The sequence below is a fragment of the Cupressus sempervirens genome, chromosome 10 (genome assembly GCF_028749045.1).
Source record: "Cupressus sempervirens isolate cs-2001-9-10 chromosome 10, ASM2874904v1, whole genome shotgun sequence".
Classification (NCBI taxonomy): Eukaryota; Viridiplantae; Streptophyta; class Pinopsida; order Cupressales; family Cupressaceae; genus Cupressus; species Cupressus sempervirens.
The window spans coordinates 582496988-582785345 of NC_143127.1; the positions used below are offsets into that span (position 1 = coordinate 582496988).

Consider the following 288358-nt stretch of genomic DNA (forward strand, 5'->3'; position numbering starts at 1 on the left):
ATTGGAAAAATATTTAGTTCATTGACAACTCTACTTTATACTCATTTCCAAAATCATGCTTCTTTTGTAGCATGCATGATTTAAACTTCTTTTTCTTCATTTTATTAAATATGCCCACTAGATATCTTTCCTTCCTCAAATAAACCATTACTTGATCTCTAATATGAAATTACTTATGCCTCCTTTTATGATTTTACTTATCCTTATATTTTTTATTCATTTTTTTAATGTGCTTCTTCACTTCCAAATACAAATTCTTCAAGTATTCGATAAAGTCTCCAGGTTTGATACTACTTGTCTCTGCTTTAGCCAACTTCCTTAATTCAAGAGAATTTGTAGGATTACTTCCATATACTATCTAAATGGTTTTTATCATTTCTCATATTGAAAAAAGTATTGTATGCAAATTATGCCTATAGTAAAATCGAATCCCATCCCTTTAGTTTATCTCCAACCAAGCACATAGAAAATTTCCCAAATTTTTATTCACCACTTCTTTCTGTCCACCAGTCTATGGATGATGAATGAGCTAAAGATTAAATATTTCTTTAAATTTTTCCATAATTTCCTCCAAAAATATCCAACAAACTTGGTGTCTCAAATTGAAACTATGCTCTTTAGTAGACCATGTAGTCACACCACTTTGAAAATTAATTATTCCACTTGAAAAACATCATTAGTTTTCTTGTAGGGATATAATGTGTCATCTTCCAAAAATTTTCAGCCACCACAAAAATTGAATCATGCCCTCATTGAGTCCTCAAAAAACCAAGAAAAAATTCTATTTTGATATCTTCTTATTGCCTATCTAGTATAGGTGATGGTCAATGCAATGGTTCTATCTCAACCAAAATGTCTATCTAATCCTTCACTTTGTTTCTCCTTGATGAGATTATCCCTCATAGAAATATTTGGATTACAAAATTGACTTACTCTAAATAGCATACCATCATGGATGATGAAATCCAACAACTTAGTTCTATGTAGAGTAATAGGTTTTATGCAATATTTTTAGAGCTTCACCAAAATCAGGATCCTCTAGATACAAAATCTTGAGTTACTCGAACCCAAAAACCTCAATATACATCTATCTCAGAAAAATCTATCTCTAGCTAAGATCATTTTAACCCTATTATACTTATAACTAATGTGTTTCAGAAAAATGTGTAAATTTGCAAAAAATTAACCCATTTTAAATGCCTCTGATTTAACTTTTCCCAATTGGTCAAACATGGAAAATATTGATGAGTACATAAAATAAACTCCTTAGGAATAAGATGATGTCTCCACTTCTTTAATGGTTGAACTATACCATAAACAAAATATTTTCTTTTGGTATCAACTTACTTCTTACTAAAATAATCAACATGCCTATCTTCTTAGCTCATACTAACTCCAATAAAATTACCACTAACATCACAATATACTTTAAACACCTTATTAGAGTATGGAAGTTGTTATCATGAATGTTGATGATACTACATGGGTGGAGTATCTTAAGCATTGGAGAGTATTGATATGTTGCATTCATGACTATATTTGTCATTGAGGTCAAAATAGTAGTAATTCTATTAAGATTGGGAGAATAGCAGTCAGTAATTATAGTATGTGTAGGAGTTGATGAAGTTTTAGATGATGCACAATGGGAGAAATGTTCCTGAGGTTGTCCTAATGACATGGTTAAAAAGACTAAGTTTGATTCGATGTTGTACAAAAGTTACACTTGCTTTACTAGAAGCAGTATAGAAAAAGAGCGTTGGAAAACAAAGTTCTGATGATTTATCACTATCTTTCATCTAAGATGTAATGAAGGTGATGCACAAATAATAGTGATAGAGGATGATTGTGTACACAAGATATGGTTTCACATGTGTAAATTTTTGTATGGACCGTGAGTTGACAGTATTGTTATAATTGTGAATTAATTAATTATCTTATTTTAATTAATTAGGAAAGCCTCAAGGTAGACCCAAGGAATTATTATGAAGATATGGTGTAAAGGAAAGTTGTTTTCCTTGTTTGCATAGAGATTTGGATTTAGAGGATCAAGTGGAATGTAAAGTACTAGTGCATAGTGCAAGAAGGAGTGAAATGCTTGTTGAATGCATGTAAGTGATCTAAGGGATTATTGGATGTGCAATATGAGATCTGGTTATAAGATTTGAAGGAGCATAAGTCCGGTTGATAAGATAGAGACAAAGGAAGGAAGTACATTTTAGTTCTATTATTTTGTAAGGAATAATACAGAGATCATTTGGACAGTGGGTTCTTTGATCTTAACCTTGAAGCTGTTTAGGCAGTGGGTCCATTTGTCTTCCACAACTCCTAACAAGGTCAGCACAACTCCTAATAGGGTTGGAATCTCCTAACAAGGATTCAAAGTCTGCTAATAGGGACTCATATGTACTGAATGTTGTAACAGACTCATAATAGGATCTATCCTTTAACAAAGAATATTTATATTAGTACATCATGTAGTGCCTGCCCTAGTTCGCATTTTTGTTATCATTGCCAAACTCTTTCTCGATGAATTTTCTATTAATTAAGCCTAATTAAAAGATTTAATTAATGGTTTAATTTAATGGAAAATTAATATAATATTTTAATATTTATTTTATTTAATTAATTGGAAAATTAATTAAATAAAAGAATTAAATTTGGAGGTAAAAGTTATAAGTTTAGATTTGGAATGTGATAATATTTATTTAATTTAATAATAATATATTTAGAGTACATTTTTAAATAAATGCTAAATAATAATATTATTTAAGTTAATAAATATTTTTTCAATTAAGTTTCAAAAATAAATTTAAAAGTGGAAAAGATATTAAAATTATTAAAAGATTCTAGATCACGTGATGCGTGCATGTGATTAAAATATATTAAGATAAAACAAGTGGATTTAATAAAGTGAGTGCATGAGATTTAAAATTAATAAATTAATTTTAAAAGTAGTCAAGTGAATATTAAATAAATAAATTTAATTAAATAAATTAATGTTCATTATTTTAATTCACATAGGAGTATGCGAACTCTTGTGAGTTGTCATGTTGACAACACATGAGTTTGCACTCTAATTATGCACATGTTGTCTACACTTAGGAGTTAGTGCATTATTTGAGCACATGATGTCTACAACATTCTAGACACCTCATCATGTTTATCTTCTTATCATGGAAATTATGTTCTTAGTTGTCATGCTTATCTCCTAGTTCTTTCTAGACACATTCTAGATGCATCTTAGAGGCCTTTATATATAGGCTTTCCTAGTGTGTTTGAAAAAATCATATGCTTCTACAATCTCGTATGCTTCGACATTCTTATATGCTTTTGCATGCTTCTATATGCTTCTACATGCTTCTAGTCATTTGGGGGTTTTGGTTCTTGGAGGAATTGCGAATGTTGGAGAAGAAAGAAATTTTTGGAAAGGAGAAGGTTCTAAGAGGAGGAGCTTCTCTACAATTTTTTGAGGTGTAGCGAATTAGCATAAGTGTCTAGGTGATGAATGTTTTATGCTGTGGAATTTTATCTTTAACTCTAAGGGATCTGGTTAATGGTCATAACATTAGAAATTGGCAAATAGAATTTGAATACTTCCAACTGTTATTCTATTATATACTTGTAGATGAACATTTAGTGTATAATCGGTGCCCTTCAAAATCTTGTCTACACAAATGGAGAAGAGTTTAAAGAAATATAATATAATGTTATACTTGATCTGAATCATAACAAAGATCATTGTCAGTATAGCACTTCTATTATAAATAGAACAACTTGTTTTTAGATAGCAATATTCATTTATCTTACACCAAGCCATATCTCTTCTCTATGAAACATGTTTCTCTCTCTCAGCCTTAGTCAAAGTATTCTAAGCATGTCGCCTTTTTGTCAATGATGCCTCCTCACTTAATAAAAAACCCAGCAGTGAATCCATAAAAATATAGAAAGTGAGAAAACATAGATTGTAAATAATGGCATGGGTCAGACGAGAGTATAGTTTGTGATTGAATTGTTGATAGAGATCATGGTAGCCTTTGCAACTGACCAAGCTTTAATAGTTCATATACACAACAAGCATGCTGTTCCCATCGATCTAGTCCTTCAAGCTAATGAACACTTATAGCAATAGCACAAAATTCTTCAGAATCCATTTTCCTAGATTGTAAAGAACTCGTCGATGAAAGTAAGTAATAAACATGAGGTTCCTTCATTGCATCTGTCACAGTTCTTGTTAATGCCCCACAAGTAGACATCCTCATTGTGAGCCAAATGTAATCCTTATTTCTAGCTTGAAGACTATAGATGTAAAAAGGATGGTTTTCATTTTTAATCTTATGACCAATCGAACATGATTTAAACTTTTTGAAGATAATTCTATAAAGCACTCTCAGTGGTCCAATTACAAACAAAGATATCAGAATCTCGATGCTCACATTTTTTAACATCTTGTATTAAATTTTAAAAGTATGCATAGCGGAGCAGTACTGAGTTGAGCATATTGTATATCTTACTAATCCAAGCTTAATTTTAAGTATCTTGAGATTACTAATGCAAGGCTAATCTATAATGCAAACAGAGTGTGGAGTCTCTTCATTTTAAGTTTCAGAATACAATTACACAGTGAATTTTAACTTTCATAATTAAAAAAAAGTGCATTATTGTGTATTGGGGATTGACTATCAGAGGTTTGGAAGGTTAAAGGCAACTCAATTAATGGTGTGAATGGCTTATTTTCTAGCTATTTTTGTTTTAAAAACCCTAATTGGACAAATGCTACATGGCTATTTTCAATGCCTTATGGGCTCTCAACGATTTATAATCACTTTAGCTCGAGCACCTCCATGAAAAAGCCTACTCAACAAGAATAACACTTCCCTGCATAGGCCAAACTTTGAGTAGTCATCAATGGTTTTGTAATAAGGAAATGATATATTCCATAATCTGGACAGACAAAAATAATAAACCAGCCGTATTGATGAATTGATGATATTAATTAATCAATGGAAGCCAAGAATGAAATGACAAACTGTCAGCACTTCATTTTCACTAAATAATGACCACGATAAGTCTTAAAACAATAATCTCCCAAACCCAAGTAAATTTGTTGTCTTCCATCAAAAATTACATCGTCCTGTCTATATTAATTATTCAAACCTATTCACAATTTCTAGTGCACTCGATTGCCATCAAGGCTTGCTTCCAATTGACTTATGTGGAATTGAGATGATTCTATAAATTAGTTGGACCCATACCAACTTGAGCCTCTTTTACCCTACCAATTTTTTGTTCCTTCAATGTGATACCCTCCTATGGTCACTACATGTAAGGCAATGTTACCTTCATCATTTGTTCACTCAAAAATGCATGACTTTCCTCTTTTACCTCCATTCGTCTGAGCCAACATTTCCACAGCTGCTAAGTGGTCATGACATGCTATGTTCCTTCTGGATGAACTCTGTTCCACAATATTGAATCCATTATCTCTCAAAGATTAAGTGCCATCAAGTTGCATGATGTAATTACCATGTACAAATTTTCCTCCATTCTTGAATCTATCGATAGCTCTCCCTGTTGATGCTAAAGTAGATGAATGACGTAAAGATTTCTTGCAAAACACAAGAGATTTTTAAGATGTATCTCAAGCTCATCGAAAAAAGTCAATTGCACTATCATGTAGGTTTGTACCAAGTTTATTAAATGATATTGAACTATTGCATGTTACCTAGAATGTATTATTGTTATTTTATATCTATTCAACACTAATAAGTTTCATCTTATAATATATAGATATAATAATAGCAATGTGTGAATTTGATTTAAATAATTATTAATTAACAAATATTAATTATTAAATTATATTTCTTTTTATTTGGAGTTTGTAATTATTTAATAATCAATGAATATGAATTATTAAATACTGTTTTAAAGAAGATATAAGTTTTTAATTCAAATAATGTGGGTTATTATTAACAATTTAAATTATGTATAATAATATATTATTAATAATAATTTAATTGGGAGATTTAAATTATAAAAATATTTAGCGAAGTCTTAATTAAATTATTATTAAATGTTTCGGGTTCGTAAATGAAAATCTATATACTTTATTAATTAATCTAATTAAGAGAGAATTAATTAGGATTAAATAATAAGAGAAGCCGATAAATTAAGTTTTGAAATTATTATAATATTAATTCAAGATGAATTTCTTGAAAATCAAAGTGCATAACTTTAATGATTTAAACAAATGGGATTTATTTTAGAGCATGATAAGTGGTAAGTAATTAATGGAAGTTAATTCATTTTATCACGATGATGATTTGTAACGAAATTGGAAGTAAATCATTGAGAAATTATTTAATTTATTCAAACATATAACCTTAGATATAACCTTAGTTGATTTTAGGAAGTTGTACTTCAAATATCTCGAGTGTTGAGCCTTAATTTATGCAGTATATGTATGAGAAGACTATAGTTTAAAAGGGAGTTTTCTTGTTATCAAACCCTAATAATCATTATACTTGATATAGACACATGTTGGTCTCTGTTGAAAATAAGAACTTTAGTGAATCTGATAATCATTGAGTTATGTTAATTAAATTGGTCATTAAGTTATACAATGGAGTTTAAATTGATATGATTGTTTCAAATTTCAGTTTATTATATGATGAGATCATGTGGTACTCTATATTTCATGTATGCATGATGATTATTCAGTGATTTCAGTTATTGATGATGATTAGTTTGATGGTTTAATATCATATATGTTTACTTATGGATACTTACCCCATACTGCATGTGTGTGTGTGTTTGTGTTCTAGGGTTTTGGGGTTGACTAGATTGTTGACCAGTCTTAGGTTGTTAGCAGAGGCTTGGGAGTTATGCGAATGTGATGCCATGCTGATGTTATCTGATCTCGATCTTTCTAAACCCAACCATGGTAATGTGATGGTATGCTCTATGAGATTTTTGTATTTAATAATTGTTATTGCTTTTCAGTCTTCTTGTGTGAAGCTGAGGTGTATGTATTTGAGATACTTGACTTAACCATTTATGAGTCATCGATCAGTTATACTTGGATTAATTTCCAATCACCTTGATGGGATTGAAGTGTATGTTTTGAATTTGATGATGTCATGTTGTGACATGTTTTGACTTGACCATTTTGGGGTCTTTGATCAGTATTATTTGCTTTGAGATGCCTTTTTGGTTGCTTGTTGAGAACCAATGGATATTGTGATTTATTTTGAGATTCATTATGGTTGCTTATTGAGAACCAATGGATATTGTGATTTATTTTGAGATTCTTTATGGTTACTTGTTGAGAACCGATGGATATTGTGATTATCATTGATACCTTCAGTTGCCAATAGAGAACTGTTGTGATCATGATTATCAATGTATGCTTTTTAGTTGCTCATGGAGATTTGATGTTCTTATTGTGGATTATCTTTTGGTATTTTTCTGGTCGCTTGTATAGGACTGAGGTGATTTTGTGATTTCATGAGCCTAGGGTAGGTTATCTACTTATAGTGTTGGGAAGTGGCTTGCAATGGGGGCCAGGGTAACTCATTGTAAGTTGTTTTAATAAGTGAAAACATTACACTAAATATGGATTAAAATGAACCTAATAAGATAATTGTATGTTCTCACCCATGCCTTGAGTGCTAGTACAAACTAGGATGGGAGTAGAGAGAACACTTGGTTGCGACCTTGCATTCCATAGTATGCCTCGTCAGTATGAGAGGATACTAGTGGCTGCATAGGGATCACTAGGGGGTCGGGGTCTATTGAGAGACTACCAGGGTAACTCTAGCATGATCCGTGCGATGACACTTTCTCGTTTACATAATAGGTTTCCTACCTATCTTTGTTGTGCCTTTGGGTCTAGATGTCGATCTGTGTGTTGGAACCTTTGAGTTAGCATACTTTTAGGATTCCTAGATTTAAAAGAGTATTTGTTTTATGTGATTGAATATCTTGTTTGAGACTTGAGACTATATCCTCCAGCGCTATCTTTGTTGGCACTTATCTTCATTCTATTCTTGGATGTTATATTTTATGATGGATGTTATTTACTAGTATGTTTCCTTATATTAATGATTAGCATGATGTTATTTACTCATCTTAGGCTTTATTTTTACATGTTAGATTTCTTTATGCATATGTTGTAGTATGTTTTAGGAGTGACATCCCTATTACTATGATAATATCGATGATCTCTTTGATGACTTGGGATGTTACACACGGGGGATGACTAGGGCCCACGGTGGTCTAATGATGCTATTGATGGTTGGGAGGAACCACACACTTAGTTAGTTGTGTTTTATGATGGATGGTTATCTTTTATGATGGTTGTTATATCTTTATTGATGGATGGATGTATCATTTATGTTAATAGTTTCATTTAATTTATTGTATTTGTATGATAGATTCAATGAGGATGATGTATCTTTATTTTTACATATGTTTAATATTTTAAGCCTTTCATACCCTGTGACATGTATAGTGGATGATTGAGCATTCTGAATTTAATTTCCAAGAGGCATTTAGAACAAATGTATACTATGGACTTTGGACTTTTCATTATTCTTTCATGTGGATGTGGTGGTTGTTAGACTTAGTATTAATTAGATTAAATGTGACTCAATGTTTTGGGATCCTTAAGGAATGTAACTTTTTATGTATGCTTCAGTTGAATGCATGTTATTACTTCCGCTACTATGTGTTAGATGTGAATGAGTTATCTTTCATGTTTAAAAAAAAAATTGTTTGGAAAATTTAGTAAGAATTTAGGTTAAATCTTTTGGATCCCTTGGCAGGGCGTTACACATCATCTTATGGGCACCATCCCCATTGAGGTTTTCCCTCTGATCAAGGTATTCCCTAGTTAACATATTTGGTGTTAATTGTGTATGAGTATCTTGTTGTGGTTTTAGTTTATATTAATCACATGGTTAAGTTTGTTTAGGGTTAATGTTTGTGATGATAATTGTATAACTAATTTACTCCCCTCTCAATTATATTAGTCAACTATATATTCTAACAATTGGTATTAGAGCATCAAGTCCTTGAAGATAAGGCTTAACAAATTTGGGAGATCAATGGTAAATATGTTTAGGAAAGATAGTCTGAGATTCAATGGGGCCAACTATGATAGTCGAAAGGAAATGATAAAGACTCATCTGTTGTGCATGGGTTTAGGTTTTTGGATCTTGACAAATAGTGAGAAGACAATTGTGGAAGAAGGAAAGCTTGAAGAATGTAGTGATGCAGAGAGAGATTTATTAATGTATAACATGAGAGCCAGAGAATCTCTACAGTTAGATCTTCCAGAGAATGACTACAATCAGGTAAAGACATTCCAAACTTCTCATGAAATTTGGAAAGTGTTGGCTCCTAATTTAACAATTTTGAAAATAAGCAAGAAACTAGACCAATGCATCTAAGGCTATCAAATTCCTATGACAGATACACTCGGCTATAGTCTTGGGCCAACTATAAGGCATAACTCCTTCTTCACTTTAGGCTCTACAAGACCTAGGTGGGTTAACCTTGAGGTTTTGATGTATGGTACCAATACAATTAAATATAAATTTGAACCTATTAACAGTAGATGCAACTCCTTTTATCTTTTGATATTAATGCAATTACATAGAAATGAGATAGCTACAAACCATAACCTATGAATCCATAAGTTAAGAGAGGGTCAATTCCTTTTAGCCCACTACAAAATATGAAATACTGAATTGATTTAATTAAAATGATTTTTGCAAATAACCTTTATATTATCTTGTATCTAATTTAGTGATCAGTGCCTTATCCATTGCAACATAGAGTCATTACTAGCAAGATGACCTAACTTGACTGCCTTACAATTAAGTTTGTCAACTAAAATCCCCAAATCCCATTCTTACGAAATATCCCCTCCATACGCCCAGAAACCCTATCAAAACACTGAAGCATTTACTTACCTCTTTGAGTCAAAAGCAACAATAGATCTAACATACAACTCATCCAAGCTACCTTAAATATAATAAACCTTATTCATTCAATTAAAAAGTCAATAGCATATGAAGAATTAGGAGACATAATAAGAAAACCCAGATAATTCATGTAAATCCCCTTTTATATTCATCCTTGGAAAGACTGAATACATAAACTGGTAAAATTAAATGAATCTCTAAATAATTCACATGATCTAGCATCAATTTCCATTATCTTAGAATAACAATTCATGAAATGAAAAGAAAAATTGCACAAGGGTGGATGTGTGGCCTTGTCTGCTAGAGAACAACTCAACAGACAGGAAACAGAACCATCAACAATCCTGGTTTCACAGTAGAACACTAGAACCCTGCTGGTTTCCCTAGAGAAAACTACCAACAACCTCACAAAAGAGAAGAAGAAAGAAAGATATAGAGGAGAGTGAAGTCCTAGATTTGTTATGCAATTGACATGTGTCCACTTAGAATTCTTTCCCAAGAAGTTAAAAAGCCTCTCTCTACCTTCTTTCTATAACTATATATCAAATCCTTGATCATTTTGGCCTTAACAAGCAATAAATATCTGAGATACTTGATTGAAAATCATAACTGATTTTGATGCCCAATTTAAACTCAAGGTGAAAGTGAAAAATTAGCTAAATGACCTCTAGAATGCAATATAATCTTTTAGAATCATTTTTTTCACGTTCAGGTCCCAATAAGTCTTCATATCTCCCTTCTAACCAAATTGGATGCTCCATGATGAAATCTACCGATTTTGCTGAGAGTGTCCTGAAATTTAAAAATTCACTTATAGACTAAACTGGTGAGCACCTATGTAAAAACTAACTCCATATTTGGAAAACTCAGATCGTCCTAGTCCCAACAGTATATTGGAGTGCCCATTTCGGTGAAAAAGTCCCCTAGTTATGCCCCTCTAAAGTTTAGGTTTTTGTTATGGCCTTGCACATTAAAAAGAATGAATGTGGATTTTTAAAAAAATTCCATTGGTGAAACTATAGAAATTCATTTTTTCGAAACCAAATCTTTCAATCCTAGATTGAACGTGCAAACAGTAGATGTTATTTTAAATTTAAAACTCCTTTATATCCCCTCAACCTCTCCAATGGCACCATGTGTCATCATATTACTGGTCCTTTGATTGCTGTGGGTCCCACATCTCATTCTGCTAGATTTTTGATTTTTTCGGCAAGTCGCCATGTCGCTTGCCAGAAAATCCTCCATTTTTTGGTGGCGACATGGTGACCACCGAATTCTGGCGAGTTCATCCCTGACTAACATGTCATTACCACTTATACGCCCACTCATTGCCACATCATCACCACCTGGTTCCACATGTCATCGCCACCTTAGTGGTCCCTATGTTGCTATAGTTATCATGTGAGCAACTTCGCTTGGTGACATAGCAATAGCCACAAGATCATCCATGTGTCACAATCTGATCCCTTGGATTACATGTCATTAATAATTTTAGCATCTCTTTGGTAGCATTTGGTCAAAATTGTACCTTTTTTCTGGTCAACCACGGGACCCACCTGTGAGTGCATGGCTCACAAAAGCATATCTTTTAGAAACTATGTTGTTGTGTATGGGAATATTTAAAAAAATTTGGAAACAAATTCCTACCCAATGTGGGATAAAGGTTTTTTAAATTGTCGTTCTTCTTCCATACATTTTTGCTTCCCCTGCACTATCTTTCTCTAACAACCATGGATGACTCTTTATGCAATCCTTTCCTCATTCTACTAGCATCTTCCTTGCATGAGTTGTTCCTTTACCTCTACTTTACCTCTACTGCTTTCTTCAAATGTAGAGCTCCTCTTTAACTATGGCTTATAACATTGATGCTCCCGTTTTCATTATCTTGGATGTGGACTATTTCAAAACACTGGCTGCTTGCTCATGTGTTTATCCTTTCTTGTGAAGGCACCTTCTGATGGTGCTCCATCTTTATTTCATAATCAACATCTTTCACTATTAATCATCTCATTATTTCCTTTCTTGACCTGAAAGCAAGTGCTTCCCTTAATGATTTTGTGCTCTTTGAAACTAGGCGGCTTTGTTCCTTTTAGTATCTGTCGCTTTTATATAAGGGAACATATATATTTTTCGAAGGTCTACCCCTGCTTTGAAGTGGCTTCCTCTTCACACATGAAGATCCTCCTTCTTCATGGGTGGCTTGTTTCATGCCGCTTCCTCCGAGCGGCTTATTCTTGTAAATGACAACAATCTTATTCAACATAAAACTCCAAATATGACCCAATACCTAGCTATCCAGTACCCAACTATGTAAAAGGCTAAATTTGGAACACCTGGAGACCCTTCCACAATCTCCATTGAGTTTCTAGAATAATCTAATCCTTGCAATAACTTGTTTGATTATAAAATTTTCATGCTTCTATCTAAGCCACAATCAATTTTAAAAATAAATAAATTAGATAAGTCATCAAAGGATAGGAAAATAAATACAAAACTAGTGTGGCTTGAACTGCTCAATTCACCACTCCCATATGCTAGTCGGACAAGCTTTCCCAAGTGGGTCCTCTCCAACATGGACATTTCAGACCTCATAGATCAACCTAATCGATTATTATTGTTCAATAGGCTTTGCTTTCTTACTTGGTTGTACTTATCTCTATGCCTGGGATGAATCCAAATGATAAAAGCTAATGGTAATGACTTGATTGATCAAGACCCCAATGATCTAGAACTTTGGGGATGCCCACATCAAAATCCCCATAAAATTTTTTCTTTATTACAACTTGATTCCAATCATATCACCCTAGCCAATAGATTGATCTCCAACTATACCAATAAATAATTATCTCCAATTTGATCAATTCCTCCCTTTTTAAAATGCCACTTTTCCTTTTAACATGTTGCCTCTTATGTTAAAATGGTCTTCCAATTTTTTGGTATCGAATCATGTCCTCTGCTTCAATATTACAAAGGGCCTTTAAGCTTGCTTTTGCATTTTATATCCATAATATATGTGTATTTGGATCGCAGTCATGATTGTACATTGATGAAAGCATGTAAACAATATTTCCCACTGCTGATTTAGCTGAAATAGATGTAGATATTGCTACAAGGAGATTTGAATGGTATCCAGTTCCATCAATCATCTCAATCCAAAAAACATTTACACGGATGTGAGCTAGTACAGTTGAGTACCATTCTTTTGTAAGAAAAGTCAAAAATTCAGGATGAATACCATTGTTCTTCAAGGTAAAGACCAATAATTCAAACTCATCTCCTTCCTTGGACAAGTAACCATTTGGAAAATTTGTTGGTTGAAGAATATCAAGGATATCTGTAGATGCCATGCCAGATATAACCATACAAGCAAGGCACTTTATCAAAAATGGATAATTCAACCCTTTCTTCCCGCATTCTTCATGATACAATGACTAGTCTGCTTTCTTCTTGATCTCATAGAACACCTTTTCTTTCTCTATGCATTGATTACTGCAAAAGTTAACCTCATTTTGACTGTATTGTAAAGTGTTTGCAGGTGACTTCACTTCCCCCCATTGTGAATTTAAAAAACTTTTGAGACTCTACAAACAAGAGTAGCACACTTTTTTTTTTGGAGCAAAAGTCATCATGTTTTAGTTCCTCTTGCCAAACATTTCCAATTACAGGTCTGGTGAATTTAGTTGGGCCCCAAAGTGGGTTCGACTGATTTTTTTTTTTTTCTTTTCAAATACCTGAACTATCAAACTAATCCACTGATTACTTGATACTTATTCAAGGTAAATTCAACCACTGGAGAGATGTTTAAAACTCATTTGACATCTTTTTGCAACTTGCTAACTTTATGCCTGGAGGTTCTTTGACTGGCCTTAAAAACTGAACAGAACACCTGATTGAGCTTTGAAAATTGGCATACTGTCTCTTTGTTCTGCACACTTTTACCTGTCAAATCTCATCTCATGAAGAATTAGTAGTCAAAATATATTGACTATCAAAGTTGACCTGTTAGTACTTCCTGCAAGAAAACATGTCAGAAAACAATAAATTGTGTACATAATTGGCTTTGAAAACTAGGTAAACTGACAAATGGGGGCACGAAAAATGGGGCATTGGTTCACTGTCACAATGAAAATATAAATCTATGATTAGGGCTCATGACGAATAACTGGACACATTTGGTGAGAAGTAAAAGTGAGCTACTCAAATTTGCAAAATGGAAACATTGGCAAAAAAATATTTTTTGCAAACATAATGGACTTGGGAAAGTGTGCAAACAGATTCGTCAAGATTTGAAAATTGGAATACTCAAAGTATTTTCAAAGTAAAAAATAGTGGTACAATCCATTAAATCTCACCTATCATGGATTAGGAGTTATGATATCACGAATAGGGGTACTGACAAATCTGCACTTCTTGACACTAGTAAAAAGTTAGAAATTGCATTTGGAATCATGTTTGAAAATTGATCAAATGGATTCATCATAAGCTCAAAATGGAAACATAGTGATTCTCTAACACCTAAAATGTAATTCAAAAGGAATTTCATCATTTTGGGTAACTGGGTCAAAATTATAATAGGTTAAACAGGGCCTCCTAGAATTTAGAATAATTCACATCAGCATGACATCGATAAATGACCAACTTTGAGGGATTCAAAATGGACTCAAAATGACTCAAAATATGAAACATAGGCTCTTTGATATGAATTCTAAATACTCCCAAAGAAATGAGTCATGAAACATTACTGGGTGCAAGATATTCACATGCAAACAAGGCCTCCTATCGTTGTTTGACACTTAGGGTGAAAATGTAGATTTGACAATTGCTCAAAATAGGACTTCAAGAAATGGCTCGGAATGAAAATTTATCATCATGGGATGAGTGGACCTACTGAATGCATGGTGTTAGAAACATTAAACACCTCTTAGGTGTTGAATGGAGAGCCGAGTACTCATGCATTTGTGGGCATTTAACGAGCTTAATTTCTCAATGGTACTCAAAATCGGGGCTACAATTTTGAGTGCTAATAGAAAGCATTACAAGTTACTTTTGAAGGTGATGAACATGCAAAAAGAATGAAATTACAAAGTTGGATTTGCACATTTCAAGATGCTAAGATGATGGAAGATGAATCCATCATAAATTATGTAGGAAGAATATCATAAATTATTGTAGGTATTCGATCTCTTGGTGGAACTAAACAAGATGATGAAGTTATATGGAAGATCTTAAAAATTTTATCACCACCATTCAAGAAAACAACTCAGATGATTTAGATAGTAATGCCCTACAACAAATATTTCACAAAGAAAACTTTTCTTGGAAGATTTTAATCTATGGAAACAAAAATGAGACAGATTGGAGAATTATCCAAAGTTGAAACAACTTTCAGTGCTATAAACATTCGACCTAATATGTCAAGAAGTAAAAATGCAAGAGGAGATTTTTCCAGTAGTAGTAGATTTGAAGAAGATAAGAAGATTGAAGAAGGAATAGCCCTTCTGGTAAGAAGAGAGAAAGATAGTAAAAAATTTATTAAATATTGGATTTGTGATGAATATGGTCATTATGCATCTAAATATCCTAAAAGAGAGAAAAATTTTAGAGAAAAATTTAAGCCTAGAAGAGATAAGGATAGAAATTGTTTATATGCTAACGAGGATGATGTATTTAATGGAAAAGATTAGAGTTAAAGTGATGATGAATTAGGATTTGTGGCTATTAGGGAAGATAACCTTGATAGAGAAATTAGAGAAGAGAGATCTCTAATTACCCAAGTTGAGAAGAAATCAGATTAGATAATTGATAGTGGATGTTCACATCACATGATTGGTGACATGACCAAATTTGTTAAGTTCAAAAATCATGATGGAGGTATTGTCAGAGTTGGTAACAATGCAGCCTATCATATTACATGGATTGGATCTATTACCCTTGATGGTAACATTGATGATGTTTACTTTGTTGATATTTTGAAACATAACTTGTTAAGTTTTGGACATTTGGTAGATAAGGGATATCTATTGCGATTCACAAAGAAGACTTGCATTGTCAAAGAAAAAGATGGTAAGCTAATTTGTACTAGAACTAGATCTATAAGTAATGTATTTCAGTTGAATCCTACTAAAATAACATGTTTGGTTGCAAAGGTTGATAACAATTGGTTATGGCATATAAAATTTGATAACATTGTGAAAGTTAGCAGTACATTTGCAGTAAGAGATCTACCTAAGATTATTAAGCCTACTAATATTTTTTGCAAGGAATGTATTTTGGCTAAGCATAGGAAAGTGCCTTTTCTTAGTAAGATGTTCTCTACTAAAGATAAATTGGAAATTATTCACATAGATCTGAGTGCTTCTCCAAGAACAAGAGGATTCTATGGTGAAAGGTACTTTATGATTTTTGTTGATGATTTCACTAGGATGATGTGGGTAGCATTTCTTAAAGAGAAGTTTGAAGATTTTGAAAAAATTAAGATATTCAAGAATAGAGTTGAAAATAAATTTGGTGTTAAGTGTTTAAGATTAGATAGAGGAGGTGAGTTCACTTCTAGAGAGTTCAACATGTTTTGTGAAGAGAATGGAATCAAAAGACATTTATCTTCACCTAAAACACTTGAACAAAATGGGATTATTGAAAGAAGGAATAAGTTAGTAGCATAAGCAACAAGAGTGATCTTATTTGAGAATGATGTCTAATTTTTTTTTTGGAAAGTACTAGTTAACACTATAGTATATACTTTGAACAAAGTACAAATCAAGAAAAGGTACGAGAAAGACACCCTATGAGTTATGGTTTGGTCATTCACCATCAGTCAAGTATTTTAGAATATTTGGAAGTAAGTGTTACATAAAGAGTGATGATGGTATAGGTAATTTTGATCCTAGAAGCGATGAAGGTAGGTTTCTTGGTTACTCATTGAAAAGAAAAACATATAGATGTTTCAACTATATAACTAACACAATAGTTGAATGCACAAATGTAAGGATTGATGAAAAGTTTGGTACTAAAGAGAAGATGGTAGATTATAATTCTAATGAAGAAGAGGATAATTTTGGATTTGTTAGACATAATGCTAAAGTTTTTTTTAAGACTAAGAATGACTTGTAGAATGATGTATCTATTGAGCATAGAGAAGAACAAATATTTGAACCTAGGGAAGAGATCAGAGTTGAGATGTCAATTGCTACTTCCAGCACAAACATGCCAAAGAATAACTATCCAGAGTAGATAATTGGAAGCAAGGATAAAGGTGTGATGACAAGGAATAGAGTGAATGAGGAATTGTGTCTAATTTCTCAAGTGGAACCTAAGAGCATAGATGAGTTATGTAAGGATGATGATGGATGCAAGCTATGAAATAAGAACTAGATGAGATTGTGAAGAATGAGACATGGTAATTTGTTCCATTGACATAAAGACAAGAATATGATAGGAACCAAATGGGTATTTAAAAATAGGATGAATAAGAAAGGAGAAGTTATGAGAAACAAGGCTAGAATTGTTTGCAAAGGATATTCATAGTAAGAAGGCATAGATTATTAAGAAACCTATACACTCGTGGCAAGAATGGAAGTAGTAAGGATATTCTTGGCTTATTCAGCAAGAAAGAATTTCAAAGTTTATTAGATAGATGTCAACTCAACTGCTCTAAATGGATAACTTGAAGAAGAAGTTTACATTGAGAAAACTGATGGATTCCATTTGATAGAAGATAAATATTTTGTATGCAAATTAAAGACAGAATTGTATGGTCTGAAGAAAGTGCCTAGAACCTAGTATACAAGGTTGGACAGGTACTTATCAAAGCTTAGATTTATCAAAGGTACAACAAATAGTAATTTGTATTTGAGGAAAACCAATGATGGTCTATTTATCATTGTAATATTTTTGGATGATACAATATTTGGAGGAAATGATGAAGAAATTGACAAGTTTGCTGAAGAGATGAAAAATGAATTTGAAATGAGCATGATAGGAGAAATGAAGTTTTTCTGAGGATTGTAGATTGCATAGAACAAAGAAGGGATATTCATTTCACAAACCAAATATTTGAAAGATTTTTTGAAAGGATTTGGTTTGGAAAGTTGCAAACCTTTTGGTACACCTATGATAATTAGTCACAAGTTATCTAGTAAAGATGAGACACCTACAATTGAGTAGAAAAAGTATAGATATATGATTCGAGGATTGCAATATATCACTCACACCAGACTAGATATAGCAAATGTAGTTGGGCTTGTAGCAAGATTTCAAGTTGATCCTGAAGAGTATCTTTATACAACAATAAAGAGGATATTCATATATTTGAAGGGTACATTTGATTATGGAATTTGGTATGATAGATCAAGTATTTCACCTTGTGCACATATATTGATGCAGATTGAGAAGGCAATATAGATGACAGAAAGAGCACTAGTGGTGGAGCATTCTTTCTTGGAGGAAGATTAGTTTCTTGGTTGAGCAAGAAACAAGATTGTATATCTCAAAGTATAACTAAGGTAGAGTATGTTGCAATAGCAAATAGTTGTATTAAAGTTATGTGGATGAAAAAAATGTTGAAGAATATTGGAATTGAGTTTATAGAACCTGTTATCATTTACTATGATAACACAAGTACAATAAGTATGTCTAAGAATCTAGTATTGCATTCTAAGACAAAACACATATCCATAAAGTATCATGTTTTGAGAGAGAAGGTAGATGAAAAGGAAATAAAGCTAGAGTATGTAAGCACTAAATATCAAATTCCAAATATCTTTATGAAGCCTTTTCCTAAAGATACTTTTGAGTACCTAAGAAGTATGCTAGGGGTCATGCCGCTACCTACTTCAGAGTAGTTGATGCAAGGAGTGCATCAGTCCAATGGTATAGAGAACTATGGTTAGACTAGACTAAATTCCTGATGCTTCCTATATAGGGGAGTATTTGAAATGCACTATGTCATAGAGGACTCTAGGTATTTGGTATTGAACAATGTCTTTGGACACTCAAGCTAGTTGATGATTTGAGCAGTTGATTAGAAATTGGTACATAACAATTGGTATTGTGATTGACACCTTTGACATTGTTGTCAATGGGGGAGAGAATGTACATAAAAAATATATTGAGTGAATGTACATAAGCAATGGGAAGAGAGTGAATGTACATGAGCAATGAGAAGAGAATCACTTGTTGAGATGGAAATGGGGGAGAGTTATCTCTTTAGGGAGATTTAGAAAGATTCATGTAAATACAAGTGCACAAAAGAATATGTAAGTGCATAGAAGGATGTGTAAGTGTGCAGATGTAGCCAAAAAGTATTGGAAGTTCTTTATTGTGAACAACTACTGCTGATCCTAAAAGAAGAAGAAGAGCAGTATAGAGCTCTAGAGGATTTCAAATTTGATCAATGGAGAGGATTTGAGAAGTTATCAGCAATAGAGTACAATTTAGTATTCTTGGAACTTAGATGTTTTTCATCTATGTTTCCATCAATGCAAAGGGGGAGATTGCTAGCATGAATTTTGATGATACTACATTGGGGGAGTATCCCAAGCATTGGAGAGTATTGATATGTTGCATTCATGACTATATTTGTCATTGATGTCAATATAGTAGTAATTTTGTTAAGACTGGGAGAATAGTAGTTACTAATCATAGTATGCATTGGAGATAAGGAATTTTTAGATGATGCATAGTCAAGGACATGTTCCTAAGGTTTTCTTGATGACATGGTTAAAAGGACTAAGTTTGATTTGATGTTGTACAGAAGTTACACTTGTTTTACTAGAAGCAGTACAGAAACATAGCATTGGAAAAAAAAAATTCTAATGATCTATCTCTATCTTTCATCTAAGATGTAATGAAGGTGATGCACATATAATAATGATAGAGGACAAGCATGTGGTGATGCTAGTGTGTGTGCAAGGTGTAGTTTGACACATGTAAAGTTTTGTATAGATTGTGAGCCAACAGTGTTGTTGTAATTGTGAATTAATTAATTATCTTATTTTAATTAATTGGGAAAGTCTTAAGGATGAATCAAATAATTATTACGAAGATACGATATAAAGGAAAGTTATTTTCCTTATTTGTATAGAGACTTGGATTTATAGTATCAAGTGGAATGCAAAGTAATAGTGCACAGTGCAAGAAGGAGCAAAATGCTTGCTAGATCCATGTAATCAATCCAAGGGATCATTGGATGCATAGTACGAGATCTGGTTACAAGATTCGAAGAAGCAAAATTCTGGTTGACAGGATAGAGATAGAGGAAGGAAGTATATTTTAGTTCTATTTTTCTGTAAGGTATAATACAGAGATCATTTGGACAATGGGTTCTTTGATCTTAACCTTGAAGCTATTTGGGCAATGGGTCCATTTTTCTTCCACAACTCCTAACAAGGTTGGCACAACTCCTAACCAGGTGGAATCTCCTAACAGGGATTTAAAGTCTCCTAACAAGGACTCATATGTATTGAATGTTGTAACAAACTCCTTATAGGGTCTATCCTATAATAATAATATTTCTATTAGTACATCATCTTGTGGGTACCATCCCTACCAAGGTTTTCCCTTTGATCAAGGGTTTCCCTAGTTAGCATATCTGGTGTTAATTGTGTATAAGCATCTTGTTGTGGTTTTATTTTATATTAATCACATGGTTAAGTTTGTTTAAGGTTAATGTTTGTTATGATAGTTGTATAATTGATTTTCCCCCCCACCCCCCCAAGTTATATCAGTGGACTATATATTCTATTAGAAGTACTAAAATAATTTGTTATATAAATTTATATTTTAACAATTCAAAACTCTTGTCTACTCTTTTAGTCTACTTAAAATCTTGTTATTTTTTGTAGTCCAATTAAACTCTTTTCCATAAATGATAGTGAAACCATGAAAATATCTTACCTTTCCAACACTCCTTGGAGTAGGCCATTAAAAGGTAGTCATCATCTTCTCTAGGTTCATGTTTAGATGTTCTACTAAACCACAACTCTCAGATACACTAACTCCCTATTAAAAAAACTACACTTCTTCAGCTTAATCAATAATCTCTCTTCCCTTAACCTCTCAAATACCCTCTAAATATACATTATATGCTCCACCAATATTTTATTGAATATCAAAATATCATCCAAATATTCAATGAAAAATTTACTCATAAATTCTTTCAGTACCCCATTCATGAACTGCATGAATGTGCTTGGTTCATTGGTTATCCCAAAAGGCATGACTAACCACTCACACAAGCCCTCCTTTGTCTTGAATGTTGTCTTCCATTGGCCTCTTTCTTTTCTTCAAATTTGGTGACATCATCTCTTTAGATCTATCTTTGTGAAATACATAAATTCATTCAAATAGTCCATAATATCATCTATCCTTGAAAATGAATATTTGTACTTGATAGTGATCTTACTGATAGCTCAAGAATATGTACACATCCTCCATCCTCCATTTTTCTTTGATGATAATACTATTGGTACACCACATGGACTCAAAATTTTATGAATCAACCTCATCTACAATAAATCTTATACTTATCTATCTGTTCTTCACTTTCTACTAGAGTCATTCTATGAGCTCTCTTATTTGGAAAAGTGGCTCCTAGATTTAGATGTATTTGATGATTGATATTTATCGCTATTGGAAATCTATAAGGCATATTATAAAAATACAATAACTTGAAACTCCTCCAACAAATATATAACTTTTGTAGGTACACCTTCTACTTCCTCTTTACCAACTTTTAGAATTAAAGAAAAATACATCATCCTATGCCTCCTACCTTCTAGAAATTTTCTTTTTGAATGTACTCTGGCCTTACTACATACCTTCTCCTCAACTCCCTTTAGTGGCTTAAACTTGTTGTGAACCCCATCCTTTGTCAAAGAATACATATTTTTAAATCCATCATGTATAACAGCACAATCATACTTCCAATGTATTCCTAATAGAAATTGACAAACATCTATAAGCATAATATTAGACAACACCTCATCATTTTAGTTTTCAATCTTGTACTTTACAAGTCATTATTTACTTTTTGAAGCCTTATGATGCTTATGCAACCAATAAATTTGGTAGGGATTCTAGTGCTTCCTTTTTTCTCACTTCAAATTATTAACCATTTCCTCATTAAGAATATTATTTGTGCTTCCATAATCAGTAATGACATTGCATACCTTACCATTATATTTTCATTTGGTATAGAACAAATGTTTCCATTGTTTAGGTTCATTTTCACCACTTAACAATGCTCTTTTGATAACTAGGACTTCTCCTCTTTAAGATTCTTTAGAATGTGATGATTTGACATCTTCATCTACATGTGAAATGTAGGCATTTTCTTTAGGTATTTTTTTGATTCTCTCTTGATGTTGAGAACACTTATAATATATATGTCCTTCTTTGCAGTGGAAACATATCCCTCCAAAACCTCCTTTTCCTAGTCCTTGACCTCTTCCTTTTCCTTTGTAATCCCTATTATTTTAATAGTGGAATGGTTGAAATTATTTTTCTTTTAATTTTGACCTCTTCTGGTCTCATCTACCAAATCGAATCATAATTCAAAATAGTTTACTTTGGACAACTTCTAATTAGTGTTAATACAAGCTTGATTACTGGGGGGGTGTTGAATCAATAATAAAGAAATTCACCAATTTTAACTTCCTTAAACTTTATGCAGTAAATTGTTTAATCAATAACTAATGTAAACAAAGATTTCAAAATATGCATACTTAAGTAATAAACCACACAAGTAAAACACCATATTTATCATGTTAAATCCCAATTTGGGTGAACACCAATATGTGAGATGGTACTCACAAAATATGTACTCTTCTGGAATACAACTTGCAAGGATTTTACTTGGTTAAGAGTTACAAAATCACTATTAAGTGCTACCTAATTAAGGGATTTTCCTTCAGATGTGTTAGGATCTATGCTTTGTTAGGAGTATCTTGACTAGAAGACTTTAAACATTCAATTTGAATGCCACCTTATTAGAGGATTTACAACATGAATCTACTAGGGTTCACCCTACTAAGGAGCTTCTTCTCACTTATATAATTCTTCCTATTCCTCGTGTATATATTTATATTTTATGTAAGTATTAGTATCCATATTATCATTAAATTCCTTCAAATAATTTTACACTAACTCTTGAACAAAAACATTCTTAAAGACATGAGTATTCCATAATTTTATATGAGATTTGACATGTATTTAAAAAAATAAGGAAGCATTTTTATAACTTGTTGAGGAGGCAAAATGGCCCATCATTGTAAAGTCCTCAAAATTTGTTATGGAAGATCATATTCCTCCTTTTTTTTTTTCAATGGAGAGATAATGACATTAAATTTCCCACCTAATATGATATTTTGATTGGGCCATTCTTGGATAGTTGTAGTAAGACATTTGCATACACTCTTCTTTTCCTTTGTGGGGATTGGACCATATACACTCACCAACTTAAATTAAAATACAAACTCTTTTTACTTTGAACAATTGCTAATTAGTGTTAATACAAGCCCAACTACTAAGAGGGGAGGGGTGATCAATACTCAACAAATTCATCTATTTCAACTTCCTTAAACTTTATGCACTAAAACATTCAATCAACAACTAATATAAACAAAGATTTCAAAATATGCACACACAAGTAATAAACCACACTAAGAAAAAACCACATTTATCTAGTGGAAATGTAATGCCCCATTCGGGAACCAAAAATAAATAAATCTATATGTTACAAAGTTTACTGAACTATTTAAAAGAAGAAGAAGCTCAAACAACATCAAAGTAACAATGTGAAAACAATATACACATACACATCAAGTACACATAAGCGAGTACAAATACAATTTCATTCCTTAAGGGTTCCTTCATTTTGAGTCACATTTAAGATGTTTATAATAATTAGTTTAACTCTCAAGTACAAAGTCTCTTGATCATGAAGAAATAATATGTACAATATCATAAGCAAATGCATAAGTATAACTAATAATATGGAAGAACCTTTAATGCATAATATCTCTTGATATTTTGTCTTGGGACCCCTTATTATCAAGGGTGGATCAGGATGATATTGTTTCTTATATTCTTTAGATTATCTGACCCCACCACAAAAAAAATTCTTTTTCTATACCTAATGCTCTGAAAGTTAGAGAAGCTCTTTTTTCCTTGCCTGCTGATAAATGTCCAGGTCCGGATGGGTTTCCTACCTTCTTTTTTCAAATGTACTGGCAGGTGGTTATGGATAATGTGGTGAGGGCTATTTAGGAGTTCTTTGGAGCTAGAAGTATTCTCAAGGAGATAAATTCCACTTTCTTGGTCCTCATTGCTAAATCTCCTAGGGAAAACTCTTTGGATAAATTCAGACCTATCAGTTTATGCAACTCTTTTTATAAGATCATCTCGAAGGTGCTTACTTCTAGGATGCTCAAAATTCTCCCCCTGATTATATCTCAGCAACAAACTAGCTTTGTCCCTAGTAGACAAATATTAGATTAGATAATGATGGTTTATGAAGTGATTCATTCTATGGAAGTTGGTAAATGTGAGGGTATGTTTTTAAACTAGATCTCTCTAAAGCCTATGATTGGGTAGACTGGTTTTTTCTTGGTTTGGTCTTTTAGGCCTTTGGATTTGATCAAAAAGTTTGTAAGATTATCTCTCAGCTTGTTTTCAACCTCTTCTCTTGCTATTTTGTTTAATGGAGCTCCTTCAGACTTCTTTAAATGTTCTAGAGGTCTTAGACAGAGAGGACCCCTCTCACCTATTCTTTTCATTATTCTGGCTGAATGTATTGGTAGGCTTATTGAGCACAAAAAGAAAGATGGTAGTCTCAAGGGGATCAAGCCTTCCTTGAAATGTGATCCTTTCTCCCACCAGAAATTTTTGGATGATACAATAATGGAGTGGGGAGGCTTCTATCAAGGAGACTAATGCTATGAAGGAGATCCTTGATATTTACACTAGAGGGTTAGGTCAGCTGATTAATTGGGATAAGAGCTCGATATTCTTTATTAATACCCCAGAAGGTAGATAGAGAAAAATTGCTAGGATCCTTGGCTGCTGAATTGGAAAGCTTCCCTCTATCGATCTTGGGCTCCCTATGGGTGCTTCTCCCCCTGACTCCTTCTAGAATGGGATTTTGGATAGATTTTGTAAAAAGCTTGTTGGTTGGAAAGGTACTTTGCTCAACTAGGTAGGTAAATGTCAGCTAGTCAAGTCTACTCTATAGAACCCATCTATGTATGCTTTGAGCCTGTTTGGGATTCCAGTGAGATTTGCTGAGAAAATGGAAAAAATTCAGAGAGACATTCTATGGACAGGCCTTGAAGGGAGAAAAAGGTATCCTCTTGTTGCTTGGGAGAATGTTTGTCTCCCAAAGAGGTATGGAGGTCTTGGCATAAGGAAGTTAACCCATCTCAGTAAGGCTCTTCTAGCAAAGAAAATATGGTGTATTTTCGATAGCACTAGTGAATAGAGGGATATCTTGGTTAATAAATATATCATAAGGCCTTCTCTTCATTTTATTTTTAACAATGAGGACATTCCTGAAGGGTCAATCATTTGGAATGGTATTCTGAAGGCCAAGGATCTGACAAGGGTCAAAGTTTCTTGGAAGTTGGGCAATGGGGAGGATATTCAATTTTGGTCTGATAGTTGGTTATTGCAAGGTCCCCTTATTAACAATCCTATTTATGAAGTTTGGGTGAATGAATGTACGCGACAATTTGGGTTTAAAGTAAGTAACTGTAGGATTGGCCAGGGATGGAGAGATCTTTCCCTTATATCTAAGGATCTAAAACCAATTATGATAATGTTAAGCTCTATGGTTCTAAGTAATAAGAGAGATGAAATGATCTAGGGGGATAATCCCAATGGTAGTTATTCTATTGCTTCTGGCTATAACTCTCTTTGGTGTTTAAAGGAGAAACCCTCTTGGGTGAATGCTTGCTCCCTAGTCTTACTCCAAACATCAACATCTTTTATTGGGTGGCCCTTCAAAATAAAATCCTCACTCAAGATAATCTTATAAAGAGAGGACATGTTATGCCTAATAGATGTTCTCTCTATAAAAACTAGCTAGAGTTGGGAAACCATCTTTTCATTCATTGTTTTTACTCTAGGAAGGTTTGAAAGTTCCTAACCTAGGATCTTGAGATTTGTTGGTGTATGTCGGACAATCTTCTAGATTTTTTTAGTCAATGGAAAAGTTTATTTAAATCTTCTATTTTGCAAGAATTAAGCACTTGGATTTTGCCTCACTTTTGCTACAGTATTTGGAAGGAAAGGAACAATAGAATATTTAGGGATAGAGAGGAGCTAGATTTTTTTCTTGGAAGGAAGATTGATAAAAACATAAAGGAAAAATTTCAAGTCAATAACGGGGGAGAAATTGAAGTTGGTGGCAGAAAGATGGAAAAGGAAAAAGATAGGATGCTAAAAAGATAGGAAGCTAGATGGCTTCTTCCCCCGGATTGATGGTACAAAGCCAAATTTGATGGTGCCTCTAAAGGAAATCCACGTCCCTTGGGAAGTGGTGGAATAGTAAGAAATAATTTTGGTTAGGGAGTCACAACTTTTTCTCTTGCATTGGGATTCCAAACTAATCATTTTGTGGAAGCTAGAGTAGTGTGGTATGTGGTTAAAGTGGATTTTGAATTCAAAATAACCAAACTTTGGTTAGAAGGGGACTCTAATAATATAATTAATTGTATAAATGGAAAATCTCTTCCTTCTTGGTCAATTGTCAATCTTATTGAAGAGACACATGACACTCTTGCAAAATTTGAGATTGTCCATGTCACAAATGTGTTTAGAGAAGCAAATCCAGTTGTGGATTGGTTTGACAACAAAGGTGTGGGATCTAACAAGTTGATGACATGGAAATCAAGAAAATATATTTCAGTGGAAGCCAAGACCCTTATTGACTAGAAAAAATTTAGGGGTGTACTGTGGAGATCTAATTGCAATAATGACTATTAAAGGAATTTGGGAAATGAGTATGAGTCATAAAGGCTTTTTTGGATTCCACAACGAGCTAAGGTTATCATTGTTTTTTTGACACATGTTGTGGGTCAAAATATTCATTTACTAGTGTTTTTGTAAGGTGTAGTATTTTGGCACTTATCAAAGAAATAGTGCCAAACTTTCATCTGTGAAGGAGTTGTAGAGCTCAGAGTATATGAGAATTGTAGGAGCTAAAAGTGAAGAGATGGTGGGAGAATGCTACAGAAAGGAGTTGGTGGGGGAAGTGGAGAAATGGAGAAATAGGGGAAAATTTTGGAGAAAGTTGGAAAAGGGAGTGGTTGCAAGTTACATTGCAAAACTTCATGGTTTCAATCTTGAGGTCACCAACAACATGGTGAATTTGTGGAAAGATGGCAAGGTGAAGGTGAATGGTGTCTAATTTTTTTTTATCATAGAGGAGGTTATCACTGTGATTACTAAGATTTCAATGGAGGGTTTCAAGTTTTATAGGGATAAAAAACTCTCAACCAATGCAGTGAAGGATTTTGTGAAGAGCACGAAAGAAATGAACGAATTGATTAAAAGTGAGAAATTTTATGTGACGAAATCCATCAAGAAGCTTTGGAGGTATGTTTTGTGTGCTATCATTGAATATATTACTCTACACCCTAGGTTTGATCAAGTACGAACCCATCATTTCATTCTTCTTAATCATTTTTGCCATGAAAGTAAAATTTCTTTCCCTTACTATTTATTTACCTCCATTAGTAAGGCAATTTCTAGCTTTAAGAAGAAACCTACTACCAACCCTACTCTACATGAGGGATTTTTGCTGCTTATCCATGAGCACTTCAAAGCTTAGACAGAGTAACAATCCCTCACTAGATGCAGATGCTAACAATGGTAGCTCCAACTACTCTTCTAATTTTGATGATATTTATAGCATAAGCTTGAAGGGGGAGGGGAATGTTTCTTTTGGTAAGAAATTAAGGGTCATGATAAGAAGCCACCCTTTGTTATAACTCCAATAAGAAAGAGTCCAAGGGACCACAACCAAACCTCTCTTAAAGATGATATGGATTATAATGAGGATGAGGAGGACATGACTTCTGATGATGAGGGCAAGAAGACAGAAGAGGAGAATAAGGAGGAACATGCAGGGAAGAAACAAAAGAGGGATGATGTAGATGATGAGAGGGTTTCGAATTAGGGGTTGGATGTTATGATTCTCCCTCTCTCCCTTGTTCATCCTCAATCTCATCCTGAGGAGAAGGAAAATGATAATTCTGGTGGTAAAGAGGGGGAAGTGCTTGTCAAAAATAGGAGAAAAGTTTGGAGGAATTTCAATGTTAGGACTGTGATGATGGAAATTTTTAGAGGAGCAATGAATCCTCAGATTCTGGTGGAAAATTAGGAACAATCTCAGCTTGAAGTGCTCATTGACCCTGCTATTTTGGCCATCACTGATAATGCTAGGGAGATAGGTATGAATCTTTTGAACAATGCTCATAACAACATGATTGATAATTTTAGATCAATCAAGTGGCTACACCATGACCTAGAAGAGGTTAGAGAGAAGGTTTGTCAGTTGGAGGCCAACAAGAACACAAAAAATGAGAACTAGGAGGATCAAGAGGAAAGAGCTAGTCTGGCTGAGAAGATAATTAAGAATCTCAAAAACTAAAATCATAATTTGGCTAGTTAGATGATCTCTCTCCTCAATTTGATCAATGAAAATATTCTCCCCTTAACTAGTGTGATCAAAGATAGAGGCCTGCTGGTAGTTGAGGATGAAAAGGATAGAGGTAGAGCCAGGTTTGATGAAGATATGGCCATTGATATCACCTTTACTAGTTTGGACTAGGATACAAAGAAAGTCCAGGAGTAGATGGCTAAGGAGTACCATAAGATTTATGAGGTTAACTAGACCATGCAGGATCACGAGAAGAAGAATGAAGAGTAGCCCTCTTATTCTATTTTTTTTTGTTTTTTTGCTGTATCTTTTTTGGCTTTTGGTTTTGTCTTTTGCTAAGGTCTGTTAAAGATAGTTTGTTTTTCTAGCCTTTTTGTTGGCCTCTGTTGTTGGCTAGGCCTTGTGCTTATTATCAGCCGTTAGACTTGTTTTATTCTAGCTAAGCTTCTATTCCTTATTTTCAACCATATTTATGTAACTACTTTTGGGTTTTAGGGTCCCTATAAAACCTATTTATCTTATCAAAAACACCCACTTTACATGTCATAGGGTATGTGAAAATAGATACAAGTACATCAATATACAATAAAATATCTCGTAGGATCCCAAAAAGCATGAAACATAGATATATCAAATGAATAGAAGTCTCCAAGATAAGAATAAGAATGATAATGGTAAAACTATATCAACAAGCATCCAACATATGCAAATTTGAGGGAGACCCAAATGGTAAGAAGATAGTACCTCCCAATTGAGTGGTAACCTAATCAGGCTTCCACTCCCACTGTATAGGAGAGATAATGTACAATCCACACACAAATAATCATAAAATAATCCTAGAAAAGTAAATCATGACAATAATCTATCTCAAAGGTACCATGACACAAGTAACATCTAATCCTAGAGGCAAAAAAGACATGTAGGAAACTTAATATACATGTGGGCAAGTGTCATCATATGAGCCAACTCTAAGGTTACATTGACAACCTCTCTAGACTTTGCCTCCCTAGTGACTCTCTATGGCATCAATATCCTTTCTTACAAACAAGGCATACCAACAAGGCAAGGTTACAACCAATCATCCTTTCTACTCCCATCCTGACCTCTACTAGCAATCAAGACATGGCCGAGGTAAACACTGACTCTTGTTTATTTATTTTAACCTATTTAATGAAATGTTATCAATTGGTAATACAACTTACATTGGGTCGCCTCTTTAGGGTTCTAACCTCCATTGAAAGCCACTTCCCAACATATACATGGATAACCTACTCTAAGCTCATAAAAGTATATTCATAAATTCACAATATTCACCTCCATCAGGTATACAAGCAACTGGAAAGAACCAATAGATAAACCACAATATTCATCTTAGTGCTATACAAGCAATTGGAAAGAACCTATAGATAAATCAAAATATTCACCTTAGTCCTATAAAAGCAATTGGAAAGCACCAATAGATAATTGATCGAAAGCCTCATATATTTCACCAAGAAAAATCACAATACATGAGCTTACAAAAAAAAAAAAAAACTTGATCTCATCACACAAAAACATGGATATATCACATTGGTTGGGAATAAAATAATCGTGACAAAATAACATCACAAAAATAACCAGTTTCCAAGCCTCTTGTAAACATGCCTATTTGGTGAAGCTACTAGGTTTCCCCAAAACCCACCACAAAATAAAACATGACATCTCGACATTTCAACATGCATTTAAAACAAGTGTAACTATTTTGTCTTTATTTTGATTTTTTAATTTTTAATTAATATTTTTTATTAAATTTTTAGAATTAATAAATAATTCCAATTTTTTTAATATTAAATAAATCAAAAAATTGAATATTCCTAAAAATAATAGAATTATATAATTTCTTGTTTTCACATGGCTAAGATCTTCTAAAATATGCAATCACTATTTTTGCATTCCTTTGATCTGTCAAATCATGCAACCATAATATACTTTGCTTTCTATTTTTAGTATATTTGTTTTCACATACATGTATAAATTTAGTTACAACATGCTTTACTCTCAATTAATCTTTTACTTTTTCAATAAATTTTGTAATTATATTATTTTAGATGTATGGATACTATTTATCTTTATTTAGAAAATTCATGATAATCACATGTTTCTAATGGCAATTTTAAAGTTGAAACCTCATATGTTCAATTTTAAATTTGAAACCTTACATGTTCAATTTGTTATTTTCTTCCAATTTTATATAATTGTATTTTTCCCATATTTGAAATTATTTTAAAAGAATACAATCATAATATTCTTCTACAATTATTATAGTCAAGTTTTCTTGATTAATAAGTTTTCCTTTTCAAAATCTACAACATAATTCTTTATCCAAAAATTAATACATCAAATTAATAAGCATTTTGCAAGCCCCAGGAAGTCACAAAGTAAATAGATCTTTCAATAAAATTCTACATTGAGTTTTCAAACCCTACCTCAAAATAACAACTAAAATCTAAGACAATTTGTGAATGAATGCAAATCCAAACTCTCTGAAACTTTCACTAATTCTTTTGATTTAATTTCAAAATTTTTCTCTCAAAACATGTGTGTGTAGAAATGAGCTCAAATCTTTTAATAAAGAGTTTAACTTTACCTAGGGTTTCCAGTTTTCGAACATGCAAAGGTCTCTCCTTAAAAAAAAACTTTTTTGATTTAATCCTTTCATGCACACTGAAAGAACTTTTTAATTAAAATATTCTTTTATATTTTCTTTTCTTCCACTTTATTAATTAGTACAAGCACTATTTAATGAGTAGTCTATTATTTAAATTAATAATAATAATTAAATCTCCTTATTTGAATGTAACTCTTATTTTGTTATTATTAATTAAATAATTATAATAAAATAGTATTAGACTATTAATCTTTTAATCTTTTAAATATTTTTAATCTAATTTCTTAAATTAGACTTTAAAATTAAAGCACATTATTAATTAGTTTTTAATTAATTAAATATTCTCATATTTTAATTTTTTTAATAAAATAATAATTCTCAATATTATATGATTAACCCAAATATTATAATTAAATCATTTACCAAATAGATCACGTAGTCAAATCCATATAAAAGAAACATTACCAAAACTGACCAAAACTTAAAAGTAAACAAAACATACAAAGATACACTCATGGGTTTTAAAAAGAGTGGAAAGTCTATTATGAGTCCTCCTTAGAGGACAAGTATTTAGGCTATAGCTGGGATTGGACCTAAACATTATCTCCCCATTCTTACCATTGAGTTATTTTGATAGGGAACACACATCCTGGAAATTCAAGGAAGTCGATGCTCGGTACCTACAAACTTGTGTAAAAGATGAGCATGTACATGTGCACATATATCTAAGCTAAATAGACAATGGTGGGGAGTGGTACATCATGTAGATCTTGACTAGCAGGTAACTATGACTCCCTCTCTTAACCACATTAGACATGTCAGATAGAAAAGTAAAACAAACACACACACCATAGACATGCAAGTATGGGGTAAGTACTATAATAAGTCTTGAGTAAAAATCATCACATATTCAAACATGGAAAAATCATCATTGATCATTTGATATCATCATGAGAGAAACCACATTTATGAAGAATAATTAAAGAATAATTAATGAACTAGTACTCATAATCATCAATCAACATGTGAAATATAATCAACTAAGTAATTTTTTATTGATATAAATGTAATCCAAGTCATGAAATAAAATCATAATTATAAACCTAATATCCTTGAAACCAACACATGCATGAAATAGGCATAAAAGAGTTTGGTAAATATAATAGAAAAGCAAGCTATGGGTGGGCATTATAGGAAACCCAATTTGGGTAAAAAAAACATTATTTGAGATGGTACTCACAAAATCTGCACTCTTTTGGAATACACTTTGTGAGGAGCTTACTCAGTTAAGAGTTACAAACTCACTATTAAGTGCTACACAATTAAGGGATATACCTTTAGATGTGTTCAGATCTTTTCCCTATTGGAATTATCTTGGTTAGAGGACTGTAAAAATTCAATTTGAATGCCACCTTGTTAGAGGATATACAACAAGAATCTACCAGGATTCACCCTACTAAGGGATTTGACTATTACAATGGTTAGAAAGGAATATATAAGATGATTTATGTATTTGTATTACCTTTGAATCATCAAATTCTATTAATCTTTAAATTTTTTCTCCATACCTTATACTCTTCTTTGGCTTGATCATTCTTGATTACTCCAACTGCTCTATCACTAAATCCTTCTATAACTTGCAATCAACAATCATCTTATTTATCAACTTTCCAATATGTAAAATTAATTCCACCACTTTAGGATAAACACTATATTGAATATCCAAATAAAATTAGGTAAGATATAGTGTATCTAACCATTCATAAAACATTTTTATCTAATCACATCAACTCACATTTGAATCTCACCTTGAAAATTCAACCATCTTCTTATGCCAACAATCTTCCCCTTTGGTGGGTGTGCAGTGTGTGGAAATGGTGGGTGAGAGATGTAGAAAGGATCTAGTGGGGGACTTTGAGAAATGGAGAAGTAGGCCGAAAGTGTGGGAAAAACTTGAAGAGGGTGGGGTTACCAAGTATATCATGAAGTTGCATAGTTTCGATTAGGAGGTGACCAAAAGTATGGTGGGGTCCTGGAAGGATGACAGTGTTAAGGTGAATGGTATCTACTTCAGAATTACAGAGGAGTTGATTGTGGATATCACTGAAATCCCTATCGAGGGTTTTAAATTCTTTAGGGATAAGAAGCTCTCTGCCAATGTGGTCAGGGACTTTGTGGAGAGTGAGAAGGAATTGAAGGCGTTGAAAAATATTGACACCTACTATGTCCCCGACTCCATGAAGAAGCGGTGGAGGTATGTTCTAAAAGTTGTTATTGAGTACATTACATTGGACCCTAGGTTTGATAGAGCTCAAACCCACTACTTTGTCATTTTGAATCATTTTTGAAAGAAAGCCAAAATTTCCTTCCCTTATTATCTATTAACCTCAATGAGCAAGGTGGTGGACAGCTTCAAAACGAAGCCCATCACAAACTTGGCTCTGCACGAGGGGCTACTGCTACTTATCCATGAGCACTTCAAAGCTCAGACCATAAGCATCGCCCCCCCCTCTGACAAAGAATGTGGAGTCTAGAAGTTCCAGCTAATCCTCTAACTCGGATGAAATTCAGAGCAAGAAAGGTGGGATCTCTTCTTCAGGGAAAGCAACAACTTACCATGCAAAAAAATCTCCCTCCCCCATAACCCCAAGCAGAAAAATCCCTAGGGATCTTGAGCAGAAGCCTGCTGAGAAGGTCAAGGAGGGAGATAGCGATGATGAGAAGGAACCAGAGTCTGAGGAGGTGGTTAAGGAGACGTAGGAGGAAATTAAGGAGGAAAGTGGAAGGAAGAAACAAAAGAGGGAGAGTTTGGAGGAAGTGTGCTCTCAATTTGAGGAGGCATCTGTGCTGCCCCTTTCTCTTGTCCATCTCCATCCTGAGGAGTAGAAAGAGGAGAAAGTTGGGTATGTGGAAGGGGAAGTGCAGACCAATGATAGGAGGAAAGTGTGGATCAACTTCAATGTCAAGACTTCCAAGATGGGCATCTTTAGGGAGGCCATGAATCCCCAAATCCTCATGGATAATCAAGAAGAGCAGCGACTGGAAGAACTAATTGATCCGACAATTGTGGCTATTTCAAACAGAGCCAGGGAGACAGGGATGAACCTCTTAAATAATGCTCGCAACAGTATGATTAATAATTTTAGATCAATCAAAGGGATTTTCCATGAGCTTGATGAGGTTAAAGATTAGGTAAAACATATTTAGGCAACAAGGAAAGGGATGGATGCCAACAGGAGGACGGATTTAGCTTACAGGCTTAGTCTGGCAAAAAATAGGATACACAACCTAGAAAGCTACAATCACAACCTTGTGAATCAAATGTTCTCCTTGTTAAGCTCCATTAACAACAACATCATCTCTCTCATGGACTGGATGAAAGACAGAGAAATGCATGAAGATGAGGATGCAAAAGATAGGGATGAGGCCAGAACAGAGGATGACTCTGCAAAGGACAACTCCATTCCTGATCAGGATTAGGGGAATCAAAGGGTGCAATAGATGGAAATGGAGGAGAATCAATTGGCCTTTGAGGCTACTCAGGTTATGCATGATCTAGAGCCAAAGAATGAGGAATAACTCTCACTTGGTCTTTTGTTCATTGTTGTCTTTTGGCTTTTTGTACTAGCTTTAGGCCATGGCTTTTCTTGTTTTTTTTTTTCTTGGTCTTGTCTCAGAACTCTTTCCTTTGGCTGGGCTTAATGCTTATTATTAGCCTATGAACTTAAAATTTTTTGGCTGGGCTTTTACGCTTATTATTAGCCTTTTATTGTTTTAACTGTTGGGTTTCAGGTTCCCTGTAAAACCTGTTTATCTAATAAAAAAAAATCTCCCCTTTGGATTTGATGGCAATAGGTGCATCTTCAAATACTTTCATTTTCCCTTAACTTCTAATTTCTAATTAGTGACTTAACATATTGAGAATTTTTCTTGATATCACCTTGATGATTTCCTTATGGAAACACTAAGTTTCTATGATGATAAGTGTTGTGGTCTCCTAACACATGCCCCATTTGGAGTCACAAAATAGGGGGACCCTAATTTCAGAAACCTCTTTGAGAACCAAGTTAGATGCCTTATTCTTTTAGGACCCTGCTCTAGGTCAAGGTGAGTCCTTAGTCCTTGATCATAAATGATTGAACAACTTCACAAGGTCAAAAAAATCAAATTTTGGCTACTAAGTGCATAAATGTGCATGTGCACTAAGTGCACATATGTGCACTCACTTCTCACAAGGGTGCACACATGTACACTTGTACATGTACACACCCTTAGAGGGGTGCACCTTCAGAGGTGCACATCCTTAGAGGTGTGTATTAGATCAATGAGGTCTTTAAGTATCCCCCTTCTCTTTCCTCACTTGTTTTCTTTAGCTCTTGTTATCACACCTTCACACCTCTACTTTCTGCACTTGTCTGCATGTCCACACATCTGCAACTAGAGTTCACCTTTTTTAAAGGTATAAACTACCATTTATTGTTTTGCACACATGTGCATGTGTACACCCTCAATAGGTGTGCATGTACACTCAAGCAAACTATCAAAACACTCCCTTATTCAAAACAAGGTTGACATCATCTATATGTGGGAAGTTGTGCACACTTTGTTTTTTGTAAAGGGAATATTCAAGCACATGTGTACACCTTCATAGGTACATTAAGTGTGCTTGGTGTAAATGTGCTCATATCAAACTTTTGGGGTTTTTGATCAGTTTTCTCCTATTTGTTCTCATTTTCTCATTCGTCTAGGTCACATTTGAGTGTCATCATGGTTTTATGACATTTGAATACTAACATTTCTTCCTTTTGTATAGATAAAATGACATCATCATCATCCACCATGGTAGAAAAGATAAGACTGAAGCCCATAGCTTTTAGATACCAGGGAGCATTGAAGAAGTCCTAATTCCTAGACAAACATTCAGAGATCTGAGACACTGAGTTCAAACACATTGATTGGTATGCCTTCTTGATCCTATGCAAAAAATCTAAAGAGAGGTTAGCCATGGTGTTAGCTCTACTCCAAAGTGGGTTAGTGAACATTGGTTCTCACCCAACATCATTCAATCATCTAAGCCGATCATGATATTGGCCCAACACTGTGTACTAGAGAAAATGTTTGTTAAGAGTGTAACAAGGGATATTGTCATGGATCTTAGGCCACATAACATTGAAAAGCTATTCCACCTTCTGTGGGTAGATCGATACCTTTATATCTCTTATAAGGGTGTAGATAGGTGGTATATAGAAAATGAAGTAGAGGTCAAGGATCTGTTACAATCAAAGTACCTTTTTGATAGGACACCCTTGGGGAGAATAGAAAGAAAGGTTGATATGACACATGGATATATGATTGATGATATAGGCTACTCGATCATTCTCTTGAGTAGAACCATGGGCCTTCTTGCAACGAGTCACTTGGAAACATCGATGGTACACTTTATAGAAACCACCAAGGCATGTAAGATGACTATTGATTGAATCAAAATTCTTAGTGATAATCTAGATGAAAAATTGATCTTGATGAAGAATGACCCCCATTTTATATGACCCCATATATGGTGTGTCTCTTAGCAGCGAGGACTATGAATTATCCAAGATGGTATAGAAATGGAAGCATGCAGGATGCAAATGCTTTGACCAATGTAGTATATCCACATATGGTTAAGAAGAAGCTCCCAATACAAATTTTGGAATATAGGGTGGTTAATGATGGTTTTATATTCTCCATCATCAAGTTTATCATGGGGGATTATGCAAAGAGGATGTTAGTAGAGGCTTCAGCTCAAATAATGCAGGTGAGAGCATATTATATATAATTCAAGAAATCCACCTATATTTGGGTATTTGGTACCCTCTTGTTCCCTAAGAATTTAATGAGATACCCATCTAATAGACTTATCTTATTGGAAATAGCTACTAGACAACTTGCCTCTACATATGATAGGGTAAAAAAAAAAGAAGAAGACCTGGGTGTGAGGTGAAAAAAAAGAAGGAAATTGCTAAATTTGGCTTGAAATGGGACCAATATCCTCTCAAGGATTACTAGGAACCTAGCCCATATTTCAACAACATCAGGATGGTGCAACACCTAGTGGGGAAGAAATCTATACTAAAGAAGCCCTAGAAGACCATTGGATGAATGCAGTAGATGACTACGGTGTCCGTATTAGGGACTATTCTAGCATGAGTCTATAGCTCATAGAAAAAGTGTTGAATATGGAGATTCCCCTTAAGGCATGGGACAAGGATGTACTTCAAATCTTGGATCCTTTGTATAATAGAGACAAGATCTATGAAAAACCCATTATGAATGCAGAAATTGGGTGCGAGGAAAATGATGATATCAATCATCAAGGTTGACATGTGGTTGAATTGATAAGGGAATGGAGCAAGAAACCTTTCTATATGGATCCGATTCACCAAGCCCTACCTCTATAAGCCACAACCCAACTAAAGAAAGCAAAAGAAATGAAGGTCATAATACCAACCTATGTTACTAAATAACTAGTGAGGTTAGAGATGGTACATGAGTATGAGTGAAAGGTTGAGTACTTTGAGGCACAAAAGGGAAAGGGTAAGAAGAGAAAAGGAACCCCTAGGGTGAGAGAACAAGTGGCCAATGCTAAAGAAAAACTGACTACTTAGGAAGAAGAATCCCAAAAAGAGCCATAAAAATCTCAAGAAAATCAAGAATAGGTGTAACTGACATAGGAAGGTGTTCCATTACTTTGAGCCTCAATAAAAGAAGCTTTCTTGTCGACACCCAAAAGATCCTAAATAGAGATGACAATGTTAGGTGAGAAGAGGAGGAGATTAAATGAGAAGAGTACTTCCTCACGAAAAATGCCATAAACCATCCCTAAGGTGGATGACGAGGAGGAAGGGGAACAAATTGAGTTTGTACCTTGAATAAGAGGACTTACTCGACTACTACGACTGAAGAGGAGAGGAGAAGAAGCTCAACTCAAACACTGCCTTCTATCCCTACGGAGCCCATCCAAGTTGGGACCTCCTTGTTGGTGCCCAAAAGATCCTAAATAGAGATTACAATGTTAGGTGTGAAGGGGAGGAGATTAAAGAAGAAGAGTATGTTAGAAAAAATAGTCCACCAAGATAATTAAGGGTTGGGGGGGGGGGGGGGGTGGTGAATCAGTTATCCAACAATTAAAACATATATCTTCTTTAACCAAACTTAACCATTCAAACAAAGTAAATGGAAACCATAATAAGATGCACATAGATAATTAGACTACATATGTTGACTAGAGAAAACCCCGGTGGGAATGATGCCCTCAAGATGATGTACTAATATAAATATTCCTTGTTAGAGGATTGACCTTGTTAGGAGTCTATTACAACATTTAATATAATGAGTCCCTATTAGGAGATTTTGAATCCTTGTTAGGAGATTCCAATCCTATTAAGAGTTTTGCCAACCCTATTAGGAGTTGTAGTACAATGTATGCAAGAAGAGCTCACTACCCAAACATGCAATTTCAATTACAAGAAGAGCTCATTGATCAAACAAGTAATTTAGTATTATTTTCTTCTTTCCTCTATTCTATCAACCAAACCAATCATTTTTAGACCTTTTAGACAAGGTTATGAACCTCAAATCCAAATACCAAACTTTAGATCACTCAACAAAACATCAGAAATGAAGTTTCCTTCACTTCCACACTACTCTGCTCAACTTCACATTTCTCTCTCTCTCTCTCTCTCTCTCTCTCTCTCTCTCTCTCTCTCTCTCTCTTCACATCAATATATTTCATGTCATTCTTGATAAAGGAAAAGGTCCTTCCTTTATTTTGAGTCCTCAAAACAATTCCTTGAGTTGGCTATTAGACCTTCTCAATTAATTATTATAGGACCACATTAAGAACACATTACACTTAGTGATAACATAAATATTTCATCTTGCAACTTGAATAACTTTCCATACACACAATATTATAATGAGAAAACTTAGCCACATCATCATTAACATGTCTTCTTCATGTCCTCAATCTCAATTCTCAAAATATCAACTTTTCTAAGAGATATTACAAGTTTACGAGAACATGCCTCTATAAACTCTATCTCAAAACAAACATCACCAAAACTTACATAACTTCTTCTAGACTTATCCTTTATTCTTCCAATGATAACTACATATACTAGATACTCAAAAGTATCTATCATAACCTTGGATGGTTAGAATATTCAATTGGACCTTTGTAGAAACTTGATCTTTTTACTGTTCTTCTATCAGATACCACATAAAACTATTGTGTTGACATCAATGACAAACTCATTCATGAATGTAACATATAATCATAGTAACATATTTTCAATACTCCCCTTTGGCATTGATAGCAACATAGATGAAAAACATCTACTTCTAAGAATACCAAAAAAAGACTATTGAACTTACTTCTCAAATCCTCTTCATCAATCATTCTCCCCCATTGATATACCTCAATGTATTTTCTGTTAGACTATCATTCCATGCTATGATTATGCCAAACATACTATTTTTCCATGCAATTTTTCATGCCAAACATCTCCCTCAACGTAATGTTTTTCATGCAATATTTCTCTTCCATTGACATCAATGTCAAAGGTTTCAGCAACCAACTTTACTGTGTCAAACTTTGCAACAACTGATTCTTACTTAGCTTGAGTGTCAAAAGACGCTATTCAAAACAACATCCAACTAGAGTCCTAGATGACTCTATTCATCATAGATACCCCCCCCCCCCCCATACAAGAAGCATCAACATTTAGTCCAAACAACAATGATGCTCTATTACACTAGATTGATGCACTCTTGCATCTTCTACTCTGATGTAGGAAGGGGCATAACCCCAAGCATAGCTTGTAAAAAATCAAAAGTCTCTTTGGGAAGAGGCTTAGTGAATATATTTGCAATATGCTCTTTCGTGCTCACATATTACAATCTAATTTCCTTATTTGCAACTTTCTCTCTCAACATGTGATAGTTAATAGAAATATCCTTGGTCTTAGAATGCAACACTGGATTCTTAGACATATTTATCATGCTTATGTTATCACAATGTATGACAATAGGTTCACTAATTTATATCCTTATATCCTTTAGCATCTGCTTCATCCAAACAACTTGATTGCAATTATTTTTTGCTACAACATATTCTACTTGTGTTGTACTTTAAGCTGTACAATACTACTTCTTGCCTAACCAAGAAACCAATCTTCCTCCAAGAAAGAAAGCTCCACTACTGGTGCTCTTTCTATCATCCATACTTCCTACCCAATCTACATTAGTATAAGCAGTTAAAGTAAAGTCATTGGACCTGTCATACCATGATCCAAACTCAGACGTTCCTTTCAGATATCTAAATATCCTTTTGACTATTGCATAATATGCTTCTTTGGGATCATCCTGGAATCTTGGAACAATTCCAACTGCATTTGCTATTTTTGGCCTTGTGTGAGTCATATTTTGCAATCCTTTGATCATAGATCTATACTTTTGTTGTTCAATAGTAGGTGTCTCATCCTTTGTAGATAACTTATGTCTAGTTACTGTAGGTATTCCAATGGGTTTGCATGTTTCCAAACCAAACCTTTTTAGTAAATCCTTTATGTACTTAGAATGAGAAATAAATATTCTTTCTTTATTCTGTACAATTTGTAATTCTAAGAAATATTTGATCTCTCCTATCATACTCATTTCAAATTCTTTCTTCATCTCCTCAACAAACTTCTTTCTTTCTTCATCATTTCCTCCAAATATGATATCCTCAACAAATACTACCAAAATCATCAAACCATCATCAATTTCTTTCCAATATAGATTACTATCTACCATACCTTTGCTATATCTAAGTTTTGTCAAATGTTTGTCCAACCTTGCATATTGGGTTCTCAGTGCTTTCTTCAATCCATACAATGCTTTCCTCAATCTGCATACTATATCCTTATCATCTATCAAAGACATTCTTTAGGTTGCTTAATATATACTTCTTCTTCAAGTTCTCCATTCAAAAATGCTGACTTAACATCCATCTGATATACTTTGAATCTCTTCTATGCTATATAGGCTAAGAATAATCTTACTACTTCTATTCTAGCCACTTGAGCATAAGTCTCATCATAGTCTATTCCTTCTTGCTGTGAGTAACCTTTACATACCAATCTTGCTTTGTTCCTTACAACTTTACCTTGTTCATTCATCTTATTTTTGAATACCCATTTAGTTCCTATCACATTCTTGTCTGCTAGTTTGGGGACCAATTCCCATATCTCGTTCTTTACTATATGATCCAATTCCTCTTTCATAACTTGTTTCCAATAATCATCCTTACATGATTTATTTTCATTACTAGGTTCAACTTGAGATATCAAACATAATTCTTCATTAACTCTACTTCTTGTCATCACACCTTTATCTTTGCTTTCAATGATCTGTTGGGATGGGTGATTCTTTATCATATTCTTTCCTAAAGTAGGAGTTTCTATTTAAACTCTTGGCTCTACTAAAGGCTCCTAGATTTTTTCCTACCTTAGCTCTCCTTCATTCTATAAATCATTATTAGTCTCAAGGAATACTTCATCATTCCTTAGTTTAGTAACAACATCATGATCTGGATTATGATCAACTATTTTCTCTTGTATCTTGAATTTCTCATCAATTCTTACATTTGCACTTTCCATAATAGTCTTAGTTCTCTAATTATAACATCTATATGCCTTTCTTTTTCAGTGAATAATCAAGAAGCATACCTTCATCACTTCTAGCATCAAATTTACCAATATCATCATCTCTTTTGATATAACACTTACTTCCAAAATTTTTGAAATACTTAACTATAGGTTAGTGACCAAACCATAGTTCATAATGGGTCTTGTTTGTGTCTTTCTTGACTTGCACTCTGTTCATAGTGTAGACTAGTGTATTCACAACTTCTCTCCAAAATGTCTTGGATACCTCATTTTTAGCTAACATAGCTCTTGCAACTTCTGTAACTGACTTGTTCCTTCTCTCTATAATGTCATTCTATTTAGGGATTCTTGGAGCTAATAACTATCTATTAATTTCACTTTCTCCACAAAACATGTTAAACTCATATGAAGTTAATTCTCCTCCTCTATCTAATCTTAATCTTCATACCAAATTCATTCTCAACTCAATTCTTGAATATCTTAAACTTATCAAATGCCTCAAATTTCTCTTTAAGAAATGCAACCCACATCATTGTAGAAAAATCATCAACTAGAATCATAAAACACCTTTCACCATAGAATCCTTTAGTATTTGTAGGACCATTGAGATCTGTATGTACAATCTTCAACTTTTTTGTAGTGGTAAACTTCTTGCTATAAAAACAAGTTTTGTTATGCTTAGCTAAAACACACTCCTTGCAAATTGTGTGAGTAGGCTTTACAATCTTTGACAAATCTCTAACTACAAACATTCTACAAGTCTTCACCATACTATCAAAGTTTATATGAAAAAATTTCTTATTCCATAACCAACTTTCATCTACCTTTTCAGCCAAACATCATTTCAGTAGGATTCAACTGAAATACGTTACCTCTAGATCTAGTTCCTACACCAATTACCTTTTCATCTTTGTCTTTGATCATGCATGTCTTATCTATGAACTGTTACTGATAACCTTTGTCTACTAGTTGTCCAACACTGAAAAGATTGTGCTTTAAGCTATCAACAAAATATACATCCTCAGTATTAGTTTTACCATCAAGAGTTATAGATCCAATACCTTTAACTTGGCATGATGCATTATTTCCAACTCTGACAATTCCTCTATCCAGACTTTTGAAGTCAACAAATTGGTTCATATCACCAGTTATATGATGTAAACAACCACTATTAGTTATCCAATCAGATTTCTTCTCAATCTATGATACCAAGGCTACTTTCTCTAGACTTTCTTCTTTAATTTCCACAAATCCAATTTTACCATCACTAGCACTTAATGCTTGTTCATCAAAATCATTTTCTTCATTTGCATATAGACACTCTCTATCTTTTCTAGGTTTTTAGTTTCCTTTATTCTTTTTCTCTCTTTTAGGACACTTAGATGCATAATGACCATATTCATCACAAGTCTAACATTTAAAGATTTTATTACCTCCTTTTTCTCTTCTTACCAAAAGGGCTACTCCAATTTTTCTATCTTCCTCAGATCTGCTGTTGCTAGGAAAATATCCTCTAACACTTCTGCTCCTTGATAAAATAGGTCATATATTCTAGGCATTGAATGTTGTCTCTATTCTGGTCAATTCTCTAGACTGTCAAAGTTCATTCTCAACTACTTCAAGTCTTTCAAGAAATGTCTCCTTTGTGAAATATTTGGTACAAGATATCAATAATTGTATTATGTGAACTACTAACTGAAATGATGGTGTTAGAGTCTTCAATATCTTCCATATAACCTCATCATCTTCTTTGGTTCCTCCTTGAGACCTAATACCTATGTAATTTCTAATATCCTACCTATATATGTTCTTACATATTCATCTTCCATCATTTTGGCATCTTGAAATGCACAAATCCAACTTTGTAATCTTAACTTCTTAGAATGTGCATCACCTTCAAAACAATTTTCCAATGCTTTCCAAATCAAATGTGAAGAAGCAAGTGATTTTACCTGATTGTATTCTATTTTAGGAAGTGTAGTCAACATTTCTTCTCTTGCTCTCATGTTGCACATAAAAAGATCTCTTTCATCTTTGGTACACTTTTCCAAATCCTTGTTAGCAAGGATTGTCTTTGCTGATTTTGTCAAGATTTAATATCTTGGACCCATACACAAGAGATGTGTCTTCATCTTTTCTTTCTAACTATCATAATTTGTTCCATCAAACTTCAGATCATATTTTCTGAACATGCTCACCATGAATCTCCCAAAGTTTTTAGACTTTATCTTCAAGGACCTAATACTCTAATACCAATTGTTATAACACTAGCCCACCAAGATAACTGGGGGGGGGAGGGGATGAATCCATTATAGAAGTAGTTATCCAAAAAATAAAATATATGTCTTCTTTAACCAAAGTCAACCATTCAACCAAAGCACAAAATAATCATAATAAGATGCAAATAGACAATTACACTAGATATGTTGACAAGGAAAACCCTTGATTAGAGGGAAAACCCTGGTGAAAATGATGCCCACAAGTTGATGTACTAATATAAATATTCCTTGTTAGAGGATTGATGCTGTTAGGAGTTTATTACAATAATTAGTATAGTTTATCCCTATTAGGAGACTTTGAATCCCTATTAGGAGATTCCAACCCTATTGGGAGTTGTGCAAACCTTGTTAGGAGTTGTGCCAACCCTATTAAGATTTGTAGTACAATGTATGCAAGAAGAGACCACTGCCCAAACATATAATTTCAATTACAAGAAGAGCTGACTGCTCAAACAAGTAATTTACTATTATTTTCTTTTTTCCTCTATTCTGTCAATTGAACCAATCACTATCAAACCTTGTAGACTAGGTCACAAACCTCGGATCCAAATACCAAACCTCAGATTACTCACCAAAACCTTGGCAATGAAGTTTCCTTCACTTCCACACTACTCTACTCAATTTTGCATCCTGCTCTCTCTTTCCCTACAATCTCTTTGCATCAATATATTTCATGTCATTCTTGACAAAGGAAAATATCCTTCATTTATACTAATTTCTCAAAACAACTCCATGAGTCGACTATTACACCTTCTCAATTAATTATTATAGGACCGCATTAAGAACATTTTACACTCAGTAATAACATAAATCTTTCATCTTGCAACTTGAATAACTTTTTGTAAACACAATATTATGATGATAAAACTTAGCTATGCCATCATCAACACATCTTCTTCATTTCCTCAAACTCAATTCTCAGAATATCAACTCTGCTAAGAGATATAACAAGTTTACTAGAATATGACTTTGTAAACTCTATGTCAGAATAGACATCATCAAAGCTTAAATAACTTCTTCTAGACTTATCCTTTCTTCTTTTGATGTTAACTACATATATGGGATACTTAGAAGTATCTCCCATAACCTCAAATTGTTAGAATACTCAACTGGCCATTTGTACCAACTTGGTCTTTCCATTGTTCTTTTGTTAGATACCACAAAAAAATTGCTATGTTGACATCAATGACAAACTCAATAATGAATTTAACATATCATCATAGTAACATATTTGTAATACTCCCCCATAGGAACATCATTAGCATTCATGATTGCAATAGATTAATCCCTCACCACAAATGCCATAAACCATCCCTAAGGTGGAAGATAGGGAGGAAGGGGAACAAATTGAGTTTGTACCTTTCAAAAAGAAGACTTGCTCAACTACTAAAATTGAAGAGGAGAGGAGAAGAATCTTAGCTAAAAAATTGTCTTCTATCCTTAGGGAGCCCATCCTTATGGAGACCTCCTTGTCAGTGCCCAAAGATCCTGAATAGAGATGAAAATTTTAGGTGTGAAGAGAAGGAGATTAAAGAAGAAGATTACCCCCTCACTAGAAATTCCATAAACTATCCCTAAGGGAGAAGAAGGGGAGGAAGGGGAACAAATCGAGTTTGTACCTTTGAATAAGAGGACTTTCTCGATTACTATGACCAAAGAGGAGAGGAGACAAAGATTGAATCAAAAATTTCCTTCTATCCCTAGGGAGCCCATCCAAGTTAAGACCTCTAATGGAGGGCGTAGACATTTTTGGCCTCTCAGATTTTCATTTCATGCCTATATGCATCAAGATGGTAGGAGAGAAAATATGGGATGCCCCTAGGAATGAGAAATTGGGGGAATATTGAAATCAACTACCTCTACTACCATGAAGATCTCTTGGCATTCCTCCACCAACACATGGTATGCCCAAAGTAATGGATCAAGGATTAGTTGCTCCACCTCCTCTAATGATTGAATCTAAAAGTCAAAAATAAGAGGAAGAAGAATATGTGTAGTTGCATGTTGATCAAGTATGTGAGGAAGGGCATATAGTAGAAGAAACACGTAAAAATCCTCTAGATACAAAGGATATGTCTCCAACAAAACATGATACAGAAACTCACTCTAGAATTCTTCCTCAACACAAAAAGACATTGGAGTGAGAAATAAGGGAAAGGAACCTACAATGGAACCAATCTCTTCAGCACAATATATGTCACCAATTGGGAAAACACCATCATAGCTTAAGAAAGAGGTCATGTTCAAGAAAAATAAATAGATGGAATTAAAGGAAGAAGAAGGAATGACATTATTGATAAAGGTGATCAAGAAACCTGAGCCACCTAAGTGTGATGCTAGAATAGTTACCTTCATATTGAAGAATCAAGATCACGACCTTCTAGCACATATCATCATTCCACCTCCCCACGTAGACAAATAAGAGTTGATTCCAAAAGATTATCAAATGAAGGAGGTCATATTGGGAAAACCCACATTGGATACTACAAAGGGCTTGATTACCACAAGACTCAAAAAAAAAAATTCACACTTGGAAAAGGATGGGTTAGAGATAATAATAGTGCAAAGAAGAATGAATTGTTGTGGGGATACTTAAATGAAGTGGTAGGTTCGATAGACTTTGCTAATCCTAAAATTACTCTTGGAGGTGCATTGGAAATAAAGGGGGAGGGCCACAAATGGATTCATTTTTGGATGCTTGCCAAAGGTGGCATCAAAATTTATAGGATAGGGGAGTACAAATGATATAGGATAATTTGAAATTTTGTGCAACATCCAGACCATCATTAAAAAATTGGTCACTATTGTAAACCAAGATTTTGGGTTAATGGATGAAATGTATACCTGGGCCAAGGATTTGCAAGTACTCAAATTTTTTAAAGGGAAATGGTACCAAATTATTATGGAGGTATACTCAGCAAAGAAATTAGATAAATTAGATGACTAGATAGAGAAGATATCTTCTGGCAAAAAAGTCATGGAAAGACTACATGAAGACATTCAATAAATAAAGAATAAGGCTTAAGAGAAAATTTTGGAAGCAGATAAATATTACAATGCCACTAGCCTTGAGATTTTTGAAGATGAGTCAAAGACTAAGCTTTCCTTAGTGCAATTAAAAAATTCAAAGATACATTTGAAAATTCTTCATCAGAAGATGATGTAAGAAAAACATTCAAAACTAAAGAAGCATTGTTAGAACTAGATTCTAAGCTTGAGGATTTTATGAATAAAAGAATAGAGGTGAGCAACTACTAAAAAGTAGTTAGAAATAAGTATGATGAATTAGATTTACTAGAAGCTAAAAAATTTGTTGAGATAATAGAGAAATTTAAAAGAAAGCATCTAGACATCATTTTGGTATAAAGGGGAAGAAAACCTAGATGTTGGAAATCAAGTTTTGACACTTGAAAGTTTTTTTGGATTTTTAGGTCATGTCTCCAAAGTGCACTTTTTTACGATGCACTTCACCAATGTGCACTTTTTGAAGGTGGGCTTCACCAAGGTGTACTTTTTGATGGTGCATCTTTGTAAGGTATATTTTTCAGACGTGTGCCTACACTTTTTTAAGAAGAATTGCATTGACAGTTAACTGTTAGTTGATATTTTAGAGCATTCCATACATTGGAAACATATTTTTATGGAGATTCACCTCCCTGAGACACCTAGAGAAGGCCAAGCTTCTTTTTTTAGAGCTCTTAGTGACTCTTAGATCATCTTAGGGCTTCTATCTTCTTATCTTCTCATTCTTTTACTCTTTGATGTGATGTAAAGGCTTATGCACCCATTAATTCTTGAAAACAAGGGTGCACACCTACTTAACAATATTTAGAGAGTTAGTTTGTATGTAAATAGCTTTATTTTATTAGTTTTTTTAGCATGAGATACATTAGAGGAGCTCTCACTCCTAACACAAAAGGAGGAGAGGATTTCTTTTAAATACATGAATGTAATATGTACTCTAGGCTATTATTTTGATGCAATAATATATGCTATTGGTGCTCTCATTTTGAGTGTGGTAAATATTGCTAGTGTTAATTTTGTGAATGCATGTTCATGAATAGTAATGTAGCTAATAGTTTTATTATGTTGTTATAATTGTGTGATCTTTTAATTTTGGTGTTTGCCTCGTGTTAACAAATTTTGATGTTGTGACAAATTGGAGAAAGGATCATCATTCTTCTTACATAACATTTTGTCTTATGTGAGCACACCTTCTGTGGCCTCATGATTTGATGAAACTTGAAATATCTTTTGGTTATTATTTAAGTTCCCATCAATGATTGGATTAGTGGATTCGAGGAAGTGCTGCTCCTAATTTTGTTGGTTTCCTAACAAGATCCTTTTGATGACTTTATTCACAAACTTGTTGCTACTTTGGCTTATGTTCATTAGGAATTTCTCATTCAGCAATTTTCTTTAATGTCTTGTCACCCTATCTTTGTTATTTTCTTTTCAAACACATGGTTAAAATACGAATTCATATAGTTACATTGATAAATTATGTTCATCATAAAATAGAAAATAGAAAAATATATCTCTTTTGTGGTTACATTTAACCAAAGTTGTGCAGATTAGTGAGTACCAGCAAAGACCTCATTGTGAGTATTCACATTTATCATGCAAAATGATCACTTAATAGAAGTGGTGCTAGAAGGAGGGCCCAAAACCATTTTTCCCAAAAACCAAAGTTGTTTGAAATTTTTTCAATTTTTTGAAGATTTGAATTTTTTGAAGTTGTTATTGTTAGAAGGTGCACTTTTTGAAGGTGTTCTTTTTAGAGGTGTACATTTTCAAGGTGCACTTTATAGAGGTGTGCTTTTTGAAGGTGTGATTTTCAAAGGTGCACTTTTCAAAGGTGCACATTTTTAGAATAAATACAAACTAGAAGATCCTGATCTACTACCTTTATTTCGGTGAGATTTAAGGTCTTCAACCAGTGGATATGAGTTCCTAGAACTTAGTCACTTTTGCGAGTCTCACAACCATAAATGGATACCTAGAAATCTACTACTCCCATTTAAAATTTTATCATCTTCCTCAGGTCCACCCTCAAACTTACCTCTACCTATCATTCCATTTAATCTTCAATCTATGAATTTCTTTGCAAACATAGTAGATTCACCAATCATTTTGTAAGTTCCACCCAATGACCTTCCTAAGAACCTTGAGAAATTATGCCCAAGGTTCATCTATGGAGAAACACATACAATTGAGGATCACATTAAAGTTTTCAAAGAAATATGCAACCAAAATTAGACTCAAAAAGAAAATGTGGTCCTTAATTTGTTCCCATATACATTGGAAGAAGTTTTATTTAACTGGTAAGCAAATATACCACTAGGATCTACTCAAAACTGGGCAGCTTTTGAAAAGTTGTTCCTAGATCAATTAAAAACATTCATCAATCCAATTGTGATACACCATGAGTTCATATCTATCAAAATATATCTAGCACAAGTCATTTCATATTTTAACCATCACTTTCACATGGCATACCACAATTTGGAAACCCCTTACACTATACTAGTTGGGGTTACAATTTAGATTAATCAAAACTCTGTAGACCACCTCACTGCTATCTTCTTGAGGATTTATTGCTATTGGTATTGATACACTAGAAAGGTCTTTGAAGAAGCTATCATCCTTAATAAACAAGATAACCCTAATGGAAGAGGGGTGATTTTCTAACTCATTCCATTACAACAATACCAACATACCATCCTAGAGCACAAGTTGTGCCTAGTAAATTTAGTACATTAACACTAATCCCACTACAATAGGCACTAGCTACACCAACTCTAGCTATAACTTACCCAAGTTATGAACCTCCAAAAGCTACCTTCTTTGAGCAAAGGAAACACCATCCCCTGAGGCATAAAATGATGTCACAACTGAGTTAGATCAAATGAAAAAGAACATGTCTCAGATAACCAATGAGCTAACTTGTGTGAGGTTGTTACAAGGGAAGAATAACAACTTCTAAAGAAAAGAATGTGTCCCCTTACATAATATCTTTGGTCAAAATTACAATAAGAATTTTAGTAGAAATAATAATGCAAAGAATAATTTTAACCTACCAGATCGTAATAATGGTTTCCAAAGAAAAAATCAACAATAGAATACTCGTCCAAATAATGAAAGTATCTTGACAAACAATAATAACAATGCTCAATTTTTGGACATCAATCAACTAGACACCAGTCAAAACATACTCAATGATGGCAACTCATATTTCAATGGAAATCAAGAATTGAACCAAAATTCATAGTGCACAAATAATGAGCCCCCTATTCAGTTTAATGACATGTTGTTAGAATCTTATGATTCTACATAAAATATTGAAATAGAAAACCAAGTCATGAGGAATTTGTCTTTCCATTGAATCAAGAATCAGAACCAAAACTAGCAGAGAAGTTCATTTTTCAGAATGACAACTGTAATACTTACAACTTACAAAATTGAAGGGAATCCATGATTGATGGAATTCCCTTGGATTGAAGCCAACACCACCAAATCCTAAAGAAAATAATAATCCTACACTTGCAAGAGCACCTTTTTCTTGAAAACAAACTTAGATACAAGGAAACATACCTACAACACTGAAGAATCTCACCTACTCAACTAAAAATTATAGTGCCATTGAAGAGTTAAAGAGGACCAAAGCCAATATCTCTATGTATGATATTCTACAAAGTTTTGATTAGGTAAAAAAAGGTTTTAAAGGATCTAAAACCTTTTACAGAGTATCAAATAGAAGAAACTAAGAAGGCCCATAAGGAACTATGCATCAACAATAGAAAAAAAGAAAAAAGATAGAAGCCTTAAAACAACAAACATGAAAAAATAGCAAAAAGCCAGCAAAAAGACAACACTAGGACAACTACACGGTCTTTAGTAAATCAACATCCTAATTTGTAAGACAACTACATGGTCTTTAGTAAATTAACATCTTGATCTACAAGGATATTCATATTTTCCACAAAGGCCTTCAGCTTATTAGTTTCTTTGTCTTCCATAGCCTCTGTTTTCTTTGAATTAGCTTTGGTGCATTTATTGGGGCTTTGATCCTTAGTCCTATCCCTAGACCCATGAATTGTTCCTTGATCTAGTTTATCCAATATAGTTTTAATGTTGTCTATAACATTTTTCAATATGAAGCAATTCTGATTAGCAAGTTTTTCAACAACATTTTCCATGTTGTCAACTCTATTTCCCATTGTATGCATATTTTTTTGCATCTCCTTCAACATTTTTTCATTATCTCTATTCTTCACTTCTAGTGGTGGGACTCTCTTCATCAATTTTTTGACTTTTTCCACATTACCAATAACCTTAGAGAACCTATCTAGATGCTGACCAGGAGTCCTCTTCCCTCTAGTAGTCTTGTTAGAGTTCTTACTAGTAAGGAAGATACTAGGTTGCTTTGAACCTAATACCAGGGTGCACAAGACAAAGACCAAGCCTAAGGAATAGATAAAACCTATACTCAACTAGATTTATCTTAGCTCTAGGCCAACTTCAATAGAATCACTAGGACTCCCTTCACTTTAGGCTCTATAGGGCTAAGGTGGGAAAACCTTAGGGATGTTTATGACTATTTCTATGATATTTTTCTCTACAAAACTACTCCATATAAAAGAAAGAGGTCAAATTTCTTCTATGATTCATCAATATTTTCCTTACCACAGTAGCTAAATATAACTAAGAAAATACTATAAATAAGTAACAACCAACAAATTTAGTTCATTATACAAAATGGTAAATTGATTGTTTCAATTTTGTGTGTTCAACAACTATATGAATCATTAGTTTGCAACTAAAAATTAGTGACCAATGTCTTATCCATTGTTGTATAGAGTCAAAATCAACAACTCAGACGTATTTAATCAACTTGTAGTTAAGTTTGTTAATAGTGAACTCTTAATTTCATTTTTACCATATCATTCTTATAAAACCTAAACCCTATCATTTATAGAAAGCAATTACTTAATTCTTTGAACTGGAAACAATCACTAAAAGACATACAATTCATTCAAATTGAATTAAACTAAAAGAAACTTGTTCATTTTAATCTCAAGATCACATATTTATAACGAAGGAGAGAAAACTCAAAGACACAGATATATAGGATTTCCTTTTTTGTATTGATTTCCCTTTGAAAAATGATTACAATATTGATAAACTCAAAGTACAACTTAGAACTTGACAACTAATACTTGGTATTCACTGTATTCTTTTGTATACAAAACTAATTACATTCATATAACTACCAAAAATTGGGTGGACTATAAAAAGGCATAAAACATGAAAAATTCTATAGACTATCGACCTCCACTCCACATCTTGGGAATCCTTATATAGAGGATTGCAACAAGCTTTAGATGGAAAGGTAGGTGTCAAAAACTATCTAGTAAAAAAAAAAGGGAAATTTTTTTGAGAGATTTCATTAATACATTCTTTGTAGTTGGAAAGTAGATAGGAAAGTGGGTGCAAAGAGTAGATGACATTTATGGCGAGTCTTTTCTTTAACTATTTTTTCCTCTTCCATCTCCTCTTGTCTTATCATAGTAGTCTCCTTTTTGTCTCTATATAATCATCCTGCTAGGATGGTAAAGCTTTAATGTCTATTATCAATTCCCATATGACCACATCCAAGTCTATCTCATGCAAGTAGCATCCCTAATTGCATTCAAAACCTCTATACATTTATTCATTTAGAATTAGTAATAGATTTTACTTCTCCTGAAACTTTACTCATATCTTATTCTATCCTAAAGATAAAATCAATTAAATCATAGACAACACTTATATCTATCTCATTATTACAATAGGCCAAAAACCTTAGATGTCTCAAAATATCTTCAAATGAAGAAGACCATTCCTACCATTCTTTAAAATTTCCATTAATATCTATAACACCAGGGATGAAATTTTGTATCCCTACATAATTTTTTTTTCATTTTCCCTTAGAGATCAATTGCAACTTTCTTGTGAAAAACCCATGCAACTCCCTTACGTTATTTATCATTTTTTTGGTATTAATGGTTACCAACTTGGGTAAATCCTTTTTCTAGGGTGGTAGAGGGATCAAATTATCAAAAAATTGAGCATAGGGCTCCCAGGCTATGAATAGAGGGGATAAAGGTCTAATGCCTCTGAGAACTTGTACTCAATTCCTTGTATGTTGATGTAGCTGATGTGCACAATTTGTTAAAGAATCTATAGGGCACCAATTTTATGTAGAAGAAAATTTTGAATTGTCTTTATTTCCACCTCCTTAGCACCATCCAACTCATCAATATCCATATGTTGAGATTCTCCAACAACTGCAATGCCATCTTCAACTTGGGATTCATGGTCCTTTACCTCTGTAATAGTCTAGCCACAACTCTTGGTCTCCTTATTTCTTCCTTCATGTGTATAATTTTCTTCTCCAGGACATAAATTCTCTTCATCTCTTCTTAATATTTTTGTCTGGCATCAATGGATATGCTATAAGTTATGTATAGTTGTTCTTGCAATGTATCCATCTTGCTCTTCCCCATTAATGATGTTGTATTCATCATGGATTTGGTCACTGGATACAATGGAAACATTCCAAAAAATTACATTTCCCTGGGGGGGGCTCCTTTATCTCCATGAGAGTTCATTTATTATCATCTGGAGCCATGCCCCATATTGTCATTATCTTAATATCTATGTTAAAACCAACCCCCTACAACACCAGTGATATTAGTCTCTTTAAAAGAGACCGATCTTTCCTATTTTCTAATCTAGTCTAACATAAAAGAGGAACTAAGTTCCCAACTTGGAAAAAACAACATTCCACTTCTCATTACTAATTCTCTTCCTTCCTCACCTGTGATATTCTCACTATTTGGATCATAATCCTACAACTTCTAAACTACTTATGAAATTTTATCAAGTGAATCTCGAGGTTGTAATTGCAAGGCAAGTTCATTTTGTTTCACTTTATAAATGAATGACCTAAATTCATCAAAATTTACAAATTGGTCATCTTTTGTGAACTCCTCTGCCTAAATTATTCTTTCATGCAACATTTGAATTTGCAATTCAGTAATGTTGGGGATCTTTTCATGCTCACCTACTTGTTTTATTAGAAAATTGTGTCTTTAAATTGTATCAAAGAACTTTGATCCTTGGCACATAATTTGCAATGCCTTTCATCTAACCTTGTCTGGAATATGAATCATCTTTTGCTTCTTTTTTCCTTTACCCCATGAAGAGCTCTCTAGTTGATCATCCTCAACCTCCACTATTATAACATCCTCTTGCTAAGGAGATGGGGTTTCTACTCTATCTCTAAACTCTATAGGCACTTGTGTCATCAATTCATCAAAATTATCCAAGTACTTATTGTACCTATCAAGATATGATACATCATGGTGAAAATCCTTGAAAGATGGGTCTGCTACCTTCATGATTTCTTCTATCTTCATTATCTTTCTCCAATTTTGAGCCCTCTCCCTACATACCTCTATTTGCAGGTAGTTTATGATGTAATCTTCCTTCCAAATTGGCTTGCTACTAGGAAGAGTGTACTTCCTCATTTGTTTGAGAGCATTCCTCACCAAATAATTTGGATCATAGGTTCTAGCTGGGGAAGAAGGAAGTTTAAATTCGGCGAAACACTGATCAATCTCTTCTATGGCATCCTTCCCTATCAGAAAATCACCTATCTTTGTGTTTTTGGCTATAAAAGAGTCTTTCCTAACAAAAGAGCCTAGATTTTCTCTATTCAACATTAGTAATTGCTAGAAGAATTTTAACTAGCCTAATATTTTAGGGACATATTTAGGTAATACATGGGGAGGTTGAGGACATCCAAATAATCTTATAATTGAAAAGTTTTCAAATAAAAATAAACTAGACCAGTTATGGCTAAGTACTTTATCCCCATTTGGATAGGTAGATGGTCTAATTAACATTCTTACCCTCTTAGGTACTCTTTCATTTATATCCATTAACATATTCATGATTGGAAATACAAAATCATTATAGAAAACAATAGTATTAGCATAGGGATTAACCTTTGCAGAAAGCAAGTCAACAATTGTATAGGTAGGGTTTCTCCATTCTCCTTAGTGGCCTTGGTAAAATCTAGATTGATGTTCTCTATTTTATTGAAAAGGATAATGTGCATCAATAGTGAATAATGGAAAAACCCAGAGTTTCCCATATCTCCTTTTTGAGCTACCTCAATTTCTTCATGCATCCTATCAATGATGCATTCCACAAAATCATAATAGACATTATGATTTGGATTCTAGATATCCAATGCCATGATATATTCATAACCTAGTACATTCATGGTGCCATCAACTCCCAACACCTTCCTAATCTTGAAAATGGTATATCTAAAATATTTGTAGCAATCTAATGGAATTAGTTCGCCTACCTTCTTAGGAAATTTCCCCTTTTCTTTCTTTCATTTGGGAATATGCCTCCTCATGATAGTTCTAGTGCAAAAACTGTTGAAACTCTTGAAGGTCTCATTCATTTTTTCCTTCTCAATTTTCTTTGTGAGAGGTCCTCCTAGGTCAAAGACTTCACCAAAGGTCTCTCTATGGAAGGCCTTTCTTGTTAGATTGTAAGACTTGATTAGTCCCTTCACCAAATTGACATCAATTATCACCTTTGGCACTATCAATTGTGCCATATTTCTAATCCATGGGTTATAGATTGGTTATTTGGCATATATATTCTAATAGAGTACCAAGAAAATTCATTTCCATTGGTTTTAGGCACAATGGTGTCCCTACAGAAAGAGTATACATCTCTAAAAATATGGGCATTTAAAGTTTGAGCATGAGAGGACCGTGGGAGAAAATACATGCGCTCCTCTGCATAAAAAGTGGTCAATTTTGGCTTTGCCTTCTTTGAGGCCTATAAAAATTCTTCCACATCAACCTGAGCTATCATCTTTCCCTATTCCTATGCCATGTTTATTGTAACTAAAGATCTTTAGGACAATCTATCAATAGTGGCTCTAAGAAAACTAAAAATTTCTGCAAATTCTTGGTGCTCAAACTCTGGTCTTTGAATTTATGCAAAATAATATAACTAAAGAATTTTTTATACAACCTTATTTATGGAGGGAGTGAAAAAAGGGGAATTTATGTTTCTTAATATCATCATGTGTAAGAAATCTAAAAATCTGCAAAAGTGCCAAGAAACAACATGCAAAACTATCTTTTTAATTCTTTTATGCACTTTTTATAGGACATAGCCTTTAAAGTCATAATGAGGCTTCTAACAGTCATTTCTCACTTAACATTTATTGCTCACAACTTGATGACTATAGTATTTTACTTCTTTCCACTGCTTCATAGTCTATCCTTTGTTATTGGTGACTAACCATGTGACCAAGCGATCATATGTTCCGATCCTTTACTTTACTTCAATCGCATAGTCGCTACCTCATGTTAGTATCTAAGCTTAACATCAGTGACCCTGTGATCACCTTCACTTCATGAAATCATGACATCACACATAATTATCTATTTTAAACCTTTATTCTTGTGATTGAGCAATCATCACATTTATTTTTGAATTCAATTCCATTGCATGGTTGTGGTCATAAATCCTTTTATATTTACTAACTGCACAACTAAGTCATCAAGCCCTTTGAAAGTGGGCCATCACCATGTGTCATTGTGTCACTATCTTGTCAATTTTAAATCATCTCTAGATTCTTATAACAACAAAGTGACAACTCTTGATTATCTTTAATCTGATGGTCCTAGAAAACTCCAGCTTGCTGTCCATGCCAGTAGCCTTTGATTAATCAAAAACCATCTTTATGCCATTTCTAACACCTTAACTACTACACCACCAAGCTCAATCCACATGGTGGCATGTCACACCTCCAAAACCTTTTAACCATGGTTTTGATCTAACTCTAACAACATTACGATCCATAATAATTTTCCATTTCATGATTCAAAACCCAAGGTTAAACTAAACCTAATGCAAAGTAGTGATCAGAGACCATTCACAAGCTTTTGAGCCTCATTGCATAGTCACGGTTAGCTATAAAATTTTATTAACTAAGTTCTTAACCATGCAATTAAAGTAATCTCCTAGTCACTACCATAGTTTGACAAAAAATATTTCTGAGGTAACCATGAGATCAAGGCCATCTTAACTACTTCTCTCAGTTGTAGTCAGGGAGAAACTTAACTGCCAACCCACTATGACTCACTGATCAAATGGAAAAACCTAACTTCACTGAGTCACACCATTTCTTGCTATAGTTTGATAAGGAGCCTCAACTGTGTGACTAACCATAGTCACATGGTCACATATTAAAAAAATATGAGCCTTTATCAAAAATAAAAGTTTTAACATAAAGCACCATTCTTTTGAGGTATTTGAAAATTTAAAATTTGAAGGGCACAGGCCTAAAAATAAGGATTTTCCTAGGGTAAAGCATTTTCATGAAAATCTTAGAGAAACTCTAGGTTCCTAATATAGATAATAAATTTCAAAATAAGGGTTTCACTAGGGGATGAAAACATATTGTAATTAATCCAAATTTCTCAATAGTTTAAAAAAGTTTATCAACACAATTTGGATAAAAAGGCTTGTTAAAAATGAAGGCCAACAAGTCATGCTAAGCTGCTCAAAATCCCCCCTGATATCTTGCATTTGTTCCATCATACTGGTTATATCCCTTTTCATCAGACCTAGGTTACCAATAATCCCCTTCATATCTCCCTATTCATCATAATCCTTGCTCTGAGTAGGGTTTTCCTCATCCAAATCCATAGTGTTTCTTTCAGTATCTACCTCCTTAATGCCAATGTCACCAGTCTTCCCTTGAGAATGCACTTTCTTACCTCTTAACACCATCTTTTGTATAAGAGGCTCATCATTGGAGGGAATGTTCAAGACTCTGTCTTTCTTCTTCATCTTGGTTTTGGTAACAATATTAGTTTTGCCTTTGGTTTTCTTCCCAATAAACTTCTCAAGATCCTCCTCAAAATTTATCTCTAGCTCATAATCCACCTCCTTACCCTTACTTTTCTTAGTAGATGAGCTCCCAAGTGAGAGGTTTTTCCTCTTATTATTGACCATCTCCTCTCATCATCCTTTGCTTCTTCTTCATAGCCCTCATGCTAATCACTCCCTTAAGTATCCTACTCCAAGTTTTTTTTACTAATATGGGATTATCCACTTTTTTGCTTTTAAGAAGATTCATGATCAACACCATCAAACCCTCATGGCAAGCATGATCCCCCTTGAGGTCATTCTTAATAGCAAGAATGAAATTATCCAATGATTTTATTAGGTAGAAAGCGAAAGTAATTCTGACCCTATGCCTAAAATGATTGACCAACATAAAATAGTGCCCAAAAATCTTACTAAAATGGCCATCAAGGTTTAGGTATTCAATCACAACAAACATCACAAACCTCTAAGGTCTAGAAATGGAGTGAGGATTAAAATATGAATTAATAATTTTCACCAACCTATTTCTCTCCTTGGTTGTTTCTGCAAACTCATCAACAACACGATCAGACAACTTCCTATCCTTGTAGAAATTAATCCCGTCCATCTTAAAACTGGTGGCTTTAGCTATAATGTCGTATGTTGCTTCCATTCTTTGGTTTCCCACCAAGATGCTTCCATTCTTCCATGTCTTGATAAACTAATGAGTTATAGTTAGATTATTACCTTTTAACTTCTCCATAAAGTGCATAAATTACCCCTATTCTAAAATATCCCAAATTCCAATCTTCCATTTCTTGCAACTTACAGGCTCAACCCTCTTTGTCTTACTACCCATCTTCAAATTGAAAAAAATCCTCATAGTCCTAGAAATATCAATTGAAATAGAAAAATCTGTATCAAAATAATAGCAAAGAATTATCTTATGCCAAAATACCCAATCCGTGTTCTAATGAATGAGTTGTCTCATCAAGTATAATCATAAACCATAACTTCGCATTTCTGCACAACTCATAATTATTCCTTAATGCCAATTTTGTCATTATTAATACTCTTTTTCAAACTTATAACCTTGTTTTACTCTATCAATGATAGACCTTCAATAGGGATGTTGTCACCATGATTCCAAAAAATCTTTGAATGGCTTTTGCATGCCACATTCATAGTCCAGTTAGCCACTATGTTGGTTTCTCTATAATTACTAGTGATGACACAATCTACAAAGAAATTAATCAAATTAACAGCCTTAGAAATAATATAATGGATGGTCCAAGAGGGGATATTAACTTTATTAAGATAATTAATAATATTAAGGGAATCCCCTTCTAGGCAATTTTTTTCCAAATTCATACTCTTGGCAAATAAAAGACCATAAAGAGTTGCACTAACTTCCACAACATGATTGGTTTGATCCCCAATAGGAATATCCATAACCCCCACACTATCTCCATTTTAATTCCTAATAATAATACCACAACTAGCAACCCCTAGGTTCCCCTTCAAGGCCTCATTATAATTAATCTTAAACCATCCCTGAAGTGGACAATCCCACCTAGCAAAATTTCTAAGGTTACTATCATGCTAAGAGAATCTGATCCCTTCCAAGTTCTAATTCTAAATGACTTTAGCTTCTTAGTCACCTTGAGCCTCTTGAACTTTCCTAGTTAATATTCTCAATCTCCATGTGTTTAATCTTATGGAATATCTTATTGGAAGAAGTCTCCTTGCCATTGAAAAACATATCATTTCTTTCCTTCCAAACACCCCAAAAAACATATGAAATGATGATATCCCATAAATTAGTAAGAAAAGAATTACAAGAAGGAAACTTCCAAGCTAAGAATAAATTTTGAATACTAAGGGGAAAGACCCAATCCACATCTAGAAGTCTACAAATATCTCCGATAACCTTCTAGTGTAAGGGAAATGAATGGTCAAATGATTAACCAATTCTTCCTCTTCCTTACAAAGATAGCACCTACTAATAAGACATGTACCTTTCTTCATTAAATTTTCAGTAGTAAGGACTTTATTCTACAATAATGTCAAAAAAATATGTTAACTTTGGGTGTCAAGCCTTTGAACCAAGATTTAGCCTAGCAAGACACATGATAGTCTTCAAAAGAATTAATATATAGAGATGAAACAAAAAACTTTCCATTTGGATTATATTTCCAAATTAAAGTATCCTCCTCATGAACTAAAAAGACAAAATTCAACATTTTTTAAAGATCATTAAGAACTTCATCCACTCTAGATAGGTTCACCCAATTATCTTGTTCCTAATAACTAGCCACATAAGTCTCAAAAATAATCTTTCATTGATCCACGTACCCATTCCACTTTTGATCTAAACAAAAGGTATGATAAAATATCCAAATGTCTTCCCAAAAATGAATAGTGCCATTTCTAACCTTCCATCTAACCCCTTTATTAATGATCTACCTATTTTTCTAAGCCTGCTTTCAAATCATAGAACCTCCTTGAGTATCCTCACTACCAAGGAAAAGATTAAAGCCATGGTTCTCCCTATTATATTTATCTTTCCATGTATCTTTCCATGCTCCATCTTCATTATGTAATCTCCAAATAAGATTAGGAAGTAAGAATTCTTTTAGACTATTAATCTTTCTTAGACCCAACCCACCTTTTTTGATAGGAATACAAACCTTATCCTAGGCAATCAAGGCCAGTCTTTTCTTCTTTTCCATACTGGACCATAAGGAAAATTTATGATTTTTTTTTGATGGCCAAAGCATACTTCCTAGGTAACTTAAAAACACTCAAAGCATATAAAGATATGTTCTATAGAGTGGATTTTAGAACCATGACCTTACCAGCCTAGCTAAGGAGAGATCCTTTCCAGCCAACTAACTTTGATTGGAATTTATCAATTAGGGTTCCTCCACAAGGAATAAAGTGGGTCCAAACAAAGGGGTAACCCAAGATAAGACCCTAAAAGGATTTCAACCTCACAACCCATAATTCTTTTAATTTTTTTATGTCTATTCTCATTAACATTAATGAAGTAGATCAATTTTTTTTTCCAATTAATGATCTAACCTATAGCCTACGCATAATCCTTAAGAACCTTTTTGATATTTCTCACATTTTTGACTAAAGCTTCTCCGATCACAATTAAATCATGCACAAATTTTTGATGGGAACAAGTCAAATCCTTAGAAGAAAGTCTTAAACCCACAAAATCCCCCTTTTGAACCATTTTTTCCACAAATATACCTAAACATTTAGCCATGAGGATGAATAGAATAGGATATAACAAATCCCTTTATCTCAGTCCATGAGAAGCCTAGAAGAAAGGGGTTGGAGAGCCATTAAAAAGAATAGAAAAGGTGGTAGAGGAAACCAACATACCAACTCCACAAATCTATTGTTGAATGCAAAAGCTTACAACCTACACTTTAAAAAATCCTAGTCCACTCCATCACAAGCCTCGGGTAAATCCAAATTTAACAAGAACCCTTATTTCTTTGATTTGGTGAGGGAGTGAATATTTTCATGCACCAAAATAATAGAATCCAAAATCTTCCTACCTTGAACAAACCCATTATGCTGTCTTGAAATTAGTTTAGGAAATAAAGATAGAATCCTAAGAGTCAAAACTTGAGAGATGATCTTATAAAATAAATTGTAGAGATTGATAGGTCAAAATTGGTCCATGTTATCAGCCCCCAACTTTTTTGGTATCAAATCCAAAAAAATACCATTTAGCTCTTTAAGAAGTTTTCTAGAACCAAACAATTCTTTAACTCCATTAAAATCATCCTATGAATGATATTCTAGTAAGTTTGGAAGAAGAGGAAGGGGAAACCATCTAGACCAAAAGCCTTATCTCCCTCAAAGGAAAAAAAAAAACCTTAGTGATTTCAGCATTGGAAGGGATGTCTGTGAGATTTTTGTTTTGATATCAGATATGCAATTTGGAATACGCTTTAGAAACTCTTGTTGTTTTTCCTTATCTAGATCTTGTTCTCTTTCCAGTAAACCTCTAAAAAATTCACGGCTTTCCTTTTGATAGCCTCATCTTCATCTATAAAAAACACCACCATCATTTAATATAGAAATTTTATTAGTCATTCTATGCTTCAAAGTGGTCATATGGAAAAATTCAGTGTTCCTATCCTCTTCTTTGATATACACTTTTGTAGGTCACTGCCTCCAATACATCTTCTCCTTGGTAATACTATCATGCAACTCAATCAATTTCATATCCTCCTCCTCCCTAGTCACATTCTTATATCCCTAAGATTGAATGCTATCCTGAATATCTTTCAACTCCTCCAAAATCTTACTTTTGCTATCAAAGATATTCCCAAAAGTTTCCTTGTTCCATCTTTTAATATTATCTTAAAAATAATTTCAGCATTTTAGCAACTTTAAACATCAATATCCCCTCAACATGAATTCCCCACCAATCCTTAATAAGTTTTTCCAGCCTAGGATGTAAAGTACACATCTTCTCAAAGAAAAAAAGGATAGTGCTTTTTAATAGTGACTGGGTCAGCTAGAAGAAAAATGGTATAATGATCAGAGCCCACTCTCACATGAGTAGATAGGGAGCATTTATAAATCTAAAACTAGTCCTTACTAATAAGAGCTCTATCAAGTCTAAGTTGAATAAGATCCTTACCCAACCTTCTATTGGTCCAAGTGAAGTCCACACCTTGCAAGTCCATATCTTGCAGTATATGGTAATCAATAAACTCCATCAAATCCATTCTGCTGTCCAAATTGGTCTGACTCCCACCTATCTTCTCATTCTCTTTCAATGGTGTATTAAAATCACCCATAATGATCTAATCCTCATCAAAAAAGTTCTTTCTTTGATTAGAAAGTTCAATCCAAAGTACTTTCCTACCCCATTTAGTATTAGGCACATAAACATTAGTTTGCACCCACAAAGTGCCATCCTTAGCATTAGCGAATTTAATATTGATCATATTCCTTCTATGTGAAAAAAGTTCCCCATGAATATTATAATCATTCCATAGAAAAACCATAACCCTGAGGCTCCATCAACATCAACCCCTAAAATTTTACCATTTTAAAACAAAAGCAAACTTTCAACTTTATCTTAAGGCATCTTAGTTTCCCAAAGAAGACTAATATCTAGTTTATTATCTCTAATCATATTCCTAACCATATTTTGCTTATGAGAATTATTCAATAATATCATTTCTTATGGAATGTTTTTGATTCTAAGATAGTATTTTGACTACCACCTGCTATACTTTTGCTAGTCTCCAAAATTATTTTTTGTTGATTAGTGGGTCTCCCTAAAGGGATAGGGGTTTGACAAACATCCCCAATTTTTATCCCCTTCTCTGTTGGGATTAGGGATACAACCCCTAGTTTTTTGCACCTTTGTTCCCCTATTTTGTTAGACTTTCCTGATGGATTCAGGGAGTGAGAGGCATCCCCTGACCTATTACTCCTTATAGGCAGCAAGGTTTTTTCATTATTCTTTTAAATGATGATCTCCTCCTTTTTCTTAACTCTAATTTTCTTCTTAGACTCCACACCTATCCAATCCACTCCAATACCTTCTTCCTTCTCCATTAAAGCTCTTGAGATATCATCTACATCCCCTACTTGGGTGAGTTGTCCTTTAAAGGTCCTTCCTTATGAGGAGAACACCTTCTATCTAAGGATCCCAACCTAAGAATAACACAAACCTATACCTCTTGACAAGTTGAATCCTTACAGTTTGAAATATTCTTGCTATAGTCACCCAAAATTTCAACTTCTAAGGTCTCCTTAGCCTCAACCACTACCAATTTTCTTAATTCACCATCCTCATCTTGGATATCCCTAATCTCTAGATTATTACTAGTATTATGTACCTCTTTTTTTAGGGTCACCTTCTCATTGGAGGAAAAGAAGACTTACCCACCGGGTTGATTCCAAATAAGCTTGATCTCACTTTTTGGCAGGAATATTAACAACAATTGTAGACGTAGGTCCTCCCTCAGATCCCTAGGTGCTACACCTCCATTGGGTTCCTTCACAACATCCACCATGAACTCTCCTTGACCTCCTACTCTTGATGGGTCTACAATTGTCCCAATCCCATTTGAAATTTGAATACCACCTTTTATGCTCACCACTCCTAAATCGCCCACTCTAGCCATCAATTTTTTCAATATGCTACAAAGTTGTCCTAGTCAAAGAGAAGCACTAATGAAAACCCTTGATCATACAAAGGAAACACCTAACACAAGCCCTTAGAAGATAATATTGCCATAGGTTAACACCTCTGAGGCTATGCCTAACATATATAAAGACAAGGTCGAAGTCTCCACTTTATTTCTTACTCTCTGTTGGTTAATGGTTCATTCTCCTATTAGATTTTATAACCTGACTATTTTAATACCCAATGTTTTAGAGAGAAAAATGATGTTACTAACAAATGGATTAGTGTATGTGCTCTATCAGTGCCCTCTGAATTACAAGGTATAATTCCCTTAAGATTTGCAATGATATGAAATGATTTATTTTTTCTTAGATCAGAAGTGTTGATAGAATAAGCTCGACTTGAGAGCAATAAGGGCTAACCAAATTATTTGTAGACACAAACAATTTAGGAAAAATGCATTGGGATAGCCTATCACACCCACTAGAATTGCTATAGTAGGTTATCTTGAGATTTTTTGACTTTTACTCCTATTCTGAATGCATATTAATTATCTAAATGAAAAAGAGGAAAGGAAGAAGATATGCACATGAGGGAAAAAATAATTTTTTTAACTATCAGTCTTGAATGAAATAGAATCCAAAAACTTGCTAATAGATTCATACACATTTATCCTTCAATTCCCAATGAAACTATTTAACATGCCATGAAACAAGAAAGAGTAGAAGTAGAATCAAATATGAAAATGAAAATGGAATCACCTATACTGTAAATACCATAGTGAAACAAAATCCACATGGATATGATAGAAGCACATATAATTTTCCTTCAACTCTTAATGTATAACTAATCTATGGGGAAAAAAATATGAAAAGAAAATTAGGTAAATAGAATTACAGATCCAATTCACCATCAAGTTTTCTGACCTTTGTATTACCAAAAGAGATTACATTTATAGTTTTCTATAATTTCTTAGTTCTAGCAGAGCAACATTCATTCATTAGAAAGAAAATAAGAATAAAAAATGAAAATATCTAATCTATAGCATGGTATGAACATGTGGCATCTTCTCATTGATGATCTTGAATCTATGGCACTTCTAAAAATACATGGTGACTATTTATCTTCATGTTCTACTTTTTTGGCACCAAGTCCATATAATTCATATTCCAATGACCACTACAGTTTTGAATTCTCATTGTCAATCTTGAATCAAAAATCATGATTAAAACATAATGAACCTCCTTATTTTTCTCTATGATTTCCTCCATAGGTCCCTCTGCGTATACATGTCCAAGACTTTCTTTCTTGCATTGTTTATCCTTTATGCATCTTTGAAAAGTGGGCAAGTGAGTGCCATTGATTCTTTCAAATCTGATGGCTAAATGGCATCTCTCTTTTCATGTTACATCTTTAGTGTAGTTTCAAGAGTTAACATTTGTTTTAAATGTAAAATAGTAAGGTTTAAGAAAATAATGGTGTCATAACATTACAACTATCATTCATTCGATGTATTCACTCAGTATGATGATGCAATAACTACTTCTATGTTGACCTTGACTTCTTTTGTAGGCTTACAACTTAGAAATCCTAATTCATCTTTGACCTTGTCATAATGTAGTTAACATGCTTTCACATATTTGTGACCTTGACCTTGAGTTAACTTGAACATCATGAAAACATGTGATCTATAGCTTTTTTCTTCTTCACAACTCTAACCAGAGGTAAGATCTAAGTCTATGCAACCTTGAGATCTTTAGCTTTTTTCTTCTTCACAAATTCAACCCTAGGTTATGATAAACCCTTTATGACCATGTGATCTTTAGTATTTTGCAATGTGGGTCCACATATTCCATGTATCTAATGCTCATTTCCCCACATTAGTTATTTCTCATGCATCTTTGAAAAGATAAGAAACACCAAGCATAGATCAATTAAAATCTAATGATCACTAGGAAACTAAAAAAACTTTATGTTATAAGCTCAGAAATCTACCTTTGCAGTCTCGGTTAACTTTTACCACTTACAATCTTATGATACCCTTACTATCATATAGTCAAGACTCCTCTTTCTAACCCTTGTAATCATACGTTGGCTTATATATTGTAAGATCATAAAAACCTTAAGACATGAGACACTTACGATTTGACAACATTGGAATGATCGTAAGATCCAAAAATTAAAAATACATAGTCACGATGCTAGGCCTACATGACATATTGTAAGATTGAGGTACTCAGTATTTGTCTTTATGATCCTCCATTAGCCTTCAATTCATAAAATTAGAAGACTTTATGATACATGCTTATGCATTGGGATCACTCAACTTTAATATTTCTTTGCTTACGATCTAACGATCTTACAATCATATGAACCCGCGTAGCATCTCAACTCTGAAATTGAAGACTCTTGATCTCATGACTATTTTGGCTTCTCACTTAAGTCTTACAACTATATGACTAGTACAACTTCTTACCTTTACAATATCAACTTATTGATCTTATGCTTCATATCCTTGTAAGCTTTCTTTTTACTGCTTACAACTTGATGATAATTCATAGAATCGTATCTCTATTTCTTACCTCTCTCAATCTCATGATTAGGGTATCATCTTGCACAACATCGTAAATCATATATCTTTCCTCTTTTGATCTTATCATTAGGGAACCATTTAAAACCAAAAGTAGATGGGGGCCCAATTAACAAGTAAACTATTGACTTTTTAATTGAGCAATGACATACATTCTTTTGTTAATTGACTTTTCAATAGCCCACATAACTTGCTATGATCACATCTGAACCATCCATGTAATTGAATAAAAAACACACATTTACTTATCTTTACATTTTGATTTCAAAGGGGTTTGACCATTTCCTATGGCACAATATTATTTTCTCTACATTCTTAGCTTGATCATCTATGATGTCGCCCATGAAAACTATAACATAATATGAATCCTTGTCTTTAACATGATTATGAATAGAATCAGTAAAATATCTAGACCTTCTTCTCATTAGAGGAACACATAACAAACCCTCCAAAACCTAATCACCTAGCCTTGGACTAGTGCATTGATCACATGATTTTCTGCATCAGGTTAGCTCAAAGGGATGATGAGAAGAGAGGTCATCCTATGGACATTATACACTTAAACTCAAGAAATTAACACATTTGACTTGAATCAAACCTAAATCAAAAAAGAATGAACTAAAAATTGGGCAATAGTCTCATAATTTTTGGAAGAAACCTTCACAATTTTATCATAGATTTAGGAGCTTCTTATAATGTCATCCCACTTTCGATAGCTAAGAAGTTGAGAGTAAACCCACAACCTATGAATCAAATAGTGATTCAAATTGAAAAAACAAAAGTGAATGTTATAGGAGTGTTGAAAGATGTTTACATAAAATTGACTACAAACCCCCAAATCTAAGACATCATAGACATACATGCGGTGGGAATTCTATAAACATACGACCTTCTATAGAGTAAGGAATTTACTTGGTGCCTAAGAGGATGTTTTAAAACTAATTTCACCTAGTTGTGGCTACCTTGGAAGGGATCAAATAACCAGATTAAAATAGATGCTGAGCCCAAACTAAAGACAATGATAGCAAAGTATGATGCTCTGAATGAAGTAGCATTTCTTCAATTAGACTTAAGCTCATACAAGGTAATAAATCTTGACATAACTTTGGTTGAAGAAATCAATAAAATGGATGTAGAATCATTGAACCCTACCCCACACAAAGAGATCATAACACAATTCATAGACAACATGGTTGCAAATTTACAATGTTTAGGGGAAGAGGAAAATCCAAATATCTTGCTCCTTCTAGGATATTGCAGATTGCATAAGGTGATTCATTTAGAGTTTGAATGCTTAGATTGTCAAGAAGAAATTTCTTGGGTATTAACTCAAATAACACACTTGACAACTGGTTAAGCCACAAATGAAACACCCAAAGGTAGTTCAAGTCCTACATGCATGTGTGAAGTCATACATAATAAAGAAGAGGAAAAAAAAGATCTAAATGCATCATATAGTGAAACCTAATTTAGATGGGGGAGCTTTGTCTTCTCTTCCACTAGGGATAATTAAATTTATTAGAAGGATACACTTTGTGAAAGGTCAAGGTTGGACCTTAGTGGTCATTTGACCTAAACCACAAATTGATAAAATCAAGGAGTTGATTGGGGAAATTGAAGATGAAAAAAAAAATCAATCCTTATATCAAAGGTAACTAGTAGCAACTCATCAATCCCTACACGTGAAAGAATGCAATGGGTCCCGAAGAAAAAATCCTTCAAAGTCCAAGTAAATGAAAAGATTTAGACAAATAAAAACAAGTCAAGGAAACCAATAGAACAACCAATATGGACACTTAGGTTTGATAGTTCCAAATGTAAACTAGGAGCTAGAGTAGGCATTGAACTAATTAATCCCAAAGGTAGGTCTTTTTATGTTGCATATCAATGAAAATTTAGGTGTACTAAAAATGTTGCATAATATGAAGCCTTGATTTGTAGACTTCTCTTTGTATTAGAAAAGAATGTCAAATCTCTCATAATTGAAGGAGACTCTTAGTTGGTGATTCAACAAGTAAAAATGATCTATTCACAAGGACAAAAGATTACTCACTTATCAAAAGAGAGTTAAAAAATTTATGGAAGATTTTGATTCTCTAAACATAAGATCTATTCCAAGAAGAAAAAATATAGTAGCTAACACCCTTTCAATTTTAGCCAATGCATTAGAACCCATTAAATGAAATTAATTCAAAAGGTTTTCAGTTGAACTTGTGGTTGCCCTGTGTATTCTAGATAACATTACTAACTTCTAAGTCTTCCAAGATGATCAACATATTATGGATTTTATTATGTAAAATGGTTTGTTCAAAGGAAAAGAAATTGATGACAAACTAGATGACAAACTTGAAGAAGATGAACTAGAAGATGAAGATGGGATCATAAATTTGAAAACTAATACTATTCCTAAGAGGATGATGGAGTTAGAACATATCTTATACCAAGATGAGTCAACACTCAGAAAGAGAACTATTGAAAAAAAGGGAATTGAAGAATATGACTCTTATAATGTAGGCACAGAAGATGACCCTAAATTGGTGAGAATTGGGAAGGCATGTAATTCCCAAGAATTAGAAAGTATGCTTTAGTTACTCACATAATACAAATATGTCATTGCATAGAGGTATGAAGAAATCAAGACATATGATCATGACATCATCACTCATTATATTTCATTAAACCCTAGCACTAAGCCTTTTTGACAAAGAAAAAGACCAATAAACCCCATTATTGAACCATTGATAATGAAAGAGGTCCAAAAATTTCTTGATGCAAAGATTATCTTTCCAATAAAAAATTCTACATGACTTTCAAATTTAGTACTAGTAAGGAAAAAGATTGATGTGAAAGGGGGAGAAGTATATAAGAAAATTGTAGATTAGGTAAAGAGAAAAGTATGAATCATATTGTAAGGGGGAGCATGTGTAAAATGGACAAATTATAATAGATCTATTATTAATGTGTTATTTATTTTAAGTTTTTGATACTTAGCCAATTTTCCCTATTTTGTTGCCATCATTGCCAAACAAGGAGATTGTTGACAATTGGCTAATGAAGATATGTAATTTTTGTCATTTATGGCCACACATGATGTACATGCTTACAAGAAACCTCATAAATAAAGAAACTTAGCTTTTGGTACTCAAAAAATTGTCTAAGTATGAATTTGGTATACAATAATGTATTGTTTTGTTTGTAACTTGTTGCTGATGTCATATCATGACTAGAAAATTTAGATGGAGATAGTATACATGTTGATGATGACATGTATAACCTTGGAAGTTAGTATTAACTATAGAAAAAATAGATATTCATGTTTTATCAATGTAATGGGACATCATAATTAAATTAAAGGAACTATTTGTTTACAAAATAATTACTTGTCCAATTAGGACCAACATCCTAGATGTTTACTCTAAGTTGGAAAAGTGTATTGTGGTCTTAGCCAACCTATTAGTAAATTTATGAAAAGATATGGTATTTATGCAAAGGACATCTTGCGAATTCAAGTGTGCTATCTTGGAGAAATTGTGTTGAGCAATTGTATGGAAACTTTTGTGAAAACAATATATGTGAAGTTTGTGAAGCTATTTTGTGATCTGAGATCAAACTAAGCAAGAATCTATATTCTAGAAGTCTAATTACTTGTTTTGGTAGTGAGCTCTTCTTGTAATTGGAAGTGCATGTTTGAGTAGTGGGAAAATCTTTCATTCACTATACTACAACTCCTAACAGGGTTGGCACAAGGCCTAATAGGGTTGGAATCTCCTAACATGGATTCAAATTCTCCTAATAGGGACTCTCTATTCTAAATTTTCTCATTGACTCCTAACAGGGTCCATCCTCTAATAAGGAACTTATATATTAGTATATTATCTAGTGGTTTTCCCTTGGCCAAGGTTTCCCTAGTTAGCAAGATATGGTGTTTTGAGTTATCTTTGTGCATGGTTATTGTTACTATTCAACATTACTTTATTACCTTGTTATGTATGGTTTAAAGTAACAAATAATATCTAGTTGGTGACAAATGTTTGTAAATTACTGATTCACCCCCCACCCCCAGTAATTCCTATTTTAACAAAATCTATGCTCAATGGATGAATAGTTGCCAACATAGAGGGCTGAAAATTTAATGTGAATCCTACGTGCTTCAAGATAGGAAAATTTACAAGAAAAAACTATGAAGGGATTTATTTGAAACTTTTAGGACATGAAGAAGAAAGAGAAGTACTGAAATAGTATCATGACAAGTACAACACTAGACATGGATGAACAAAGGCTAGGACCCATTAGATTTTGAGATCAACTTACTTTTGGCCTAAAATTTTTGAAGATAGGTTTGAACATGTACGTTCCTATCATACCTATCAAAAAAGTACAAATAGAGAAAGAAACCTAGCTATGCCATTGCAATCAATATTTAGGGTACACCCCTTTTCAAAGTGGGGCTATATGTTTTGGGACCTATAAACCTATTAGTTGGTATTTTGAACCCCAATTTTGAACTTGAAAATCCAATCCTCATAATGGTCTCCTCTTGGTTTTCTTTGATTCTCCTTTGATCAATATTGGAAAGTGCTTTATGGAGTTTTGTTTTATGAAGACAATGTTCAAATTAATTACCATAATAACAAACCAAAGGACACATGTGACAAAGTTCAAGATCACTAAAATAGGTTCATATGGTAAGCAGTGGTTCTAAATCACCTCGTACATGGCAAAAAATTTTAGTGGTTCAAAGGTTTAAGATGTTTAGATTGATTTCCTTAATTTCATGGTTTAGAGATGAAGTTTCAAATTCAGAGTTAGAGTTTGTAGAGCCCAATTTCAAGCTTCAATTTCAAATGCACACCATGGGATGGGTGGTTCAAAAGTTTAGGGAATATGCTTCAGACCAAGTTGAAAAAGGCTCTAGACTATGTGAAACCTATTCTGGAAGCTCAGTTTTCAGATTTAAGATTCAAAGTCAGATTCTAATATGCAAGTTCAAGTACATTCAGTTTATAGTTGATTTTTACTATTCAAAGATCAAGGTTCGAATTCAAGCTTCACATCTACCAATTCAAAATGAAGCAAGTTTAGCTTCAGAGTTTAGATTCATCAAGGGGAACTACCATTAAGGTTTCATGATTTATACTTCAATTTCACTTTCAAATGGAGAGTTCACCAGTTTAAGGCTTAAAAGGTACATCCTCACCATGTAAAGTATCCTCAAGAAGTATGAGAGGATTGAAGCCATCTTCATAGATGGTCATGAATGAACATAGAGATGTCTATGCTTCATAATCTCCATTTTAACCATAGTCCAATGTTCAATGAAAACTACAGATGAAATAATAAGGGAAGTAGAAATACTAACCTTCTACATTGATTTCAAAGATAATGAGCCATATGAAAAATTCTCAATATGTTCATCATGTCTAACAAGTTGCGGACCGTAATCCCATTGATGTCAAACAAAAGTAACTTGACAAGAAAAATGAATGAAATAATATCATCAATTAGAGTATAGAAGATAACTTTGAAAGAATCTTTAGGTATCTTTGATTAGAGAATTCTTAGGAAACCTCAACCAATATTATGGAAGGCTGATGTACTAGAAATAGTTTCTACTACATTAAATCATACAGTCTTAAGTGACATTAGTGGTTGAAACTACTACACAAGAACATTCAACATGGTTAAACATTCTCCTATGGTGATTATGTGGTTGTTTGTTATGGGAATTTCTATTTAACCTAGGAGTTGAGTTTGCCATATTGAACCCCACACAATGGAACTAGTGCTTGTAGGATGCAAAACATGAGTTAGCATGCTCATGGTGGATTATGGATTGTTGTTCATAGTGGTGATCTCTACCTTAATAGAGACACCGAGATCATTGAAGAGTTCTAATAAGTACAAGTTTCCACCTAGGGATTTGGAATTCTTGATGTTGGATATCATTCAAAGGATGAACACTTGGTAACATTGAAATTTGTCAACTTTTGCGGCATCCCATTAGTTACTCAATTTGGAGAAGTAAAGAGGAAAAAAAGAATACTCCTTGTAGGCATTAGAAAATCTATTAAGGTGATTACTCCCTGATGTTGCACTATACACAGTTCTCATATATGCTATGGTGCCAAAGATATATGCATTCTAGCTGATAATTGTTCACTATGGATTCATTCAAGTGAGCACGTGGGATCAAAAAGAAAGTATGGGTCATGCTGGCCAATCTAATACCATCCCCATGGTGATTCAACATAATACCTCTCCACCAAAAGAAGGCATGAGCTTAGGTACCACAATGAGAATAGGAGGATGTATTACCAAATGTGACCCCATGCTGATACTATTTATAGGAATAGACCATGAACATGATTGGTTTTGTGAAAAAGCTTAATTCCCCTCCCATCACTCCCCTTGACTTCCATGGTTGGTTATTGACTACACAAGTGGTACACATAAGATTTTTTCCATGATTCTATCAGGTTTGGTTAAAAATAGAAGGAATTCATGTAAAATGCTCAATATAATGCCAACTTTCACCTTCACAATCCTTCTTTCACCAAAGATAGTTATCTCAAATTCTTGATTCTTTAAGTGTCCTACACAACTAGAGATGCCACTGAAATGAGGACTCGACCATTCCCACTACCCAAGTGTATGAACTTGGAGAATGTGCACATTTATTGCTTGATAGGATGCAATCATATAAATGTGCATGTGAACTATTTGACAAAAAGATCATAGTCCTAATGATCTATATTTGTGCTCACATTCACTTTGTTACGGTGAACCTTAATTGACATTTAGAAGAAAAGGAAATGACTAATGTGAAGTCAAATAAATAAGAGTCATGGAATATGTGGATCCCTTAAGATTTTTACAATGGTGCCCGATCACTACTATAAAATGATTCCAGCATGATGAAGGGTGCCACAACTATCAACCATTAAACATCAACACTTGTCTCCAAGCAACTAACTTGAAGCCTTCATTTTCTCTATTGAATATTTTTGTCTGTTCACAAAAATAGGAGAAAATTCATCCAACTTCCTAAAGTGATTTATTAAAAAAAAATTATAACCAAAGGCTCGTAGGTAAGATTTTTGAAAAGGTATTTGTGACGTTGGTTCTAAAAATATCTATGGATGTCTGAGATGAGTTTTAACAACTAAAAAAAAATTGATCCAAAGGGAAAGATGAAGGGTTCCACTTTTTTGTAGACAAGATTGCTACATGATAGGGGGAGTCTTTATGTTCTATTTTCTCATCTTACTAGATTGTATTTTGGGAGGGGAAAGGAATGGATAGAGAAATAGTAGTATTTGTTGCTTGCATTTTTTTGAATAATAAAGCTATACATGATTTTCTGAGATATGTTTATTTTTGAAATGAAATGATATCTTGAAGGATATTGAGATTCTGTTTTCTATTCTTCATTTCATGGTTACAGTGTGAATCATGGAGTATTTCAAGATCTTTGTTTCCTTGTGTGTCAAATTTTTTCAGGAGCTACAAGTGTATCATTATTATGTATTCATGGTGTCTTTTATGCTCTTAACTCATAATATAGTAAAGGATCATATGTCTTTACCTTGTATATGAGGTGTTTATGTGAAGTAGGTAATGGTTATTCACCCCCTATCCAAAAATAGTGAGGGTAGCCTTCACTTTCAGGTTAAAAGAATTCCTTATTTTCATTCTTTGTATATCTAAATCAAGGAGTTGTATCCTATAAAATTCAGAGGGCACTTGCAGAATCCAATGGCAAAGTGACCTAACTATTGGTAGCTTTTTGTGTCTTCATTTTGGGAAAATAAGGGTTATTTTGGAAGTTTTGTTCAAAGATAAATCTATTTACCAATAGATTTTTGGTGACCTTGCTAGAGAACTAGGAATACAGATTAGTATCTATAATTATTTCATCAGTTTTATGTTTATCTTTGTATACAGGAGATTGGCAACTTTGTATAAATACCATGTTGAATATGAAATCCATAAGAAGACCAAGGCTAGATCCCACTCTCCTAGAACTTTATTTGATGGAGGATAAAGTGTTGTACAAGGTTGTGAAAATCTATAAAGAAATAATTTCTTGAGATGTTAGGAATAACAGAAGTATGGATGATGATTCCACATCTTTGCTATTGTGGAGAAGCCTTTGTCTTAGATTCTAAAATTTGAAAGAGCTAGAAGAAAAGAATAAAGTGTTGAAGTATACCAGAAAAGAGTATCACAACTAAATGAAGAGCTGAAAGATGATGGAGTAGATACTTTAGTCATCTCAATTTCATCCATTTATTTCAATCACCTTATCATGAATGAACAAGAAGTCAAATCAAATTTACTTCAGCCTCCTACTAATCCATCTCTAAAGGATGAGAATATCTTTGATAACACTAGAGAAGTGGTAAGCAAGGATGATGAAACATCATCCCAAACTTATTTTTCTCCTCATATAGAAAGTTTCACATTTGAAGGTTGTGATGATCATCTTTTTCTTGAAGATTCTATCAAAATGTTTTCTAATAATGCCTAGCTACAATATGGATCTTTTAATGTTATAGAAAGTGGTGAAAATAGTGACTATTTGTGTGTAAATGTTGAAGAAGGCCCCATCCTAGAATATTTTTATTTTGAAGGTGATGCAGCAGTCAATCTTTTTAATAATGCTACTAATGAAGATGATGCTGAAGTTTGTTTTAAAAATGGCTTTGTTGTGACTAAAAGTTTGACCAAATGGCTGAATGTGAGAGTGAACTTGGAGCAAGAAGTCTTTTTGGTGAATGAAATGTTGCAACCTAAAGAGGAGGAAATAAATCAATCCTTGATGCATTTCACACAAAAATTCTCTCCCACAATGACTTCAGATGTTGATACATTGTCAACTTTGGGTCATGGAACTTTAGACTTGATGATAGCCAAGAAAGATAATCTTAGAGGTGACAATGATGAGAAATTGCAGCCCTTGGTAATATTGGAAAGCCTTCACAATACTTCATGTGTGGAACAAGAAATTGTGAATCAATTTTTTTTGTCACTCAACCAAGAAAACTTCAGCATGGTGCATTCTAGTATAAACTCTCTTTTAGTTGTTTATAAAGATGCAATTTTTCCAAACATGATTTCTATAGAAAATAATGATATATTTCTTGAGAATGTTGATCCAATGGACATAGAACATGAAAATGTTTGTGCTAGAAGTGGTACATTTGAGAAGGACAAACAAGTGAGTTTTTTAAAGGATGTACAATACTCTTTTTAGTCATGTGTTGAAAGTGAAGTGCAAAGCTCTATCTCTTTTGTTATAGATTCTCATTATTCAAAAAGATGTAATAATTAGGATACCAAACTTTCCCTTTTTCATGATAAACTAATGGTGTGTATTCCTGATAAGAGGAATACAAAAAAATTTCAACTCCAAGACAACATAGTTGTGCCCTATTTGAAAAAATGGAAAAATGGATGAAAAAGAAGAGTAACCAACACAAATGGTGATTGATATCTCAACCATAAAAGGATTGTACTTGAAAAAAATTTGAATAGCACTACTGTCATGGACTCTATGAAAGGAAAATACATCAAATTTGTAGCTGGCCAATTGAAGGAAAGCTGACTATTTGGGTCAACAAATTGGGTATCTTACAATGTATGTCTTGGGGCTTCCAAAGTAAGCAGATTGTTGTATTTGATCTAGGCATACAGGCGATGATTGTTATACCATTTGATTTTGACAATGTTGCCATTTCATATAAAAAGCTTGAAGATGATGTCATATTCTCTTTTTGGGTGTTGGAGTATGAACTCTTCTAGTTTGAGCTTACTAATGGTGTTAAAAATTTTATGCTGAAAAACTTGGAGAATTTTGAAACTTATGATGAATTGTGGCTATTTGAGAAAAATGTATACTAGTCCAAATTGTTTTGCAACATCAATTTTACTTGCAGTAACAAGGAGTCTATCAAAAAAAAGTGGTGTTGGGTTCTTTCATGTGGATGCAACCTATTATTCAAAAAAGGCTTCTGCTTCTATCAGCCAATGAAAGGCTTTGTGTAAGTCATTCTTTTATTCATGTTCTTTATGGCGAGGTCTCCTCACTAGTACATATTTGTATATAAGATTTCCTTGTATCAGTTCATTGTTGGTTTGTGTTTAGTTTAGGTGCTTAGAGTAGTTTGTTTTGCTTCCTATTTTGTCTTGGTTGTTGCCCTACTCTCCCCACAAGTATCCCCTCTTTCTTGTCATGTGTTTTGACTCTATTACCCAATGGACAAGGCTCAAGTCTTTTGACCAAAGATGCTAGATTCTTTATATGTCTTTCACACACATACTCCTTAGTCACAACCAATATTAGTTGGTGTTTTGAACCCCAATTTTGAACTTGAAAACCTAGTCCTCCTAATGGTCTCTTCTTGGTTTTATTTTATTCTCCTATGATCAATATTGGAAAGTGCTTTGTGTAGTTTTGTTTTATAAAGACAATGTTTAAATTAATTACCATAATAACAAACCAAAGGACACATGTGCCAAAGTTTGAGATTGTTAAAATAGGTCTAGATGGTAAGTAGTGGTTATGAATCACCTTATACTTTTCAAATAAGTTTAGTGGTTGAAAGGTTCAGCAAGTTCAAATTTATTTCATTAGATTAATGGTTTAGAGATGAAGTTTCAAATTCAGAGTTAGAGTTTGCAGAGCCCAATTTCAAGCTTCAATTTCAGATGCACACCATGGTATAGGTAGTTCAAAAGTTTAGAAAATCTACTTTGAACCAAGTTGCAAAAGACTCCAGACTATGAGAAACCCATTTTGGAAGCTAAGCTTTCATATTTAAGATTCAAAGTCAGATTCTAATATGCAAATTTAGGTACCTTAAAGTTTGTAGTTTAGTTTTACTATTCAAAGAACAAGGTTTGATTTCAAGCTTCACATCTACTAATTCAAAGATGAAGCAAGTTCAGCTTTAGAGTCTGGATTCATCGAGGGAACCTACCATTAAGGCTTCATGGTTCATACTTCAATTTCACTTTCAAATGGGGATTTCACCAATCCAAGGCTTAAACCTATATATTTAAAGGTACATCATCACCATGTAAAGTATCCTTAGGATGCGAGGATTGAAGTAATCTTAATAGATGGTCATGAACAAATATAGAGATGTCCATGCTTCACAATCTCTATTTTACCCATAGTCCCAATGTTCAATGACAACCATAGATGACATAATAAGGGAAGTAGAAATACTAACCTTTTGCATCAATTTCAAAGACAATGAGCCATACAAAAATTTCTCAATATGTTCATCATGTCTAATAGGTCACAGACCACAATCCCATAGATGTCAAACAAAAGTGACTTAACAAGCCACATAAATGAAAGAACATGATCAATTAGAGCACATATGATAAATTTGAAAGAGTCTTTAGGTATCTTTTATTAGAGATTTTTTATGAAACCTTAGCCAATATCGTAGAAGGCTACTATAAAAGAAATGGTTTCTGCTACTTTAAGCTGTATAGTCTCAAGGGGCATTAGTGGTGCAAACTACTACATAGGAACATTCAATATGGTTAATCATTTGCCTATGGTGATTATATGGTTGTTTCTTGTTGTGGTAATTTCTATTTAACTTGGGAGCTAGGTTAGCCATATTGAACTCCACACAATGGAAGTAATGCTCACAAGATGTAGAACATGAGTTAGCGTGCTCATGATGGACTATGGCTTGTTCTTCATACTGGTGATCTCTACCTTAGTAGAGACACCAATATCATTGAAGAGTTTGATAAAGTACAATTTTCCACCCAGGGATTTGGAATTCTTGATGTTGGATATCATTCAAAGGATGAACACTTGGTAACATTAAAAGTTGTCAACTTTGGTGGTATCCCATTAGTTACTCAATTTGGAGATGTAAAGTGGAAAACATGATTACTCCTTGTAAGTATTCGACAATCTACTAATGTGAGTATCACTTGATGCTGCACAATGCACAATTCTCATATATGCTATGGTGCCAAAGATATATGCATTCTTCCTGATGACCATTCACTATTGATTTATTCAAGTGAGCATGTGGAATCAAAAAGAAAGTGTAGGTTGTATTAGCCAATCTAATGCCATCCTAATGGTGACTCAACCCAATACCTCTCCACCAAAAGCAAGCACAAACTTAGGTACCACAATGAGAATATGAGAACATATTGCCAAGTGTGACCCCATGCTGATACCATCAATGGGAATAGACCATACACATAATTGGTTTTGTGAAAAGGCCCAATTCTCCTCTCATCATAAAAGTCATCACAAAGGAGATCATTATGTCATAGTTGGTTATTGACTACACAAGTGGTATAGATTAGATGTTTGACATGATTTCATCAGATTTGGTTAAAAATGGAAGGAATCCATGTGATATGCTCAATATAATTCCAACTTTCACCTCGACTGTCCTTATTTGACCAAAGATAATTGGCTTGAATTATTGATTCTTGAAGTGTCCTACACAATCAGAGATGCCATTGAAATGTGGACTCAACATTCCCACTATCTAAGTGTATGAACCTAGAGAATGCACACATTTATTGCTTGATAGTATGCTACCAGATAAATATGCATGTGAACTGTTTGACTAAATGATCATAGTCCTAATGATCTATATTTGCACTCATGTTCACTTTGTTATGGTGAACCTTTATTGACATTTATAAGAAAAGGTAATGACTAATGTGAAGTTAGCTAAAAAAGAGACATGGAATATGTCGATCCCTTAATAATTGCATGACAGTGCCCGATCACTACTATAAAATGATTCCACCATGATGAAGGGTGCTATAACTATGAGCCATTAAAAATCAACACTTGTCTCCAAGCAACTAACTTGACGCCTTTTTTTTCTCTATTAAATATTTTTGTTAGTTCACAAAATATGGGAGAAAATTCATCCAACTTCCTAAAGTGTTTTATTAAAAAAATTATAACCAAAGGCTCATAGGTAGGATTTTTGAAAAGTTATTTGTGAGGTCAATTCTAAAAATATCTATGGACATCTCAAAAGTTTTAACAACTAAAAAGAAATTGATCCAAAGGGAAAGATAAATATGCCAATAGAGGAAAGATGAAGGGTTCCATTTTTCTACAGATAGGATTTTTGTATGATAGATGGAGTCTTTTTTAATGTTTTCTTATCTTACCAAATTGTATGTTGGGAGGGGAAAGGAATAGAAAGAAAAATAGTAGTCTCTATTGCTTGTATTTTTCTAAATAATGAAGCTATACACGATTTTTTGAGATATGTTTATTTTTGAAATGAAATGATATCTTGAAGGATATTGAGACTATGTGTTCTATTCTTCATTTCATGGTTATAGTGTGAATCATGGAGTATTTCAAGATCTATGTTTCCTTGTGCATCAATTTTGTTCAAGAGCTACAAGTGTATTGTTATTATGTACTCATGGTGTCTTTTATGCTCTTAACTCATAACAAAGTAAATGATTGTATGTCTTTACCTTGGCTATGAGGTGTTTATGTGAAGTAGGTAATGGTTATTCACCCCCTATCCAAGAATAGTGAGGGTAGCCTTCACTTTCAAGTTAAAATCATTTCTTAATTTCATTCTTTGTATATCTAAATTAGGGAGTTGTACCCTATAAAATGTAGAGGGTGCTTGCACACTCCAATGTCAAAGTGACCCAATTATTGGTAGATTATTGTGTCTTTAATTTTGGGTGAATAAGGGTTATTTTGGAAGTTTTGTTCCAACAAAAATCAGTTTACCAAAAAAACCCACCATCATTAATAGGACATATGTTTGTCATCATAGCTACAAATTATTGTACATGGAGGACTAAAGCTGAAACTTTCAAAAATTGTACAACAAAAGTGGTCACTAACTTTCTCAAAGAACATATTGTGACTAGGTTTGGAACACCATTCTTCATGGTGTGAGTTAATACATCATATTTTGCATCAATTTTCCTTACTCAATGGACATTGGAAAATCAAGTCATAATCAAATTCTCATCCAATTATTATCCCCAAGGGAATGGCATGGCCAAGTCCACCAACATGAATTTAATTACAATGACAAAATTTTTGCTCACAGAGAATCCAAAAGATTGGCATACCCAATTAAAATATGCATTACGGACAGATATGGCTAGGATAAAGAATACTTTGGGAATATGCCTGTATCTATTAGTCTATGGCCAAGACCTAATATTCCTACTCAATCTCTAGATTCTAGTGTTAAAATTCAATAGAGGTACACTGAGGATACTAATAGGGTCCAAATCAAATTGATGAATCTTTTGGAATTGGATGAGAAAAGGATAGAAAATTTAGAATGTCAAAAAATTAGGTTATCATAAAATGTTGGTTCTACAAAAGAGCCGTGATCATATCTTTCAGAAACTCAAACCCTATTCTCTTGTGGGATAAGGAAAAGTAAAAACTAGGGAGTCACACCAAGTTTCAATGATTGTGGATTGGTCCTTATCAGATTACATAAATCATAGGGGAAAATAATTTTAGGCTAAGTAATTTACAAGGGGAATTGGTCCCATTACCAGTTAATGGCCAATTTATGAAACATTTTTTTGAAGCCTAACACAAAAAACATATTCAAAAAAGAAAATGTTGTTTGTTTACTTTTAGCATGTGTGTTTTCTTTCTCTTTGTGTGTTTGTTTTCTTTTTGGTCTGGGGGTTAGGTGTAATCAAGATTCTTTCTTTATACATAACTAAAACTACCACATTTGGTTTCAGTTTTAGGGAAGAGGTATTTCTTTGTCAAAGAATTTACATAATTTTGGTTCTTGTACCAACTAAAAAATAGGTATTATTTGCAATCATAAATAACTTCTTTCCTTAAAGTCAGAATCTAAGATTGATCACTCTCGACACTTAGCAAATTTAAAGAATTGATCGTCTAGGTTGTCTTCAAATCTAAGTTAGTAGTAGAATGGGATAATTCAAAACTTATTGGTTCAGAGGCACCCTCTTCATAAAAAATATAGTGGGAGCCCTCTGCATGCACTGACAATATAATAGAAGCACTTTGCACTGGTAAGAACTATTTCTTCCCACCCTCCCTATAGTTATAGTAGCCTCACCATATAATTTTAGGTCATCAATCCCTTTAGAATAGTAGGGAACTACAATTATCTCAAAAAAGGGCAACTAAATAAAAGGCCTATGCATTGGCAGGGCAACCAACAAACAAATTAACCACCCACCCAACCCACTTATACTTCTTTCTCTTCTATTCTAAAGACCTACTATTCTATGGTATGGGGCCCCTACTTTTTGATGGGGATGATCTAATGGGTCATTGTGGATATTTTCTCTACACCGATCCTATACATATAGATGGTGGGTAAGCTTAGCCAAGTTTATCATATTGGTCCTTTTAGGTAGGGATTGAGTAGAGACCTAAATTGATTGCTTACCAATGCTTATGATTTCATTATGATGTGCTATACTATAGGTAGGATTCCCCCTTCTTTTAGATCTAGTAGTTGCCACCTTTGACTCCTAGATTAATCCCTTAGAATAGTAGGGTTTCATTTTGACTTGGATGGTTTGGTTACCCAGTTCAAGTTTGAATCTTGTTTGACCAAATCACTTCAAAGACCTATAAAGATCACTGTTTGGCATGAGACTTTCTTAAAAGGTTCACTAAAAGAGGAACACAAGAGTTATCAAACTAAGCATCTAAATCTAGAAAATAAAACCAATGCCTTGGCCACACAATCTAAATGTGGTCAGGGTAGAAAAAAAGGGAAAAAATTACAAAGGTGAAACATGTATAGATTCTAGATAATTGTAAAAGGTATTAAATATGAGGATAAACACTTTTGAATTATCATTCTATTCTACACAATGAATGAAAGACTTCAAGGAAAAATCAAGTGGAAACACATGAGTTCCATAAAGAAAGTTAATGAAGATTACCAAATATTCAAAGAAAAGGAATTGATAATTCATTAAGAGCCCTCTAAATAGATTCTCACATCTGGTCACATGGTGATGGATAAATAGGTTTACAGGGATTTCTAATGCCTATGCCAATTAAGAAAAATATTGTATTGAGGTTCTTGACACTCATCATAGATGACACCTTGAAAAGTCAAAAGGAATTGGAACACTGAGCACACATTGGGCCAAAAGATTTGAGATTTTGAATTTTCATATTCCAAAGGACTTGAAAGATTCTTGTAAAATTTGGAATCCAATTGTCCCTAGAAACTTGTTAGATTAATGCTTGCTAATGAAGAAACTCCTTTGTCAATTCTTCTATTTTGTTGGGGCTAGCATTTTTTGTGCTCTCACAATGCACACCCCATTTTGATTCAAAAAATGGGGACCCCCTAATTTCAAAAACCTCTTAGAGCACCTAGTTAGGTTCCTTGGTCATTTAACACCCTCTCTATGTATAGGTTAGTCCTTAGTCCCTAATCAAGCATGATCAAGCAACTTGAAAGGGCCAAAAAATCAAATTTTGGTGTTTGTGTGCATAAAGTGCACACATGTGCACCTATTCATGTATGCTAAGTGCACATATGCATACTCACATTTCACCAAGGATGCACAACTTTGGAGGTGTGCACCCTCAGATGTACACATCAAATCACTAGGGTTTATAAATACCCCTCCTCTTTTTCTCACTTGTTCTCATCAGCTCTTGTTATCACACATTCACACCTCTTATTTTTGTGCTTTTTTTCATGTTCACATGTCTACACCTAGACTTCACCTTTTCTAAGGGTATAAACTACCAACTATTAAGGTGTGAACATGCACACATACGCATGTGTGCACCGTCAATAGGTACACGTGTACTCAAGAAAACCATAAAAAACCTCCCTTATTCAAAACAAGACTGATATCATCCACATGTGTAGAGTTGTGCACATGTGTATCTTTCTCACATATGAATGTGCACATGTACACTTTGTTTTTTGAAATAAGAAATATTCAAGTACATATGCATAGGTGCGCTAGGTACATATGTGCACATATTGGACTTTTGGGGTTTTTGATAAGTTATTTCCTAATTTTTCCCAGTTTCTTATCAGTTTTGGTCCCACCTTACTGTCATTATTATTTTTCAACATTAAAATAATGATATTTCTTCCTTTTGTGTAGGTACAATAGCATCATCATCATCATTCATGGTGGTAAAGATAACACTAAATCCTATAGCTTTCAAATATTAGGGAGCACCAAAGAAGTCTTGATTCAAAGAAAAACATTCAAAGATCCAAGACACCGAGTTGGGAGACATTGATTGGAATGCCTTCCCAATCCTATGAAACAAACCTAAAGAGAGGTTAGCCATGGTGTCAACTATGCTCCAAAGTGGGTTAGTGAATGTTACTACTCACCCAACATCTGTTCAATCATTTGAGTTGGTCATGACATTGCCCCAACACTATGTACCAAAGGAGAAGATTGTTAAGAGTGTAATAGGAGAGATTGTCCTAGATCTTAGGCCACAAATCATTGAAAAGGTCATCCACCTTCTATAGGAAGATCAATACCTTCGAATCTCTTATAAGGGTGCAGGAATGTGGTATAGGGAAAATGAAGTAGAAGAAAAGGAGATGGTACAATTAAAGTACCTTATTGATAGGACACCCTTGGAGAGAAGAGTAGGAAAGTTTGACATGACACATGGATATATGATTGACAATATTGGCCACTCAATAGTTCTCTTGAGTAGAGCCATGGACCTTTCTATAGTGAGTTACTTGGAAACATGGATGGTATACTTTATAGAAATCATCAGGATAGGGAAGATGCCTATTGATTGGGTGACAAGTACCCATGACAATTTGGATGAGAAACTGATCTTAGTGAAGAATGACCCTCATTTTTTTATATGACCTCATATATGATGTATCTCTTAGTAGCAAGGACTATAGATTATCTGGGATTGTATATAAAGAGAATCATGTAGGATGCAAATGCTTGGTCCTATGTATTATATCCATAGTTGGTAAAGAAGAAGATCCCACTATATAGTATTGAATATAGGGTGGTCAATGATGGTTTCATATTCACCATCATTAGGTTCATCAAGGGGGATTATGCAAAGAGGATGCTAGTAGAGGTTGCAACTCAAATAACATAGGTGGGAGGATATTATATAAAATTCAAGACATTCACCTATATTTGGGTAGTTGGTACCCTCTTGTTCTCTAAGAAGCTCCTAAGATACACTTTAGATTGAGTTATATTATTGTAAATAGACTAACAACTTGCCTTTGCATACAACAGGGTAAGAAAATAATACAAGAAGACCTGGGTGTGGCTAATCACCAACAAAACTTTCAAGGTGAAATAGAAGCAAGAAATTGTTATATTTGACTTAGAATGGGAGCAATATCCTATTGAGGATTACCGGATATCTCATCCACATTTCAACAACATTGGAATGGTGCAACACCTAGTAGGGAAGAAATTTGTACATGAAGAAGCCCTAGAAAACCACTGTATGAACATAGTAGATGAGTATGATGTCCACATTAGGGACTATTGTAGGATGACTCTATAACTCACATAAAACGTGCTAAATATGAAGATTCCCCTCAACACCTAGGACAAGGATGTCCTAGTGATCCTGGATCCTTTGTATAATAGAGATGAGATCTATGAAAGACCCATTATGAATGCACAAATTAGGCGAGAGGAAAATGATGATATCAATCATTAGGGTTGACATGTGGTTGAACTAACAAGGGAATGGATCAAATAAACCTTTCTAGATGGATCCAATTCCCCAAGCCCTACCTCTTCATGCTACAACCTAACCAAAGAAAGGAAAAGGAATGAAGGTCACAATATCAACCTACCCTACCAAATAACCAATGAGGCCATAGATAGTACATCAACATGAGTGGGAGGTTGAGTACTTTGAGGAACAAAAGGACAAGGGTAAGAAAAGAAAAGGAGCCCCTAGGGTGAAAGAGAAAGTGGTCAAGGATCAATTAAAATTGACTACTAAATGAAGAAGAATTTGAAAAAGAGCTAAAACAAGCTCAACAAGAGCATGAATAGGTGTAACCAAAATAGGAAGGTGTTCCACCATCTCAATCCTCAGTAGAAGAAGGCTCCCCATTGGAGCCCAAAAGTTCCCAAATAGAGATGATTGTGGTAGGTATGAAGAGGAGGAGATTAAAGAAGAGCACTACCTTAGGAAAAATTCTAGAAATCATCCCTAAGGTGGAAGACAAGGAGGAAGGGGAATGAATTGAGTTTTTACCTTTGAACAAGAGGACTCACTTGGCTATTGTGTTTGAAGAAGAGAGGAGAATAAGCTTGACTTAGAAACCACCTTCTATCCCTAGGGAGACCATCCAAGTTGAGACCTCCAAAGATGAGAAACATAAATGGATTGCAAAAATGGAGGGTGAGGGGGAAGACATCTTTGACCTCTAAGATTTTTATTTTATGCTTGTGGGCACCAAGATAGCAAGAGAGAAAATACATGACACCCTTAGAAGCAAGATATTAGGGGAATATTGGAATCTCTATCCTCTTAAAATAGAAACACTTCCATGTTAAAAGCATTTAGCCCTCTAAGTAAGTGGTCTGGGGTCATGTCAAGCACCTTGAATGTGTCTTTGTATGTATTTGATTGTTTCCCCCCTGTTCTACTTTTCTCTCTCTATTTCCAATCTATTTATGATAGACTACTCTATGAAACTAAGGACTTTGGTCTCTAGGTCAAGGTTGACCTAGAACCTAACCTAGGTAAAAGATGAACTCAACCTTGACCTAGGGAAAGGATGACCTCATCCTTGACCCCAAGTCCCATTTTCAATTTCTAGGAGTTTTGGGATCTCGAGCTTTAGAAACTTGCTTAAAAAAGTTTCTTTTCTCACTTTTGGGTCAACTGTTTTAAGTTTCAGAATGGTGGATTCTTAAATTACATTTAATCTAGGTCTATTCCTAGGGGTTAAGGTCAAATGGGATTTAATGCTCCTATGTCAGCCTTCTCTAGGAGTTAGTGCCCTAGATCTCTATATAAGGAGGCCTCTTCCTCTCATTTTTCTCTAAGATGCATTGTGATATCGGGTGAACTATTATATTTCTACATCCATTATTCTATGAAGCAAAATTCTATCAAGTTCAAGCAAACATTTAAGTGTTCGAGCATCCAATTCATCAAGGAGATCCATTGTTAGCTATTGAAGGATTCAATCTCTACAAAGCCCTCTTGTTGAAGATTTCTTCCACATTCATTCAAGTCTTTTCCTATGCAAAGATACATTCAAGATTAGTGTTGAATATCTAATAAAATTGATATGAGACATGCTACATACATTTATATATTCATTTGGAGCATTTGCACTTGTGGATTCAAGGATATGAATCCTCCAAAAGGATTTTGACATAAGCAAGGTGAATAGTTCCATTTACTTTGTTTATGCTTATATTATTTCAATTATATTTTTAGATTAATTCCAAACTAGGGTTTGACTGAGGCAAACCCCCCATTAAAAAAAAACCCACTTTTTTTTTTTGTAGATATAGGCATGGAAAAATGAATTGAAGACTAGATTTAGATACCCTTTTCATCAAACTTGTGAGATCTACAAACAAAAAATTCATTGGAGTAGTGCAAGTCAAGGTAGAATTTTTAGGGTACAATTATGCCTTGGGTAAGATTGTACCCCACTAATAGGGTCAAGGTCAACCTCCCTTCAAAAAGACAAAAAGATTCTAAGTTTTCTCCATCTCAATATTTCTAGTTTTGTATAGGTTGCAAATTTTCCAAAAACTACATACAAACATGAAAAAAAACAACATTTTTCCAGATTTAAGTTTAGTATTTATCTTTTATCTATTTTAGGATTTTGGAACATACTCCCCCAAAATAGAAAGATCATATAACCCCCTTTTCTTCCTATTTTCCATCACCTTATCCATTTTTGCATTGAACACTTTCACGTGCTTAAATTTGGATCATTCCTTTTCAAAATTAGGGTTGGAAGAGGGTTTCCTTTTTTCTTTCTATTCATTTGGGTGAACTCAACACACTTACCCCCTCTCTTTTGTGAAATTAGATTCCCTATTGTGTTTTGGATTTCCCTTTATATTATCATGTTTGTTCACCTTTCTATTCATTTTGGTGAACCCACGATAGAAAACTCTTTCTTTTTAGTGGTATATTTAAATCTTGTATTAGATTTCCTTTCATATTATATTTTGTGGAATTAGATTCCCTATTGTGCTTTGTGGTGTTATATTTACTTTTATTGTATTAGGTCTTTTCTTGCATTAAGATTAGATTTAGTTTATGCTCTTACATTTTAAATTAAAAAATACAAAAAAAAATGCAAAATCTCTGTCAAAATACAAGCATATTATTGTTTTATAGTTTAGTTTATTTTCCTTGCATTGGTTTATGAGCTTTTTTACTTCTAGTCCTACTTCTAATCTTAGGGTTAGATTCAGATGTAGATTTATGGGTACTTTTGAGGTAGAGTCTTCTTTTCCTTTCATTAGGATTCTAGATGAAATTGTGATTCTTCCTGATTCTAATCCTCTTATGGAGAAAAAATATTCTCATTCATCTCATCATGAGGATGATGCTTTAAAGTTCCTCCTAAACAAGTCCCAAAAATTTCAAATGAACATGATAAAATGTGTAATTAGATTTTTCTAGAAAACCATAGCAAGATTCTATTCAAGCTATAGAGGCTCTTTAGAAAGTTCTTCATGATAGTGACCAAGGTGTTAATGTCTTGCATGGTATTACACACCTTGTGCATTCCAATGTTAAACCTTTAGCTCAAGAAGCTTAAGATTTAGGGTTGATTCCTCCTGTTACTAGTGTAGAACCTTTTTTTGTTCCTTTTCCTAGTGTTCCTACTTATACTCCTTCTTTGGTGATGATAAAGGTTCCCTCTATTCCTATGAGTGTTCCTCCTATGTCCCTTCCTCTATCACAACTTCCTTATCATACTATTCCTTTTACTTATTCTAATCCGCTGCCAACTATAGTTCCTAGTGTTCCTCCAATTGTGTCTTCTATTCCTATAGCTTCTTACACTTTACCCAGTGTTTTTAATGTTGGTAGTTCTCCTATTTCTTCTCATGATTCTAAAATTATTAGTTTGGCTCAAACTGTGTCATTTTTACAACAAAAACTTGCATCCTTGACTCAAAACAAGTTTAGTATCCCTACTTGTGACATGGGAATTCCTTTGTCTTAGGATATTATTTGTACTCCAATTCCTCAGCAAGCCAATATGCCTTGTCTTGAGAATTATAATGGTAAGGGAGAATATGTTCATCATGTTAAATTTTTTTATATCCTTTGTAGTAATTATGCTCATGATCATAGGATTTTAGAGAAGTTGTTGCTTGAAGTTTTCATGACAAGACCTTACAATGGCTTTGTTCTTTGACTCCTTATTCTATTCATTCATTTTCTCAAATTGCTAATGCTTTTATTCAACAATTTCAAAACAACATTGGCTTGGAACTTTCTTTGACTGATTTGATGCATTATAAATTTTTTTTTTAATAAAAATTGATTAAATTTATTGGTAAATTTCAGCATTTGCATGCTCAAATTTCCTATCCTGTTCCTGACATTAATATTCAACATATTTTTATTTCATATTTGCAAAATGATATTAGAGATAAGATTCTACTTACTAAATTTACTTCTTTTCAACAACTTTGTGAAGTTCTTCATCATTATAAGTGATGCTTCTCCTAATCCAAATAAAGTTCAAAAATTCAACAACAATGTCAAGATAAATAAACAAGAAAATGTAGTTGCCAATCAAGTTGTTGTTGTATCTCACAATGCCACTTCTGCATCTACTACTTTTTGATTCACTCATATGTTTACTCATCTCTCTAAATCTTTAAATTCTATTATTAGTAGGTTATTAATTGATAATATGATTACTTTACCTCCTATTTTTCCTCTATTACCTTCTACAATGGTCACTAAATATTTTGATATGAAAGATTTTTCTAAATATCATCTCTAGAATGGTCAATGATACTAAGAAATGTTATTCTTGAAAACATAAGGTTCAAGATTAACTGATTCTAATGCTTTATCCATTGATGATTTTAATGGTAGTGGGAATAAGTCTATTTCTCCTCCTAATCAAAATTTTCAAATCTATGCAAATCTTTTACCTACACATGATATTAACACTATTGCTCAGCCATCTTGAATGGATATTGTGTATAATTCAAAGATGGATGATCTTAATCATGTGGTTAATCAAGTGGAACATGTGGTTCCATTTGTATCTCCACCTCAACCTCAATCTCTACTTCAATCTCAAGTTTTAGCTCCACCTCAACTAAAACGTAAGCCTAAATTGAAGCCTCAACCTAAACCTTGACAAAAACCTAAGAAAAAATGATCTCAGGAACTTTTGATTACCTTTGATGATTATGAGACTATTAAATCTCCTGATGATCCCCTTTACATTTATGCTAAGGTTTCTAAGATACCCACTCATGTTTATCTTATTGATCCTACCTCCTTAGTCAATGTTATTACAAAAAAAAATCTTTTTATGAAAATTTTGTAATGTGATTTTTATGATAAATCAGATGTATGGATTCAAACTTGTAATGGTTTTCTTTATCCATCATTTGGTTCTATTGATTTACTGGTTGAACTTTGTGGAAAAATTGTGAACACCACCTTTGTTGTTGTTCATACTTCTGATCAATTTCAAGTTAAGCTTTGTTTACCATGGTTGAATGCCATGTATGTTGTTTCTTCAATTATTCATAAATTTCTTAAGTTTTTTTATGATGATGAAGTAAAGACTATTAATCATAGTTTATACTATACTTCTAGGCCCAGGGATGCTTCTACCATTGACTTCTTTTGGCCTTCATTACCTAATTCATGTCCTCAACCTGATCATTTTTTCTATTCATATCAAGTCTATAAGAAACCAAAGATTCTTGAGTTAAGTTTACCTTGTAGGGATCTTAATTGTGGTCTTTTTCCTACCCCTTCTATACCTCCTATGTCTATGGTTTCTACATATATTAATCAAGCTCCTTTTATTTCTTGTTAGCCTCCTATTAATCCTAATATTGAACTTGTGAAAGATCATGTAATTTATCATCCTAGTTATCAACACATTTCAATTAAAACAAAATGTAACTTCTGTGCTAATGAATGCTGTAAAAAGTGTCGTACTCAAGATGAAGTTCATAATTCTACTATTCAAAATTCTTTATCTTCTTTGGATACAACTATGCATAGTGTGTTAGAAGAAGTTGTTACTAATAATGATGTTTCTTATCTTAGATTTGATTTTGATTAATCCAGATGATGAAGATACTCTTGATGATACTAATGATGTTAATGATGAATATGAAATTATTGACATTGATGTTGATTTACCTAATATGATTTCCTCACAATTAACATTTACACCTAGTATTGAACATTGTGATTCTCAAAAGGATCCTTGTTTGGAACTGGCTATCATTCCTACTATGTTGGATATAGTCCCTCTTGTGATTTACCCATCTTCCCTAAATGATATACAATAATATGGGGAGAGTAGGCATGATGTTTTCTTGGTTAGTCCTTAATGGTAGTTGTTTTGTGTGTTTTCCTATTGAATTATGTTTCTCCCATGATGTATTTTTAAAATGTTGTTAGATTCTTTTATACGATCTTTATTTTTTCATTGGTGCAAGGTGATAAAAGAATCAAACCTATTGCATTATTCCTCTACATGTATCTCTATTCTTACATATGTTATTTCATATTATGTTGTACTTGTGCTATTGTTCATACCTATTTGCTTGTGTGATCTTCTTGGATTCATGATTTAGTAGCACTGATTCTTTTTGGTCTCTAGGTCATGGTCCAAAAAGACTCTTCTTAGTATCTCTTATGTGATCTTTCCTCCTTTGTGATTGTAGTTCTTCTTTCTTTGAGGAATTATGTCGATTCATTTGAAATAATATCATATATATATTATCTTTGATCATACTAATTCCATAGTAGGTAGATCCCTTTTGTGTTCTCTATATGTTTATGCAGATTTTCCCTTGATTTATCTTCTTCTAGGGGGATTTTGTAGTGGAAATGTAATCCATGGAGTTTTTTATGTTTTCTATTCAAGCCATTACTCCTGTTAAAGTGTTAGCAATGAATTTAACATGGGAGCATATACTCTTCTCACTTATTTTATAAACACACTTTTAAATACATATTATTTTTCAAGATAATTTTTTTCTCTTTTTAGATTAGTGTAGTCCTTAAAGCATGGATTTATATTTTAGGATGTCTTGATCCCTCTTGTTTCAAATAATGTTGATCCCGTAAGGTCGAAGGTTTCCTTAAGATTGGATCTCTTTTGGTTTTACTATTATAGAATAGAATATTCTTAAGGATGAATCCTTGATGGGTTGACTAGTGAGTAGTCACATTCATTAGGTGGTTCAATTCCATCTTTCTAGTTGCATTGTTTCTTTGAGTGGTTAACAATAGGACATAAGTTCTCATTGGGCGAGATAATCACTCTTTTTTCTAGAGATGTCTCTCTTATTGTGATCTTGGAGTTGATGAAGACTTGAGTTTCTGGGGGCTTGAGGATTTCTTTGTCCCTTTGATTTTAATAAGATTATCTTTTTGTTATGTTCTACTTTACGAAGAATTTTCATCGAGTCCATACTCTTGCTAAAGTGGGGGCTTAATGCACCACCTTAAAATGGAAGAACTTCCATGTTAAGAGAATTTAGCTCTCCAAGTAAGTGGTTTGGGGTCATGTCAAGTGCCTTGAATGGGTCTTTGAATGGATCTAATTGTTTCCCCCCTATTCTTCTTTTCTCTCTCTATTTCCAACCTATTTCTAACATAGTACTTAGTGAAACTGAGAACTTCGGCCTCTAGGTCAAGGAAAATATTTTGGTTCAAGGTCAACCTTGACCTTGGCCTAGGTCAAGGATGACCTCAACCCTAACCTAGGGTAGGGTCAACCTCGTTCCTGACTCTAGGTCCCATTTTCAATTTCTGGGAGTTTCAGGATCTTGAGCTTCAGAAAGATTTTTTCCCACTTCCAAGTCAATTGTTTTGGATTTTAGAATGCTAGATTCTTAAATTAAATTTGTTCTAGGTCTATTCCTATGGGTTGAGGTTAAATATGATTTAATGCTCCTATGTTGACCTTCTCTAGGAGTTAGTGCCCTAGATTTCTATATAAGGAAGCCTCTTCCTCTCATTTTCCTCTAAGATGCGTTGTGATATTGAATGAACTATTATCTTTCTACATCCAGTATTAGATGAAGTTAATTTATATCAATTTCAAGTATTCAAGCATCCAATTCATCAAGGAGATCCATTGTTATCTATTGAAGGATTCAATCTCTAGGGAGCCCTCTTGTTGAAGATTTAATCCACATTCATTCAAGCCTTTTCCTATGCAAAGATACATTCAAGATTGGTGTTGAAGATCTAATGACATTGACTTGAGACATCCTACATACATTTTTCCATTCATTTGGAGCATCCAAACTTGTGGATTCAAGGATTAAAATCCTCACAAGGATTTCTATATAAGCAAGGTGAATAGTTCCATTTACTTTGAATATGCATATATTATTTCAATTATATTTTTAGATTAATTCCAAACTAGGGTTTGACTAAGGAAAAACCCCCATTCAACAAAAAAACCACTTTTCTTGTAGATATAAGTGTGAAACAATGAATTGAAGAGCAAATTCAGATATGGTTTTCATCAAAGTTGCAAGATCCATGAACAAAATTTTTGTTAGAGCAGTGCAAGTCAAGCTCAAATTTTTGGGGTACAATTGTGCCCTGGGGTAAGATTGTGGCCCGCCAATAGGTTCAAGCTCAACCTCCCTTCAAAAAGACAAAACATTTCTGGGTTTTCTTCATCTTGATATTTCCAATCTAAAATATGTTGTAAATTTTCCAGAAACTACATATAGACAAGAAAAACAACATTTTTCCAATTCAAGGTTAGTATTTTTATTTGATCTATTTTAGGATTTTGGCAGATAGTCCCCCACAATGGAAAGATCATATAACCCCCTTTACTCCCTATTCTCCATCACTTGATCCATTTCTACATTGAACACTTTCACGTGCTTAATCAATTTGGATGATTCCTTTTGGTAATTAGGGATGGAAAAGGGTTTGCTTTTTTATTTCTATTCACAATCAACTACCTTCACTACCACAGGGACCTCTTGGAATTCCTCCTCCACCAACATAGGTTATACCCAAAGTAATGGATAGAGGATAAGTGGCTTCACCTCCTCTGATGATTGAATCTGAAAGTCAAAATCCAAAGGAAGGAGAATATGTGTAGTTGCATGCCAATGAAGTATTCAAGGAAGGACATATACTAGAAGAAAGGAAGAAAAATCCTCCAGATATAGAGTTTAGGTCTCCAGTCAAACATGATATAGAAACTCACTCTAGAGTTCTTCATCAACAAGAGAAGACTCTGGATAGGAGCAATAAGGAAAATGAACCTGTAGTATAACCAACCTCTTCAGTACAATATATGCCACCAATGGGGAAAACACTATCATGGCTTAAGGAAGAGGTCATGTTTAGGAAAAATATACTTATGAAATTAACATAAGAAGAGGGAATGATAAAATTGATAAAGGCAATCAAGAAACTTGAGCCACCTAAGGGTTATACTAGAACACTTGCCTTCATAATATCAAGATCAAGACCTTCTAGCACATATTTCCATTCCACCTCCCCGTGTAGATGCATAAGAGTTGACTCCAAAAGATTATCAAATGAAGGAGGTCATACTCGGTAAGCCCATGGTGGATACTAAGGGATAACTTTAAGAAAACCCCCTTTGGAAAAATGTATAAAATTTTGGCAAATCAAACATTAGTTCAGTGGAAGAATTGATTTCTATTATTGAATTAATAAAATAATGGAAAATCTTTCATTATTGATGAAAATCACAGACAAAAGTAGACATAACTAGAAACTATGATTTATTATTATTATTATTATATAGATCCCAATTGATTATCAAACTTGAAGGTTAAATTTATCCCTCCTATATCATTATAGTTTCCCTTCAAATTATTGAATGATAGTATAGACACAATATCCCTATTGTTTATAATCATTGGAGGATCCTAAATCATTGGTCTAAATCCTATTTTGAGCTAAACTTAAAAAAAAAAAAACCTAGTTTTAAAGAAAGTCCCAGAAGTAAAGACACATGTTTAAAATCAAATCTATTTTCAGCCAAAGTGAGAAAGGATAAGAAGTTTCATGGAAATTTTCTAGAATAGAGATGCATGTGGAATCTAAATATTGAACCTGCAACCTAACTTAGATTTTTACCAAATGTTGGCTAATATGACATTGATTAAGATAAGAATTGGAAATTGAAAGGGAATATATATAATTTATAGCACAAAAAAAATAGATTAGACTGGTGAAGTCATCACTAAAATACAAATACTTATGTATTATTATTGGCGATTGGCCTAAGCATGGGACCTAATTATTGTAGAGTGTAGGCAACATGGCCACCCTAAAAGTGAAAAAAAAAGCCATATTTGAGGTCCCTAGTGAGTGAGATTAGCCAATTGGTGAATATTAGATACTAAAGTTATCCTTGGGTACTACAAAGGTATTGATTACCACAAGACTTGAAAAAGTATTTTCACACATGGACTAAGATGAGTCAAAGCTAATAATGTTGTAGAAGTAGAATAAATTGTGGAGGGGATACTTAAATGAAGAGGTAGGTCTAATAGACCTGGCTAATCTTGAAATTGCTCTTTAGAAAGAAAAGGGACAGGGCCACAAATGGATTCATTTTTGGATGCTTGCTAAAGATGGTATCACATTTTTTAGAATAGGGGAGTACAAATAATGCAGGGTAATTTGAACCTTTTGCACAACATCCAGACTAATATTGACAAATTGGTCACTATTGTAAACCAAGATTTTGGGCTAATGGATGGAGTGCATACCTAAGCCGAGGATTTGTAAGCACTGAAATCAATTAAAGGGAAAAGGTACCAGGTTCTTATAGAGATATACTTAGTGGAGGAATTAGATAAATTAGATTACTAGATATAGAATATATCTTTTGGAAATAAACTTATGGAAGTACTACATGAAGGCATTCAACAAATAAATAATAAGGCTCAAGAGAAATTTTTGGAAGTAGATAAATACTACAATTTCGCTAGCCTTGAGATTTTAGAAGATGAGTCAAAGACTAAGATTTCCTTAGTAAAAAAAAAATAGTTCAAAAATTTAAGGATACAGTTGAAAATGCTTCATCAGAAGATGATGTAAGACAAGAATTTAAAACTAAAAAGCATTGTTAGAACTAGATTCTATGCTTGAGGATTTTGCAGATACAAAAATAGAGGTGAGAAACTACCAACAAGTAGATAGAAACCAGTATGATGAATTAAATTTACTAGAGATTAAAAAATTGATAGAGATAATAGAGAAATTTAAAAGTAAGCATCCAAACATCATTTTGGTATAAAGGGGAAGAAAACCCAGATGCTGAAAATCAAGTTTTGACACTTAGAATATTTTTGGAATTTTTGGGTCTTGTCGCTAAGGTGCACTTCTGTATGGTGTGCTTCACCAAGGTGCACTTTTTGAATGTACGCTTCACCCAAGTGCACATTTTCAGGGTGTGCCTTTACAAGATGTACTTTTCAGATGTATGTTGACAATTTTTTAAGAAGAAGTAGTGTGCCAATAGTTAACTACCAGTTGCTATTTTAGAGCATTCCATACATTAGAAATGCATTTTGATGATAGTTCAACTCTTAGAGACACTTAAAGAAGGTTAAGCCTCTATTTTTAGAGCTCTCAATGACTCTAAGGTCATTTGATGGCTTCTATCTTCTTATCTTCTCATTCTTTTACTCTTTTATGTGATGTAAGCACTTGTGCACCCATTAATTGATGAAAACAAGGGTGGAGACTTACTTAGCACCATTTAGAGAGTTAGTTTGTATGTAAATAACTTTATTAATTAATGTTTTTAGCATGAATACATTAGAGGAGCTCTCACTCCTAACACAAAAGGAGGAGAGGATTTCTTTTAAATACATGGATGTAATATGTACTCTAGGCCATTGTTTTGATGCAATAATATATGCTATTGGTGCTCTCATTCTAACTGTAGTAAATCTTTCCTGAGTGTGTTATTTTTATTAATGCATGTTCATGAATTATAATAGGGATAATATTTTTATTGTATTTTTATAATTGTGTGATCTTTTAATTCTGGTGTTTGCCTTGTATTAATGAATTCTAGTGTTGTGATGAATTGGGGAAAAGATCATCATTATTCTTGCATAGCATTTTCTCTTATGTGAGCATACTTTCCATGGCCTCACAATTTGATGAAACATGAAGCATCTTTAGGTTATTATTGAAGTTCCCACCAATGATTACATTAGTGGAGTTAAGGAAGGTCTGCTCCTAATTTCATTGGTTTCCTACCAAGATCCTTTTGATAATTTAATTTGCAAACACATTGTTACTTTGGCTTATGTTCGATAGGAATTTCTCTTTCAATAATTTTGTTTAATCTCTCGTCACCCTATCTTTGTTATTTTTTTTTCAAATATTTGGTTAAAATAGGAATTCATATAGTTGCATTGATAAACTACTTTCATCATAAAACATAAAATACAAAAGTATATCTCTTTTGTGGTTACATTTCAGCAAAGTTGTGCAAATTGGTGGGTACTAACAAAGGCCTCCTTCTGAAAAATCACATTTATCTTTAATTGAGTTACCCAATAGGTTGAAAAAAAAACATTTAGAACCTTGGAGTTGGTCATTGATAATCTTTTCAAGAGAGTGATTCAAAAGGATTTCTATTGTTAAGCATCATGCAAAATGACCGCTCAATAATAATCTTAACAACACTTTTATTGAATTAACATTTATATTAAGTCCTGCATAATGTTTCCACTTCTATTTGTACCTCTAATCATACTTATTCTTATTTTGTTAAATTAACTCATTTCCTTCATGTCCACTTCTTATTTTCATGCATGTTCCTCTCTTGTTCCTCTATATATGTTGTCCCCCTTTACTAAATTGAATATACTCCCCTTGTTAGAATACTCAACTCCTCCTTTGATAGCAATACCAATGACGTTAAATTAGTTAGTCATGTTTGATTATACTTCACTATTCCTTTCTTTTTCTTTCCTCTCTACAACATCATACTAATATTTCAACCAAAATAGATTAGTCCACCTCTACATCAATTCATACACATGATATTATTGAAAATAGATTGATACAAGTATGAAAGTGTGTTTCAATCATTGTTTTGTTATTAATGTCAAACTCGCTATGTTGATAAGACAATTTCTTAGATGATCTAAGCATTATCATTTTTTTGATTGATGAAGAGGATTTGATCAAATAAGATAATAAGAACACCTAGAGGAAAGGTTGATTTATGATAAAGAAAAGAAGTACAAAGACCAATTAAGATAGTGATATTATAGTGCATTGATCTTCTACTTAAGGTTGCAAAGGTTGGATACACTGACAAAGTATAGAAGAACAAGAAAGAAGAATTGAGTCTGCCAAGCTTGATTAAGTGGATAGTAGGCGTTGAGCAAAGTTAGTGAAAGTGAAGCAGAAAAAAAGTTGGAGCTGAGAAAAGTGAAGTTTCAGTGTATGTTGAGTGATATAGTGTAAGCTGAATAAAGTCTAGTTGATGTCGAACACCACTAAACTTTAGTTCATACTGAGTGATTTGATAATGGATGTTGTCTAACATAGTGTGTGTCAAGAATCAGAAGAAAGTTAATGTTGAGTGACAATATTTTGAGAAAGATCATGAATTCAATGAATCAAAGCTGACACGTTTGATTTCTTGAATTGTGTGAACAATGTGGAAGATAAGCTTGATGAGCTAGTGGCACAAAATTCATGAACCATTTTTAGTTGAATTCAAAGTGGATTCAAGGAGAAGTCTCTAGAAAAGAATAAAATGAAAAGGTGGGTAGATTCATTGAATCCTACCTAATCCTATCTAACCCTAAAATGGACAATGGAGGATGAATGAAAAATGATCTAAGTTCTCTTTATAAGGGGATACAAAGCATGAAACAATAGTTGGCATGTGCAAGAACCCAAGAAAGACAAGGAATCTAGGGTGTTGTTTCATATGATGGCCAAACTATAGAGTCTACAATTTGCATGCAAAGTAAAAGGACTTAAGAGGATGAATACTTGAAGGCTGAACAAGCTACTAGAGATGAAGTGAATAAAGCCAAGTAGAATGGAGGACTGAACTGAGGTCTGTAATCTACAAAGTGAGTTGTATTTTGTTATTAGATCAAGCCTTCTTGTTACTCTCTAATAATTGTATCAGTTTAGCTAAAATCCTTTGGATTAAGGTTGACCTAGTAGTAATTTGTAAATCCTTTAATTGGGTGGAATTCTAATGGAATGGCCTAAAGTCCTCTAACAAGGCTTGATCCTAGTAGGGTGATTGAAATCCTTTAATCAAGTCACATTTAACAGTGTGCATTGTAACCATTACTAGGGTTGGCTTTACATAGGGCATCACTTGAAAATATTGAAAATTAGTAGCATGTTACTGGTGGTTTTTCCAAAATTGGGTTTCCACATAAAATCATTATGTCAAATGTGTTATTGAATCTATTATGTTTCATGCTTACATTTCTACAAAGCTGATTTGACAGTAACCTACAAGTTTAAGAGTTTTATGATCTAATATGGATGCATGCATAATGAATATATATTATAGATATGGGTTCACTAAATTGTGAAAAGTTTTATTTATACATCTAGACCTTAGATAACTGATTCACTCTGCCTCTCTGTTATTCTAAAGAATTCCATCAATGATATTTTGATAAATAAATATAAACTCATGTAGTTAGTATCATCCTTTAGATAATTGCAGATAGGGGGATAACCCATAATATAAATTTGATAGACTCAAAGGTATCTCTTAGTAATGGCTTGGAGAATATATACAAAATTTTCTATAGTAGACACATAGTTAAGCCTATTCTCTTTCTTATGTACTTGTTCGCATGGAAAATGACATTTTTATTGCAATGCATTTTGTCTCTAAGTACATTATTGGATTCTTAGAAATGTTTATTGCACTAGTGTTATCACAAAAGATAACAAATGTTTCCATGATCTTCTCACAAATTCCTTCAAGAATCTATTTTATCCATATGACTTGTTGACATTTGATGGTAGCAATAAAATATTCCACCTCTACACTAGATTGTGAAATTGAATTCCATTTCTTACTTTTCCAGGAGATGAATATTTCACCAAGAAAGACTACTATACGACATGTTTTTTTCCCTATCATCAACATTACCTACCTAATCTTCATTAGCAAATAAATTCAAAGAGAAATCTTTATCCTTACCATACCATAGACCATAATCTTTAGTCCCATTGAAATATCTAAATATCCACTTCACTACAACTATATATGATTCATTACTGCTTCAATTTCTTAAAAATCTCCCCATTAAAAAGAATATACCAAGAACTACTTGTTAAGGTATTAATATAGTTTCTCTGGGTGTCTCTATAACAACATGATGATAGAAATGAAATGTTGCAATTGATCAATAATGAGTTTATATAGGCTTTCATTTACTTCTTTGGATTCATCCCCCTTAGATAATTTGTTGTATTCTACCATAGGTGTTCTCACTAATTTTGAATCATCCATGCCAAACATTTTCAGAATCTCCTATACATAGTTGGAATCACTAATGTTATTCCCTTTCTTCATCTTTTTTTCTTGAAGACCAATAAGGAATTTGATCTCTCCTTGCCATTCCAAATTCCTTCCAAATCTCTCTTGCTTTTGTCATCTATTAAATTTAGCTCCCTACAAAACTCTAAGGTTCAATAACTTTTCATACCATGGAAATCATTTTTACATGTGGGATATCTAAAATTTGAAATGAAACCTCTAGGTTCTAGTCTAACTCATCTTGATATTTCACCATGTTCCAAAACTACAAAAAAATTGATGGAAAAAAGGATGAAAGTAATTATAACATAAAATGAATAAAAGGTAAGGTGATGCACCATAATAAGATGAAGGAAATGATATCTTAATAATACAATGATGGAACTATAACGATTTTAAGACACAACTTTGATGAAAATTCTTTACTTAAAAATGTTTCAGAAGAAGGCTTTAATGAATTGAACTTAAAAGGATATAAATTATATGTTTTCATTAACTTGCACAACTTATGGCCTATGAAAAATAATTCACTAATCTAGATAGGTGCAAAAATGAGACATGAATTTTAAGATTCTCAAGAAAATAGATAAAATTAACATCAATAAAAATAGTACACATAGAAAAGAGTCACCCAAAATCAACTATATTAAGCTCTAAAAGGTCACAAAAAAAAATCTAATGGTACAACTTAAGAAAAATAATAAGTACAATGCAAAGCATACAAAGGCTCTTCTCTCCATTGAATGCATAATCAAGTACAAGTGATGGACTATGTCAAAAAGCAAGTAGACAACTCCTCATAACTACTCCTCGAAGAGTGGAAGCCCTTGGGTAGGATAGAAACCATTACAACATTCGGGGTCAAATTACGATGATAATTTGCGACGACAATGTAATTTGTGGTCATTTTCACATTTTTTTTGCAATTACCTCTAACAACGTTGCAATACCCTCGCAAGCATAAAAAAAAAGAAAAGAAACACGACAATTATTTTCCTTTTGTTTTCATTTTGGAGAGAGATGCTCACAAAAGAGGTGGATAGGTATGAATGTTGTCATGGTGCTCTTGTGATCGGTACATTTGGTTGATGTGCCCTCATGATCTTTGCATTTCAATGTCATGCCCTTTCTCTATGATTTCATTGTCACGTCGTGCCCTTGCTTTGCAATTTCATTGTCATGTCATGCCTTTGCTCTACAATTTCATTGCCGTGCCATGCCCTTGTGATCTACGTGCCCTTGCTCTATGATTTTCTTATAGGGAAAGAAGAGGTACATATGTAAATGCTCTTTTCCATTCCTTCAAAATATGTATGTCTTTATATTTCCTTCTAAACATGTATCTCTTTATATATTCAATGAGTTTTTTTCTAAGATGTTTATTACATATTTTCTACACAATAGAAAAATGATCCAGCTGCACCCATATTCCAAAATCTAAATAAAAATAAATAAAACACACTCAACCTGTGCTAAGTTACTTACCTCAAGATCTTGCACAAAAATAATGTAGTCTGGGAAAAATGGGTAGAGTTGACAAGAAATTTTACAAAAACATATCATAGTAGATATCTTTATATATTTAGAGAGAATTTTTTAAAGGTTCTTATTACATATTATCTATACAATAGAAAAATGATCTAGCTACATACATATTCCAAAATCCAAACAATAATATAATAAAACTCATTGAACCCATGCTAAGTGACTTACCTCAAGATCTTGCACAAAAATAATGTAGACCAGAAAAATGGGTAGATTTGACAAGAAATTTTACAAAAACATATCATAACAAATATCTTTATATATTCATAGAGAACTTTTTAAAGGCGCTTATTACATATTATCTACACAATAGAAAAAGTGATCCAGTTGCATACATATTCCAAAATCCAAAAAAAAAAAAAAAAAACTCACTGAACCCATGCTAAGTGACTTACCTCAAGATCCTACACAGAAATAATGCAGACCACAAAAAATGGGTAGAGTTTGCAAATTTTTTTACAAAAACATATCATAGTAGATATTAAAAAATACACAAAATACACAAAATGATCTTTTTACCATACAAACTCTTCCTATTTTGTTGAATAGAAAAATAAATAGAGATTAAAATATGAGCTATGCAATATTAGTTCATTTTTATCAACCCTAGACTCTTTTCTTGGCTCCACCAAACACTAGGTGACCTTCTACTTCTAAGATATACTCCATTTTTTGTTTTCTTAAGCCTTTTATTTCCTTGGTCATTTTGGGATATGGATGAGTTTTTACTATCTATCTTATTGGTGTTGATCAAGAAACACATTCACTCTAATACTTTCCTTTGTAATCATGAAAACTAAATTCCACTATTAATAAAAAGAATTGCAATGATCTCAACGTTGAATGTAATTGATTCTTGAAAGGCATGTGGGGATTGAGTCTTTTTGCTGATTTAATCAAAGAAGAAATAAAATGTATGTATCTGACATTCATGATAAGATAATGCTTAGAGTGCTCATGGGTTGAGCACCATAACCCAAATTCTTATATGATTATCTGAAACAAAGAGATCTAATGGTAGCAACTTTTGAATCGGGTGTGCATGAATATCCATTGGGTCTATCAACAACAATTCTAGAAGCTATTTGTGATTGTCCTGATAATACTTGGATAGAAAACATGTTATGCCCAATTCAAGGGGATTAATTCCCAAATTAAAAAAAGAAAAAGATTATTGACTACTAAAAAGTTTGTAAAGTAAAAACAAGCTTATTGATTTTGGTGAAGACTAACAAAATACACAGAATGATATTACATTGTAAACAAGGTTGTATTTGATATTATGCTTAATTCATAATTTTTTTTAGATACTATATGTCTCCCTATTTGAATTTTGTTTTTTTGTGCATACTTTGATCATTATAAGTATATGATGATTAGCTGGTTTAGTATTTCATTAAATAGCATTGGACACACAAATTATTTATTTAATTGAACTCCTTTTTGGGTTCTTTATTCATATATTTGAAACCCCTTCCCTCAGTGTTATCCTAAGATGATATGGGATTTTCTTTGCATCATAAAAACATGGAGAAATGAATTGAAAATCTATTATAGAATATATAACAATAGAGAAAAAATATAGCTAGGAGAAGCAACAATTTAGGTTACTTGAAGATGGAGAAATAAATTTTCAATTGAAAATAATTTAAGTAATTAGCTATTCCCAGGTAGTAGGATCAAATACAGTTTTTCAAGGTGATCAAATTGCATATACAGATACATCACTTGCATGCCATGCATGAAGTCATTCCCCAACTTATAATGAATGGCTAGATATAAAGGCTCCATACACTAGGCCAACATTGGAAGTGAAGGATGTAACCATGCGTGTATTGACATAGTCTCCCTGCAAGGATTCCCAAGTTTCTATTGTTGTTGTTATTTTGGGCATCACTCATTTATTTATGAAATTTAGTTGCAGTGTATGAAGTATTCGAAAGAATGACTTTCTATGGGACTGCCTCAAATTATTCCTCTCCAAGGTATTTTATTATAATTTCTATTCATCTACAATCATGTTTGATTGCATTTGATAACTTTTTTTGTAAATTGGGAGACATGAAGAAGAATTTGAATAGTGGAAAGAAATAATATTAGATCATTCTAAAGTATATATTGACTCATGAACTATTCTAATTATTTATTTTCAGTGCGGCGATATGTTAAATAATATTACAGGGAGAAAGCAAAGGATTGTAAATTCTATATGACATGAAACACTTATGGAGAAAGCAAGCAACATTCATAATTTCACAATTTATAATCTTTGTTGCAAATTATAATGTGTAAAAGTCAAACTTCATTGGCTACATCTCTAGCTAGGTTTATATATGCTATGTACTGATTTGAATTTTGAATTTTACTTTCAAAATACTTTTGTTAAATTATAATTCATAAGTGAATATTTTAGTTATTGTTTCCAAATGCCAAGTTGACCTTTTCATTTTAATAGTTTATGATATTTCATGCTTTTCTACTAGTCAATTTGCAGGCCATTATCAAATGCAAATTCATATCATTGAAATTTATACTATCCTTGCACAATAGTCAAAATAATAATCTTCTATAGATTTTCAACCTAACACTCAATGCATTGCGAATGGCATTACTTCCCCCATCCTTTCTATTCTCCCTATCACTAAATTTATCACAATGGTACAATTTGCCACCCATCTTTAATATAGTAAAGTATAGTATGGTATCTTCCCTTTATCCATACATTCATTTCTCTTAAAAAGGTTTGATTTTTTTTTAGTTTAGGGACATCCAAGGGAGAGTACAAGCTACTACCAACTAATGTGAATGATGCAAAAAGAAGGCATTTCTTCTTCGGTCTTCTATGGGTGTTGAGGCATGAGTAATTTTCGTGAATTCTTCACTTCATCAAGTATCATTATAAGATTAGTTTTAGATTTATTTGTGTACATTCAATAATTTATAATTATTGTATTTTTCTTTAATAATCTAATATAGAAGAGATTGCTTCTCAATTCACAGTGTTGGCTTTCTGATCAACATGAAGACCATGTAATTTTTTTTTTAACCCTCCCTCCTTAAGTTTTCTGAACAATAGCTTAGATCACTTTCAATGAAAAAATATCAAATTTGCATCTTTGATCTTTTTGAAGGGTTTTAAATCAACACTTTAGATCATTTTCAATGAATGAAGATCATGTTTACATTTATTTTTCCTTAAGTCTTTGCTACTTTTCATCAAGACCATGTCTATGGGGTCTTTGCTCTTTTTTTCTTCCATAACTGCAATGTAGGAATGAAGAGGGGCAAAAAAAAGACACACACAAGCTTATATATCAAAATAAAGAATTAAATTGATTGAACATATGATTGAGCTTCAAATATTACATTCTATAACTCTTACACATGTCTACATTCAACTTAAAAACTTCCATTCATTTCTATATGCTTTTAACTTGTTAATCAATGAACTTTCATATGCATTTACCTTACCAAAATCTTTCCAACTTCTAATTGTTGACTCCTAGCTATTGAGGAGATAATCAAAACTTCGAACCCTTTCCTTTAATGAGGGTTTCATGGTTATTTTAAGAAACCAATCTCAAACTTTCATCATCTCAACTGCCAACCCTTCCATTGGATTCTCCATAATCATATGAGTGGATACAAACCTTCCTTCTCACATGCGACTCTAGACAACTTCTGTCACATTTTTCCAAAATGTTGTTTTATTGTATTACAAATGCAACAACAGATACCTACTGATTCTTGACTACCTCCAATACAAGAAACAAGGTTTTGGTGTTAAACTATTAGATGGAAATCAAAAGAAACCAAGAACACATTCTTAACTCCCTTAATTGCATTTAGTGGTAATATGAAATTAAAGAGGCATTTCACTCTAACAAGGTACATAATTTACTATCTAAAACAATTAAGAATGAGAACTTTAGAAAAATCTAATGATATTATGCACACCTATAACATCAACAATAACTCTAAACTTCATTACTACATATAAGGAGATCAAGAATCACCATAGCCATGAGATATGAGAGAAGGTAAAAGGACTATAGTTCAAACATTGGTACATTAGTAGGATTTCACAAAATAACTGATTTATTATACAACATTACACCATGTTTTTTTCATCTTTCTTCTTGATATCTCATCTCTCTATATCTTCTTCCTAAGATTACATTGTTTTATACAAAAAAAAATGACCTTTCACCTCCTCTAAGGGCTCGTCCAAGATGGATGACCTTCCATCTCCCAAAAATTTGTCATTTTGCAAAAATGTTGACAACCTTTTTTGACAATTTTACATTTTTTTGCACATGTTGAATTTTATTCTTTCACATGCTTTCTTAGCCGTAAATAGGTCCAAAATATTATTATGACTTTTTAACACTACACATATGGCCTTACATGACATTTTCTACATTTAGAATCTCTTTGACCCACATTGCTTAAAACATGAACTTAATTGAATACTTAATAACATTATTCTAAGTTGTCAAACACAATCTTCATGAGAGGGGTGAAAGAGGAAACTACATGATTTTCACTAAACAACATACATGTGTGATCAACATAGTAAAATGTATTCCTAAAAAAGAAGAAAAAACATTTTTTTAAAAAATATATCAGTAACCGTTGCAATTGCAAGAGTCTATCCGATGAAAGGTTGTTGGAACAAGAGCATTGTCATTGCATATCCATCAAAATTGTGATAGACAAAGACAATAGAGAGTCGTCACACCCAGAGTACTACTGTCACCTACCATCATGGTTGTGACAATCATTCTGATGGTTGACTGTCAGTTATAGAGCATGATTATCATTATTAGGATGACAATTTGAAACTATTGGATGTTGTAATTGTGATGCCAACCTGTCACAATTATGACAATGTCACAATGACCTATTTTCTTGGCCTTTTACTAAATTTTGATAGATTTTAGCATTTTAATTATGAAAGATGAGGTTTTTTTTGCAATGTTTGATACCAAAAGTATAATGGATATCCAATGGGAGCCAATTATTATCACTATTGCTTGGGTGACGGTTAGCCATCACAATTTGGGTACAAATGTAGTAGTGAATAGAAACCTAAAATATAGGCATTTTTGAAGCTCTCAAAGATATGTGATCAATGTCAAACTACTACTACATCATGCCTCTATAATGACAAGTTAATAGACCTGTAAATATTTTCTAAAATGACTAAAAAGCTCTCCTAAATTTAAAAGACAAAACATGATATTTGACACTTGGAAAAGTTTACCTATCATAATGACACACTCAACTTTGAAAACTTCTCTTCATTAGCAGTGAACTTGCATATGGCATTTGTTGGCTCTTGATTTAACAAAGATTTCAATTACTAGGATGCTAAGAAAAAGTTACATCTAAGGACAACTATCTCTTATGATGAACACAATTGGTCTAGAACCTCAGACAACTACATGGTTGAAATCCTTCTTCACTTTAGGCTCCATAAAACCTAGGTGAGTAGACCTTAGATTCATCTATATGGTACTCATTCCTAAAATATAAATCCGAATCTATATTAAGTAGATAAAAACCCAAAATCTTCTATACTCATCTAATAATAGAGGTCTGAAATAGCTAATATCACAACCTCTAAAATCCATAAGCTCCATGTGGGTATTATTTTTAGCTCTACAACTTGAAAGGGAAAAGATTTTGATTAATTTATTGATATCAATAAAACTCACATATGCAACAACAAGAAACATGTAGATCCTAAGAATAATTAGTTCCCTATCCATTGGGTATTTCAAAAATCACAACATACATTAGGGTATTGGTAATCTAGCTTCTCACTTGGTGAGTTAGACATCTATGTTCAAAATGAATCTCATACATATAATATCCCTCTCATGAGATCTACAACCTTGCCAAGAAAAGCAAGCATTTACTTGATTCTTTGAACCAAACAAAAAACACATCAGGACATACAACCCAAAATTAATTGCAATTGGATCTATTTTCTTTGCCCATAAACCACAAAAGTTCACAAACAATAGATAAAGGAGACAAGAATAAGAATGAATCTAAGCAATTTTCTTCTCTTTGTATTCATTTCTTTGAAGAAAATACATTCTAAATGTATGAAAATGACTCAAGAAACATATCATAGATTAGAATTACACTCTATAAATTCATTATTTGGTGTTCATACAAGAGAGAAATGTTGAGAATGGTGGTATCAAAACTATGGAAACTTGTCCAAAATTTTGGAACCTATGTGTATGTTAGAATGACTTTTGGCTTAATCAATATAGGGGCCACTTTCCAAAGAGCCATAGATGTTGCCTTAGTAGAAGATATAGACAAGTTCATTGTGGTTTACTAAGATGATTTAACACCCTATTGAAAGAAAGTAGAGGATTACTACAAAAACTTGGAGAAACCTTTCTTGAAAGCCTTGGAATATGGAGTTTCCTTGAACCAAAAAAAATGTGCTTTTGGGGTTATAGAAGGGAAGCTATTGGGTCACATAGTATCTATAGATGGAGTAAAAATTGATCCAGAAAGGGTTGTAGCTATTGATAAGGTCCCCAAAATAAAATAAATGTTAAAGGTATCCATCATTCTTTGGCCAAGTCAATTTCTTAGGGAGATTTATAATAAATTTTGAAGAGATTAACAGGCCAATTTTTCGTGATGCTAAAAAAGGAGAAATAATCAAATGGGATGGAGCATCTTTAGTTGCCTTTCAAGAAATAAAGAATGTAATCAAGAATGCCCCTATACTTAGGACTCTAGATTACACCAAGCAGGTGCATATTTTTTCATTTTCATCTTTCTAGACAATTGCAATAGTCTTGCTCTAGAAGAATGAAGAGGATTTTTAATAACCTATTACACTTTTTAGAAAGTTATTGCAAGATGTAGAGCTAAAATATTATATAAATGATAAACAAGCCTATACCTGGTAAAAGCAGCCAAAGCTTTTAGATGCTATCTAGTTCACACTATTGTTATAACCTTTGTTCTCAATGCTGTTCTAAAAGACATATTTTCCTAGCAATAAGTATCTAGTAGAGGATGTAGATTGATAAACTAGATTCAAGATTTCAACATGGATGTCCAAATTACAAAATTAGTAAGAGGCCAAGAATTAGAAAAACTTATGGCTCAATCTCACTTGGATGCCAATCTTGCTGATGAAGATCACCAACCCAATACTTATGATATGGACTATTGTGAATGGTATACTAATATCATTTATTATCTACAATACATGGAAGCTCCACTTAATTTTACTGACAATGAAGAAAGATCTATAAAGTTATAGGAAATTAGATATATCATTATTAATGGGAAGCTCTATGTTAGAAATAGGGATTACTGAGAGGGGGGGGGGGTGGGTTGAATCAGTAATCTACAAACTTTAGTCACCAATTAGATATTATTTCTTATTTTAAACCATACATAACAAATTAATAAAGTAATGTTGAATAGTGACATTATCAATCCACAAAGATAACTCATAACGCCATATTTTTTTAACTAGGGAAACCTTGGCCAAGGGAAAACCCTGGTGGGGATGATACCCACTAGATAATATATTGATATATAAGTTCCTTGTTAGATGATGGACCCTATTAGGAGTCAATGAGAAAATTTAGTATAAGGAGTCCTTGTTAGGAGACTTTGAATCCTTGTTAGGAGATTCTAACCTTATCAAGAGTTGTAGTATAGTAAATTCAAGATAAGTCCATTTCCCAAACATGCACTTCCAATTACAAGAAGAGATCACTGCCCAAACAAGTAATCAAACTTTTGGAATATAGAAACTTTCTTAGTTCAATCTCAAATCTTGAAATAACTTTACAAACTTCACATATATCACTTTCATAGAGGTTTGCATATGATTGCTCAACATAACATAACACTTCTACACCTTTTAATCCGTAAGATGTCCTTTGCATAAATACCATGCCTTTACAAATTTTTTTGCTAGGTCAGCTAAGACCACAATATACTTTTCCAGCCTAGAGTAAATATCTAGGATGTTGACCCTAATTGGACAAGTAATTATTTTGTAAAAAAAAAAATTCTTTCCTTCAATTCTATTGTCCTATTTCATCAAAACATGAATATCTTTGTTTCGTACAATTTGTACTAACTTTCAAGGCTATACATGTCGTCATAAACATGTATAAAATCTCCATCTAACTTCTCTAGTCATAATATGATGTCAACAACAAGTTATAAACAAAACAATACACTGTTGTATACCAAATTCTATACTTAGACAATTTTTTGATTACCAAAAGCTAAGTATCTTTATTTTTGATGTTTCCTGTAAGCATGTACATCACGTGTTTTCATAAATGACAAAAATTACATATCTCTATTAGCCAATTGTCAATAGTCTCCCCCTTTGGCATTGATGGCAAAAAAATAGGGAAAATTGGCTAAGTAACAGAACTTAACAAAAATAATATAGTAACATTACATCTATTACAATTTGTCCATCTTTATATATGCTCCTGATTACAATATACTTTACAATATTTCTCAATGTACTTCTCCCTTTAACAATTTTCATGTGTACTTCTCCCCCTTTGACATTAATGACAAAGGTCAAAATGTCAAAAACTGTCCAAAAATGTTGTCCTTCCTTAAGCTAATAGAATCTTCAAGCAATCATCAATTTTAATTTAAGATTATCCATAACTTTAGTCCATGTCTCCTTGGTGGATTCAATTGAGGTGAGAATTGCACATAAAGCATATGATGCAATCTCAACTACATTAAGGTCTGAATACAAAAAGTTAGAATAGGTGTCCTTGGCCTTGACACATCCCTCCAACTATTTCTCAATAGAAGATACTTTTAGAGAAATAGACTCTCTAAAATCCAATATCCTCTTCAAAATCTATTCTTTTTCAAGTTCCAGTTTCCTATCCAACTATCAATGTCCTTAGTTTATAAGATTGGGTACACTTAATGTAAAATATCTTACCATCCTATTGACACTTTCAAAGTTCCTTGATACAAGTATCAAGACTTATCAAATCATTCTCAATATTTTGGCAAATGATGCTAAACAAGTTAGCATCATGTGAAATTTGTGTGTTTTCTTCTAAAACATTCAAAAAATTAGTAAATTCTTCATCAAATGACTTCAACACTACTTGTACCCTTTGTTTTGGATCTACTTCTATGTGTTGCACTACCAGAGTATTGTGTAGTTTGTTAGGAACCTTGATCAAGGTTTCTTGCAGGCTCTTCACTATTCTATTCCTCTGAATAAGCTTTGATTAAGATGAGATCAAATCAATTTGATCATCATCATTAGTTGTTAAGTTGGAAATTGAAAGTAGAGTAGATGAACTAAAAGGTTTAGTGTCATCCTCTCTTTGCTTCTTGGTTGCCTCATTTAGTCTTCTCTCTTCTTCTTCTTTCTTTTCTTTTTCTTTTCTTTCATTATCTCTCTTCTCTTCCTCTTCCAATATCTTCTTCTTGTCTTCCTCTATTTTCTTTCTTATTTCTTCTTTTTCTATTCTTTTCTTTTCCTCCTCTTCCTTTCTTTTCTTCTCATCGTCAAGCAATTTCTGCTTGGCCTATTCTACTTTCTTCTTTTCTTCTTCAATTTGTCTCAGTTTTTCTTCAATATCCTTAGTATTAGGTTCATTCTATTTGGAACCTTCAAATGGATCAATATCATCAATGTTAATGATAACATTGGTATGATCTATCTATATAGTGTCACTGCTCACTAACACTTCCAAGGTTCTGGGTGCTAGTGGAGATGCTACCTTAGATTATGTCAAAATTTGGCTTATTGCTATTGCAGTCTCATTTCTTAGTTTATATTTCTCACCCACCATAAAAAAATGGTCTTAATTTATTTCTCAATCAAGGTGCCAAATTATTCAACGATGTCTTAATTTCTTCTTCGTCATCTATCTTACAAATATTTTTTAGCATAGACTTTTGAAGTTCTAGATCTTCTTCTCTTGTTGGTGCCTTCTTTTGAATAAGTCTATCATAGAATTTATGGTCTACTATGCCCTCAATATCCTTCAATTTTAGATTATTGGCTATAACATATTTCATAGTAGAGATATCAATCTAATCCTTCTTAAAATTGTTATACAAGTCATAAAATTTGTTCATCTGAACAAAGTTACCCTTAATAGTAATAGATGAGTTAATCTTTTCTATATTTGGCTTCCAAGGTTGTTGAGCTTTTCCTATTGATTTCTTTGTCATTGTTACCTTTTCTTCTTGTTTAACTTCTTGATCTTCTTTTTCTGCATTGCTAGATTTGACAATTGTCAACAATGTCTTTTGCCTTTTGCCTGGTGCAATGGCTTGTTTCTTGACCATTTTTGTCTTTCTGGTCACAACTTCCACCAATCTCTTAGATTTTCTCTTTGGTTCACTAGGTTGCACATCAGGCACTGCTAAATACAAAATTCTTTGTTCCAAAGATGTCTTTGCATAAACACTAACAAAATTTGTATAATCATTATGCCTTGTTTCATGGTTTTCCTAATTGCCTTAGACTCACTCTTAGTCATACTAGCCTCTGATAAAGATTTCTTCACAATAGACTCTATCTTCTTATGAGATGCCTTCTCTAAAGATGCCTGATGAGTTGAATGGGTAATCTCATCATAGGTTCAAAATCTGTATTCTGCTTTATCCTTTTTTGAATTCAATAATAAATCAATATAACCAACTACTATATGATCATTTAATTCATAGCCCAAGGGATCAAGAAATGTTTCTCAAGGTTCTACTACTTGAATATCTATCTCAAGGGATCAAGAAATGTCATCCTTAAATCTATCTACGACTAAAAGTGCAATTCTGAGTCTTTATCTCATTTCATTCTGAAATGTCCTCATTATCAAGTTTCCACTATCCAATATTTTATCTACAAGATGCCTTCTGCATACTTCTATGATATTCTCCATTGTGCATCTATCATTGCTCATTATCTCAGTGAATGATAAGTATGGAAATTTTTTAAGCACATGAAAGAATATGTGATTGATCTATGAATAAAATCTAAACACACCATTCTTAGTCTTGTTGATCTTCTCTAGGTTCTCAAGTAATTGCATTCTCAAAATTTCATTAAGGTTTACTTGTTCCTTCTTTACACATATTTTGTATGCTACATAGATGAATCTGATATATAATTCATCAATCTTTGAGCTTGCACATACAAAGTAGGCAATGATTCTACTTAGGAATCTTACATCATCTTGCTTAATGGTGATGATCATCATGGCCTTTCCATTGTACACCACTTTGGTATAACTCTCAACTTTCTTCTTGACCATTTTCTCACCTATAGGTACACTACCTTGTTTACTAAGACTAGTTACCTCATGAATAAGGTTGGTAGAAATGTCAACTACACTATCTTGCATCCATAGTTTCTCATAATGTATCCTACTAAATATGATTTGTGTCCACTCATTTGTGTCCAGTTCATTGTAGAAATGATATTTGAATAGGTCTAGTTCCTTCAAATGTTCAAATCTGGGCTTCACAATCATGTTGTGATTGAAAACTAATTCCATAATCTTTGTTCATGTATTCACTTTCAATGGATTCAAATTTACTATTAAGATAACATCCTACATCTTCTAAATATACCACATTGTTTAGCATAATGGATAACACTAAGTTAGGGTTTCCTTTAGTAGGTTTTATAGAAACAACCTTCAACTTAGTTCTTTCCTTGTTCTCAACATTTTGCACTACTGACATATCCATGCTTCTATCAAATATGAACTTTTACCAAATAAATTTTTGGAAAAATGATAAAATAACTCTTTCCAAAAATAGGGTTTGCTTCAAAATTTCTCTAACAAATTGCTTCTTAGTGCTCTCTACTTTATATGAATTCACAATAAAGTGAAAATATATTCTATACTCCATTTATTGCATCAACTTGAACTTGCATTAATTGCATACTTTGCAAACATGAAAAAGTTGTCAATTACATTCTATAATCAAATAACTACTTGAGATCAGCTATCCAATATTCAAATGCAACCTGAGGTCTACCATAACCTTATTTCATCATGAAAATTCTCTTAAAGACTTTGCTTCACAAATTTCTCTTCAAAAACATACTTTTCATCTTCTGCTATAGAATTAACCTTTTTTGTAATACCAGTAACTTTTAATTTCTTAATAACTTGTTTAGATAACCTCCAAATTAGAAGCAAGCTTAGGTACCATCTAAACTTAACTTGATACCCCTTTTACCAACTTCAATATCTCTAATTTAATCTTTGAATGAGGTTCTCAAATTTGGGTGCTGTAAAAAAGTTTAATTCAACTTAATCAAATCAAACTTGATAACTACCTTCGATCTTCCTATCTCATCATCATCTAGATTTTTCTTTTGAGATGTTCATTCCTTTTACAAATTCCTCATTGAGTTCTTCTTGAAGATCACTAACTACATTCCTTTTTTTCCCGTTGTCTTTGTTAGTTCCAAAGTTTCTCTCATGATTCCTTCTATCATTTCCAACGTTTCTTCCACCATTCCTTCTATTTCCAAATTTTTTGCCATTGTTCCTTCCATCTTCAAAGTTTTTGTCCATTCTACAATACTTTGATGTATGTCTGAAGTTATTGCATAACTAGCATACTGTTGCTCCACTTCTAGGATTCTACTAATCATCAGGTGCATGAAAATTCTCAGCTATATGTCCAAAGTTGTTACACTTATAACACACAATCTATCTTCTATCTTCATAAGGTCTTCTTTCTCTTCATGTCCTTTTATTGGAATTTTTTCTAGACATTCTACTATTCCTTCTATCATTATCATGCTTAGGTTTCCTATAGTCAATTGCTTTATGACCCATACCATGACAATTATAATAATGATTAAATGACTTATTAGTACAATCTTTTTTCATATGACCTATTTCATTACATAAAAACCACTTACCTCTAAATTCATACCTGGTTTCCTTAGGAGATTCCACTTGCTTTGGTTCATCCAAAATTTCAACTTCATTGTCTTGTCTAACTTCTTTAGGTTTATTAGAAGATTGATTAGATTCAATCTTATCATCAGATTTATCTTTTTCTTTAAGATCTAATCTAATCTTAGGTTTCTTTGTAGACATGTTAAATAGATAAACAAGACCAGTCTTATCATAAGTAGGTCTCTATATTGACATTGAATCATCAAGATTTTCTCTACTAGAATAAAGCTTCTCAAGCTACTACTTGCATAGATTTAATTCATCTTTCACAATAGTATTGTATTTATGAAGTTCTTCATGATCTTCTTTCAATGTTTTGAATTCAAATGTATTTTTTTCTAGACTTGCTCTTAGATCTACATTTTTAGTTTTCAAATTAGACTCAACTTTGCTAGGATCATTTCTCAAAGTTAATTTCATATTCATAATCTTCAATCCATGCTTCAAGATCTTGTACTTTGTCTTTAGATTTCAATAATCATCATCATTAGTTCTAGATTTAGTATATTTAGGCTTGGATTTGAGATGTTCAATCTTTTCCTTCAATTTTCCAATGTATACTTTAGAGTCTTCATATATACCTTTTAGCTTGTCTCTTTCTTTAGTAAGGAGATCAATTTGTTCAAGAGCCTCTTCAAGGTTCTTCATCAACTATTCCATATCCATAGGGATCTTACTCAAGCTATTAAGCCTCCTTAGAGTAACTATGCTCTGATACCAATTGTTAGAAATGGGGATTTCTAAGAGGGGGGTGTGAATCAATAATCTACAAACTTTAGTTGCCAACTGGATATTATTTCTTAGTATAAACCATACATAACAAAGTAATAAAGTAATGCTAAGTAGTAACAATAAAAATCCACAAGGATAACTCATAATACCATATTTTATTAACTAGGGAAACCATAGCCAAGGGAAAACCTTTGTGGGGATGATACCCACTAGATAATATACTAATATATAAGTTCCTTGTTAGAGGATGGACCCTGGTAGGAGTCAATGAGAAAATTTAGTATAAGGAGTCTTGATGGGGACACAACCCAAGCAAAAAATGGACACAACAGGAAAGAGAAAATTTTATTAACTTTGTAAATAAGCTAATACATTTAGTACAGAGAAAATAAACTTCAAAACATGCCCTATGGGATTATAATAGTATAAATCTGGAGATAATTTCTCCTTTCAGTACCTCCTCTCAAACTCCACTCTGAATTGCCTTTTACAATGCCAGAAATGTTCTTAAATAGACCCCGAAGGGTTAAGGATTAGGAACAAATTCTAGAAAGTGCTAGTTGGCATCCACCGCCCAAATAGAAGGCTCTAGAAGTCGCATTAGAAGTCGGCACAAAATTAGAAGAATCTAGAAATGGTAATCAAACTTTCGAGAGGCATAACTTTTGAACTGTAGCTCCGATTGACAAACTGTTTACATTTCCAAAAAGCTCTCAAAGTTCTCTATAGCCCTCTAGACCAGCTTTGCTCATCCCCAATTTTTTGGCCCTCTTCAAGGTCATTTAATGCCCCTAAAATAACTTTGAAGCATTCTTAGGATGTCTCCAGAAACTGAAAAATTGCAATAACTTTGAAATCGTGGGGCCTTTTTACCTGATTCTTTTTCTAGAATGCTATAAATTACAATGAAAATAATCCAACCAATTTATACCTTCTAGTTCACCAAAATGATGGCTCAATTGCATACTCCTATTTTTTGGCATTTACACGCATCCCAAGGTGATTGAAAACTCTAACCCAGAACGCTAATAGTGGAACTGTGAGAGTTGGAACCTTTATTTGACCCAAATGGGTATCCAAAAATGAAAACACATGAAATAGAAACTAAGTCTAAGTACATTTTTTTTGGGTGACATAGGATTGCCCTTATACCTCTAGATGCTCCTGCATCAGACACCCAGGGTAGTTTGAAAAGTGACCTTGTCACTTTATGAATGGTAGAGGAAATCCCAAATGGGAAACCTCGACTGCTGATATCCAAGTTGAGTCCTCTATTGGCCATCCTTTCCACTTGACTAGATACTCTTCATACTACCTATTTCTGGTACTCCTGCCCACACGATGATCTAGAATGTCTTCTATCTCCTCCTTCTTAGAAGTAGGAATTGGACATGGCTCTAACACCGGCTTCTCATCTGCACCATCATCATGATACTTTGTTAAGTCTACAATGTTGAAAATAGGAGAAATGTGAATACCATCTGGCAACTCCACCTCATATGCATTTCTTGAGTCATGTTTCTTCAAAATTTTGTAGGGGCCAAATTTCTTCATTTTCAGCTTGTTGTAAGTACCGGTTGGAAATCTTTCTTTTTGTAAGTGTACCATGACTAGATACCCTACTTGGAATTCCTTATGTCTTCTCCTTTGATCAGCCCTAGCTTTATACTCTTGATTCATCTTGGTAATGTGTGCCTGAACCTCCTTATGTAGATGCTTGATATGTTCAGCAAATTCTTCAGCTTCAACACTTGTCCTCTCCCCTTGCTCTATCTTCCTCAATTCTGGTGCAATCCTTAGGTTACTTCCATATAAAATTTGGAATGTTGATCTACCAGTACTCCTATTTACAGAGTTATTGTAAGCAAACTCTACTTGTGGTAGAATCAAATCCCATCCCTTGGGCTTATCCCCAACTAAACATCTCAACAAATTGCCTAGACTTCTGTTTACCACTTTTGTTTGGCCGTCAGTTTGCGGGTGATGTGTGGAACTAAATTTTAAGTCTATTCTCAACTTCTTCCACAATGTTCTCTAGAAATACCCTACAAATTTAGCATCTCTATCAAAAACTATACTCCTTGGGAGATCATGTAGTCTTACCACCTCTCTAAAAAACAAGTCTGCAATATGGACAACATCATGAGTTTTGTGGCATGGAATGAAATGTGCCATTTTGGAGAACCTATCAACCACCACAAATACTGAGTCATTACCCCTTTGTGTCCTTGGCAATCCAAGAACAAAATCCATACTTATGTCCTCCCATGGCTTTGATGGAATAGGCAATGGCTGATATAGTCCAGTATTGTGACTAAATCCCTTGGCAACTTGACAAATCTGACAACTCTATACAAACTTCTTCACATCCTGTGAAATCTGAGGCCAAAAATAATGTTCTCTAAGAATGGCAATGGTCTTATCTCGACCAAAATGTCCTGCCATCCCTCCACTGTGTTTCTCCTTAATCAGATTTTCCCTCATGGAACTCCTTGGAATGCATAATTGACTGCCCTTGAATAACATACCATCTTGAATCAGATAGTCTAACCACTTAGTTCTGTCTACAGCAATAGGCTCTTTATAGGCTTTTCATGCTTTAGCAAAATCAGGATCCTCAAGATACAGATTCTTGAGTTCATCAAACCCAACTACTTCAACCTGCATTACTATAAGAAACAACTATCTCCTACTTAGTGCATTTGCAACCCTATTAGATTTTCCACTTCTACGCTTCAACACAAATGTATAACTCTGCAAGAACTCTACCCACTTCATATGTCTCTAATTCAATTTACCTTCACTATTTAGGTACTATAATGCCTGGTGATCAGTATATAAAACAAATTCATTTGGCAACAAATAATGCCTCCATTTCTTTAAGGCTTGAACTATTGCATAGAACTCTTGATCATAAATAGAATACTTCTTTTTCGCATCATTCAATTTTTCACTGAAATATGCAATAGGCTTACCTTCTTGACTCAATACAACCCCAATAGCACTGCCACTAGCATCACAATCCACTTGGAATACCTTTCTAAAATATGGAAGTGTCAACACAGGTTTTTCTGTCACCTTCTTCTTCAGCATTTCAAAACTTCTCATAGCTGCCACAATCCATTTGAACTCTTTTCTATCCCCTCTTATTGTGTCAGTTAGGGGTGCACATATGCCACTAAAATTCTTAATGAACTTCTTGTGAAAAACTATCCAGACCATGAAATGATCTTACCTCAATAGTGGACCTTGGGGTAGGCCATTCCAAGATGGCTTTTACTTTCTTTGGATCCATTTTGAGACCTTCAGGTGATATAATAAACCCCAAGTAGACTAACTCCCTTTTTGCAAAGATACACTTCTTCAAATTAATTAATAGTTTCTCTTCCCTTAACCTTTCAAGGACACTACGAATATGCAATAAATGTTCTTCCAAAGTCTTGCTAAAAATTAAAATATCATCCAAATAGACAATAACAAATTTTCCCAAGAACTTCTTAAGTACCTCATTCATAAGCCGCATGAAGGTGCTTGGGGCGTTTGTCAATCCAAAGAGAATGACTAGCCACTCACAAAGACCCTCCTTGGTCTTGAAGGCTATTTTCCACTCATCTCCTTCTCAAATCCATAGCTAATGATAGCCACTCTTGAGATCTATCTTTGTGACGTATTGAGCTCCACTCAAACAGTCCATAAGATCATCCATTCTTGGCAAAGGAAACCAATACTTGATGGTTATCCTATTTATAGCTTGAGAGTCTATACACATGCTCCACTCTCCATCCTTCTTTGGTGCCAGTACTGTAGGTACTGTAGATGGACTCAGGCTCTCCCAAATCAAGTCATTCCTTAATAGCTCCTGCACCTGTCTGTTCAGCTCCTCAGTTTCAGTAGGAGTCATCTTGTGAGTAGCCTTGTTAGGAAAACTAGCTCCTGAAATTAAATCTATCTAATGACTGATTTGCCTTACTGGTGGCAATCCTTCTAGAACATTATCAGAGATAATATCTCCAAACTCACCTAGTAAATCTGAAACTTCAAGTGGTATTTCACTACTACCTTCTTTATCTTTCCTAGGGATCAAAGCATAGCACATACGCTGATGTTTCATACCATCTAAAAACTTCCTTCCATCAACAAGACAAATCCTAGCACTGCTACATACCTTTTCACCTTCATTTTTCATGGGCTTCAATTTGTGGTGAACTCCATCCTTGGTTAGAGAATATGTGTTTGCATGACCATCATGTACTACATGGCTATCAAACTGCCACAGTCTTCCCAACAATAGATGGTAAACATCCATTGGAATAACATCACAGAGAACTTCATCGTGGTAACTCCAAATTTTGAATTTCACTAAACATTTTTCACTTACTAGGACCTTATGATCATCTTTCACCCAAGAAATCCGATAGGGCTGGGGGTGTTTCTCCCTCTTGAGCTTCAGCTTAGAGACCATCTCTTCTGATACCAAGTTATCATTACTACCACCATCAATGATCACATCACAACATTTATCCTCACACTTGCACCTGGTACGAAATAAACTCCTCCTTTGTCCTAGTTCAATCTCACCACTTAGTAGGACCCTTTCATTTACTAAAGTCTCTCCTCTTTCTACATCCTTTTAATGTGATGATTGTGCATCCTTATCTACATGAGCAACCCTAGCTTGACCCTCAGCTCTCCTATCTATCCTTCCTTATCATTGAGGGCATTCAAAGACATGATGACCTTCTTCATTGCATAGAAACAGGTACCACAGAAGCCTCCTCTTCCTTGTCCACATCCTCTACCTCTTCCTCTTTAATTTCCAAAGTCTTGATCATGGGAGCAGTTGAAACCCTTGTTCCTTTGGTTCCTGCTAGTACCCACATCTTCATTTTTCTTTTGGGTTTCATTTTGGCCTCCATATGACCTACCACTACCCCTTCCTCCTTGACCGTGCCCTCTTTTTCTCCCTTCAAACTTTTTATTTAGCTTCTCTTCAACTCGTAGGGAAAATTGGTATGCCTCTTCAACGCTGGTCATTCTTACCAGACTTAATTCCTCCTAGATGCTAGGTCGCAACCCACTAATATAATGAGCAACCTTCTCCTTATTTGCTTCTACATGCCCTGCTCTAATTAGAAGTCGGTAAAAATCCTCTGTATATTCTTGGACTAATTTTCCTGCTTGCTTTAACCCATGCATCTTCTTAAACAAATCAAGCTCATAATCAACAAGAATGAATTGCTTCTTCAATTTGTCCACCATATGATCCCACCTTGTGATTTTCTCCTTTCCTCTTCTATTTCTTTCCAATTGAACCTCTTGCCACCAGATTTTGGCATGGCCTTTCAGTTTGGCCTTTGCAAACTTAACCCTATCTAGATCCCTAATATCCTCATACTCAAAGTACTCTTCCAGTTCATTGATCCAATCGATCAACTCATCTGGTTTCAGATTTCCTTAAAATACACCCACATCAATTTTAGGTCTTTTCCAAAACTTAGTAATGGCCCTAAAAAGCCTTTCCTTTTCCTGATTTAGAACTTCCCTATCAAATTCCCTTTCTGGTCCAATTTCTTCTTCTTCATTGTCATCCTCACTTTCATCACTTGCAGTAACATTTGTTCCTCTACAAAGCTCCTCCTATAATGCTTGTACTTGCCTTTGGAGGACTCTAACCTCCTTAGGATTAATAGCTCTGACCCTTCCACCATGCTCTCTTCATGGAGGCATCTTCTTAATTCAAACCCACAACCACACAGTCCTGGTGCAAACTGCCTCACAGTCGGCTCTCTGTCTACACACTTAGGAAAACTTGCTCTGATACCACTTGATGGGGACACAACCCAAGCACAAAATGGACACAATAGGAAAGGGAAAGTTTTATTAACTTTGTAAATAAGATAATACATTCAGTACAGAGAAAATAGACTTTAAAACATGCCCTATGGGCTTACAATAGTATAAATTTGGAGATAATTTATCCTTTCAGTACCTCCTCTCAAACTCCAATCCGAATTGCCTTTTACAATGCCAGAAATGTTCTTAAATAGACCTTGGAGGGTTAAGGATTAGGAATACATTGTACAAAGTGCTAGTTGGAATCCACCGACCAAATAGAAGGCTCTAGAAGTCACATTAGAATTCGGCACAAAATTAGAAGAATCCAGAAATGGTAACCAAAATTTTGAGAGGCATAAATTTTGAACCGTAGCTCCGATTAACGTACCATTTACATTTCTAGAAAGCTCTCAAAGAGTTCTATAGCCCTATGGACTAGCTTCACTAGTCCCCCATTTTTTGGCCCTATTTGAGGTCATTTAATGCCCCTAACTTTACTTTGAAGCATTCTTAAGATGTCTCCAAAAATTGAAAAACTACAATAACTTTCAAACCGTGGGGCCTTTTGACCTGATTCTTTTTTTGGAATGCTCTAAATTACAATGAAAATCATCCAACCAATTTACACCTTCTATTTCACCAAAATGATGGCTCAATTACATACTCCTATTTTTTCAACATTTACACATATCCCAAGGTGATCAAAAACTCTAACCCAAAACACTAATAGTGGAATTGTGAGAGTTGGAACCTTTATTTGACCCAAATGGGTATCCAGAAATGAAAACTCATGAAATAGAAACTAAGTCTAAGTGCATTTTTTTTGGGTGACAGGATTGCCTTTATACCTCTGGATGCTCCTGTGTCAAGTCCCTATTAGGAGATTCCAACCCTATTAAGAGTTGTAGTATAGTAAATTCAAGATGAGGCCACTACCCAAACATGCACTTCCAATTATAAGAAGAGCTCATTGGACAAACAAGTAATCAAACTTATGGAATATAGAAAATTTCTCATTTTGATCTCAGACCTTGAAATATCTTCACAAACTTTTCATATATCACTTTCACAAAAGTTCACATATGATTGCTCAACATAACGTAACACTTCTACACTTTTTAATCCATAAGATGTATTTTGCATAAATACCACACCTTTACACAAATTGCTGCTAGGTTGACTAAGACCACAATATACTTTTCCAACTTAGAGTAAAAATCTAGGATGTCAGTCCTAATTGGACAAGTAACTATTTTATAAACAAAATAATTCTTTCCTTCAATTCCCCTGTCTTGTTTCATCAAAACATGAATATATCTATTCCATACAATTTGTATAGACTTTTGAGGTTATACACATCATTATAAACATGTACACAATCTCCATCTAACTTTGCTAGTCATAATATGATTTCAACAACAAGTTATAAACAAAACAATACACTGTTGTATATCAAATTCTATGCTTGGAAAATTTTCTAATTACCAAAAGCTAAGTATCTTTATTTCTAAGGTTTCCTATAAGAATGCACATTATTTGTTGCCATAAATGAAAATAAATACATATCTCTATTAGCCAATTGTCAACACTCTAGTTCATAAACTTTGAAGGGATATTATTGAATTGTGTAAACATGAGAATAAAATCATATATTAACTAAAATGCACTCAAAAATTGGTTGGGGACCTTACATGGCTAAAAGAACAACCCATAAAGTGATGAGAGATGGTTTTTGGTGGCCAAGCTTCTTCTTGGTGGTAAGTTAAAATTTCCTAGGAATACCTTGTTGAAACTAGTAGAAGTTCAAGCACCTTTTTAGCAATGGGGAATGGGTTTCATAGGAGAGATAGAAAATGAATCTAGCAATGGCTATTGATGGATTCTCTTAACAACTGATTATTTCACAAAGTGGGTAGAAGCCATCCCCACCAAAAAATAAATTAGCAAGGTTGTAAATAATTTCCTACTGAATAATATAATAACTAGATTTGGATGCCACGAAAAAATTGTAATTGATAATGCCATGTGCTTCAAATTATATGAATTCATACCATTTTGTGATAAGGATGGCATCACTAGATCATTGTCATCTTCATATCATCCACAAGGAAATGGGCAGGCCAAATTCAAAAAAAAAAAGTTTGTTGAAGATCATTAGAAGGACTTTGGATGAAAATAAAAAGGCATGGGACTCTAGGCTACCTATGAAATTCTAGGCTAATACGATAACAATCAAGAAGGTAATAAGAATGTCACCTTTTGATTTGGTAGATGGGATTCAAGCAAGAATGCCTCACAACAACCTAGTTGGTTTATACAATTTAGTCCAAAATTATGATGAGGATGTCATAAATGATATGTAGGAAAGGATGAATGACCTGACTGGGTTAACTAAAAATAGGAGAGAAGCCTCTATTGAAATGCTAAGTTATTGTTGTAAATGAAACACTTGTTTGATAAAAAGGCAATTGTGAGAAAATTTGAGCCTAACGACTTGGTGTTAATGTGGAATTCAAAAATGGAGGATAAGGGGAAGCATAGAAAGTTTGACCTTATATGGTGTGGTCCTTACTTAATAGACTCTAGGTGGGGTGAAGATCCATGTATCCTAAAAGAACTTAGTGGAGATATTCTAGAACTGCCAGTTCATGGATAGTTTCTAAAAAGGTATTTCTCTTTTCCATGAACAATAGGCTAGTCTTTGCATATAGTATTTTCTGTATATAGGTATTTTTCTTCATCTAGATTTTTTGAGCCCTTGTATTAAAGGAAATTATTCATCATCCCCAGATAGAGCCATTGTTAGCCCTTTTTGAAATAGTTCTCTCTAAATTTTAAATTTTCAAGTTGTGTCAGCAAGATCTCTATTTTCAAATTTTGTAAGGCAAGAAGTTGTGTCAGAAACCCTAGGTTTATATCAAGAAAAACTAAATCAAATTAAAATAAAAACTCTTAGTGTTCTTCCTTTTTAAGATTTTTTCCCATATGTGGGTTTTTGTCCTAGGTTTTCATTGTTTTTTGCCACCTTTGGTGCTATTTTCTCTGGTAGGTTTTTGTTTCTTCTTCCAGTGTTTTTACCTTCTATGAGATTAGATATGGATCTATGGTAGTCACTTTGTCATTGTGAAAAGGTGCTCAGTATATAATGTACATGACATAATGAAAAGAAGCCACATGTCTTGTGGGTCCTAGGGAATGGTAAGGTATGCTGACCTTTTAGGTGTGGATTAGAGAGTAGATAAATGGTAGTCACATTATTGCTAATTCAATATATACAATGTTAAAGGAATGAGACAAAGAGAGCATATGATATGTGTCTTGGTGGGGCTGGTAGCCTCAAATTATGATGAAAATTTCAAATCATGTGATCTAGATAGAATCAATGATTATCTCTTTGTTGCAAACATGAAATGAGGGCAATTTAAACAAAGTGAGAAAGTGATTATGTGATGTGTGGAACTAGTGGGCCACCCAAAGTTATTATAAGTTATTTCCTTGCAACCATTAGATCAAGTATCAATATATGATAGTCATCATGTCGTTACCCAAAGTTGTGAGCTTTTTAAACATAGAAAAATTATGGCATAAATCCACATGACCTAGGTGGGCCACATATGGAGAAACAACCAAGGAACCTAACATGATCTGGGTCATTCAATGTAAAACAAATCTATGCTTGTCATTATGTCGTTACCCAAAGTTGTAGAGATTTTAACCATTATGACATAGTGATAGGATGATGTGTGACCTAGGATTTCATAGTTAGTAAAATAAGGATACAAACAGGACATTTTTTTTTCTAAATGGCACAATTTGACTAGTTTGATGGCCATATTAAGGTGCAAAAATGTGAATTGGTAATAATATCAAATCAAGTCAATTAGATGTAACACAAATCAACAATCTCTTTTCAAACTTGTTATGAAGCATGCATACCTACTCCTTGCAAAGTATTTATGGAAAATTTAAGGCTCCTCATGCAGACATAATGAAGAAATATAATGGAGAAATAATATCTTACTCTACAAAAGAATCATTTGAAAAGCTTGAACAAGGTGTAACTGAAAGGAGAGTTTGATACTGAGAATAATCATAAATTATTTTAGATTAAGGTAAAAATAAGTTTTGAAGGGACCCAAAACCATTTACAAAAAACTAGAGATAAACATTAAGCACCACCAAGTTTTACAAGGACCTGAAACCACAAGTTTAAATCAAATAAAAGCAACTAGGTTTTACAAGGACTTGGAACATAAAGCTTTAAACAAGCTAGAAAAAAATAAAAAAACAATAAAACTACATAGATAGACAACCAACACACCAACACCCACAACCAACACCTACAATAGTTCTTTGATGATATTTTCCACCTCTTTACCTACTTTTGTAGTGCTTTGGATAATTTTAGCTAAAGCTAAAGAAGGAACCTCAAAAGCCTTAGTGACCTTTTTCGTCATGCTCTACCTAGTTCTCTTACAAGGTCCTCCTAGACTCCCCATCCCAACATTACCTAAAGACATTATCTCCTCATTCCTCTTCTTACCTAAATTGGCCGCCACTACACACAAACTGGATATAACTTGTTCTATTCATTGCCCACTTTCCTTTATTATGTAATATAGGTCCCTCTCATATTCCTTGAACTTTTTAGGGAAGTTTTCAATTTGCATTTCCAACTAATCTCTCACGGTATGTTCATAGTCTAACTCTTTCTATGTAACCCCCAATTTTTTTCTTGAGTACCATAATCTCATTGTAAAGCCAAGAATTGCCTTGAAGGGAAGCCTATGCTTTAAGCTTAGTAGTATGAAGGAAGGATGATTTCACTTCATGAGACTCTTCACTACCTTCATATCATCCCTAACCTCTGAATCAATAGCAATAATAACTATATTGATCTAGATTACAATGTTGATATCTTGCTTCTCTATCCTCTCCTCTTTTTCCTCTTTACTCAGGTTTTTGTCCTTTACAAAAAGGTCTATACCCTCATTTTCCTTACCAATATCCTTCTCCCTTTTCTCCTCAATGTCATTCCTCTTTGCATGGGAAGGGTGAACACTTTGTTTCTCTTCATCCTCCCCTAAAGCTTCTGACCCAACATTTGAATCAGTAATTCTATCCTTACTACCCTCCACGTTATCTTTACTAGTTGACACACCTTTGCTCCCATAATATCCATCTAGGGTGGAACTAAGGTTCCCCATTTCTATTTTGTCATCATTATCAAAATTCTTAGACTTTTTGATTTCCTCCACATTTTTCTTATTACTTTCCCATATGAATTATCCCTTTTTTATACTCTTGCGATTACTAGTGCCCTCCTCACTTTTAACCTTAATTCTCTTAGAATGAGGATCATTACCAAATGCTTTCCACTTCTTCTCCAAAACCAGAGAGGGTTTAATGGCCTTTCTTTTATAGAAATTTTCTATAAATAAAATTAAACCTTCATGAAGCACAAGATGAGATTCTTTCTTCCTATGAGCATAGAGACATTGAAGCAGAGAATACTTCAAGTAAAATGGAAATGAGATCTTATATTTATGCCTAAAATGATTTAGGAAAACAAAGTGAAATTTATGGACTCCCTTTTCTCTATCATCAAGAATAAAATACTCAAAGATACATGACAACACATCCCTCCAGATGACCTTAATCTATTTTAGGTCGTAGAAGTCTCCAATTTTCCCCAATTTTTTCTCTTCAACTTCTATCTTCAAGAATTTCTTAAAAGTCTTGTTTGAGATACTAGTATCCTTAATAAATTGTATCCCTTCCATGGGAAGCCCCATAATCTTAGATATAAACTCTTTGGTCAAGTTCTCTATGACCCCACACAATGTGACCCTTTCTTCAAACCAATTTATGAAGAATCTCAGTAATATGAGATTTATATCCATGGAGTCTCTCAATTTAAGTAATAACTTTCCCCTTCGACAAAATCTCCCACACAAAAGCATTTTCATTCCACTCTTTACAATTGCTTGGTTCTTGCTTTCTTGGTTCCCCTCCCATCACACGATCTTCTTTACCCTTGTAATTCACCTGAGAAATAGAAACTAAAAGAAAGAGTAAAGTTTTTATGTTTACCAAGGAGCTTTTAACCTTACATACATGCCAAATAAAAATCATAATAGCACCAAAGCACTTATTGTCCTCCATAAACCCATCACTCCCCTTAATAAAATTTCCAATCTTAGGAAATCTTTAATTCTCTAGTATGTATCTTGTCATAATTAGCTATAGCCATTAGCTCCACTTCCTTGCATATGTTAGCTTTCCACCTCAACTTTCTTTCCCTATAAAAAACTTGGCAATCCAATCAGCAACTGAGTTGCCCTCCCAAAATATATGAGAAAATAAAACATTATCAAATTTATTCATAAGATTTTTAATTTCCAACATACTTCCCTCAATAGTCCATGTAATCCAGCTCTTGTTATTAAGCATATTAAAAGTGTTGAGTGAATCTCCTTCCAACCAAAGATTTTGATAACCAGAATCCATTATCATTTTCATAGTATACAGAGTAGTTGTAGTCTCTTCTTTATGGCTAGTAGATATCCCTATAGGAATGGCAATATCATTAATAGTTCTTCTAGTATGGTCCCTCAAAATGCCTCCACAACCAACTTTACTAGGATTTCCTTTTGTAGCATTGTCAAAATTACTTTTAATCCATCCCATAGGTGGAGAATCCCATTTAACACTCTATCTTTGATCATCAATTTTGGTTTTATAGCCTTTAGTCTTCATGGGAATATTAATTTGGATTTCATCACTCATTTTTTTATGAGATTTGAATTTTTCCTTGATAGTGCTAATAATATTGTGACCAAGAACCCACTCAAGAATTTTTTTATCTCTAAAGATTCTATTATTTCTTTTATATTAGCATCCTTTGAAGGACAAGTCCAACTCTAGAAACATTGATAAATGTTATTATGCTGAACCCAATCTAAATTCCAATAAAGAAGGATACAACTCCAAACTTTCTGGCTAAACATGCAATTTAAGAATAGGTGATTCTTATCTTTATATTCTATTTTTCATAGACAACATAGATTTTGACCAAATAAATCCCTCTTTTTTGTAGATTGTCCAAAGTTAAGATTTTATTTTGAAGCTGCAAGATCCAAAAATAAATATTGATTTTAGGAGTAAGACCTTTAATCTATGCTTTAGCCCATAAATTCTTATTTCCCTTTTCCTCAAATCTAAAAATAGAAGAGACTTCAAAACAACCTCTTGGTTCAATCCTCCAAACCATATTATCTTCAATATGAGGATAAAGGCTAAAAGCATTCAAAATTAATTGGTTACTAGTAAAAACCATATCACTTTCAGCAAGATTTACCCATTCACTATTAATCCAATAATTGTCCACTAAAATATCATAAATCTGTTTACATTTGTCAACAAGAGTTCTATCCTCAAAATCCTCAATCAAAAGATGATCCAAAAGCCACACATCAGTCCAAAACCTAATCTTATGCCCATTTTCCACTTTCTAAGTACTCCCCTTGATTAAAATATTTTTTTCTCCCTATACAACACCCCAAATTGCAGAAGAAGATTGAACTTTTGGATAAGATAGAAAATCAGGTAAAGTATGAGAAACAAAAAGGTATTTATGTTTCCAAATAGAACTCCACTCCTTATTGTCATGATAAACTCTCTAGCCTTGCTTAGCAAGGAAGGCTTTATTCATACTCCGAACAGACCTTATACCCATCCCATCATCCAATTTAGGCTTAAAAATTTTCTCCCAAGAAATTAAAGCCATTCTCCTCTTCTCCTTAGATCTAGACCAAAGGAAGTTCCTTTGGATTTTGTCAATAGTATCAACATATTTTGTTGAAATCTTGAAGAGACTCAAAGCATAAGTAGGGCTACTTTTGAGGAAAACTTTAAGAAGAGTTACTTTACCAGCTTGAGTCAACAAATTACCTTTCCATCCTACCAATTTCTTATTGAATTTCTTGACAAGATTCTTCCAAAAAGGATCTAGACTATGTCCCAAAGGGAGACATAGGTAAGTACAAGGAAAAGATCCTATAGAAAAACCAAGGATATTAGCAATCTTACCCTATCTAGAAACAAGAGTATTAATAAAATACAAAGATCTCTTATTCCAATTAATCAATTTACTAGAAGCAAAAGAATAGCGATTAAGGGCCTTTTTGGGATTCCTTGCCTCCCTAACCTTAGCTTTTCTTAAAAAATAGTATCATCCACAAATTGTTCATGAGAGAAAATGAGAGGATGATAAGAAGCACTCGGTTCTTTAATTTCCCCGATTGAAACCAATTTCCTAATATATCTACCCAAACAATTAGCCATAATAGTGAATATGATTGGCAATGAAGGATCTCCCTGTCTCAACCCCCTAGTCAGTTTAAAGAAAGCAAAAAATCACCCTTTAACAGGAACAACAACCATAGTAGTAGATATCATACGCATAATAAGCTTAACCACATTAACACTAAAACCAACAAGCAATAAGATCTTATGAAGAAAGGACCATTCTAATTTATCATAAGCTTTAGCAATATCAACTTTCATAATAAACTCATAATTATTAGAAAGAGATAGAGAATGGATATTCTCATGCACAGAAATAATAGAGTTAAGGATTTGTCTACCAGGAATAAAACCATTCTATTATTTAGATATAAGGGAAAGAAGCATATTAAACAATCTTAAAGTAAGGACCTAAGAAATGATTTTGTAAATCAATTTGCAAAGACTGATAGGCCTAAACTAATATGGGGAATCAACACCAATCTTGTTTGGAATCAGATAGAGGAAAGTAGAATTAATTTCCTTAAACATCCTTTTAGCTCAGTAGAATTATTTAACAACATCACATACATCTTTTCCAACCAATTTCCAGTCTTTCTAAAAAAATAGCATGGGAAAACCATCTATCCCTAGTGACTTATCCCCTCTTAATGAGAAAAAATCTTTATAAATTTTCGCTCCCTTAGGAATAGCACACAATAATCTATTCTAATCGTTAGAAATCAATAAAGGAATAACATCTAGAAACTCAACCTAATTAGTCAAATCAATTCCAGGGTCTGAAGACATCAAAGAAGAAAAAAATGAAACCATTTCCTCTGAAATTTCCTTTTCATTAGTTAACTTGATTCTTCCTTTATTAAGACTAAAAATTTGAGTTTTGGCCCTATGTTTCAAAGTTGACAAATGATTTTTTTCTATATTTCTATCACCTTCTTCAAGCCATATATGTTGGGATAAGGTGACTCAACCGTACCACAATTTATTGCTTTATTTGTGCTTTCTTGGAAAGATGCTAAATGAACCTAGATTCTTCCACAAGAAATGACTTGGAGTAGAAAAATAGAAAGCTTCCATTTTTTGGTGATTTATTCTCTTATGTTTTGTTTTATTCAAGGTTTGTGCATAAAGAAGTTTTTAAAATAATATATAGATGTGTTGAATGTAGATGCTTTAGAAATTGTTTCCTCTTGTATGAAAACTCTATAAGTACAAAGCATTGTTGTAGAGAATTAAGAGAGAGATAAGAATTTATTTGCATAGAGTTATGCTGCTAGATTTTCTCTAGAATGGAGCAAGATGTAAATCTCCATGTGAAGGCTAAAAATGTATTGTAACTTGTTTCTAAACAATACATTATCTTGATGGTTTGGAGGGTGGGGTTTTTACCTAGAAATGTTTTTCCCATGTATATCTATGTTCTCTATTATGTCTCATTCTTCTAGTTTTATGATGGTAGAGTAATAATCTATATGTCATAATGCTACTAAAATTTATTTAGATCAGTAGTTTTTAATCACTTTCCTTTAAGGTTTTAATTGTGGGAAATCAACTATGTTTGTTTTCACTTTTATGGCATAGTAGCATGCACTTGTATTTTCTTATTAGAAGTTGTTCAATGAACTATTAGATATATGATGTGGATACTAATCTTAGATGACTTTTTGGGATGCTCACATTTCCCTTCAAATTGGTATTAGAGCTCAATTTTGTGAATTACATGTTGCTTGCATGTGAGTATTCACAAAGTTTCTAGTTCTAGGTAGCTATTCTATTAAGATTTCTTAGCTTACAGAGCTTGAAGAAGTTTGTTTTGAAGAAATTGACTAATAATTAATCCTTTGATGAGTGGAAGTATTGTAGTTGATTTATTCTTTCAAGAGATAGTAGACATTTCTTGAAGGATGGCGAAGATAGAGAAAATAGAGTTGGTCATGTTGAAATGACATTGATCTAGAGCTCTTGGTTGACACCAAAATAATTCTTGATTCATGGGTATTTGAAGGTGTCTCTTTTGTTACCTAGAATGCATAGAGGTACAAAATTGATCATTGGATAATCTAGAAGCTTTTGGATAGCCTATCTCTCTTAGATACATGCACTAGTAGTGGTTGTGGGATTCGTCTATAACTAGGCCCAAAGTTCCAATACTATGTTTTCCTCTTGGTTGTTTATACATGCATGGATTGGATTTTTGTTCATTGGATCTATGGAGTTTATACATTTTCCTAAAAAATCTATGATGATGTTCATCTATGATAATCCATTATTTTGGATTCAGTTGTTTGATATTTTTGTAGACTTTGAGTCTTCCAGATGAGAAGTGGGTTTGGATGTGCATGGGTATTCATAAACACAATGTTTTTGTAGGTTTTCCATGCTAAAATAAAAACTTGTAGTTTTTTGTGGATCTACTGAAGAGCTATTTTCTGGACTCTTGTTCCTTTAGAGTGGTACTAGATGAGATAGTTGTAGTTCTACATGCATGCATTCTTTATGCATGGTGAGAGGAGGTTTTTCTTCTTTCTCTGCATGGAGATGTTGGTATGTGATCAGTCACTCAACATTTTTGTGGTGATGCTTTGTTGGATTCCTCGACTATGGTGCTTGATGTGGACATAATTGGAAAATTAGATTTGTGCTTGATTTGGTGTTTGAGTCATGTTGTCTACATGATTATTCTATTTGATCTCATTTGCATATGTCACTAATGTGATAGTAGGTCTGCATGTTGCAATGATTGGATATATAAGTTATGCAGTCAGGTGGGTAGGCCACCCATTTAATTGTAGTGGGATAACTTGGACGTGGACTATCTATATCCACTAGATTTGATTTAGTGTTGGTGCAAACTTGTTAGCTGGCCTTGTTTGTGGTCACTTGTGCATTTGTGTGGTTGCTTTGAGATGAGAGGATGGATGATATTTGAGTACTTGGATAGTTAGTTATGGATTCCTAAAGCATGGTGAATTTCCTTAGTGTGGAGATCTTGGTTTCACCCAATGTGATGTGTGGACTTGGATGATTTTCAAATTTGGAGGATGGTGTGTCATATGCTTGGATAGCTTGGTATCACACTTAAGTGGGAGCTTTAGTAGTGGCTATATTTTTCTTTCATATGTTGATGGATGATCTTCTTTAGTGTTATAGATGTTGGAGGATGCCTTAGATCTTGTTGCTATAGAAGGGTCTTTCACATTTGTTGGTTCACTAGTTAGAGATGGTATCTTCATATGATTGGAGATGTTGACATCTTTAGGATTTAAGGGGTCCTTGGTACAGATTTTGTTTATGATTTTATTTGATATGTTATCATGGTGGCTTTTATGTCATGGTTTTATCTTTATTACCAATTTAGAGTTGTGACATGATACAATTATTTGATATGATTAGATGAAGCATGTTATCTCTTTGGAGGATATGGTTTAGATTATGATGTCATGTTTATATTCCTGATTCCATGGTTGGAGTTTTGACATTGATCCTATTTTAGTTTCTTGGTATTGAGTACTTTGATAATTTTCTTGTTACTTCATGATAGTGCTATGTTGTAGTGGAGTTTTGCATGAAGTGATTGATTACAAGTGCTTGCGAATACTTGGAGACTTAGGTGAGGCTAGAGTTCTCTTGAGATGAGAGACATGTTGTTGAGATGTATACTCTTGATGATATTTCAATAGAAAGTCTAAGGAGCCTACACCTTTGTTGGACATGAGTTCAATATAGACCTATGAGGATATTGTTCTTAGATAAGTCACAAATGACTTGCATATCTTGGAGGAGCATTCTCATTCCCGCTCTTGGTCTACTTGATAGTTTATCACTTGAAAGGTATTGCCCAATGTTACTTTTAGGTGCTTTATACTTTCTTTCATATTCATGGAACTTGAGTTGTAGTTAGATGGTTGTAGATGATTCATTGTGAGAGATGGATAACATGATTATCTCATTGAGGTGTACTATCATTTATTATGAAAATAGGAGATGGTAGTGGGCTGATTTCCTAAAATGGGAATGGAGTTGTTTGATCTTCTTTGAGAGGCTTACATGCATGCATATTTATGATATCATGTTATGTTTGATCTCTTGAGGTTGAACAATTCTGGATGTTGTGGCTTTTCTCTTGGGGTTGTGAAGGAGATCATACTTGGCACAGTTGACATTTAGAAGTGTTTGTAGAAGGACATGCTACATGCTTATGATTTTTAGTTTCTTTCTTTGGTCTTGGTTATCTTCTTGGATGTTTCGATTCACATAACATTATTTTTGAGATCTATTGGAGCTATGGTGGTTAGTCTTTTGTGGTCTTTTGTTATCACGTGTACTTCATTATTCATTATTTTTTGTGATGACAAGGTGGTTCCTTTATCTCTTTTCTTTGTTGGATGCAGAGAACATGGGAGAGTTGTTGAGATTGGATGAGAGAGATGTTTCTTGCAGTTCTTTTTCTATAGGATTTGTATATCTTTGCAAATGGTCCTTGGTGCTACATGATTACATTTTCCTTGTGTTGTTATCAATAGACATAGTATGCTTCTTATTTTTTAGATTTGACATTACCCATGCAGTAGGAGTTCTTGTATATATTTGGTCTTCATCGAGTGGTTTGCACATAGAGCTTGAGGTTGCAGTTTATGGGTTAGTTATCTTGCTGGCATGAGTTTTTTGGTGTTGGATACCTTTAAGGTATGGGTGATTGGATGAGTTAGCATTTATTATGGATGCTATTTTCAATCTTGTGGGTTTATCAATTGGATTGGACCAATCAGTTTGGTTGTTGTTCTGGCTGATGTTTTATCTTTTTTTCTAGAGGATGACTTCATAGTTTTTTTGGGCTAAGAAGTCGATGTTTTTGGTGCTTTTGTGTAGCTCATGATCATAGTGGAGTGGTGGTAGTGTGTGTAGCCTTTGTTATCACATGGATCTTATGCTTGTGTTATTCGAACATGTGTCTAGTTGGAGAATGAGAGCATATGTTATGATTTATGTTGTTTCATGGATGGCTATGATGATATAGTTTCATCAGTTTGAATCTTGTAAGATCTTCATCAAATGGGAGAGATTGCTGGGATAAGGTGACTCATCCTTACCATGATTTATTACTTTATTTGTGCTTTCTTGGAAGGTTGCTAAATGAAGCTGGATTCTTCCACAAGAAATTACTTGGAGTAGAAAAAAAGAAAGCTCCCTTTTTTTGGTGATTTATTCTCTTATGTTTTGTTTTATGCAAGGGTTGTGCATAAAGAAGTTTCTAAAATAATTTGTAGATGTGTTGAATGTAGATGCTTTAGAAATTGTTTCCTCTTGTATGAAAACTCTATAAGTACAAAGAATTGTTGTAGAGAATTAAGAGAGAGATAAGAAGTTATTTTCATAGGGTTATGTTGCCGAATTTTCTCTAGAATGGAGCAAGATGTAAATCTCCATGTGAAGGCTAAAAATGTATTGTGCTAATATGTCATGGGATGTGAATGAGGTTAGCTTTGTTAGATTTGACAGATATTTGAAATGTCCCTTTTCTAATTTTGTATGATATTTCCAACCTCTAATCATATTTTCAAAATCAAACAATTAATATCACAAAGATCCACCAATTTCTCAAATAAACCCAAATCAGGTATGTCCGAAATAGTGCCAAAATACTTCACAACTTCACAAATTATTAATAAATCTGAAAATGGATATTTTTACAGAAATTTCAGCAGAATAATAGCCTAAAAAATGAAATTTTCAGATCTGTATAGCCTTTACACAACAGCTCACAAATGTAGGACAAAAACTATGCTCATCGGGTTCCCGAAATTAACACAAAAGAGCCCGGAATCACCACAAAAACTTTAATAATCTATCACAGAAGTATAATCATATCCACATACATATTTTCAGCTCTATTTTAACATTTAAAAGTCTTATATACAGCAGCAACCCAAACTGATATGAAATACTCAACCGGAAACACCAAACTCTTACAAAAAAATACACCTGAAAACTCACAAATCTGCACTGTTCAACACAAAGGCAAACTCTGCATGACCATGCACATGGAATGGCTTCAAATTCCCATCCTTAGCTTTCTTGGAAACCTAAAAACTCCCATTCTTGGGTTTCCCTGGAAACCTGCAAACTCCCGTTCTTGGGTCTCCTTCTCCACAGGTTTGGTAGCCTCTGAAGAATAACAAAGAAATGAGCAAAATCAAGTTCTGGAATGAGCCCAAAATGCCTCCAAACCCCTTAAAAGAGGGCATAACCCTAACTCACATCCAAGAGGGGTTAATAAAACATATTTTAATAATAATTTTCATTTATTAGTCCATTCGCTTCCAAAGATTATCCCCTTTTGCTGAAACTTCACCTTTTTGGGCCTACCTGCCTTAGCAAAGATTATTATTTTTAATTATTTGAAAAGGGGACATGACAATATTTCACATCAAAGATGAGGATATTGTTGGGTAGGGAGAATCTAAGGATTCCTAAACTATTTTTAGATTTTATTAGATCTATGGATTCCCCTAATGAACTAAAAATTTCTCATAATTGGGAAGATATTAATCCATATCCAATTTCCATGGTTTTTAGAGTATATGGGTTCAAGGAACCCCTCATGTTTTTCCATACCAAGTACCTTTGAAGGTTGGCTTGGCTGAGATCTTATGGAAGATAGGAGGTTTGGAGGAAGTTGAATTAACATGAAGATCAAGAGGCTCAATCTTTCCTACCTGCACCATTGCTCATCAATTTATAATCACAAAAGGGGAATGATTTTTATTATACAAATTGTTGAACCCTTATAAAATGGCAACATCTTGAGAAAGATTCTCTGATACTAAGGGATTTTTTAAAGTATTAAGAAAAAAGAACAAAAGCAATAGCTCATGAACATATATTTTATTATAGTCAAGATATCATAAGGAACGAGTTCTCCCTACAAGAACAAGAAGTTAAAAAGGAGAAAGGTAGGGTTTACTCTAGAGTTTTGGAATTTGTGAATTCTTTTGAAAAGGATTACAACCCATTGATAGATGCTAAAACCATGGCTGGCAAGGTAAACAAGCTAATGACTTTCTTTGTTAATATAATGGATACATTGAATGAGAAGAAGCCTATTATGATCTGAACATACCCTAGTCAATCATGATAAGCCATGAGAAGATTATCTTTCAAACTAGTTGTGGGCTTAGGACAATATTTTTTTCATAAGATTCCTAGGTATAATATAGTCAAAATGGAGGAACATACTGATCAAAAAGGAAAAGAGTCAAGTGATGCTGATGTACTTGAATCATTAACCCATAAAGACCTTAGTCTAAGGTAAATCCATTAGAGAAAGTATCCAAGAAGCATAAGACTAGAGAGGCTTTTGTGCTTAAAGATCTAGTGTACACACTATCTTAATCACTCCTTCGCCTTGGTAATGAACAGCTCACAATTGAGAAAATAGAACAACTTGGAAATTTGGGTGATATTTTTGTTACTTTAACTGAGTTAGAGGAAGGGCTATTGAAGGAGCCTCCTTTACCCAACATAGAGTTAACAGTTGTTGATTTTAAAGGTAGGGAGTTCAATCCTATGATTGAGCAAGCCATGCATAAGCTTTTATCAGATGACAATTTTTGAAATCCAGGGATTTCTTTATATTTGCAAGGAGAGTTAATATTGCTACTTTTGAGGAAATATGTCATAAGAGACAAGAAAAGTAACTTAATAAAGAGTACTCTATTATAAAAGGTTGAAATAAAAGACAAAATGATGCAAGAATTTATTAAAATAACTACAGAAGAGGGAAGAGGGATGATTAGGAGAGATAGAGTGAAAGTCCTCCCTAACTAAGATAGTGTTGATGACATAGCCTTCGATGCCATTAGTAAAGAAATAAATACATTATATAAAAATAAAGAAGCGAAAAGAGCACCAAAGGGTGTTAAGTATAGTGAAGATCATGCTACTCTAGTGATTTGGTCATTGCAAAAAAGGGATAAGTCACATTCCTCTGAGCCTTATCACCAAACATTAATAGGGAATTTAACTGTAAAAAGAGTAGAGGATACTCTTAATGATGAATCTACTAAAATAAATGTAGAGACTACAAAATTTTCATTAGCCACCACAAGAAGAGAGAAGAACATAATGAATGAACTATAGATAAAATATGAACAATTTTAAGCAACCTATCATGAGGAAATTAGGAAAATACTAAGAGTTGAAATGAGCTCTCTCAATATAAAGGATTGAAAGTTAGAATCTCTAAAATAAGGGAGTTATCCTAGGGAATAATTGCATCTTCACCTACTCCACCACCCCCAACTAGCCCCATAGTTGAGATTCTTGACACTTGTTTACATTAGGAAGATTTCACTAGAGAGGATATGGAAAATGAGAAATCCAAGCTCACGACTATGAAAATAGAAATATGGAAAAGGTATGAGAATAAAATAAGGGATGTAATGTTGTATTTTGTTTATGATATTAGCACCAGATGATTGCATCATATGATAACCAAATTGCTCTCTATTATTAAATATCCTAGTGATGATGTAGATAAGTTGATAGAGATCCTAAACAAATAGATAGAAAGAGAGGAAGCAATGATAGAGATATGTTTCAATATAGTCAATAAGAAAAAATGATGATTATTATGTTGAAAAGACATGATTAATTGGCTTGTTAGAGTTTGATATAAATAGAGAATTTTTGTAGAGACAGATAAGGTCTTGCATTTCCATGTGTCAAAAAAAATCACATGCATTCTTGCCTTTAATGTTTATAAATGATTACGAGATAAAGTCACTAATGGATTGGGATGATGATATTCTTGTTGTGGTAAATGATAAAGTAATCAAGATATTAGACAAAGATGATAGTAGCTTATTCATAGACATTGTATTAGATCTAACATAGGCCAGAAGGTTCTATAAATTTTTCATATTTGAGAAAAATAAATTAAAAAATAAATTAAAAAATAAATGGAGAGATATCTCTTGCAAAGAGAAAGAAGTCCTAAGTTTTGATAGGCCCTATTATTTCATTTATAGTGAATGGGTGGCCAAGTATGCTTCAATGATAGAAACACCATAGATGGAAGAATATGATAGATTAAAAGACAAATCAACATCCACTGAGGAGTTATAATTTGTTGACAAAAGTGTTCAAGTACCAATTGAGGAGATGTTTTCTATGAAAAATGGAATATGAAGATAGGAATTACCTATTCTTAAATTGTAGGTTTAGCCACATTTTTTGGAGTTATATCCTTCTCTATTGGAATTTAGATTGGAGTTTCCAGAGTTGGACTTGTCCTTCAAAGGATGCTGATATTGGTTTTCTTTGGAAAATTTCTCTACCCCATCTCTAATGGGGAATCTAGAAATAAAGAAATGATATAATCTTTAGAGACAAAGAAATTCCTGAGTGGGTTTTCGGTCACAATATTATCAGAGACATCAAGGAAAACTTCAAATCTCATAGAAAAATGAATGATGAAACCTAAATTAATAATCCCATGAAGACTAAAGGAAATTAAACCAAAATTGATGATCAGAGATAGAATGTTAAATTGGACTCTCCACCTATGGGATGGATTAAATGTAATTTTGGTGGTGCTACAAAAGGAAATCCTAGTAAAGTTGGTTGTAGAGGCATTTTGAGGGACCATACTAGCAGAATTGTTGATGTTATTTCAATTCCTATAGGGATATCTACTATCCATAAAGTAGGGGCTATAGATGCTTTGTATACTATGAGGATGATAGTGGATTCTAGTTATTAGAATCTTTGGATGGAAGGAGATTCAATCAACATTAATAATATGCTTGATAACAAGAACCTAGTTACTTGGACTATTGAGGGAAGTATGTTAGAAATTAAAAATCTTATGAATAAATTTGATAATGTTTTATTTTCTCATATATTTTGGGAGGGAAACTCAGTTGCTAGTTGGATTACCAACCAAGTTCTCTATAGGGAAATAAAGTTAAGGTGGCAAGTTGACCTATGTAAGGAAGTGGAGTTGATGGCTATAGCTAATTATGATAAGACTCATGCTAGCGAAGGAAAGATTTCCTAAGATTGGAAAAAATATTAAGGGGAACTTTATGGGTTTACAGAGTATAGTATGAGTTTCCCTAGGAAGTACTTTGGTGCTATTATGATTTGTATTCAACATGTATGTAAGGTTAAAAGCTCCTTGGTAATAATAAAAGCTTCACTCTTTCTTTTGGTTTCCATTTCTCAGATGAATTGTAGGGGTAAAGAGGATCACAAGATGGGAGGGGAACCAAGAAAGAAAGAACCAAGCAATTGTAGGGAGTGGAAGGAAAATGCTTTTATGTGGGAGATTTTGTAGAAGGGGATTATGACTTACATTGAGAGACTCCATGGGTAAAAACCTCATATTACTGAGATCTTCTTCAAAAATTGGTTTGAGGAAAGGATCACACTGCATGGGGTCATGGTGAACTTGACCAAAGAGTTTATATCTGAGATTACGAGGCTTCCCATGGAAGGGATAAAATTTAGTAAGGAGACTAGTATCTCAAACACAACTTTTACAAAGTTCCCAAAGACAAAAGTTGGAGACAAAAACATGGAGAAAAATGGAGACTTTTACAACCTAAAAAAAATTAAGGTCATCTGGAGGGACATGTTGTCATGTATTTGTGAGTATTTTATTCTTGATCATAGAGCAAAGAGAGTCCATAAATTTAACTTTTTTTCCTTAAATCATTTTAACCATAAAGAAAGGATCTCCTTTCCATTTTACTAGAAGTATTCCCTGGTTCAAAGTCTCTATGCTGATAGGAAGAAAGATTCTCATCTTGTGCTTCATGAAGGTTTAATTTTAATTATAGAAAATTTCTATAAATGCAAGGCTGGATATTCAAGGAGCAATGCTGTGTTGATTGGTAAAGATAATGTGGAGGGTAGTAAGGATAGAGCTCTAGGGGAGGATGAAGAGAAATAGAGTGGTCAACCCTCCCATCCAAAGAGGAATGAAAATAAGGAGAAAAGGGAGAAGGATACTAGTAAGGAAAATGAGGGCAAAGACCATGTTATAAAGGACAATAGCTTGAGTAAAGAGGAAAAAGATGAGAAAACAAAGAAGCAGGATATCAACACAAAAATCCAGATCAATACAGTTACTACTACTATTGATTCTAAGATTAGGGTTGATGATGAAGGTAGGGGAGAGTCTCATGAAGAAAAATTATCCTTCCTTCATAATACTAAGCTTAAAGTAGAGGCTTCCCTTCAACATGATTCTTGGCTTTACAATGAGATCATGGCGCTCAAGAAAAAAGTGGGGATTATGCAAAAAGAGCTAGACTATGAACATACCATGAGAGCTCAGTTGAAAATATAAATTAGAAACATATGTAAAAAGCTCAAGGAGTATGAGAGGGAGCTTTTTTACTTAATAAAGGAAAGTGGGAAAAGAATGGAATAGGTTACATCCAGTTTGTGTGCAGTGGTGACTAGTTTGAGTAAGAAGAGCAACAAGGAGATAATGTATCTAGGTAATGTTGGGATGCAGAGTCTAGGAGGACCTAGTAAGACAACTAGTCAAAGAATGAGGAAAAAGGTCAATGAGGCTCAAGAGGCTCCTACTTTAGCTTCAGCTAAACTTATCCAAAGTACTACAAAAGTAGGTAAAGTGGTGGCAAATATTATCAAAGAGCTATTGTAGGTGCTAGTCATGGTTGTTGGTGTGCTAGGTGTTGGTTTGTGTGGTTTTATTGGTTTTTCTTTTTGTTTTCTAGCTTTTTAAAAACTCTAGGTTCTAGGTCCTTGTAAAACCTGGTTGCTTTTATTTGGTTTAAACCTATGGTTTCAAGTCCCTGTAAAACCTAGTTTTTTGTGTTGGTTTTGTCTTTTCTTCAAGTTTCAAGTCCTTGTAAAATATGGTGATGCTTAATGTTTATCTCTAGTTTTTTGTAAAGGGTTTTGGGTCCCTTAAAAACTTGTTTTTACCTTAATCTAGAACAACTGAGGAGACAAGAGGGGTGGACCCAAAACCAACACAAGAGGCATAAGATAAACCATTAGAGCTGGTTGAAGAAAAGGACATCCAATTACCAATTGTAGAAACTAAAGAATCAGATCAAAATGAAAAGGAAGAGGAAAAGGTGCCCCTATAGCTTGAAGGAGAGATAAATGATGAAAAGGTACAAGAACTTGTTGTAGAACCTAAAAAATATAAAGTAGAAGAAACCCCTACCCCACCTAAGAGCACTAACAATTAGCATGGTTGGCAATAAATAAAGGGGAAGGGGAGAAAGTAATAATCATAATAAGATACCTTACCTTTTTGGTTCACTCGCTTTGGGTATACCTATACAAAAAATCATTGGAATTACTTTCAAAATATTTAGATAATGCCACATGCACTCTTCCAATTAGTTCATGGGTTTTTGAAAGTGGTTTTTGTCTCTTTTATAAATATGTTTTATACAGTTGTCCTTTTCCCTCTATACCTAAATCTTGTTGCAACTCATCCTATATAAATTAGTTCCCAAAGCTAGAGGATGGTCTAAGAATATTTAGGCTAAACTAGACTGTTCATTTTATGAGTCAATCCATGTATACTGTAAAATGTTTTTTCAAAGTTAGAATGAAAAACATGGTTAATAGTAATGGGTCTAGTTGAGCATCTTTGCTTAAAATTGACATTGAATATTATATTTTCAAGGAAGATAATACAAAGACATTAATAAAATGGTAATTCAATGTGAATCTTGTCTCTTCTTTGTTACATTTGGTTTTCTAAAATTGTCTAGAAATGTTTATTGAATCCTAGTTATGATTCTTTCTTGAATTATATTTAAGTTCATATTTTGTTGATAATCCAATGGATTATATGTAAATGGTCAATGTGGGTTGAGAGAATTACTAGTTATCATAAGAAGATTCTAATAAGATGAGATTTTAAATTGAATGTTGATTTCTTTCTACAAAGTTTTGAGATAGATCTGATAGTAGATGACAAATTTCTATGAGCCAACAACCCAATAGATAAGGCATTGGTCATCATCAAAGTTGATATAGCTTGGAAATTCATATGGTGTATTCATTTATAAATAAACATTTTAAAGTTTCATTGTTGAAGATCAAGAAATGAGCCCATGCTTGATTCATGGAGTTTTAGGGTTTGATAGACTAGTTATTTGTCATTCATTTTATAATCCTAGAATTAGAAGAATTTTTAAAAAATTATTTGTTATGTTGGAATTTATATTGAGAAATGAGAATTGACGAGAGAAAGTGAACCCCTAGGTAAACTCGCCTGAATTTTGTAGAGTTCAAAGTGAAGAAGACATTTTAGGGTCTTGTCAGTTGGTTCTTTTAAATTGTTCTTAGATTACTTGTTATGGTTTTTAGCTAACTCCTAGGTTTTCTTTACTTTTAAAAGGCTGTTAAAATTCTTTCAAATCAAGAGCCAACAAAATGGTGACCCTGTTGGGGAATGCATGACATGGATTGTATCCCAATGTATGGTAGGTCATGTGTTAGAGTAGTGCCTTATCCATGTGATATAAGTTTTCATTTCCCAATGTGCATTGTAAATCAGAGGTTATTTTTGTATTGGCCCTTGGTTTCAAATTTGTGGTCAACATTTCATTATTTTTGCTATTTGTTATTTTTAAGACATTTAAATTTTTTTCCATCAGTGGGTGGTGACTTAGTCAAATATTTAGTAGCTAGTTGTATATAGATTAATTTTTTTAAATGACTAATAGAAGGAGAAATACAAGAGCATATATAAAAGCTAACCTAGAGGTTCCTTTATATATAAAACTACCTTAGGTTGGTAAGAAGAACCAAGCTAAGAAAAAAAGGAGTTTCTAGCCCTACATGGAAGCTTCAAGATAATACCTTAGCTTATTTGTAGTATGAACATGTAATATAGAGAGAATCCTCATCCTTGAACTTTGATTTTGAAAATACTAGGCTTCTAGGTGAAATTTTCACTACTCCATTGCCTCAAGAAAGAGTGTACCAAGATAAAATTGTTTCTTCTGTAGGAGATACTACTTGTAGACCCAATATGTCTAAGGAGGTAAATCAATGATGGGGATATAAGAACACCCTAGATAATAGGCAAAACCTTGGGCATGTTCCATATGTTGAAAGAAATATTATAGATCTAGATGATCTTGTAGATTTAGAAACAACCTATATAGATCCTAATTACCTACTCTCTAAAATTGAGTACTTAGGAAAAAGGTTGTAGAGGAGGATCATACATTTGGAGAAAGAGAAAGAAGAATCACTATAAATTTAATAGAGAGGGAAAGTTTTCTCAAAAGAATGGAAGCACTAAAAGAGTAAAATAGGAAGTTGGAAGAGAAATATTCAACTTTACATTTAGATACATTTGAAGAAATGGGAGAAATAAGGTCTAAAATCAAAGACCAAGAGCATGTTCTACATGAAAAAGAAGGATCTATTATTTATCAAGTTCAACTTTATAAACTGATTGAAGAGAATGTGATAGATCTCACTACTAAGAATTGTTGATAAAGGAAAGTTGAAGGTTGTTGGTATTCAAAAAAATAAACCTCATGTTTCCCCCAAGAATATTGTTACCTCCAAGATTGACTTAGAATTGGAAAGAGCTAAAATGGAGAGGGAAGATCTGGCAAAAAAATTGAAGAAAGTTGAAAATGAGGTCGAGGCAACATAAACAAGAAGGAAAATTTATCTCATTAAATCCACCACTCACTTCATAACTTGGAAGAACTAGACTTAAGAGGGTATATTTATGTTCCAACATGTGGTCCTATGATAAATATTCAAGTATTCTCCCAATTAGTGCAATCTTCCTCTTCTTCTACTACTTGTTAGTTAACTGCAACCCAACAAGGAAAAATTCCCATGCAAACCCAAGTTGTTGCACCCATTTCTTCAAATGTCTTGGGATCTCAAAAAAGACCCATATATATGGAAATGTATAAGCATATGTATTTTATAGCTATTCCTAGATTTCATCATCCTATCCCTAATGAGTTGAGAGATAAAGTCACAAAATTGTCTAGAAATAATGTCATTAGTAGTGAAGAACATCTTTGAAAGTTTACTAATATGTTAAATGATTATGAGGTTTAATATGAAGATGCTGTCATGAAGTTATTTGTACATTTACTCATAGAAGATTCCAAGGGTTGGTTTAGGAGACTCCTTAATGATTGCATTGGTTCATAGGATGACCTGGAGAAATGCTTCAAGGAAAAATATGGACACAACACTAATGCCAGTTTTGTACTGAATGAATTTAATAATATAAAGAAAAATAAAAATGGATCTACTTTTGATTTTAATGCTAGGTTCCAAAAGAGAAAGTATAAGTTATTCAAAGTCATGAGAATAGGTGAGAATGTATGCTTGACTACTTGTTTCAATGCTTTTGATAGTAAAATCGCATATTTTGAGAGACAAAGATCCCATGACATTAAGGGATTCTTTCAAGATAGCTACCAACATTGAGAATAACATGAGAACATCTAGGTATCTTGGAAGAAGAGATGATCCTAAGTTGTTTAATCCCAGGGGAAATAAGAAAGAAAGAGATAAGCCAATCACAGGTAAAAGGCTCGAGGAAGACAAAATAGATCAGGTGTTGAACTTTCTTAAGAATTTGGAACCTCTAGTTAATAATGAAAACAAGCATAATACTGGTGAAACACCATAGTTTAACAATAATTATAATAGGCAAACCAAATTGTAGAATTAACCGTACAAAACACAATGGAAAGCCCATTAATAAACCTATACAAGGTACAAATGACAAGAGTACAACATATCTACTATAGAGAAGTTTTGTATATATAGTGGAATAAATGCCTTGGTGTATTATTTGTCAATCTCCTCATTCTCCTTATTACTATGTAGTTGCTTAGTCATTCTCTACACCTCAACAAAAAAAACTTGAAGAGGGGGAGGATGAAAAGAATCATGATGATGTGGCTTGCAACATGATTAATTCCTATGATTCTTGTGAAGAATATGATAATGAAGAGTTTTAAATGGAGATGAGCAATCAAAAAAATATGTATCAAGTACACCATCAATAGATCTTCTTAGATGATGATGGTGAAGTTGATAAAAAAACATGCAACATGATCTCAGGGGTTGAACATATGAATATGAGAAAACCTTCCAAGATAGAAATTGACAAGATAACTGTTGAGATGGTTGCTCAAGTTCACAACACTTATAACCTGAGGAATAGAAAAATAAATAATATTGCAAGAAAATCATTAGGAATCTTAATTAAATATATAACCTACAAAATAAATAATGACAATAAATAATAGGATCAAATGGTTGTCAAGATCAAGCATAGTAAAGATAAGAAATGGGAACCTATAAAGAATGTGCAAAATCAAAACATAGATGCAATCAAGATAAATACAAAAGAAAGAAAGTTAAAACCTAATATTGTCAGACAAATTGAGGATCCTACAACTCAAGTGCAAGAAAATAAAGGTAATTCATATAAACCCCTTGTTTATGACCCTATTGATATGATATCTATGTTGTCACAAATTACTATGAAGGTTGCTTTGTCTTAAATGTTTAGGATAGAAGAAAATAAAAGAAAAGCCCTCTCTTGGTTAGGAGGAATTTGGAACAATAGTGTGATTAGGGAGGGACATCATTAGGATAGGAGGTACAAGTCACATAAAAAGAAAAGGAAGATAAATGAGAGATATCCCAAATACAAAAAATATACTTGGATAGTTCAATATTAACATATATAGAAAATATTGACCCCTTCTTCCTTAGCCTGATTATAAATGCAAAGAATTTGAATAATTGTAGGATTGATTCAGGAGCTTCAAATACCATTACACCTTTTAAAATCATAGAATCCCTTGGACAAAAATTATATACTATACATGGTAGATGTTGGGTCATGGATGCAAGGGAGGTCCTTGTTATAGGTAATATTAATGCATTTCCATATAGGCTAGTTGCTTATCCTGATATTGATCTGACCATGATTGTCTTAGTAGTTGATATTCCCCTTCAATATGGTATGTTACTCTCAAGAAAATGGAGTCTTGCAATGCGAGGGAGTCTACAATGTGATATATATTTTGGTACTTTTTACATAAATGACAAAGCTATCAAGGTCAATAAAGAGCCTAGAGTTATTCATATGATTGAGGATAACATTGATACTGATGCCACATGCTTCTTGGACACAAAGGTAAATGCCTTTAGGGGTAAAATTACTATTCTAGAGACTGAAAAAATAGTTCCATTGGTTTCACAAGAAGCAATAAGACATTTTGATTCCCAAAAGGTTCAAACAATGTATTTTGATGGGGCTAGTTCTAAAGAAGGGTCAGGGGCTGGAGTAGATTTTATTTCACTAGAAAAGTGCACATTCGGGTACTCTTTTACCTTGAACTTCACTTGTACCAAATATATAGAAGAATATGAAACATTTTTACTTGGATTAAAAGTATATGCTTATCATGGAATTAAAAATTGCATGTCATTGGTGATTTTTAGTTATTAGTATATTAGATTAGACATGCTTATGCATCCAAAAATAAGCGATTGAAACAATACAAGAATGTTGTATGGGATGAAATATAAGCATTTTATTCTTTTGGGATAACTTGGATGGATAGGACAAACAAGAAAATGGAAATTTTCTTGCCAACGTGGCTATCAATCCTAGTGATTTTTTTTTGCTGAGGTTTCAATGATTGTAAGTACAAAATAGGAACTCAATTATTGATAACATAGAAAATTGGCAGGTATTTGAAGATGACAAAGACATCCTAAATTTCCTTTTGAATGAGGACAAATACCATGGTAAAGAATTAGATTGCAATGAATTTATTGAAAACATAGATGGGATGGACACTGTTGTCACTTAGGTTTGCACCCTTGTCCAAGGCCTATGCGCGAGGACAACCTAGTGAAACATGGAAACAACCTCCAAGCTATGGGACTTGAACTATGAGGTTGAGTCTCTGGAGAAGGCCGGCTTCCTCTTACTGTCAGGGCGCACCTATCTATTCTCAGAAGGGAAAGGGAGAAAGAGAGCGTTAAAGAAAATCTACCTAGTCTAATCTAAGGTGGTGATGCACCAAAACAGAGTGTTCAGACTCATTCCTGCCCATATATATACTACAAAACCAGAATAACATACAAAAGTCATACACGTCCAGACTTATATCGATCAATAATCACATACAGATCAGAAAAAACCAACCGAATGACACTAGGAAAAGGAGATTTCACTTATGTATTATCCAATAGGCCAAAGATAGATACAATATGCAGATCATTGATCTCAACAATACACCAATGGGAGGCAAAGTGATGCACATTCACACTGATGGATGAAAGAGATGATACAGGCTATTACATGGCTCAGAGAAAAAGGGGTTTTACACTGCAAGTCTGCAAGCAGTAGCAGAGAAAATAAAAAAGAATCGACCTTGAGAACAGATTACAAAATTGCCTTTATAGATCAGGCATAACTGAAGATTTTCACATTACATTCACTTCTTACCTATTGGCATTAACTTCCCATCTTGAGAATCCAATCGGGGATCTAATTGAAATCCTAGCCTGCATACCAAGAAAAATTTCTTTTTAAGAAGAGCCTGGAGAAGATAGAAACGGTGCCACAACATTCCCTAACATGGTAGATGGATCGACCGGATGGGTGGAGTGTTCTTATGTCCTGCATTCATTCCTGCTAGGTCAGAAATGATCGTGAAGATCAGATCATAAGATACGTCGATCGTCTCTGCATCTTGGTTCATGAATCATCCTAGCCTATCAGTCGACCCGATTTCTTATATGCTGACTAGGCCACGCGGGCCAACCGTAATCCTTTGTTTTGCCACCTAGAGAGTCCTTCCGCGGTTGACCGCCTTCATCGAACTAACCGTGTCACCCTACCATCTAACCACTGGCCGTTAGCTAATTGCCACGTTGAAAACCAGACCCACGAGGACACATGTCAATTGGGCACGATGTCGCCATGGTAAAAATCTCACAGCTTCACCATGGCGAGATGGCGTCTACCGTTGATCTCTTCTAATCTGACGGTCACAAAACTTGACCTCTCGTAACCCTCTGTTTATATTGATTCACCGGGCCCGCTAATACGTGGCGTCCTCCTGTTGGTTTGTCGGTCATCCCACCCTAACTGCTTCTGACAGCATGAAATGCAGCCCCGCTAGGACACATGGTGCACGGGCGCTATGTTGCTGATGCTAAAGTCCGGGCAGTTCCCGATGGCAAGATAGCGCTAGCCGTAGATCTTTGCAAATCTGATGATCAGAGCGACATTGTACTTCACTCGCCATCCCTTCTGAAAACTACTGAGCCCATGGTATGCCGTGTCCTGACATATACACATGGCATCATCTGATTGGTGAACCTGAGACTTGATCCATAGAATGGCCATGCGGCGAATGGGCGCTATGTTGCCATGATAACATCTGCGCATCTCCACCATAGCGAGATGGCGCCATCTGTTGATGCAATCAAATTCAACGGTGGAGATCATAAATCTTGACTGTGTCAACCGTACTGATAGAGACTCCAGCCTAGTTACACGCGACGGTTCCTTACTGACCCAGCAGAACACCACCAGGCAATCTTGCGACTTGGCCTCACAGGGTGACCACGTGTCGACCAGGCGCCATGTCGCTATGGGAAAATCGAGGCTAAATTCCCATAGCACCATAGTACCCAATCGATGACATGTCCCTATCTATGTGTGGTTCCTTTTGATTCGCTGCCGTGGCACCGGGCTCTGCCAACTGGGCAGATGAGGTACATAATGGGGCCCAATATTTTGTCTGAAGCTCTCGCTGTTTATTTTCTCTGGCCCGCCAAACTTTACTCGACCGTCGCAACATTTTTTTGGCAATGTGACCCGCCCGTCGACGTGAGCATCTCTGCTGGGTGCTATGTCGCCATGGAGATTTTTTGATTGGTGTGCGATAGTGCCATAGCGCCTGCAGCGCCGAAAAACTTTCCCGACCCGCCCTCCGTTGTAGCCCACCCACCGAGCCCACCAAACACGTGTCAATCGGGCGCGATGTCACTGATACTATCTCCCGTGCAACTTTTGATGATGAGATCGCACCAACCGTCGATCCATCTAAAATCTGGCGGAAGAGAAACTTTGGCGGGTCGGGGAAAAAATAACAATTTTTTAGGCTAACCGTTGAACAAGCTGCGGATTTGAATTTGAGTCTTTGGTGGTAAAACTAGAGGTAACAGACACCATTTTTGGTCAAGAAATTTTGCATTTAAAAAAAAATAAAGTCCCTAAGGGGTTGGTAGTATTCAAAAGTGTTTCAGACAATCAAGATAGGGTCCATCTAGAAGTTAAAGATAAGAAACTAGGAGAGATGGAAGAAATTAATTTGGAACAAATGAGTCCCCTAAAACAGTGTACATAGGTAAGATTGTATCTCCTACTATAATAAAATCATTAGTTTATTTATTGAGAAATTTTAGACATGTATTTTCATGGTCTTATGATGATCTAAAGGCATATAGGGAAGATTTATTCAAACATGTTATCCCATTGAAAGAGAATGTTAAACAATTTAGACAGAAGTAAAGGCCTATTAATCCCACACTAGCTCCAAAGAAGCAAGAAGAGTTAATGAAGCTTAGGGATGGATGAATCATGAAGCCTATAAGACATTCCACTTGGGTATCCAATTTAGTACCAGTTAGAAATTAAAATGGTGATATCAGACTATGTGTGGATTTAAGAATTCCTAATATTAACTTCTTGAAGGAAAATTATGGTTTACTTAACATGGAAGCTATGTTTTAATAGGTTACTAGCTCCAAGTTAATGTATATGATGAATGGGTTCTCTTGTTATAACCAAGTACTAGTTAATGAAGCAGAACAATACAAGACTTATTTTAATACACCATTGGGAATCTAAGTGTATGTTACAATGCATTTTGGCTTAATCAATGCAAGGGCCACTTTCCAAAGAGCCATGGATGTTTCCTTTGAAAAATACATAGAAAATTTCATGGTGGTTTACCAAGATGATTTAACAACATATTCCAAGAAAGAAAAGGATCACTACAAACACTTGGAGAAAATTTTCTTGAAAGCCTTGGAATATGGAGTTTCCTTGAACCTAAGGAAATGTGCTTTTGGGGTTATAAAGGGAAGCTATTGGGTCATATAGTATCTAAAGATGGAGTGAAAATCGATCTAGAAAGGGTTACAACTATTGAGAAGGTCACCAAACCAAAAATTTTAAAGGTATCCAATCATTCTTTGGCCAAGTGAATTTCCTAAGGAGACTTATAACAAATTTTGTAGAGATTAGCAGTCTAATTTTCAAAGATGCTCAAGAAAGGAGCTATAATAAAATGGGATGGAGAACCTTTAGTTGCCTTTCAAGAAATAAAGAATGAAATCAAGAACGCCCCTATTCTTAGGACTCCAAATTACACTAAGCCAATGCATATTTTTTCATTTACATCTTTCCACACAATTGCAACAATCTTGCTCTAGAAGAATGAAGAGGGTTTTGAGAAACATATTGCATTTTTTATCAAATCATTGCAAGATAAAATGTTAAAATATGATATAAATGAGAAGCATGCCTATGTTTTGGTAAAAGAAGTCAAATATTTTAGATGTTATGTGGCTGATGCTATTGTTATAGCCTTTGTTCCCAGTGCTTCTTTGAAAGACATATTGTCCTAGCAAGAAGTATCTGGTAGAAGATGCAAATGAATAAAATAGACTCAAGTTTTCAGCATGGACATCCAAATTACAAAATTAGTAAGAAGCCAAGCATTAGCAAAGTTGATGCCTCAATCTAACTTGGATGCCCATCAAATAAGTTTTGCTAATGAAGACCACTGGCCCAATACGTTTGATATGGATTATTTTTAGTGGTATAATAATATCATTTATTAACTAAAATACATGAAATATCTACCTAATTTGGTTGACAATGAAAAAAATTATGTAAAGTTACAGGAAATTAGATATATCATTATTAATGGGAAACTCTAGTGGAGAAAATTTGAAGGGATAGTATTGAAATATCTAAACAAAGAGGAATCATATCATATATCAATTGAAATGCACTCAAAAGTCAATGGGGCACATTACATGGTCAAGACAACAACCAATAAGGTGATGAGAGCTAGTTTTTGGTGGCCAAGCTTATTCAAGGATGCTCATTGTTTAGTTAGAAAATGTGATCCCTTTGAGAGGTTTGGTTGCAGGTTGAAATTTCTGGGAGCACCCCATTGAAACCTATAGAAGTTCAAGCACCTTTTCAGAAATTGGGAATAGATTTCATAGGAGAGCTAGAAAATGAATCTAGTAGTGGGTATTCATGGAACCTTGTAGTAATTTATTATTTCACAAAGTGAGTAGAAGCCATCCCCACCAGAAAAGAAACTAGCAAGGTTGTAAACAATTTCCTACTAAATAATATAATCACCAAATTTGGATGCCAAGAAAAAAATTATATCTGATAATTCCATGTGCTTCAGCTCATATGAGTTCATACTATTCTGTGATAAATATGGAATCACTATATCAATGCCATCTTCATATCATCCATAAGGAAATGGGTAGGCTGAATCCACAAACAAAAGTTTTTTAAGATCATTAAAAGGATTTTGGATGAAAATAAAAAGGCATGGGACTCTAGGCTACCTATGCAAGTTTGGGCTGGTAGGGTAACAATCAAGAAGGTAATAGGAATGCCACCTTTTGATTTGGTATATGGGAATCTAGAAAGAATGCCTCACAACAACCTAGTTGGTTTATACAATTTAGTCCAAAAGTATGATGAGGATGTCATAGATGATATTTAGGAAAGGATGAATGATCTAGTAGGGCTAAATGAATACAAGAGAGAAGCCTTTTCCAAAAATGCTAAGTTATAGTTGCAAATGAAACACTTATTTGATAAAAAGGAAGTTGAGAGAAATTTTGAGCTTAATAGCTTGGTGTTAATGTGGAATGCAAGAATGGAGGATAAGGGGAAGCATGGAAAGTTATACCCTATATGGCTTGTCCCTTAATAGATTCTAGGTGGGGTGAAGATTCATACATCATGAAAGAATAGAGTGGAGATATTCTAGAACTATCAGTTCATGGACAATTCTTGAAAATGTATTTCTCTAGAAAGGTAATTCTCTTTTCCATAAACTATAGGCTAGTCTCTATATATACTATTTTCTATATATAGGTGTATGTTTTTCTATTGTGTGTGTCATTCTCTCATAGCATTGTTATGTGTGTGGTCTGCTTCCTCTAGAGTTTCTGAGCCCTTCTATGAATGGAATTCATTCATTACCCTAGATAGAGTCACCATTAGCCCCTATTGAAATGGTTTCTCTCTAAATTTTTAATTTTTAATTTGTGTTAGCAAGATATTTGTTTTTGAATTTTGTAAGGCAAGAAGTCATGTTAGAAACCATAGGTTTATATCAAGTAAAGCTAAATCAAATTAAAATAAAAAATCTTAGTGTTCTTCCTTTTTTGGGATTTTTCTTTCATCTCTATGTTTTTGTCATAGGTTTTCATTGTTTTTTGCCCCCTTTGGCACAATTTTCTCTAGTAGAGTTTTCATTTCTTCTTCTTGTGTTTTTTCCTTCTATAAACCCTAGGAAGTGAGCTTCTTGTAACTATTATATCTATTATGAATTGACAGTATTCACTATACTGCTTTTCAAAGTTGTAAATATGTTAATCATCATGACATAGAGAAGGAGTGACATGTGTTCAGTGGGTCCCCATAGATGCAGTAGTATTAAGGTTTGAATTATCAATAGTTGTATGCATATCAAATGCACGATAGTCAAATATTTTCCAAAGAAAGATGCAAGAATTTTAGTCATAGTGACATAATGACATGAAGACACATGTAAAGGTGGGACCAATTTTTTTACAAGCCTCTATAGGAAATGATGTCACCATGAAAGATGTCATATTATGGTTCACCCTTGATTCAAATTAAGTAGTCTTCAAACATTATCCTAGCTGTTGATCATCTTGGAGATCAATGATTATTTTTATGTCATAGTAAGAAGATGCGAGGTTATAAATCATAGTGACTACATGATGTGGTGAGGTGTGTCCCAATCAGATATACCAAAAATAAAGGTCTAAAGATCTCCAACTATCATATTAAATATTAATCTATGGTAGTTTCTTTGTCTCTATGAAAATATGCTAAGTAGATAAAGTATGTGACATAAAGACAAGAAGCCATGTGTGTCATGGTTCCTAGGGAATGGAAATGTATATTGATCTCTCAGCCATGGATTAGGGAGCAGATAAATGGTAGTCACATTATCACTAATTCAAGTTACATAATGTTTAAGGAATGAGACAAAGTGAGCATATGGCACACATCTCAGTGGGGCCGATAGCTTAGAATCATGATGAAAATTTCAAGTCATGTGATCTAGCCAGAATCAATGATTGTCACTTTGTTGCAAACATGACATGAGGGCAATTTTAAAAAAGTGATAAATGACCATGTGACATGTGGAACTAGTGGACCATCCAAAGTAAGTATAAGTTGTTTTCTTACAGTTGTCAGATCAAGTATTGATCTATGGTAGTCATCATGTCATTACCCAAAGGTGCAAGCCTTTTAAACATAGGGACATAATGACATAAAGCCACATGTCCAAGGTGGGCCACTTGTGGAAGAAAAAACCAAGGAACTTGACATGATTTGGGTCATTCGATGTTAACAAATCTATGCTTGTCATTATGTCATTACCTGAAGTTGTAGAAATTTTAACCCTAACAACATGTTGATAGATTGACCCATGTCCCAAGATTTTAGAACAAGTACAACAAGGATGCAAAAATGTGAGTCACTAATAATATAAAATGAAGTCCATTAGATGTAACATAGATCAATAGTCTATTTTCAAATTTGTTATGATGCATGCATACCCACTCCTTGGGAAGCATTTATAGAAAATTGAAGACTCCTCATGCAGACATAATATGGAAATATATTAGAGAAATAATGTCTAATTCTGCAAAAGAATCATTTGAACAACTGGAATAGGGTGTATGGAAAATGCGAGTTTGATATTGAGCAAAATTATGAATTGTTGCAGCTAGGAAGTGACAAGATTTGTCTTAGTAAGTGACACTTGTTGGCCATTTTTGGCCCCCATTTAGCCCATCATTGATAATGATATGAGAGATCTTCAATAGGCTAGATTCTTTGATGTGGGTTAACACACTTTTCGGCTAGGTTAACATCTTTTGTTAACTTAGTTTCTTCATGAGCTGAGTTGGCTTGGTTCCTTCATATGCTAAGCTAGTTCAGTTCCTTCATGTGTTGAGTGGGCTCATTTTTCCTTATTTTTTGAGTTGCAAATTAATGCGTATTTTCTTCTGGGGTTAATATCTCATGTTAACCATTTTCATCATTTTAGAGAGTGATTTTTTTGCTCTTTCCAAAATCGTGAAAGTACTGCTATCTCTTCAACTGACCATTCAAGAAATGTGCCAATCAATTGTTGCATGCCATGTGATGGATCCTTCTTATGCTATGTTTCTTTTAATTAGATGGTGGTCATACTTTTTCATTGCTACCCTTTTCTCTTGCAAAGATATGATGGCTATTAGATCTTGGGGCTTCTTTGGATATTTTGAGTTCATCTTAGCCATTTGTGTAGTTAGATGGAGATATTAGATATATGGTTGTGTTTTATTCATCGGTTAGGGATATTTCTATAGCATCTATGCTATCTATATTCAAATGAAGATCTACATTGATGGTTCACACCTTTTGGGGGAAATCAAATTTATTCCATGCAAGTTAACTCCAAAATTTTTGTGGTGGGCTAATTTGTGTGTTATCCCATCTTGTGTTTTTATAGCAGTGCATATTTATTTGTTGTAGCCATGGCATGTTACAAGGATCATTTATTCAATGAAAGCTAACATTTTGGGCCTTTTTCCATGGCATTAATGCATCTCCATGCCTCTTTATTACATGTAATGATCATATCTTTTAGATTTGATCTCTTATGACTAGATGCATTAGTTTTAATTTCTTCCTGTCACTTCTACAACAGATTGATTTCAAGATCAGATTTAGTTCTGATATTTATTTATTGCTTCTCTTTGCAATTTGAATCCACCTTTGGTTGGGGTTTTAACTTTAAGTTTGTTCTAAGTTATGCCTAAGCTCTTTAAAAGGTAGTTGTAAATATTTTTTCTAGATTCTTCTCTGTCTACATTTTTCATAGCAGCATTATGCTATGTAATTACTTGCCTTCCATTAATGAAATAGTTTTTTTCCTTTCTTACCTCTTCTTGCTATTTTTCAATCATGCATGTATGTTTCCTTTTCGTGGGTGTTTCTTTCTAGTTTTCAAGTTTTGTATGTTGTGTCCAAATTGTTGATGGTTGTTGTATATGTGAAGATGTCTTTCCTTTCAGCACTTCAACTAGTTCCAAACTTGTATGTGGATTCTTGGAGATAGAATAGAGTCAAGATTAGTGTATACTATACTTTTCATTGATGTGTTGTGTATACATGGATAGAGTCATAACCAACATTCTATCTCAATGCATCACGTCCCTTTCCCTTTCTACATTTTAATTTTGTTCTCTTTCCCCCTTTTCCTCTTAAGCAGTAGTTCAGGTGCACCTTGATAGTAAGGAAGTTGACCTTCTCTAGAGACTCAATCTTAGAGTGAAAGTCCCACACTTGGAGGTTGTTTCCATGTTGCACAAGGTTTCTTTAGGGTCATACCTCAGTCAGGGGTATAGAATCTTGTGTCAACAATTTTTGGCATGCTCGATGGGACACATATTCAGCTTCATAAGTCTGTTGGTTAGCTAGTTGCAATCTTTATCCATTGAGAATTTGGGTGCTATTATCAATGTCATCAACCTTTGGAGGCATTGATTCAACACCATGGTAAGTCTATGTATTTTCTAGTTTCATTTAGACCAAGTGTTGGTATGTGTAAAGATCATCATCTCTGATCTTTTATGTTTTCAAGATTTTCTATGAGATTAGTTAATTGAATTCTTTACCATGGATATTTTCATAGAGATCCTTCCCACTTTTCCCCATATCATGAAGAGGCTATCCCTCATCCCTCTCACTCCCTACATCAGCCTATCTAGTCTTCCTTGGAACCCTGTATTGTTTGCATATCAAATGCAAGAGTACTCTATGATTGATTGGATGGCTTGTGTTTCAAGTTTGTTGAACTTGGAATATTTTTTAGCAGTGTTGAAAATCTATACCCAAATATAGATTATGGGTATTTTTTCTCATATTATGCTCATTATAACTATTTGGATGGAAGAGTTTTAGAATGATAAGGAGACATGGGAAGATGAACCTCAAGTTTGTAGCATGGTGTCTTAGGTTTATGATATTTTCAATGAAGCTCATTAGGTTCCCCTTAGGATGCAATAGAAAGAAGAATAAAGATAGAAGAGACTTGAGGAGGAGAAAATTCTTAGACTTTCCCAAATGTAGAAAGATGAAATGCAAGAGCCTCCAAGGAGGAAATTTGCTATCTTTAGACAAGGCAGCCCTCCCCAGATTTCTACCCCAAACTGCCCTAAACCTCATCCTATACTTTAGATGCCTCCACATGTTGATGATGGTGAGCCCGTAAATAACTATTGTCCCTTCTTGATTGTTAATGAAGAAGTGGATATATCTTTGTCCACATTAGAGAGACAAAGAGAGCAATTGCCAAGTGAAGAACATGCATTACAATATGGGGTCAAGGCAGAAAAGAACAATGAGGTTGTTCCTATTCTCAAGGAAGAAAATTTGGTTTTTGAGCCTAGGGTGGAACTTGAGGGTCTGCTATAGAAGGACGAAAGTCTAGACCATGCATTGTAGTAGGAGGTCTCCCATGATATGTTTGCCTTTGCTATCCCAAGTTCAAGAGGTATTAGTTTCTGCTCATGAACCACCTCGCACTCTAGAGGGAGAAACCTTGTCATAGAAACTATAAGCACAAAAAGTACATCTTGAGGTAGATATTTTAATGAGGTTTGAAGAAAAATTTGCAAAGAGGCTAGAGCCCCAACAACAAGATCATGAAACAATTCTTGGAAGGGAGTTGGTTGCACAAAAGGAATAGTGTGAGAAGGAGCTATAGGAGAGACTAATGAGCATGATGAGTGCTACATTAGAGGTAGAAGAGATATAACCATCCCTCCCTTTGACATCACAAGAGCCTATGCAAGTTCATCTAGTATAGCCCCTTGTTTGTAAGGATTCACATGGGCTTGAGGAAGGATTTATGTTGCAGCCACAACAATAAAGAAGAACACACGCTACCAGCCATGCCATTAGAGCCAACCCTTACTGGACAAGAGGATACAACTATTGGAGAGCACAAAAGTGAGGTCAAGGCTGATTTCCAAGACCCAAAACCATCAAGAGGATGCCCCATAAGGCATCTAGCTCTACAAAAATGCAAGTTTCCCTCAATTATGCTCATTCCAAAGCATGAGGGAGAATTCTACAAGGAAGAGAAAGAATGTTTTGCTCCACAAGGTAATGCCCTAGTGTTGGGAACCTTCATTATTTTTAGCATCGGGAAGAAGGTATTCCATGTAGTAACACGTTTGTTATGCTTGCTGTCATTTTTAGCTACCCATGTGCATGGGAAAAGAAATCAGCTTGTGAGGAAGGTTAGCTATTTCAACAAGATAGTCAATGACTTTTTTTGATTATTGTGTTATAAATACTTGTACATAGTAGGGTAGGAGTTTTCTACTTTCCAATAAGTGTAAAGAACATTTGCCCCTTTTTTGGAGTTGTTCTAAGCTTTCCAGAGCTCCTTGAAGTTTTTTTTTTAATAGTTGCAGAATTTTGTGAAGTTGCAGGTGGGATAACACGTTATTTCTTTTGGTGACTCTATGCCCAATGGATTTCTCAAGGCCATTAGTATATGCTTAGCAACAAGTATTCCCTTTGAGTTGCCAAGAATGTTGGCCATTTTTGGCCCCCATTCAACCCATCATTGATAACTAATATTTTGGTGACTCTATGCCCAATGGATTTCTCAATGCCACTGGTCTATGCGTAGCAACAAGTATTCCCTTTGAGTTGCCAAGAATGTTGGCCATTTTTGGCCCCCATTCAACCCATAATTGATAACTAATCTGAGAGAGCTTTAATGGGCTAGATTCTTTGATGTGGGTTAAAATGCTTTTTGGTTGGGTTAACATCTCGTTTTAACTCAGTTTCTTCATGAGGTAAGTTGGCTTGGCTACTTCATATGTTGAGCTAGTTTGGTTCCTTCATGTCTCAATTTGACTCATTTTTTCTTCACGTGCCAAGTTGTTGGTTAATGTGCATTTTTTGTTGTGGTTAACATCTTGCGTTAACCATTTTTGTCATTTTAGAGAGTGACTTTTTTGCTCTTTTTGAAATCATGAAATCGCTACGGTCTCTTCAACTAAACATTAAATAAATGTGTTGATCAACTATTGCATGCCATGTGATGGATCCTTCTTATGTTGGGTTTCTTTTAATCAGATGATGGTCATATTTTTGCATTACTTCCCTTTACTCTTGTGAAGATACAATGGTTGTTAGATCTTGGGGCTTCTTTGGATATTTTGAGTGCATCTCAGCTATTTGTGTGGTTAGGTGGAGATATTGGATCTATGCTTGTGTTTTATTCATTAGGCCATCCATATTCAAATGAAGATCTACATTGATAGTGTAGACCTTTGGGGGAAAATCAAATTTATTTAACATAGGTCAACTCTGAATTTTTTTTGGTGGGTTAACTTGCATGTTATCCCATCCTACATTTTTTAACAACGATACAAATTTATTTGTTGTGGCATGACATGTTAAAAGGATTGTTTCTTTGATGCAAACCAATATTTTGGGCCTTGTTCCATGGCATTAATAAATCTCTATTCCTCTTTATTACATATAATGATTAGATCTTTTAGATTTGATCTCTTTCGGCTAGATGAATTAATTTTGGTTTCTTCTTGTCATTTCAACAGTAGATTGATTTCAAAATCAAATTTAGTTCTGATATTTATTTATTTCTTCTCTTTGCAACTTGACTCCTTCCTTTGGTTCGGGTTTGAACTTCAAGTTTGATCTAAGTTATGCTTTATCTCTTTAAAAGGTAGTTGTAAATACTTTTTCTAGGTTCTTCTCTATCTACATCTTTTGCAACAACATTATGCTATGTAATTACTTGTCTTCCATTAATGAAATAGTTTTTTCCTTTCTTACCTCTTCTTTCCATTTGTCAATCATGCATGTATCTTGCCTTTTTGTGCGTGTTTCTTTCTAGTTTTAAAGGTTTGTATGTTGTGTCCAAACTATTGATGGTTGTTGTATATGTGAAGATATCTTTCCTTTTAGCACTTGAACTAGTTCCAAACTTGCATGTGGATTCTTGGAGATAGAAAGAGTCAAGATTAGTGTATTCTAGACTTTTCATTGATGTGTTGTGCATAGATGGATAGAGTTGTAACCACCATTCTATCTCAATGCATTGCCTCCCTTTCCCTTTTTTCATTTTAGTTTTGTTCTCTTTCCCCCTTTTCCTCTCAAGTAGTAGTTTAGGTGCACCCTGATAGTAAGGAATCCATCTATCTCTAGAGACTTGACTTCAGAGCACAACTCCAACACTTTGAGGTTGTTTTCATGTTGCACAAGGTTGCTTGAGGGTCATACCTCAAGCAAGGGTGAAAATTTTTGTGACAACAATACTTTCTATTTCTTTAATGGACCTTGGTATAACTTTCTTTCTATATTCACAAAATGCCTACAAAAGGGGATTTTTCTTGACAAACAAACTATCAAGATAGAAACATCCATGACAATTTATTAGAATAATTGAATGAATCAACCAATGATACAACACAAATAAGGAAGTTAATTTTTTTTTCTCCATAACAAAATTGGATGAGGGTTTGTACGATAGAGGTAATTGGACTCGTGATGGAATAACATCTAAGAATGGGTTGTACCTATTCAAAACATGGTTTTTAGAAAGGAAACTCTACAATTTACATGGTAATATATGGAATTTTGACCTTGATAAATTGGTTGTTCCTAGAGTGTTTATGGCCTTAGATATTTTTGACATTAGTGGAAAGGATATATGATCCAATCAAAAATTTAGTATGAGGGATAAATGAAGAATTATTATTAAAAATAACACCCAAAGAGATCAGAGAATTATTCAACATGGATCCTATCTCTTAGTATCATGAAGTTATTAATTTAGAAGAATTAGAAAATGGGTATCAAGACCAAAGAGTGGATGCCAAGTAAGGACCTCTAAGAGAACATCTTCCAACCATTGGGAATACAACATTGGTCATAGTTTCAACTCCAAATCCCTAAAAGAAAGAATTCTATAATTCTCATGCCCTAGATATTTATGTATTTGTGTCAAGTTTTTGGATAAGATGAATAGAGCTACACTACGTGCATGTTAATTTTATGTACATGATGGTACAAATTCATGTTTTGGACTTAATGTCAGTTTTTATTTTGCCTCATTCTTGGCTAAAGAAATCCATGTTTGACTAGTTAGGATTGCAAAAGGGAAAGTGGAGAAATCCTTTGGTTGGTATTCAATGTTAATGCATATGTTTCTTTTAAAGGAGCCACTTATTTTGAAAAAGAAATGCAATTGACAAGGGAGTTTGAAGGAGAATCCCTACCTATCCAACTCTAGAGTGTTGATATGTATTGGGATGTGAATGAGGCTACCTTTGTTAGGTTTGATAGATATTTCACATCAAAGTTGAGGATATTATTGTCTAGAGAGAATCCAAGGATTCCTAAACTACTTTTAGATTTTATTAGACCCATGGGTTCCCCTACTAAATTAAAAATTTCTCATAATTAAGAAGATATTATTCCATATCTAGTTTACATGGTTTTTAGAGTATACATGTTTCAAGGAACCCCTCATGTTTTTCCATACCAAGTACCTTTGAAGGATGGTTGGGCTGAGATCTTATGACATATAGGAGGTTTGGAGGAAGTTAAATTGGTAGGAAAATCAAGAGGCTTGATCTCTCCCACCTGCACCACTACTCATCAGTTTGTGATCACGAAAGGGAGATGTATTTTATGATACAAATTGTTAAACCCTTATAAAATGACAAAATCCCATGCAAGATTACTTGATATCGAGGGATTTTTTTAAATGTTTAGAAAAAAGAATAAAAGAAAAGGTTCATGAACAATGATTTTATTACCCTAAAGATATCATAAGGAACAAGTTCTCCCAACAAGAACAATAAGTAAAAATGGAGAAATGGAGGGTTTACTATAGGGTTTCAGAATTTTTTAATTCTTTTGAAAAGGATTACAACCCATTGGTAGATGCTAAAACCTTGGCTCACAAGGTAAACAAGCTAATGGATTTCTTTGCTAATATAATGGATACATTGAATGAGAAGAAGTCAATTATGATTAGAACATACCATGATCAATCATGAGAAGTCATAAGAAGATTAGCTTTCACTCCAACTATGGGCTAAGGACAATATGTTATTTAGAAGAGCTTGGGGTAGAATGTAATTAAAGTAGAGGAACACACTAATCAAAAAGGAAAAGAGAAGAGTGATGCTGATATGCTCAACCCCCCAACCCATAAGAGACCTCAGTCTAAGGTAAATCCATTTGAGCAAGCATACAAGAATCATAAGACTAGAGAAGCTTTTGTGCTTAAATATCTACTATACACACCATCTTAATCACCCCTTTGCCTCAAGAATGAATAACTCAAAATTGAGAAAATGGAACAACTTGGAAATTTGGGTGATATTTTTGTTGCTTTAACTAAGTTAAAGGAAGAGACATTGAAGGAGCCTCCTTTATCCAACATGGAGTTAACTGTTGTTGATTTTAAAAATAGGGAGTTGGATCCTATGATTAAGTAAGCTAGACATAAGTTTTTATCAGATGATAGTTTTGTCAAATCTAGGGCTTTCTTTCAATTTTCATGGATAGTAAATATTGCTAATTTTGAGGAAAGATGTCATAAGAGGCAAGAAGAGAAACCTAATAAAGAGGACTATGTTATAAAGGATGAAATGATGTAAACATTTCATAAAATAACTCTAGAAGAGGAAAGAGGGATGATCAGGAGAGATGGAGTGCAACTCCTCCCTCATTGGGATATTGTTGATGCCATGATGGTTGATGTAGTAAGAAAAGAAATGAATACAATATATAAACATGAAGAAGAAGCCAAAAGAGTGCCAAAGGGTGTTAATTATAGTGAAGATCATGTTGCTCTAGTGATTTGGTCATTACAAAAAGGGGATAAGTCATATTCCTTTGAGCCTTATGACATAACTTTAACAATGAGTTTAATTTTAAAAAGAGTAGAGGATACTCCTAATGATGAAGATTCTAAAATGAATGCAGAGACTGAAACTTTTTCATTAGCCACCATAAGAAGAGAGAATAAATACATGAATGAACTATATATGAAATCTGAACAATTTTTGGTAGATTATAATGAGGAAATTAGAAAATACTAACAATTGGAAATGAGCTTTCTCAATATAAAGGATGACAAGTTATAATCTCTGAAATAGGAGAGTCATCCTAGGGAATGATTTCATCTTCACCTACTCCACCATCACCAACTAGCCCCATAGTTGAGATTCTTGATACTCCTTTAAATCGGGATGCTTCCACTATAGAGGACATTGAAGAGGAGAAATCTAGGCTCAAGACTATGCAAATAGAAATATGGCAAAGGCATGAGCATAAAATATGAGATTGAATGTTATATTTGTTTATGAGATTGATACAAGATGATTGCATCATATGATAACTAAACTTATCTTTATTATTAAATATCCTAGTGATGATGAGGATAAGTTAAGAGAGATCCTAAAAAAAATGGATAGAAAGAGAGGAAAATGATAAAGACATGTTTCAATATAGTTGATAAGAAAAATGATGATTATGCTAAAAAGAGATATGATCAAGTAACTAACTTGTTAGAGTTATATATAAATAGGGATTTTTTGTAGAGACAAATAAGGTCTTGCATTTCTAGGTGTCAAAACAAAACAAATGTATTCTTTCCTTCTATGTTTTTAAATGATCACGAGATAAAGACACTAATGGATTGGGATGATGATATTCTTGTTGTGCTAAATGATAAAGTAAGCAAGATAGTAAACAAAGATGATAGTGACTTATTCATAGACATTATATTAGATCTGATAGGCTAGAAGGTTCTATACATTTTTCATATCTAAGAAAAAGCAATTAAAAAATAAATGGAGAGATATCTCTATTAAAGAGAAAGAAGTCCTCAGTTTTGACTAGCTTGATGATTTAGTTTATGGTGAATGGGTGGCCAAGTATAATTCAACAACAAAATCACCATAGATGGAAAAAAATGATAGGTTACAAGAGAAATAAACAACCATTGGGGAGTTAGAATTTGTTGACAAAAGTGTTCAAGTAACAACTAAGAAGACAAGAGGGGTGGACCCACAACCAACACAAAAAGCTAAAGATAAAACATTAGACATCTTTGAAAAAAAGGACATCCAATTACCAACTATAGAAACTAAAGAATCATATCAAAGTGAAAAGGAAGAGGAAAAGGAGCCCCTATAGCTTGAAGGAGAGATAAAAGATGAAAAGGCACAAGAAGTTGTAGAACTTGAGAAATATAAAGTAGAAGAAACCCCTACCCCACCTAAGAGCACTGATAGGTAGCATGATTGGTAGTAAAAAAAAAGGAGAGAATAAAGTACTTGTTGGAATTCTTTATAATAAATAAGAAGGAGGGTGAATTAGTTATCCAAGGTCCAGATGTACTTATTAAAAATTTTCATAGCTTAGTGAACCCATAAAACATTTATCATCATGCATGCATTCATAAGATTATGCAATCACTTAAAACTTTTAGGTTATTGTCAAATCAATTTGCAAAAATTTAAACATCTAACATAATAGATTAAATAACATACTTGACACAATGAGTTACATGGAAACCCAATTTGAGAAAAACCACCAATAACATGCTACTCTTTTTCACTCTTCTGAAGTGATGCCCTATGAAAGGCCAATCCTATTAAAGGTTACAATACACACTATTAAATGTGGCCCTATTAAAGGATTTCAATCACCCTATTAGGAGTGAGCCTTGTTAGAGGACTTTAGACCATTCACTTGGAATATCACCCGATTAAAGGATTTACAAATAATTTTTAGGTCAACCTTAATCCAAAGGATTTACCCTAGTCTGATACAATTATTAGAGAGTAACTATAAGGCTTGATCTAATACAACTCACAACTCTATTTGTAGATTATAGATCTTTATTTTAGTCCTCCATTCTACTTGGTTTTCACACACTTAAGCTCTGATCGCTTATTCACCGTTTAAGCATCTACACCCTTAGACCTTCTTGCTTATCTTGCCAATGTAGAGTCTTCTCTTAGGTCACTGAATGAAGCAATATTCTAGACTCCTTGTTTTCCTTAGGTTCTCACACATGACAACCTTTTCTTCTGACCAACCATCTCTATAAATAGAGAATTAAGATATTTTGTCATTCATTCTCCATCATCCAATTTAGGGTTAGGATAGATTAGGTAGGATTCAATGAATCTACCCCTTATTTCATTTCATTTCATTCCCTTCTAGAAACTTCCCCTCCAATCCTGTTTGAGTTTTCCTCAAAATAGTTTACCATGAATTTTGTGCCACTAGCTCATCAATCTTATCTTCCACATGGTTCACATAATCCATGAAATCAACTTTGACAACTTAGATCCATCAAATTGACAATCTTTCTAGTAATGTTGATACTTGGCATTATCTACCTTTTGATGCTCGACACATATTGCAATACTTAGCATCCATTGACAAATCACTTAGCATGAACTAAAGTTTATTGGTGCTTGGCATCAACTAAACATTACTCAACATCATTTGTTTCACTTAGCTTACACTAAATTAGACCTTTTCTCGGCTCCAACTAATTTTTTGCTCAACTTGCACCAAAATTACTTGGCACCTATATCCATTCGGTCAAGCTTGGCAGAAAAACTTCCTTTAACTTGTTCTTCTAAACTTACTCAGTGTAACCAACCTTTACAACAATAAGTAGATTATGAATGCACTATGATATCACTGTCTTAGTTTATTCTTGTACTCCTTTTCCTTATGATAACTTAACCTTTCCTCTAGGTGCTATTGTTACATCATTTTTATAAAATCCTCATCATTAATCAAATAAATGATAGTACTTAAATCATTTAAGTAGTTGTCTTACCAACAGATAGCAGGTTTGACATCAATGACAAAAAATTGATTGAAACATATTTATCATATTTGTACCAATATATTTTCAACAATCTCCCTCTTTGGCATTGATGGTGAACCAAACTGATCAAGCAAACTGACTAGGTTTAAACAATAAGACCAATAAAATACCAAAAAGAAAATAATTCCTTGTATTGAAATCTCTCCCTCTATCAGGAACTTTCATTTTCTAAATAGGTTACAAAATTCTATTCTGTTCTGATCAACATAAAATCAACTCATCCTTATGACTCCCTCTATATTATTTCTCATATCTCCCTCTATATTATCTTCCTCTTACTAGGTAGATGTAATTAGTAGATACACTTTCTCTCTCAGTAGGCAAAATTTCTCCCTCATACTATGTGTTTGGATTTCTACCTCTTTGTTCAATTCCTTTATGTGTTTTTAACAATGTCTATCTCCCTCATAGGATTCTCCTCTTTCTTCAATATCTCTTCTGATCAATTTGCTTGTATATCTCCCTCTTTGACAAATATGTAAATATGAACAATTTTAATCTCTCCCTTGATCACCTTTCTTGTGACTCATTTGTAAATCTAGCTCTTTTATTACTTTAGGTAGCTCCTAAAGTAAGATCCATTGCATCAATATGTAACATATGTCAATCAACTTTTTTGATGTAGGGTATTCCTCTTGTTTCTTAGATAGCCTTTGATGGGGCTATCACCCCTAGTTTACCTCTTAGAAACTCATGAGCATCCTTGGTTGCTCTTTTCTGTTAACATATTCCATCTTCACCTCTTTATCTTAAATTAATTCCCTCAAGTAATAATACTTGATTCCAATGTGCTTAGTCTTTGTGTGCATCACAAGATTCTTTGATATATGTATAGCACTTGTATTATCACAATAAAGTATCATTGGTTTAGCGATATCTTCCATCATACCTTTGAGTAGTTGTTTGATCCATACAATGTTTGTACAATTTACTACAACAACAATAACATATTTAGCTTCAGCAGTAGATTGAGAAATGTAGCTTTTTTTTCTTGCTAGTCCATGTAACCAACCTCTTGCCTAAGAAAAATTCTCATCCACCGGTGCTCTTTCTGACATCAATATTTTTAGCCCAATCAACATCAGTATAGGCTCTTAATTCAAATTTCTCATTTTTCTTGTAGTATAGACCATATTACTCTATTCCTTTTAGATATCTCATTATTCTCTTTACAGTCATCAAATGATTCTCCCTTGAATTAGCAAAGAATCTTGCAACTATCCCTATAGATAATGCTATATAAGGTCTACTATGTACTACATATTGTAATTTCACAATTATAGACATATATAATGTTTGATTCACCTCAACTAAATCATCATTCTTTGACAATTTATGTCCTATCACCATAGGTGTAATTACTGGCTTGGAATCTTCCAATCTAAAAGTTTCCAGTATCTCCTTAACATACTTTGACTAAGTGATGTATTTACCATATTTCATCTGGTGTACTTGCAAACCCACAAGGAACTTGATCTCTCCAAATATAGACATCTCAAATTCTAGCTTCATTTGATTTGAAAAAATGTTACATAAAGTATCTTGACCTCCAAATATGATATCATCAATAAAAAATTTAGATAACAAAATATCTTTGCCTTTCTTTTTCTTCAAGTATAGATTGTTGTTATCATCAGTCCTTTCAAATCCAATCTTCACAAGATAATTATGAAGTCTCTCATACCATGCTCTTGGTGCTTGCTTCAAACTACATAAAGCTTTGTGTAATCTACATACCATGTTTTTATTATTAACATCAACAAATCCTTCTAGTTGTTCTATATAAACTTCTTTCTCTTATATATCATTCATAAATCCATTTGATAAACTTTGAAACCTTTGTATGCAGAGTAAGCAAGCAAAGTTCTTACCTCTTCAAATCTAGCAATAGGGGAAAATGTTTCTCCATAGTCAATCCCTTCTTCTTGTGCATATCCATTACAAACTAATCTTGCCTTGTTCCTTGTGACTTGACCATTTTCATCTAACTTGTTTCTATATACCCACTTGGTACCAATCACATTTTTGTCTTTTGGTCTAGGAACTAGAGTCAATGTTTTTTCTCTCTCAATTTGTTCAATCTCTTCTTCCATGGCTTTACTCCAGTCTACATTGTCTAAGGAATCTTTCTCTATTTTGGGTTCTTTCATGCTTAAAAAACATGTATTATTTCTCAACTTGTTCCTTTTCATTGGTCTAGCATCTTTATCTCCAATGATTTGTGTAGTAGGGTGATGTCTCTTGACATATTTAAAAAATCTTGGTTCAAATCTGGTTCCTTCATTTAGTTTCTCAACTTTTGAATCACTATGTACATCTTTTCTAGATAGTTTAGAATCTATAACTCGAAATCAGAATGTACCTCAACTTCATTCTATAACTCGACAACTGAATATAACTCAGTTCTTGAATGTAGCTCAACATTCATAGTATGTGACTCAACAATCACTGAAACTTGTTGTTCCTTTGTAACTTGATTTACAACATCTTCTTCAACATGCATACCTTCATAAAAGTATACAAATGATTTGTATTCTTTTGGTTCCTTCATAGGTTTAGCCTCATATAATTTTGTATATTCATCAAATTTTACATTTGCACTTTCCACAACTTTTTTAGTGTTAGTATTTGAACACTTAAAAGCTTTACTTCTTGTGGAATAACCTAGAAATATACCTTCTTCACTTTTTGCATGTAGTTTACCATTCCTAAAATCTTTGAGAATGTAGAATTTTCTTCCAAATACCTTCAAATATTTTACATTGGGTGACTATCCATACTATAGTTCAAAAGGTGTTGAATGAGTACCTTTCTTGATTTGCACATGATTCAAGGTATAGACATTTGTACATACAACTTCTCTCTAGTATTTTAAAGCAACATTTTTTTCCATCATGAGTGTCCTATCATAGTCCATTACAGATTTGTTCCTCCTTTCAATAATTCCATTTTGTGGAGGGGTTCTAAGAGCAGATGCTTGTCTTTTGATTCATTTGTCATTATAGAATAGCTCAAACTCATTTGATGTAAATTCTCCTCATCTACCAAATCTCAAACATTTTAGACTTTTACCTGTTTCCTTTTCAACTCTTGCCAAATACCACTTAAACATTTGGAAAGCATTAGATTTCTGTTTCAAAAATATAGTTGTCATCAATCTACAATAATCATCAACAAGCAACATAATGTACTTATCTACTTTATAGCTTTTCACTTCAATTGGTCCACACAAGTCAGTATGAACAATCTCTAGTATTCCTTTAGAGGTATGGGTCTTACTCTTAAAACTTGAATTTGTCATTTTACCTAACTAACATTGTTTGTATATTATATTGTCAAGCTTTTTCAACTTAGGAAAACCTCTAACTTTTCTCATGTTACTGATACTAACAAAATTATCAAAATTAACATGACATAATCTCTTGTTCCATAGCCACACATCATAAAATTCTAGAACTAAACAAGTAGCATCATCTATATCAGGGTAGAATAGATTACTTCTATCTATTTTGATCACCCTTTCCAATCAATTTTGCATCAGTGTCATATATCTTAGGAATCTTGTTTTCAAACTCAACCTTACAACCTAAATTATTCAATTGTGACACACTCAATAGATTATAGTTGTGATACTAAAAAAATTATCAAAATTAACATGACATAACCTCTTGTGCCATAGCCACAAGTCACAAAATTCTAGAACTAAATTAGTAGCATCGTCTATATCAAGGTAGAATAGATTACTTCTATCTAGTTTGATCACCCTTTCCAATCAATTTCCCATCAGTATCATATATCTTAGGAATCTTGTTTTCAAACTCAACCTTACAAGCTGAATTATTTAGTTGTGACGCACTCAATAGATTAGAGTTAAGTCCTTCAACATAGTAAGCATTGTCACATAAAAATATTTTCTGTGAGCTTGATAGAACCTTTTCCTTTTATCAAACATGGTGCAGCATTACCAAATCTTACACTATTTTCATCATAACAATTCAAGATAATGAACTTACTTTTATCTCTAGTCATGTGATGTGAACAACCACTATCAATGACTTATCTATCATTCTTGTTCATACAAGACACAAGTGAAGTTGCATCATCTTCACTAGATTCATCCTTCATTGTAACATACACCACTTCATCATCATGATCATCAGATTCATCTCTTGTTTTCTCTTCAACAATGTAGCAAGACTTCTTTCCTTTGTCTTTGTAATTTTTGTTTTCTTCATCTCTTCTACTTTTGTACTTTTCATCACCTCTATAGTTCTTCTTCACTGGACATCTAGCTACAATATGGCCAACCTCATTGCAATTGAAACAAAGGATAGGTAGCTTACCTTTAAACTTGCCTTTACCTCTATGAAATCTCCTTGCCAGTAGTACTTCAAGTTGATCTACATCTTCCTCATCTATCTCACTATCACTAGACACATATTTTGTCTTTTTCTTCTTCTTCTCATTAGGTTCCTTTAATGAGAGCTTAGCTTTGAAAGTAGATTAAATATTTTTAGGTTTGTAATTATCAAAATTAGATAGCTCAAAAGCAATGAGCCTACCTACTAGACCTTCAAGAGGTAGATCATTCCATGCTATACATCTTAATTCTTGTATTATAGAAAATCTAATAGCATAGATGGGTAGTAGTATTCTCAAAACTTTTCTTAGTATAGTATTATCATCTATTTTACCAGTAGATATTTTTATTACATTAAAAACATCTTTTATCCTAGATAAATATTGAGCAATATTTTCACCTTCTTGCATTCTTGAATCATTGAACTTACCTTTGAGACTTTCATCTTTAGCTCTTAGAACATTCTTGTCACCTCCATAGATAGTGTGTAGAGCATCCCACATTTTCTTTGTAGTGTTACATCCTTTGATATCATCAAACTTAGCATAACTTCAGGCAAAGGAAACTACAACATTGCTTGGTTGTGTTTTTTTATTTTAGATCTTCAATAATTAATACTCTAGCAGGATCAACATTCTCAATAGAAATGGTAGATTATGCATGATCTCCAAGTCCTCCAAGGTGTAGCTTCATTAGAATTTTCCATGTAAGAAAGTTATCTCTATAAGCTTGGGTACTTCCCTTTTTGACATCTTGATCTTTGTACTTCTAGTACCTTAAAACTAGTCCTCTTAAGCAGATGGCTCTAATACAAATTGTTGGAATTATTTAGAATAAATGAGAGGCAGGGGGGTGGGGTTGGCTGGGTGAATCAATTAGCCAAGGTCTAGATGTACTTACTAAAACTTTGCATAGCTTAGTGAACCCATAAAAAATTTATCATCATGCATGCATCCATAAGATTATGCAATCACTTAAAACTTGTAGGTTACTGTCTAATCAATTTGCACAAATATAAGCATGAAAATAATAGATTCAATAACAGACTTGACACAATGATTTATGTGGAAATCCAATTTGAGAAAAATCACTAGTAACATGCTACTCTTTCTCACTCTTCTAAAGTGATTCCTTGTGAAAGGCCAACCCTATTAAAGGTTACAATACACATTGTTAAATGTGGCCCTATTAAAGGATTTCAATCACCCTGTTAGGAGTGAGCCTTGTTAAAGGACTTTAGACCATAATATTAATATTAATAATAATAATAATAATCAAATAAAGGACTAATAATAAGAGGATACCTACCCTTTGTGGTTTACCCACTATAGGTATACCTAGACAATAAATCATTGGAATTACTTTCATAATATTTAGATTATGCCTCATGCACTCTTTCCAACTATCTAATGGATTTTGTCTCTTTTGTAACTATGTTTTGTTTGGGTTAGCTATCCTTTCCCCTCTACCCCTAAATCTTGTTGCAACTCATCCTATATAAATTAGTTCTCAAGGCTAGAGGATGGTTTGAGAATCATTAGGATGAACTAGATTGTTCATTTTCTAGGGCAATCCATTTATACTGTAAAGTGGTTTTTCAAAGTTAAAATCAAAAACATGGTTAACAATAATAAATCTAGTTGAGCATCTTTGCTTAAAATTGACATTGAATTATATATTTTCAAGGAAGATAATACAAAGGCATTAATAGAATGGTTACTCAATTTGATTCTTGTCTCTTCTTTGATATTTCTAATTTTTTGAGATTTGATAGTAAAGTATATTGAGTCCCAGTTATGATTCTTTCTTGAATTATATTTTAGTTTATATTTTGCTGATAATCTAATAGATAATGTAAATGCTTAATTTAGGTTGATAGAATTATTGGTTATCATAAGAAGATTCTGATAAGAATGAGATTTCAAATTGAATGTTGATTTCTTTCCACAAAGTGTGTAGATAGATCTAATAGTAGTTGTCAAATTTTTGTAAGACAACAACCAAATAGACAAGGCACTAGTCATCATTAAAGTTGATATAGCTTGGAAATTCATATGGTGTATTCGTTTACAAATAAATCTTTTAAAATTTCATTGTTGAAGATCTACAAATGAGCTTGTGTTTGATTCATGGAGTTTTAGGGTTTGATAGACTAGCTATTTATCATTCCTTTTATAATCCTAGAATTAGAAGAATCTAAGTCAAATTATCTATTATGTTGGAATTCATATTGAGAAATGAGAATTGGAGAGAGAAAGTGAATTCCTAAGTAAACCCACTTGAATTTTGCAGAGTTCAAAATGAAAAAGACATTGTAGGGTCTTGTTAGTTGGTCATTTTAAATTGTTCTCAGAGTACTTGTTATGGTTTTTAGCTAAATCCTAAGTTTTCTTTTCTTTTAAAACATTGTTAAAATTATGTCAAATTAGGAACCAACAATATGCATTGATCACCACCACTCTCCATTTTATTCATTAACAATGTAGAATTTGATGAAAGCCAACTTCATAGCTCACCAAGATCACCTGCATGCAAATAATTTATTGAAAGGAAACCAAAGAAGGAAGAGGTGGAGCTTGAAGAAACTAAACAGACTGAGAGAGAAGATATTGCAAACAAATAAAAATGTATTGATGTACAATATGCCTTGAAAATGAGTTATAAGTTCTAAAATACAATGAAAGAGCTTGAATATAAAGGCCTCCAAGAGACTTCTAGAACAAGCTAGAAGATGCTAGGAGATAAGTATGACAACTAAGCATACGTCCACAAAAGGTGGGATATCCTTGATCAAGGTAAGGAGATAAGTATGACTTAGATAGGAACAAACTCCCATGTTGTCAACAACTCCTAAACTACAACAAATAAATAAATGCATTAACCTAAGTAAACTTAAGTAAAAGCGTAAGTAATAATTATTTACTCTATCAAACAATACATTTGACCTAGCTGAAATTAATATTGCATTTAAACTTAATATGAAATTAATTGATTTATAAAACATCAATCTATTAATATTAATTATAATTGAAAACATGCAATATTAATAATAACCCTTCCAACTCCAAATAATGTATAATTATATTAAAAGGAAAAACTGCCCTATTTATTGCCTTGAGTTAGTTTTTAAATACATGAAGCATATAAACCCCACAAAAATAACTCGAAGACTCATTAGGTAGATTGAATTATTCTTTGATTTTTTCTTCATTAAACATCAACCCTAAAACTTATTTCATTCAATTGATCTTTTTGGAAAAGAAAGAGTAAGAGAAAAATGGTCGCCACTTCTAGGGTTTTTATAGCAAGTCTTCTTGATGACCAAGGTGAATGAATATATGAATTTATTATGTGAGTTCAAGCTTTTTTTTCATATGTAAAATATTATTTCCATCCCGTAAGCTATGGAAACCTCTCTTTATAGATTTTTTCATTTCTGAACTTCTTCCCGTTACTTTATAAATTTAATCATTATATGGTGTTGTTCCATAAATTTTACGCTCCTCTTTTACATTTTTGGAAGTCTTTTCCATGTGTAGGTATGTGAGGCCCTCTTCAAAAAGTTCTACCTTAAATACATTGTCATTTGTGGCTTCTTCTAGAATTTTCAAACCTTTTTTTTTCATTTTATCTAGGAAAATCTTGAAACATCTCGTGGTTATTTCCTTTTTCAAGGAATTTGTAATATTCTTGTTATTAAAGACTATTATGATAATTGTTGCAAGGATTTTCTATATATCCTCCTATTGAACCCTTATCTTCTCTTGTTGTTGTTATTTGTTATTTTTGTAGGAAGAAAATGATTTGAGGCCAACCCCTTTTTACTTCCTCTCCTACTATTGAGGATTCTATTTCTTTGAATAAAAACCTGTAACTCATTGAGGGTTTTCAAAAGTTTTTTGCAACTTATTTTTTAAGAGTTTGAAAAAGATACGAATTTAATCATTCCAAGTCTAGTTGTATATTCATTTTTGTAGAATAAATACACTATCAATTTTATATCCTAATGTAGTTTCTAAATCTTCCCAACATTGAATCTAAACCTAGAATCAATATGATCCCTTCTTGTTATACTTTTTATTGTTACAGTCCATGAATTATAGAACTAGGATTTCTCTTTGACAGGTTTTGACAACCACATATATGGAATGCTCCTTCATACATCTAATATATACTTCTCTGCCACTTCTTGTTGTAGACCTCATACCTTAGGCCTTATCATTTTTCCTTTATAAAATGTTTGAAACACATTCATGGTGAAGGTATGAGAGAAACCAAACCTTCTCTATAGTCCCTTTTTTCCATTATCTTTGAATATTACTATTCTTTCTCATTCTTTGAGAACCCACTATTAAATATGACTCTCTTTCTTTTTGATGATAAAATTCAATACCAAAAAATTTATGATGTTGATCATGAAACATTACCACGAACTACAAATTTAACCTTTTGGAATATGAAAAATTAAAAATGAATGAGTATCTTTAGATTGAATTTTTAATACTCATTATATGATGTGGTCTTAAATTAAAAACTCTATAGAAATTGATAACTTCATGAATGATGTTTTTGGAAACCTTAATTCAACATTTGACCCTTCCCTTTGTCTTGAGATGACAATAGGAGAATGTTTCCTACAATCGATGATTTATGTTTCACATTCTTACATATTGAGTTTTCTCAACATTTGTATATTCATTTTTCTTAACATTTGATACGAAAGGATATTAAAACCTCCTAGTTTCCTTTTGAACTAATATAAATTTTCTTCTTTCCTATTTGTCACCAATGCACTCACAAAATCTTCCACTTGGTTGGAAAACAAACTTCTTCTTCTCACCCTTGGGAAACAACTACATTTATGTATCCACCTTTTGATATTTGGTAGTCATGCATCTTTGGATCTCTTTTATTTCTTCATGTTAGCTATAACATACTAAAAAAAAGTTTTCAAATAAATTTAATATGTCCCTTTAATGTTTCAATGATACGAGTAATACTTTGCATTTCGTAATAATACAGTAATATAAACAAAAGGTTTCATGAAGGGTACATGTCCCTTTGATGTTTATGTTCAATTGATGTAATTCACATTGATTATTTGATCCTCTTAATCACACATTAATAGTATGCATTATTGTTGAGCTGATCTAAAACCCTTTTGGGAGCCCATTTTGCATGCACTTAATAGTAATAGATATGATTGATTGTTGATGACACTTTTCTTGATACTTCATTGTTGATGCATATTGTTACTTTTATATACAAGTAAAAACATAGAGATGATTGTAGTGTTTTTTCATTTGAGGTGAGGTGAACCCATCATTTTTTAGAGTGCAATGATCTAACTCTTTTCTCCTTTACACTGCAGGACTTACCGAACCTTGAAGAGAAACTAACATGGATGAAGAAGAAAGAGAAAGAAACCAATCATTACCAGGAAATGACTAGTCCCTTTAATCCTTGTGCATTTTCATTTCATTCTTTTATGTACCTTAACTTGTATATGATAGGAAATATTATTGTAGTGAATGCTACTCTCATATCCTTGTGTGAGAGACTATCTTTAATAAAAATTTCTTATTTCATCAATTGTTAAGAAATTAGATATTTAGATGTACAAATTTATGATTATTAATGGAATGAACTAAATTAATGCATAAACTAAATTTAAATTTAAAGGATAAATATGTACTTGAATCTTTTTTTTTCATAATAAAATTTAACACTTGTAATATTTTAGTAATAACTTTATACAACTTAAGACTGTAGAGTGTATCAAATTTATCCTTCAAAAATATAAATGACATCAACCTTAAGTAATCATCAAAAAACACAATAACATACTTATCTACATAGTAGCTCTATGTTTGAATCATTTCACATGATTTAATGTGTTTAGATCAAGAATTATTTGTGATAAATAGACTTTACTAGTAAAACTAGAACTAGTCATCTTTCCCAGATAATAGTTGTTGCACATAACATTATCAAGATTAGCTAAAGTGGGAAAACCTCTAACACTTTTTTTTTCTTATTGACCTTTAGCAAATTATAAAATTTTATATGAAAAATCTTTTGTGCCATATCCAACATTATTCAACTTTATCAATCAAGCAATTTCTATTAGTAGAGTTCAATTATAATGGTTTACCTCTAGTTTGTTCTGTAGTAGAAATCAAATCTCTAGAATTTCCTAAGATCTTGCAAAAACCATTATTGAATGAAATCTAAAACATTTTTTATTCGACTGAGAAACACTCAACAAGTTTAACTTTAATCCATCAACATAATAAACATAATCACAAGTAATATTACCATTGAGTACTATTGAAATTTTACTCCTTATCACACATGGAAAAACATTACCAAATTTGACTAAACCTCCATCAAATTCCTCCATTTAATAAAATTATTTTTCTCACCACTTAGATGTTGTATACATTCACTCTCTATCATCTAGTCATCATTGTTTTTCATGTCTTGAATCAATGCTTTATCTTTAGTAACTCCATCTTCACAGATAGAGGGTTCTTCTTTGACCGTAGTAAAGACTATCTTTTCTTCATTATCTTTTCCTTTTGAATCTTCACCACTCATTCTTTCTTTTTTTAGGTAACATTCCTTCTTAATATTTTCTTCAAAGTTCTTAAATCTCTTGTGTTTATCCTTCTTATCATTGCCAGGGATTTTGGCTAAAATATGACCAATTTATTTACATGTAAAGCACATGAAGGGAAGTTTACTTTTGTAGTTTCCTTTTCCTATAGGTAATCTCCTTTCTAGAAGTGCTTGAAACTCTTATTTTTCTCTTTCCTCAAATGGGTTATAATCATAATCATGACATCATTCAGAACTATAAGAGACTTCTTTTCCTTTCTTTTGATGAACCAATGGTCAGGGAAGCTTTGAATGTAGTTTCTATGCTAGGAATATTGTTTTCAAAATTACTTAGCTATAAATAACTAAGCTTTCCAACTAAGGAATCTAGAGTTACACTTGTAGGATTAATAGACTTAAACTCTTAAATGGAAGAGATTCTAAGAACATATTGTGGTAGTAGGGTTCTCAAGATTTTACTTACCACTTCATCTTTTCCAAGTTGACCACCAAATCCTTCTATTGCAACAACAAACTTTTTTATCCTATAGCTGTATTAAGCAATGTTCTTATCTTCTTCCACTCTTATTTCATCATAATATTCTCCATGAATTTCCACCTTTACTTTTTGAACATGAACATCACCACCATAAAATGTTATCAACTTATCCAACATATCTTTAGCATTGTCCATATCCTTGATATCCACAAACTCAACATTTGATAAAAACACTTTCTATTTCTATCATTACAGAATTATGCTCCAATATTTTCTTTTTTTGTCAATCACTCAGGGTTCTAATAGGTTGACAATACTTTGTTGTGAGATGATCTGACACTTTCTCTCTAATTCCTAATAGACACAACTTCATCCTGCTAACTGTTGAGCAGTCATTTTGCACAATGATAATGAGAAAAATTCATATGAATCTCTCTCTTAAAAATTTGATCGGATTCAGCAACTCCAAGGTTTTGGATGACTATTTTTCAATGTACTAGGTATCTCAATTGAAGATAAATGTTTCTCTTCACAAGGAGGCCTTTAAAAGTATCTTTAAAGTCTTTAGAACTTCAAAACAATGTGATTATGAACTTGTATATATATTTTTCATTTCAAATTTTATGATGAATGCAAATTTCTAACAATGCAACTATATGAATTCCTATTCTAACTAAGTGTTCAAAAGAAAATTACTAAGATAGGGTAACAAGAAGTTAAATCAAAATTCTAAAATTAAAATTCTTGAATGGACATAAGTCATAGTAACAACATGTCTACGACTTAATTTTTAAAAAGGATCATAAATGAAACCAATGAAATCAGGCACACTACATCCTTAAATCTAACAATGCAATCATTGAAGGAAATAATGAAAAATGAATGATGTTTCACTATTCATCAAATTTTGCAACCAAAAAAAATTTCTACACATGAGACAAAAAGCTATGCAAAAATTGTAGAATGATCCTCTTTCCAATTCATCATAATAGAGGAATTATGTTACTAAATATGAAAAACACTAGAAACAAAACAATCACATGAGTATTAAAATATAATAAGAATATTGGCTCCATTGCTATTCATGAACATAAATTCATAAAGGAAATGCATTATCTAGAAAGAAACACTACACACAGAATGAGAGCACCAATAACATAGATTTTTTACATCTTTATATTTATAACAAACCATGTCCTTGATGCAATTTTTGGATCTAGGGATATTTCCTTATAAAAAGGATGTTAAAAAACTAATTTCATGAAATTATGTACAAATAGATTCCTAATTAGGTGCTAAGTGGGCCTATTCTTTTATTTTTATTCTTTAAATGGTGCATATGCCTTTCACTTTAAACTAACATAGTAGGAGTAAGAAGAAAGAAAAATATAGATAGAACTCAAGCCTGGAGGTTCTAAAAATGAGAGCTCATGCTTCTCCATGTGTTTCTAAACTCACAAAAATGCACTTCTAGTGCATTAAAATGCCCAAAAATTGAAACTGGTAGTTATCTATTAGTGCAACCGCAAGTGTTCAAAAATCATCACACTTGTGCACCTTAGGAGGTTGTGCACCTATGCCCTTGGGAGATAAAATCTCTTCCTCCACCAAAACATCAAAATGTGGACTTGTGCACCTATATAGGTCCTAGGATCAAAATTGGCTAGATTTCTTGAAGTCCCAAGATCTTAATTTCTAGCATCTGGGACTTTTTGATCTTCAACCTAACTGATGTCTAGATGGTCTGCCTTGAACTTTTTTTTGGCCAAAAAAATTATTTTGGATCATGAAAATCATGTCACACTTCTACAAAATTATCCAATTTGGAACCTAACTTCTTCCACATCTCCTCAGATTTGAATATACATTGAACATCATCCTAAAAGGACATTGCTTCAAAAGATGCACATAACTATTATAACTATTTTCATTGAGAATAAGTTATTTTTTTATTTATCATCAAAAATCTCCAAGCTAGTCACACTATAACATTTATCCACTCCCAAAAATTGGGCTTGATTCCTACTCTACATCTCTTGCATATCTTCATACAAAGATAACATGACCTTATTCTTGACCTCTATCTTCTCAATTCAATCATCAATCTTCTCCAATTCTTCTCCTCTATAAAAACTTAGTAGCATTCTCTACCTCTGCCCTTTTATTTTCCACAATGCCTCTAAATCATTAGTCAAGGTGGACACCTCGTTCATCAATCCAAAATCCCATTAATCACCATTTCTAGAGTCTCTGGATTCTTTTGTATGCTATGTAATAAATGCATATTTGTTTCTATGATTTCTACTCCTTTCTCTTCAAAAATAAGATGCCATCTCTTACATGCATCCAAAAATGAGTCATCTAGTGTTGGGGATGGGCCTCATTTCTTAAGGAAAACCACTAAATAAATCTAAGGTGAGCTTGGTCAATGGGATGTGTTACCTCATTTATGAACTCCCACAAAACCTCTTTCTATTTCCTCAAATTATTGGTTACCTCATCACCTTGATCTAAATGGTGAAACACCTGCTAGACACCCATAGTTGTCAAAACTTTGGTCGTGTCCCTAGTAGCCTTCCCTAATATGACCTATTACATCTAATAATTTTGAGCAATGATAATTTCTAGATTTGCATGGGAGGAGGAATGACTATGCATGCCACCAAATCCAGATAATTATTCTTCATGATAAAAGTTAGTTGGTTTAGATCCTCTCTAGTAGACACTACCTGTTCCACTCCCTCAATTAAAAGTACCATTCCCTCCTTAATAGTATTTACATACCTCCGTTACTATGTTTCTACTTCCCATTTTAGCCATGCTAGAGTAGTAACCACTGGAAAATATACTGACTAGACAATGAAATAATCATATATGCTAGTCCTTTTCCTTTCCTCTCTAGGTTCTTCTCTACTCTTCATTGTTCCACCACTAGGGTGATCATTATGGTTCTAGGAGGGGAGGGGAGTGGTTTTATTGTAGGGGAAGCTTGTTCCTCTATGATAACTACTTATACTTCTTTAGGAGCTTCCTTTGTGTGGTGCACTACATGTACCTCATTCTCTATTATCTAGCTCTATTTCTCTAAAAGTAGAGGAGACAATGGCATGACATCCTATTATGGTGGCAAGGGAGGTGATATCTCTAGCTTTCCTAGAGGTAGAGGAGGTATCCCTACTAGAACATGTGAGAGTTGAGGAATTGTATTTCATTCATCACCTAAAGTCTCTTGGCGTGGTGTATCAATTATTAGTCCTTCCTTTATGGGTCCTCTTTCTCCATAGTCTTCTGCTTCTTCTTTAAATTTCACATTTATTCCTTGTGGATATAGGATACATCCCATTCATGGCTATACATGGTCTTAGTTTTGATCAAGGATTTCTACTTATAAGTGGGGACAATGACTTTAGTCCATTTCCCTTTTTTGGACTCACTGGTACATTAAATGTAGGAATATTTGGCACAACATCTAAGTGTAAGGGATTTTGTACCTAGTTCCTTGTCAAATCAATAACATGTTAAGCTCCCAATGTTGTATATTTTCATTCACCTCTCTATTCACCTCTACATTCATTATAGGGTGCTCGAAGATCATGTCTTTTTTATAGGTGGGATCTAGGATATTGACACTATACTTATTCCACACCTTAAGAGGAATTTGTAGGTTCAATACATTCTTTACTAATTTCAGCTCCACTCTACAATTTTCCCTTATGTAGACTTCATATTCATCCATAAAAGTCAACCAATGATCTACTAAAGTGACATCTAGAATGAACTTTTTGCCTATAACATGCTGGAATGTCCCTATATTGTCACAGTAAGGCCAATCTATTGGGTAATCCTTTAGAGGGTACTTCTCCCACAACACCTTGTAGGTACAAATGTATTTCTATTATTCTACCTTGTAGGGATCAATGGTGATTGGCCATACCCTTTTCTTTCTATGCTTCATCCTCACACTATCATATGTAGGGGATAGCTGCTAGAAAATATCTAGTAGAACAAACTTGTCTATGTGATGGATAGTGTGGTAGATTCTTTGGATAGAAGAGGGCCCCAAGCACTTGAATGTACGAGAATGTGTTATACTAGATGGAATATGTACCCATTTGTATTACCCTAGCCACTACTTCAATTGATATCCATTTTGTGTAATCCACTTCTATAAACTAGATTATTGCAAATATGAAAGCATCATTGATTATTCTATACTCAAGGCTTTCATTCGAGAGCTTCTTTTGTACCAACTATGGGTACATGATGTGTGGCCATACTCCTTAAAATCCATAGACAATTTTCCACTCTAGCCACTAGAAAGTAGACTTCTTATGATGTCATGTAGAATTTAGGGTCAATTTGGACTGAGGTGATACGTTCATCCAAAAAGTTGCTAATGATAGTGTCCCAATCAATTTTTTGAATCCTTGTTTAGATGGTCTCTATGAAGTGCACTATCCATGTCTCTAGATGGCTTACCACAAGAAGTCCCATTACTCAACTTAGAAGGACAATGCAATATCTGATATTGGAAATCATATATCCTTATGTTATATCCACTTTTCCTAGCCCATTATATGGTATCCTAGTGATCACTTTTCTTGCACTATGTCCTTAACCTATTTTGTTTTTTCTCTATACTAATGGTCTACACTCTCATTGGTTATTTTTTGATATTCATCTACTCAAGGGAGGTGGAATACTTTCTTTGTATTTTTTGGTTAGATATCTAAGACAATTTCTCAAGTTACACTCTTTAGCACCTTCTAATTGGGTACATAGTGCTGGGCTAGAGTGAGGATCAACTCTGATGATTGCACTCAGACTAGGTGCAATGTTGCATTTACCAACATATTTTGAATGAGGGTAGAGGCCATCTTTGATCTCTCATGGGGCTTGTTTAATAGTACGAGGAATTTATTCCAATCTATATGTCTAAGATTTGTATCTCTAACTTCTAAATGTAAATCTATGAACTAATACTTCTTAGGTACTCCTTGGAACCTAAATGTCACGAGTTTAAGTGTGATCTTAGCTATTGTAGAAGATGATGAAGCCATGGTAACCTATACAAAAGGAAAAAAATCAATTCACCATTACTAGAATCCTAAAAGACACCTAAAAGCTTCAATAAAATGGTGAAAAATTGACTAATAGACTAATCTAGGTGAAAATCTCACAAGGTGCACACTTTTGCACCTTAAGCACCTATACTAGTGTGTAGGGTGCATAGAGTTGCATAGTACTGGCTAAGTGCATGCTGGATAGGGGGACCTGTACATGTGCATTTGCACAACTATGTATCATGGAGATAATACAAAAAAAAAAAGTTTTTTGTGAAAAGGGGGTAGGGGGGAAGGTATGCATGTAGTGTACTTACACTGGTGGGCAGGGTATGCACATGGGCACATACCTTGGTGGTTGAAAAATACAAAAGCTTGGAGTCTAGAAAGGTCTCAACATGAAAATGTGAACACTCTAGGGGATGAATAATCACAATGATTGAACCAAAGGGGGCCTACCCCTATTTATAGGTTTAGAGTGCACATTCTAAAGGGGTAGATGCCTTATCAAGCTGCACACGTGTGTACCTTGGCACTTGATAGAAAAGGGGGGCATGGTGAAGCTATGCACCTATTAGAAAGTAAAGTCCACCAAAATAGTTGAGAGGGGGTGGGGGGAGGGTGAATTAATTAACCAACTATTAAGACACTTGTCAACCTTATTAACTCTTGAGAATGTAATCAATATAATCAGCAACCATAAGAAGATATACATACACAATAACCCCACATATGTTAACTAGGGAAACACTTGATTAGAGGGAAAATTGTGGTGGGGATGATACCCACAAAATGATGTACTAACATAAATATTTCTTGTGTGATGATGGATTGTATGAGGAGCTAGTGAAATACATTTAGTACATATCAGTCTTTGTTAGGAGTTGTACCAACCCTATTAGGAGTTTTAGAAGGAAGATGGACCCATTGCCCAAACATCTTCAAGGGAAAGACAAATGAACTCATTGTCCAACTAATATCTATATTATTCCTTGTAGAATAATAGAAATAAAACAACCTCAGATCCTTCTCTATCCTCTTGACCAAACCAAACCTCTTTAGATCTTGATACTAGATCACCAACTTTGCATCTAATAATCACTTGGATCACTTACTTGCATTTACCACATACTTCACATATCACTTACTTCACAATAAGGAAAATGACCTTCCTTTATACCATATCCTCAAAATAATTTCTTGAGTTGGCCTTGAGTCTTTCTCTTAATTATAATAAGACCTCTTTAAGGTAAAAAATCCTTTTACAATTACACAACACTCTTGGCTCACAATCTTTACAACTTCTCACGCATGCTACCTCTAACCTTATGCACTTGTTGAAATAATAATAAGGTTTTCCACTATCACAATCTAAATGTAGGTATCATGATTCTATCCCATTTAAGAGATACAAATCAATCATGAGAAACCACTTATCTAATACTCTATCTTCTTACCACCTTCTATAAATCTTGAATGACTTTTGCATATCTTTGACTCTGTTTATGCACACTTAACCACATCATCAAGACATAGTATAGAACACACCCTTAAATCCACTTGACCTCATGATATATACATAGTTTGTACAACCTCATTCTTTGTTTGCTAATCTACCAGTCCTTACAGAAATAATACTATGTTGAAATCAATAAAAAATAGTCTTGAATGCAACATTTCAATCATGTAAATAGTCTCTCCAATGCTTAGGATACTCCCTCAAAGGAATATCATCTGAATTCATGCTAGCTATCTCCTCCTTTAGAATTGATTGCAACATAGATGAAAAACATCTAAGTTCCAAGAATACCAAATCAAACCATGTTGTTGTTGTTATTCTCTTCTTTTCAAATCTTCATCATCAATAAAATATGAAACTCACAAGAAGACTACCACATATGCACTTTCTCACTCTTAGGATTGACATCAACTATTCACACTTTGACTCTTAGGAACAACTCTTGTTCTTTCATGGATGGTCATCAATTTTCACACTTTTACCCATTCAATGTTTCTCCCTTTTGACATACATAAATACATGAACAATTCATACATACATATCCGACATAATACTAGAAGATGTTATCATGTACTCTCTCTTCCCCATTGTGCTAGAGGATGTTTTTCATGTAATCTCTCCCCTATTGACATCAATGAAAAATGCTTCATAATGTCAATCCTCTTCTCCAAGTTTTCAATTATCTCAAGTGTCCAAAGATATTATTCTAAACTAACTAACAAGAGTCCTTGATGACTCTTCTCACTATAGATACTTCCCCATAAATGAAGCATTAGTATTCAGTATAGAAAAATAATAGTGCTCTGTACCATTGGATAGATGTATTCTCTACATAATGTACTCAAAAGTAGGTAGGGGCATAACCCTAAGCATACCTTGTAAATATTCAAATTTTATTTTGGCAATGGCTTGGTAAAGATATTTACAATATGCTCTTTTTTACTTACATACTCTAATCTAATTTCTTTCTCTACAACTTTCTCTCTCAAAAAATGACACCTAATGGATATATGCTCAATCTTAGAATACAACACATGATTCTTAGACACACTCATTGTACTTGTGTTATCATAATGTATGATAATAGGTTCTAAAATTTCTATCCCAATATCCTTCAACATTTGATTCATCCACATGATCTGATTACAATTGTTTGTTGCTGCTACATACTCTACTTTTGTTGTACACTATGAAATACAATCTTGTTTTATGCTTAGCCAAGAAACCAATCTTCCTCCAAGAAAAAATGCTCCACCACCAGTGCTCTTTTTGTCATCCATACTACCTACCTAATCCACATTAGTACATGCACTCAAACTAAAATCACTTGATCTATCATAACATAGTCCAAAATTAGGTTTACCCTTTAAATATCTATATATCCTTTTTACTACTGTATAATGTGATTCCTTAAGATCAACATGAAATCTATTTACTATCCCAAATACATTTTCTATATTGTGTTTGATGTGAATCAGATATTGCAAACCTCCAATCATAGATCTTTACTTCTTCTGCTCAACTGTAGGATCTCATCTTTACTAGATAACTTGAGACCAATTATCATAGGTGTACCAATGGGCTTACAATTTTCCAAGCCAAATATTTTCAACAAGTATTTCAAATAATTTTCTTATGATAAGAAAATACCATCACTATTCTATACAATTTGTAAAACCAATAAAAATTTCATCTCACCAATCATACTCATCTCAAACTCATTCTTCATGTCATCAACAAAATTATCACTTTCTTCATCATTAGATCCAAAGGTTATTTCATCAACAAATATTACAATGATCAATAATCCATTCTCAATTTCTTTCAACTATACATTATTATTTTTTGTACCTTTAGCACATCCCTATTTTGCCAAATATTTGTCTAATCTTGCATACTAGATTCTAGGTGCTTGTGTTAGGCCATTTAGTGCTTTCTTTAATATGCATACCATGTCCTTTTCTTCTATCAAAGTAAATCCTTTAGGATTCTTAATGTAGACTTCTCCAAGTTCTTCATTCAAAAATGCTAACTTTACATCCATCTAATATACTTTAAACTTCTTACTTGCTACATAAGCCAAGAACATTCTTATTACTTCAATTCTAGCAATAGGGGAAAATGTCTCTTCATAATCTATGCCTTCTTGTTGTAAATATCCTTTACATACCAATATTTATTTATTCCTCACAAATTTACCTTGTTCATTCATCATATTTCTAAATACCCATTTAGTTCCTATAACATTTGCATCTTAGGTCTAGGAACTATTTCCAATGTCTCACTCTTAACAATCTAATCTAGTTCTTGCTTCATTGCTTGACTCCAATTATCATCCTTGCATGCCTCATCTATACTCTTTGGTTCAACTTGAGAAATCAAACATAATTCCTCATCTAGTCTATTTCTTTTCATCACTTCTTTATCTTTACTTCCAATAATCTAATCAACAAGGTGATTCTTTGTCAAATTCCTATTTGGTGTAGGAGTTACTATTTCAATTCTTATTTCCTCTATTGGTTCTAATCTATTTTCATCATTCTCTCTAACAAGATTAGGATTTTATTCTTCTTCATTAGAAATATAATCCAAGATTCTCTCTTTAACTCCAAAATTTTCATTTACTTTCACATTTGCACATTCAACAATTGTCTTAGTTCTCTAATTAAAACATCCATAAGCTTTTATTTTCAATGCATAACCAAGGAAAATACCTTTATCTCTTCTTGCATAAAACTTACCAATATAATCATCTCTCTCTATGTAACACTTACTTTCAAAAATTCTAAAGTATTTTAATGGTGTATGTCCAAACCATAATTCATAGGGAGTCTTGTTTGTCTGATGCTGACCTTTCAAGGAGGAAGGGGGGTCACGAGTGGAGTCATTAATGGTTTTTCAATCATCTAATCATCCCTACTATTATAAGGTAGGACAAAGGGCTAGGAGGAAGGGTTCATTTTGCCCCAATGATTTGGCTAACGATGCCTTTCCAAAAGGAACAAACGATACCTTTTCTAATATGCACTCTAATCATGGTGTATACTACTATCTTGATCACTTCTCTCCAAAATGATTTGGATATATTATTCTCAAACATCATGGCTCTTGCTACTTCTATTTCAAACCTATTTCTTCTTTCAATAATCCCATTGTTCTCAGGAGTCTTAGGTGTTGATAGCTGTCTCTTAATACAATTTTCTTCACAAAAGGTTTTAAAATCTCTTGAAATAAACCCTCGAACTCTATCTGATCTCAAATTTTCTTTATCTTTACTCAAAATTCATTCTAAACTCTATTCTTGAAAAAATTAAACTTTTCAAATGCCTCCAAATTTTCTTTAATAAATGCTACCCACATCATTCTAGTGAAATCATCAACAAAAATCATAAAGTACCTTTCACCATAAAATCCTCTTGTTGTGGTAGGACCACTCAAATTTGTATGAACAATCTCCAATTTTGCACTGGTAGTGAACTTCTTTCTAGGAAAAGAAATTATCTTATGCTTAGCCATAACACATTCTTTGTAAAAAACATTAGTAGGTTTCACATATCTAGGTAGGGTTACATGTTAGAAACTTCTATGCCATAACCAATTGTTATCCACCTTTCCAACCAAAAAATCATCTCTATAGGGTTCAATTAGAATACATTACCTCAAGACCTTGTACCAGTTCCAATCAACTTACCATATTTATCCTTGATAATACATTTCTTCTCTCTAAATTGTAATTGATAACCTTTATCAACCATCTATCCAACACATAATAGATTATGATTTAAACCATTAACAAAATAAACATCATCAACGTTAGTTTTTCCATCAAGAGTAATGGATCCTATTCCTAAGATATGACAAGTTGCATTATTACCAACACTAAGAATTCCTCCATCATGATTTCTAAACTTAACAAACATATTCATATCTCTAGTCTATAATCCAATCAAATTTCTTTTCAACCTGTAAAACTATGACTTTTTCTTCTCTAATTTATTTTTCAAGATTTTCTTCTATTATGACCACGAATCCTAATTCATTATCATGTTCACTTTGAAATTTTTCCTTAGACTCATCATCTTCATGTTAGAGTGGGGTTGTCATTTCACCAAAAGACCAATGTATCAATACTTGATACAACCACTCAACTTACTATTACACAAGAGGTGGTTAAGACCTTGTTGCGAATTTGAAGGTTAGCATTGAACATATTTCTAATAATTTCCCCCTTAGCATTACCCGATGGTCTAAGGATTCAAACTTGTGACCAAGTTTTGATGCCACTTGTTAGAGTGGGGTTGCCATTGCACCAAAAGACTGATATGTCAATGCTTGATACAACCACTCAACTTATAGTAAACAAGAGGTAGTTAAGCCCTTGTCATGAATCCCAAGGGGAGTGCTAAAAAAATTTCTAACACTTTATTTCCATACAAACAATCTCTAGGTCTTCTAGGCTTGAAATTCTTGTTACACTTTCTCTCTCTTTTAGGAAAATTAGATGCATAATGACCAAATTCATTGAAAGTCCAACATTTAAAAATTCTCTTACAATTTGGTTCACTTCTATCAAATATAGTCTCCATTAGTTCTTGTAGTTCTTGATAAAGAAGGGAAAAATATTAATGCACTAAAGGTTGTTTACACTCTAGATAGGTCTTTATATTTCTTCAGGAAGCTTTCTTTTGCTACTTCCAATCTTCCAAGTAGAGTCTCTCTCATAAAATTCTTAGTGTAGGGTATCACTAGTTCAATTATATGGTCTACTTACTTGAATGGTGGCGTCAAAGTTTTCAAAATCTTTCATCTTTGTTGTTAGATCCTTGGAAATATTTGATTCCTACAACAATTTCTAATATTCTACCAACAAGGATTCTCAGTGATTCATCTTCCATCATTCTAGCATCTTGAAATAAACATATCCAATTTTTTTGGTCTGATTCTTTTATCATGTTTATCACCTTGAAAAGTAGATTCTAAGGCTATACAAATTTTATGAGATATTTTTAAGGATTTTACCTAAATGTATTCATTTTTAGGAAGAGATAACAATAATGCCACTACCAAGTATATTGCACATAAACAAATCTCTTTCATCTTCACTGCATTCCTCAAGCTTGCTTTCTTCCACAATCTCCTTTTCATTCTTTGTCATCAACCAATATCTCGGACCCATACATAGAAAATGAGTCTTCTTCTTCTCTTTCCAACTATCATAGTTAACTCCACTAGATTTAGGAAAGTAATTATTAGAAAGTAAAGAAAACCAAAATGAATGAGAGGGGTTTGGGTGGGGGGGGGGGGTGGGTGAACGAGTTATCCAACTATGAAAACACTTATCAACCTTATTAACTCTTAACCATGTGAACAATATAATAAAAAACCATAAGAAGAGATACATATATAATAATAGTAGATACATTAACTAGGGAAACCCTTGATCATAGGGAAAACCCTAGTGGGGATTATACCCACAAAATGATGTACCAATATAAATTTTCATTGTAAGAGGATGGACTCTATTAGGAACTAGTGAAATATATCCAATACATATCAGTCCCTATAAGGAGACTTTGAATCATAGTTAGGAGACTCCAACCTAGTTAGGAGGTGTCTCAACCCTGTTAGCAGTTATATAAGGTAGATGGACTCACTATCTAAGTAGCTTCATGGGTAAGACTATTGAACTCACTATCCAACTGACCTCTATATTATTTCTTGTAAAACAATAGAAATGAAATAATCTTAGGACCTTCTTTGTCCTCTTGACTAGACCAAACCTCTTTAGGTCTCGACACTAGATCACCAACTTTGTATCCAATAATCCCTTGGATCACTAGCATTTACCAAATACTTCAAATATCACTCACTTGAACACTTACCTCACAACAAGGAAAATAACCTTCCTTTATACCATATTCTCAAAATAATTCCTTGAGTTTTCTTTGAGGATTTCTCAATTAATTATAATAGGACCTCTTTAAGATAAAAACAATCTTTTTACAATTACACAAAACTATGAGCTCACGGTATTTACAACTTCTCACATGTGCAACCTCTAATCTTGCACCCTTTCTGACATCATAATGATGTTGTCTACTATCCCAATATTACTATGTGCATCATGATTCTATCCCAATTAAGAGATACAAATCAATCATCAGAAACCACTTATTAGATACTATCTCCTTACCATCTTCTATAAATCTTGAATAACTTTCACATGTCTTTAATTTTATCTATGCACACTTAACCACATCATCAGGAAATAGCATAGAACACATCCTTAACTATTTTTAACCTCATGATCAATATACAGTCTATACAACTTCATTCTCTATCTACTATTTTGCCAATATTCATAGAAATAATACTATGTTGACATGAATGATGAAAATAATCATCAATGCAACATGTCAACTATGTAAATATTCTATCCAATTCTTAGGATACTCCCCAAAAGTAATATCATTAGTATTCATGCTAACAAAACCTTGGATAGATGTATAAGTGTGAAAGGTGCACAATTTTCCTTAGATTCATAAAATTCCTCCTTTTCTTTTTGACCCCTAAACCTAGGTCACAATAGTCCTACTCCTCAAGGTGTTTTTAAAGATACCCTATTCTAAGGAGAAAATTTCATAACCAAAAATTAAAAAGGGTTCAAAATTTTTGAATTCAAAAATGGGGTGTGTGTTTTGAATCCACGAAAAATAGCCCCAACAAAAGGAAGAAATGAAAAAGCTATTTCTTTATTAGCAAGCAATCTAAAAACTTGTTTCAAGTTAGAACTTTGATTCCCAAGGTCATAAGAGGCCTTTTAAAGACTACAACTTAAAAATTAGACTTTTAACTTTCATGATTAGTGTGTGCTCAATATCTTAATTTTATTGACACTCCTAAGCACAAACCACCATGAGTGTACAATGACTTAGAAGCAATTTGTTGCTAAGCAACAAGAGTTTCAAAAATCCCCTGTAAACCAACTTCTAATAATTTTATGAAAAGATGTGTGAATCTATTTCAAGAGTTCTTATTAAGACATCAATTAATTGTATTTTTCATTTAGACGATCTATTTTTCAACTTCATGGAGCTCATGTATTCCCAATTGAATGATTTCTTTCGTTTTATATCATGTTTTGGTGTTAGAAAGTAAAGTACACCAAGATAACTGGAGGGGGGGGGGAGTGAATTATCCAACTATTAAAACATGTATGCACAGTTATCCACTTCATCAAGATAAAATATAGAACACATCCTCAACTGTGCTTGACCTGATCATTAATACACAGTTAGTATAACCTCATTTTTTATCTGTTACACTACTAGTCTTCACAAAAATAATACTATGTTGACATCAATGATAAACACAGTCATGAATGCAATACGTCAATTATGTAAAAAATCTCTCCAATTCTTAGGATACTCCCCCAATAGAATACCAAAAGGATTCATGGTAAAAATATCCTTGTTTGGCACTGATGGTAGTATATAAGAAAAATATCTAAGTTTCAAGAATACCAAATCAAACTCTACTGATGCTATTATTCTCTTCTTTTCAAATCCTCTTCATCAATCAAATTTGAAACTCGCATAAACACTTCTTTCTCTATTTTTTCTCATTCTTAGGATTGAAATTAGTTGTTCACACTTATCTCTTATTGACAAAACCAATGTTTGTCCCCATTAACATCAATCACTATCAATAGTGCATCTCTCTCCCCCATTATAACACTTCTTCCACATACATAGGAGATATTTTTCATGTATAATTATTCTCCATTGAAATCAATGACAAAGGCTTAATTATGTCAATAATCTACTCAAAGTCTTTAATTATTTGAAGTAGGTAGGGGCATGACCCCAAGCATACTTCACAAATAGTCAAATGTATCTTTAGGCAAATGATTTGTAAAGATATTTGCAATCTTATATATTGTACTTACATATGCTAATTTGATCTCTTTCTCTACAACTTTCTCTCTCAACACATGATACTTAATAGATATATGATTAGTCTTAGAAATAAACATGTGATTCTTAGACATAATCACTATACATGTGTTATCACAATGTATGATAATAGGTTCTAAATTTTTTATTCCAATGTCCTTCAAAATATGCTTCATTCACATGATTTGATTACAATTGTTTGCTACTGTTACATACTCTTCTTCTATTGTACTCTATGAAAAAAAGTGTTATTTCTTAATTATCTAAGAAACCAAACTTCCTCCAAGAAAAATTACTCCACCACTAGTGCTCTTTGTGTCATCCATAATGCCTTCCCAATCTACACTAGTATAAGCACACAAAGTAAAATCACTTGATCTGTCATACCACAATCCAAAATTAGGTGTACCCTTGAAATATATGAATATTCTCTTTACTAGTTCATAATGTGACTCCTTAGGATCAGCTTGAAATCTTGATACAATCCCAACCATATTTTCTATATTTGGTCTAGTGTGAGTCAGATATTGCAAACCTCCAATCATAGATCTATACTTATTTTGATCAACTATAGGTGTCTCACCTTTGTTGGATAACTTGTGACCAATTATCATAGGTGTACCAATAGGCTTACAACTTTGCAAGCTAAATATTTTCAACAAGTCTTTCAAATATTTACCTTGTGATAAGAAAATAGCATCACTATTCTATTCAATCTATAGACCCAAGAAAAATTTAATCTCACCAATCATACTCACCATATATTCATTTTTCAGTTCATAAGCAAATTTATCACTTGTTTCATCATTACCTCCAAATATTATGTCATCAAAAAATATCACAATGATCAACAATCCATTCTCAATTTCTTTCAAATATAAATTTCTATCTATCATAGCTTTAGCAAATCTGAACTTTGCTAAATATTTGTCCAATCTTGCATACTAGGTTCTAGATGCTTGCTTTAGATCATAAAATACTTTCTTTAATTTGCATACCATGCCCTTTTCTTTTGTGAAAGGAAATCCTTCAAGATTCTCAATGTAGATTTCTTGATTTTATTCATTCAAAAATTCTAAGTTTACACCTATTTGATACACTTTGACCTTCTTATTTGCTACCTAAGCCAGGAACATTTTTACTACTTCAAGTCTGGTAACAAGGGAAAATGTATCCTCATAGTCTATGATGCCTTCTTCTTGTGAATATTATTTACATACCAATCTTTCTTTATTCCTCGCAAGCTGATGTTGTTCATTCATCTTATTTTTGAATACCCATTTAGTCTTTTGGTCTAGGAACCAATTATGATGTCTCATTCTTCACAAGCTGATCTAGTTCTTCCTTCATTGCTTGAATTCAATGATCATCGTTGTATGCCTCATTTTCACTCTTTGGTTCAACTTGAGAAATCAAACAAAATTATTCATGTACTCTATTTTTTTTCATGTTGTCATTTATCTTTGATTCCAATAATCTAATTCTTAAGGTGGTTCTTTCTCAAAAAAAAAAATTGTGTAGATGTTTCTATTAAAAGTCTTACTTCTTACCTAGGTCTAGACCTTGGTTATTCTCTTTGTTCAAGAATTTGAACATCATTCTGTAAATCATTGTTAGTACAAAAAGAAAACTTCAATATTCTCTCTAACGAATTTAGGATTATCTTCTTCTTCATCAGAAATAGAATCCAACATTCTCTCTTTAACTCCAAACTTTTCATCCACTTTCACATTTTTACTCTCAAAAATAGTCTTAGTTTTATAATTAAAACATCTATAATCATTATTTTTCAATGAATAACCAAGGAACATACTTTTATTTCTTCTTGCATAAAACTTACCAATATCATCATCTTTCTTTATGTAAGACTTACTTCCAAAAATTCTAAAATATTTTCCTAAAGGTGCACATCCAAACCATGATTCATAGGGAGTCTTGTTTATACCTTTTCTAGATCTACACTATGTTCATGGTGTATACTTCTATCTTGATTATTTCTCTCAAATTTTGTTTTGATATATCATTCTCAAACATCTTGGCCCTTGGTGCTTCTATCACAAACCTATTTCTTCTTTCAGCAATCCAATTTTACTCAGGAGTCTTAGATGTTGATAGTTGTCTCTTAATACCATTTTCTTCACAAAAGGTGTTAAAATCTCTCGAAGTAAACTCTCCACCTCTATCTAATCTCAAAATTTTTATCTTTACTCTAGATTCATTTTAAGCTCTATTTTAAAACAAATTAAACTTATTAAATGTCTCAAACTTTTCTTTAAGAAATACTACCCACATCATTTTATTGAAATCATCAACAAAAATCATAAAGTACCTTTCACCATAAAATCCTCTTGTTTTGGTAGGATCACTCAAATTTTATGAAGAATATCCAATTTCACTATGGTAACCTATTTCAAGGAAAATAAATTTTCTTGTCTTTAGCTATAACACATTCTTTGTAAACAAAATTAGTATGTTTGACAATTCTAGGTAGATCTCTGATATAAAATATACTACTAGCCTTCACAATGCTATCAAAGTTTATATGAAAAAATATCCTATGTCATAACCAACTTATATCTAGCTTTGCAACCAAACAATTCATCTCTATAGAGTTCAATTGAAACACATTATCTCTAGATCTTGTACCAATGCCAATCAACTTACCATCTCTATCCTTGTTGATACATGTCTTCTCTATGAATTGCAATTGATAACCTTTATCAAAAAAATGTCCAACACTCAATAGGTTATACTTTAATCCATCAAAAAAAAAAAATCATTAGCATTAGTCTTTTCATCAAGTGTAATAGATTCCATTTCCTTGATATGATAGGTTGCATTGTTACCAACTCTGAAAATTCCTCCATCATGAATACTAAACTTAACAACTTACTCATGTCTCCACTCATATGATGTGAACATTAACTATCTATAATCCAATCAGACTTCTTTTCAACTTGTGAAACTAGGGCTATTTCTTCTCTAACTTCTTTTTTTTGGATTTTTTTTATAGCCACCAATCCTAATTTATCGTCACTTTCACTTTGAATTCTTTCTTCAGATTCATCATCTTCATTCACATATAAACAATCTCTAGGTCTTATAGAATTGAAATTTTTCTTATACGTTTCTCTCTTTTAGGACACTTAGAAGTATAATGACCAAATTCATTGCAAGCACAACATTTAAAAATGCTCTTACCATCTGGTTCTCTTCTTACAAGTAGGGTAATTCCTTCTTGAATTCTTATATCTTCCTCAGATCTAGATTTGTTGCTGCTACTATAGTCTCCACTAGTGCTTGTACTTCTTGGTAAGGAAGGACAAACACTAAATGCAATAAAGGTTATTTCCACTTTTGGAAATTCTCTAGATTGTTTTAAGCTCACTTCTATTGTATCTAATCTTCCAATTAAAGTCTCTCTAGTAAACTTCTTAGTGCAAGGCATCACTTACTTGATCATCTACACTATCTATTTGAATGACATTATCAAAGTTTCAAAATCTTCCATATAATCTCATCTTCATCTTTAGATCCCTGAAAAATATTAATTCCTACAAAAACCTTTGATATTTTACCAATATAGCTTCTCACAAATTCATCTTCCATTATTTTAACATCTTGAAACAAACATATCCAATTCTATAGTTAGATTCTTTTAGCATTTTTATCACCACCAAAACTAGATTCCAAGGCCACCCAAATTTCATGAGATGTCTCTATTGATTTTATCTAAGTGTATTCATTCTCAAGAAGAGATGATAATAATGCTTCTCTAGGGAGAATATTACACATAAACATATCTCTTTTAGCTTCACTACATTCCTCAATTTTTCTTTCTTCCATAATTTTGTTTCTAGTCTTTCTCATCTACCAATAACCTAGACCCATGCATAGAAAATGAGTCTTCATATTCTCCTTCCATATTTTATAGTTTTTTATTAAGGAAAATAGGTTTTGAAGGGTGCCTGAAACCCTGTAAAAAGATTAGGATTTTCAATAAGCACAAAACCAAATATGGAACCAGTTACCCTCCAAGAAAGGAGGTAACCATGGTGACAAAACCTATCACCAACAAAAAGGAGCCAAACAATCAAAAAATGGGCTCCATCACCTAAACCTAAGCATAGAAAGGGAGCTCACAATTTGCCCTTTGATTTAGAGACTTCCTTGACCAACCTAAGAAACATATCTAGTGGAGGAAGAGAAGGCTTAGATTTCTTTCTTTTTACTGCAATCCATCCCTCCTCCACTCTTGCTACCTCACCAAGCCAATCCCCAGAAGAAGTGGATAGAAGGCCAGGGGAAGTAGAAGAACCCAATAGATCAATCTCCCTGGGAGGAACCAAAGAAGACAGACCCTCACCAGGACTAGGAAAAATAGCCAAATCAGGGATAGGAGAAGGGACAAGATCCAAACCTAAAGGCTGAACATCCATGAAGTTTAGGACTTTATTTTTTGAAGTAACATGTCATTGATCTCCTTAAGTTGTTAAACTTTTTCTTCAAGGACCTGATGCTCTGATACCAATTGTTAGAAAGAAAAGTCCACCAAAATAACTGAGATGAGGGGATGAGGGATGAATTAGTTAGCCAATTATGAAAACATTAATCAACCATATTAATCCTTAACCATGAGAACAATATAATCAGAAACCATAAGAAGATATACATACACAATAACACCATATATGTTAACTATGGAAACCTTTGATGAGAAAAAAATCCTAGCAAGGATGGTACTGACAAAATGATGTACTAATATAAAAGTTCCTTATAAGAGGATGGACTCTATAAGGTATCAATGAAATACATTGATTACATATCAATCCTTTATAGGAGACATTGAATCCCTATTAGGAGTTGTAGAAGGCAGAAGGACCCACTGTCCAAATAGCTTCAGGGGAAAGATCTTTGAAATCACTATCCAACTGATCTTTATATTTTTCCTTGAAAATAATAGAAATTAATGATCTCAAACTCCTTGTTCCTCTTGGCTAGACTTATCCTCTTCTAATCTCAATACCAAATCACCAAATTTTCATCTAAATAATTCCTTGGATCGCTTACATGCACTTACCAACTTCACATATCACTGCACAATTTTCACTTTACACTCTTTCTCTTATAAATTGCATATATCATCAAAAGGAAAATAATCTTCCTTTATACCCTATCCTCAAAATAATTCCTTGATTCAGCCTCGAGAATTTCCCAATTAATTATAATAGGATATCATTAAGATATTACAAAACATTACTTCTTTTTGTAATTGCAAGTCACTATTAGCTCACAGTCTTTACAACTTCTCATAGATGCAATCTATGAGATTTCACACTCACTAATGTCATTATTAGACTATTTTCTATCACATTTTACTTTTACTCATCAAAGCTCTATCTTAGTAAAGAGATACAAATCAATCATTAGAAACCACTTATGAGGTACTCTGCCTACTCACTATCCTTTGGAAATCTTGAATATCTTCTATATGTGCTTGACTTTATGTACATGAACTTATCCAATTCATCAAGATATAGTGTATAAAAAATCCTCAACTAAACTTAACCTAATCATCAATACTTAACTTGATTATCAATATACTATGTTGACATTAATGACAAATACAGTCATAAATGTAACATGTCAATCATGCTCACACTTTTTCCAATTCTTAAGATACACCTGCAAGGGAATACCATCAACATTTATGCTAACAATTAGAGTCCCATTTCATGAAACCACTAATCATTTTCTCTCCTTTTTTTTCCCTTACCATCGATGAGACTATACAGTCAAGGTATTAGAGTTCTTTCTTGTTGTTGGACTTCTACCAATTTAGTATATCTTGTGTTCCTCCTTTACTGAACTTTTGGGAAACTCACATGCCAACAAGTGATCTTGATAGGCTAATGGGAAAATATTCTATTCAAACTAGGGAGTTCTAAAATACCCTTAGCTACTACCCACCTCAGTTGAAAGCAACCTAGATGGTCATTTATTTAAATAAGTGAAGTGTCAACAGTGATCAATATATAATATAAGTTAGGAGCTAAGAATATCCTATTTCTTGCATATGACACTAGTATTTATTTTTCACAAGAAACAAAGTAGTTCAATTTTTTTGATGAAGAACTACATCTTATAGAATGAAGATTAGTTGGGATGGTTCACTTACCAGGAGAAATCTTGACTACACACTGACTCCTCAACTCAAACAAAACTTAATAAAACACACTGTAAAACTTAATCAAATGAATGGATTTTTTCTTCAAAAACTCAAGCTTAGAAATAATGTTTGAGGAATTGGCCATTAATTGGAAAAGGAACCCAGTCCCCTTTAAGTGTATATAACCTGAAAGTATTATCCCCTAATATTTCAATTATCTAGTAGGGGCCAACCCATAGACGTTGGAGCTTAGTGTGACATCCTAGTTTTTTCCTTAGCCTTATCTACATGAGGATAACGTTAGAGATTCTGAAGGATTTTAGTGTTGCACTATTATTGAACCACTGCTTGACAATAACCTAGTGTTTTGACATATGTTCTAGTGCCACTGTTCTTTTCTCATTCAATTCCAAAATGTTTATCAATTTGTCATTGACCCTATCAGCATTTTCAAAATATCCTCTCATGAATTTTAGTACAAGAATCTTGAGGTTCAAAAGAAAAATAGGTTCTTGACCATAAACCAAAAATTAAGGGGATGTTCTTAAAGAATTCTTAACTCTAACTCTGTTAGTCCATAAGGAATATTTCAATTGTGTGTCAATCCCTTGGGTTCTCCTTGAGTAGGCATTTTATGATAGTTATCAAGTTTTTGTTTGTGGACTCAACATATCTATTACCTTGAAGATAGTAGTTATATGAGAATTTGATTATTACCTCATTATCTAGTGCCCAATGGGTAAGAAAAATTCATGCAAATCAGGATCCATTATATATACCAAAAAAAATGGCATCCCAAACTTGGTGAGGATGTGTTCTTTAGGAAAGTTTGTAACCACTTGGGAAGTGCAATTCTGAAATATTTTTGTCTCTATCAACCTTGCACATTAATTAGTGGTTCTCAAGATGAATGTGTGACTAGTAGAGTGTAGTGTCTGGCCCTAGTTTACATTTTCCTAGTTACATTGTTGCTATCATTGCCGAACTCTTTTAGGCCAATTTTATGTTGATGGTTAGTAGCATTATTTTGAGACTATCAGATATTGTGTTACAAATTTAGTTGATATCTAATGAAATTACTTAGACTCTACATATCATGTATGCATGATGATTATTACATTATTCTCAGTTATTGATGATGTTTAGCTAGATGGATTAGTATATGTGTTGTCTTATGGATACTTACCCCATATTGCATGTCTATGGTGTGCGTGTTTGTTTTCTTTATGTATGGCATTCCTGATGTGGTTAAGGAAGGGATTCATAATCACCTACTAGTTAGGATCTACACGATGTCAGGATGAGCATATCCTATCACATTATCTCAATGGTAAGAGAGGGGAGATAAATTCTCAAGTCTAAATCCTAAACCCTTAAACCATTTGTCCTAAAAAGGTAGGACAAGTATCTAAGATGTTTTACCTTCCAAATGCGTCGAATGATGTAATTCATGATTTTAACCCCTTAGACTAATTTTGTATGGATTTTTCTATGATGGGTTTTCATATTTATTTTGGAGGTTCTTGGTGAATTTTCTATTAATTAAGTCTAAATTAAAAGATTTAAGTATTTGGGAAAAATTATTGAGATATTATGATATTTTAATATTTTGATTAATTAAATGGGAAATTAATTAATTAAAAGAATTTAATAAAATAATAATAATAAAATAAAATAAAAGTCATAAGTCTACCTAGGAGTATGCGCACCTCTTTTATGCACGTGTGTCTACAACATAGGAGTTAGTGCACAAATTAAGCACATGGTGTCTACAACCTTGTGACTCATCTAGACGGTTGGAAAAGGCTTGTGCTTAGTTTTCAACGCTTATCTTATCCTCTAGTTGTTTCTACAGACATTCTAGGTGCTTATTGAGAAGTTCTTATATTCAGACACTCCTAGTAGCTCAATGTGCATTTTTGGGTGGATCCGCGAACATTGGAGAAGGAAGGGGCTTACTCTACAGATTTTGAGGAGAAGTGAATTAGCATAAGTGTCCAGGTAGACACTCATGATTTTGTATATGTTATTTTGCTTCTTCCACTTCCTGTCTTCTTCGTGTCTTCTGAATGCTTTCTGAGGGTTTCATGTGTTGAATATTTAAGTTATATGCATTCTTGTCGTGGATATTTAAATTTATGTATGAGAAAACCACATCATGCATAGATCTAAATAATATATTGGGCTAGGGTTTAAATGTTATGGGTAAATCTTCTCAGAATGAATAGATAGATAAATTTTAATAAAAGGAGGATACACTGTATTTCTTCATCCAAATAATTCAAGGTTTGTTTAAATAAATACACTGTATACATCATTCAAATTTATGTCTAGAATATATATATATATATATATATATATATATATATATATATATATATATATATATATGGGGAGCTCTGAATTCCATTATTTATATTGTCAATATTTAAAAAAATGGTTTTGGAGAAACGTTCATATTGAAAAAAAAAAAATTATGAAATAAAATAAAAATGGGAGAATTTAAAAAGAAATTATTAAAAATTGGTGAGGGGTGAGCAGTCACATCCCACTCCCCACTGGTAGTCACTATCCATGACAGTGGACCCACCGAAAGCCATTAAAGGCTACACGATGGCCATTGTTGTGGCAGTGCCGCAATAGGCCTCCCATATGGGATGGCGCTACAATCATAGTAGTCTGGGAGTCCTAAATTTGTAGTACAATCTACAGGTACATTTATATATGTTGTTTGATATTAGTGTTAGGTAAAACATATGTTATATATATATATATATATATATATCGATATCTTTATAATGTTATTGAAAATTATTGTTATTAAATATTAATAATTTTTAAATTATTACTTATTATATATTAATAAATTTTAATTATCAATTATTATATAATTTGCTAATGGAAATTTATTTAGTTATTAAATTAATAGATATCATTTAGTGATATAGTTTATATTTAGAAATTAATATAAATTAGATTAATTAAGGGTTATGTTGATGTTTTATGAACTATTGAGATTGTAAATTATTTGAAAGCGATAAATGATTTAAAAGAATAGTCCTTCCTAAAGTAGTATAGAGGAATTAATTTTAAAATATGGAAGGGGGGGTCTTTTTCAATATAGTGAATATGTAAAATAATCCTAGAACATTTTAGAAAAATTGATTCAAAGAATTATGGAGGAAAACTTCGATCTATCAAAACAAATACATGGGTTAGGAAAATGTACAGTTTTCCTTCCCTTGATATCTAAATCTGAAATGCAAATTGAAACCCCACACTTAATTCAACTATGTGATTTTAATGAAACCAAAACATGTGCTTACAATTTGTGTTTCTTTATGCTATTTGTTTTGGGTTTTTGGGTTGACTAGATTGTTGACTAGTTATAGGACGTCTACCAGAGGCTCAGGGGTTATGAGATGTGATGTCATGCTAATGTTATTTGATCTCTATCTTTTTAAACCCAACCATGATATGTGATGGCATGCTCTATGATGTGTGTGGTTTACTGATTGTTATTATTTTCCAGTCTTCCTATGTAAGTTGTGATATATGTACATGAGATACTTGACTTAACCACTTTTGAGTCATCGATCAATTATATATTTGGATTACTTTCTAGTTACCTTGATGGAACTGAAGTGTTTGATTGATCTTGATGATGTCATGTTGTGACATGTATGATTTGACCATTTTGGAAGTCTTGATCAGTATTATTTTGAGATATTTTCTAGTTTCTCATTGAGAACTGATGGATATTATGAACTGTCATTTGATGCCTTTCAGTTGCTTGCAAAGAACTGATATGTTATTATGATTATCTTTATGATGCTTTCCATTCGCATGTATAGGACTGAGGTGATTTTGAGATTTTGTGAGTTCATGAGCTTAGGGTAGGTTATCTACATGTAGTGTTAGGAAGTGGCTTGCAATGGGGGTCGGGGCCCTAAGTGGCTGCCAGAGTAACTCATTGTAGGTTATTTAATAAGTGAAAACATTACACTAGATACTAACTTAAATGAACCTAATAAGATAATTGTATGTTCTCGCCCATGCCTTGAGTACTAATATAGACTAGAATGGGAATAGTGAGAACACTTGGTTGTGACCTTGCATTCTTTAGTATGGCTTATCAGTATGAGAGTATACTAGTGGCCACATAGGGATCACTAGGGGGCTAGGGTCTATTGAGAGACTACTAGGGTAACTCTAGCATGATTTGTGCGATGACACTTTCCTACTTATATAGTAGGTTTCCTATGTGTCTTGTGTGCCTCTAGGTATAGATATTGGTCTACTTTGGAACCTTTGAGTTAGTATACTTTTAGGATTCCTAGACTCAGAGAGTGCTTGGACTATGTGACTTGATAACCTATTTGGGAATTGAGATTATCTCCTCAGCACGGTGAGAGTTGGCCATTTAGGTCCCACATGATTGGGTGGCAGTGCTTCTTCACTCTTACCATTTGAGATTCATCAGAGACACTGTGGTTGGAGCACTCTTTTTTGGCATTTATCTTCATTTTGTTCTTGGATCATTATGATGGACATAGATACTTATAGTGATGATTAGTATGTGATAGATGATGTTATCTACTTTGTAGGATCATCTTATGCTTTATTCTTGCATGTTATATTTCTCTTTGCATATGTTGTAGTATGTTTTAGGAGTGACATTCCTACTATGATAACATAGATCAACTCTTCGGTGACTTGGAGTGTTATTCATAGAGGGATGGCTAGGTCCCATGATGGTCTAATGATGTTATTGATGGTTGGGAGGAACCGCACACTTAGATAATTGTGTTTTATGATATATGGTTATCTTTCACGATGGATGTTATAGATTTTATGATGATGTTTCATATATGGTATATGGTTTCATTTACTTTATTGCACTTGCATCATGGATTAGAATAGGATGATGTACTTTATTTTCACATATGTATATTCTATTAAGTCTTTAATACCCTATGACATGTACAGTGGCTGATTGAGCATTCTAAAAATTAATTTGCTAAGAGACATTTGGAAAAAATGTATATTGTTTAAGGACATTGGACTTTACATTATTCTTTCATATGGATGTGGTATTTGATGAACTTAGTATTAGTTAATTTAAATGTGATTCAATGTCATGGGATCCTTAAGGAACGTAACCTATTATGTATGTTTATGTATTTTTTTAGTTGAATGAAATTTATTGCTTTCACTACTATGTGTTTGATGTAATGGTTTAACTTTCATGTTTCAAAAAAAAAAAATGTGACCAAACTTAGTGAAACTTTAGATTAATTGTTTTGGATCCCTTGGCAGGGCATTACATCTAGGTTTAGAGCCTAGTTTCTAGATTGGGAGCTATGGGTTTATTGGAATGTCACTAGATGTCAACTAGTTACACAAAACAAGGACTTTGAACTATCATGTGTATCTCTTTAAAACTAAAACTTGAAACTAGGTGAACTGAAAAAAAACTTAAACTGCTACCTGCATATGTTTCATACTTCAATACCTAGTTTTCAAAACTGAAAATTTTACTTAAATCTAAAAATAGACAAAACTAAAATTGAACTTAGTCTATTTGCTAAACATGTGTCTTTATATATATATATATATATATATATATATATATATATATATATATATATATATATATATATATATATATATATATATATATATATATATATATATATATATATATATATATATATATATATATATATATATATATGCTTTATAGTAGCATGATTTATGGTTGTAATAGTATTTTGCATCTTGGATATTGTTGTAGGATGGTATCTAGGATGAGGTCTTCTATTAGATGCCATGGTAGAGGCTATCGTAGAGTTCATGGGTGTGGCTGAGCTATTAGTGTCCATAAGTCTATCTACAGAGGCCCTACTTAGGAAGAGAGTAGGGGAGAGCATGTTAGTGAGCAGCAAGAAGAGAAACTTAGAGGGGACCAAGCTGAGTCTGAGGAGGTTGACTTGAGGTAGATGATGCAAACCATTCTTGATCACCTACCTCCTATTCATGATCAGCATAGATCACATCAATCAAAACATGAGCACAGATCCAGGTCTAGGAGCCCTCAGAGGGATCAACATAGATCCATTGTATCTGCTCAGATGAAGGACCTTTCAAGATCCAAGGTCAAGCCCTTTAATGAGTAGGATTGTGGATATGTGGCCGAATAGTGGCTTATTACCCTTGATAGGATTTTTTCCATGCAGGACTTTGATAGTAATGTTAAAGAGAGATTTTATATTACCAACCTAGAGAATTTCAAGGCCACTTGGTGGACAATTGAGGAAAAGAAGTTGGGCATAGATATGAATAGTGTCACTTGGGAGCTATTCTTAGAGAGCTTTTGTGATTCATTCCTACCAAAGAAATGGAAGAAACAAAGAGCAGATGAATTCCATAACCTCATATAATAATCTATGATTGTAACAAAGTATGAGCACAAATTCTATGAGCTCATGTCCTTTTTGAGATTCGGTGACAACTCATCTCAGTTGACACAACACTTCATTAGAGGTTTGAACAATTGTATAATTGGGGGTGTTAAGGTATTTGAGCCTAAAACCCTCAAGGATGCGGTATGATGAGCCATCCTTGTAAACAAAGTGTCAATCTTGGACAAGAAGGTTTTATGGGAGCACCTACAACATTAAGATCTAAGGGCAACCACAACTCAAGTGGAAATAGGAAGCCTCCTTTTCCTAAGGGGAAATAGTATCAATAGCAGCCTCAGTAGACATAGTAGTAGAAGGGATCATACCCTTAGGCTCAAGGTGGTGGTGGAGGTTCTAACTCCAAGAAAAACCACAATTCTTGGTGCAATAAATGAAATCAACACTCTCAACCTGCACAAAGCAGACAATCTTTTGCTAGTAGGGATAGCTACTAGCAGTCAAATGCACCACCTATAGGGAGAGGATGTAGTAGAAGTATATGATGTTTTACATGTGGGAAATTTGGACACTTTGTAGCTCAATTTACATAGTGAGCACCTCAGTATTCAGGTTCCAAGCTAGCAGCATCTAAGCCCATAGTCAAAGATGTAGGTAGAGTTCATAGAGTGTTTGTAGTGGTAGATCATCATTAGGCAGACCATCAGGAGAAAGTGGTTGAAACTACAGGAGTTATTTGAGGTACACCTCTCTCAGTTTTGTTTAATTCAGGTGCTATAGATTCTTTTATTTTTGCATCTCTAGTTCCTAAGTGTAAGCTAGAAGCAGTTAAGCAAGATCATGGTTGGCAAGTGGAACTAGCCTCATGCACTAAGGTCTCCATAGATTTTGTAGTTCATAAGTGTGGACTTAGCATAGGAGGATTTGATACTATAGTTGACCTTCAGGTTATACCTCTTGGCTCCTACGATGTGGTCTTAGGTATGGATTGGCTTGGCTCTCATAGAGCTAGCATAGACTACAAGAAGAAGACTATTATGTGCCAAGATGACCAAGGGAAGGATGTGAAGATTGTTGGGATACCGAGACCTATATCTCTATGGAGGATTTTTGCTATGCAATTGAAGAAAATCTTTCATAAGGCATGTCAGATATTTATTGTTATAGAAAATGAGCTAGATAAGGAAGATCCTATGAGAAAGACTTTAGATCACCCTATTTTATAGGAGTATGTAGATGCTTTTTTGAGTGAGATTGCGGGCATGCCCCTGAAGAGAGACATTGATTTTAGCATTAACCTCATTCCAAGAGCAGAGCCTATCTTTAGAGCTCCTTACCATATGACTACATAGGAATTGGGTGAGTTGCATCTTTAGCTAGAGGAACTTTTTGCCAAGGGGATTATTCGACCTAGTGCATCACCATTGGGAGCTCCAATTCTCTTTGTGAAAAAGAAAGATGATTCTTTGCACCTTTGTATTGATTACAAATAGCTGAACAAGGTGACAATAAAGAATAGGTATCCTCTACCAAGGATTGATGATTTATTTGATTAGATCAAGGGAGCTACAGTATTCTCCAAGATCGACCTTAAGTTAGGATACCATTGGCTTTGCATAAAGGAAGCCGACATTCACATGACCACCTTCCAAACTCGCTATGGGCACTATGAGTTCACAGTGGTATCTTTTGGGCTAAAAATGCTCCATCAATTTTCATGATCTTGATGAATGGGGTGTTTTGATCTCATCTTGATAGATTTTTACTCATGTTCCTTGATGATATATTGATATATTCTAAGTCTTAGAAGGAGCATGAGGAACATCTATGATTGGTTTTGCAATGCTTGAGAGATAATTAGCTTTATGCCAATGTAGCTAAATGTGAATTCTTCCAATCAGAGATATAGTATTTAGGGCACATCATATTAGGCAATGGTATTTTGTAGGCCCTACAAAGATCTAGGAAATAGTAGATTGGCCTACACCCACTACTGTGTTAGAGATTCATAGTTTCATGGGTCTAGCTAGTTATTATCATAGATTCATCCAAAACTTCTCCAGAATAGTGCATCCTATCACTTCCCTTTAGAGGAAAGGAAAAAAGTTTATTTGGATCGAGAAATGTGAGGAAGCATTTCAGAAGCTCAAGGAGATTTTGACCAGTGCACTGATCTTAGCAGTGCCTAATCCAGAAGGTGATTTCATGGTGTGTACAAATGCTTCCCTTGAGTGGATTGGAGCAATTTTGATGTAGAATGGGCAAGTGATTGCATATAAATCACGCAAGCTCAAGGATCACAAGCTGAATTATTCTACACATGATCTTGAGTTAGTAGCAGTAGTTCATGTTTTGACAAGGTGGAGACACTTCTTATTGGGGCATAGATTTGAATTACATAGTGATCATCGCAGTCTTTAGTACATTTTCACTCAGCCTAATCTGAATGCTCACCAGAGGTGATGGATGGAATTTTTATGTGAGTATGACTTTGAGGTAAAGTACATTCAAGGGAAGGAGAATGTGGTGGTAGATTCTTTGAGTCACAAAATACATTTGATATCATCTATGACTCTTAGTGTTGATTTGAGGAGTCATATTCTTTAGGCACTTCCTACCGATTCTTGGTATCAGGAGGTGTGCAGAGAGATAGTTTCAAGGAGACATTTAAAGGGTAATTTTTTAGGCTATGTCCTAGAGTTAGATGGCCTTTTGAGAAATTTAGGAAGGATTTATGTGTCACTACTGGATAAGCTCCGCACCTTGATTCTAGAAGAGGCCCATTGTGCCCCTTATTTTGAACATCCAGGTGTCAAGAAGATGCATGCTGATTTGTGACATTTATTCTATTGGACTCAGATGAAGTGTGACATTGCTAATTATGTGGCTAGATGTCTTGAGTGTTAGAGAGTCAAGGAAAAACACTAGCATCCAGTAGGACTCTTGCAACCAAATCTCATTCCTTCATGGAAATGGGACATCATCTCTATGGACTTCATAATAGGATTACCTATGATTGCTCGTTATCATGATGCTATCATGGTTACTGTTGATTGGTTGACTAAGGTGGAAAGTTTATCATCGATCAGGTCTTCCTATACTACAATTTCTATTATTAATGTCTTCATGGATGACATCATGAGACTACATGGTATTCCCTAAAAGATCATTTTAGATAGGGATCCTATATTCACATCCACATTCTAGACATCGTTGTAGCATGAGCTTGGAGCACAGTTGAATTTCAAAAAGGCATATCACCCAGATATAGATGATCAGATAGAGAGAGTGAATCATGTTCTAGAAGATATGTTAAGGATGTATGTGATGGATAGACAGACACATTGGGAGGACTATCTTTACCTAATGGAGTTTGCTTACAACAATGGGTATCACAATTCTATTGGCATGGCGCCATTCTAGGCTTTATATGGATCACCTTTTTGTACACCTTTGAGTTGGGACAATCTTGAGGATCACATCTTGTTGGGTCCTAAAATCCTTCGTTATATGGAGCAACATGTAGTGCTTATTTGTGAGCACTTGACTATGGCACAAGATAGGTAGAAAAAGTATGTCGATGCACATAGGACAGATAAGTAGTTTGTTGTGGGAGACAAGGTATTCTTGAAAGTGTGTTTGTGGAAGAGTCTGATCCGTTATGGAAAGAGTTCAAAGCTAGCACCTAGCTTTGTGGGACCTTTCAAGATTCTTGAGAGGATTGGCCTAGTTGTTTATCGCCTTGCTTTACCACCCCACCTAGCTCACATTCATGATGTTTTCCATGTTTCAGCACTTAGGTAGTATATCCCTAATGTAGTACATATTCTTGATTGGAATGTGTTGCATGTAGAGGACGGGCAACTGGCTTTGGAGCCAGTTCATATTTGTGAGAAGTAAGAGTTGACCCTCAGGGGTAAAACCATAGAGCAAGTAAGGGTCTAATGGGATCCTATTAATGACTCTTCAGCTACATGGGAGGATGCATCTAGATTGTGGGACTTATATCCCTACTTGTTTGTAGGCCTCTAGGAGTAAGCTTAATTCTGGGGGGGGGGGGGGGGGGGGTGGATGTAGTGCCTGCCCCTAGTTTACATTTTCCTAGTTACATTGTTGCTATCATTGCCGAACTCTTTTAGGCCAGTTTTATGTTGATGGTTAGTAGCATTATTTTCTAGACTATCAGATTTTGTGTTACAAATATAGTTGATATATGATGAGATTACTTATACTAAAATTTCATGTATGCATGATGATTATTACATTATTCTCAGTTATTGATGATGTTTAGCTAGATGGATTATTATATGTGTTGACTTATGGATACTTACCCCATACTGCATGTGTATGGTGTGCATGTTTTTTTTCTTTATGTATGGCATTTTTTATGTGGTTAAGGAAGGGAGTCGTAGTCACTTGCTAGTCAAGATCTACACGATGCACCACTTCCTACCATTGCCTATTTAGCTTAGCATTTATATATATAGTGTATGTACATGCATAGATTTTATGTAGGTTGCAGGTACTAGGTATCGACTTCCCTGAATTACCAAGATGATCATACCCTATCACATTATCTCAATGGTAAGAGAGGGGAGATAAATTCTCAAGTCCAAATCCTAAACCCTTAAACTATTTTTCCTAGAAAGGTAGGACAAGTATTTGAGATGTTTTACATATATATATATATATATATATATATATATATATATATATATATATATATATATATATATATATATATATATAGTGTATGTACAAGCATGGATTTTATGTAGGTTGTAGGTACCGGGTATCAAATTCCCTAAATTGCTAGGATGAGCATACCCTATCGCATTATCTCAATGGTAAGAGAGGGGAGATAAATTCTCAAGTCTAAATCCTAAACCCTTAAACCATTTTTCTTAGAAAGGTAGGACAAGTATCTGAGATGTTTTACCTTTTGAATGCATTAGATGACATAATTTGTGATTTTAACCCCTTAGACTAATTTTGTATGGATTGTTCTATGATGGGTTTTCATATTTTATTTTTGAGGTCCTTGGTGAATTTTCTATTAATTAAGTCTAAATTAAAAGAATTAATTATTTGGGAAAAATTATTGAGATATTATGATATTATGATATTTTGATTAATTAAATGAGAAATTAATTAATTAAAAGAATTTAATAATAATAAATAAATAAATAATAGTCATAAGTCTACCCAGGAGTGTGCGCACCTTTTTTATGAACATGTGTCTACAACAGAAGAGTTAGCACACAAATTAAGCATGGTGTCTACAACCTTGTGACTCATCTAGAAGGTTGGAAAAGGCTCGTGCTTAGTTATCAATTCTTATCTTATCTTCTATTTGTTTCTAGAGACATTCTAGGTGCTTCCTAATAGGTTCTTATATTCAGGCACTCCTAGTAGCTTGGTGTGCATTTTTGGGTAGATCCCCGAATGTTGGAGAAGGAAGGGACTTACTCTGTAGATTCTGAGGAGAAGTGAATTAGCATCAATGTCCAGGTAGACACTCATGATTTTTCATATGTTAGTTCACTTCTTCCACTTCATGTCTTCTTCGTGTCTTCTAAATTCTTTATGAGGGTTTCATGTGTTGAATATTACAATTATATGCATTCTTTTCATGGATTTTTAAATTTTTGTATGAGAAAACCACATCATGCATAGATCTGAGGAATTTATTGGACTAGGATTTAAATGTTATGGGTAAATCTTCTCAGAAGGAATAGATAGATAAATTTTAATAAAAGAAGGATACACTGTATTTCTTCATCTGAATAATTCGAGGTTTGTTTAAATAAATACTCTGTACACATCATTCAGATATATATATATATATATATATATATATATATATATATATATATATATATATATATATATATATATATATATATATATATATATATATATATATATATATATATATATACGGGGAGCTCTAAATTCCATTATTTATACTGTCAATGTTTAAAAAAATGGTTTTGGAGAAACATTCATATTGAAATTGTTTATTTTGAAAACATTTTTTTTGTGAAATAAAATAAAAATGAGCGAATTTTTTTTTTTAAAATATCAAAAATTGGTGAGGGGGTAGGCAGTCACATCCCACTACCCACCGACAGTCACTATACATGACACTGGACCCACTAGCAGCCATTAAAGGCTACACGACAGCCACTACCATGGCAGTGCCATGGCAGACCTCTTGTATGGATTTGCATTGCAATCACAGCAGTCTGCGAATCCTAAATTCACAATATAGTCCATGGGTACATTTATATATGTTGTTTGATATTAGTGTTAGGTAAAACATATATATTGATTTCTTTATAATGTATGAGTTGACCATTTTGGAAGTCTTGATTAGTATTATTTTGAGATATTTTTTCGTTGCTTGTTGAGAACCGATGGATATTTTGAATTGTCATTTGATGTCTTTAAGTTTCTCATAGAGAACTGATATGTTATTGTGATTATCTTTATGATGCCTTCCTTTCACTTGTATAGGACTGAGGTGATTCTGAGATTTTGTGAGTTCATGAGCTTAGGGTAGGTTATCTACATGTAGTGTCAGGAAGTGGCTTGCAATGGGGGTCAGGGCCTTAAGTGGCTTCCAAGGTAACTCATTGTAGGTTATTTAATAAGTGAAAACATTACACTAAATACTAACTTAAATGAACCTAATAAGATAATTGTATGTTCTCACCCATACCTCGAGTGCTAGTACAAACTAGGATGGGAATAGAGAGAACGCTTGCTTGCGACCTTGCATTCCATAGTATGCCTTGTCAATACAAGAGGATACTAGTGACCACATAGGGATCACTATAGGATCAGGGTCTATTGAGAGACTACCAGGGTAACTCTAGCATGATTCATGCGATGACACTTTCCCACTTACATAGTAGGTTTCCTATGTGTTTTGTGTGCCTCTGGGTATAGATTTTGGTCTATGTTGGAACCTTTGAGTTAGTATACTTTTATGATTCCTAAACTTAGAGAGTGCTTGGGCTATGTGACTTTGTCACCTATTTGGGACTTGAGATTATCTCCTCAGCATGGTGGGAGTGGGCCATTTAGTTCCCACGTAATCAGGTGGTAGTGCTTCTTCACTCTTACCATTTGAGATTCATCTGAGACACCGTGGTTGGAGCACTCTTTGATGGCATTTATCTTCATTCTGTTCTTAGATCATTATGATGGACATTGAAACTTATAGTGATGATTAGTATGTGATAGATGATGTTATCTACTTTGTAGGATCATCTTATGCTTTATTCTTTCATGTTATATTTCTCTTAGCATATGTTGTAGTATGTTTTAGGAGTGACATTCCTAATATGATAATACCGATGATCTCTTCAGTGACTTGGTGTGTTATGCATGGAGGGATGGCTAGGGCCCATGATGGTCTAATGATGCTATTGATGGTGGGGAGGAACCACACACTTAGATAATTGTGTTTTATGATATATGGTTATCTTTCACGATGGATGTTATATCTTTTATGATGATGTTTCATATATGGTATATGGCTTCATTTACTTTATTGCACTTGCATCATGGATTAGAATAGGATGATGTACTTTATTTTCACATATGTATATTCTTTTAAGACTTTCATACCCTGTGACATGTACAGCAGATGATTGAGCATTCTAAAAATTAATTTGCTAAGAGACATTCGGAACAAATGTATATTGTTTAAGGACATTGGACTTTACATTATTCTTTCATATGGATGTGGTATTTGATGGAATTAGTATTAGTTAATTTAAATGTGATTCACCATCATGGGATCCTTAAGGAATGTAACCTGTTATGTATGTTTATGTATGTTTTTCAGTTGAATGAATGTTATTACTTTCGCTACTATGTGTTTGATGTAATGGTTTAACTTTCATGTTTCAAAAAAAAAAATGTGACCAAACTTAGTGAAAATTTAGGTTAATTCTTTTGGATCCCTTGGTGGGGCATTACATAGAGGATGGTGGGTTTATAGGCCTAATAAAGTCCAACCCCACTTAGCAAAAGGACATACCTTGAATACTGGTTACAAAGGAATAGTTAGGTTTCTCTCTCTATTGACACTAGTTTGACAAACATGATAGGAACATACATGTTTGTGGGTATCCTTGAAATTAGTGGGCCAAAAGTAGCACAATCTAAAGATTTGATTAGATGTGGACTCTGTTGACTTGTATATGGTGTTGTATTTATCATGGTATTTTCTCTTATACTTCTTTGGCTTCCTCATGGTCCAAACACTTCAAATACATTTCTTCATAATTTTTTTAATATAGCTTCCCATCTTTTATCATGTAAGACTCACATTTAATCTTTAAATTCCTATGTTGTGAGTTATTCATCCCTTTGGGACATCAATTTTGCAAGAGGTAATACACAATGTCTTGGTACTAGATGTTTGATATGATTCCCTTGCTCATGCATACAAAGGAAACTGCACCATGTTATTCATTGTTGGTCATCATCTTGGTTAGGCCTTGTCCTCTTATAAGTCTCATGGGTTAAATTTCCAAGTCAAATTATTGCAATATAGCCATCCACTTCCCTCTTTTCTCACCCATCTCATTCTACATTAATAATGATTTAACCATGGGATTAGACACAATAACATACACCTTTCTTCATAGTATATAGTGGCAAAATTTCTTGATTACTTTCGCAAGAGAAAATAATTTTTTATTTAGATTGAGGTAGTTCAACTCATCACTTTTTATAAGATAGCTCATGAAATAAATTGGTCTCTCATCGTGACCATCCTTCTTCTATGTGAGAATACCCACACATGAGTGTTCTAATACAAGGGAGTAGACTTTGAATGGTAATTGATAATTAGGGATCATAAGCACTAGATAAGTAGAAATGACCACCTTAGTGTCTTCAAAAGACTTCTTGTCCTGAAGATTCCATTCAATCGTTACTCACTTATGAATTTAAGTACAAAGTTTATCTTCCCAAAGAGAGATTTTAATTCCTTGTAGTTGTTGGGTGGTAAAAATTTTAGTATTGATTCTATTCTCTCTAGGTCAATTGAAATACTACCTTTAGAGGTGACATGTCCCAAAAGCTTCCCTTTTGTTACTCTAATTGAACACTTCTTGGGATTGAGGGATATAAAAAATTCCTACACTAGTTGATTACTTGTCTCAAATTTGCTATATGAATACTTCTATTTTTTCAAAACATAGTAAGTTTATCCATGTAGATTATAATACACTTATTTACTAATCCTTTAAATGATTCTTCCATGGTTCTTTGGAATGTGGATTTTATGTTGATCAACCCAAAAGGAAATCATCTATATGCAAATGTCCGCAACTTTGGAGTGAATGTTATTTTCAATCTATCCTCTTCATCTACCATTACCTAATTGTATCCTATGTACCCATCAAAACATGACATCATCTTAGATCCATTTATGATTTGCATCACTTCATCAAGTGAAGGTGAAGGGTAATTATCTTTTGAAATGCTTGGTTAGGGTTCCTAAAGTCTATGCATAGTCCAATCTCCCCACTTTGCTTCCTTACTAGCACCAAATTTGAAGTAGAAGCATCTTGGGTCCTTGAAAAATCTTGCATCAACCAAAAATATTACTTCTTTTATATGTTTTTTTGTTATTTTGTTTCCATGTTATCTATAGTTGTCTTGATATTGAGGACCTATCCTAGATCCTTTTCCTAAGAGCACAAATTCTAATGTTCTATATTTCTTGAATTATATGTCATTTTTTTCTATCCTATTTTCCTATCATTTTCATCTTTTGAAGTGTTACTTAGGGTATTGAAACCCTATAAAACTTCCCTCATATTCAACTATGTGAGAAGATAAAAAAGGTAAGCTTTTAAAGATCATTTATAAATTATTTTTCATTATATAGTATTTAATTCTTTAAAGAATTAAATATTCAAATATTCAAATGAAAAATAATTAAATATCAAATTAATCTAAATAAATCTCTCACATAATTAATTCTATAAGGATTAATTATTATTATTATAATGGGAAGAGAGATAAATTGGGTAAGTTGAAGGGGGTAAGATAAATATCAAAAAGAATTTGAAATAATTAATTATTTAAAAATAATGAATTATTATTGTAATATGTAAAAAAAATTTATGGGGAGAAACTGTTGGAAAATAAATTTTAATGAAATGGAGTTATGGTAGTTGGGAAACTACTTGGGGGGAATTTCTCTAAAAATTGGAAATTATATTATATAGGGTTTCTTCTTTGGTTTCACATGCTTGTGAATTTTTGAAGGAAAGGGAAGACATTTTTAGATTTCAAATTTGTAACAGAGAAAGGAAGGAAATGAATTACATTTTACTTGCAAACTTTTTTATGGTGCAAGGAAAAAAATGATCATATGGTTGTTTTGTTTACATATTTGAAATGAAGGGAAATTCACTTTTAGATCCTATGGTTTGAAATTATGTTTCTCTGGTTGGAAATGATCTTGTGGTTATTCTAGCCATGTTCAAAATATTATCTTGCTCATTTATCAAGGGTCTTGTGTGTAATGAAATCTTGAGGTTTTATGCACCATATATGCAGTGAATATCAAATCTCCCTTTTGTTTCTCTGCAAATGGGAAGATTGATTAGATAGCCTGTGCGCTATATATATGATTTTATTCTTAAGTTATTTAAATCAAAGTTCACATTCATATCATTTTGATGAATGAACGCTAGTGTTACTTCTTTTCCTTCTAGTTAAAGGAATATTAGAAAATTATTTACTATAAATCAATAGGAGGGAGTTGTACCTTCATTTGAAAATTCAGAGAGCACTTGACAAAATAATTGCAAGTGACTCAACTATTGGTTTCAGAGTTTGTCTTTCAGTTTGGGAATTTATGAGTTATTTTTGAAATATTTTCAAAGATGAAAAATTTGTTTACTAACATGAAGCATGTTGTTCTATTTGGCATAGTTTTCATTGGTTACGTGGCATCTTACACATTTAGGAGTTGACTCTTAAAACACATGTGGACCTACATTTAAGTGTGCATCATTTCATATTGTCCTTTTCTTGGATATTGGTTTACTCTTCCAAGTATGGAGCTATATTATAATTAAATTCTTGACTAGTTGACTTGTGGCTTAGCTAGCTATAAAATAAGCTTGCTTAGATGTAGGAAAGAAGCATGAATAATAGAAGATAGAGGAGAGAATATAGAATATGCAAGCTTAGGATTTGAGATTGTATAATTCTTGTTTTGTATAAGGCCACAACTTGGAAGACCTAATAGCCAGACATGTTGTCTTTTCTTTATATGTGAAGTGAAATAATCACACATACAAATATGTCGCATCTAGCCTTTTGTTTACTATGGTTTCATTAATCTATGTATAACTTCCATGTGTATCTCTAAGTGAGGAGTGTTGACTGGTTAAGTTGAGTTTATTCTTCACATTATTCTTGAATCCTTGTACCTCCCTACATCAAGTGGCATTAGAGAGAGTTCTTTCTTGAGGCTTGGGTCATGGAGAACCTTGTTAAATTTGGTTGTAGGGTGACAAATCTGAAATTTGACCTATAATTGTAGAATATTATGATCTTGAAGATGTTTCATGGTAGAGGAAATATTGATAATGCTATTATGGACATGTTGAGGAAGATTATAGTAAGACTTGAAGCTATAGAGATAGCATAAAGAAGAGGTGTACATCTTGAAGATGCTAGTGATGATGAAGTGGCAACATCAAATCCTAACCTTGAACATGAAGTTGAACAAGATGAGGAAAGGCTTTTGAGGGTATTTTGTAGGGTGAATTCTAGACCTATTGTTGAAGTTTCTTGCTATGATGGGAGACTTCAGACTAATATTGTATTAGATTAGATTGTCAAGATGGATAAATACTTTGAGTATGAAGGTACTCCCAATAATAAGAAGGTTAAGGTAGTAGTTACAAAGTTGAAGGGTCATGCTTTACTTTGGTAGGAACATTTGAAAATTGAGAGACAGAAAAGAGGAAAATAATTAGAAAGATGAAAAAGAAGTTCCTCCATGTTGATTACCAAGTTAATATATTGAAAGAGATGCAAAAATTGAGACAAAAGGACATGACTATGAAGGAATATACTGAGGAATTCTACATATTTCATATCATATCTAGACATGTGGATGATGAAGTCAAGGAAGTGGCTAGATACCCAAATGGTTTGAGGACATCAATTCAAGATGAGATTAGCTATGTTAAGATGGATAGTATAGAAGAAGTATATCAATACATTTTTAAGGCTAAACAAAGATTGGAAAAGAAATATGATCAAAGAAAAAGAGGAAGAGGTGACATATTTTAGAGAAGTAGAGGTAGAACATATGGAGAAAGTAGCAAATTTGACAGTGTGATGTGCAAAATAAAGGAAAATCATAATGGAAGGAAGAATATTCTAGTAGAAGGGTTAACTACACTAGATGTAGATATACTAGTTACATTAGGAATAATAATGGTGCAAAAAGAGAAGAAAGATCTTGGTTTAAAGGTACTTGCTATAAATATGGTGAAGAAGGGCGTATAACCTTTCAATGTACTAAATATGGCAAGGAGATTAGAGGTAATAGTAGAAGCACTTTGGCATGTGTAGAAGTTTTTGAAATGCCTAATGAACTTGATAATGGTGATAACCTAATGTTAAGAATTATCTTTTGGAGTGAAGAAGATGAGGGACAACCTATTTTGAGAAGAAGTTTGTGAAAAACTAGATGTAGGATAGCTAAAAAATGTTGCAAGGTAATCATTGATAGTGAAAGTTTTGATAACTTGGCATTTGAGAATTTGGTTAACAAATTGGAGCTGTAGAGATTGAGATATCCTAAACTATATCATTTTTCTTAGATCTAGAAAGAGCATTAATTACTTGTAAGTGAGTAATGTCTTGTTAAATTCAAAATTGGGAATTATCATGATGAATTCTTGTGTGATATTATGCCTATGGATTGTTGTCATAATTTTTTGGGTAGACCTTGGCAATATGATAGACAAGCTTTGCACGATGGTAGATTGAATCAGTATACTATTTGGGTAGATGGGGACAAAAAATATTTTTACCTTTGGTAGAGAAACCTAAGGAGAATCACTGCACCATAATCAGAGTATGTTTGGTTGAAGGTAATAAATTAGCTAAAGATACAAAGGAACATACCTTTTTTTCTTTGATTCCTAGAAATAATGAGAAATAAGATGAGCTAGAGCATGCACCTAAGTTTTAATGCTTGTAAGTAAAGTTTCAAGACATTATTTCTTATAATGTACCTAATGGTTTACCACCCATGAGAAGCATAATTAATTGTATGGATTTGATATCTGGAACTAGTTTTCCTAATAAAGAACTCCATAGATTGACACCTGATGAATAGGGTAAACTGAATAAGCAAGTGCAATATTTTCTTGAGATGGTTCTAATTAGAGAAAGTTTGAGTCCTTGTGCAATACCTACTATGTTAGTACCTAAAAAGAATGGGGAATTAAGAATGTACACTAACTCTAGAGCTATAAACAAAATAATAGTGAGATATAGGTTTCCTTTGCCTAGAATGGATGACATAATGGACAATTTGAGTGGAGAGAAGTATTTTACCAAGATTGATTTAAAAAGTGGCTATCATCATATCATAATTAGAGAAGGAGATGAATGGAAAACTACTTTTAAGACTAACAAATCTTTGTATGAGTGGTTGGTTATGCCTTTTTGTCTAACTAATGAACCTAGTACTTTTATGAGGTTGATGAATGAGTTTTTAAAAGATTATTGGGTAAATTCATGATTGTATATCTAGATGATATTTTGATATTCAATAAGACTAAGGAAGAGCATCTTGAGAATGCTAGACAAGTATTGTAGAGATTGAAATAGGAGAAATTGTTGATTAACCTAAAGAAATGTTCATTTATGAAGGAAGAAATTATGTATTTTGGTTTTTTTATTTTAGTTGATGTTTTGAAGATGGATCTTGAGAAGGTGAAAGTTATTCTTGATTGGCCTACACATGATAATGTTGGAGAGGTAAGATCATTTTATAGATTGGCACGTTTTTATAGGAAGTTCATCCAAAATTTTAGTTCTATTTGTAGTGCTATGACTAATACAATGAGAGGATATAAAAAGGATTTCAAATGGACACATAGAGTATAAAATAATTTTGAAATGTTGGAAAAAAAGATTGCTGAATTTTCTACGCTTTCTTTGTCTGATTTTAGTAAAGATTTTTGAGTTGAATGTGAAGCTAGTGGAAGTATTATTGGAATTGTTTTGAGTCAAGAAGGAAGACTTGTAACTTTCTTTACTAAGAAATTAAATGATGCTAAAAGAAAATATTTAGTTTATGATTAAAAAAAATCTATGCTATTGTTCAAGATTTGAAGAAATGAAGATATTATTTGATGTTTAAGGATTTTGTGTTGTATACTGACCATAAATATTTGCAATATTTGGGAAGTCTAAATAAGTTGAATTAGAGATATATGATGCGAGTTGAGTTTTTGTAGAACTTTTCCTTTTAATTGAAACATAAGAGTGGATAGTCAAATAAAGTTGTTGATGGTTTGAGTAGAAGAAGGAATTTGCTAACATAAATTGGAGTTGAGGTACTTGGCTTTAATAATGTTTTATATTTGAATGAAATTGATCCCCATTTTGCAAACCTTGGAAAGATTGTAAAGAATATATGGTGAGAGATAAGTGGATAGATGATTTCATTCAGGAGGATATGTTATTTAAACGAATTTAGTTATGTATACCTAGAGAATATATGAGAGAGAACATCATAAAGGAAAAATATAGTGGTGGACTTGCTAGACATTTTGGGATTGATAAGATAGTGAAGTTCATTTTAGATAGGTAATTTTAGCTATAGATTTATAAGGATGTGCAAAATATGGTGAGAAGTTGCATAATTTGTCAAATAATGAAAGAAACTAGTTAGAATTTGGGATTGTATTCACCATTGCCTATACTTGATAAGCCTTGGAAAGATATCTGTATGGATATTTTTCTTGGTTTTCTTAGAACTCAAAGGGGTAATTATTTTATTTTGGTAGTAGCGGATGGATTTTTAAAGATGGCTCATTTCATAAATTGTAAGAATACATTTGATGCTATACATGTGGCTGAATTATTCTTTAAGGAAGTGATAAGATTGCATGGATTTCCTAAAACTATTATTTTAGATAGAGATACTAAGTTTGTTGGTTATTTATAGAGGACACTTTGGAAGAAATTGAATATGGAGTTAAAGTTTAGTTCTATATTTAATCCAAAAATAGATGGAAAAACTAAAGTTGTGAAAAATTGTTTGGGTAACTTCTTGATATGTTTGATTGGAGATAAGCCTACTAATTGGGTTTTGATTTTGACACAAGGAATCACATACAATAACTATATGAATAGGAGCACTAAGAATATACCTTTTGAGATTGTGACTAGAGTGAATCCTAAGAGTATTACTAAATTAATAAATCTAATCCTTGAGACAAAGAGAAGTATTGAGGCTAAACAATTTTTAGATTTTATGAAGGCTTAGCATGAGGAAGTCAAAATTAACTTAGAAGATAGTCATATCGACTATAGATAGAGAGATGATAACAGGAGAAGATATAAATATTTTTAAGTTGGTGATGAGGTTATGACTCACTTGAACAAGAAAAAAATTATACTTGACACCTATAGTAAGCTAAAGATGAAGAATTTTTGTCCTTGTAATATTTTCTAAAAGTTTGACAGTGGAAATTCTTTTGAAGTTGAATTGTCAGAAGATATGGATATTTCATCTATATTAATTATTGTAGATATATTCAACTATTTTAAATCAAATGATGAGCTAAAAAATAACTTGAATTATCCTAAGAGTAAAATAGATAGCGTTGACAAGACTTTGAATGGTAGAATAAGTAAAAGCACCAAAGGAAATGGCTACATGGAATACCTAGTTCAGTGGAACGACAAACTGGTTGAAGGTAGTTTATGGATTACATAAGATTAGTTGGATCTTTTTGATTTAGGTCAAAATACCAGTCATGCCTAATGTATACATTAGTTCTTTATTAACCCTAGGTGTTTGATGTAGGGGCATCTTGGGTCTTTCATTAATCTTGCATCAACCAAAAATATTTCTTATTTTCTGTACTAGTCTTTTGTTTGTGAAGTAGTCATTGTTGCTTTTGTTTTCATGTTATGCACAGCTGTCATGATATTGAGGATAGATATTTTTCCTAAGTGTGCAAATTCTAATGTTCTATATTTATAAACTTATATGCCATTATTTGTGGTCCTATTTTCATATTGTTTTCATCCTACAAAGTGTTTTGTTATTTTTGGCATAGTTTTTGTTGATTGCATGGCATCTTGTGCAATTAGGAGAAGACTCCAAATACACATGTTGACCTACCTTTAAGTGCACGTCATTTCATATTTTTCTTTGCATAGATCTTGGTTTACTCTTTCAAATATAGACTTATATTTTAATTAAATGCTTGACTAGCCAACTTGTGACTTAGCTAGCTATAAAAAATCTTGGTTAGATGTAGGAAAGAAGCATGAATGGTAGAAGATAGAGGAGAGAAGTTAGAAGATGTGAGCTTAGACTCTAAGATTGCATAATTATTGTTTTGTATAAGGCCACAATCTAGAAGGCCTTACAACTAGGACTATTGTAGTTTCTTTATATGTGAAGTGAAATAATTACACCTCCAAATATGCTTCATCTGGTCTTGTGTTCACGATGGTTTCATTAATCTAAGTGTAACTTTCATGTACATCTCTATTTGGGGAATGTTGATTGGTTATGTTGATTTTATTCCACATGTTGTTCTTCAATCCCTATACCTTCTTGCATCAAAATTAGCAACCCAAGTGGAGTGTTGAATAGGGAAAATGATGTTGGCATCCAAAAAATTCCTTAACTTCTTTCATTATCAATGGTTTAATGATTGGATTTATGGGTCTTTTCCTTTGAAAAAAAGGTTTGGCATTGAGCTTCAGAGGATGTTGTGTATAATGATATTTGGGTCATATATTTTAAGCTCTTCATAGATCCATGTGATAACATACTTGTACTTTGTGAGGAGATGTAACATTTCATCCCTTTAATAGACATTGCATGCTTTCTCAATCTTGACCATTTTAGGATCATCTATAGTGCCCGAGTTGTAAGAGACATAATCATCACTTTCTTCTTCTTCAAAATCCTTGTTATGGTGTGTTGATTTATCTCAATAAAATATATGCTCTAATTCGACCATACCTTTAGGAATAGTGTTAGTTTTCAAGTTTATGACATCATCTTGATCTTCATTTCACATGATAAATTCCTCAATTATCTACCCTTAAAAAAACCATTACACATGATAAATTCAAAAATGTGTTGGCCATCCTAGAAGATCTAAAAATAAGTGATATTATCTAGGATAGATAGGGAGGATACCAATTTAATGGAGAACCTTTCAAGCTTTGTCTTCTCAACATGTTGTGATGTGCTAGCAAATACATCAAGAACATCTACATGTTAGGATTAAACCATAGACATAAATAAAAATTACATGCAAATATAACCAATATTAGAAAAGAATAGATCACATAGAAAAGAACACAAGACACCAAGATTTAACATGGTTCACCCAAACCCTAGGCTACATTAACCAAATACCAACTCCAATATTTTTACGATCTAGTGATTACAACCTGATTACAATCTGTAATCCCTTATAGCTCAATACCACTACAAGAATCAATTTTTGCATCACTTTATGAAACAATCCCTAACCCTAATCTCTTTTATATAATTATTTTTACCACTTTAGGGTTATAATTAATAATTACATGTCAGACCAAAATCCTGATAAAATAGGGCCCAAAATTTTTTATGAAGTATGAAGTATGTACAGTACTTTCCTTATCAGTCACCACAAATTAACAATATCCCACTTGGGGACTAATCAAGCTCCACACTAAACACCAATCTCCAACTTGGAGACTGATCTTGTAACTATGCCACTACTCTATGAGGCTCCCATTGGATCAAACCACCCTTGACTTTGTTGTTCTTTTATTCATGCGTTTAGTCTAGAAGACCAATCAAAGGTGAAGAGGAGTTCATCTTCTCCCTTATTACTACCTTTGTCAACATATCTATTGGATTTTAATTTGTATGTATCTTATCCACCTTTAACTTTCCATCCTCCAAAATTGACCGAATGAAATGGTACCACAACTGTATGTGTTTGGTCTTTGAATGCATAGCTGAATTCTTTGCAAGATGAATGGCACTCTGACTATCTGTAAATAAATAATTATCCTTCTGAGGATGTCCCAATTATTATAAGAAGAACTAAAACATATCATCTCCTTGGCTGCCTCTATAGTAGCTACATACACTACATCTATAGTGGATAAAGCATTAACCTTTTGTAACCTAGAAACCCAGCTCGTAGCTGCCCCACCAATAGTATAGACATAACCTATAGTACTCAACCTAGTATCAATATCCCCTACCAAATCTAATTCAATATAGCTCTGTAAATTAGTATTAGAGCCCCCAAAATGTAAACACTTATTTGATGTTCCTCTCAAATATCTGAGAATCCATTTAACTGCATTCCAATGCTCAATTCCTAGATGACTCATATACCTGCTAACAACTCCCACTGCATGTGCAATATTTGACATGGTACATACCATAGCATACATCAAGCTTCCTAAAACTAAAGCATAGGGTACCTTGGACATCTTATCCTCCTCTTCTTGTGTCTTGGGACACATCTCCTTAGTCAACTTCAAATGGCCAAGTAAAGGTGCGCTAACAACTTTAGCATTCTTCATAGAGAAATGTTGCAACACCTTCTCCACATAATCAGCCTGAGATAGCATCACTTTTCTATTCTTCCTATCTCTACAAATGCTCATACCAAGGATTTTTTTTCACTACCCCCAAATCCTTCATAGCAAATGCATGTGCTAACTGGCATTTCAACCCCTTAATATGATCCATGTTAGACCCAGCTACAAGCATATCATCAACATATAAACATAAAATAATGTAGTTTTCATCATCCAACCTCTTAAAATAAACAAAATGATTTGAATGACACCTATTGTATCCATGCTCATGCATAAAACTGTCAAATTTTAGATACCATTGCCGAGGTACTTGCTTCAAGCCATATAAACCTCTCTTCAATTTTCACACTAAGTTCTCCTTACTTTTGACCTCAAATCCCCATGGCTGAGCCATATATATCTCTTCATTCAAATCACCATGAAGGAAAGTTGTTTTAACATCAAGATGCTCCAAATGAAAATCTTCAGTAGCCATAATACTTAAAACAATACGAATAGAAGTCATCTTAACAAAAGGAGAAAATATCTCATCAAAATCAATGCCCTTTTCTGTGCAAATCCTTTTACAACTAACCTGGCTTTAAATCTTTTCTTACCTTCATCCCCTTCTTTTAACCTATAAACCCATTTATTCTGTAAAGCTCTTTTACCTATAGGTAACTTGCATAAATCCCATATCTTATTCTTCAACAAGGAGTCCATTTCATCTTTCATTATAGACTCCACTGAATCTTAGTATCCACCTGCACAACTTCATCATAACATTTAGGTTCACCAGCATCAGTAAGTAAAATTGAATACAAAGAGGGAGAGAATATTTCTAGAGGTCTAATTTGCCTTGTTGACCATCTAACATTAACCACCGTGTGTGGTATTTGTTGTTGCGGTTGTTGCACATCATGAGGAATGGCTGCAACATCAGCTTTTGGAGTATCATCCAGCACTACATAATCATATTCTTTCTTCTCATGTTGCTGAAACATATCTTTATACAACAATTTCTCATTGAATATGACATCCCTGCTTCTTATAATTTTATGATTTTCAAAATCCCAAAGCCTATAACTAAATTCATTAATTCCATATCCAAAAAATACACATTTCTTTGACTTAGCTTCCAGCTTGGTTCTATTTTCAGAATCTATGTGAGTAAAAGCTTCACAACCAAAGGTTTTGAGAAAAGAATAACTCACCTTCTTTCTAGTCCATGCTTCCTCTAGAATACCACATCCTAAAGGAGTAGAGGGAACTCCATTAATCAAATATTAAATAGTATTGATAGCCTCTATCCACATGTGTAAGGGCCACCCAACATTGAACCTCATGTTTCTTGCATGCTCCATTATAGTCCTATTCATGCATTCAACCACTCCATTTCCTTTTGGAGTACCTAGAACAATTTTCTATCTATGAATACCATTATTGGAGAAATAATCTTCAAATTCATGACTACAATACTCACCTCCATTATCAGATCTAAGACATTGTAATTTTTTACCAATCTCATTTTCAACCAAGCATTTCCATTTCTTAAAAGTTTGAAATACATCAGATTTTTGTCTAAGGAAATAAAACCATACTTTTCTAGTTGTGTCATTAATAAATTTAACATAATAATGAGAGCCACCAAGGGAAGATGCCTGAGCCAGTCCCCATACATCTATATGCACAAGCTCTAATTTCTCCTTTTTGTTTTCCTTCCTAGTCTTCACAAAACTCACTCTCTTTTGTTTTCCATACACACAACTTTCATGAAAATCCATATTAACACATTTTAGACTTGGTAAAACTTTCTTTGTATGAAGTACTTTCATACCTTTCTCACTCATGTGCCCAAGTCTTTTGTGCCACAGTGTTGTATCAGAATCTACAACAACTATTTGTTCTCCCTACTCAACTACAACAATTGTTTCTGAACATTCATTTTTCTTTGAAACAATTAAAGTAGAAGGAACAATATGACCTGTACAAAGATATAAGGTGCCTACTTTCACACCTTTTCCTACTACAAGGGAACCTTTTGAAACCTTCCAATTTTTATCATTAAAAGTAACTAGACAACCCTCATCACTGAGTTTCCCTACTGAAATTAAATTCCTACTCAACCTTGGAACTTGTCTTACCTTATGTAGTAGCCAATGATTCTGATTCTACAACTTAATCTTAACTTTTCTCTTTCCAAAAATTTGGTAGGGTTCATTATCTCCTAAATAAACAAGTCCAAAATCCCCTTGGACATAATCAATGAAATAACCTCTATGAGGTGTAGCATGAAATGAAGCACCAGAATCTAAAAGCCATGAATCCTCAACACTTTCTAAAGATAGAAGCAAAGAATCCTCTTTGAATTTTTTACTTACCATATTTTCCTCCTTGTCTCCATCTTGTTTATCTCCTTCATTTTTCTTTCAATTCCAACAATCTTTCTTTTTATGACTGGGTTTTCCATAGTACCAGGAGTCGTTCAATCCTCTCAATTGAGACCTCTTCCTATTTGACTTTCCTCTTGATTTCCCACAATTTTCAAAATTACTTCCTCTCTCAATTGTTTTGCCCCTGCTTTGTGCATTCAAAAAACTTATTGATGTAGATCCACCTGAGTTTTTCCTGCGAGTTTCCTCACTCAAAACAACACTAATCACATCATCATATTTTAGGGTAATAGATCTAGGAACAAAATTACTCATAGCTATTACCAAGCCATTCCATCTTTCGGGAAAAGAGCACAAAATGAAGAGATCCCTAATTTTTTCATCAAAATTGATACCCATAGAAGATAACTAACTAGTAATAATATTAAACTCATTTTAAATGATCTACAAAAAATCCACCTTCTGCCATTTTCACATTAAATAAATGCTTTATGATAAATACCTCGTTTGAAGTAGAGGGCTTTTTATATAGTTTCGCTAAGGTTTGGATCAATTCTTCTATTGTCTTTGCTTTTGTAATATTAAATGCCACTAATGGTGCCAGACATAATTGAATGCTTCTAACTGCCTTTCTTTCCAAAAGATCCTATTCATCATATGACATAGATCCTTGATTCTTGGTTTTTCCTTCCAATGACTTACATAAATCCTTTTGATATAGATAGTCTTCCATTTGCATCTTCCATAATTGAAAGTTCTGCCCATAAAACCTATCAACCCTTAGCTTACCCTCATCTACCATCACTCCCACTCAACTGTGAGATTTTCTTATAGAGGATAACTAAAAAAACAACCTTTCTCTGATACCAATTATTAGGATTAAACCACAAATAGAAATAACAATTATATGCAAATATAACCAATATCAAAAAATAATAGATCACAAAAAAAAGAACAAAAGACGCCAAGATTTAAAGTGGTTCACCCAAACCTTGGGCTATGTCCACCAAATATCAAGTCTAATATTTTTATGATCTAGTGATTACAACCTGATTACAATCTGTAATCCCTTACAACTCAATACCACTGCAAGAACCAATTTTTGCATCACCTTATGAAATAATCCCTAACCCTAAGCCCTTTTATACAAGTATTTTTACCACTTTAGGGTTATAATTAATAATTACATGTCAGCCCAAAATCCTAATAAAATAGGGCCCAAATTTTTTTTTTGAGGTGATGCCCCAAGCCCCAAAGAATTTATGAAGTACTTTCTTAATCAGTCACCACAAACTAACACTACAACCATATTTCTCCTTCTGGGAATAGATTTGATGTTTATTGCCTCAAAGTCATCCATTAAATCCCGAACTTCTTGTGAAAGGATATCAACCTTTTTTCATTGCAAGAATAAATTTCTTTGATTTGTCAAATTACGAGCTGAGAACCTCCTTCTACCTCAAGCACTTTAACATTCTTTTCAAGTACAAAAAGGAGACCTTTCATGAAGGCCTCATATTTCACCACATTGTTAGTGCATATAAACTACATGTAGTAGGATACATAAAAGAATATATCTAGGGTCAAGATAAAATCAATTTTGGCCTTGAATCCTTGTTTTCATTTGGATCCATCAAATCGTAAAGTCCAAATTCTTTCTTCTTCAATTTTTTTGGGTTTTTGTTTGTTTGTCTTGACTTTCTCCTTTACTTGATCTTTGAAAACCTCTTCTAGGGGACCCATTCCATCTTTCCTTGGGTTAGCTTGGCTGTTCATCTTGTAGTTTTTGGAAATATAAGGTAGGAAAGGTTACTAAGAGAGGTGGGGTGAATCAAGAACCAATAAAACTTTATCTTTCTTCACCAATTAATTCTTCATATAATATTCTAATCTAATTGCATGTATGAAAGAATGAAAGTATTTAAAAAATTCATAACACTTTGACACAAGATACGATGACCTAGAAACCTTCCAATTAGAAAGTAAAACTGGGGTGGGTATGATACCCACAAGAATTACTACTATAGTATAAAGTTAACCTGTTAAGGCTTACAATTGATCACTTCTAGTGATCTTCCTTGTTAGGAGCAATAAGAATTGTGAGGTCCACCTTATTAAAGGATTTGACTGATGCACCTATTTGGATGAACTAGTGGTTGATCTCTAATTCACAACTCTAATTTGTTGATTGAGATTCCTTGTATTGTAATGATCACTTGACTGTGATGATAAATATTTATTGTCCCTTATACTTCTTGTAGCACTCTTCAATTCACACTCCTGCTCATCATATATCTCTTCTTATTCAACTTGGATATGATACAATGTATTACACATATACCAATCCAAATCATAGCTTACTAGAGTCGGCTACAATACTAATTTCATCATATTTTACAAAGTCATCCCAACTGTTGTAACTTGGGTTCTAAAGACAAACTTGTGATGTTTTGATACTCAAAAAACATTGTCAATGCTTGAAAATCTTTGACACTTGGTTGAACTTGAAGCTCAGTTCATACTAATCACTTCCAAGTAAATTGAACTTAGTCAGCATTATGTAACTCAATAAACACAAAGAAACTTGATAGTTTTTGAATCACTCAGTTGACACTGCATGGCTTGGTCAACACTAGATTCACATTGTTAACACTATAGAGCTTAGTTAACACTACAATCTTCTTCACTTCTACTGAATAGCTCAATAGCCTCTTCTACACTTAATTTGCATTGTACTTTGTTTATGAAGCTTGGTAAACACTGTGTAGCTTGAAAAACACTACAAGCTGACTCAAGTGCTCAGTAGACACTATATTTTGGCTACTTGGCTCAGGAACAGTTGAATCACTTAGTTAACATTGCAAACTAAATGATAGGCTCAGGAGCAACTATAGAGCTCAATAGCAATATAACCATTTGACTAAGTATTGAGTCACTGATAGAAAAATTGACCTTAATGTCAACAATCTCCCCCTTTGGCATCAGTGACAAAAAACACTTATCAAATCCAAAAATCTAAACTTAAAAATTATAAGTCAAAAACTTCATTTACCATCATTCTATGTCTTCAACTCGGTTTGACTTCTTGAAGCTATAGCTCAATAACATACTCCATTTTTCTAATTTTTCAAAATTGCTTTTGTAAAGATTTTTTTTTCTTATTTATACAAGTATCTTCATAATACTATGCTACTCCCCATACATATTTCTATCCTAAATGCATACATCTAGAGTATAGTATACTTCTCCTCCTTTTATATTAAACATATTTACTTCTCCCCCTTTTTGACATAAATGCCAAAGGTGTATAATATCTATATGTTAATACCAAAATGTGACAAGAAATCATAATGTACCTTTAGAATAAGTACTATTTCCTTGTCCCAATTCTCCTATAGTACCTAACTTGCATGCAATGCAATCTAAACTTCTACTTATAATTCCATCGTGTGATTAACTATGGAGAATTTTTATAATGGATCACTATCTTTGCATGCTCAATGTGTTTATATAATGCGTCCATGTTTGGAAGAATAATGCCATGCATTTCTGTAAGTGTGGCCCTAATCCTGGCTTCTTCCTTTAATAATTTTGCCTACAAATTTGTCAAATATCTAATCTTTGTGTAATGTGCAGAACTATGACTTGGGTCAAGTGATAGCTGATATGTACTTGTCTTCATATCTTCATCTATCTTGGACATTTTATTCTTGATATCCTTTGTGAAGATAAATGTGTCACTTAGTTTGACAAGTAATGAAATAACATTATAATAACAAATGTTTCTAGTGAACTAAGAATACTAGTTAGCTCTACTTTATCTATTGTAATTGTCTGTAAAACTTGCTCCAACACTCTATTCTCATATTTTATTTTAGCTCCTAGTATAATTTTATCCTATTCATTAAGGTCTCCATTGTATTTGTGAAAAAATTCTGCTAATTAGTCCAAAATGGGTTACTTTCCATCAACCTCAATACTCAGAGCATCAATAAATATGCTCTTTATGTCTTCAAGAACTTGATTTTACTTTTTCTTTTCTTCTTTAAGCTTATGATGCTTAGCTCTCTTCTTTAGTAGTTCACTCATGGTATCCATTTGATTAGGGGTGAGAGTAGAGATATCCCAATTTTGAATAACTATATCCTCATCCAGATCAATTTCTTCCGCTTCTTCTTCACCCTTTTCCTTTAGAATGGTATAAAGAATTTGTTTACTCTTTTCTAAAACTTCACTACTTTGTTGAGACTAGTTCTCAACTGTCATTGTGCTAGCTATGAATACACTTGGAATAGAAACAATAGTATAAATTGATGGACTAGCAAAAAATATTGCAACAACACTAACAGAAATACCTTTCTATTGCTCGGTCAAGCTTGATGATGGAGGACCTTGTTGCTTGGTAGATGAAGTGTTGGGAACTTTAGTCAAAGTAACATTAAATAGAATAGATGGAGAGCTTAGTTGGGTGCTTGGTATAGCAATGGTATCCACAACCAACTTGGTATAAGCTGAATCAGTCAGTTGACACTATATGACTTGCTCAACACTAGATTCACATTGTTAACACTGTAGAGCTTGGTTAACACTATGATCTTGTTCACTTCCACTAAATATCTTGGTAGCCTCTACTACACTTGGTTCGCACTATACTTTGTTTATGAAGCTTGGTAAAAATTGTGTAGCTCGCCAAACACTACAAATTGACTCAAGTGCTTAGTAAACACTATATTTTGACTACTTGGCTCAAGAACAACTGAATCACTTAGTTAAAATTTTAAATTGAATGATAGGCTTGGTAGCAACTATAGAGCTTGGTAGCAATGTAACCATTTTACTAAGTATTGAGTCACTAATAGAGAAATTAACCTTAATTTCAATAATAGTGACCTCAAATTGAAGATATCTAATTCGAGTTGTTTACCTTAGATTTATGATGTAGGAATATCCTTGGTTAGCTAGAAATCTTGCATATTTGAGTTTTTTGGCTTTGGATTTGGAGGACTCAGTGAAGAGGTGGTACTTGGTCGATAATGAGTTGTTCATAGTTGATGTGCTAACTAAGTGACTCGATTAATGAAGGCATTTGACTATGCTTAAGGCACTTGACAAATACTATAAGCTTAGTTTAAATTGGGAGCTCGACAATAGTATTTCCCAAGTTACTCAGTAAATGAAGGGAATCAATCTATGAAGGAGGAACTTGGTGTATACTATGGCTCAGTTTGCACTGAGACTTGGTAGTAGTATTGCCTAAATTGGCTCGATCGATGAGGAAGTTTGGTTATGCTTGGTGGAAATTTTATGCTTAGTGCTGGTTTTTAACACTCATTTTGGTCTTGATATCTAAGGTGCCTAAGTTTTCTATGAGATGGCTTTTGGTATTTAATTTGGGTTGTGTGTAGTTAACGAGTGTTGCAGCTGACTTTCAGCTTATGCAAATATTTAATGTAAGGGTTTATTTTAATTTGTAACGGGCTAGGCCAACTTGTGGCTTAGTTGGCTATAAGTAGGGGGTTATGTGGAGGTTTAAGTCATAGTCATCCATCTTAGAGAAGAGAATGAATTGTAGGAGAAAATCTTGAGAAGGGCTAGTAGCTGAGGCATGGAAAACTAGGAGATTGCTTAGTGGGCTTGCGAGAACAAATTGAGATTTACTTGGAGGTTTCTACCAGAGTGTGTGATAGCTAGAATTTTCACTTATTTAAATATTTTTGATATCTTGTAAAAATTAAGGAAAATTTTTATGTTTCAACTACTTAGGGTTAATTAGATTATTGTGACTCCTCAAGAAAAAACCCTAGAAAATAATCATACCTTATGTTGTGTGAGAATATTCATAAATTGATCTACAAAGTATAAAATAAGGATACATTAAAACTTTAGTTATACATTGGATTTCCTCATATCCCTAAGTCTTTTGATCTTGTCATATATTATAGAGTCATGTCCCTAAATGTTTTATGTTGTGATGTCACAAAATCTTCTTAATCACATCATCTCTTTGTTTTGTTCTCTAACTATTTTGGTAGCTATGAAGTTGTAAAACAGTCAATCTCAAGGTCACATCAACATCACAAGCATCAATATTAACTTTCAAGTTAGGGACTTGAAGAGGAGATGAAATAATGATCATAGGATCGTGACTTATGTTTGGGTTAAGAGATCTCAAGTTGCAAAGATGTGAAATGTAACCATGGGTAATAAAGTTTTATTTCCATTGCAACATCTTGTAGTTAATCATAACTTAGGGTTAAGGTGGAGAAGCAAAGATAGCTTTTCAAGTACAACATTGAAAGGTTAAAATGTGAGTTAAGGTTTATAGTTATGAAGCTGTGAAACAAAATGATAGTTGACTCTAAAGAAGTTATCACATAATCACATAGTTTATGAATGTTATATATTTAATAGTTGTGAAGTGACAAGAAGGTTAAAGTAGAAGCTTTCATGACATCATGTTTATCATGAGTGCTAATTCTTAAACTATTAGAAGTTTCAAAGTAGTTAATCCATAGGTGGAGATAGGTGGTTTCATGCCTTTGCAAGTGTTAATCCATAGTTAGAGTTTAAGGCACCAATGTTGCAAAAAGGGGGCAAGTAACTATTTTGCTGGGTCATTGTGGTTAGTGAAATAAAGAGTTAAAAGGTTGTGAAGCTATGAGATGGTCAAGTAATGATATAGTTTGCTACTTCACGGCGTGTTGGCAAGCGGCTTATTCTAATGTTGTGATGCAATGATAAGGTCAATATCATAGTTATCCCTACATCTCCACAGTATGGAATGATGATCCCTTAAACATTGTGATGTTGAGATGAAAGATTGACTAAGGTTTTCCCCTCTTCATAGGTCCACATGGTAAACAAGACAATAGGGTTGTAGAGTAGAGATTGATATGAAGCGCAACTTTGTAGGGTTAACTGGGTGGTTAAGGAATCAAGTGGCAAAGTTGTGAAATGGTCAAGATAACCATTTTCACATGGTCACAGCTAGTAATAAAGAAAAAAATAGCTACCTAGAAGTAGAGATAAAGAGATGATCGCTACTTCCAACCTACAGTTTTAATGGCAAAAAGAAAAGTTGAAAAAATGCATGTCTGAGCTAGAAGTATCAATAGTTTTGGATTTGAAGACATGGCATCTTTTGAAGTACTGAGAATATTTCAATCATGCCAGTTTAATGCCATTAATGACATGCTTCAAATTGTAGAAAAGGATAAATGCTTAGAAAGAACAAAGATTTCATTACCAGTTATAGAGTGTTTGAAGTTACCAAGTGAAATTTGAATTGCAGAGAGAATTCTAGTATACCAAGTTTAGAGTTGTGATAATTTCAAGCCATGGCATAGAAAGAAGGAGAATTGATCACCCAGGCTGAAATTGAAGAAGTTGCATCCAAAGGGAAAAGCCCTAGCCCTTTCATTGATGAATGGCTTCATTTTTTACCAGGTTCCTCAAACCTTCAGTTTGCAAATGACCATGCATTCAAAGACCCATACATTTTTTGCAAAGATGCAAAGGTGCCTGATAGAAATGGAGGTGAGTTATTTTGGTAGTTTTACAAGAATAGGGTGGAAAAGGTCCCTATATCTAACCCCTAGAATAGGAATTTTGGAAAATTGATCATGCCAGAGGTTTTCATTGATGTTAATTTGATAAAGGTGTTGATTAAGGCTGATAACCCTATTAGTAAATCATTTCATAGGAGAGACAGAAGTATTCTTTGCTCATTGGATAAAGAGACATTCATTGAGGCTTTTGACTTGCAAGGTCTTATGTTATTACCAATTGGCATGGATAGGTTGAATGACAATATAAAGAATAATAAGAATTTTTACACTAGTAGTACCATGAAAAGACACATTCCAATGTCAAATAAGGAGAAGGGAGATATACCAAAAATCGTGGGAGATTTTATGTCTCTAGGGTTTTTTCAAAGATACCTTAAAAACACAATTTTTGGTCTGAACAAAGTTCTAGGCTCGGATATGACAATGAAATCTCTTGGTGGATGTTACATCATGGCACTAAATATCTAGGATCCATACACCAATTTTGGGTATGACTATGCCACCTACATAGCTAATAGAATTCATGATGAGATCATTGTAGAGGAAGGGAGATTGGAGAATTTTAAATTTCATCACCACTCATTGCTCACGCATCTAATTCTGGACAAGAACATCCAATTCATTGATCAAAGCTTCATTGAAAGCATAAAAGAATGAGGAGTAAAACTACCTATGCAATGGTGAACAAGGATATGGAAAAGACTCTACCCTTACTGAAATACTATTTCATTTTATAATGATTTTGTATACCCTATTTTTAATATGATGGGAGCTAGTAGAAAGGATACCTCGAAATGTTGGAAAATTGATTAAGCCTTCTAGATGTTATGATGAAGGAAAACAACCAGGGCATGATTGGGGAAGTGTATTTCTATTTGAAGATCACATATTCATTAGGGTTTTTAGATGCCCTCAGCCACCTCATCTTCTCCTAAAACTTGTCCCAAAGAGATTAGGGATTGTGGATTTTTTTTGGCAATTAGTTTCATTAAATATGGAGTACCTAGGTCAAAATGTCAGGAAAGGCACATTTTTGTGTAGATGCTCCAAAATTGGAGACTTTAACATTGGAAAAAAGGAAATTGAAGAGATAGATGAATTCTTGAGAGATTATAAGCTGCCAACTATTCCTTCAAGAACATATGACCCTTTACTAAAGTTACAAATGCACTAAAACAAATGAAGGGATACAACCTGCCTCTAACCAAGGGTTTATGGGAGGAAGATGTAATTGCAAATTTCTTGGATGAATTTTTTTACACAAAAAAAATGATAAAATTGATAGATGTGATGATTTATGAAGAAGAAATGAAGAAGATTGATCCATCCTTCAAAGGTTTTTATCATGAAGAAATTTATTGGCCAAGATTTAATAAATGCATTGAAAATCTTGAAGAGATTGTGGGCCAAGCTCCTCAAGAAATCAAGAACAGAGTGGATCTTGGGTCTCCATAGAACATAACATTATTGTAGAAGTTAGTGATGATAAAAAGTAGCCAGAAAGCTCATCATGGGCTCATCAGAAGAGTAAACAGTAGAAACTAGTAGAAATTCCCCAAAAGGCTAGAGAGAAAGCCTTACAAGTTTTTCCAAGGAACAACCAATATTTTGACAATGCAAGGAGAAGCTTCTTGATGGCCCAAGCTATAGAGGATGATTAGAGGGAAAAGAAGTTGGAACTTCATGCCAAAATGGTTAATGATAGAATTATTGAAGCTAGGTAGTTCATGAATGATGAGAACTTCATAAAAATAGAAGAATTCAAAATATTCTTGTTTAAATTGAAGAAAAATGAACTGTCGTTACAAATGAACTCTAATGAAAAGGTAATAGAAATGGTTTAAAAACTATAGGAATATGATCCTAAAAGTGAAACTCTAACTATAGAAGATGCAAGGGAGCTAATAAAGAGAAGTGGCATGATTATTTTCCTAGAATGGGATATCAATTCTTCTTTCTTGCTTGATCAAATGAGAAGACAAGATAAGACAATCTCTTTTGAGGATGTGAACCAACAAGGAGAGATGAGAGGATTTGGCTATAACATTAATGCCCAAACCATGGCAATATGGAGCTTGGCTCCAAAAAATCAAAAGCCTACTCTCATGGAAATAAAAGAGTCCCCTAGAGGGAATGTTATTTTTAGAATGTCCACTCTATATCCAACAGCCAGATTTATGGACAAATGACTTCAACATCACTGCTTGGAAAGAACAAAATTGATGTGTTAGAAGAACAACTAGATAGATCCTATGAGAGGTATATTAATGCAAGGAGGAACTATAAGGAGGAGATGAAGAAAACATATGTTTTAAAATAGAGGAGCCTCTAGTTAGAAAATGAGATAGTCACATTGAAGAACACTGATAGGCCTGCAATTGAGATTGAAGATAAAGGTGTGCAAATAGAGGGCTATGCACTTGAAACAGGGATGTAATGGGCTAGACCATGGCTATTGATGAAGAGGAAACGGAATCAAGAAAAGAGATAGAGATCAAAACCATAAAAAAAATTTTGATTAACAAAATATATTCTTTGAAGTATGCCTCTCAAAATGTAAATAGAAATTATATTGTTTTGCAGGGGGTAGGGTATCAATGTTTTGAGGAAATTTATTTTCTATCTCCCTTATTCACTACATGAGTTCTGTACACCCAATTTTTTGAAATTCTTGTACCCATGCTGACATAGAAGAAGAACTTACCAAAAGGGGTAATCATTTTTGTCAAGAAAATGATTAATAAGGTGAAGGAATTAAATGGTTTCTTTGTGGGAAAATTACAATTAATTTAGAACAAGATGAAAATAATTATTGTAGGAACCCCAAATTTTGTGCCTAGAATATTAGATGAAAATGGAGGAGTAAAGGAGTGGCAAGAATGGTCATCTTCTTTTAATGATATTATAAATCATGCTAGCTTTTTATCTTATTGCAATGGTGAGGTAGATGTTGTGGTAGTTTATGATTTAGTTGATGTTTTGTATAAACTAGAAGAGGAGATGGGAAAGGTAACAATAGAGGTTAAAGCCATAATAGATGCTAAGTGGACTAAGTGCCTTGAGGAACTAAAAGGAATTAGAGATGCCACTAGGCCATTTGGGAATTTATAGCTAAAATAAAGGCCTTCCCATCTAGGGATAGTGATTAAATAGTTAAACTCACAACTAAAAGGAAGAGGAGCTAAAGTGAATAAAAGAAAATGAAAATGATAGGTTGTTAAAGTGAAAATAGATTTATATTAAAGACATCTAAAAGAAATTTCCACCTACTAGTTTCAAAACTACTTCCCCAATTTTGACCAAATATAAAGAATGTTTGTAAAAGAAAATTTATCTTGAAATATCTTTATATTTGTTTTTTGAATTATATTTTGACATGTGTCCTCCCATCTAAATCTTTTTGTACACCTTGTCTATAAAAGGATTTCCAAGATGTGGACTGAGGGTCCAAATTTTGTTATTTTTAGTGCTTATGCTATTGCAGTCAATCCATTCTTTAATGTCAATTGTATGTTGTCTCAATTGTGTACTCTGAGAATATAATGAATATTGAATGACAAAATTTGTCATATTCTGAGTTATATCTTGAATTTTATATCAAAAATATATTTTTTTCAAGGAAGATGAAATCAAGGATAAATTATGAGTATCTGTGTCTCTAAAATTCTATCTCCTTTTTTTTCATGTATTTGTAGCTTTGAGATTGAATGAGAAAAGTTCTTTCAATTTAATGTAGCTTAGATAGGTTGTATGTCAATTCATTATTGCTTTTAATTCAAGGAACTAAGTAAGTGCTTCTATGAATTGATGGGGTTTCTAGATACATGGGAGGGATATCATAAGAATGAGATCTAGGGTTAATAACTAATAAATTTAATTGCAAGTCAATTAAATAGGTCACGATTTACTCATATGACTCTGTGTAGCAATAGATAAGGCACTAGTCATGAGTTAAGAGGAAAATTGATATAGTCATTTGGTTACATAATACACACTTAAATCAAAATCAATTATGTAATTTTTCTATAATGAACTATATGTTGTTCATCCACTTATTGTTATAACTGTTGAGTTATAGTTAGCTTTGTAAATCAATGGTTAGTTTCAATTTCATGAAGATTTTATGATCATTTTATGCTATAAGTGATAAATATTGCATAAAGAAAATCATTAAATAAGAAATCAAATCCCTAGGTGCACTCACCTTGGCCCTATAAAGCCTAAAGTGTAGAAAGCCCTTGTGCTTTATCAAGTTGGTCTAAATCTGAGTGAGTTCTTATTGAATATGGGAATTATCTAATCTCTTAGGAATCCACTCACTTTTTGCATCCTGGTGCTAGTTTTTCAACTTGTAGTTTTAAAACACCAATAGTGTAGATCTATACTAGCTAGTGTTGGGATTGGATCTTGAGGGATCTTTCAAAACTATTTTTTAATTGCTTTTGTAATTGGCCTAACCCTAAAGGCCTTATAGCCAGGTGTATTGCATGTAAACAATTATTTTATGGATAAAGTGTTGAGATTTGATATCAGATCTTTCATTGTTGTTGTGTTTCTACTGTGTGGTTATTTGTATGGATCTAGATTACCTCCAGTATGGGTACCTTAATATTATCATTGCATCAACTTCATTGATCAATTTGGTGATATTGGAAGTCTAGGGTTCAAGGCACGCACTCATCAAGACCCAACCTCATCCTTTTACAAAGAATCACCTCCTAAAAATAGTGATTAATCCCTTATAGAGAGAGGACAAGGCCCCACCATCAGAAGACATATCATTGTAGGATACATTAGGATCATCTTCAATTTATTCTTATATGTAGATGTCTTTTACAACATTTGACTCTTCCTAGTGAATCAAAATGTCATCAACATTCTTGTGTCTCGTAGTGTCTCTAGGAGTGTTATCTTTTGTCTCAATTCCTACCACTAGGAGATTGTCAAGTTTCACATCCACGTACTAAGATAATTGGATCAATACTCTATGATGACATCTTGATAGCTCAATAATTTGAACTCTAATTAGCTAGTTTGATGCAGTCAACCAAATCTAGGGAGTATTAGAATATTTGGGTTCATTTCATCCCATAGAAACGGCAAGTTAGTAACCATGTTATCTACAAATTGAGTGAAAAGTTCATCCTAAAGGGAGGATTCACATAACCTTATAGTGGGTCTATAATTAGATGATTCTAATTTAAGCACATCAAGTGCCAAAACTTTAAATGAGCCTAGGTCAAATTAGAAACAATACTTCATTAAGAGCATTATATTTTATAATCATTTTCTTCATCTTAGGCTCAATATCAATTTTGATTTGGTTGTTGAGTCCTTTCCATGGAATTCATAATTGGGTGAAGTCATGATGCAAGGAGGGATCTAAATAGCTAGGGCTAGAGGCACACCTAACTATCCAACCACCTTACTAAGTAAATACAATAGAAGAAAATAACATAGAGAAAAATACCAAGGAAAGAAGGAACAATAACACTTTTATTGATTCTTCCAATTTTCAGCATACGTGCCCAACTATAAGGCCTTCTAGGTTATTTCCAAATAAATAAAAACAACTTCAAATCCATGATCCAATTTCAAATTCTCTATTCTAGGAACATCTGTACTCAAATCTCTAAGTGATACCTAACCTAAACCTAAACACCCCTATTTATAATTTCCAAAATGGCTTACAAAAGATTCTATATCATTACATAATGGAAAGATTAACCTTAAAACTTTAAGTAGACATCCCAAGAAAATATCCTAACATAAAATTCATGATCCAAATTAAATACATAAGTCAACTCAAACTAAGAACCAATCACAAACAACTCAGTCAAAGAAGGAACCAAGCATCAACAAATATCATTTTCACTCAACACATGAAGGAACACTCGGCCAACACTGGATAACTTGATAGCAACTAGAACTTGACAATAATTGGAACTCAACAATAACTAGAACTTAGTAGTAATTGGGACTCAACAGTAACTGGTAGAATGAAAAAAGTAAGAAGGATTGTAAGGCAATGCAAGATTCTCCTATATCAGACAACTGGGGCTGAAAGAAATGATTCTCCTAAATCATTGAGATGTCACAGCCTAAGCTAAATCCAACTCAAATTGAGAAATCCATGTAGCATCTTCAATTTTTCTATTCTTCCACTTTACCAAATATTCACAATAATATTTTTCTCTAGTGCTTTTACCAACTCTCTGATCCAATATTTGTTCAACCTATTCAATCTACTTCTTAGGGCAATCATCTGGTACAACAACTTCATCATCTGACTCATGATACTTATGTAAATAAGAAATATTAAATATAGGAGATATATCCATGTCAAAGTAACTCAACTTCATAAGCATTACAACTTTCAAACTTCCTCAAGATCTTACAAGGTCCAAACTTCTTCATTTTTAACTTAATGTATTTTCCAACAGGATATCTTCCTCCCTTCAAATAAACCATCACCTAATCACCAACTTCAAAAACATGGTTTCTTCTAGAGTTATCAACATTTTTTTTATACAATTACTTTGTTCCAACCTCAATTTCACTTCCACGTGCAAAGACTTCATAAAACTAGAAAATTCTTCCCCTTCAACACATCTCTTCTCTTCGCCGATAATATCCCTCAAATTTGATATACCTCTAGGCTATATTCTATTAACAACCTCAAAGGGTATTTTTCCTATATTGCTATTAAAATAATTATTATATCTAAACTCATTTTGTGCTAATACCATATCCCAATTACTCGGCTTATCTCCAACTAAACATCTCAAAAAATTACCCAAGCTTCTATTCACAACTTTTGACTGTCCATCTATTTGTGGATGACATGTAGAACTAAACTTCAACTCAGTATCCATATTCTTCCACAAAGTTCTCTAAATTTAATCAACAAACATATTGTTTCTATTAGAAATTATACTTCTTGGTAATCCATTCAATCTAACAATCTCTTTGAATAAAATCTTAGCAACATGTACAACATCTGATGTCTTCTTATATGGTATGAAATGTGCTATCTTAGAAAATATATCCACAACAAAAAAATATGGAATCATACCCTCTTGTTGTCTTAGGTAATCTAAGAACAAAATCCATACTAATGTCACTCCAAGGTTTCTCAGGTGTACACAATCAAGTATTCTGACTTACTCCTTTTGCAACTTGACAAATTCCACAACACCTTCTAAAATTTTGAACATATGTGGCCAATAATATTTATCCTAAAAAAAAATCAATGTTTTATCGATTCCAAAATGTCCTTTTCAAGGCTTGAACAATAGCATAAAATTCTTGATCATACATAGAATACTTCCTTTATAGTCATGTCCTTTTGTCTCAAATTTTGCATCTTCCTTAGAAAAATAACTTGGTAATCAACAGGAAGGAACTTCTTCTTCACCTTGTTCACCATTTTCATGTAGGTCTTGACTATCCAATAGAAGCATACATAATGGAAGAAAACAACATAGAGAACAACACCAAGTAAAGAAGGAACACCAACAATTTTATTGATTCATCCAATTATCAACATACATGCCTAGTTGTAAGGCCTTATGGGTTAGGACCAAATACAAAATACAACTTCAAATCCATGATCCAACTTCAAATTAGCTATTCCAAGAAAATATGTACTCAAATCTCTAAGTGATACCTCACCTAAACCTAAACACCCCTATTTATACTTGCTAAAACAACATATAGAAGATTCTAGATCATTACATAATAGAAAGAATGGCATTAAAATGGTTTACACACATCCCAAGACAAGATCTTAACATTAAATTCATGATCCAAATTAAATACATAAGTTGGGTCAAACTAAGAACTAATCACAAACAAACTTAGTCAAAGAAGGAACCAAGCATTAACAAATATCAAGTTAACTCAACACATGAAGGAATACTTGGCCAACACTAGACATCTTGGTAGCAATTGGAACTTAGTAGTAACTCAAACTTGATAGTAATTGGAACTTGGTAGTAATTAGAACTTAGCAGTAACTAGCACTCAGTAGTAAATAGTAGGATGAACAAAATAAGTTAGATTGTAAGGCAACATAGGATGCTCCTACATCAAGTCACTAGAGAGCCACCCTCTTAAACATTGGGTCCATTCTATGCTAAGGAGCATGTAATAGGTTTCAGATATTTATACCTTGTGAATATCAATGATATCTTGAATACTAGGATCTATAGTCAATTGTATGCACACATATTTTAGTAAATCAATGAATTTCACCTTAATTTTGTCAAGTTGTATCACCAATCGGTTGGTAGGCTATGAAGCAACTCCTAGCCTTTGAGATATCAAAAGCGTCATTACATTACATGAAATTCCTAAGTCTATGAAGCAAGTATGAAGGTTTTTCCTAAAGATTCTAATGCTTAATAGGAAGGGCATAACTATCATCTTGTCCTTGAACATGGTTGGAATAGATTTAACAATGTTGACCTAAAGAGTTGATGCATTTTGGGTGCTATAGATGACATGAACCTTAGTGTGATCCAATATTTTCAACAAGCCTTCCCTCTAACAAGGGGAACTCTATAGCATGTCATGCATTGAGATATTTTCCTTAGTTCTTTTTAATTCTTCTATTTGTTGTACTTCTTGGTTGACCATACTAGATTCTTCATCATATTGGGGGTATTGTAAAATACTTGAGAATGTTGTGTTGAGATAGGTACATGTACTGGTGTAGGATTGTCACTACCCCATGGATCAGGAGGAGTAGGTTGTAAACCTAGAAGAACATGATATTACATGAAATGCCTAAGTCAATGAGGGAGTTACAAAGGTTTTTCCCAAAGATTCTAATTCTTAATAGGAATGGTAGAGTTGTAGTCTTATCATTGAACATGGTGGGCATAGCTTCGATGATGTTGACATGAGGGGTTGACACCTTTTGGGTGCTAGTACAGATAGGATCCTTAGTGTGATCCAATATTTTCAACAAGGATTCCCTCTAACAAGAGGAACTCTATAACACATCATGCATTGAGATGTTTTCTTTAGTTTTTTTTAATTCTTCTATTTCAGTCTATTTCTCGGTTACCATGTTGGATTCTTCATCATAATGGGGGTATTGCCAAGTACTTTAGAGTGTTGTGTTGGGATAGGTGTGCATGGTGGCATAGGATTACTACTAGCCCATGGATCAGGAGGTGTAGGCTGTAAACCAAGAGGGATTCTATCTATTAGGGGCTCACTTTAGCTACACAAATTGTAGGTGTTCCATTTGTAATTATAGAAGGCTAATAATTTAGATTGCTTAATGTTTACTTCTTGGTTGAACATGAATACAAACACCTCATTGGTTTGGTCCTCTCCCTCTATTTTTAGTAAGGTTTTGTAATATTCTAATAACATCATGTTGAATTGTAGGGGAAATGTGTCATCAACATCTTGGGAATTCTAGCTTCAATCTTGATTTTCCCCAAACAATATATTATTTTTTGTTGTTGGAGGAATTATGGTTTATATCCATTTGGTTACTTTCAACAAACTAAACATTGTTGTTACCATTAGCAAGGATGCTCCCATTAGTAGGGTGAGTATTCCACTATTGATTTTTTTTAGGAGGCATACTATTGCAATTTGGTGTGCTGAAATTATTTCCTACAATGTTATTCTCATAAGAATTGAAGATCTTCATGTGATTTTGTCCGTAATCATTGTTATTCGAGGCTGCACTAGATTTCTAAAAATTGTAATTTTATACCTATGACAATTAAAGAAAGATGAGCTCATTTTTTATTTATGATATTTTATTTTTTATCTTCTCAAATTCAATTGTCCTCCATTTTAGTGGATGGCATGATAATTTTCTCAAAAAGTGGTGCTTTTGGAGGTTCATATCATTGATATGTTATGGTAGGGGTTGTGACATCAACCACCTATTGTATTGTTGTGTGATTCAATGGGGGAAATTTTTTTTGCATCACTTGTTCCCCTATAGGATAAGGTGGGATCATTATGGTAGCATTGGTAGGAATTACCATGCTTCCCCAACTAGAACTAGTACATTTGGACCCAATTTTTGACCAAGGTTTGTCGCTATTTTCCTCATCAAAATTTTGACCAAATTGTAGGTTGGTCAAAATTTTGATGAATACATCTGTCAAAATTTTGACCAACCTACAATTTATTCATCAAAATTTTGACCAACTTGCAATTTGGTCAAAATTTTGACAAGAAAATTAGCGACAAACCTTGGTAAAAATTTGACCAAAATTGGTCAAAATTTGGGTCCAAATTTACTGGTGTACTATTGGCATTAGCTTTCTTTATAAAGGTATCTACTTCTTGAAAGACCATTTTCAATGTGTCAATGTCCATGATGGGAAGCCTTCTTAGAAATATAGATGTGAGGTGATCGATGGAATTCAAGTATATTTGTATTGTAACTTTAAGAGGTATTGTGTAAGGGTATTTTAACCTTTGGTACATCATGTGGAAGTAGTGATTAAACCAAGAGATGGCTTCCAAGGGGTTCATCTTGATGGATAAGAACTAGTGGTGCAAAATAGTCAAATTGATGAATGTTTTGAACTAGTCCAATGGATGCCAGTGGTAAATATACATATCAGATGAATGTTATTTCCTCCAAATTTTATGAAAAAAAATGGAGGAGCATGTCCACATGCTGAATTTTCCTCTTATCACATATTTCTTTAACAACTTTAATGTGGTCTTCCACTTTTCATGTTTCACCATAAGTGAATTTTGGGTAGACATTCCTAGGAGTTTTAGGTAGATCATGGAGTTGACCTTGGAAATTAATTGGAAAATATTGAATGTTTGCAAAGAAAACCATATGTAAGAGTGGCGGTAACTGACTTTTTTGTTTGTGGGAGTTGAGAAAAATGGTAACAAGAGGGGTGGTGGACTGGGAGGTAAATTATGATTAAGGAAAGTATGGCATAAAAGGATGGAGTTTAAGGATCCCATTATTGTTCTGAGGCTTACAAAAAAGGTTGAGCTCTAGGAACTCATGTTAGGTGGGTGAATGACTTAACACTCATTGAAAGGGAGATGGTGGATCAAGATTTCCTAGTTTTCAAACCTACAAACCTATAAAGTTAAAATAAACTATAGAACTATGGCCCGTCTTCTAGCACCACTTCTATTGAAGGTCATTTTGCACAATGAAAAAAATTCTTATGAATCTTTGTCTTGGAAATTTGATTAGATTAACCAACTCCAAGGTTCTAAATGGCTATTTTTCAACCTATCAAGTAGGTCAATTAAAGATAAATAATTTCCATCACAAGAAAGCCTTTGGTGGTATCTATAAAGTCTGTAGAACTTTAAGAAAATATGACCACAAACTGGAATTTTTTTTTAAAGTTTTTTTTTATGACAAATGTAAATCTCTAACAATGCAAGTATATGAATTCTTATTCTAACCAATTTTTCAAAAGAAAATTACTGAGATAAGGTAATAAGAAGTTAATTCAAATTTTTGAAAATTTAATTCCTAAATGCGCATAAGTCATAGTAACAACATGTTTTGTGAATTGAATTTCCAAAAGGATCAAGAAGGAAACCAATGAAATGAGGCATAATGCATCCTTAACTCCACCAATACAATTATCAAAGGAATTATTGAAAATTGAATGATGTTTAACAATTCATCAAATTATGCAGCCATGGAAAGTGTATGCACATGAGTCAAAACACTATGCCAAAATTGTAGAATGATCCTTTTCTCTAATTTGTTACAGAAAAGGAATTATGTGATGTAGTGCAAGGTAGGAGAATCCCCAAAGAAAATGTCCTAGCCCCTAGCAATAAAACCACACAATAGAAACACAAAAACAAGAAGCAATAATGAAAGATCTAGAATCAAATCACAAGTTTCTAATCATAGATATAATTGATTACATACAATATGCCTAGCTGTAAGGCCTTTTGGGTTAGGGCCAACTACAAAAAACAATTATAAAATCAATTTAGCAAGATCCATCATACAAATCCACTCCTAACTAGCCAAGATACACAACTAGATAAGAACACAGAGAGAATCCACACTTGTACCCTCAGGTCTACCAAGTGATCCTCTGGTTCTCAAGCTATAGACCTAGCTCTTCAAAATTTGCATCCATACTTCCTCCCCAAAAACTAAGCTACCAAAAGACTCAACAATACCCTTATTTATACTTGCCAATTTGGCTTACAGAACATTCTAAAACATACAAAATAGGAAGGCCAACCCAAAAAAAGTTTGGACACATCCCAAGGAAAGATCTCATCATAAATATTATGGTTGAAATAAATCTTGCAAGTTGGCTTGCACCAAAAATGCAAAAATCACGTCCAAAATGTTGACATTTGGCATAAATAGGAAAACTTGACACCCTCTAAGTCCTACAGTAGCTTGACACCAACTAATTTCCATAGTAACTTGGCACCCACTAAGTGCTATAGTAACTCGGCACCAACTAAGTGCTACAGTAACTTGGCACCAACTAAGTGCTACATCAACTTGACACCAAGTGCTACAGTAACTCAACACCAACTAAGTGCTATAGTAACTTAACACCAACTAGAGCTATAGTAACTCGACATCCACTAGATAGCTCAGAAGCAACATAAGATCCAAAACCACTAGCACTAGGCTCCAACATGTAGGATTGTAAGAAAGCCTAGGATGCTCCTACATCAGACACTCCAAGTTCAAAAAGATGTTCTAATAGCTAGAAGAACATCTTCTAGGATTCAACACATAAATCCCCAGCTAGTTCTTCACATAGATATGCTCCAAATCTTCAACTTGTACACTCTTCCCCTTGTTCTTCCTTTTCTTCTTCACATCCATCTAAGGTGTGCTATAGGTTTTCTTTCCATACTAATCTCCAACCTTCTCAAGATCTACCAACTCAACTCGGCAGCCAATACTCAAGTTCCTCCTACTGAGCTCTTCATTCTACAAAGAAAATAGGGAAAACTTCTTGCCACCTTTCTCAACAACAAACACATTCTTGAACACAATCATGCATAGCCCTATAATCATACTTCCAAGGTCTACCAAGCAACACATGACAACTATTCATGTCCATAATATTACACAACACTTGATCCTTATATGGCCTGATCTGGAAATCAACAAGGCACTACTCCCTCACTTCCAAGGCATGCTCACCTTGCAACTAGCCAATCCTATAAGCTTAAGGATGTCTTATTCTCTTCAAACCAAGTTTTGGAACCACCTCTTTAGCAACAAGGTTATCAGTACTACCACCATCCACAATCACCTTGCATATTTTGCCACCAAATTTACAACAAGTCCTAAACAAACTAGTCCTCTAACAAGGATCCAATGCCCTCTCACCAACCAGTACTCATTGAGCCAACAAACTTTCTCCTTGATTAGGCTAACTGTCCTGGACTTCAACCTCATTTACAATAGTAGTTATCCTACCAATCAGACATTTAAAAGATCTATGTCCTTCTTGACCACGTCTAAAATAATTACCTCTGAATCCACCTCCACATGTTCTCCTTTTCTAATCAACAGGTTTTGGTTCACCTTTTACACTTAGTTTAGCTTGTGTCAAATTATCTCGCCTCTCCTTCTCTTGAGAACTACCTTGATTCTTCCTCTTTAGCTTCTCCTCTACTCACAAAGCATACTAATAAGCATCCTTAATTGATGAAATATTCAACATACCAACCTCATCCTAAATATTGAATCTCAAACTATTAATATACCATTCTACCTTCTCCTTTGACAATTCTCAATGTTGAAACCGAATAGTCAACTTGTAGAACTCCTCTATATAATCTTTCATAGTCATATCCTTCTAGTTCAGATTCTACAACCTCTTAAACAACTCAAGTTTATAATCAGTAGGAATGAACTTAGTCACCATAAATTTCAATCTAGTGATCTTCATTTCACCTTCCTCTTCTCTATCTCTTTGCAATTCCTTCCATCAAAGAGCAACATGTTCCTTCAAATTTGTTTGTGCCAACCTCACTCTGAGTAGATCCTTAATATCCTAAAGCTCAAAGTAGTCTTCCAATTCAACAATCCAATCAATCAAATCTTTAGGATTCAAAGTACCTGAGAAATTAGAAACCTCCATCTTATGCTTTAGCTTCAACTGAAATCCAAGTATAGAAAACTAACCAGCCCTAGCTCCCATAGGTCTCTCCACATGATTAGTTCTATCCTCACCACTAGATCCAATAGCTTCAAAGTCTTCAACAACTTCCTCATAACTTCCTTCAGTACCCACATGCCTAGGTACCCTACCTAAAGCACTTACAATTTTAGTAATCATGTCACTCTTCATTAATTCAATCTCAGATTTGAACTCTGCCCTCATCTTATCTAAGATTTTTTCTTCTACAGCACCACTAAGATCAGCAATTTCCCTAGGGTCCAATCTTCTTGGAGGCATCCTCCAAAATTTTAGCAAACCTCAAGCAATAAATCCATCAATCCTGAAGATCAATTAGTCACAAGATCAACCTTCTTCACAAATCTTAGTGTAAAATGCCTTAGCTTCAATGATCTATCAACACACTCAGGAACAACCTTCACTCTAATACCACTTGATGCAGTGCAAAGTAGGAGAATCCCCAAAGGAGATATCCTAGCCCCTAGCAATAAAACCACATAGAAAAAACACAACAAGAAGAAGCAATAATGAAAGATCTAGTATCAAATCACAAGTTTCTAATCATAGATATAACTAATTACATGCAATATGCCTAGCTATAAGGCCTTCCAAGTTAGGGCCAACTACAAATAGCAATTACAAAATCAATTCTACAAGATTCACAAGATCCAACTTATAAATGCACTTATAGCTAACCTAGATACACAACTAGATAAGAACACCAAGAGAATCCACACTTGTACCCTTAGGTCCACCAAGTGATCCTCTAGTTCTCAAGCCATAGCCCTAACTCTTCAAAATTTGCATCCACACTTAGTCCCCAAAAACTAAAGTACCAAAAGACTCAACAAGACCCATATTTATACTTGCTAAAATGACTTACAAAACATTCTAGAACATACAAAATAGGAAGGCTGACCCAAAAATGGTCAAGACACATCCCAAGGTGAGATCTCATCATAAACATTGTGGTCAAAATAAATCTTACAAGTTAGCTTGCACCAAAAACATAGAAATCACATCCAAAATGTTGAAACTTGGCATAAACAGGAAAACTTGGTACCCACTAAGTGCTATAGTAACTCAGCACCAACTAAGTGCTATAGTAACTTGGCACCCACTAAGTGCTATAGTAACTCGGCACCAACTAAATGCTATAGTAACTCAACACCAACTAAGTGCTATAGTAATTTGACACCAACTAAGTGTTATAGTAACTTGACACCAACTAGAGCTACAATAACTTGACACCCACTAGAGAGCTCAGCATCAACATAAGATCCAAAACCACTAGCACTCAGCTCCAACATGTAGGATTGCAAGAAAGCCTAGGATGATCTTGCATCATTATGCCATTAAATATGATAAACACCAAAAAAATTGTAATTGCATGAGCCTTAAAAAAGAAGAAGACTATTTTGTCACTATTCAGGAACATAAATTTAATAAAGGAAACACACATTCAAGTAAGATGCACTACACAAAGAATGAGAGAAAAAATAGCATCGCTTTGTCACATTAAAATATCATCCTTGAATACATATTACATCTTTGTATTTATAAGAAACCCTTTCCTTTATGCAATTTTTGGAACTAGCAATTTTTCTCTACAAAAAATGCTAAAAATACTAATTTTATGAAAATTATGTGCAAGTAGACTCCTAACTAGGTTCTAAGTAGACATCCACTCTTATTTTTATTCATTAAATGGTGGGTTAGGTTTTACAATCACTTTAAACTAACATAGAAGAAGAAGATAAGAAGAAAGAAGACTCTAGATGGAACTTGAGCTTTTGGAGCTTCTAAACATGAGAACTCAACTTTCTCCATGTGTTTATACTAGTTAAATTGTCCTCAAACTCACAAAAAAGTGTTTTTGGTTCATGAAAATGCCAAAAAACTAAAACTAGTTGTTAATTGTCAGTGCAACTACAAGTACTTAGAACGCACCTTGGGAGATATAATTTATTCATCCACCAAAACTTCAAAATCCAGACCTACACACTGGCACATCTACAAACCTATAGAGGTCCCAAGATCAAAGTTGGCGGGAATTTTCTAACTCCCAAAATCTTAATTTCCTACATCTAGGTCTTGTTGATCTTTGACCAAAATGATGTCTGAATGGGGCACCTTAAAAAAATTTATGGCCTAAGAAATCTCTTTGGAGTCTAAAAAATCTAAAGCTTGATATTTAGCTCTAACTTCCCCATGAAAATTGTGAACTTCTTGTTTCATTTCTATAAAATCGTCCAATTCAAAATCTAACTTCTTCAATGATACCTCAACTTTGAATATATGCCAAACATCATCTTCAAAGGACACTACTTCAAAATATTCTCAGAACTATTGCACAACTATTTCCATTGAGAATAAATGTTTTATAGAATCATCATAAAAAATCACTAGGCTAGCCACCCTATAATATTTATCCACTTCCAAAAATTGGGCTTGAGTCCTACCCTACATCTCCTGGACATCTTTATTCAAAGATAACATAACCTTATTCCTAGTCTTCATTTTCTCAATCCAATAATCAATCTTGTCAAGTTCTTCTCTTGTATAAATAGCTAGCAACATTCTCTAGCTCTACCTCTTTATCATTCACAATGCCTCTAAATCATTAGTCCAAGTGGACATCTCATCCATTAGTCCAAAATCCTAGTTAATCATTTTCACTAGCTTCTTTGCATTCTTCTATATGCTATGCAATAAATGCATATTTTCTTGTAAGATTTCTATTCCTTTCTCTTCAAAAATAGGATTCCATCTCTTACATGTATCCAAAAATGAGTCATCTTGTTTGGGGACTAGATCTCATTTCTTGAGGGAAGTCACTAAAGTAACCTCATGTGATTTGGTTCAATGGGACCCACTACCTATTTTATGAATTCTCACAAAACCTCATTCTAGTTCCTCAAATATGGATAACCTCCTCACCTTGATCTAAATGGTGAAACACCTTCTAGACACCTATAGTTGTCAAACTTTGGTTGTATCCCTAGTAGTCTTCCCTAACACAACCACTTGCATCTAATAATCTTTAGGAGTGATATTTTTTGAATTTGCATGAGGAGGAGGAATGGCTATGTGTGCCATAGAATCCCAAATGTTATTTTTTATGATGAAAGCTAGGTGGTTCAGATCCTCTCTAATGGATACTATTGACTTAAACTACATCCATTATAATCACCATTCCCTCCTTAATAGTCTTTACATACTTCCTTTGCCAAGTTTCTACTTACCATTTTAGCCATGCTAGAGTAGTGCCAATTGGAGGCATATATTGACTAGATGATGAAGTAACCATAGATATTAGTCATTTTCCTTTATCTTTCCTCTCTGAGGTCTTCTGTACCCTTGACTATTCCATCGATGGGGTGTCTTTTATGGCTCTAGGAGGGGAGGGGAGTGGTTATGCTGAAAGGGGATCTTATTCCCCTATTATAATGACTTGTCCTTCTTTAGGAGTTTCCTCCATGTTGTTCACTACATATACCTCATCCTCTATTTTTTTTCTTTATTTCTCTAAAATAAGAGGAGGCAATGATGTGGCATCCTATTCTTGCAGCAACAAAGGTGGTGTCTTTGGCTTTCCTAGAGGTGGAGGAGTTATCTCTCCTAGACCATGTGGTAGTGTAGGAAGTGTATCCCAATTGTCACCTAACATATCTTCATACAATGTATCTCTTATCTCTCCTTCCTCCAAATTAGTCGCCCATCAACATGAAGTCAAAGTCAAAAAGATCAAGCTAATTTGACCTCTCTCCTAGTGTGGAATCTATCCATCCTTCCTACTCTTGATCTTTTTATTCTTTAATCTAGCTCAGTTGTTTTTGTGTTGTTGGAAGGGGGAGGGGTTCGTATTAAACTTCTCCTTATCTCCTCTTTAGTGGCTCTAGTTCACTATTTCCTCTTATTCAAAGGGATATTATCAATGTTGTCCTCTTTTTCTCCTTCCTCTTTAGCCTTCAGGATGGTCTATGGGATCTATGGTAAAGGAGTACTCTTTTCTTCAATTTTTCTCTCTTCACCCCAACTACCACTATATCTATTTTTCTCCCCTTAGGGATTAATGTGGAAACTTCAAAATAAGTAGGGGGCTCTTTGGGATGTGCTTCCTCTTCCTTTATAGCCTTTTGCTTCTTCTTTCCCTTAGACTTTTCTTCCTTGCAAGTATATACTACATCCCTTTCATGGATATGTATGGTCTCAAATCTAATTGGGGACTTCTTCATAGAAGTGGGATGGTGAATTTAGTCCCTTTCCCCTTTTTTAGCCTCACTAGCACCTTAAATGTAGGAATATTGGGTACAACATCTAATTGGAATGAATTTCATACCCCATCCCTTATCAATTTGATATCATGTAGAGCCTAATGTTTTATATCATTATTCTCCTCTTTATTTGCCTCTACATTCATTATAGGGTGCTCAAAGATGTTATCTTTAATATAGGTGGGATCTAGGATATTGGTGTCATCCTTATTTCACATCATAAGAGGAATTTGTAGGTTCAATACCTTTTCTACCAATATTAGCTTCATTCTGCAGCAGTCCCTAATCCAAAGTTTATAGTCATCCACACAATTCAACCAATGATCTTCTATAGAGACATCTAGAATGAACTCTTTTCCTACAACATGTTGGAACATCCCTATGTTATAAAAGTAAGGGTTGGCCACTATGTAATCCTTTAGTGGGTACTTCTCCCATTCCACCTCATAGGTGCAAATGTGTTACTTTCATTTTACCTCATAGGGCTTGATAATGATTAGACATACCTGAATCTTTCTATGCTTCTCCCTCACCCTATCATATGTGAAAGTTGGTTGTTGAGAAATCTCCACTTGGATGTACATGAATATGTTATACTAGATGAGATGTCGATCCACTTGTGTTACCCTAGTTGGTGCTTTAACTAATAGCCTTTTCACATGATTCCCTTCTATAAAATGGATTATCATGATGGTGAAGGAATTATTCAGTATTCTATACTTAGGGCTTTCATTTGGGATCTTCTTTTGCACCAACTATGGGTGGTCACACATTGGGGTCTTGTATGTTTCCCCTCCTTAGAAGCCTTGGATAGTTTTCCTCTCTAGCTACTGCCAAGTAGACTATATAGAATTTGAGGTTAATTTGGACTGAGGTAATGTATTCATCCAAAGAGATGTTATTGATAGTGCCCTAGTTGATCTTGCAAACCCTTGTTTTGATGGTCTCTATGAAGTGCACCATCTGTGTCTATAGATGGCTTGTTGTAGGAAGTCCCAATACTTAGCTTTGGAGAGCAATGCAATGTCTGATATCTACAATCATATATCCTCATATCATAACTACTTTTCTTGGCCTATTATGTAGAGTCTTGGTGGTCATGTAAGTTTCTTATACTATTTCCTTGGCCTATTTTATGTTTTATCTATACTAGCAGTCTACACTCTCATAGGAAATTTTTTGATATTCATCTACTTAGGGAAGGTGGAATACTTTTTTTATTTTATCTAGTCAAATATCCAAGAATTTTTTTCAGTTATTCTCTTTACCACCTTCTCATCAGGTAAATAGTGCTTGGCCAGAGTCATGATCAACTTCATTAATTACACTAACATTGGGTGTGATGTTGCATTTACCAACCCACTCTAAATGAGGGTAGAGACCATTTTTGATCTTTCACGGGGCTTGTTGCACAGTATAAGGAATTCATCCCAAACTATATGTTTGAGCTCTATATCTCTAACTTCTGAATTTAGATCTATGAATCCAAACTTCTTAGGTAAACCTTGGAACTTGAAGGTAATAGGTATTGATGTGACCTTAGTTTCCTTGGAAGATGATGAAGCCATGGTAACATCATAAAAGAAAAAACATTAGTTCACCGTTATCTAGAAGTACAAAAGACATTTAATAACTTGAAGAAACTATTGAAAAACTATCTGATATGCTAAATTGGGTGAAAATATTACAAGTTGCATAGTTGCACTAGTGCACAAGGTGTGTACATCCACATAGTATTTGCTAAATGGGCACTGGATAGGGGGACCTACATATGTTGCATAGTTGCAAACCTATACAAGTGCATAGGTGCACACTGTAAAGACTATACAAAACTATTTTTCTTATGATGTTAAAAAGGGGGTGAAGGTGTGCATGTATCTCACCTGTACACCTATACAGGTGTATGGAGTGCACTCATGCACATACACCTTGGTGGTTGAAGGATGCAGAGGCTCAGATTCTGAAGAGGTCTCGACATGTGAAGGTGTGTATTGTAGGGGCCAACTAATCAGGATGAGTGGACCCAAGGGGTTGTACCCCTATTTATAGGATCATTGTGTGTATCTTGAAGGGGTGTGTACCTTATCAAGGTGTGCTAGTGCACATGTTGTAACTTTATAGGAAAGGGGGCCATGGTGAAATTGTGCACCTTGTATAGGTGGGAAAGGTGTGAACTTTTCCTTAGATGTGTAAAATTCCTCTTCTACTTTCTAGATCCTAGATGACACTTTCTTTTAGACTCCTAAACATAGGTCATAGTAGTCCCACTCCCTATAGTGCCTCCAAAGATACCCTATTCTAACGAGTGAGTTCCCATTATGCAAAAGGAAAGGGGTCCCTATTTTCAAGGTAAAAAATGGGGTGTGTGCTATGAAGAGAAAACACTTACCCATGTAGAAAAATTATCCTTAGTAAACTCAGGTCAATCCTTTCTATACATCTTTATATGTTTTCCCAAATCTCTTAAGATTTTTTAATCAATAACCAAATCTCTAATGGCATTTTTTAATATAGTCTTGATTATAAAGAGGGGAGGGGTAAATCAATAATCAAAAAATTCACTAATTTCAACTTTCTTAAACTCTATGTGCCAAAACATTCGATCAACAAATAATGTAAAAAATATTACAAAATATGCATCCACAAGTGATCTTTCACAAAAATTAAATGCCATATTTATCTTGTGGAAACCTAATTTTGGTGAAAACTATGGTGTGAGATGGTACTCATAAAATTTTTACTTTTCTCGAATACACCCTATGAAGATCTTGCCTAGTTAAGGGATATAAAAAAACTATTAAGTGATACCTAGTTAAGGGATATCTATTTGGATCTATTAGGATATTTTCTTTATAAGGTGTAGACTGTTAGAGGACTTTAAATATTCTATTCAAATACTACCTTGTTAGAGGATTTACAACAAGAAACTGTTAGGATTCACCCTGCTAAGAGATTTCATTGTTACAATGGTTAGAAAGAAACACATTAGATGATCTATGTAATTGCACTACCTCTACATAATAAGATCCTATTAGGCTCTATAATTATTCTCCATATCATATACTCTTCTTTATCTTGATTTTACTTGATTCGTCTACATCCCTTGTCACTAAATCCTTCTGCAACCATAATCAACAATCAACTTCTTCATCAACTTTCTATATGTAAAATTTCTTCCATCACCTTAGAATAAACCCTAGATTGAATGATAAAAATCAAATTAGGTAAGATATGATGTATCTAATCACTCATAAACTATTTTTCTTTGACTATGTTATCTCACATTTGAATCTCACCTTGAAAACTAAACCATCTTCTAAACCACTTTGACCAAAAAGAAACTTATTGAAGAATCCTCCTCAAACATACACCTCTAAAAATGTGATGTCAATTCCTTTTCAAAAATTAAAAAATACATATATCTTCTTCATGAAAAAAATGACCAATCTCATTCTCACTTTGGATCTCTTTATTGATCTATAAATATTACCGCCTTCTCAATAACTTAATCTAGTCTACCTTTTCATCATGTTAACATTTATTTTAGTTCAATAACCTACCTTCACCTATCCACTATATAAGTTACGGTCATAAACACAGTATCTAGTCATTTTTATTAATCATGCCCTATGATTGCTCTAGTAGATATTGTACCGATCTAAAATAGCACTAAAATAACTTACTAGCTATGATTGGGTATTTTAGCGATTGCTCACTTTGATCTCATCACCCATAACTAACACAATTCTCTTTGTCAAAAGTTTTGATCACAAACAAAACATCATGAGACTTAGCATAGTCTTCCTTTAGAATAGAAACTCCATAAACATACTGCAACTCATGCTTTGTACACACAATGTCTGGTAACATTGAAACATTAAGTCAATTAGTTGATATCAATGACAACCTAGTAATAGATTTACTTGTTATAAAATATGTACTAGTCTTCATAAAAGAAACACTTCACATCATTGCATCAATTATTCCAACAATTAGTACCTTGTATAATAAGACTACTAATAGATTTTGGATTCCATAGAATAGTCATTACATCTGATGCACTTATCCCCTAATTATGAGGATACTTCTATTGTTACCACTTCCTAAAGACTTTTTGTAATTTTAATTATATGAATCTTGAAGTAAAATAATATATATCAGAATAGATCAAGCCACTATTTGATTTTATGCCTTTTGTCAGAGGCATTCAATCCTCTAACATTCCACAAGATTATCTCCACTAATCTTGAGGAGAAAACTTGGTTCTCCTTATTAATCTCTTTGAAACAGAAAACTTGTCCACAATTGTAGATTTTTATCCCACCTCAACCACTTCTTTGGCTTTAGAACTTTTAGATGTCATACCTCTATTCTTAGGTTTTTTCCTTTCCATTTTATTTTTATTTAGGATGTATGAGATAAAGATAGGGTTTAAGAGAAATAAAAGCCACCCTTAAGTTGGGATAGTAGGGAATGTGATCTGTTATCCTCAAAATGTATATCATCATCTAGTGAAAATGAGTGAGCATCTAGAGATATATTATCAAGAATAATTTGATGTAGTGGTCTTTATAATAGTCCCTCTAACTGTCCTTTATTGAGTAAAATATTAGGCTTCAATACATGTATTACATTCATTTTATCCTTCCCAATGGTTCTATATGTACTCTGATAGTTATTGTCTTCATTTTGAACTGGATCAACATAATCTAGACACTCTCTAAAAACTTATTATTTTTCTATTTCATCGTACATTTATGATGCTATAGAGAGGGATAACTCCTCAACTTATTCATCCAATTTCACCGTACATTTAAAAAAACTAAGGTAGACTTAGAATAGGACTAGGATAAATGCTTATTGGATGATTTTGAAATATAAATAATTGAACAAGACTTTCCAAAGCATGCAAAGAGAGAAGGTAATGAGCTCCTTGTAATAGACATGAACTAACCCATAAATTCATACATTCTATCTTAGTCCTAAACATTATTGGAAATTTAGCAAGTGTATCCAAAAACAATATTTTTGAGTTTGGTATAAAATAAATCTTAGGAATATAGTATGTCTTAACACTATGTAAAGATTTTATGTCAAAATACATCTAAATTGGGGGGTTGATACATTGAGAATCTGAGGATGCCCCTACTAAAGGTAATCTGGATGGTTGAAAATAAACATATAAAGGAAACACAACAATAATGCAAGGTCTCATACGAATTCTCAACACTTTATTCATATAACAATTGTGTACATGCAATATGCTCAACTGTAAGGTCTTCCAGGTTAGGGCCAAATACAAAAAGCAATTACAAAACAATTCTATAAGATCCAACTCAATCCTAATCCCACCTAGTATAGACCCAGACTCTGGTACAAAATCCCAAGGAAATATCAACTTGTGCTTGCAATCCTACCAAGAAATCTCCTAGTTTTCCAAGCCTCAGCTAATAGCCCTTCTCAAAATTTTCTCCTACACTTCATCCTTTTCTCCAAGCTAGATGATTATCTCATAATCTTCTTTAAGAATCCATAAGACACCCCTGCTTATATACAACTAAGCCACAAGTTAGCCTAGCCCATTACAAATTAAAATAAACCCTTGCAGTGAATATTTACATAAGCCATAAGTCGGTTTTCATACTCATTAACTACCCACAACCCAAATTAAATGTCAAAATTCATCTCATAGACAACTCAGGCACCACAAAGACCAATACCAAACTAAGTGTTAAAAACCACCATCAAGCATCAGCATTCCACCAAGCATAACCAAGCTCCATCATTGATCGATCCAACTCGGGCAACTCTACTACTGAGTCCCAGTTCAAACTAAGCTAGAGTATATGTCAAGTTCCTCCTTTATAGACCGATTCCCTTCACTAACTGAGTAACTTGGGCAACACTACTATTGAGATCCCAGTATAAATTGAGCTTACAATATTTTCCAAGTTCCCAAAGCATCACCAAATGCCTTCATTAACTGAGTCACTTGGTTAACACAATAGCCATGAACAACTCAATATCAATCAAGTAGCACCTCTTCACTGACCAAGTCCTCCAACTCTAAATTCAAAGCATCACCAAATGCCTTCATTAACTGAGTCACTTGGTTAACACAATAGCCATGAACAACTCAATATCAAAAGGATGCTCTTATATCAGACACACCAAGTTCAAATATATGTTCTTAATAATTGGAAGAACATCTTCTAGGATTCAACACATATTTCCCAAATTGGTTCTTCACATACATATCCTCTAAGTCCACAACTTGTACACTCTTTCCCTTGATCTTATTTTGCTTCTTCTCACCCATCTTCAGTGTTCCATAGGTTTTCTTTACACATTGATCTCTAACCCTCTTAGAATCTTCCAACTCAACATGACTACAAATACTCAAGTTCCTTCTACCGAGATCTTCATTCTACAAAGGAATCAGAGAATGCTTTCTGCTACCTTTCATGATTGTAAACACATTCTTGACACAATAATGTATAATCTTGCAATCATACTACCAAGGTCTACCAAGGAAAAAATAACAACTAATCATGTCCACAATATCACACAACACTTGATCCTTATACTGCCTGATCTAGAAATCAACAAGGCACTATTCCCTCACTTGCAAAGCATGCTCACCTCACAACCAGTCAATCCTATAAGGACAAGGATGCCTAATTCTTTTCAAACCAAGTTTCTAAATCATCTCCTTAGTAACAAGGTTATCAGTACTACAACCATCCATAGTCACCTTGAAGACTTTACCACTAGACTTACAATAAGTCCTTAAAAAATTAGTCCTCTAACAAGATTCTAGTACTGTTCTAACCAATTAGTACTCGCCAAATTAGAAAACTCTCTCCTTCCTTAGGTTGACTATCATGATCCTTAAACTCATTCAACACAACATTTGATCTATCATCAACTTTAGAATATTTGTAATATACGTGTCCACCAAACATAACTGAGCTCTATCATTAACTAAGCCAACTTGAGAAACATAACTACTAAGTCCTAGTGCAAACCAAGCTACAATATACATCGAGTTCCTCCTTCACAGACTGAGTCCTTTCATTGACTGAGAAACTTGGGCAACACTACTATCGAGCTCCCAGTGTAAACTGAGCTTACAGTATCTTCCAAGTTTTCCAATCATCACCAAATTCCTTCATTATATAAGTCACTCAGTTAATGCAACAACCATAAAAAACTTAGTATTGACCAAGTGCCACTTCTTTACTGACCGAGTCCTCCAACTCTAAAGTCAAACCACACCAACATGTAGGATTGCTAGCCAACCAAGGATGCTCTTGCATCAGTAGTTCCTATGTATAGCAATCAAGAAAATCTGAGATTTAATTGAGAATAATATGTATTCCCCCATTTATTCTCAACTAGTTGTTAGGATTAACCTCAAATAGAAATAACAATTACATGCAAATATAACCAATATCAAAAAATAATAGATTGCATAAAAGAGAACACGAGATACAAATATTTAACATGGTTCACCCAATCCCTAGGTCACATCCACCAACAACAAGTCCAATATTATTATTATCTAGTGATTACAATCTGCAATCCCTTAGAGCTCAATACCGCTACAAGAAGCTACAATATCACCACACATAATGAAATCCCTAACCCTAAGCCATTTTATACAAGGCTTTTTTTTCTTACAAAATTAGGGCTAGAATAAGTCATCCAATAGAAAAAATAGTAGCTGATGCCATTTAGAATATAAGGTCATTTTTGGTTTTAGAGGTACTACCCTCAAAAAACCCCACAAAAGTATTTCCCCTCGACCCCACCTTGTACTATGACAAGGAGCACACCTAGGGTGATGCCCTTGACCCTATCTTGGGGGCACTACTCACAAACCCTCATACAAATAATATAGGGAGAAACTACCCTAAATAAACCTCCAAGTTTGATTAGGCTCCACATCACAGCACTAATTATTGGTAAATTTTTATCTTGCATCCCTGATTAGAGTGGTCTAATGATGAGGAAATTTTTCATACAAAAATTATCTGCTATAGAAGTTGAAGATTGGTAATGAGTGTAATTGGGAGAATTTATGGAATGGGGTCCTAACATATCCAAATATCTTTCTTTTGAGTCCTTCAACAATTAAAGTTTTAGTAACCAAAGAACTTATCATGATTTTCCACAGTGACTAAATCTTGGATCAAAATATTCTGGTGCCAAACTCCCTGTTGGTTCCTCAAATTGTTGATTAGATTCCTATGAGTCTTGACCACTCAATACTAGGAAATATGTCATAATTTAGCCAACTAATGGGTTTGATCCTTTAAGAATAAAATATCTTGACTCTTAAATCCTTGTAATACCTATGTGGGTGCACCATCACAATAACTATTTATAATGATGAAAGATTTCTAGATGATGCTCTTGATATGGCAAGAAGTTCAAAAGGAGAAATCACAACTATAGAACTAAATAATTTAGGAATGATTAAAATAGTGATTGAAGATATGGATGAGAATGGATAAATGATATGTAGATGAATAAGGAAAAGAACCACACACACTACAATTATATATTGACTCAAATGAATCAAGCAAGACCAGTCCTTAATATGATTTGGAAAATGGAGATAGCATGCACATGGAATTATCATCAAACTCTTTTGGAGATGGCTAGCCACAACATCATGTACTAGACATAGAACTTGAAAAATATGAGTCCTAGTCTAAATGACTCTAAAACTAGTGATGGAGACTAATTAGACACATGTCACATAGAATGTAACCTTTGATAATGAAAGATGCATATTAAGTTCAATCTATCAAGGAGTAGTTATGGATCTAGGAGGACAATATAGTATGCAAGTATTGAAAACTAATTATCCAAATTGAGACAAAAATAATATATTTTATTGATACAAAATAAGAAAGTGCAATTGAGCCATGTTCAATTTCATTACCTAATCAAATGCAAAATCATCCAACTAGTATTTTATGATCTTTGTAATGTTTATTCTGATCACTATATCCTGTTGTCAATGATCTTGGTATACTTTATAGAAAATCGAAGGATGTGTACAAGCTTCAAATCACTACATCATTTCCCAACTAAAAATGAAGTCCAACCAAACATATTATTTGATTACAATGTAATGTTGAAAAATAATTTTTCCATGAATTTGATGCTATCATCAACTTCCTTCTTCAATGGTCGCATCCTTTTGTTTGAGAGTGATTAAACTTTTCCAATGTTTCTTGATTTGATAAATCTTTTGCATTTGTACTCCTCTCTATAAATAATAAATCTTGCACAAATATTTCAATTAGATTATCCTTTAATAAGAAAGATATATAGCTTTACCTATAGTCATTTATGACTTCAAATTTTTTTGCCAATACCTGACATAAAACTCAAACATTATGTATCAAGGTTTATTTCAAAAGGATATAAATCATAAGAAAATTTGTTTAGCTTTGTAGGGAAATAAAATATTAGGTCCTCCTATATTATATTATATTTGAAAAACTGTGAAATATATTTTTTTTAATATAATATTTCAAAATAAAATATCTCCTAAAAGAATGAAAACATTATCATATATTTGAAGCTAATAAAAATCTCATTAGAATGTTTAGGTAAAGACCATATTTACTATTGGAAACTATAATTGGAACAATTTTTATATTGTTATTTATGTCAAACCTTATTGGTGAGATGATTTCTACCGAAGTAGAGTGTCATATCACGATGATTGATGAAGAGGATTTTAGAAGGAAAGATAACAAGAAGACCTAGTGCAAAGGTTGAGTTATGTGGAATTACAATGGGAAATTAATTAGTTGTACCTTGACAAGATAATGTGTTGTTTAATTATAACATTAAGTGGAGAAGATAGTTGAGAAGAAGCCCAGTAGAGATGATCAATGAAGGAACAAATGTATAGGTTTAATCAAGTAAAAGAGAAGAAGATTAGGGAACTGATAGATGAAGTCAAGTTGTGCTAGTTTTGACCAAGTAGATAGTAGAAGCTGAGTGAATATAGTGTCAATTGAGAAATAATAGAGATTGAATATTAGAAAAGTTAGACTGGGAAAATATAATATAAGTTGAGCAAGGCAGTTAGTGATGATCAAGTTATCTAGTGATGACAGAGGCCAAGGAACATAGTTTTGGCCAAGTGTTAGTATTTTTTTATTTTGTTCAAGGAATTGAGATTCCTACCTAACATAGTTTAATTTTTGGATTGGTCTAGGTGTGTGAAGGATAAGTATTAATGAGTTGGAGCATTTAATGCAAGTGAAACTGTATTTGAGTGTTTCTAGACATGGATTCTAAAAGAATTTTTAAGAAGTATCTAGAAGGAGAAGTAGGAAATAAAATGATGGAAGCATTCGATGAATCTAACCTAATCCTAAGATCAATAGTAATGAGCAGCAAAAGATCAAAGATGCCTATTTAAGGAGGCATAAGGATTAACTTAGGGAGGTTAGTAGTTGTTGATTTCATTGACTAAAAAAGTTGAGTAGAAGGCTATGAAGAAGGAGAAGAGTAGAGGTGAAGAGTGGTTTCTTGAAGGATTTTCTAAGAAGATTAGATATTGGAGATGGAGATGTGATTGGAGTTCAGTCAATGAATTAGTAGATGAGCTGCATTATGATCTATATTTTCAAAGTGAGTTGTATTTATCATATCAACCTAATGTTATTTTCTAACCATTATATCAGTTAAAATCCTTAATCAAGGTTCACCTAATAGTCATTTGTGAATCCTTTAATCAAGGTGACATTCTAATGGAATGTTCTTAAGTTCTCTAACAAGGCCACTCCTAATAGGGTGATTAAATCCTTTAATAGGGTCACACCTAACAATGTGTATTGTAACCTTTAATAGGGTTGGCTCCTAACATAGCTCACTTCACAAGAGTAAAAATTTGGTAGCATGTTACTGGCGGTTCTTCCCAAATTGGATTTCCACTTTAAATCATGGCATCATACTTGTGTGAATGTTGTTTCAGATGTATTTTTGTATAATGTTTCACATTCTACAAGTTAGTCATTATTGAGATAGTGGAATGGAAGTTTATGTTACTGATAATTTTTTATAGAGACTAAGTTATTTAAGAATATATCTAATTTGTTTGAAGTATTCAAAAGTTTAATTGGTATATCTGGACTAAGGATAATTGATTCTCCCCCACTCTTAGTTATTCTAAATCATTCTAACAATAAATAAAAGAACAGACTTCAAATCTTATTTAAAAAAGACTTTAGCCTTTGTGAGAATTTTGAAATATTATTATCCTTCCTCTCTTTAATACTTTTGAATGGGTTGAAAGAATTTCTCCAACATTAGGAAAATATAAATGAAAAATATTTCCATTGGTTTGCAATATCTCTCTCTTAATAATGTTAGACAAAAAGTATATATGATAACTTAAAATCCTCTTTCCTTAAGCATATTATAAATAGGAAAAACTTCAAAATATTTAATTCTCACTATTTTCCTTTTGATATAGTGCATTAATACTTTAAATATTTATTCCTTAAAATTTTAATATCTTTTTCAACATAAAAAATAATTTGAACCTATCTAACTTTAATATTAATGATTAATATATACATTTTTGTTTGAGGAATGACATTAATATATAAAATATTTTATCTTCAAAGTAATATTTACCTCCTCACTTTACCTTTTTGCTATTTTTATCAGGCCAACAAACTCACCTTACATTGCAATATTTAGCATTTGAGAACCCTTCCTACACAATTCTCCTTGCTGAAAATCATTTAGTCTCATCAATTGCCATCAAATACATCATTTTTATTTTAAAACATAACTTTTTAATATAAATGGTAATGATTATATGTATTTAACCTTTTCTTAAAGAAACTATTGTAAGTCTTTTAAAATTCTAATAAAATAAATTTTAAAAAAACAAAAAAAAAAGTGAACTGATCAATAAAACTTGATAAATACTTTACCTTTTTATACTTACCTTTAGGTTTTTGGTTTTGGGTTGGTTCATCAAAACATAATGAACCCAACATCTTTTGGTCACCATTATCCTCCTTGAAGCTCATTCAATGCATCAAGGGTTTCATAGGTACATCACTGGAGGCTTGCGAAGAAATAATTATGCATGGGGAATACAGTAAGATAATGCCCGATCAGGCATATCATTGAAAGTGTCTATGGAGAGACATTGGGGGAGAGTTAAGATTCTATTTCTAGTGGAGACACATTGGAGGATTCATTATTATGAGAAATGTTAAAAAAATCTACCCAATTTCTAGATTGAATTTTAGTTGCACAACAATAATTAATCTCCCATTATTGCTTCATAATCCTTCTCTTGCAACATGCAAACACCATGCTATATTTGATGTGAATCACCTTTTCCACTTCCCATTTTGATCATTCTCAAAGGAGGAATTAATCAAACACAATTGAGGATGTTAGTGGAGAGTCAAAAGATATGGCACACACTCGCTTTGTTCAGCATTTTCATCAATTCATGGCGGTCATGTGATGAGATCTAATTCACCCTTAACTATTATCCATTTGGATTTGAAATTATTTCCTTGGTAATTCAAATCATCAACTCTAAATTGCCAAATCTCCATAGGGTATTTAAGGTAGCATGGTGGAGTGGCCTCTCATGTGTCTCATATTGGAAGTGGCTAATAAGGTAATGTAGGAGATTCTAATAAGTTCTAACTGAATTAAGTACATGAAATCTAATAAAACTTAATATAATATAAATGATTTATCCACTTGGATGGTAGCCGAAGAAGTTGGTGCTAGGGTGGTGTTCATTTTTTACTAAATTGAGTTGATTTATCATAACCACTAAAAATGACTTGGGCTAGTATGAGCCAAGTTATTACACTCCACTAGATTCCCTATGTAGTTATTGTATAGTGTGTTTTGACTACTGACTTAATGTCCTACATTGTATTCATAATAATTATACCTAATGTTATGAAACTTTTGGTGTATGTACAAGAATTGAATGCCTTTTCCTTACATTTCCGTGGTAGGGTCATTATCTCCATGAGCATAGTGAGGTGGGCCTATAGGTTACATGTGGTTGGGAGGCATTTTTACCTATACCTCTTTTGGGGATAAAAGAACATGGATGACTATCTTGTGTATGTAGGATCTTGTTGAATTATCCCTCCTTGTCTTGCCCTTTTGAAGTAGATTTTGTACTTTCACTCTTGGTGTAGATTCTTCTTGTATTAATTTATTTATATATCTTGTTAGTTAGATGATTTATATGATTAATTTTTGTATTTTTTTTGAGGTACAATCGAGTGCTTATCTCCTCGATTCATATATATTGAATACTCAGTGTCAAAGTTTATTTCCTTGTTTTACATGTGTACTTATCGTCATGTCCTATAGATGATTTTATCTTACAATGAAGTATTTCATAAAAAAATCCCAACATTTTATCACACCCACTATAGTGTTTCATCGTATGCTGAAAGATCTCATTGTATGATGAAAGAATTTTTTATCACACTCACCCTAGTGTTGTATCTTACTAGTATTGAGCATTTCATTGTACGATAATGCATTTCATTGCCCCCAATTTTTTTTTATCATACAATATTGATTGAGTTTCATTGTATTTTAGATAGTGAGGACTTCCACACTTTTTCAAAGGTTATAAATTGGTGTTTCAACCCATCTAGGAGATCTACCTTCCCAATTGTATAATAGATTGGCTATCAACCACTTTCAAAATAATTAGGAAGTTGTCTCATTCTTGTTCTGTTTTAATGTGGAAATGAACTTGCATGAATAATAATCTAGCAACTTGTACTTGGGAAATCAAATGAATACTCAGTAATTGGAATGAATCTTTCATTTGAATCACCTAGCTGGAAAATGGATACATATGTGAGAAAAGGTAGACATTGGAATCTTTGGATCATTGTTTTAGTCTTTTTCTTGCAATTGTTATGTATGATTTCATCATGTTTATAAGCTTTATTTAATAATAATAAAATATTTTAGTGAATGGTTTTAATCCTTGTTTCCAAGGATTCTTGGGTGCAACATCACATATAGCATTAGAGCCCATGTTCAAACACTAGGATTTTTTTGTTATTCTACCATTATGTTATTCAAATATTTAATTCTAATATGATAATATTTATCATTAAAATGGTATGTGATTTTTTTATAGATCAGCATGCAATCATAAGGTTCTAACCCGTGTCCTATTTTCCCATGAAGGATGTCTCCTATACATAGGTGTAGAGGGGGTTGTGGCTAGAAGAATGTAGGCCAAAGGGATCATGAGGAAGAAAAACATGAGAAAATCTACAAGGAAGAGCATCAAGAGGAAGGAGAAAGGTAGGGGGATAATTAGGTTGGAGTAGAGGAATTAGTACATTTGATTCATGAGATGATAGCTTGGTTGAGACCTTAGATTGAGGGTTCTCAAAATGGTCATCTACAACTAGAGGGATCATATGGAGGATAATCTTACATGTCTAAGAAGGGAGAATAGAGCTAAGAGTGCAAGCATTCTCTTACACCACCAAGTGCTAGGGTGAACATAAAAGAGATAGAGTTGTGGTTTATGAATATACCATCTATTTGGACATAATAGGAGAACATTTTTGGTCAATTGACTACCTTTCCTTGGTGGAAGGAGATGTGGGAGTAAGGTTGAGACATGGTTGTTAGACCTTAGATGTTTCTTTTTTATGAATTCATATGCAGGAATCCTTAGAGCCCATTTTTAAGTTACATATTTGAGAGATCATGCTTCCACTTGGTGGAACATGGAGGAACAAAAACTCTAGAGTAGTCTTCCAAATCTTACCTGGGAGATATTTGAGAAGTATTTTATAGAGAAGTTTCTATCTTCTATTACAAAGAGGATTAGGAAGATGAGTTCCATGAGATTTGCTAGGGTACCATGAAAGTGGGTCAATATGAGTTGAGAGAATACTTTAGCTATAATCATGATGAGGTTATTTTGACTCATCACATATTTGGGGCCTTAATATTTCTATTATTAAGGACATGCATATGCACCATCCCAATAAACTTTCACTTTCTACTAAGAAGGTAAGGATTTCCATGGGAAATATAGTGAGAGGATTTAGCAGTAGATATAGTGTGCAAAGACATAGTGCATGACCTATGGGATCAACCACACCTTCTATGCAAACACAACCTACTAGACTAGCTTGTACCTAGTCAACACATCCTAGAGGAGGTCAACCTCATCATATTACATTGCTCTACTTACAAAGTTAGTAGAGTGGTCATAAAAAAGGTGCCTTAGGAGGATAGGTTTCTACAAAGTCCACCAAAATAACTAAGATGGGGGGGTGAACCATTTATCAAATCAATATAACTTTTATCAACCTTATCAAACCTTAAACATGTGATCAATATAATCAACAACCACAAGAAGATACACAAACACAATAATACCAGATATGCTAACTAGGGAACCCTTGATCAAGGGGAAAAATTCAATGGGGATGGTACCCACAAAATGATGTACTAATATATATAATTTCCTTGCAAGAGGATGGAACCTATTAGGAGCCAATGAAATACATTCAGTACACACACACACACACACACACACACACACACACACACATATGTATGTATGTATATCCTTGTTAGGAAACTTTGAATCCCTATTTGGAGATTCTAACCCTGTTAGGAGTTGTAGAAGGTAGATGGACCTATTGCCCAAAAAATTTTAGGGGCAAGACCATCAAACTCACTATCCAACTGGCCTTTGTATTACTCATTTCAAAATAATAGAAATGCAACTAAACCCAGCAACTCAAACCCTTTCTCTATCCTATTACTATGCCAATACCACACCAAATACTTCTTAGATCTCAATACAAGATCTCCAACTTTGCATCACAATAATCCCTTTGATCACTTATTCACATTTACCAACTTCATAAATCAACCATAATTCTCTTACAACTCATACACATATATCATCATAATGAAAATTACTTTCCTTTATGCCATGTCCTTAAAATAATTCATTGAGTCAGCCTTGAGGCTCTCTCAATTAATTACAATAAGACCTCATTAAGATAATACAATTCATTACATCTTTTCATAATTACAAAACATTGTTAGCTCATAATGTTCAAAACATTTCACACGTATGACATAAAACATCATGCACTTGGTGACATCATCATTAGGTTGTATTATGTCTCTTTTTAACTCCTCTTATCATGATTTTATCCCTTTTGGAGCTATAATCCAAACACTAGAAGCCACTATTGGGAATTGTTTTAGTGCTCCCTTCAAGATTTGTGACAAGGATTTAACTACCTCCTATGTACTATAAGTTGAGTGGTTGTATCGAGCATTGACAGATTGGTCTTTTGGTGCAATGGCAACCCCACTCTAACAAGTGGTATTAGAGCTTGGTCATAGGTTTGAATTCTCAGACCCTTGGGTAACACTGAGGGGGAGATTGTTGGAAATTTGTTCAGCATTCCCCTTAGGATTCATGACAAGGGCTTAACCACCTCTTGTGTAGTATAAGTTGAGTGGTTGTATCAGGCATTGACAGATTGGTCTTTTGGTGCAATGGCAACCCCATTCTAACTACCACATCTCATGAACTTTTTCTATACACTATCTTCTATAAATGACAAATAATTCTCACATGTCTTTGAATTCCTACACATGCACTAATCCACATCATCAAGATACACTATAGAAAACATCCACAACTATTCTTGACCTCATCATCAATACTTAATCAGTATGACCTCGTTATTTGTCTAGTACTTTCACAATTTGTATAGAACAATACTATGTTGACATCAATGGAAAATACAATCATGCATGGAACATTTTAATCTCCCAAATGTTTTATTGATGCTTAGGATACTCCACCAAAGAAATACCATCAACATTCATGCTAACAATCTACCCCTTTGGTATTTATGGAAACATAGATGAAAAACATCTAAGTTTCAAGAATACCAAATTCAACTCTTTTTTTGTTGTTGCTCTCATCTTTTCAAATCCTCTTCATTAATGAAATTTAAAACTCTTAGGAAAAAATTCATCAGTGCTTCCTTATGATTACATGGATGTCATCAATTGTTCATGCTTCTCCCCTATTGATATAACTCAATGTGCTTCTCCATCATCTTCCTCCACTACATCTCTCCTCTTTATTACACATCACCCCCATAATATCATAAGATGTTCTTCATGTGATCATCTCCTCCATTGACATCAATGAAAAAGGTATCATTATGTCAATCTTCAACTCAATGTCTTCAACTAGCTGAAATATCCAAAGACACTATTTTATACTAGCTATCAAGAGTCCTTAATGACTCTTCTCAACCATAGATATTGTCCCATATAGGAAGTATCAACATTCACACCAAATAAAAAATAGTTCTATGTACCACTAGACTGATGCAATCTTTGTATCTTCTACTCTGAAGTAGGAAGGGGAATAACCCAAAGCATACCTCATAAATAATCAAATGTATTCTTAGGAAAAGGCCTCGTCAAAATGTCTACAATCTTCTCCTTTGTATTAAAATACTCTAACCTGATTTCTTTCTCTACAACTTTCTCTCTTAGAACATGATAATTAATTGATATATGCTTAGTCTTAGAATGTAACACATGATTCTTAGACATACTCATTGTAATTTTGTTATCACAATGTATGAAAAAAGGTTCTAAAAACCCTATCCCAATATCTTTCAGCATCTATTTCATCTACATGATCTGATTGCAATTGTTTATTGCTGCTATATACTCTAATTTTGTCATACTCTATGAAATAGAATCTTGGTTCTTTCTTAGCCAAGAAACCAATCTTCTTCCAAGGAAAAATGCAACACCACTTGTACTCTTTCTATCATACATATTGTCTTCCTAGTCTGCAACACTATATGTACATAGGGTAAAGTCATTTATTTATCATACCACAACCCAAAATTAGGTGTACCCTTCAAATATCCAAATATTCTTTCTATTACTACATAGTGTGATTCCTTAGGGTCTACATGAAATCTTTCTACTATACCAATGACATTTTCTATATATGGTCTTATGTGAGTCAGATATTGCAAACCTTCAATCATGGATCTATACTTCTTCACAACTATAGATCTCTCATTTTTGCTAGATAACTTGTGACCAATTATCATAGGAGTACTAATAGGTTTACAACTTTCTAAGACAAATATCTTTAACAAATCTTTGAAATACTTAGTTGGTGATAGTAAAATACTATCACTATTCTACACAATCTATAAACCTAAGAAATATTTCATCTCACCAATCATGCTCATCTCATATTCATTCTTCATTTTATCAGCAAACTTTTCATTTACTTCATCATTACCTTGAAATATAATATCATCCACAAATATCACAATAATCAACAAGTCATTCTTGATTTATTTCAATTATAAATTACTATCTGTAGCACCTTTCACAAATCCCAATTTTTCCAAATACTTTTCCAACCTCTCATACCAAGTTCTAGGTACTTTCTTTAGTCCATACAATGCTTTCTTCAACTTGCATACTATGTATCCTTATGTCAAAGGAAATTCTTCAAGATTCTCAATGTATACTTATTCTTCAAGTTTTCCATTCAAAAATGTTGACTTCACATCCATTAGATAAACTTTGAATTTCTTATTTGTTGCATAAGCCAAAAGCATTCCTACTACTTCAATTCTAGGAATAAGTGCAAATGTCTCTTCATAGTCTATACCTTCTTGCTATGAATATCCTTTACTATTAAAATTCTATCATCATATTTATAGAAATTTAATGCTCAAAATTTTCTAATCTATAACCTAAGGCCCTTTTAAATTCTCCTCATAATAGCACTTGATGTCTTCTACCAAAAATTCAACGAAGGTTCTTACCTATATAAATATATTATAAAGATTAGGGTTGTGACATTACACAAACCCCTTAAACCCTAAGATGCATAAAAAAAATAACTCATGATGATTATAAAAGAATTAACATTAATAAAAAAACAAAATGAGGAAGATATAAAAAATGTCATGAGTGAGAATCAATGGAAATATCCCATTGACATTATTCTTTACATCAATAAAAGGAATTATTGAATGCCCACAAAAGTCAATGGGACTATGAAAAGTCATGATGACCCAAGAAGATGTACGATGGCTAGGACCCATGATCAAGTTAAAGAGATGAAGAGGATAAATAAAGGTATACTCAAAAGGTAACTATGGATAAGGCATGACTCAGCATGTTGAAGAGGGTGATGAGACTAAATCAATTTAGATAGGTAAGAAATATATATATATATATAAACAATAAATGTAATATGAATATATCATGAATATTATTTTTATTATATATATTGATATAAATATTACATATAAATATAATATAGTTAATTTGAGAATTAATATATATCTCTAATAACATCAGATATATGAAAATTTCATCTAACATAAGCTACATACATTAACATTTACATACCAATCTTTCTTTGTTTCTCAAAACCTCACCTTGTTCATTCATATTGTTTCTAAAAACCTATTTAGTTCATCTAATATTCTTATGTTTAGGTCTAGGGACCAATTCCCATGTTTCATTCTTCACAATCTGAACTAGTTCTTCCTTCATTGCTTGAATCCAATGATCATCCTTGCATCTTTCATCTGTACTCTTTGGTTCAACTTGAGAAATTAAACATAATTCTTCATGAACTTTGTTTCTTTTCATAACTCCTTTGTCTTTTATTCTAATAATCTAATCAGCAAGGTGATTCTTTCACAAATTATTGTTTGGTGTTGGTGTCATTGACTCAATTCTTACTTATGCTCTAGGTTTCAATCTTTGTTCCTCTTCATATTCCAAAACTTGAATGTCATTATGCAAATCATTGTTAGTCTTAAAGAAATTTTCAATATTTTCTTGGACAAGCTTATGATTAACTATTTTAAATACAATAGGAAAGGTTGGGGCGGGGGGGGTGGTGTGAATCAGTAGTTTAAACTTGGACCCATAAAACTTTCACCACACATCTATCTCATGTATGCAATGAGTAAACTGAAAAAACATGTAAAGAATATACATCTAAATCATGTAAACATGTAAGCTTTCACACACATAACACCAGATATGATTACCCAGAAACCCTCCAAGTGAGAAGGTAAAACTGGGGTGAGGATGACACCCACAAATCTTCACTACTGTGGTAATAAAGTGTATCCAATGAAGGTTACAATTTTTTACCATGAAACATGATCTACCCTATTAAAGGCTTACAAAAACTATTAGGTCTCACCTTGTTAGAGGATTTCAACACCTTGTTAAAAGTGTGCCTAGTTAATGGACTTGAAATTACAACTAAGTAAGCACCCTAATAAAGGATTTCATATAGCTTGTTAGGACTACTCTATTAAGATGTTTTGACAAAAATCACTTGTTAGAATGTCTTAGCTTTGATCCTATGGTTAGCACTTGATTTCCTGATAATAGATCACCTTTATACAATGTCTTCTTGATCCTTCTCGATCAGATGTCTCTATGTTGAATACTCTTCTCTATCCTTTGTTCATTTTAACTGATTTTGCAATTTAGTCGCACTTCATAACTTCTAAGCCACCATGAATGCTCTATTTGTGCATGAAAACTTCTCTCATTGCTCCATCAATTCCTTACACATTGATACAGAGTTTAGGGTTTCATCCTCCTTAAGAAGACTTAGTGACTTAGGGTTAGGTATGAATCTATGGCTAAGATTCATCCATTTTGCCACTTAAACCTTCCCATTTTCTAATTGGCTACATGTAATTGCATAGGGAATCCAACTAGAGATTCGTCCTTATCTCCAAAACATTGAAATACAATCTTAAGTCAACTCAAAAATGGTTTACATAGTTGTTTGTACCTTTACAAACAAATATGTCAAAACTGTTTCACATGGCATATAAAGTCTCTAATGCTCAACATGTATTGATCTTATTGTGACTCGACACCTGTATTACTCAATATCCACTATTTACTCAGCTCTTGAATACTCAATAGGGTCTGTCTACTCAGCAAATGAGTGACTCGGCACTCACTATGACTCAACTTGGTTTGATATTTATATGTTGTGCTTAGCATGTACTACTAGTTCAGCATGAACTAAGTAAATGGCTCAAGTGTATTGACACTTGTCAAAACCAAACTGAGATTAATAATCTCTCCCTTTGACATGAGTTTCAAAAGAACTTGAGTATACATTATTATCCTTGATCTTATGAGCATAACATATCTCAACTTGACTTATACAGAAAACTTCAAAACATCAAAATTTTGTAATAACTTGTATGCCTCAAAATTTGATAACTCCCCCTAAGTTGATAAGTTTGTTTTGTAACCAGAATTTTGTACTCCTTTTGAGTAAATGTGTCTCTATTGATACACCTTGACTTCAATGTTTTGTTATGCTGACACTCTGTCATCTGATACTTCTTGTATACTTGCTCTCAAAAATAATATCTCCCCCATTCTCTTATTTAATTCTCAAAAATATAAATATGTCTCCCTCTTTATCTTTTTCTCCTCCTTTTTCTTTCTCTCCCCCAAAAATATATCTCCCCCTTCTTTTTAGTCTCCTTTACAATAATATATATCTCCCCCTTTTTGACACTTATGTCAATGGGCTACACACTTATTTTATGTTTGTCTAGAAAAGTTTTATGGACATCCAATATTATCTTGAGGGTTGCATCCTAGTTATCACATGCTACATTCAATGACTTGATTTGGATTGCAATCTCAACAACAAGATGAACTAGACCATCTAAAGTAGAATGATTGGTGTCTTTCTTCAGTAGAGTGTCAACATAGACTAGCTCCTTGTGCAAAATTTTCATACGGGGGGTGAGGGTTTCTTGGATGTTAATTAGTTTGGCTCTTATGTTAGCCTCATCTATTTTTAATACAACTAATTGACTCTATGTTTGAAGTAATGTCCTGAAATGCTTCTTGCTTTGAGTTGGATTCATTGGTAGTCTTGCACTTGATGCAAAAATTTGGCTCTCTAGACTCAAAATGTGACTTCTAATCTCTTTAATGAAGAGTGATGGGTTGCACAATTTAGTTTACGATGAGAATATGTTCTCAAGTACCTTATTCACATCCTCAACTTTAGATGTCGATGCAACTTGTGTGAGTGTTATGTCACCAAATATTTTCTCATTCACTTTGTTTTGGAACTTCTTTTCTGACCATTCTAATAATTTTTGATTAGTATCAAGGTCTTGATTACTAACCTTCTCCACTATATCTGATAGTTGTTCCATTAGTAGCTTTGTCTCATCAAGAGTTGGTAGAGTAAATGCATCTAAAAAGATGTCTTTGATGTTGTGTAGTGCATGCTTCTGCCTATGCTCCCTCCTTAGCATTCCTTGATGCTTTTTCCTTTCTAGGGCCTATTGCAGTATGCCTATTCATTCTAATTTCATGGTATTATAATCATATCTGGCTATAGAAATTTCTTCACCAAGGCTTACATCTCCATATTAAATTACTTCTTTAGCCTTTGATGAACTAGGGCTCGGCACTGAGATCTGCAATGGAGTAGCATCTGTGCTTGGCTTCTAAAGAATTTGTGTAGAAGGAGTGCCAGATGTTGTTAAAGCTACCAAAGCTTGAATGGAAACTTGTTTCTTCACCTTAGGTGTCGACTCACTCTCTTCAAGCTTTCCCTTTTCTACCACTATGACTTGACTTGGACCTTGTCCTTATGTTGTAGGTGTAGATAAGTCTATTTGACCTATTTCATGTTATCCTAATGTGGTGGCTTGTTCTTCTATTGTCTCCTTCTCAATAGTATCAATGTTGAAAATTGTATGAACCTTGGTAGATTTATCTTTTGCTATTTTGATCAAAGTTTGTACATTAGTAACTAAAGGGATAATAGAAGGTGGTTCTTATGGATTCAACTTTTCCCTTGCAACATTAGTCATTGACTTTTTTAGTTCATCTACACTTACCAAAACTAGATTATCACAAAGTTTGACCTGCAATGTAGACTGATCTAATATCTTCTTCAAGTATTCTTCAGTAAGGGGATTGATATTCTAAGCTAATAGATCATAAACATCCTTGATAGTTACTATTTTAATTGTCTTAGTTGTGTCATGTAAAGGATTAACACTCGACAATTGTGTGTCTTGCACACTCTATTCTTCTAGCTTCTCAAGCTCAATTGTTGCCTTGTCATCTACTTCCATTTTTGTTCCTCCTACAATAGTATTAGCTTTTTCATCATCTTATTCAACATTATCCTTGAGCTTAGAAGGTCCAGGTTCTTCTTTCTTTACTATGGTTAACCCATAAATGAGTTTCCATATCTATGTTGACTTTTTGACATCCTCAATATTATTTTGTAAAATACTAAAGGCTTTGTATTTAGGTGTGAACCTAACTACATAATTATTTACAACCATAGCAATTTTTGCCTTAGTTAATTTAGGTGTCACTTGGGCTAGTGTGGTCTCCCTAATTTGTTTTTCCAGATTTGAACTAATGAAGAATGAGCTAAAATCAATCAAATACCCTTTGAAAACCCTACAATTAATACTAAGAGCTTACACAGCTGTAAGCTTGGCATCAACCAATTTTAGGCTCACTCATCATCCATTGACATTTCCATCACTTGACAACCATTATGAACTTGGCATCAACTAGCTAGATTGTTAGCTCGGCATCTTCTAGCATTCCACTCGGCATACATAGGAAATATTTCATGCTCAGCAACAACATGAAAAAATTAAAGATTTGTCTTGAATTTCAAACAATATCTTGCATCTTTATTTATGCTAATATAGTCCTTTTAGTACTAGAACCTTTTGGAACTGATGTATGATATAACTTTTAGATATCAGTCCCACATACCTCTTGATTTCCTAGTTTGATGAGGTGTGATCACTTGACCCATTGGGTGAAGTGATCTCTTCTCCATTTGATGTGTTGCAATCCTCTTTATTTTTCCATGCCTTATTCATCTCATCTCTAATGTGTTCAATATATGCCTTGCCTTTTCCTTTATCAAATTCACAACTTGGTTTCTTTGACCTAGTTGGACAATACCTACTGATATGACAAGTCTTCAAATAGCTAAAACATGTGGTTTGACTTAACCACATTTTGTAATTACCACTGAAGTGTGTCCTAATACAATTCTTAGGAACATGTCCATATTCTTGACAATAATGATAGCTATATCTTGTATTATAATCCCAGTTATAAGAGTTGTCATTGTTCCTTACCTTTGTTTTCCTATTTGATGACCAGATGATTTTTGATCCACATTCAAAAGATCTATGTCCATACTTCTGATAGTTGTAGCAATATCCTTCAAATCTTTGTGTATGCATGGTCCTGATTCTGCATTCATGTGCCTGATGACCTTGGTTGTTGCATTTTTGGTAGTGAACCATTTTCTTAGGTTAGACATTCTGATTTACAATCTTGCTCCTACACACATTAGTAGTATGTCCTTTCTTGTCACAACTATGACAATTTTGGAGTTCTTACCTTTGTTTTTCCTTTCTTATATAGTTTTGGACAACTCTCCTACTTTAGTACTTGTATATCCCAATCCAAATGTGTCATTATTGGATCTAGGGGATATCAATAATTGCTCAAAGTATTTGATGGCTTCATTTGGTTTGTTGAACCTTTCAAAAAATTCATTTTCTCTCTTTAGGTCACTTTGCTATTGTTCATTCTACAACTTCAATGTAGTTATCTCAATGTCCTTGACTTTTAGCTCATAGTTGGCAGTCATCATTTGACTTAGAGTATCCAATTGCATGTTGGAAATCTTGGTTAGTTCTAATGATTTCTCTTCTAGTCTGTTGGCCAAAACTCTTTTGTCTTCTTCAATCATGGCTTTGTCTTCCATGACTTTCTTCTTTTGTTTAACCACTTCATGTAGTAGTATAGCTTGTGAATCTTGCTCTAATTTGAGATTTTTGATTTCCTCAACTTGGGCTCTATTCTTTTCCATTAGATCTATAACTATTGCATCAAATTCATTTGAGTCTCCATCTGAAAATAGCTTAGTAGTGTCTATCTCTCTATATTGTGTGTCATTCTCTGCGATAGCAATTTTTTTCCTTCTCTTGAAGGAATTCTTTATGTGTTCTCTTGCTTGATTCAATTGACATAGTATGAGATGTATTTCAATCTCATGGTTCTCAATAGTCTTTCCCAACTTTTAGACTTCCATTTCAAGATCTTTCCTCAAAGATTTAAATCTTCTCTTTCAAAGAACAAGGCTCTAATACCAATTGTTGGAAATACAATAGGAAAGGTAAACTTTTGGGCGGTGAATCATTAGTTTAAACTTGGTCCCATAAAACTTTCACCACACATCTTTCTCATGCATTCAATGAGTAAACTAAAATAACATCTAAATCATATACATCTAAATCATGTAAACATGTAAGCATTCACACACATAACACCAAATATGATTACCTAGAAACCATCCAAGTGAGAAGGTAAAATTGGGCTGGGGATGACACCCACAAATCTTCACTACTATAGCAATAAAGTGTATCCAATGAAGGTTACGATGTTTTGACCATGAAACATGATCTACCTTGTGAAAGGTCTACCCTGTTAAATGCATGCAAAGACTATTAGGTCTCACCTTGTTACAAGATTTCAACACCCTATTAAAAGTGTGTCTAGTTAAAGGAATTTAACTTACAACTAAGTAAGCACCCTATTAAAATATTTCATACAGCCTATTAGGACTACTCTATTAAGAGATTTTGACTAAAATAAGCTATTAGAATGTCTCATCTTTGATCCTACAATTAGCATTTGATTGCTTGATAACAGATCACCTCTATACAATGTCTTCTTGATCCTTCTCGATCAAATGTCTCTATGTTGTATACTCTTCTCTATCCTTTGTTCTTTTTAACTGATTTTGCAATTCAGTCACACTTCATAACTTCTAAGCCACCATGAATGCTCTATTTTTGCATGCAAACTTCTCTCTTTGCTCCTTCAATTCCTTACACATTGATAGAGAGTTTAGGGTATCGTCCTCCTTAAGAAGACTTAGTGACTTAGGGTTAGGTATGAATCTACGGCTGAGATTCATCCATTTTTCTACTTAAACCTTCCCATTTTCTAATTAGATACATGTAATTGGATAGGAAATCCAACTAGAGATTTGTCCTTATCTCCAAAATATTGAAACCAAATCTTAAGTCTGCTCAAAAATGGTTTACATAGTTGTTTATGCCTTTATAAACAAATATGTCAAAAAAAATTCACTCGACATCTGAAGTCTCTAATGCTTGACATGTACTAATATTCCTATTGTGACTCAACACTTGTATTACTTAGCATCCACTATTTACTTAGCTCCTGAATCACTCAGTAGGGTCTATCTTCTTGGCATGTGAGTGACTCGGCACTCACTATGACTCAGCTTGGTCTGATATTTACATGTTGTGCTTAGCATGTACTACTAGTTCGACATGAACTAAGTAAATGGCTTAAGTGTGTTGACACTCATTTTTCAAAACCAATATGAGATCAATAATAACTTCTTCATCATTAGAATTATAATCAAGTATTATTTCTTTAACTCCAAACTTTAAATCCACTTTTACATTTGTGCTTTAAACAATAGTCTTAGTTCTCTAATTAAAACATCTATAATACATTTTTCAATGAATAACCAAGGAACATACCTTCATCTCTTCTTGCAACAAACTTACCAATGTCGTCACCTCTCTTGATACAACATTTTCTTCCAAAAATTTTGGAATACTTCATTGATGGTGCATGTACAAACCATAGTTCATAAGGTGTCTTGTTTGTACCTTTTTTTGATTTGTGCTTTTTTCATTGTATATACCATTTTGTTAATTACTTCTCTCAAAAATATGTTTGATACATCATTCTCAAACATCACAGTTCTTGTTTCTTATGTTAAAGACCTATTTCTTCTCTGGCCAATTCCATTTTGCTCAAGAGCCTTAGGTGTTGATACTAGCCTCTTAATCCCATTAACTTCAAAAAAAGTGTTAAACTCATTCAAGGTAAATTATCCACCTCTATTAGATCTTAACCATTTAATCTTCAATCTAGACTCATTCATAACTCTTTTTTAAATAACTCAAACTTCTCAAATGCTTCCAAATTTTCTTTAAAGAATGCTACCCATATCATCCTAGTAAAGTCATCAACAATAATCATAAATTACCTTTCACCATAGAATCCCCTTGTCTTATTGGTACCACTCATATTTGTATGAACAATCTCCAATTTTTTTGGTAGTGAACTTCTTGCTATGAAAAGGTATTTTCTTCTTCTTAGCCATAACACATTTCTTGTACACAACATTAGTAGGCTTCCCAATTTTTGGTAAATCTCTAACAATAAATGTACTAATTGCCTTCTCAATATTTTCAAAATCTATATGACAAAAGTTTCTATTCAAAAACCAATTGTTATCAAATTTAGCAATCAAATATGTCATCTTTGTAGGGTTTAGCTGAATTTTTTTACCTCTAGATCTTGTACTTGTACCAATCAACTTACCATCTTTGTCCTTAATAATGCATGTATTTTTTGTGAACTTTAATTAATATCCCTTATCAACCAACTGTCCAACACTCAATATATTAGGTTTTAATCCATCAACAAAGTAAACATCATATACATTAGTTTTCCCATGAAGAGTAATAGACCATATTCCCTTGATATGGCAAGCCACATTATTATCAACTCTAACAATTCCTCCATCATGACTATTGAACTTTAAAAAATTATTTATATCATCATTCATATGATGTGAACAACCATTTTCTATTATCCAATCAGCTTTCTTCTCAACCTATGACTCTAGAGATTTCTCTTCTCTGACTTCTTTTTAGGATTTTCTTCTTGTATAGCTACAAATCCTAACTCATCATCACTTTCACTCTAAATTCTCTTAGCAAAATCATCATCTTCAGTTGGATATAAACATTCTCTAGGCCTTGTAAACTTGAAATTCTTTTTGTACCTTTTCACCATTTGAGGATATTTAGAAGCATAATGACCAAATTCATCACAAGATTGGCATTTAAAGATTTTCTTACCATCTAGTTCTTTTCTTACAAGTAAGGAAATTCCTTCTTGAGTCTTCCTTTATTCCTCATATCTAAATTTTCTACTACTAGCATAATATCTACTGGTGCTTGCATTTCTTGAGAAGGAAAGGTGAACACTTAATGCACTAGAATAGTTTCCACTCCAAGAAAATCTCCAAAATATTTCAATCTTACTTCTATTTCTTCCAATCTTCCAAGAAGAGTCTCACTAGAAAATTTCTTAGTACAAGGTATCACTTTCTCAATCATCTACAATATTTTCTTGAATGATGGTGTCAAAGTCTTTAAGATCTTCCATATGACCTCATCTTCATCTTTAGCTCCATTACAAGACTTGATTCCTGCAAGAATTTTTGATATTCAGGAAATATAACTTCTTACAGATTCATCTTCCATCATTTTAGCCTCTTGAAACAAACATATCCTATTTTGTAATATGATCCTCTTAGCATTCTTATCACCTTCAAAAGTAGATTCCAAAGCTATCCAAATTTTATGGGATGTTGCTAAGGATTTTACCTTACTGTATTCATTTTTAGGAAGAGATGAAAAAAGTGTTTGTCTAACAAGCATGTTAGACATGAATGGATCTCTTTTATCTATTCATCATTCTTCAAATTTTCTTTCTTCCACAATGGACTTCTCATTCTTTATCAACAAAAAATATCATGAACCCATGCATAGTAGATGTGTCTCCATCTTTTATTTCTAGCTATCATATTTAACTCCATCAAACTTAGGACTTTATTTTGTGAAATGACTCGTCATTGATCTCCTTAAGCTGTCAATATTTTCTTTCAAGGACCTGATTCTTTGATACCAATTGTTAGAAAGTAAAGTCCAGCTAGGTAACTGAGGGGGGGTGAATTAGTTATCAGATTAATATAACTTTTATCAACCTTATTAAACCTCAAACATTTGATCAATATAATCAACAACCACAACAAGATACACATACCCAATACCACCAGATGTGTTAACTGGGGAACCCTTGATTAGAAGGAAAAACTAGGTGGGGATGGTACCCAAAAATGATATACTAATATATAAGTTCCTTGTAAGAGGATGGATCCTATTAGGAGTTAATGAAATATATTCAATACATATTAGTCCCTATTAGGAGACTTTGAATCCATGTTCAGAGATTCCAACCTTGATAGGAGTTGTGCCAACCCTATTAGGAGTTTTAGAAGGCAGATGGACCCACTGTCCATATAGCTTCAGGGGTAGGACCATTGAACTCACTGCCCAATTGGCTTCTATATTATTCATTTCAGAATAATAGAAAGGCAATTGATCTTCACGAGTTGAACTCTTTCTTTTTCCTCATACTATTTAATTACTGCATGAAATACTTCTTAGATCTCAATACTAGATGATCTCCAACTTTGTATCACAATAATCTCATTAATCTCTTACTTGTATTTACCAACTTCACATATCTAGGATAATTCTCTTACAACTCATACACACATATCATCACAATGAAATAACTTTCATTTATACCATTTCCTTAAAATAATTCATTGATTCAGCCTTGAGATTTTCTAAGTTAATTACAATAGGACCTCATTAAGATAATACAATTCATTACATCTTTTCATAGTTACAAAACATTGTTGGCTCATGGTCTTCAGAACTCTTCACATGTTCTACATTGAACCTTGTGTACTTGTTGACATCATCATTAGGTTGTATTATATCTCTATCCAAATCCTCTCATCATGATTTTATCCATGTTAGGAGATACAATTTGAATACTAGAAACCACTTCTCAAGTACTCTATCTGCACACTATCATCTATAAATCACAAATAATTCTCACATGTCTTTGACTTCATGCACATGCACTTGTCTACATCATCAGGAAACACTATATAACATAAACACAACTGTCTGAAACCTCATCATCAATACTCAATCTATATGACATAGTTCTCTATCTACTAGTCTCATAATCTGTATAGAAATAATACTATGTTGACATAAATGATAAACATAGTCATGGATGCAACATGTTAATCTCCTAAATATTCTAGCAATGCTTAGGATACTCCCCTAAAGGAATAGAATCAGCATTCATGCTAATATAGGTACATGACTGGGGGTAGGTTAAGTAGTCACAATATAGTCATTTAGCTATGAGTGTACAACTAAGTCCCAATAGGGGGAGATTTCATTAATATGGCATTCCTTATGGGGGATGACATGTGGCTTTAGAGCATACTTCCCTTATATCTAAAAGGGTTACAATTCAATATCATTTCCTCAATAGTCATCGACAGGGATGACTAGTAGTATAACTATGTATGAACCTACTATTGTGCATGCATGTAGATTCTAGAGGGTATTTGTGGTAGTTAATAAATATCATTCTAAGCACCGGGATATCATATTTAATACTGTAGGTGCATAACATGATATTTCTACAACTATTTAATTAGATTTGAGTACTTTATACTCTTTTATTTCACCTTCTCCTATTCAATGATGTTGTCTACTTGCAACATAATAGATAGATATGTGGCATGTAGAGTTGGCTACAAGATCCAAAGTGATTATGGATTCTCTAGTTAGTGGTTGTGTGCTATACTTAAGAACGTTCACCACCACTATTCATCTCTACATCCTACACTTAGGATCTTATGGAATTATGTTGGGTATGGATTGGTTACCCTCACCAAGTGAATATTGATTTTTTACTTAAGTTGGTACAATTTATCAACGATACATGTTGGCAAGTTGGGCATATAGGGGTCCAAATTCCACTCTCACTTTGCATGATCTTACGTAAGTAGTTGAGATGGAGTGTAAGATTAGGATATCATATATTTGTATTGTTTGCTAGCAACCTTGATGGATTCAAGAGTTAAGATGTATCACTTGATGATCATCCACTCTTCTATGAGTATGCCAATGTATTTCTAGATTAGATGTTTGGTATGGCTCCACAACATAGTATTTATTTTCATATTGATCTCATCATTAGAGTGGAACCTATTTCACAAGAACCTTACTACATGACTACTTGAGAGTTGATTGTGCTTTAGTTACAACTAGATGAGTTATAGGAAAATGACCATATTTATCATAATGTATTTTCCTGGGGCAAAATGATCAACTTCATTAAGAAGAATTGTGTATATTTTCATTTGTGCATTAACTATTAGAAACTAAAAAGGTGATGGTGAATATCTAATATTTCTTGTCAAGTATTGATGACTTATTTGAACAAATGAAGGGAGTGAGAGTGTTCAAAAAGATCGATCTAAAGTTAGGTTATCATTAGCTTTATATATAGGATATTGATATTCATCAGACAACTTTTTGTAAGCTTTATGGGCATTGTGAGTTTACAATTGTACCTTTTGGGTGGCTAAATGCAACATCAATATTCATGAGCTTTATGAATGTGGTGTTTCACATGCACCTTAGTTAATTTGTTCTGATTTTCCTTTATGACAGTCCATTCTGAGATCATAAAGGAGCACTAGGTCCACTTATACTAAGTATTATAGTGCCTTTGTGACCATAAATTTTATGGAATCTTGGGCAAGTATCGGTTCTTCAAAACTGAGGTAAAGTATCTAGTATAAATCATATTAGGTGATAGTATTATAGTAGATCAATATAGGATTTGAGCTATCATGGATTGGCCAACACCCACATGCGTTAAGAGGTTTGTATTTTCATGGGTTTAGTAGAGTACTACTACTAGTTCATGAAGGAATTATCTTGCATGGATCATCTTATCACTTCTATTTAGAGCAAAGGGAAGAAGTACATTTGGATAAAGCAATGTGAGTTATCTTTTGAGTCTATTAAGGAGTAATTTACCAATGCACCCATCCTTATAATACTAGATCTTTCAAGTGAGGTAATGGTGTACACAAGTGTATCATTAGATAGTGTGGACTAGTACTAATATCGGACAAATGTGTGATTCTGTATGAGTCCCAAAAGCTCAAGGACCATGAGAAGAACTAAAAAACTCATGAGTGAGAGTTAGCAATAGGTGTGCATGCACTAGTACACCAGATACATTTTCTTATAGGTGATAGGTTTGCACTTCATAATGATCTTTGTAGCTTTTAATATATCTTTACTTATCCAAAACTAAAAGTATGACATTTTTCATTGGGTGGAGTTATTTTGTGAGCATGACTTTGATGTCCATTATATCAAGGAGAAATAAAATTTTGTCATGGATTCCTTGAGTAGGATGCATGAGATCTTTGTTTTGTATCTAGGTGTGAATTTACATAGCCATATTTTGGAGGTTTTTACTAGTGACACATGGTTTTAGGAGGTTAGGGAAGAGATTAATTTTAGATGTACCTTGGAGGGGAAATTTACAAGTCATTCTTTAGATTTTGATGGGATATTATATTCTTTAGATATTAATGGGATATTGTGGGACTTGGAGAAAATTTATGTGGTAATGTGAAGGTATATTTTTTATTTGGTTTTTTCAAAGGTACATCATGCAATCCATTATGCACATCCCAATTTTAAGAAGATTCATGCCAACCTTATACAGTTGTACTTTTGGATATAGACGAGGTATGATGTTGTTGATTTTTTTTCTTGATGCCTTGAGTGCCAAAGAGTAAAGGTAGAGTATTGGCATCCTGCATGCCTATTATAATCAAATTCCACTCTTGGGTTCAAGTGGGGTAGTACATCTACTAATTTTACCATAGGTGTTCCTATTTCATCACGTCATGATGATTCTATTATGGTGGTAGTGGAAAAGTTATCCAAGGTAACTCACTTTTCACTAATGAGAGCATCTTAATATACTACTACTTTCATAACTCATGTGGTCTTGGAAGATATTATTTGATTGAATGAGATTCCTTGTAGGACCATTTTGGATATAGATCCAGTGTTCACTTCAACACTACAAACATCTCTTCAGTATGCTTTGTGCACATGACTCAATTTTAGCTCTACTTATCACCTAGAGATAGATGGACAAATTGAGTGAGTAAATCGAGTTCTAGAGGATAGGGTTTGTATGTACATGATGGATTGACATGAAAAGCAGAAGTACTCTTTGTACTTGGTTGATTTTCCCTATAATAATGGGTTCCACCTTTCTCTTTGCATGTTGCCTTTTTATGTGCCCTTGTATGGTATCCCTTGTACTCCTTTGAGTTGAGATCAATTAGAGGACTAAGTATTTTTGGGTCCTAAGATGTTTTAGGATATAGAGAAATAGGTTGTTCATAGTAGAGAGAATTTTGTTACTACCCAAGATGGACATACGAACTATGTAGATGCCCATAAGCTAGAAATTAATTTTTCTATTCGTGATTGAGATTTTTTGAGAGTTCATCCATGAAAGAGCCCCATTCATAATGGGAAAGGCTCTTAGTTAGCATCACATTTTTTAGGTCATTTTAATATCTTAGAGAGGGTTGGTCTTTTTTCTTATTCTTTGGATGCATCCATGATGATTTTCATGTTTCTATTTTGAGACAGTGTATTCTTGATGTGACCCATGTTCTTGATTGGGGTACTTTACATGTAGAAGATTAGAAGATTTCTTTGGATCCCATTTGAATTCTTTAGTATCAAAGGGTTACCCTCATAGGTTGGGATATAGAGAAGGTAGGGGTATAGTGGGACCTGAATAATGAGACTTCAACTACATGCAAGGATGCCACATGGTTGAGAGATTTGTACCCATATCATTTTGTAGGATTCTAGGAGTAGGTCTAAACCTATTAGGGGAGGAAATTGTGCCTCTTGTATTTACATTCTATTCTATGATTATGTTTTCCTAAGAGACTATTTGATTATTATTCCTTGTTTATTTGCATGTTGAGATGCTTTGATGACTATACATTAATTTAATTACTAGTATCATAGCTACAATATTAAATGTTATTTCTATTTAGTTGTATCATATATGCATTATGATGCTAGTGATTTGATATGATGATGTATGATTATACCTAGGTTACTTTATATTGGAATTTGGACTATGGTTTATACTTTATTAGATAGATGTTATTGGATTCATTTTTGGTGTGCTTTTATGTTGTGGATATCTTCCTTTTATCTTTACTAGATATATGATCAAATACATAAGAATGATTATTCAAAAGATTTAATTAAATGGTTTATCATATTATTACAGGTTATTATAGTATATTGCACCACTACCATGCATTGTCGCATCTTGTTGATAGTACGAAGTGGGGACAGAGCCATAGTCACTTGCTTGTGAGATATGTACAGTGTCATTTTATCCTTTATGATTTTCTTATTTATTCTTTGGAATTTATTTTTTGATGAATAGTTCCTTTTCTATTAATTAAAATATTAAAGTTACAAATTTACAAAAAAGGGCCAGGGGATACAAGGATCACCACACAAGAGTTCACATGGCCAAATCTAGAAAGCTAAAAACTAGTCATAAATAATAATAAAAATTCCCTTAGGTGGCTAATGCAGTGCCAACTAAGGGAGGTGGTGGATCATGGTGGTCATCAAAACCCCAAACATTAGTGGGTTTGGTGGATGGCTCATGAGGAGCCCATGCATCTTTAGTAGCATATTTTTCCTTTTCTTCTTCTCCCTCTACTATATGATCCAAATTGCTAGGTCCAAGTGGGGGAATGGCCATTTTGGGTCATGACTGGAGGAAGGCCAACTAGAGGCAATAGGAGTAGTAGGATGAGTAATGTGGGACTAGCTAGAGCCCCACTGTAGAGAGACAAAATGGTGATGGTGGTCCTCAAAATCACCACTAGGGGAGCCTAAGAGTGTTGCATCCATGAGCATTGAGAAGAGGAACTACAAGTCCAGTGGCAACCATGGGGTAGAGTCTAGTTCATAGAAGCAGAATTTGGTAGAACCTAAGCGACCATATACAACATGTTGTCCCAATGATTGAGTAACTCCTATAGGAGGGCCACCTTAACAACCACCTTGTTGGCTTGTACTTGAATCTTCATCATTACATATACAATATTTAGTGTACATAGAAATATTTATACCCCAAAAAGTGCAAGTAGAAAGAACAACATTTCTATCCTTCCAAAGAGTTAACAAAATATTCATTCCAAAAGCATGCCAAATCTAGATATACTTGAAGGAAATGCTAGGAGAATCACCCAACTAGATCATGTGCCAAGAAAAAGGCTTTGACCTAAAGGCTTGAAAAAATCTTGAATCTATAACAAATAATGTTGAGCTTCGCAACCGAATCAAAATATGTGCAGGAAAGATTCAAGTTTCCCACAAAATGGACAATAAGGGTCAAGAGTAACCAAGTGCTTGAGTTGAGGACCTAGGGTATATCCATGGAACAAGACACACCAAGAAAATTTTCCAATATTTGACTTAGTGGTGGCAATCCAAATTATTTTAAATCCATGTCTCTAATTCTCTTGTGAACAATTGAGGTGCAAACATTGGTTGAGAGTGTCACTAGGTTGAATTTAGCTTATTTCTAGGATGGGGCTTCTCCCCTATAATCTCAAACTACATTCAATACTATTGATCACTACTTCTAACCCCCCTTCTGACCCAACCATCTTTGTTCACCCAGACTATGCCTTACCCCCAATCTTTACCAAGTGTTTGCACACCTGACTACCTAAACAAACACCCCGATGTAATAGAAGTGCATGTCGAACCACAATGGTTCTACTTTCTTTGGGGTAAAAGAACAAACCTGTGTCACCTTTTATAAAGAAAAGTGATATCAGAATGTGACAGTTCAACATTAATGACAAAAAAAATGGTATTTGCGTTTAAAATATGAAGATGATGTAAACTTATGAAATGTGTAGAATTGTATGAATTTTATGCC

General features: G+C 33.4%; 1 pseudogene; it reads right to left on the minus strand.

Moving 5' to 3' along the window:
* Positions 1-12898: 12898 nt before the first annotated feature.
* Positions 12899-149333, minus strand: LOC149535212 (histone-lysine N-methyltransferase ATXR4 pseudogene; annotated as a pseudogene).
* Between the last annotated feature and the right edge of the window lie 139025 nt (positions 149334-288358).